Here is a 250,729-nt window from a genome sequence, read left to right as displayed (position 1 = left end):
GGCCAGGTTGGATGGGGCTTTGAGCAACCCGGTCTAGTGAAAGGTTGGGCACAGAAGGAGGTTGGAATTAGATGGTCTTTGAGGTCCCTTCCAATTCAAACCATTCTGTGATTCTAACAAAGCATTTAAAAGCATTTGCTCTAGGGCAAGCTGTAAAGAATTCAGGTTTTTTTCTCATCGTCTCACCTTTATTTTGACCTCCTAACAGGTTTGAACCCATTGATGCATTTCAACCAATACTGAAAAAAGAAATAGTACACTTACAGGAAGGATTCAATGTTTCTTCTAGGTAGCATGACAACAGATGGTCAGTTTTGTTACTCCCACTCTCGAGAAGACTTCAGCATGATTTTAAACCCCTGTAATATCGAAAAGGAAAAAAAAAACAACAACAACAAAAAAACCAAACATGAAACCCCTCTTTATTGCTGACAAAAAGGTCAACATGAGCCAGCAGTGTGGGCTGGCAGCCCAGAAAGCCAGAGGTATCCTGGATTGCATCAAAAGGAGCATGGTCAGCAGGGCGAGGGAGGTGATTCATTTTGTCCCTGTACTCTCTGTTCTTGTGAGACCCTACCTGGAGTGCTGCATCCAGCTCTGGTGCCTTCAAAATAAGAAAGACATGGAAGTGTTGGAGCAAGTCCAGGGAGGCCATGAAGGGATAAGGAGACTGGAACACCTCTTCTATGAAGACAGGCTGGGAAAATTGGTGCTCTGTCCCATTTTACCCTGTAAGTTTTCAATAGTTGCAGAGGTGACTTGTAATTATCAACGAAGGTACAGGTTTGAAGCTGCACAAGTAAGATAATTTTTCCATTCTGTTTTTAATGTAAATGAGTAGTTGACTAGATATAAATAAACCAAATGCGTAAGTACACATCACTTTCTATTAATAAGCACAAGAAAAGTATGCTTTGAAGACGAATTTTTTAGATTTCAGAAAAATGTGTATTTTATCTGTGGTTGTGATAAGAATGACTGATATAAAGAAGAAGGAATGGAGTATTAGCTCATTTGCACACAAGTCCTGGCAGCAGTTCAATGGCACATCTTAGAATAAGTCAATTTCATTGTCCCTGTCCAAGAAGATAAAACTAAGCCACAATAACTATCAAGTTACTGTCTTTTCTTCCAGATTTCTCATTTTTTGTCCTATGTACACTTTCTGTTAAATTAGTCCAGGTTAGGGATTGGTTTTATGCAAAGGAGATAAATACCCCATTTTGGGGGAGTGAGATTGTATGAACATTAACATTAATGAAGTCTGCTGAAATCTTCATATAATAGTGGCAATAGCACTACAAAATAGAGCGAGAGAAATACACTAAAATAAACATTTTAAAAAGTTTAGTAACACTTGAACCATAGGTTTATAGCTTTTGAAATTAAATGTCTCCATGTTAAAAAAATTTCAGTATAATTAAAGGCAGACATAGGGAGATATGTTGAGTCATACCACCTTTTTTTCCAACCCCTCCTTATTAGGAACTATGGGCACTTTTTTATTGTTGATACACATTTTATTACATGTCTGTATGTCTGGGTGCACATTTTCAATATACTCCAGATGGGGAATTTTCTCTTTGATTTGGTGTAAGAGTGGAGGAGTCTCTTTTCAAATATGTTGCTTCAGGTATGAGAGTAATCTTGCAGAAATAAAGTATTACAAATACAGATCAGGGCAGTAATTAAAAGACTCTTATCTTTGGCCCTTTACTTGCTGTTTCAGTCTGTCACTCCTGAGTTTATCCTGTTACTTAACATGACTTCAAGCATTGTGCTCAACTGCAGTGAACTTTTCTATGGAAATATTTTCAGCATTCAAGAACGGAATGCAAAATATTCTCTGTCTTGTTTGCACCATTTCAATACTCCTAGCAAGCTGTGCAGCAAATTCAGCCTTGCTATTTGCCTGGCTATTAGACGGGACAGTCAGATGTAATCAAATTCTTGTTCTCAAATAAATATATGATCTAATTTAAGGCAAACTGAGATCTCATGATTGCAAGCACATAGTTCAGGCATGCTTAAACACTTCACTGCTCTTCCCTCAATGGGTACTGAGTAAGCCTCTGACATTTTGCCTGGTTCTCAAAAGTCTGACCAGTAGCCTTTAATTTTGAGGTATGTTTCCATGTTTTGTAAGATGTGTTCTTCAGTGTGCTCTAATGCCTGTTGAAAATGCTATACAATTATTTTGTCATATGTACTAGCTTTTCTTTCTTTTTTTTTTTTCCAGATATCATGATTACTCATGCTATATCCCATCTTGTTAGTACATGGTGTTTATTTCTATTCCAGACTGACCCCATTCTCAAGAGAATTTCTATTCTCGGCATCTAGGGTATGATGATTCAGTTGCTCAAATAAAATACTCTTATGTTCCATTTGCCTTGACAGTACTGTCATTCCTGGGAAGTGCATAAAGTCACTTTTCTGGTGTTTGACCTTTTTGGCAGATTGGTGGACATGGGCACATCTTTATCTCGTGCTTTTGATTTTCAGATTATTTTTAAAACGTCCTCTTGAAATTGGCACATATTTTCATTGTTTGAGTGAAACTTTGTTCTTTATTTTTGTATTTCTGTGGTAACAGCAATATGTGATTATGATATTATCATTTTGATATGATAATATGATTTTATTACCTTGGTTTTCTGGTACAACTCTGCTGTACTTACGGGTCCATCTCAAATTCATGAAATAAATTCAAATGTTACTGGTTTAGTATCATATATTTCTGATATTTGAAAATAGCAATGACTTTTCAAATTCTTAGGTGCTTTCTGGGGTTCTTGTTTGAAAAATTTTTTCCCAATCAAAGAGTTGTCCTCTACACTTTTGAGTAGTGTAAACAGTTTGTGTTTTGCAATAATGTTTCAAAATTTGTCTCACTGGTGAGGCGGTGGTTCAAAGTTTTGCCTCACTGGTGAGAAAAAAAAATTACTAGTGGTTTCTTGTAAGATAACAAGCCTCCAAATCTCAGCTCACTGGATCAACTTGCAAGGTCACCAATACTACATGTATGCCAGGCTTGTGTTTCCTATTCCTCTGTTATGGTCTCAGTGCTTTGCATATGCCTAAGGGTGGAAAGAGATGTGGTGAGATATGCTGAAAATTTTAATACTCTCTGAGTTAATACCTTTAAAGGTTGGCATATTACAAGGTATTTTTACCTTCCCAAAATAATTTGGTTTCCCTGGGAAATCAGCAACTGCTCTGTATGTGATGCTGCAGTCAGGACCAACTTCCTTTTTGTTTGTCTATTTGTTTGTTTGTATTAACTGCTATGGAGATGGGGTTAATTGTAATGGATTAGTACAGTTTCTGGCAGGCATTTCTCATATCACATTCCTGAGTATAATCAGCTCTGATAGTGGCTTTGTGAGCCTGGCTGGCAGAGCTGATACTCTTCTGCTGTTAGGTTCACTACTAACAGCATTCTCAACACCTAAGCCTACTTGCTGGCTTCCAAAATATGATGATGACTGTCTTGCTGAGACAGAAGAGCTGAATAGGCCTTGACAATATTTTGCTTTTTCAGTGACTACCATTCTGCTTATGTAATTTTGAGATTATGTAAAATTATTTATTTTTGTGTGTATTTCAATGATCAAACCATTCCTTGTTTTAATGCAGTACATAGTGTGTAAAGCATGCTATGCTGGTTGAATTATTTTCATCTGTTCTAGGTATAGCATGGCAGAGAACATCCTGTTTTCTTCAATTACATCCAGCAGTTTGTACTCACACAAGAGTCATGCTTCTTTATCACATATACAAATTCATTGTTCCAGCAGCAAGCAGTGGCTTTTATGTTGCATATTCTGAAGATCCAGACTGTATACTCAGAATATCTTTTGGTTTCTGATTAAAATTCACAATGTCAGAAGTATTATCATCATTCCATGGTGTAATTTTCATTTGACTTTTCTTGATTACATGGGTTTTTTCATTTTCTTGCAAAATGCATGCCTGGCACATTTATTATTACTCCACTATCTAGCATTTCATTTTCTCTTTGTTTGTGTACTTGACTTCACTTATAATGCTAATCTGAGCTTTACAAACTATTTATTCCAACTTGCATCTCATTAATGCAAAATATGTACAAAACCCCATCCTCTGAGTCACTGTTTGCCTCCATTTGTTTTTTGGGTTTTTTTTTTTTCTCAAGCTGTAAGATCTGGAATAATGCTTCTTTTGCCATAATTATTATTTATGATCCACTGTGAAGAAAATTTTTTATGAGTTTTCTCCTTAAAATCTTTTCATCTTCATTTTATTTCTCTCCTCAGCTTATGTTTATGCTTTAGCTGGTCCATAAAGTTACTTATTTATTTTATTTTTATTTAGCCTCTCATTTCCATGTGTTTTTGCTCAAATCAGCATCAGCTCTCCTTAGGTCATAGTCACAATAACACTTCAGGCCAATTCCATAATTGCAGAGATGCAGTTGTAGAAGGGGAAGGCATTGGTGCTGCCTGATGCTAGCTGAGAGAAGCACAAAGCTCTGAAAGGAAAGCTTTTCTGCTGATTTGATTCTTCCAGCAAAGGTAGCATTGAATAACGTCCTGTAAAATGAAACAAATAAATAAACAAAATAAATAAACAAAAAAACCCCCTTCAAAACAAACAAAACCCCCAAACATCAAACAAGAAAAAATCAGTCAAAAGTACTTACGTTTTTAATTTTCATGTGCTCTTCGAGACAACTTGCAAGAATCTGTGTGTTTTGATACAGATTCAGCTAAAAGCAATGACAACTTTACAATAAACCATTTAAACAAGAAACGATGTTGTACAGGCAGTGTTATGCAGACACTTCATAGATATTTTTAAAGAATTTGCAGCATTACTTAGTTCACCCTGATATAAAAGTGTGAGAAATGGGGCCAGCAACACCAGGTACCAGCAGGAAGAACAAAAAGAGAAAGCACTGCAACTCCTTTCTTCTTAACTCCATGGCAGCTATTCAGAAACAGAGTATGTTTTAGAGAGTTTTTTTTCTCTCCTAACACTTGTTAATGCCCACTGGAATTATTGTTCTCTGAGATTAAAATCGTTTACCCCACAATTGCAGCTGCAGTTGGAGTCTTCAGCTGGCAAACTAATCAGAGATTTCTTAAACTGGTTTCAAATGCTTTTAAAGCTTTTATTGTATTCTTTGATTACTCTACAGGGCCTATAAAAGAGGTTCTACAGACAGCAAATGGTGAGGATTAGAAGAAAAACATCAGCACACTCGCTGAACAGTACATTTGAAAGGTCCTGTATTTTAGCAGGGTGGAAATAAAGTCTCTTCTAGACATGTAATCAAGGAAGCAAAATTGAGAATGAATCTGAAAATATCATGTGATGATAATATCATATATGATAAAATCTAGAAGAGAGAGGAAATGGAAAAGATAACGAAAACAGAAGGAGAGCAGAGAAACCTAGGAAACTTTTTGCAAGTAGTTGGTTACCACATCAATTGCCAGCTTTGGAATTATTAGGTGGATAAATTGAGCTGGTGATAGAAATGCAGAGGAGTATGCTTATGTGCACTATAGCACCACATGACCAAAAAGTCATCAGGAGGATTTGGCACAGCACTACCAAACAATTGCTACCATGTCATATGGCCAGTGTACAGATGCACATCTAGCATGCAAGGGCCTGGCAATTCCATAGCCCTGAGTTCTCTTTTCTACATACTGTGTTTGAGTGTAAATAGTGTGTGTCATTGCCATTTCTCCCACTGTGAAGGACTTCTGCTCACTTTAACAAGAGTCTTTTCAGTCTCAGCAGTACATCTCAAATCCTTGTTCCTTACAGACGTGACAGGTCAATTGGTTCTTCTCAATAAGAAACCTACAACCATGCACTCTTGTTTCTTGCTGTGTTTGGTGTGAATATTCACTTTTCTACTTCCTGGTTTTCCCTCTGCCTTCTCTTTTTTTTTTTTTTTCCCCTCAGCATTTCTTCCTGGGCTGGATTCCAAGGTGCTTCTGTTCTGTGTCTTCCTCTGTTTTTCTGAAACTGAAAGCTTTTTTTTTTTTTTTTACCCCTCTGCTTCTCATTTTTAGTATGTAAAGCACAGAGCAAACTTTTGTTCCTCATAATTACTTCTCCTTCACTGTACAGACCATTAGTCCTCACTGCTGTCTCACTGGCCTTATGTTACATATTATAACAAGTTCCCAGCTGCTGCTTTGGGGCTCCATCCATCTTTTGCAACCTCTCAGTCTTGTTTCCTCTCTTGTGCAACCTCTGTCATTCATCTGAGTTCAGAGTTAGCTGTTTCAGTATTAATCAGAAAAGAACCCTTTTTTAAAGCTTCCTGATTTAGTGTGCTCACTGGCAAGGGTCACATGTATTCAAGATTTAGCACAAAGGGAGCAGTGGGAGGACTCAGCTAAGGGTAAGAAGTGGAAGGCACCAACCTTTTTGTTAGATTTCTTAGCAGTAACATGGACTTTCTATTTTAGGGAGGATTTAGATGAGACTACTGAGATGATTTAAGAGTGCAAGGTTACCAGAGGGGTGTGTCCCTTTCCTCCCAGACTAATGGTTTCAACTCATCTTTTGTGCTCACTCCATATTTCTATGATGTTAGGGTGAATCAGTTCAATAACGGGGCAGAAAACCAACAAGGAAAAAATACAGTTAGTTCTGTGTGAGGTTAGTTAACTGAGTCATTCACTGAGGAATCCTAAGAAGCAGAACCAGTCCTTGGGAAAACCAGGAGTGCCTTGGTCCTCCACAGGAGAAGTGGGGAGAGCAGCCTGTTCCTTTTGGCAGCAGCACCAAGCTTTTAGGTTGACTCACATGCCCTATTTAAATCACTAGCAGGGGATTTGCTCTGTAGACATGCCTGCTCAGAAGGCTGCTGCCTGAGAATCTTGTTGCCCTTGCAATATTTCTCCTCTCTTTTCTGCCACCCAAAAGCATGCATCCCCATCTGGGATTCTCTTTGTTTGCATCTGTGAAGGGTTGGATCATTTCTTTTTATGGATTATTCAGGGTCAAGCCCTGAATTAATTTCCACTCTCTGGAGGTTATTCCATGCTTCTGGAATCCTGTCACCACCAGCACGACTGCAACTTTTTTTATTTTGGTCTTACCAGCTGTAACCTTGAACACAGTTCTATCCTCTCTTGCCAGCAGACAAAAACAGACAAACCTTTCTCCAATAAATAGTTCTGTGAGTTGCAAATATATAAAGCCCTGATTTGTTCTAGGTTTGTCACTTTTTCCCCCCTCATAATTTTTACATTTTTCACAGGATAGGTTTGGAAGGGACCTCTGTAGATCATCTTGTCCAACCCCCCTGCCAAGGTAGGGTGAGCGAGAGCAGGTTACACAGGAACGCATCCAGGAGCGTTTTGAATGTATCCAGAGAGGGAGATTCCATGACCTCCCTGGGCAGCCTGTTCAGTGCTCTGCCACCCTCAATGTAAAAAAGTTCCTCCTCATGTTCAGTTGAAACTTCCCGTGATTTAGTTTATGGCCATTGCTCCTTGTCCTGTCACGGGGCACCACCAAAAAGAATGGAAAAGAACTTGGACTTGAGACATTTCTCTGTATATGGCACATTCATAGTAATATTTCCTTTGAGGATTTTCTGCTGTTTAACACATCCCTGTAATCATTCTTGCCCTCTCCACCTCCCAAACCAGCCCAGGTCGGTTGTGCGCGTCCCAGGAGCGGTGGGAGCAGTGCCGAGCAGCGCTGCCCGCGGCCGCGCTCGAGCTGCTCCGCACGGCCACAACCCCTCCCGCCCCCCGCGGGCATCCTGGTCCCCGGCTTGCCCAGCCCGTCCCGCGGCAGGGGGCCGGTTGCCGGGCGACGCTCGGCCCCTCCTCCGCGGCAGGGCTGGGCCATGAGGTAATGGCCTCCGGGGGGCGGGAAAGGGAGCGCTGCGACTACCGAGCCAGCGGCCGCCGAGGTGGCCGCCGGCGACGTTCCCAGCCTCCCGCCCCTTCCTGCTGCCCCGCCGGCGGCGGGCGGCGCTGCACCCCCGAGGTGTCCGCGCCGCCCCGCCTCCTGAGGAGGCTGCAGGGCCGCAGGAGCCCCGCGCCCGGCAGCGGCGGCGGAGAGCGCCCGGCGGCCGCCCCACGTGCGCTGCCGCCCGGCCGGAGGGGTTCGCAGCGGTTCCCGGGCACCGCTGGAGAGCGGGGAGCTGGAGCGGCGGCGGCCTGGCGGCAGAGACCCGGGAGGAGGAGGGCACATGAGGCGACGGCAGGAGGAGGGAGAAGCAGCAGCAGCCAGCCGGCCACTGCAGCCCCTGCGCTCTGCCCGCCCCGCACGCCGCGGCCTCTCAGCGGCGCGGGCCGGGGGCGAGCCGTGAGGGGGGAAGCAGCCCGGAGGTGGCCGCCGCCGGCAGCGAGGCTCCCCCGGCCCGCGGGGGCGCCGCCGCCCGCGCCCCGCCGCCCGGGGGGCCCGGAGCGGGGTGAGTGCGGCGGAGGGCGCGGGGGGACGGTGCGGGGCGGGCGGGGATGCGCGGCGGCACCGGCGCGGCCGCCTCTGGCCCCGCTCGCCCCCAGAGGAGCGAGCGGGTGCGGGGGGTCCTGCCGGAGCTGCGGTGCGCGGGCGAGGCCTGCAGCGCTCGGCGAGCTGCGGAACGGGGGTGAGCAAGGTGCAGCCGCTCTTCCTTCTCCTCGGGCCCCTCGACCTTCACAGCCGGCTGGCTCGGGGGCGGGCGCTGCGCCTGGCTCTGCTGCCTGTGCTCTTTTGTCCCTTCCGCGCCCTGAAAGGAAAGAAGCACATAAGTAAATTGCGTACCGAAGGTCAAGAATCGCTCTCAGAATTGTGCCTCTGCATTACTTGCAGCTAAACTGCTGCTGTTCTCAGATACAAGGGCCCCTGCATGCAGAAGTAGTTTTCTAGCCATTGCAAGAGGGACTTGCAAATACTGACTCTTTTTCTTCAGCTTTGGGGATTATGGATAGCTTTTGGCAGCATTCCACTGTTTAAAATGATTAAAATATTCCATTATGGATTTTTAGCAAGTTTGAGATCTTGGTGGCTCTTTTGGTTTGCATCTGACGATTTTGAAACTTCATGTATAGGGGAGTTTTTTTTCAGGTAAAATTAGGGAAGAGTTAGGAAATTTCCAAAGAAATGGAACATCTGTTAAAGAGTGGGAGCCAGGGTTCATGTTCTCCCTCTCTCTGACTTCAGGAGAAGTCTCCGTGTGGACACTTTTTTCTGCCTTGCAATCTGTAACCTTATTTGAACCTTTCAGTCCGCTGAGATTAAGTCGTGGGTGTAATGGTTTTTGCAATCAGGAAAGCAGCAGAAAAAAAAAACCACCAAAAAAATCAAACAACAACAAAAAGTTAAAACCAAACAGCAGTTATGATGACCAGTTTGCCATATGTGCCTGTTTTACTGCTGTGTGGATACACAGTTGCATGTACTGTTTGTAGTGCCCTGCCTTCTACCTGTGCTGGAATTACTCTGGGTTTAAACGTGTTTGTCCTAGTAGGGCTCTTTTGGAGTTACCAGAAGAAGCTTGGAGGAGGGAAGGAGTGTTCTCTCCAAGCCCAGGGACTGTATTCACAAAACCGTGCCTTCTCTGAGGCGCTGTAACCTGTTTTGACTGAGTCAGAGCAACCTGTGATGACAATAAGAAAATTATATTAAGCCATTAAGCTTACTTCACTGTTTTTCAATGAGCATCATTGCAAACGAGGAAAACCAGGATGGTAAAAATCCTAGAGGAAGGCAAGAGTTTTCAGCTTTTAATGTGAACTACTGAGTGAAGACCAGACGGCTGTATGAACAGATAGAATGGATAGAATGTAAATTTCTTTTGAAGTAAAACAAAACTTTCTGTCAGTTGCATGAATGAACTCGCACTTGCCAGCAGATTGAACTGAATGATGGATGACAGTAGTGGAAAGAAGAAGGATCTCTGGCTCTAGTGCAAAAAAATCCCGTACCAGACAAAAATCATCTCTTCATCTTTTGTTCAATTATGAATAAAAAAATCATACTGCAACTTGGTGCCTGTTCTAGAGCACTGGGCAGCACAACAATATGCCAGGGAGGCATTAATGTGATTAGGCACATGCATTTATGTATGTGATGCCCCATGTTTGATATGTGGGTGCTTAAAATCCCAGTGAAATATCCAGCTGCTGCAGCAGCCTCTGAGCGTCTGACTAATTTAATCCAGAGTCCTGACTAATGAGGCAGGACCAGGATGTGATACAGAAGTTTTGCCTGAATGTTAATGGTTGTTAACTTGGCACTCTGACAGTTTGTGGAACACAGGTGTGAGCTGGTGGGAGTAAGCGAACTTGCATGTACCAGAGAGCAAGATCAGATCGGAAGGATTTGCCTGGAACTGGTGGGAACTTCTGTTGTTCCTCTCTGCTGCAGTTCACGCCTGAGCTCCTTGCTGCTTCACACATTCTGTCTCCTGTAACAGATTATCAGCTGCTTTTGTAGAAGTAATTCGATCCTAATCTTTCAGTGTGCTCTGAGGATTTTATTTATACTCTAGCCAATCTGCTTTGGGATAGAATAATGAGATTAGTACTGCAGAAATTAGTGCAGGTTAAATATTTTTGTTTTAAATGCGTACTTGATCAATATTATTGTTTCTTACTGTTGTTGCTATAATATTGAAAAGGGAAAATGCTAAAACTTGTCACTGTATCTGCTGTGATAGACAGTAAACTGAATGGAAGATACTTTTTTTTAAAAAATAGTTCTGTAGAAAGGATTCTCAGAAGGAATATTGAAAGGAAGAGGTTAAAATCAAACCCATTGCCCTTTCTAAAAGCTGTACACATTTTTCTTCAAAGCAGTTTCCTATGTTATTTAAAATTTTCCTTGGGAGAGGAGAGATAATTAAGCACAAAGGCAGTGTATGAGTTACATTTGTTGGAAATATATTTCTTCCCTAAATCTTTAAATTTTGTTGATTTCCAGAGTTGGGGTTGGTTTAAGTGCTCCTTCTGCCAGGACCAGAAATAACATTTGTAGGACATAATTTGTTTTGGGTTGTCTAGGTGTTGTATGTTGTGATACTCAAGTCAAGATTGGTGGTTTCTTGTTAATTTGCAGAGAATTGTGTATTCTTTGTTTAAAATTTTGAACCGTATAGCTTTCCCTCTGCCTCAGTAAAAATGAGTGCCTGTTCTAATAAGTCTCCAATATTAGGCTGGGTACTTAATTGGTGTATTTTTGAATAACACTGTTTTAACTCTTACAAAACTGTCATTTGACTTCACACACTACTTATTTCCCAATAGTTCCATATTAATGCAAGAATAGCCTAACCGGTAGAGCTGGTCTGTACTGTCGGGAATCATGATAAGCACAGTATGGACATAGAACTAGCTGTAAAAACCTACCTATCAATACATTTTTCTGACCAAGAGGAAAAAGCACAGCTACTGTTTTCCTTTTTGAACTATTCCTTTTCTCCAGATGTACCTGGCAGTCCTGCCTCCATAAGAAGCTTAGTGATGCCACCAAGATCAACATTTAAGAGTAAATATGCTTAAATTGCATGTAAAATGACCAAAGGCATACTGGCATCATGCCCTAGGATGCTCATGTTGTTCTTTGATTCTGCTGGGAATGAGATTGTCACTTGTGTTCTTCAGAAAGTCTTTGAAAAGGAACAGGTTCTGGGTAGTGACTGCACACCAAGTGGCTTTCAGAGTTATCACAAAAACATAGTAAGTAAGAGAACTACTTTCTAGTCACTAAATGACAGCAATGGCAAGTCAGTTGTAGGCAGCTCAGTTATTGTATGAAGCTGGAATTGTAAAACTGGTGTGTGGTCTGCAGTGCCTGTGCTGTAAAGGTATGTTACCCTGGTCATTTACGTATCATTAAAACTCCACAGGCAATGCCACTGACACCTTGGAATGCTGCACCTGTATGGAGGCCTCAATTTTGTGTATTCAGTTGTGGGATCAGTGCTACTTGGAGAGATAAAAATCTTGAGAATGAACTTCCTGTTAACATAGGCTTTCCAAGATACCAGTTGGTGTCTGATTCAAAGTCTTCCTGCTTACTCTGTGGTTCAACTGAGATAGCTGTGAGTTTACAAGCACTTTTATTTTACTTTGTAGTGAATACCATGATGTTTCCTAAGTTAATTTCAGGAGTTCACTGATACTAATCTTTGTCTAAAACTGTCCTCTATTTGAACTTTGAATCATCAATGCTTCTGTTTTTATTGGAGCCTATTGATTAGGGTGCAAAAAGTCATGCCATGTAGTCATCCTGATTATGGTTGACCAGCTAAGAGGCTTATTGATAGTACAAACAGATTAGCTGAGAGATAATTCTTAGATTCAATTATGTTGGCAGATTTGCTTTAGTAAATCAGTGAGTGGCTGTACTGAAGCTGATTCTTTGCCTTATCTTGCAGCTCCTCTGGACAGGATTGTCTAACCTTGCTGTCCATTAGATGCTGAAAACCCAAATGAGACTGATGGTCTATAACTGTCATATTTTATTGTGTGCGTATTTGGGGTTTTTTTTGGTAACGATAGTGATAGATTAATATGGTAGAGCCCTGTTGGTTTTGCTTGAGTTTATAGCAAAAGTTCAGAGCACTATAGCAGAATATTAGAAAGAAGGAAGGAAATGTGGGAAGAGCTTGGTTTAAAAGCCCTTGCAAAGTGTCATTTTAGCTTGTTTTGACATTGCACCATGATGCTGCCCAGCAAAGCAAATTTTCCCATGGTTTTGGATTCTCTTCTCTATCCCCTTCCATATTATGGTGCTTGGAATCAAGTCCTTGATGCAGACAAGAGCTGGTTTTGAGGTTAATTTTCAGACTGTCCATCCTGGGCAGCTGAGCAGCTGTTAGCAGGGAGCAAAGGAAGCAATAGTAGAAACTGGATGGGACTTTGGTGTCAGGAGAGAGTAGTCTTTAGTGAATATGAGCTGATTTTGAAACTGCTACACTCCAAGCTCTGATATAACCAAGGCTAGTTGCATGTTGGTAGATGAGATGCTGAAGCTGACAATAACTTGCTGCATATATTTGTGCTTATGTCATGTTCTTGGTTCTAAGTACCTGTATGAATAGAAGAGAGAAATACTGAGCTCTGTAGAAAGGTTGCTTCTTTGGTGGATCACAGCATGGTTAAGGTTGGAAGGGATTTCTGGAGGTCCAACTTGCTTGCTCAAGCAGGGTCATCCTAGAGCACTTGGCACAGGTCTGTGTTACAACAGCATCTGAATATCTCCAAGGCTGGAGACTCCATTGCCTCCCTGAGCAACCTCAGACAGTGCCTGGTCACTCCCAAAGGGAAAAAATGTTCCTGGATGTTCAGAGGGAGCTAGTCATGTTTCAGTCTGTGCCCATCACTCTGGTCGTGTCTAGGAACCACTGAAAGAAAGAGCCTGGCTCTGTCCTCCCTCCTTGCAGGTATTTATACCAATTGATGAGATCTCCCTGAACCTTCTGATCTCCCACTGTCAGTCACAGCTCTTTCAGCCTCTTGTCATAGGAGAAATGCCCTGATCTTCTTTCTCTTAGTGGCCAGGCACTGTCCTCTTTCCAGTATGTTCATCTTTTTCTTGTTCTGGAGAACCCAGAACTGGACACAGTACCGAGGGTGTGGCTTCACCAGTGCCCACTAGAGGGGAGAGATCATCTCTCATCTGGTTTCCCAGTTTAAGGAAAAAATGTGTGAACCCCCTGCTCTGCTATTTAATAATTCCATGCTTCAAATAAAACACAGAAAAACTGCTCATTGTTAGTTTTCAATGAAGTTTAATGCTGAGTTGACTCGTTCCATCTTTTAATAGAAACCAAAGGTTAGGAAAATGTTCATACAGTGGAAACTTTTATAGCCTAGAGAGGAAGAATGAAAACTATGGAGACATTGAATTAGTTACATGTGCCTCTTTGAAGAGCTTAGTTGGCTACTGCAAATTGGAATCAATCAGTGCATTTTTGCATTGTATGTTTGCATAAATTCTAAATTTCATCTTTTTAAAGTCAGCTGCTGGTAATGTCATATTGGAATCTAATTTCAAGCAAATCAGGACCCTGTATGAATTATGGTCTGACAGCAGCCACAATTTGGTGTCCTAGGGGGACTGAAGTGCAGTTTTGTTTCAATAGAGGGGTATTTTTTTTTTTTTAATCTCATCAATGTCAGCTATGGGAAATGAAGACTTAGACTGTCCTTTTTAATGTTGATGTAAGTGGAGCTTGTGTTACTAACAACATTGCCTGTCCCAGAAGGCCTAATTTCACTATCAGATACTGCACAGTTGCATACTTTGCAGGGGAGCAGCAGGCACTCCTCTGCAGTAAGCAGAAACCTTGCGGTTCAAATCTATGCAAACCTATTGCCACAGTGAAACCTGTAAAATTAGCAGAATTGGAAGGCATTGGAACAATGTCAAAATCCTTAGACTGTCCTTTAAACTTGTTTTAAATGGAATTTCTTTCTCTGCAGCTGTCTGCTCATAATGGCTATTTCTGAGGAGGTATTAAGCACTGTTGATATAAAGTGATGAGGTGGGAATCAATCTTTCTTTTAACATGTGTTTTTGTGGTAGATCTTCTGCTGTAGTCACAAATGGCAGTGATGTCAGAAAAAAATTGTGGGCTTCTGTTGTGTTCAGGTAATACTGCAGTAATAATCACATCCAAGTATTAGTGGAGGGGGTGGAGACCAGGATTAACCAAAAATATTATCTTCTTGGAGCTTTTGGTCTTGTAATGAATTCTGCAAACCTGCACATGTGAAAGCCGTATTAAGATCAGTCCTTTATGACTGTATTTCGTGAGGGTCATGTAATGTTATCAGATTATAGATAAGCATGTTATGTCTTCACCCAGTGAGTTGTGACTGACCTGAGAGCCACATGTTTCCAATATAAGGCAATCTCAACTGAAAATGCTTTTTCTGATTGTCTGAAATGTTTGTAACCTTTAATTACTCTTGTATTAGCTCACAAGAATTTTACCTTCTAGTGGCTTCTTCAAAAACTGTGATTTTGCAAGACATCAAAAGCCATTAGAATGAAGAGGCTGAGAAAGGTTAAATATTGCATTTATCTGGCTGAGTCCTTTGTCCCAAAGTCCAGAGATGTATGTACTGTCAAATTATTGGATGTATGTTTTTCTATATTTTTTTTTCTATAGAGATCATTGATTTCTCCATGACATTCACTTGTACTGCTTTTATCTATTAAATGAGGTTTCGTTTAGGAAGTGTTGTACCTCAGGCAAATGCAGCTTTCCTAGATACTGTGCCCTTTGCAAAAGCTGCAAAATATTCAATGTGAACTTCTAATGAACCAAGTTTGTTTTATGAATCACGAAAACCAATTTTCTCTTACTGTGCAATGGATGAAGTGGGGCAGCAAGATATTTGAGGTAATTCAGGAGTTCATGTCAGTACTAGAATTAAATCCAGTTCTTGTGAATCTCTGTGTAAAGGCTGTCAGTCTCTTGGGGTCAGTGGATTGGCACATTCTGCAGCTATTTAGGGCCTGACAGGGCATGTGAAACAGGCAGCAACCTCAGTAGACATGTGTGCTGCACCTGCACTTTTTTTTTCTTACACTACTAAGGTTGATAGTGTGCATTACTAATTCTCTTACAAAAGAAAAATTCCAGGTGGCCCAGAAGACTTTCCTTGAGGAGTGGACCACTTGCTCAAGTAATTTGAGTGCATTTTACAGAAGTTAAGCACATGTCAAGCAGATGGGTTGTGCAGAATAAGATGGTGCTACTTTCGCAGTAGTTATTTTAGTAAGATAGGTGGACTGTTAAGCTGAAAATGGGATATTGCTATGAAAAATATCAATGTTCAGAATGGGAGCCTGGGATTCCACAGGCTGGGATCAGAGCACTTGCAAGACACACAGTTATCTCACTTTGCTCACTGATGAATGTTCAAGGTAAGGCAGTCTCAGTTTCTTGAGCCTGACTTACTAACATCCGCCCTCCAAAAGTAAACACTGCACCCATTTTGTACTATTTATCAGCTTTCAGAGGACATCTGCTGTATGTTGACATAAAGGAAGAAAATTGAAAGTTTTTCTCATTGATGTCCCTCTGTACTATTATACTGAATAGCAGGAAAGAGAGGAGGGAAGTACGATTTTTGACTTGGAAAAAAGGGCAATAACAATTTTTTTGGTTTTTTTTATGGGAGTATTACTGTCTTTAAAAATAAATACAGATAATTTTATGGAATGAGTAATGTATTAAATCTAGAAATGTTGGTATGTAAAGGCAAAGATCATAAGCAAGTGTAATTTGGAGATGATAAACATAGAATTAACAGTTCACAGTGGTTAGCTAACTGATGAAGAGCTGCTGAGCCCTGGTGGAAAAGGCAGACAGATTTCACTGCATGTTGGATGTAGATCCTGAATACGAGAATGGATATCTTAAATACAGTGTGCATGATTTTATTATGATCTTATTTCTTCTTAGAGGAATATTTTGTGTCTTATTCTGTCTCCCAAGTGGTTGTTGAATAGACCTCATGAGAGGAAATTTATCATAATGATAGGACCTTAAATGATACACACAGAGAAGCTCTGGATGCCCCATTCCTGCAAGTGATCAAGGCCCAGTTGGATGGGGCTTTGAGCAACCTGGTCTAGTGAAAGATATCCCCATGCATTTTAGGGGTTTGGACAAATTGACCTTTAAGATCCCTTCCAACTCAAAATATAGCTATGACTATGAAGTGTGACTATGAATGTTTTTGGGTTTTTATCAAAAAGTACTGTGAAATGCATTATCTGATCTATGTGGATATTTACAGTAAGAAGTAAGAACTGAAATAAATGTATTTTATTTGTTAAAGTAAAGTTGATGCTCCCTTAAAAAAATTCACATGGCTTGTCAACTGGTCTTTGGATAGAGGTTTCAATTCAAGTGGACAAAACTGTACTTCTAAATACTCCTTATGGTTCATCATAGTTAATATTTTTCCTTTTAAAAATCTTGGGATTAAAGCTGACCTTTCTTCCTTTCTACCAACTAATAATGGATTACTTCTTGAATTTGTAAATTTAGCAGAGCTGCTCTTCCAATGGGTATGAATACAAGAAGAACAAAGATGTTTCTTGGCTCTTCTGTTGTCAGTCAGCTTGTCAGCATCAGTTTCATATGGCTGTGGGATTCATCTGGGCAACCAAACCTTATCTGTCTGTAACTGCAGAGGAGGCCTTTGCTATTAAGTCTTGAGTTGACTGATACTTGTGTAAGATCTGTATATTCTGGCTCTGGGGGTTCACCTAGTGGTGTGCCTCAGCCCTGTGGTGTCATGGTTGAGCACACACACCAGTTAGCGCACCGACGGTTTGAGTCCCACCAGGGATTGCTATTTTTGTGGCAGTGAAGCTTGGAAGAATGCATTGCAACATGGGCATTTGAAAACCCACACAGCTGAAGCCCACACAGTACCTGTGAATGGTTTGACTCCCCCATCCCCTTGGCTTAGCCTTTCCAGCCAGGCTGCATTTCTGATCACATTAATGTGGAGTGGTAGAAGCACCAATGTCTCTGTGAGGAAAAAGGAGCAAGAGGGATTATATGGCTCCAGGGTAAGTGTGCTACTAGTAGGGTGGCAGTGTGCTTTAAAGGCAGCCTACACTAATAATAGCTAGAGGTGCCTGGGAAGGCATGTGCCTGAAGGCTGTGTCTCTGTAACCAGATTAGCTGGGCTCACAATTTGCCATCTCTGCTGGGGATAGTCCTGCCCTGTCCTGCCAGCTGTGTGTGGTACCCCTTAGTCCACATATCTTTCATACTGACTTGTTACCCCTGGGAAATAAGCCAGGGAGGCAAATTGAAAAACATGGCTTGAAAATTTGGCTTGATTTCCTTAGTTTTAGTTTTATTGCTAGCTTGTCTTTCTTAGGGAGTTAGATGAACGGTGGAGATGGCAGAAAGGCAACACAGGAATGTGCTGGCAAGGCCAGTTAGTGTTTAGTTTGCTTTAGGTGTACAATACCACAGCTTGTATTCAACCTATGGGCATTAAGTTATAGAGGTCTCTTTAAAAATGAGAATTAATTATGTAGGTCTCCTTAAGAATGTGAGTTAATGCCATCAAAATGGAATGATTTGTTAGTTATGTGGAAGTTTTTGTTTTGTGGTTTGTTGGGGCATTTTTGTTTTGGATTTTTGTTTGCTTGTTTTCTTTTTTAATAAAAGAAAGCCAGCAACATCATTTTAGTACTCTTAGTTATCAGATTTGCCCGGGAAGGGTTGAATACCCAGTACTGTCTCTCTTATCTATTTAATTAGCACTAATTAGTTTGTCAAGAAGGCTGAGAGGAAATTCCTAAATGCACCTAGGAGCAAGCCTATTGTTTTGATCCTATGACCAACAGGAATAACTTGAAGATAAAACATGATATAATGTAGCAGCAGGAGAAGTGAGTAAGAGGAAATAGGAGGGGCTGCATAAGTCAGGAAAATGATCAGTTTGTAACATGACATGTTACAGCAGATGTAATACTGTTTTCTCTTCTTTGTTCCTCAGACCTCTCCCTGGAAAAGGTAAGAAAGCAGTTGTTACAATGTGGATAATAAAAGTTTTTTGTGTGTAGTAGGTTTTTTTTTATTTAGTGAACCCTTAAACTGAACAGCTCTAAAATACTTAGTTTGAACTTCAGATATTGAGGAAGTAGGAACAGGGCTTCAGGCTATTATTGCTCTGATGTAAATCCTACAATAGATAATTAATTTCTCTTCTGAATGGGAACTGGTGGTTCCTGATTGCCCTGATTTCTAACTGGAAAGTGTTTGCTTTGTGATAGAAGACCTATAATCCAGCAGTATGCCAGCTTGGAACTGAGTATATGTGAAGCTGAAGAATAGATTTTGGTAAGAGAGTGCTTTGGACATTTGGTTGTTTAATGCTGTAGTCCATTACCACCAGAGAAGTGAAAGGAGTTTGGGATCTCAGAATGTCAAAGCATTGATCTTTCTTTAAGGGCGCTGAAAACATTTGCAAGTATCTTTTAAGAATTCTTATATTTTGGCTGATCTACTTTTTCTCTCTATTTTTGTTTCTTCCCCTCACCCCCCCGTACTTTTTCTCTGGCTTTGTTTTGTATGTAAAGTGTTACAGAGTTTTCTCTATCTCCTCATTTAAGAGAGCTCCAACAGAGAAACTGGCAATCCATTTTTTTTTTCTCCTTCTTTCTCTTCAGGATTCTATTAATGGTTTCTAAAGCTCTTGGAAGTAGCAGACTTTGAGCATGAGCAAACAAGGTTAAATGGAACTCATAATATGCATATAAATTCTTATTTAAGTTTTAGCTCTTTAAAGAAAGCCCAAACCCAAATAACTATTTTATAAATTTCTTTTCTAAATACCTTTTCACAAAAGATACCAAGAAGTTGTTGTGGTAGCCAGAAGAAGTTGTGCTACTTGTACTGCCTGTCTAGCAAAATCTTTATGAAGTGCCCGCTAAAACTGACCTAAACAAAAGCATTTCTGAAGAAGTGGATTAAGTAAAGTTTTGGAGAATAGATTTTAATAGAAGTTGGAAACTGGGATATTTACAGATGTAAATGCTTATCATTTAGGAGAAGCAGAATATGGCCCTGTAACTCAGGAATGATTCCTTGAGTAAAGTTCAGGATATAAAGATGTGAATTATTGGTTTTAAAGGGGTTGCTTGCTTCCTTGCTTGCTTTTTGTGGCTTGAGGGTTATCTTTGAGAAATAATTGCCAGAGACAACAAAGTGAGTGTAGATTCAGCATAGTTTGCCGCTTACGCTCTGTAATGCCAAACCCAGGCTTGAGTCACAAGGGTTAAACCGGTTGTTACTTGCTTCTTTTTGTGTGAAGATCCCTCTTATGCTGCCTGAAGTGAAAAACATGGACAAGGAGAAAGGAATACAGTGACTGGGTGGGTGGATGTGTTTTGAGGGAGGGGGAGTAGGATTTTGAAGGCTATATTACAGTACAAGACATGATGTTTGGTCCAAATTGGCTAATATTTTGCTTGGAAGCCTATGTTGACCTCTGAGCTTCTTGCTTTTTAATTGAAAACAAAACAAAGAATCCCAAATAACTCTTACTGGATACAGGAGGGCAACCAGGTTGAGTATACATAGGATATACAGTATCTCAGCTGTGGAGGTAAAAGAGTGGAATCCTTGACAGAGTCTGGAATCTCTGACACCTCCAATGTGTCTCTGAATTACAGATCTTGCATGCTGCAGTTTAGGGACCATGTCAAAATGTCAGCAGCTGCTTCCACATTTGTAGTGTTGACAATATGACCTTCAGGTTAAGAGATCTCTGCTGACGTGAGCTGCACCCAGTGTATGTTTGTTTTACTCTATTTGGAGCTTTTGTAGTTGCATACTTCCAAATGACCATAAAGCAAAGCAGAGCATGAAATAACTGTCTTTTGCACTTGCAAAAGGCTTTTCTAGTACTTAAGCATTGATGCTTCCACTTTTTTATTGTGCCCTGGGGTATAATACTTTGTGGTAAAGCACATGCAGCTTTAATGAGAAGAAGGCAAGAAAGGAGAAAATGTATTTCTTGGCAACACTGTCTTTGTACTAGTTGACATTTGTACCTGGAATGGTAGGTTTGCAAATGGGGGGAGTTTGATGGGAGGTGTTCTAAACAAGAGGTCAGATTTAGTCTCTTAACCTGTCTCAGCTCAGTGTCGGTAAATGCAGCTCAGCATAGTGATACTGCCTTGGGTCTTTTGTCCAGGTTTTGCTTCCTGTATGCAGACTATGTTCAAGTTAGTACAAAGTTGCAGTAATGTGAGTGTGCTATCCACTTCTGTTAACTCTTTTTTTTGGGTACTTACTGGAGATGGGGATAGCAACTGGCACGAGATTCAGACATAGTGATATAAGTAATTATTGCATGGTGTGTGCTTCAAGGGCTTATTATGCATTGAGATAAGCTTAGCGTAGTCACTTTCACTGGAGTCTATCACCTCTTTATATAAAATGATAGCTGATATGAATCAAACCGTAATTCTGAATATTAAGGCTGTTTAAAGTAGGGGTCTGTCTCATTAACCAAGTTAAGTTGTAGCTTGGAAGGCCTCTAGTCTTCTTCATAACTGCACTACAGTCTGATATTATTTGTGAGCTTTGTGTGAACAGCTCCGCCATCCACTCTCGATTTTGGGCAGACAGTGTGCAGCATTACTGTCAGACATACTTCTAGGGAGATGGGAATCAGGCCAGGCAGGAATTATTACAGGTAGTGGTAGCTGTGTCTACCAGTGACTGCACTTTGCAGTTATACAATGTTTGCATTGTTTCTGTCTTTGTCCTATGACAGACTTATTTGTCTTGCACCCCAGCCTGCAGTTTCCTGATTAGAAAAATACAGGTTCTGTCAGGACAGCTGCTTAATAAAGGCACATGTTGAAATACTCAGGAAGAGAAAACTGGTTTCTTGGAAAATTACAAATTGCTGAGAGGAAGGACATAGCATGCTGATGGGCTAGAAAGTGTGCAGGTTTGATTGCTGGCCTTTTCCTAATCAGTAGCCTGATCTTGTGAGTAAAGCAAGGCTGAGCACCTGGAAACTTAATGCAGATATTAATTGTATTGGCTGAAATAGTGCAGATAGCCAGGGTCAGTCTCTTTGAAGTGTGGAAGTACTAGCCCACTTATAAGGACTCCTTGTCTCTACCTGCCTTCTGTCACAGCAGACTTGTAGCTACAGCATGTAGCACTAGAAGTAAAGGGGAAAAAATTTGGCTTGTAGCAAGTGAGGAAAAAAAGCCTGGAGACAGCAGTAGGTATGTGCCTGCTCCAAGCCAGCAGTTACAGGCTGGCTTACACAGGAGAACTTTGTTAGTTCTGCAAATTGTTTGTGCCTCTGAGAGATCATGCTTTTTTTTGTGAACAGTGGCCCTTTCTGCCAAGTTGAAGGACATCATGTGTCTTATATGGCTACTGTATCTGTTACACAAGCGACAGCACAGCAACAGTAGACTTATTTAATGTGTCTGATGTCAAATTTATTTTTAAAAAGCAGTGTAATTCATTACTGGTGCCAGCCCAGATATTTGCTATGACCACAGTCAACACTTGTGATACAGCTGTTGCTGCCATTGCACAGTGAGCTCCCCAGTTGGAGTGTAGGGTAAAATTGAAGCAGGTTTTTCTTATTTGCAGTCAGAAGTCTACAGCATAACTGCATACTTACAGCCTTCTGTTGGTACTTGTGCTGTATAGTTGTTGGGATTAAGAATTTATGGTCAAACTGATGTTGTTTGAGTCTGTATCTTTTCTTTCTATAGATACTCTTCTGCAGGTTTTTGTTTCTGCATTGATGTAGTTTTTGCTGATGTTTAGACTTTAAACAGGTGGGACAATTCACCTAGTTCCTTAAGATGCACTTTTTTCATAGTCAAGTCAGAAATAGGAGCATATGTGTAGTTTAATGGCTCAATTATGGTCTTGATTTAAAAATGCTACTTAGAATGCGTCTTTATCTTACAGCTCTAAGAGGAGTTGCAGATCAGATAGAAGGTAGTAGAAGGAGTAAATCATATAACTGATGCATGACTGTAAGTATGTTTGTCACAGCCAAATTGTAGCTGTGCTCATCTAGTGTTTTGCCCTTTCTCAGACTTTGGTGCTTTTATATTAAACTAACAAGTATCTCACTCTGTATTTTCTCTTTTTCTTTGTTGTTCAGTGATGTGGTACAAATTAAGAGCAATTATCTGCTAAATGTCGCTTCTTTTACAAGGGCGAATATTGTTGGATAGTGTGGGAATTTACAAAACGTTGCCTTTCTCTGCTTTTGGGATTTTTCTCCCCTCTCTCCCTCATGAGAAACAGGAAAAAAACCATTTTCTGATGACGACATTAGTGTCACATTGGCATTTTAGAGTAGTTGCATTAAATGGGCTCTTCTTGGAATTTGGATATCAGTAGTCTGTCTTTTTACTGTGGGTACAGCAATTTGCTAAAGTAGGCACCTCTTCGTGCTTTGCCAGTGACTAAATGTGCCTTTCACAGGTCCACCTGCACACCTTCTGTTAAACTGAACTCATGCCCATTGACTGCTGGAACCTACCTACATTTTATTTATAGATGAAAGAGTAAGGGGGGCAGAGTGTGGACTGAAGAGACTGAAAGTCTCAGAAACCTCACTCCCACCAAAACAGTACTTTCTTTATTCCCACCTTCACAGAGTTGCATCCTTTGGGCATGGAAAATCATAGACATTTTCCTAAAACATCTGGGTGATAAATACCTGTTAGAGCCCAATGCTGACTCGGTGTGAGCTTAAACATAGTTTCATATTCTGAGTTCTGTGCTCTTCTGTCTTCTTTTTTTCCTTCTTTGGAATATGGGTTTTCTTGTTGATAAACCACCACTTTTGAACACATTTAAAAGCAAGCTAATGGAAATATTTGTTTGTAAGTAAACTAAATGGACAAGAATGAAGACAGTCCATGAGTTTAGTGGAAGAAAAAAATCAAAAATCACCTCTGTAGTATAGTTAAATGCGGTTAAACATTTGAGGTTTCTAACCCCGGATCCCTGACATTTGCAGTCATTTTGTTGAGGAGCTTCATTTTATGGAATACTGCGAAATGAAAGGAGTGTGGGGAAATCCTATGGAAATAGTGACTCTTGAACTGCTCAAAATGTAAGGATTTCAACTTGCTTTCTGTGTTGGTTCTTTAGTGAAATGCAAATTGAGTTAAGAATGAATGAACAGTGTCCAACCCTTGAGGGTTTCTATGCTTTGCCTGGATTGGGGGCTAGAGTCAGGAGTGGCCACATGAGTCTGTGCTGAGTTCATTAAGCTGAGGACACCAGCTGTGCTATTATTAGGGTTTTTTACAACAACATGGCAGATGTTCTTAGGCTCTGTTCCAGCCTCCACATATGGTGCAGTGGAATACATGGAAAAAGAAATTCTGACAAATTGTTTTCCCATTCAACAAACAGATTTTAAAATTTTTTTCCACCTGTGTAACTGGACAAGATTTTTGTTAAATTGATTGTATTAAAAACCAGTTTGAAGTATTTGAAACAAGAACAAAAAATGTGCTCATATGAGAGCAAATACAAGTGCTTTATTTGAAAAGGAGGACTTGAGGGTCTAGCCAGAACTCAAGTTTGGAAGCGCATGTGTTTTGCCATTTAAGTATTCATTTTCTATTTTCCTTATCACTGACATTTAGACAGGATCTGTGCTGGATTACTTTTTGTGTCGGTATATAGTGCAGAGCTGTACCTGCAAAGATTTTGAATGATGGTGATGAGACACAAGAGAAGATGTAATATACACCGAGCAAAGAGGTATTAATAATGAGATTAAAGTCTTTGAACAGAAGTTCTGCTTATTATGTTACAGTGATACAGCACATAGCATGAAGAAAAGCATGTTTTTTCTTTCTTTTTGTTGTCATAAGAGTATGTATGTGTCTTGTTTTAAATGTGTAATTATTTTCTCTCTGGAAGTCACTTAACCAGTTTAAATACTCTCAAAGTATAAATCACAAGCTGCTCTGTGGAGTTCTGATATCCTCTGTGTTGTACAAAATGCAAAAGGGAGGTATCTGCCAGGAAGATTCAAGTCTGACTTAATGGCAGACCAAAAGTACATAAAGAGCCGAAGAATGCAAACTATTTATAATAGGTAACAAATATGTCTCTATATCTCATGTGTTAGAGGTTTTTTAGCCATGGTTTTTTAGTGTTGTTGCTAAGCAGAACAACAAATGTTTAAACAATTCCCTGTACATCATCCTTTCCTTTCTGTCATCAAAGTATGTAGTGTTTTTTGAGTTAAAGCAGCTGAGATGGTGCATGAGTTGTTGCCCTCTGCTGAGCACAAAGGGAAGAAAATTGAACACTTGAGAAGTTTATTTATGAATTTTTATGTGTCCATCTCTCAGCTTCTGAACTCTACAAGGCAGCTCTCTCATACAGCTCTCTCATTTTAGTATGGTTAAAGTGAGAAGTACCCAAATTAAGCAATCTAACACACAGTTCCTATTGAGGCTCTTGTGAATGCATTTTCTCTATGCATGTTTCTTGCTGGATGTTAGAAGAACAGACCATACCATTAATCAGAAGATCTGAGTAGTCATCCTCTGCATTGTTTTATCTGACACCAAGGAAACAGTGTGGATGACCTAATGTTTTTTGGGTTTTTTCATTCTTAAGTCAGTGAACTGATTTTAATCAAAATGCTCTGATGCACTTGTAGGTGTATATTGCTGATAAGGGATATGTCTTTAAATCTAGTCTGAATGTGATTTCTCCTTTTGATTTTCCTATCCCCAAACTGTTAATCTTTCTACCTTCTGGTAAGGGTGCTATTTTAAACGATTGGAGAGCCAGGAAATTCTTCAGGCTGTTTCCACAACATGGTCTAAAAGAGCTAAGTGCAGAGTGTACTGCACTGTGGGGAGCAATGAGATGTGACCCTAGAATTCTGTGGTGGTTGATGTGAGTGCTGTTCTACAGCTCATATCTGGTCATTTGAGAGCACCCAAGTAAGCAGGACTGTGTGCTGAATCTTGTGTGTTGATAACTCAGGTTGATAGCAGTGAGTAATCACTGCTATTTGAGTAAGATTGTGACAGTTCACAGAGTCACGTAGCTCCTATGAAAAGAACAGTTTCTCCTGTGTTACTGAGATTACAGTGTGGGACCCAGAGAAAATTTAAGAGGATTAGTCATGGCATGCTGCATTAAGCCTGACTGCTTAATCAGAAGGATTTTTTCCTGAAGATATTTTGTTGGCAAACCTGGGAAAATTGGGATCTTGATGAGCTCCAGAGGCTTGTTTTGAGGCCTGGAGCAAGCAAAGTCCTAAAATGTGCTAACATGACTGGTTAGAACATGTTTTTCTCAGGTAAGAGGTGAACTATCACATCTGCTTGATGGGAGAAGACTGAGCTCAATGTGCTTGTGGTATTAAGCTTGCCTTCTAGAATTGAGTATTGGCTAGAATAGCTTCTTACTGTATCAACTACTTTCTAACTGGAAAATAATTGCTTGGATTAAAGTGGTTGAGTCTTGCACAGCCTTGCACTGAAACTATTAAGCTTGAGTCATCTCCCCCCTCTTCCCCCACTTCTGAACTTTAGCAACCTGTTCACTTCTCTGTGCATGTGGTGGGAGCAGAAATGCATTTTCCTTTTCCAAGGATGTGCTTAGAGGAAGCAGTTGTGCTTGTTAAGTCTTGACTTTCAGGATGCCCTGCAACTCCAGTGATGCCATCAATGATGTTGGTTCACATACCTCTTTTGGTAGAAAATGCTTGCATGCAATGGGTTTGAGCTGAACAGTTGACAGTTATTTTAATTTCTCTGTAACTCTAGATTGCTTTAGACATATAGGTGCTCATGTGGGTGCGTATCTTTGTGGGCAGATGGAGCAAAACTCATCCTCTCACTGAACATATGCTCTAAGTGTCTGTGAGAGCCTACTAGTACAGGAGCCTCCTAATCAGTTTCACTCCTTCTTCAGCCTTAATCAGTATATTGTAAACAGTGTGGGAAATACCATGTTAGGGGTATGTGTGTAATTTGTTTTATGAAGGTTCATTTTGCTAATTGATAGGCTGATAGATTATTGCATACTCGTTGGATATATTGAAAATGGAGTGTGGGTTTGTTTGTTTACTTAGTAATTTATTTTTTAAATAGCCCTCCCTTCCACAAGGTTGATATTTCCTTTTTATTGCTATCTTACAGGACTGAGCATGTTTCTGCTTCAAGTCAGCAGCAGGAAGATAAATCTGTGTTCTAAAATGAGTGAAGTTCTGAAGAAGCAGATCTCCCACTCTCTCTCCCTTGTCCTAGTTTAAAATTAGATCTGCTGGCCTAACAGGAAGGGGCTTGCATTTCTTGCTCATTTTCCAACTGTCAAGCAGAGCATGTAGTCATGCTGAACAAAGCAGCAGCATTCCTGGATCCTTTTAATGATGTATTCAGAACTCCAGTGCCTCCTGATTTAATGAGTACAGTGAATGTATTCACAACTAACAAGAGCATGCTCATTAAACAGCAGTAAGTTAACTGTCCTATTCTCTTGTAGCAATCCAGTTCATAATTAAATGGTGCCATATCTGAATACAGCACTGGGCTGCCAAATGGAGAGGTTAAATGTTCTGTGGATATGTGTGGTTAGAAGGGGTTGTTGGAGTATAAGTAATTTAGCTTAGCTTGTCTCACTGATAAGGATACTTTTCTTGGTGGAGACTTTGTGTTTACAGCTCCCAACCAACTAAAAAGTTTAAACTTAAGCAATCATAGTTTTAATTTAAGTTGTCTTTTAGCTGGTAACTTTCAGTTCTATATTCTACTCCACTGCACTACTACTGTTATGTAAATCCAAAGAGTCACAGCTATACTAACTGGATTTACTAGACTGTAACTAAGGGCAGAGTTTGACTTTTGGTTGTCTTTATTGCTACATAAACTTAGTCTTAACAATCCTGGTGAATAAGTGGTGACATTGAAAAATGAAGAGATCAGTTTAGTGTTTTGGATTGGGAGATGCAGGCTGAACAAAAGTTAGGCTGTGTAGAGACAGGAGTTTGTTAGAATTGTCTTCACTAATGTTGAGGTGAAAGTAGCAGCTGAGTTCTCACCTAAGTTATCTATGCACTAATTTTTTTGCAGAATTGTTGGTGAAAATCTAAATATTGAATTCTTATGTTTGCTTTTATTCTAAGGTCTGTTCTGAAATATTTTGGTTTTAATAGTTACTGCCAATATTTAATAATGGATTTGGAGGCAGAGGGAATTAGAGCCTGAGGGAGGGACAGCATATGCACACTGTCTGCTTTTCTACTGGGAACCTCCTGACACTGTCTTGGGGCCTTTTAGCATAATTGGGATGACACCAAGCCAGTTCTTGTTTCAAACCAGCTGACAATCTATTCAGTTTGTGCTGTCTGCCTTTCTTTAAACTGATTCCAGAAAAAAGCCACACAGTCTTTGGTACCTGTTTGCCATCTGGAGAACGAGGCTCCCACGTGGGTGGGGACAGATGTACAGAATGTTTGATGCAGCCCTCTGCAGCTGCTGTCTCTTACTGCAGGCTGGCTGTACCTGGCTCTGATCTCTGCTCCTCAGCCAGACCCTCCAGTTCCCTGGCATGTGCTCCTGTGAAAATCTGTCAAATGGATGCTGAACTCTCTAATAATTCCTCTTTTCCCCAAGAGCCATTTTCATTCAGATATCCCATGTAAGCATCACTGCTTGTCTTCTCCTCTGCCCTTTGATGCTAACACTGAATGGTAAGGTGTTAGCATTCCTTTTAAACATGAACTTCCTGCTTCAGTCATGCTAGTATATGTTGTAAAACCCAGGCAAAAATTGTTGTAATTCAAAGGAAGAAAATTTGCACACTCCAAAGTAAGGAAGAACCTGTTCTTTCCATCTTTAAGAAGAATGACCCACAGTGGTTGATTCAAACTAGAAACCGCTTGTTTACTTGACACATCCCGTGGAGACACACTTGCAGCTACAAGTGTCTTGTGTAGTGTGGGTATGTGGAGTGAGCCCACTGTGTGTAGAGAAGGAGGACAGAGGCTGGGAGGACATCTCAGCGTGTCTTTGGTTTGTTTTAATCCTCAGTAAAACTTTCTCTGCTGGTTATCTGGAAGAGGTGAATTCAGCTGGTTGACATTTTTGTGTAACTCACTGGTGGAGGTGAGTTCGGTACTGCCATAGGAGTACCACACAAACTGAGGCAGGGAATATTTTCTTGCTTTCTCCTTCTGCCCACAGGGGTTTTTTTCTCTCTGTGTGGTGCAGATTGGTAAAAGGCCTCTGTGTTTTTCTTCAGTTGTGTGTTTGATAGAGGGGAGTGAAGATGGTGGTTGCTTTGGTTTTTGCTTTTTGGGGTGCAGGACTGCCAGGACAGAAAAGTAGTGTTTGGGGAAAATGGTGCTTTTGTTTAAGTCTTATTTCTGAGGTTGAGTTTCTTTTAACTGACTTTGATACTAGACCACAAATGTGCATTAGATGAGGAAGAAAGGGGAGAGTTCCCATGTTCCTCAAGCCTATTTTTGCAAGGTCTTAAATCTGTCTAAATTAATTCTGAACTTCGTCTGTATTTAGCTTAAATGTTTTTATATAAATTCTGAACTTTGTATTTGGTTTACAGCTTTCTTATAGTAGCCGTATAAATTATTTTATACTTTTAATATTAAGATAGTCTACAACTCTGCCCACTTGCTCAGGGAACAATCTTGCTCTTTACTGACTATATCTGGGTATCAGAAAAGCTGAGACACATTCCAAATGTTCTAGTTCTGAGTAATAATTTGTCCTGCCTACATACAGTGTTTTCAGAGAAGCTGCAGGGGGAGGATTTTGCACTGAGCACATAGTTGCTTGTGTGGGTATGAAAGGGCAGTGTAGGTGATATCTTTTACCAGAAAAATGATCCACAGTTTTCTCTGTAAACTCTCTTGGTTCATTACTTCAATTTACATCTTAACACTCACTGGGCCAAATACCAGGTGCTACAAAGGACAAACTTTTATTACCTTGCATTAGTAAAACAACACTAGTTATTAACACAAGTGACTCCTTCCTCCAGTCTCTCTGGATTATTTTTAAAGAGTGATCTTTTCACTCCTTACCACCAAGCTAAGATGGTAGTGAAAGTTATATTGCAAGCTATTTATATTGCAAAAATAAAATAATCTGGAAACATTTAATTGAAATACATTGTAGGTAAAGGAAATCAAGAAGTTTTTTGTGCTTTGCATATAGGCTTATTATAAAGGTGGGTTTTTTTTTTTTTTTGGTTGGGGTGTTTTTTCCCATAGCAAATGGACTATCAAAGAATAAATGTGCCAGACAGTAGATTAAATTACTTGAAATAACTTTGCTGTACTATCACAAAAGAGGTAGTCTTGAGGATGTGCAGTGTGAGTAGATGGATGGTATAGGTCATGTAGTGCTGAACTGGTGCTACTCTGTTGACACAATGTTTTATGGGAAGGCAGGAGACACCTGGTTAATGTCTTGAGGCTTTCAAGGTTCTATTGTGTCAGCAAGGTGACCTCATAAAAATCTGTGTATAAATAGCCTTTATCTGTCTATATCTATACAAGATTTAGTTGCCAGTCAACTAGAGTTAAATTCTAATTTATCTCCCTCAGTATTTAACAGTGGCACAGTCTGGCAGAGGATAAATAATTTTACTGCCAGTTCATTCTTGATTATAGTGTCAGCAAATGTTCCTGCTGCTGAAGATACGTGGGCAAGACAGATGGGAGATGGTAATTAAATGGACTCTTGGAAACCTAAAAGAAAAGTGTTGGTTGAAAAATTCTTAGTTATTAGAAAAACTGTTTTGCAACCTAAAAATAATGAAAACAAAAAATAGATTTTCACAATATACTTTATTACCTCCTGTGATAGTGGGGAAACATCTCTTGAAATCCCAACTTGTACAGAAAGGGTATGAACAGGAAATCTCTCTTAGTTCTGCATGCTGCTGGAAAGAAAGAGTTTTCTCTGCAATTTCAGCCTTTAAAAGAGCATTTTATTCCCTTCCTTGACCACTGAAAGTGCTGTATTTGCATATTGCTGTAAATGTTTGTTCTGGGTTGTCTTTAACTGATTGCTGAAGGTCTACTGCTGCATTTCTTTCCTTTCTTTTTTTTTCTTTTTTGCATTCTTTGGGAAGAAAGGAGAAAATTTTTCTGTTTGAAAAATTTTTATTTATTTTTACTTTAAATCTTCTTGTTTCACTATCAGGCTCAAATTTAATTTCTTTTACTGCAGGTGTTTCAGTTCATATTTATGATGAAGTATAGAAATGCACATGGGAATAGAATTATATTCGCAAATGTAAATCACCTCATCAAATCAACCATTCACCATATGGTGAATTTCAGTCTTCTGTAACCATAGCCTGATGCTTGGAACAGTTCTGCACTTTAGTATGTTAAATCTTGGAGTCAGGACTGTTGTGTAGCAGGAAAACAGTGGTGTGAAAAGGCACTGGGAATACCTGCAGCTTCACTGATCAAGTAAATGACAGTTCATGTACCCTAAAGGCTGGATGTTATCCAGTCATACAGTTATGCTCAGTTTGGAATTGAGGAATAATCACAGAATCAGAATGGTTTGGGTTAGAAGAGACTTTTAAAAGTATATTTTTTATTAGAGTTGCCAGGAGCCAAAAGCTTGATGCAATAGGAAGCACTGTAAGGAACCATTGATGTAAGTGTGAGTCTTTTGGTTAATTACAATTGAACTTTTAAAAATCTGTTTAGTTAGACATGATCAGACACATGACTTCTAATAAGCAAAATGAGATGAGAAGTGCTTAAAGTTGTGTTATTTGTTCTTACGTCTGAAGGAGCATCTGGTTTGGAATACTTTTTTCACAAAGGGAGTTGCATTTCATATCTGCAAAGATTCAAGTTTATCCTTGGTGCAAGCTTGTCCCTGGAAGACAATGTTTACACATCCTTTGTTTTGGCACTATGTTTTCAGTTGGATCAGTCCACAAAAAATACTGGGTGCTTGGAGAAGAGGTGGCTGCAATGCCAAACTTGTCCTTAATGTGTGGGAATAGGAGGCTGGCTGAGAAGAACTGTTGTGGCTTGTTTTGGAAGAGAAGTTAGGAAACGAAATTGCTCACACTTTTCTTGAGGAATGATAAAATATTTCCAAATTCTTAGAAGTCTGTTGAAGTAACAGGTCATACCCTACACAAAAATGCCATTTTGAGAAGGGCAGAGTTTGTGACTGGCTTTAACTTGAAGGGTAATTTCAGGAAAAAGGAGTTTAATTTGTTGGAGTACACGTGTGATTGCCAGATGAGCTCGTAGCTCTGTTCTCTCATGAGTGTTTCAACACATGCACCAGAAAGCCTTAGTCTTTTGAGATGTATGCAGTTATAAAGTATGGCTTTATTTTGCCCTGTAGACAAATCTTACTGCTTTTGTGAAGACTCTGGAAACACTCTGCAGTCTTTTCCTGATGTTTAGAAGGAAAAGATTTGCTCTGTTCTCTCCAGAGGATTTTTGTGTATGGTTGTCCATACAGCTTTGTTCTCAAATTAAAAAATTTGGATGTGGTTATGAATGTAGATATTGTAATATGCATTTAAAAGATCAAGGTTTTAATGCAGCAGACTGAAAAGGGGAGTAGGCTAACCCTGTTTGATTCAGTTTGGTAGTTTGTGTAACTGCTCTGCCAAGAGAGGGTGAGGAAACTTGTGCGGGAGCCAAAGTTACAATTGCATTCAAATGGCCTTACGGCATCAAGAACTGTTCATGTGCAGGAAACACAAATAGAAGCAACACTTAAAGCAAGCCTGCTGGCCTAATGGTGAGATTCTGGTGGGGAAAAGGAGACACAAAAAAGGAAGAATGCTATGCAGATGATCAGGAGCAAAAGGAGTTGAAAACCAGGTACAGCAGGGGCTGTTTTGGAGCTGTAATCCCCCAGTACTGTTTGTTGCTCTTAGAGCTGAACTTTGACTGTAGTGTGTATGCAGAGGCATCTCTGGCCATGCTTTAAATTAACTCAGACAAAAGAAAGAAACATGGCAAACGCTGCTTTTAGTACTTTGCATTTTCCCTTACTCAGCAGTTTAGTTGAATGCTGTGTTTCGGCTATGGCACTGCATAACGCTGCCCGGCGTCTTTCTCAAATACCGCTGAGCTGAGCTGCTCTTGCGTTCCCAGATGCAGCTTTAGACCGGTGGGGCAGGAGTACAGACTTATGCTTTGGTGTTCAAAAGTAGGTTAGTGACAGTGTACTCTGCTTCAGTGGGTCAAGGATCACTGTTTATTGTGGTTGCCTCCCTCCCTGCCTCCACATCTAACGTTAAACTGACATGTTGTTTACCACCGTGAGATTTTTTTGAGAATAAGCCAGAAGAAATCTGAGCTAATATTTTAAGTTACAGATAAAACTGCTTTGGGCATCAGGTCTCTTAAGTTGTAGTATTATTGTTAAATATGTACTATGTTGGAAGCAGACAGATTGGTGCAAGAGGAATTGCTTGCACGCTTTTGCAGGCTTTCAGTTGCAAAGAAATTGCAGTTGTTTGAGGTACTCGTATTGTCCTGTATCTGTAGGACAATAGGACAGTTAATTTGTCACCAATTTCTGTTGGCACTCCTGGTGTTAATATTTAGATACTACATGTATTAATCTTTGCATATGCTGATAGGTAATTTGGTAGCTCTTAGCCCATTTATTGAAGCATGCCATTAGTGATGCCTGTCTAATTGATGTCCTCAACTTCATCTTGTTAAATTAAAATTATTACAGTATAAGGAGCTTAGACATGAGTGTTTCCTTTGAAATGTGAGGACTTGGACTAAGGTTATTGTCTTTTTATTAGGCTTATTTTCTGGATGTGATTTGAGTTTGCTTTTCTTATCTGTATTTAAATTCAAAACCAGAACTTTAAAACAGAAAATGAAAATAAACCAGTTCAAAATTATTCATGAATTATGAGCAATATAAACTGTTTTCTTTGTAGAACATTTTTTTAAAAACAGTTTTTATTTTTAAATCCAATGGCTCTGGAATATTAGATTGCTGTTGGAGAGTTACATTCTTATATTCTGATGGCTGGAAGTCAGGAAAGCTCTTTAGATTTTTCCTCCCCAAATTGATCTTCATTGCTATAATCAAACAAGGAGCAAACTTGTTATAATTTGCTAGTTCGTTTTGCTACTGCACAACTTGGCTGAGTCTGAACTCCATGAAAAGAGTGAATATCCTTGGTGGATCTGTAAAAAAACCTTGCAACTGCTTCTAATCAAGTTTAACTTCATTTTTTGCATGTTCTTTGTTACAAAACCCATTTTAACTTCCAAAGTTGTTTAAAGGGCCTTTTTATTGTTGGGAGCTTTTGAGCTTTGGAACAATGCCCATAATAGCTGTTCCTTGCTCTGTGATTGAAGGAAGGACTGACTGACTTGAAGGAAGCTGACATTTCTTAATGAAAACTTTGCATTTTAAAACTTTATAAAAATACTCTGAATGTGTACTACCTACAATACCTAAAATCTTTAACACACTCAAAAATCTCAGTGCTACAATTGTTTTCAGACAATTGTAGGAAAGCAAAGATAAGGAAATGAAATGTTTTTTACAGCTTTTAGAATCTCTGACATGACATTGTACAGGAATGTAATTGTAGCTGGGTAGAGATGGAGCTCATATCTCCTGTCAGGCAGAAAAAATAGTGTTGGTTCTTTTCAATCTCCCTTCTGCCCCCACTGGCTCAGGTAGGATTATATTGCAACAGAATTGCACTTGAATTCTAGTAGAAGTCATGTCCTTAGGGAGTAGACTAAAAAAAAACTCTGAAGTGTTTGTGAGTGAAATGCATCTGATGGATTCTTGTTCATTTCTGTATGGCTCACTTTTTTTTCCTCTTGTAAATTCACATTTCACTTCCTGATAAAGAACATACAGGTACAGTGAATACAATGAATTTTTCTCCCTATTGAATTAACTTACCCACATTTGTTTTTTCTTTAAGATAAGTCTACTTCCAGTAAGGTGCTTGCATTCATCAGAGTGGCTCAGGATTTGTCCCCACTGGTTTTTTTTATCTCTAAAATACAGAGGAGCAGCTGTCTTGCATAGGTGTTAAGCAATTTTCAGTTTGTAGAGAGAAAGTCTTTTTGAAGGAACATGTTAAAAGAAATACTTTCAACAGACTTACTTCTTCTCAAACCCTAAGCCCCTGCCCACAGCCCTCTTTGTGTATCCCAGCTGTTGCTGTTAAATGTATGAAATGTAATGTTCAGTGTATGTGATATGAAATGGAGTGCAATGGAAAGAAATTTTGTTTTTTTCTGGTTAACTGTGTACTAGGAAGGAAAGTTGAACACATATGAAATTTATGTCAAAGGTGTTGTAAGAAACAGGAGGTCTTGTCCACCAAGCAGTTGGGTTCTACACGTGTGAAGGGAGCTTGGATGAAAGCAAACAGAAGGTCTATACTGAAACTTGAAGTCTGTACAGACTAGCAAGGAAATAGAATAACTTAAATGTTTAAACAGAACTGAAAGTTTGGGGAGTGATGTATAATACATTTACTAGGCTTCCTAACTAGGACAATTCAAATATGAAGTTTAAAGACTGAGGATGTATGGCCTTTTAGAGCAGTACAGTTTGCCTTCAAGTCATCATGAGGCTGTTAGAGGAATTACTGGAAAAACCTGAGAATTAGAAGTGATAGGCGTGTATTTCACCTTTTGGATTCCATGTTGTTAGATTAAGTACTGAACTGTTTTCTTATCAGCTATGATAATTTTTTGGTCTTTGATCCCACTTCATTCTGAAATCCTTTTTTTCTAAAGGAGATGAAATGTGCTTCCTGATGTCATGTGACTTCTCACATACAAGGTTTCATCAGAGAACTGGAACTGAAGGTGAAAAAGGTAGCTGACAAAGAAACTTTCAATAGAGGAGATGCAGAAAGAATAGCTGCCTAGATAGGCTCTAAAAATCATGTGAACTTTAAGCCACTCAAGAGCTTAATTTAGTGGGAGACTGGCCTGAGAGGCTTAATATAGACAGCTCAGATATCATGTGGAAACTCTAATATAGACATGTATTGATATAAGAGACCTTGAGCTTATTTTTATTTGTTCCTGATCAGATAATTTGTTTGCTTCCCTCCCTTAACCCCATTCTTTATTCTCAGGAAATGCAGTAAAATGGCGGCTGTTACTGCACAACTACACCTGACTGTACCAGGGAGAGTGAAGGAAAAGTGGCCTTTTGGTACTGGCACTTGTTTTGATTTGCTCAGCTTTCAGTGGAGTCTTCAGTAAACTATTTTGGTGCTCCTCCTAATAACTTTGACTGGGAATAAGTGAAATAAGTAGTGACTCTGGTCAGGATGTCCTTCTGCTTGCTGAGAAGTGTTAGTGACTTCTGAAAGATGCAACGTCACTGGGATTTTTATTCTTTTTCCTTTCTTTCTTTCTTTCTCTTTGTGTCTTAGAACTAGTTTATTTGTATGTTTCCCAATATTGTACCTTCAAGTTATAGCTATTACATCAACAGTACACTGATTTTTCACTCTGTTCAGAAAACTCCTTGTTTCTTGTCTGGTCATTAGCAAAACATCAGTAGGAAGGTCACAGTGTAACTGATGTGACTTGCCCTTTGATGGAAGTGTCGTGGGAAAAACAAATAGATGAGTGGATTCCCTCTGTGTTTACAGTAGCCATGGAAAGTTGTACTTTGTTAAAATCTCCATCAGGCTTAGGAAAAAAAGCTACCCATACTCTTAAATCTTTACTTCAAAAAAAGAAAAAACCAACCAAAAAACCCAGGATTTCAAGTATCACTTCCGCTCTTACCAGAAATTCATTTGGAATAAAATCATACTGTTAGTTTGGAAGGAGCTAGGGATTTTAACTGTACAAGAAAAAAATTTATCTGGTGTAGGTGGTGTTGATATTATTCTGAGTCTTCCTAAAAATATAGTCCTTAATGCAATCACCATTTATGACATGTAATTGTACTTACAGATCTGTAATTTCATAACTGGCAAATTTAGTTTGGGAAGTAATGTTATGAAAGGAAGAGTGTTGTCCTCCATGTGAACAGCTGAAATACCTCAACATCCTGACAAAACCAGAGTAAGAAGGACACCTTCATGTTCAAAAACTTCCTTAAACTGATGGTGAATGTTTCACTACTTAAGTTCTCAGTGAACAAAGAACTGCTTTGAACCATGTAGATTAAGGGAGGAATAAGAGTCAGAACAAGACTTTTAGTGGTTGCTTGCAGAGTTTTTGCTGTCACAACACAAGAACCATGTTGTTAATCCTTTTTAAATAAGTCACAGTATTCTTCTGTGGTAGCACTGAGTGGTAGAAGTTGCAGAAGTTTGTGATCTTCACAGGGAGGACAGTTTTGTGTATGAAATTTCTAAGTCTTGCTTTTTCTGTGTCTTTCTGAGAGACAGCAAGTTCTTTTGAATTATAAAATCACAAATACAGAGTTTGTAAGTGACTGGGTAGTTTTGGTGTTCAAGCACTCTTTCTACTTCATAAAGTGCCATTAAAATTATTGTCCCTTCTCAAGACTTGATGAAAACATGCTTTGCATGTTTTTGGTGACCAACTGGCCTTTGATTCTGTAGCTCAGGGCTTTGGGTAATAAAGGATTTCATGTGCATTTTTCTGCAGTGATCACAGCATGCAGTGAAGCAGCAAAACCCACAATGCAGGTATCCATACAGATGTGACTTGGGCAAGTCTGAAACCTGTCTGCTTTAATCCCCTGTCTGCTTTATTACTGTTTTATAGCAGGAAAAAAAACTTTGAATGTGGAGAGCCTTCTACTTGCTTACAGAATGTTACATGTGCTATTACATGTTCATTCTGAAGACTTCCACAGAAACAATCATGGAAGACTGCTGAATTGCAAAGCAGTATACATTTAAGTGCGTTAAGTTCAAATTATCAATATGATTCTAACACATTTAGATTTTACAGTATGTATTGCTTATAATGCAAACCCCTCAGCTTTCTGCAATTGCTTGTAAAATATCTGTCACCTGGGGAAAAAAAAAGTGTTCTGTCTGTGGTGGTCATGGGTGGGCATGCAGTGAAGGCTTCCCTACCTCAGCAATTGTTCTTTAGTCTGCCTTTTCAGTCTCTCTTTTAATCAGCCTGAGCTGTGGAGCTGTTACTAAGCTTGCAGAAATGTTTTCCGCTGATAATGTGCATGTCTTGTAGTTGAGAAGTTATTTTTAGCAGTCTGGTGAGACTCTGAGAGTCACTGAGGGACGGAGCCCTGGCAGAGATCTGGAAAAGGGAGCTGCTTGCCAATGGATTGGAATGGGAGAGGGGAAAATAGTACCTTTCATTCCCAATCATCTTTTTCTGGTTTTGACTACATTGTTCTTTCCTGGTAACTTGCAAAGAAAAGGCACGTTTCCCAGGTTTGTGTTTGGCTGGGAATAATCTCTGTGTTACTGAGGTAAAATTGGTAGAATTGCATGAGTGGAAACTTCCATTTTCACTATGATGATTTTCAAGGGCTGCCTGGATCTCAACAGACACCTTCTAACTAGAGTGAATCTGAGAGGTGCTGCTCTTCACTCTGCCATAGTGGAAAGGCTCTGAACTGAGACAGTTTGTATGAAGTCAGAGTTATATTAATCTGTTCTCTGCATTTGCTAATGTACTGGGCTTTTCCTGACTGTGTACTTATAGTACCCAAGAAAAGTTAATCCAGACAACAGTGCCACTGAAAAAGCGAATTATTTTAAGTCATGGAACCTTTAATTTGACCATAATACTCAGCTACAAGCAGATTTTAATGTTTAAAATTTAGTAAAACTTCTGAGAGGCTCAATTTGACCTATTTTATTCATAGAACTATTATGTAAAAAGATTGCTGAGGAAGAAAAAATAGCAGAAAGCACAAGAGGGTCCACCAGTGTACATGCTTATGTGCTGAAAGCTGCTGTTTTTTCCAGATGGCAGAATAGCTAGTGGGACTCACCTAAGTAAATTGCTGTGCTTTTCCTCCCTTCCAGCTTTTTCTTACTTTTAATGTTTTGTTTTAGTGCCATAATCAAAGGTCACTCCCAGTCTTTCAGTCTCCACATGCATGGCTGAGTGAATGCGTTTTTCTTTCATGTTTATCTTTGCAAAGAAAATCTGTGGGTGGAGAATTTAACATGGGATTCCGAGTGCTTTGGGACTTCTCTAAATGACATACCTGGGAATGCTGCCACATAGCAGACATGTTTCAGTGATGTGTATTTCACTGGTGTAGGACACCAAAGATGAAGTAAGGTAGGCTGTGACAATTGCTACTGAAAGTGTTCATAAAGTAACACTCTATGCAAGAGAAGGTCTGCAGGCATGCTGAAGAGCATCCTTCTTTCTTATTACTATTTTGGGGTAGGTTTTACATGTTCCACCTTACTATTTCTTTATACTGGAGTAGTATCATTTACCTGATATGAAAAAACTTCACCCTTTCTTATTGGAAAATAACTTTGAGAGACAGATATTTGTCTGTGTTTCTTCAGACCAGTCAGGATGGGTTCATGCTGAATGTCATCTCTCTTTGTTTTGACTGGTAGGCATTGGTCTTGCTTACAGTATTGTGTGATGGCCAACTTCTGTGCTATATGTGCAGTTGTGTGGATTTTTTGAGGCTTCATCCAGTTGTGTACTAGAGTGTCTATATTGTCTGTATAGGATGTTTGTGGGAAAGTTTTGCATATGGCACTTCAGTTTTGTTGAGTTGGATATTTTCTGCCCACTGTCAGTTAGAACATGTGATGTACTCTGGATAATTTGCAAACTTGCTTAGCTGAAGTTCAGTTTTGTTTTTACAGCTATTTGTAATTCGTCTGAAGAGCACAGGCCATAATGGTTAAAACCCGGTGCCTATGGTGATGTCCCTTGTCTTGTAGCAAAAGGGATTGATGATGAATCCAAACTGTACTATGGTAGCTAAACATGAAATATTTGGTTTTAAAGACTTTTTGGCATGTGTGTCTCTGCTGAGGCTGATGATTGTGCTGAATAACATAAAAATGATGTGGTCAGTGTCCTCTCTAGTTGCCTTTAATTTTGTGTGAATGTCCAAGCAGCACTGTGCAGCTCTATTACCTGCATGCATGTTTGGATCAAGGGTAGAGCATGCTCAAATTCCCTTCCTGCTTTCATTTGTAGGAATATACACTGCCACTGTGCACTAATGCACATTCCGCATTGTTTTGACCTGATTTGTAAATAGATGTATAAATTCAAAGAACTGAGCACAATAGATTCATATCTCTTCAGTGACGTAGTTGTGACGCTTGACTGCAAAATCAAGCTTCTTATTGAATGAGAATAAACTTGTACAAGGAGAAAGAGGAAGAATCTGTCAGAACTGAGAAACCTTCACCTAAACACCCTCCAGTAAGTCACAAATGCACTGCAGCAGCAAGAAAATAGTAGGCTTTCTTCTAGCTGTGTGTTTGAGGTTTGTGTGGTTTCTTAATTGCACTATAAATTGATATCTCTGTACATGGCCCTTTGAAAATTAACAGCTTTGTTATTCAGTGCATTCAGGAATGAACACAACATAAAGATTGAGGAAGAATGGAAATGGCATTATTATGGAAAAGTTTTTTGAGAACTTGAGAAAAAAACGAAACCTACCAAAAACCCCAAACTGTACTGCCAGTTCTTAAGTGATCTGTTGTCTGTGTCTGGACTTGTTTTACATTGTTCTTTCCTACCTCACTGTAGATTTAGCATAAATTATCAGAAATCAGTGGGAGCTGTAAAACACCCTTCTATTCCGTATCAACATGACTGTATGAACACTAATTTAGCAGTAGGATTCTGTGGGAGACCATATTGGGTGTATGCTGTGATGTTTGCTTGGAGTTTCACGGTCTGTTCTGGCAGAACCGGTCTCTTCTCTGACCCATCTGGCATACTGTGCAAGTGATCTTAGCCTAGAAAGTTGTGGATCCAAGTCAAGCTGCTGACCTTTTCCTCCTGCTTATTAATAAACTTCCCTATTTCTCCTGCAGTCAATGTATGGAGCGAGGCTGGGGAAGAGCATTTCAGCAGCGTCTGGCCCTGCCAAGGAGGCAGCAGCGTGCCTTTCTCGGGTTGCACAGAGACACTTGGGGCTGGGGCTGTGCCGGCATCTGCTGTGGGTGTCGGTACCTGGGGAGTCTGCACGGAGCAGCAGCTTTGAAGAAAGGGCACAAGTGGTGGAACTGCAAACCTACCACAGAAATCTATTAAAAGAGAGAGAGGTCAAGGAAGGTTCTGGTGCAACTTGTTGCTGCCAACACATTCACCCCAGAGGGGCTGTGCTAGACTGACTGCTCCTTGAAAGCTGGCTGCCTTTCTAAACTGTAGGACAGTGGCTTATTTTGGCCTTGACCTGTCAGTTGCTGGTGTTGGTGATGATGGAAGTTTACAAGGGTATTACTGCTAGGATTCAGTCATGGGAAACTTGTCTGTGCTTCCTGTTTTGGCCATGGAGATTCCAACCTAATGATGAATATCAATAGAGTGTTTTTATTCAATAATGTAAATGAGGTATATACATTCTATTTATTCTTCCTCTTCTGTTTCCATGGCGAGGGACAGGTGTGTGAAAACTGAGTCATGGGACCTTACAGAGACATTAAAGTGCAGAAAAGAGAAATGTAATACTGTAAAGAGAAGGTTTTATAGTGATGGCAGAATGTTTCACTGAGAAGAACAGAAAATGGTTTGTGGTGGAAATTGAGGGTCTTGCTGAGCCCTGTGTTTGGTGCAGGTGAATAAACAGTGCATTTCTGAAAAGCAGAAGTGCATTTCTGGATCCAGAACAGCAAGGGATGTAAGGATGGTCTAGTGTAGCCACATCTCTACCATACACTAGGAATAGCTACAATATTTAATTCCATGTATCCTGGTAAAGGAAATACTGCAATTTTCACTTTAGAACACAGTCTTGTCTTTTGCTTGAACTGCTGCATGAAATGTCTGGACTGCTATGTTCCTCTGACCAAAGACATGACCAAGACTTTGTTAAACAAAAGCTGAAACTTATTTGCATGGGGCAAGTGATAGCTCAGAGATCTTTGCCATCATTGGGCATACTTTTTGATGTTATTTCAGCAGTTCTTACTGAAAATTATGTTGAGCCCAAACCCCCAGGCAGATAGACTATAATATTTCACCTTGCTTATGCTTAAAGCATGACTAAATTTAAATCAAAAGCTTTTCTACATGAACTGTAAAACAGGTTAAGTAGATTGAGTTCATTTCAGGGAAGTCAATGCCTACACAGAATATAAAAGTATTTTTCTAAAATTTCTCTCTTTTATTAATGTGATATGCAGTCCTTTCTACACAAGTCCTTTTTTTCCTTCTGCCACATTAAGTTTCAAGGAATTGCTCTCCAGGCCTTCTTCAATAGCAAGGAAAGCTTCATATTCTCTCTTGACAGTAAAAGAGATGTGATAAAGCTTTGAGGTCTGCTGTAAGCACATACTGGACAGAGAACTGAAAATTAATGAAGGCTTAAGTAATGAAATTGAGGGTGTGCTGTCTCCAAGCACTTTTTAATGTTACTGGCTTCAGTTGTCAAATCTTGGCTTGTTTTTAACTTTTTTTAGCTCAAATAAGAGTTTATATATCAAACGAGCAACATACACAGGGAATTTAAGAGTAGGTAGAGAGATCTGTTCCTTTCAGGAAATCATGTGTTTATATTAAGCATTGTACTTGTAGGCCTTGCTTTCCATTCTACCTGTAGCTCTTGAAATCTGAATCTTCCACAACTCCATTGGCAGAAGCTCATTTCTTCATGCACAAACAAAAAATGTGAGTCTTTCAATTAGACAGACTATTACTTTGACTTTAGTGATACTTTCCTATGATCTCAAAATGTATCATCATCTTCAAATATAACCATGGGTACTTAAAACTCATGTTCCAGTCTTATTACAGTTATTTTGAAAAAACTGGCTATCGGGAATGATAACTTCCCTTGTGCTAGAGTATGTATGAGTCAAGGGAAATGAATTCTAATTGTGGTTCTGAGGCTGATAGGACCACTGCTCTGCCAAGTTAGGTCATGAAAAAACATTTTGAAGGAAGACATTTCTAGGCATCATAATACTTGTTTTGAGAGAGGCTTTCTTTTAAACTGCAGATGGGCAACATTAGTGATTTTTAAAATATTTTTCAACTGAATAAAGAAGTGCTTCAAATGCTGAGCGTTCCAACCTTGTAAAGCTACATGTTGTTCTCTGCAGTTTTACATTTAGCAGGGCTCTATGATATTTCACTGAATTAGTTCAATTCCTTTTATTGCCCAAGCAAGGGTTGCTTTTGATACTGTAGTGAAAAGTTCCACTTTCAGAGAAATTTCAGTCTTGCACACAAAGAATAAAATCCTTAACATATAGGAAAAAGGTTTATCTAAGAACTGTTCTCCTTGTGGAAAGCTGGCTGGGTTGCTTGCCTGAAGCTGTTGGTAGACTCTGAATGCTTTCTGACTGGGTGCTAAGATACAAATAAGTCAGAAGGTATGCTGATAAGTGGGGAACTGAGTTGGCTGATGGTAGAGCAGGTCAGCTTGTCTAGTCCACTTACAGTAGTTTTCAGTCTCAACAGAGAATTCCAGTTGAGCAGGAGCTGTCAGGGGCAGTTTGGTTCAGTGCTCTCTTACTGCCTGTGCCATGAATCTGCTAAGTGAGGTTCAGTGTCCAGGACTATCTGTTGTGTGTTTTGGAGAACATGTACATGCACACAGGAATTTATCTAAGGACAGCTTCAGAAAGTGCCTTGTCTAATGGTTATCACAACTATTTTCCAAAGTCAGTTTCCAAATGGTCTGGAACCATTTGATCCATCTGCACTGAGTGAATCCAAATTTCTGGTTTTGTGGTTCTTTGGGGAAAGCCACAATGCAGGATTTCAGCTTCAGTCTGTATCTAAGTAAGATAGTCTGCAAATGAAGCAAAAACTGAGCTTGTATTGTATTTAATATGTATTTATACCCCCTAGCTTAAGCTCTTGTGTAGTTCTCCCCTGTAAGGAGACTTTTTTTCTCTTTTGTTTTGTTTGGGGTTGGTGTTTTTGTGTGTGTGTGTATAAAGACTGTTTCACAGTTTTGCCCTTACCATCTTCATGTTAATGCCCTTGAATTCTAAAAAACTCTGTTTTAAAATCTTTGCTTGTATGACTTTGACTTTAATGGCACTAAGCCATGGATAATTGGCTCAGTTTCCTAAAATTCCACAGCCTGTTGTTAGGATAAACATTTCTAGGTTCCCAAGAACACAGACACATGTATATGGTAATATACTGATTATACAGAGCAACTTTTAAAACAACAAAATCTTATTTTCCTATTTTATTCTTGGTGCTTTCACACAAGCATCAGAAGCAGAAAAATGAGTTGACAGAAGTCATTTAAGATTTTTAAACTACTACATTCAAGATTTTCAAACTACAATGTAGCCTTTTGAGAAGGGCTGTGAAATGTTTTGTTTTTTTTTTCTGTAGCCATTAGCCCCAAGAGGAGCTGGTAGGGAAACAGTCATGCATGGAATGGTGTGTGTTGAGATGCACCCTCATTAGTCAGGGACACGTCTCAGTTGCTGGGAAGGCCATGTGACCAAGGCTTTGGTATAAGGCCCTGGATTGCTGGTTGTTCAGGAACTTGTGTTCTTGTTGTGTCACTCCCCAACAATGGTACATAAAGGGGCTTGTAAGGTTCAGATATCACCAAGTGTTGGAGCTGTGGCTTTATCTGGGCTGAAAAGGGCTGTGATCTGCATTACCCCCAGCCCAGAGCTTTACGGAAGGGCTATAATTATAGAGCTTGTGACAGAGCTGTGTTCAGCTCACTCGTGTCCTCTCAAACATAACAGTGTACGGTTGAAAGCATCGTTCCATACACACCTCATCAGAGATGGCAAAAGATAATGGATATGAGGCCCAGGGATATTAACAGCCAGTTAAGAAATTGGGGGATAATCTCTGAGAAACTTTGCACGTTCAGGATTGTAAGGCAACCTTGAGGAGTGGTGGAGGCTCTCACTGGATTGTGCCAGTTGCTCGAGCACGTGGGGAGGTTTGCTGCCAGGGAGTGAGGCAGGGCCAGTGATGCTAGTGAGCCAAAGCAGATCGACTTAGCATCTTACTCAGAGCAGGAATTGGTGGTCTGACTGTTCTTGGAGGTAAGCTTCCCAGTAGTTGTCTCTGAAATTGCTTATAGCAGCAACAGGATATTTAAATGTCTTAATTTCTGGGAACAAAAAAAAAAAGAAAAGGATGTTCCTACTCAGCAGGTGGGGGTTTGATTGTTTGATTTGTTTGTTGGTCTTATTTTTTAATCACCTTTTAATACAATTATTCAACTCCAAAGCAATCAACTCAATCTGAAAATAAATGGATAAGGACACAGGAGTTGCAGTGTGTGGGTTTTGAGTTTTTTGAGTTCTGTGCTTGTTTTGTTGGGGTTTTTATAGGGCAGTTTGCGAAGAATTTCATTCTTCTTATCCCTGCTCTCACTGACTGTGTGCAATAAGAAACAGTAAAGAAAAGCAGCAGTCTTGTGTTACATGAGATTTTGTGCAAATATTTTCCAAAGGTCAGCTATTGAAATTTGGAATAATGGCACTTTTTTCCAATCCTGTAAATCGGTATTTTTTAAAATTTAAAGTGTACCAAGTCCATGTAGACTCTTCAAAGTCATTGCAGAGGGTGAGAAATGAGAAATTCCTCCTGTAACAGGAGAAGAACAATAGTAATGCAAAACAAGATTAAAATTTCCCCCTCTCCCCCAGGTTTTAAACCATGATAAATATTTGGTTTGAGCCAGTCTATTCTTTTGTTTAGAGTTACTTGACTAAAACTCTTGGCCCTGACTTGCTGGCAATTAGTTGTATTGTGTTTTTGATTAAACAGTAGTGTAGTGGTGGTGGGAAACCAACATACTAGCATGGTCTTTTGGCTGTTTTCCCCTGCTCTTTAGCGTTGCCCTGAGGAACAGAGTATGGCTGGGCTGGCTCATCAGGGATTTAGCTTGGAATGGGAATAGATTTTAATTCGAATTTAATATCTTTACCTTCTGCCTGCTGTCTTAGGCCCAGCATTTTTCAGTGAGTTCTTCGGGGGTTTGGATTTGTTTCCCCTGTACAAGTAGCTAGTTCATGTTTGTGTAGTGCATTTGTGACTCCCTGCACTGCTTCTGGGCAAGTGCTCCCACTGCTCCTTGCTCTGGATGGGAAGTGAGCTCAGCACTCAGGAACAAGGACAGTGGTGTTACCTCTGCAGTTCAGAGTTTGTGGTGATCAACAGCTCTCCCCAACTATCAGAAAAGCTGTACCCAAAACTCTCATTTGAAAGCCTTTGATGTTTGTGGAGAAGTAAAGAAGTGGGGAGTTCCATTCTCTTGTGTTGCTTAAATAAAGAGAACTTTTCATATTTTTGTTATCACTGTTCCCACCCATATTATTTGAGGACCTGGTTTGCTGTTAATGTAGTCATTCTCCCCATACCTGACCTCTGACAAGTCTTTGATACCTGCCTTTTTTGAAGTGGTACAAGGAGATACGCTGGCAGAGATGGTGTTTATGTACCAAAACTCATGGTCTTGTATTCTAGCTTGTGTGTTCACTGTTTTGAGTCTGGAGTCCATGCTAAATATACCAGCAGCTAATCCAAAATTATTAGGTGGGGTTTTTTTGTTTTGTTTTGCTTCTTTTTAAGTCATAAGATCTTATTCTTATCTTCAGCAAGTATTGGTCCATGCCTTTTGCACCCATCTTGTAGTGATCTACCTCACTGAGCACCTTGCACACACGTGTGTGTGAAAAGAAAGTACATGTTTGGGGTGTTTATACTTTGCATTGCCATACCTCTGAGCTTTGTTTTCTTTTTCCTGAATTCCTTGTTTGCCTGCACCTGCAGCTCTCATACACTGTGCCTTAGTGGTGGGGGTGGTTGAACAGCTTTCCCTTTGCAAGGCAGGTACACGGCTGAAAATCTCCCAGCCAGGAGCACGAGGTGTTGCAGGAAAGGGAATGCACCATTTACATTTTTGCAGTTTTGTTTGTTCACTGACAGAGGGGTATGGTGGGGAGAGCATGGTTTTTGGCCTATATTTAATAAAAGGAGAGAGAGCTGTAAAAAGCTCCCGGTGTAATGTGAGCCTTACAGAAGGAAGAGCTATTTATAGATCCCTGCAATATTTGCCTGAAGGAACTTGAGAGCAGAGTGGGGCAGTGTTACATAAAGCTGGGTGAGAGCACACTTGTGCCCTCACAGCTGTGAAGGTCAAACCCAGGGCTTGTCTTACAGTAGGCTTCTACTCTCCCTTGCCCTGAGGGGAGAAGAGACTGATGGGCTTCTTCTGAAGGCCAAATCCTAGTGGTGAGAAACTTTGGTTTGTGGAGAGCAGTGGTGTGGTTTTCTTTTAAGAGGCTTATTATTTGTGATGTTTTCATTTCCTTGTTTTTTGAGAAAACATGACTGACTCGATTGATAACTTAATTGTCAAATAAAGCTAAACAAGGTCACAGCAGCAGCTCTGGGTGCCTTGAGAGTGAGATTTCAAGCTGTACATGGTTATATTATGGTTTAAGGAGCTTTTTGGTTATTGCTGCTATTCTGTCTTTTATTCTCATGTGGTGACTTTTTTATTCAAAATGACATTACCATGCCACTGGCAGTTAACCAGGTATTGTTCTAGTTTTGGATGTCTTCATCAGCTTAGTACTTGATCGTTAAGAGGCTTTATAAAAGTGATTTTAGAAACCCTTCAGATCTTTGACTTGAGAACATTTTTTTATAGTTTCACAGGCAGAAAGCCTTTCTTCAGGAGGCATGTACCTTGAGAAGATCCTTCATAGCGTGTGGCATTAACATTGGGTGTTGATACTTTTCTGAAAGATTGCATTTGGCTAGGTCAAAGCATTCCTAACTCCACTATGAAGCAGAAAAAAATCCAAAACTAACAAAAACTGTGGAATATGATTTGAATGTACTATAAAGCTAGGAAACTTAAGCAAGAAGTTTGATTAAAAGGACCTTGACTGCCTTTAAAACATTGGATAAGGGTGTAGTCTGGACTTGTCCAAGATGTTTGTCCCTTTAGTTTTTACTGTAAAATTATTGGAGCTCTTGTAACATAAGAAATGAAGAATTATGTCAAGTGTTTGAAAGTAAATAAGGTGCTTCTCACATTCTATCACTCATCTATGATGCCTAGACTCTTTTTGTCCCTTGAGTTAGGGGTTTTAACTAAGTAGTCAGCATTCTGCATGTTCAAAAGGCAGCTTCTGAGCAGAAGCTAACCCCCATGGTTTATAAGAGGGTATATAGCACATAATTAAAACAACTCAGTAAATAATTTGGGACCATATTCAGCCTTTATCTAAAAGTTAAACAGTGAATGTTTATGTGTGTGTGTGTGTAAAAGCCAGACCTTCTAGAAAGGGTTATTTCTTCAAGGTCTGGCAACATGTATTTAAATGGAAGAAGGCATTTTGACTGGATTTTGAACCCACCCACTTAGTGAAGAAATTTTTTTAAATTAAAAAAGGCAAAATTTACAGATTCAAAATGTGCGTTATGAAAGAAACAAGAATTTGGATACTTTTAGCAATTCTAAGTTGCTTCAGTCGATTATTTTCCCAAACAAGGGTAGGTGAGCATATTAATCTTGTTACATACGAGTCAGACATATAAAGACATACAGAGCTTTGATTTGCTTCAGTGTCTACATGGAGCATTTTGCATCTGAAAAATTTTTTAGGTGGGAGGTAGATAAGAACCTTGAGGATTCTTTTTAAACAGCTTAGTAAAACTTACCAGACTTAGTTTAAAACAGAGGTGCTTAGTAGATTTATAGCGTGATGCACAAAACAAGGAAGGATATTTCTGGTGGGACTCTTTCAAGTACATAAAAGGGTGGAATTTGCACATTCTAAAACCCTCTGAAGGGTTTAAGCATCAGTTAGTACTTAGTAAATGAGAATTAGTGAATTAGTAAGTGAGAATACAGGATCAGGGCTCTGAAGCTCCAGGTGGATGTGAAGAGTAGAAAGCTCTCTCAATCCCTTGATGTCTTGTGGTTCTGTCTAAATTAGCTAATACTTTGGTCAGTAGGGGTGAGTAACTAGATCAAAACCCTGAACCTTCATCAATCTTCATTGCTGATTTGAAGGGGTTACTTTAAATTACCTTGGGCTGAATGTCCCCTCTTACCCATGCAGTTTGAAGCTTCTTGAAGGATAAAATTTAATAGGTACATGCCAGATGACTTGTCAATGATGTAGCCCATGGGGCTACTTGAAGTTTCATGTCCCTGTGAGACAGCAAGTACCATTTGAAGTGCATCTTGCAGCAGAGTTTTCAGATTCTTACTCAAAGGGAATTGATTGTTCATATGTACCAGAGCTGTCATGCAAAACCAGCCAGCTCACAGTAAATGGTTTTGCTTCTTCTCTAAACCCAACAGCATAGTTGAATTACATATGAGAGTATGCATAGCAAAAGGATGACCTGGAAGATTTTAGTCAGATGTTCTGGAAAGATATTTTTTCCCTCTGTTAAGGAAGTATTTCTTTAAATTGGCAGATGTTCAGAGTGTCCCAGTTGCCATTTTAAACTATTGAATAAAAGTAGTATTGAATCACAAAATCTGAGCTGGATAATTAAACGTGGTTCAAAGCTTAATAATCACCAAAGGGTGCAGCATGTGGCTCTGGAGTAGCACGTTTCCAGATGTTTTGTGACTACAGTAAATTGCTGTTGCTACAACCCAAGATGGTGGTAAGAATAATGTTGCAAAGTTATGGATAACTTACTCGGCTTTGCTGGGCTCTAGGTAAGCACATATCTCTATGGCTGAATATCTCTGTATCTTTTTCTGCTTTTGCTGGAGGAAGAAAGATTACTTAAAGTCATTTGAGTGTTTAGATTCAGAGCTAAGTTGTGTTTAGTGCTGAATGCAGAAAAGCTTCATCTCAAATGGCAGTGAAAAAGCAAGTGGTTTATTTTATTTGCTTGTATGTGAAATTTGTGATGTATGAAACTCAACCTTTTCACCACAAAACACACTGCAAAGAAAATGTGTGAACTGCTTTGCCTAGATAACTGGCAAAGCTGGAGTTTTTTATTTTTTTATTTTTTTATTTTTTTTATGTGGAACACATTGCTGACTAATCACAGCTCAGTTCCTGACTTGCCTTTTGGAATCTGGGCTGCCACAGGTACACTGCAGTCAGTACCCCCCAGTGAACTTCTTCATCAAGTCTTGGTTACGTTGCAGCATTGCAGTCATAGTCTGATCTATTGTGTGGATGTACTATTAGATTGCAGAGGTGTTGGCTGTATGTAGAATTTAAGGTCTTGATATAGTAATCTGCCAGTACTCTGTTTTAGGCATTCATTGTGTTAGACCAAAATCTGGGCATTCTTCAGAGGTGGTGTGCGGGAGCAAGTCTTTGTGCTTGTTGATCCCTCTAACAAAGTGCAAGGTTGGAATGATTGCCTTTCAACAAACAACTGACATATTAGGTTTTTTTTCAGAGTAGAATGACCTTTGTTAAAAAGATATAGATGATAAACTTTAGGCAATCTTGCTCTTTCAGCAAACAGTTTTACACTGAAGGATTTTGTTCAAACATTCAAAATTAAATATTTCTTTAGTTCCACATCTGTCTATTAGCCTCAAACTTTCATTGTATTTAGACTGGGAGAAATGGCACAATACAGCCAATGGTCCAATATAGCTTTTACCGTACTGAGGCAAAAGCTGAATTATGTCATATTAGGTAGGAGTTACTTAAATCCTATATGCAGGCTTCTGTTGAAAAGAAATTGGTTGAATTTTCATTAAGAACAGTTATAATCTGATTTACAAAGTCTGCACTTGTTTGGATGTCAGATTAGGTACAAAACTACAATTATTATTTCTATCCTCATTTGTATCTCAGAAGGAGTGAATACCAAGGAGTTCAATAACAATTTGTACCATCACCTTTACAAATATTGTATGTGCAGGTGACATTCACTAAAGAATAATATTAATATTGTGTATTTTCTGGGGACAGTAACTACCATGTTCATTTCTCTTTATAGCTGTTTTGACAATCTGGTAAATAGTGTTCAGTTGCAGTTTGTTTTTATTTTCTGCAATAGGAAGACTTATATAGAAGTTTAAAGGACAAGTGTGTGCTGCCTGGATTAGGTGGCAACACTTGCCTTGCAAGAGATGCCATGCAGACAATGCCTTTGTAGGTTTTAGTAAGGAAACTGAAGATATTTAATAAGTGTGAAAGGAAGCAGACACACACATTTATGCTGGCTTTCTTTCCTCCATGATACAAGGTTTTAAGATCAAGGCAAATTCTCTTCCTGAAACCTGAACTTGACTTTCTCCTGTAGATGCTCCATGTGTTTCTGTAATAGACTAGGCAAACTGTTGTGAATTTTGGGAGGTTTAGCTTTTGCTCCTTCCTTGTACTTTCAAGCTTATTTTCCTTAAGTTTCCATAATTGCCAGCAGTGAAACTGTTCGTGTGTAGGAAGAGCATTGATGACTTTTGTTTCTGGATGTGTATCTTTATTTACTCTTAACAGAGCCGAGGGTTGGGGTGGACCTTACAGGAGGTGGAGAACTGGTTCCGTGGTACCTCAGTGGAGTGAATGTTAAGAGGTGAAACTCATTCAACACAAACTTCTTATGCAAATTGGAATGTTATGTTCTGGACAAAAGTTTTTGGATGAGGATTGTGTGGGAGAGAGTCAGAAATGGTAGTCAGGTATGTCAGATGTTGGATGCCATTTGTTCAGCAAAGTTACAAGATCTTAAATTCCTGGAACTCACTAGAAGGCTGCAGACAAATCCCACCTTGGTTATCAGTGTTATTTCATTCAGGAGTGGTGTTTTCTTACTGGCTTCCTGAGGTTGCTAAGGCAGGGCCTGGGAAGGAGGGGAGAGGAGGGCAAGGAAGGCTGAAAAGTGCTGTTGGAGCTTTTAGTTATTTAATCCTAGTCAAGGCCTTGTTTATAATAACAGACTTATCTAACAGTTTCCCAAAACAAATGTAATTCACAGATGTGTGGCAGCAGCTAGGGCAAAATTGAGCCCATCTAATCAGTCAGTCTGTGCATTTCCAGTACTTTTTCTTGTTTATAGCTTAAACTGTTTCTATCTTCAGTGTAGAGGGGAAAAATAAGATTTGCATTTTGATTCCAACTTCATTTGAGCAACTGATTTTTAATATCAGTAATCTCCCTCTAGTTATTTCTAAGGAGCCACTTGAAAGGGGACCATTTACAAAGTAATCAGTACAAGTAACCCCATTGTTCTTTTCAGTATGTACTGTGATAGTGCAGGAATAATGGATGCTCTGCAGGGGAACCATAACACTTTCTGTTAAAGCACTCGAGTGAAATTTTCTCTTCCTGCAGCTGCCACACTAGAGTATAATTTTTATTAGTGTATGTTATAAATTTATCATGTGATTTAGTGTGTTCCCTTAGCTCTTACGGTCCTTACAAAATACGATTTTTGAGTCTCTGAGTGTGAGAAGTATTTCCAGGTTAAATAATACCATGCAGGAATATAAATGTATGTAATTGAGGAAAACTTAATGAAATGTTATTTTGTGTGTAGGGGTTTTTTCCCAAGACTTAATATTGCCCATCTGTTTACTAGTTACGGTGTTCTGATTTCAGTACAAATGTATCCTTGTTTAGACCCTCTGAAAGGGGGAGAGAATTTTGCTTTTTTGTTCTTATACCCATGCTGAAGGTGAAAAACAGGTAGAGAAAAACGGTGCTGGTGCAGTGTTCCAGCTTTGTTGCAAGACTTTTCTGGAGCTTACTCCCAGAAGGTCTAAACACCTGATCTTTGTCTTGACAGTTTAAAGACTGGTATTTGAGTCTTGCAGGGAGTTTCTAGAAATACTGTCATGTTTTGTTGGAGCAATAATGTTATTGGCTGGGAATGCCAGAAAACAAGTTGCCGAAATACTGAGTGTAACTTTAACAGCAAAATACGATTATCTGGACATGTTCCAGAGATTAGAGAGAGCCTTTTTCACATAGAAATTTCAAGACAAGTGTTGTTCTGGTTCTCAGTGAAGCACCGAACATAGCATGTTGCTGCACTTGCATATGGACTTACATCACACCTGCTCTTGCGTTTTCTTGCTGTTTGTCTTCCTGTTTTTCTTATGTTGTCTGGGTGTTCCTGTGTGTCTTGTTCTTCAGCAGCTGCTTATGTGTTGTAGCTATTATATATATAAAGTCTTTCAAGTCTTTTCCCAAGTCTGTTTTTCTGCAATCCCATGATAATATTTTCTTTTCCTAGTAGGGAGAATTTGCATCTTTCCTTACACTGCTGATAACCAAAAGCAGTACCATGTGCCTTTAGCTCCTTACACAAAATGTTTGCTTAAGTTTTGGGAGAAATGTGCTTATTCTTCATTCCTTCTGTGGCCAATTCCATCTTGCTGGGAACATCAGTATCTAGCGTGGAGGGACTTTGTTCCCAGTTTGAGGCTGAGGCACTGGGGAGCAGCAGTGTGGTCAGTCCTTTAACCCAGGGTAACTTGAGTTTTGTTTTCTGTGTTTTCTGTAAAGGGCGCTAGAGGTGCCAGCTGCCAGTCTGTCAGTGAGGAGCTGGGTGTACAGTGGAGATGAAAGTCTAGTACAGTTATAGTATAAACTTCTAATAATTGCTGTTTTGTTTGCTATCAGTTGATTTCAAATTATGGTGTTATTAAAGTTCCAGGTGTTATTAAGTCAACCAGGGATGTGCAGCCTGTCTGTATGACCTGGCTCATACAGATGCTGGGTTACACAAAACTTTGACCTGGCTGACATGAGAGAAAGTTGATGAATGAGCCAAGGTGAATGGACTGTGCTTACTGCAAGTTGGGATTGGCAAAAATACGGATGTTTAATCAGCTGTTAGTAAAAAACACAGTACAAGGACTGACACTTTGCTACTGAGCAAGGTGCAGAGTGCACACCACTGGGCAAAGTGCAGAGATAGGCAGCTGCTCTGTGAAGAGTGTAGGGGTTTCAGTATTTGCTGAATTTGTCAGGTTAAACTAATGTTTAAGAAAAAAGAAAACCATCTTTCCTGGTATACACTGTTTGGAATGGCTTGAATTGACCATTTGTTCCTTTTGTGTTCTGCAGACTTCTTGAAGCCAGCTCTAGCGAAGACAAGGAGTTCCATCTGTGCCAGCCAGCCCCGGTCTCCAGTGCTGGTCCCCCTGATGGCACATTGTACGAGCCTGTGAAACCTGCCAAGCTGGACGCCACAGCTTTGCACGACTGCACTTTGGCCGCCACCGTGCCTCCCTCGGAGCTGTCGAGCCATGCAGTCCTAGCCCGCGACACAGGCATTCACGAGGAGCACTATGTAAGCGAAGGCGTGGAAGATGATGTGCCAGACTGCAGAGAGTACAGAGATGCCTGCACCATTACTGGTAAGCAGTCAAATCCTTTACCTTGGTGAGCATGTATGTGGTGGTGTAGAGTTAAGCTTCTGTTCTTAAGCTCTTGGTGGGGTATCTGCTTCATGGATGGTGTTATCGCTGTTCTGCACAATTTTTCTTCTTTAAATGATTTCCCGGGCACCAGGATTTTCAATGACAGCACTTTGTAATATTTAAGGTCCTTGCGAATTGGCCAGACCAATGACAGCTGTGAAACCAGGTTTGCAATGCAATTTTTTGTATTTATGTACTAAGGAAATTGAACCATTTGAAATTTTGTTTGGAAAATAACAAAGGTCAGAGATGAGGATAAGGAAACACTGCACCTTAAAGTTTATGGAATGCTTGTCCTAATGTTCAGCATAATTTAGAATTCCATCTTTGTATGAAAATTGCTTTCTCATATGAAGAATGTGAGAAATAGGGATGGGAGAAATAGGATCTAACATTTTTACTGTACATATTTTTGCTTTTCAAACCCATTTCATTTTTTCACATTTGTTCTGGAACAGTAGAAGTTAATGTATATGGAATAGCTTCTTCTGCATGCCTTATGAAAGGTTGAACACCCTGTTATAGATTCACACAAATAAATGGAATATGTATTGAAGTATGGTATTTTAAACAGAACTGGAATCTTAGTGCTGTGGTCAGCTGACCCATTTTTTTGTGTTTGAATAATCACTGTAACTCAGTTTAGTCATGGTTATGGCCATGAAATGACAGGCAGCTTTCATTCCAAGTCTGTGGTTTGTTGGCTGAGCTGTGAGGCTTCTCTTAGCCTAATGTGACCTTGGGAGTTCTAAGTCCGTTTGGGAATATTTGAGGACTTAGCTGAGTTTTTAGAAGGGAGAAATGAGATGTCTGAGAAAAACAGCAATAAGACTAAGACCATTCTAATTGGCAGCCAGATACTTTTATCCTGAGTTACTGTCAGCCCTTTCTAGAATTGTCCTTAAATCAGAGAACTAGCTAATGGTGACTGTCAGCAGCTGCTTTAAGCATGCCTTAGCTTAGATCAGCCCAACAGCTGTGTAGTTACTAAGGGCTGATATTCTGAAAAAAGAAAAAGAAAATAGAAAGAAGGGCAGAGGTGCTCTCAAGTGCACCCTGATTTCTGTGGGAAGGCAAGCAGCAGTATTAACACTGGAGTCACTTTGTCAGGTATGCATCTACATAAAATAAGTATTTTGTTTAAATAAGCAAACTTACTTGCCATCCTTCCTTCCTTGTTTTCATGGATTTAGAGCTTCTTAACTGGTTAGTTCAAAAATGGTCATCCTTTTGACTTCCATGTAGTTAGGTAGACTAGAAACTGCTCATTATATAAATGCATTCTGGGTAATATAATTCTGTTTTCCAGGCCCCTTGTAGAAAGATCTTGCAATCTGTTCTGCTGGTTGTGGCTCGTCTCCCCTTCAGCCCCTCTCCCCCCTCCCCTGTTAACCTTGTTTTTCTGTTTCTGACAACAAGCCAGGACAACCAACTTCTTTCATGAATCAAGATGCCTTCTTGATTATGGTTTCTTGAAAGGCAAGACAAACTCACTTTTTAACATTTAAAAAGTTTTTATTAAATGGAGGCCAGCACATGTTCTTGCTACTTCACATTCCTTCAAGCCTGATGTAGTTTCTGAATCTCTTTCTTCTTGCTTATCTGTCAGCCAAGTGTTGTTTACAGATTGGTCCTCAATTGCTTTTTAAGATGGATTTGCTATTCTGCGGTGTCAGATTTGTACTATTTGTGACCTGAGGAGAACATGATGTGGCTTACAGTAGAAATAGCAGTGGTTTTCTTGATTGTTTGGTTATCCAGGGGCTTTTTTTGTTGTTTATGGATTTTTTGAGTTTCAGCTTTTTGTTGTGCATTTTGAAGGTGTTGGAGGGCATAGGCTGGAAGTAAGGAAGCCCATTCTGATTGTGCTAAGCATATATTCTTGGATATAGGGTTGGCTTAAACATTTCTTGTCTCCAAACCATCTCAGAATTGGGCTTGAACAGATTGAACAGATTTCTGTGGGAGTGCAACTAGAGGTGTTTTAGGCAACTGGTCTGGATAGAATCCTTGCTGTGCTTTTGTGTCAGAGAGGAGGTGAGGATTACTTTTTAGTTAGGTCACACCTCTCTAATTGTCCTACTGTGCAATTCTGTTGGCATAACAGAGGCAATAAGCACTATATGGCTGGATCCAGGTGACAGAAGCAGTGTGGTGAAAAATTTCCTTGAGCCAGTGTCTGAGAGAGAACAGCACCCTATAAGCGCCTTTCCCACTGAATTTTATACTAAAGCACCATCCAAAGCTCATAGGTGCTCTAAGTGAAGCTTTATGCAGGTAAATGCATTTGAATCTGTGCTGACTTCAGCACAGAAGGGCAGATGAAATAGGATAGTTAATCCTTGAAAAAAATTGTTTGTGAATGTTTTAAGAGTATTCATAATTTTTATTATGAAAAATAATAACACATACTTTGTGTATGGTGGAGCACATACTCTTTAAACACTAAACCTGAAAATTGACTCAGTAGAGGTTGTAATAGATTTTTTGGTTTGTAATATTTCATTCTAGGTTTTGTTAGCAAGATTTAGGAGAAAAGTTCAATGTCATCTGACTTCAAATTTTCTATTGATTATGGAGCTCCTGCAGGTAAATGGGCAGGAGACTCAAGCCCTGAGGTTGGTGGACAGTAGGGCAGCACTGTATGGAAGTGGCATGGTGCTGCTACATGTGGGAGGCACCTTTCGTGTCCTAGTTGGTTTTTTTTTTTTTCCTTTTAACTTTTCTTTTTCTTGCTGCTCTCATCTTATGAGAGTGTAGAGATAGGAATACGGATGTAGCACCATCTAGTGTTCTTTTTGCTAGAAAGGGAGTGGAAATGCTTTTCAAGGTCTGTCTGTCTTTTCTGTAATTGCAGTGCAGATCTAAATACTGTCAGTCAGCTGTTCATGAAAACAGCAACTGGAGTTGGGGGCTTTCTTCTCTAACACCACCACCACAAACACCACCATCCCCATCCCATTTTTTGTAGAGCAGGAAGGGCTGTAATCTTGACATGAAAAAGCAGAGTATCTCTGAAGTGGTCAGTAGTCCCAATTTATGAATTACAAAAGCCTCTTAGTCTGATTGCCTTTTTCTTATCTGTTACCTACTGTCTGACAAATCCTGTCCCTTTGGAAATGGGGAGTACAGTGGGGACGGAAGTCAAATATCACTGGATATTACTCTTGTGATAGCTGTCTGACTGCCAGAATATTTTTGTGAGGCTTTTTGATTTTTTTTTTCTCTTAAAATATGCTTAACACAGAATCCTTAGACATCTTCAGTAAGTTAACTTTGTCTGGTTTTGCATGTCTGAATACTCACAATTTGCATTGATTTTGGTATGCTCTACTTTGTAATTCAATAGCTAACTGCTTAATATGCCATGTAGGTTTCCTTCATCCTTCTCTGGAAACAGTGAGAATGAATGGACTGTAATTTAAATTTCCCAGCTCCTTCATTAGTTTGCATAATTCATTTGTTCATTGTACTAATTACTCTTACAAAACACATGTAGGAATGTGTTTTCTGGCTGTTCAGGACAATTTCCTGAGGGCTGTTGAGTTATTGGGAAATGCTCTGTGGTAATAACCTGTTCTGTGTCTTTGTTTGCAAGTAGCACAAGTAAGTTTTGGTTTGGTTTTTTTTTTTTTTTTAATTCCTAAAAACAAAGTTACTTTACTGGAGGGGTCAAACAAAATGTTTTTTTTTTTCTCAGCAGGAAGGTGTCAGTGAGAAGAGTTGGTATTGTTTGACCTTCCTTGTGGGTTGTGTAACTTGCACGTTACTGCAGTGACTGCAGTGGAAGGAGTCATAACACCCAGTGAAACCAACTTTCTCTTACTGTCAAGTCTCATTCACACAATCTCCTAGCAATGTTTGGGTGCAGAAAGTTTTCTCTGGGTTTTCATTCTATCTCTATCTTTATTCATACTTTAAATATGTTCCCATACGAAAGAGATTCTGTTCTCTTACACTAAATTACCATCTTCATGGCAGCATCAGCCCATTTTGATAACTGACTGATCCTACAGATAACTGGTCTTGTTCTGACCATTTCTTTATGTAATCACTTTATTTTAAAGGATATACTTAGGGCCCACAGAATTTCCATTCCATTGTATGTGTGCCCGCCCCCAAGATAGGTGTTTTTGTGTTGAAAGGCTGAATTTCTATTCCTTCTGTTTCAAGTGTGATAAAGCATGATTACTCTAAATTAACTCCATAGGGGTTTAGGTATTACAGGTTGTTGTGAGACTGCTTTACTGTTGTTATGCAGGTGATGGGGAGAATGCTGTACCTGTGGCTGTCCTGTTCTGGGTATGTGAGTTACCACCAGGCGCAATGTGCTTGCTATTCTGAGACTGTTCAACAGGGTGCTCTAGTTGATTTTAGTACCTGTTACAGGCCTGCTGGTTGACTTCTAAGCTTTAAATGGTTTAAAAAGTATTGATAAAATATTAACAGTTTTGAATTGCTTCCCGTTATTTGAATCTCTCTGAGTTCTGTTGGGGTTACCTTTCTCTTTTACTGTTGTGGCTACATTTCTCTTTTAGTGGAGCATAACTTGCTCTAGAATTTGCTTCTTTTTCTGCTCCTAGTTTGGGGTGGGACTTCCACATTTTTCTCAGTTTTATCAATATGAGAGGTGTTAAATGCTGCTTGATGGAGCTGGAACTCAAGCAGAGAGTATAAGAAAGGATCTGCTGTGTTGGACCAGCCAGCTCAGGACTGTGTTTCTGACTCCAGAAACTGCAGGTACTGGTATGGAGATCACGTACTCAGCCACTCTCAGTAGTCTACTCTCAGCATAAGTACCCCCATCATGCAGAGCTATTTAGTGTTGGAACCTGTCCATAGCTTTTCTTAACTGGATCTGCTGATTGTTTTACCCTGGAAGTTCATGGCTGCTACTCCTGTGTGCAGTGACACTGATCTTGAAGTTTCTGTCAGTATTTGTCCTAGTTGTGCAGGATTTTGGTGAATATCAGTTCTTCTTTCCCCTTATGAAGTTATCTTCATGATTTTGAAAAACCTTCATCTTTTTTACACCCCTGTCTACTCCTCTCCCAGCTGTCTTGGTCTCTCATTTAAATAAAGCTATGAGAATGTTGATCCTCTCCTCAGCCCATTTACTTGATTGTAAGTTATTGTCACCAGTCTCATCCTGTAAGCTTGGTCTAGTTTTAGTTTTTTCTCCCTCTTTCCTGATGCTTCTCTAAGCAGCAATTTCTAAATTCTGAACAATCTACCTTTCTCTAAAGCATTCTGAAAATGCCAGTCCTGTTAACATGAGATAGCTCCTTTGGCATTACTAGAACAATTTTATGAGTCTGACTATTACTGTCTAGCATACTCTGACAAAATGATCTTATTCTCTGTGCATCATTGCCTCTATTTTGAATTTTATGTCTGGCTTTTGATAGGTTCTCAGTCAACTTCATGCAGATTCTTCCCCCCTGCCCCCCAAATATCCTCCCACAGTTGCTTTCCAGCTCTTATCCTTTTCAAGTTACCTGGTGGTTTTTTCTGATTCCTCTCCTGTGTCAGGTTGTCACACTACCTCTTAATCTGTATCTTGGTCATATGTTTTTATTTTATCAAGGATTGTCTTTTTATGGTTTGATGGCATTTCGTTCGTTGGTATTCCCTTAAGCAGAATTCTGCTGTGCTGTCTTACTTATTTATGCTTTCTAATATGATCCATGTTTTTTAGTGTAAACTGTCAATTCTGAAGTCACTATGAAAGCAACTGTTGGAATTACAAGTCCAGTGTGACATTTTTAAAGGCATTCTTCTTAGATTTCCCTTGTTTTGAGAAGCAGTTACTGTTCCTAATTAAGTACTTTATTCAAAGTAGGGGTGCATGAAAGCAGTAAATGTTGATCATTGTTCTGGGTTTGTTCTTTGGAGAAAGTACTGAAGGCAAGTGCCTAGTAGATTTTTGTTGTTGTTGTTGTTTTTTTGTTGTTGTTTGCATTTTTTGTTTTCCTGTTGTGGTGCAATGAATAGTGAGGAAGACTGAATAGCTACGTTTGATTATTGGTGCGTTTAGATATGTGAAAATAGCTTTCATTCCATAATTTAGTTCCATAACACATGAAGTCCATAACACATGAAGTTCAGCTTTACCTTTCTCCCTCAATGTATGTGTGTATGTCCATAATGAAGCAACACATTTTTCACTGAAAGTAAGCATCTGTAAAGAGCAAGCTACATAAGATTTAATTCTCATGTTTTGCTTGTGATGCTGTGAAAGCTTTGACAGCCGTTGTTTAGTGGCTGGCACATTTTGTAGCTGGGCTGAACAACAAGGAAAAGCAGGACAATTGCTTTTCAGGGTTTTCATACTCAGTGATTTATCAATGGGGTTTTGAGACATTTGCAGTCTCTCTTGGCAGCTGGAAGATCCTAATGGTTAATGAATATGTTTATTCTCACTGCTGCTGAACAGTGCGTTGCCAGCATGCCTTTGGTATGTGAATAGCTTTTGTTCTTAGTCTAAAAGAATAGCCATGGTGGCAGAGTTTCCTTTTATTTTCTGTTTAATGTAAAAATCATGACTGTGGGTGCATTTATCTACAGGGAGAAATATTTCCATACCTTAATTTAAAGCAAAGTTCATTTAATTGTATGACATTGTGTACTGTAGGGTCCTAATACTTTAATGGACCGAACCACCAAATCTGTCTCAGGTTTTATTTGTAACAGGAATGTGTATGTAGGATGGAACCAAAGCAGGGAGAGTTCAGCCTGATAAACAATGGCATTCCTCACATTGGAACTGTGGAGTTTCATCTTCATTAGCTTTGACATTCTCAACTTTATCCTAGTCTTTAGCTGGTGTGTTTGGCCAAGCCGAAAAGAGGTTGGCATGGAATCTTTTGTTTTCCTGTGGAAGCCAGGATTTTGTGCAGTTTTTTCCATGTTCAGAGGCAGAAGAACCACTGCTTAAACACCTTTGGTTAAAAGTGTGCCAGAACTTGCAATTTCAAATCATGTCATGCCATACCAGTCAAGTTACAGAAGCTGCTATGGCTGTTTGAGGAGTCTGAGTTTGAGGTATGAGACAGCTTTCATGTTGAAGGGCTTTACTTCCAGATGTTTGGCTTTGCAGCCAGTAGTGAGACTTCAGATGTGTAAGGATGCTAAGGCTATCTTTCCCTTTGGACAAGTCAGTGAATTGGATTTTATTTTTTTTCTTTCCCCGAGAAGCTAACTACTTGCTTTACATTGAAACATATGTCTTGAATTCAGCAGTATTATTTGAAAGACTTCAGTACAGTTTCAGTACATTCTGGGCGTCCTGGAACTGACATTGAATAGGAATATGGTAATTCCTGGGGTTTTGCCTATTGCTCTGTACATATACATGTAATTATTAAATAATGCTCAGGAAATACTTGTAATTGTAGACCTCAGTCAATACATAATGACTGTGTCTTTGTGGGCCTATAAGAACTCAAATAATGGATGACTACAGGCCATGTTTTCCTCTTCAATAGTGTAGGTAGCAGCCTAATTGTGTGGTAGAACTTTCTTCCCTCTGCTTTTAATTTTTATGTGGATCTCTTTGTAGTGATAATGATGAGTTCATTCCATCACTGTCTAAATAGACAGAAAGCATGGGGAAGATGAGGCTATTGGGCTGTTACAAGCAGTAAGGAAATATCTGCTGGAAAAAACATTTATAGAGAGACCATCCTTCTTGCTTCCATCATTGGAATATGGTTAGGCTTGTAGGTCTTCTGAAAAAGGAGACTGCTAATGTTGATCTAGATTAGGTGGCTAATCTCTGTGTCACAGGGAGCAAAATTAGGAGTCAAAATCTTCTGGTATTTGTCATGGAATAGCCTCAAGTTGATGAACTTCAATTTCTTGTGTTACATGTGGCTGGACTTTAGCCTCCATGCTGTAGCCCTTGTCTGCAGAGAACCTTGCTTTTACTTAACTAGGATGGCGCCAGTACTGGAAGTGACCCTATGCATGTATTGTGTGCTTTTTGTTCTTTGGGATTGTTACTTATTGACTGTCCATTCTCAAAGATTTAAAACAGAGGAACTTAAAAAACTCAGAGCTAAGTGTCAAGGGTGAGTGTAATATGTGTGTGGGAAATAGGATAGGACTGAAAACCAAAGAGAGGAGTATGTGGTCCCACAAAGTAATGTAGTAGATTTCTTTATTCTTCCAGCTTTCTTCAGAGTTTCCTTGTTTCTCTTGTCTCTTTTTGTTACTGTGCTTGTATCTACTTCTGTTTCCTCAGCTGCCTCAAAAGGTAGTGACAAGTTCCGATGTTTTAGTTCTTTTAAAAGAAGATCAAGATTTGCCTGAGAGTGCTACTGAGGCATATTTTGTTTTTTTCTTTTGTTTGTTTGCTTTGTTTGTGTTTAAGAAGGAGAGGATATTTAGGCTGCCCCTTTCTGGCTATAGGCTGAGCACTAGCTGCTGGGGTTTGATGTGGTGGAGTTTCCTGGAAGATAGTCGGGGTAGGCATGTGATACAACCCAATGACCAAAGCTTGTGTTTTGAAGGTTGGCAAGCAGCCCAGCACTTCCCTTAGGTCATACCCAGAGTGGAGTTGTTTTGCTGCACACCCTACTTTTGTTCAGCAGTTGTTTCCCTCTGCTCAGAGGAGGCATTTCTGGGTAGCACAGCCACTTAGTGCTGTTTGCAAGGTGTTGGCTTCCATCAGAACTGCAACTCAGGGGCACTGTGCTGTGGTAATGATACTCTCTCTGGGTGGTTTTCTTGTGGTCTTTTCTGTCATGACTTGTGTGTTCTGGCACACCCCTTCTTGATCAGAGCCCTGACCCTAGCATGGTTCCTGGCAGGGCTGGGTTTGTGAGTGATTGTTTTTTCCACTTGCAGGAGTGGACTGAAAGCAGGAAACTGGCTGGCAACATGTCCTGTGGGATTTGAGGGTTCGGGTAGTAAGGCAGTGCTGCCGGCAGGTGGCAGTTTGTCCTGCCGGCAGGTGGCAGTTTGTCCTGCCGGCAGGTGGCAGTTTGTCCTGCCGGCAGGTTCTCTGGAGACCTGGGAGTGCTTTTAACCTTGTGGGGGGGAGCTCTGCTCACAAGCAAAGCAGTAAAACCATGGAGATAGGGATAGTTTGAAGCAGAATGCAGACAGGCAGAAACTATACCTTTTGTGTTCTTTTTGAGGACTGTACTGATAGGCTGTTTGCATTGTTAGCCCTGCAGTAAAGGCTCCTGCAGACACCAGGCTTTGAGGTTTGTATAGTTCCTTTTCTCTTCGTGTTTTCTGTATGTTTTAGGGTGTTCTTTGTTGGCCACCACACTCCCCACACCCTTGTCCCTTCTCATTGTTCTAGCTTCATTCTCTGAATTTATCATTAGTTCTAATGTGAAGCTTTAATTAAAATTGAGCAAGTGCTCCTTCTTTATCAGTCACACTAGGTTTTCCTTTCCTACCTCTATAGCCATGAACAGGTGAAACCCAAAAGCCTGGTAGGGAATAGAGTTTGACAGATGAGATGATTTTAGGTGACCACGTTAATAGGAATGAGATTTTCAAAGCTGTCTATCTGTGGTTCGTGTTGAACTTAGCTGGAGTTGAAGTTAGTTTGACTGAGGCTGACTTGCTTGTTTGTGAGATGCTGGCATAGTTCCACCCCTCCAAGTAATGCTGACAGCTAAGTACATATGTAACTTCATGGGAAGTGACCTAATGTATGAGTGCAGGATGCAAAGGACAGTGGGTGACCACCCTACACAATGCCTTGTGATCTCCATGTTGTCATGTGCAGAGGGGGAAGGCATTCCTTGAGGAGTTGTGCTGTCTCCATACTGTCAGCTCCCATTGTTTTAGATTTTTCACTTCATTTTCTCTATGATCAACTCCTTGCTCACTTGTCAGCAGAGGAAGGATGGAAGTGTGCATCTGAAAATAAGCAAGTGTACTCTTATCCTCATATGAACATGGTTGTCCTGCAAATTCTTTCTTTCTCTCCATGTGAAAAATTTAAAAAAAAAATGGGGGAAGGAAGAAGCCATCCTCCCACCCTCACTTCAGTTCCCACAGTGAAGAGTTAGTTTACTATATTTAGAGTATTTAGTATATTTAGAGTATTTAGTATGGGCAGAGATGTGCCTAGAAGAAAAAGAACTGATGAAATACTCAAAGGTACCTAAATCAGCAAGCATAATAAAACTTCCTTTAAAGAAATGCTTCCTTGCTTCCTTCAAGCAAGCTGAAATAACCAGTGAAACTTGAGTGGCTGTCTTGAGAGGCATGGGTTAGGGGTTTAGTGTGTCCAGAAGGGGAAAGACACACCAGCCAGTCAAATATCATTGTATGAAAAAATATGAAACATGTTAGTAGGTAATCCTTTAAAAACTACCCAAGGGATCCTGAAGTGGAAGAAATATGCAGAAGAGAGCTCAGCTGGAGTGTTCTGCCTGTTTTGCATCTTCTTATGGAAAGAGAAGATTAGAAAATGTAACAAGAAATTAGGCAGGACAAAAGTCTTTGAAAACATTTGTTTTAATCTCATTTAGAAAACCGAGAGCATAAGGAGGAATGTTGTAAAAAATTATTGCAAAGCAGACTGAGCACCTTTTTCATTTCCTGAGGAACAGGGCATGGAGAAATACATATTTGCAAAAAAACAAGTGAGGTGGGATGTTCATACATTTAAGCTAAGAAGAAACTAAAGCAGTAGAACATATTACTTTCAAAACTAGTATGAAAAAGAGTGAAATTTATTCATTTTAAAAATATTTAATTATTTCTATGAAGTGCTGAAAGCTCTGGAGTTACAAGAGCATAAGCAAAACCTTTAATGATCCATTTTACTGAGAATTTACTAAGAATCATGAGTTTACTAAGAATCATGAGTTCATAACTTATTAACTGTTTAAGTTGCTTTTTAACTGCTTGTAGAAATTTTTTTGCCAAATGTATTTTCCAAAAAAATGGAAGTCGACAATTGCTTAGATTACAAGCCCCAGAATCCATAACAGCAACTCAAAAGGATATGGTTCAGCTATATTTTGTTGTATCATTTTAAAATTAATTATCAGTTAATTGTTTTAAGTGTAAGGTGTTACATTTTTCTCAACAAAATGGAGGTACCACCTAGGAGAAGAGGAAGTGCTTTTATATTTGTTGGATATCAGTTAACTTAATCATAGTTCACAATCACAGATGACTTCTTGGGTGTTCTTACTAGAGAAGTTACTTAATTGTTTATCTTTGCAGTTCTAATCAGAAAGAATTTAAAAACCTCTGTGGAAGCACAATCAGGGTCTCATAAAAAATATACCTGGTGTTTGAGGATGGGGGGTAGTGTTAATCTGCATATCTTCTCAATACAAATATGTGCATCTCAGAAAAGGGAGGGGAGGAAAAGTGAAGGGGGGAGAGATTGTGTAACTGTAGCACTGAGAATATTGCCATGATTTAAGTGGTGAACCAATGTCTAGTCATGAACAAGTATAATTATGGTGTTCTGTTTTTCTAAATAGGCAATTGCATCAGAGCCTGTTCGTATTTCCTGCTGGTGCACAGATTTTAAACTTGCAGTAGAAGTTAATGGCAATAGCATCAGAACAGCGTCATAAAAAGTTGCCTTGCCAATTACTCATTAACATCTTTTCCGGTTATTAGCCTTTTGAATTGCTTAGAAATGCTCAGGATTTATTATATGGTAGAGTAGAAGAATTTTCTTGGTTGACTTGTTTTCCATGATAATTCTTATTTCTTTACTGCCTGGCCTTCATATTCTAGTAAATTTCTTTTCCATAATAAAGCTGTATGGGGTTTTTTTCTGTGTGTGCATGAATGAGGGGTCTTTTTTTCTCCTCACATTTTATTGGGCACTTCCTTTGCATTCAGTTTTCACTAGTTTTTGGGATAAAACAAGCCAATTTACTTATCTGTACAACTGAAACTTTCTCATCTCATCTATAAAGTCTGTTTCTTTTGGAATCCTAATAAAAAAAGAGAAAGACACTAAAAGTTTGAACTTTTCAGTTATTATTTCTTTGTTCCCAAGACCATCATCTTGGGCTGTGTAGATTCTTGCAATTTTCTGAAGAGAAAAACAAACATTTCGGCCAGGAAAACTCTTCCAAAACAACCCCAATGAAAACATTATTATCTATTTTCTTGAGATTGAGAGCAATTAGGTAATCCAAAGATAGATGTATAAAAGAAAATTATTTTATGTATACATGTACACAGAGAGATTTTTGATTGTCTAGTAGATGTCAGCAGGTGTTTTTCAGAAGATCAGTTGTCTTTTTGCACTCAGATGGTCGCAGGCACTGAGATGATGCTGTCAACCATTAAAAAGATAGCCAGGGAAAAAGAAAGTCTGTAGTTACAGGCTGGCTGTCATCTTTCAAAGCATGGGGAGCAGATCTTGTTTCTCTGTGTAAGCCAGTAATCCCTCTGAGAAGGTTGCAAGGACCTCTTAAAATTATGTGTGATTCTCGCGTTGCACAGAGCTCTATAAAAACAGATGCGCTTGTGGGCATCTTAGTGCAGGGAGGCTTGGAAGACACTCACATATGCACAACAGCTAGCAGAGCAGTGTGGATGAAGGCAGAGGAGAATAGCTCCTGATAGGTAATAGCAGACTCCTTGAACCATAAAGTACAATGCAACTTTCCCAAGTGGGTTATAGTTCTAGTTATCAGGGCTTTGTGAAGTATGTAGGCAGGAGATTGACAGTATGAGTTCATCTTGGTATTGTCTGCCCTGTTGTCTGATAGAATAGTAATGTTCTTGCAATTTTTAGTGCTTGGGATGCTTTTGGCAATGTAATTTCTGGCTTAGAAAGGTAAAAACCAGGTAATTAATGATGTATAGAGAAGTATGTGTTACTTCCCTGTTCTCTCCTTCCTCCCTTTCTTTGACAGAGGGGAGCTCCACTAAGTTGTGGTGGAATTGCAGGTCTACCTCAATCCAGCAAGAATAAGTTTCTCTTACAAAAATTGGTGCCTTCATCAGGAAGCAGCAAGAGCAGGGCTGCCTTATGGGCAGCTGACAGGATGGGAAGGGCACAATCCTTGTTGGCACAGCCCAGTCCCTTTGTTCCCAAGCAGAACAAGGGTCCTGGCAGCAACAGTTCAAATTGACTCCCCAGGGGTCGATCATCAGACAAATGCCAGCAATCCAGGAAGCCTGGACAATGAGTCAGTGTCAGCAGGGAGCAGAGCTGGGCACAGGCCTGCTCACAGCACTGCACAGGGCAGGACCAGGGGCTGGGGTGTACATGGGGCTCCTGGCAAAATGTGCTGGCTGGGGACCATGATGAGCCTGGTCATGGCAGTGTAAAGGTACATGGCAGTACTCAGGATCTTGACAGTCTTTGCTGTTTACTCTTGAGTGAGTCTTAGCAAGAGTTGCAAGAGCTATGACACTGGTTAAAGTGGGAGCTCTGGTGTATTGCTCTTCCAAAAAAGGCTTAGATAGCTCTTCCTTACTTTGTGTGTGGGGGTAGGGGTTGTGCTGGACGGTGGTGTTTTCTCTTCGTACTGGTGTGGAAATGGAAAATGTGCAGATTGATGCACTAAGTATTTACTGAAAACATACCCCGGGTTGGTCAGTTTCTTAATAAATATTTAGCATGACCTTGTATTTAATGGTATATGATAATTAAACATATATTTAGAAGTATCGTGACTGTTTTGCGTGTTGACACTCTCTCAAAATTTTTCAATACAATATAATACAACACGAAGGTGCCTCAGGAGATAATCTATTCTGACTGCTACTAAAGGCAGGTCTTTTAGAGTAAATGCTCATGATGTTGTTTACTTGACTTCTAGTCTCCCTGTGCCCCTATTTGATCGTCCTCAAGGTAAAAAAGTTTCTATCTTCAATTGGGTTTTTTGTGTTAAAACTTCTCAGCTACCTCTTGGCCTAAATTTAAAACTCTAATTTAATTTGTTACATTTTTGCAGTTGTTGTTGGCTGTTAGTATCCATTTTTAGAACTGTATGCAAACTTGATATGTTTGTGAGCATGAGGGGCCGCAGCACAGAATGCAAGTCAAGATAGTGTCAAAAGGTGCCCTGGAAGTTCTGTAATCATCCTTACCAGTATGTCTTAGGTGTGAACTGTGACAGTTTGCTATTGCAGCCCTGGATTTCTGTTTCTTGAGAGAAATCTGCTAGCAGCAAAGGCAAAAAAATAAAGTGGTACTAAATTGTAGTCCAAGATCAAGTTAAGGAGATATGTAAGGCTTGCAAGCTAAAAATTATCTGTGAAATAGAACATCAAAAATGTACATTCCTCTGTGCACTAATGCTTTCTTCATACTCCAGTTGAAACTGGCTCTCTATTCCCCGCCCTACCCCACTTAGTCTTCAATAAATGCCCCTGCTTCTAGAGGTGAGGCTTTTTGTCACTAAGAGAGCATGCCCTTTTATTACTAGTAAATATGATATTTTGGGATAATGTGTTTTAGGCATATCTTCTAAACTTATTCGTATTGAGCTGTTCTTTACATGCAGCAAAATCTTGTTGATATCAAAACAAACTGAAGTTTTTGAAAGCTTGTATGTATAGTACTCAAGGTAACTAATAGAGATTGTTCCCTTTCCCTTAACAGATGTGTGCAATAGTACCAATCTTCCTGAAGTTGAAATCATCAGTCTCCTGGAAGAGCAGCTGCCTCATTATAAGTTAAGAGCAGATACAATCTACGGTTATGACCACGACGACTGGCTTCACACACCTCTCATTTCCCCTGATGCGAATATTGACTTAACAACTGAGCAAATAGAAGAGACCTTGAAATACTTCCGTAAGTCAAAAACTCAGAAATTGTACTGAGAAACAAATAAAATAGGGCTATTTTTGTTGCCTTCTTTGAAGTATCTGTGCAATTCTTTGAAAACTGTGGAGAGCACGAGAACTGTTTGTGATTTACTGCTTTGGTCTCCAAGTTTGTGGTAGACAGAAAATGAAGGGAGCATTTAATCAAGAACAGCCATTGCATTTGTGATTTGTGCATGCACCTTTCCACATTATCAAATACTGGAGAAACTGAAATACTTCTTTTTGCTTGTGATCTCTGTCAAAAAGACTGAAGTTTCTGTATCTATGCAGTTTAGAAAGCTTAGACCTCTTTCCATATCCACTTTTTTTGACTGTGTTCTCTGACATGTTGTACTGTTGTCTGGTGGCATTATGTGCCAGCATCACAGAATGACATGAAATCATTTTGCTGCAACTTAAGCTTCTAGAAAAGCCTTTTGAAGAACCAAACTCTGACCATTTGGTTGAGATGGTTTGTCCCTTCGTTCTTTCTTCTGTTCATATTCATACTATCAGACAAAAAATATTTGTGCCTAGAGGGAACATGAGTACAGTTGTGACCTTTGTTGTTATTCATTCCTTTGTTTGAGCCTGTAGATACTTTATCATGGAATGGACTTATGTCTCTGGTTTCTACCACTGTGGATATTGACTTAGATGTGCAATTAGAGAAGACTTTTGTGATTCATCTCCATGACTGCTATGGTAAAGCAATAGCAGTGGATTTACATGGGTTATAGTAGTCACTAGATTTAAGTAGACCTACTGAGGAACTGTAGAGCTTCAGGAGAGATGAGTTACAGGGCTCAGCACAAACCTGGGCTTCATTGCATTTTGAAGCAATTGAACAGTCTCTTTGTAAGGAGCATAGCTAGTAAAGAAAAGCATGAATAATATGAAGAACTGAGTTTCTGATGTTCATGCTTCAATTAAGGGCTCAAGGTATTTTAGTAAAAAACTTATATATGCTTTCCACCTACCCCCAATCACACAAAAATACTGGGAAGGGTGGGGAGACAAGCTGAAGCTGATCTGTGGAATCTAGTGTACTACTGCTGGTTTTGTAGCAGCCTATTAGTGCTGTTACAGTGATGGCAGAAGCTGGCTTAAATAAATATTTTGAAACATAAGGTTTCCAAGGTCTTTAGTTAACCTGATTAGGCCTGTCTCACAAGTAATATTTGTCTATGTGGGTGGACTGTTGCAATAACCATGGGAAAATATTTTGCTAGTGGGACAAGGAACTCAAAAATCCCCATGGCAGCATCCTTCTACCAACTGAGATGATGGTAGGTGTGTGACTGCTGGGGATGGATACAAAGTACAACCTGTGCGGAGGATGAATTGTGAGCAGCCCTAAGGAAAGGATTTGGGAGTGTTGGCTGACAGCTCAACCTGATCCAGAAATGTACACTTGTAGCCAAGAGAGCCAAATGTATCCTGGGCTGCATCGAAAGAAACATAATCAACAGGTCCAGGGAGGTCAAGATCAAGGGCAGTGATTCTTCCCATCTACTCTGTCCTTGTGAGACTCCCACCTGGAGTATGTGTCCAGCTCTGGGGCCTCCAATGTAAGAAGGACATGGACCTGTTGGAGCTCGTTCAGAGGGGCACAAAAATGATCAAAGGGCTGGAGCACCTCTGCTCTGAAGACAGGCCAACAGCGTTGGAGCTGTTCAGCCTAGAGAAGAGAAGGCTTTGGGGAGACTTCAGAGCACCTTTCAGTACCTAAGGAGGGATACAGGAAAACAAGAGAGAGATTTTTAAGCAGGCCCTGTAGTGATAGGAAAAGGAATGATGACTTTAAACTGAAAGAGTGTCAGTTTAAATTAGTTATATGAAAGAAAGTCTTTACTGTGAGGGTGGTGAGGCACTGGAACAGCTTGCCCAAAGAAATTGTGGATGTCCCATCCCTAGAAATTGTCAAGGTGAGGTTGAATGAGGCTTTGAGCAACCCAGTCTAGTTGAAGATTCCTTGCCTATGGCAGGGTGTTTGGAACTAGGTGACTTCTAAAGGTCTTTTCCAACCCAAACCCTTCTATTACTCTCTGAAAAGGAAGCTGTGAACAGCAGAGAAATTGGATATCATAGCTGCCTGAAACTCTGAATACTTAACAATTTTATCTAGCTTTTAGCTTTCAAGCATAATGACTGGAACTTCACCCTGTTGCTGTGGTTGTAGATTTCTTCCAATCAAGTGGCTTGATTGAAAAAAAGCCTGAGTATAATTCCTGTCACAGTGTATATTTTATTCTTTTATTAGGAAATAACTGCTTAAAAAAGAGGAAGCAAGCAAAGAGATTTTCGATAAAGAAATGTTTATTTCTTACTGCTTACAGACAGGCACTTGTGTACAGATAGTAGTTCAGGAAGTTTAAGCAAATTTGGGTCTAGCCTTAGACTGATATCATGGCAACTGACATCTGACTTTACCCTTGTTCAGTTACTCTGAACAAGTCACAGACTCCATCTATACATGAGAGTGCAAGAACATAATAAATTTGCATGTTTCAAATTTATTGCATTGATTGCAAACATTGGTTTATGGCACAATGAACTATGAAAGTAAAAAAAATGTTTTAAGTAAGTTGGCAGAAAGGTTCTGTGAATTATGTCACCACCACTTTGGGGAGTGTTCCAGGGCGTGACTTCTTGCACAATTTTCAGTGCTGCAATTAAGCTAGTCCTCTTGTACCTGTTTAGTTTGTTTCAAAAACCTCGATGAGGGTGTTCACAACTACTGTAGCTTGTCTCTTTGAAAGTTTGATTTTTCAAATGACTTATGGAAATTTCCTTGCATGTTGAGGTTGATAGTGATTTATAACCTGTTGGTGGAAATGTGATGAGTTTCACATTGTGTTGATCCATATAGCAGAAGAATCAGCAATGACTCTTAGGCATACTGTTGTGGCTTGTTAGAGAAGATTTTTCTGCCTTCCTGTGGCTTTTTTGAGTTTCTCAGTCCAATTCACAACCACAAAGGCTCAGAAATCAGTAAGAATCTTCTGGGCCATGTAACACAAGAGGGTGGACATAAGGCTACTTAGCTCTCATTTTTAATTTTTGAAGATACTGGTAGAGAAACGAACAGTCAAATATACAAGCATTTTAATTTATTCAGTGCTTTTTGTGGGGATTTAAGCTATAACACAGGATAGGTAATGTAGAGAATTAGTTCTTAAAATTTAGTTTTCCATTGGGTAAGAAGGCAGTTGGGAGGAACTGAATAGTATTAGGCCTGCAACTGTTCTTTTACATTCTGGAACTCCAAAGCACATCTTGATATTATTTTCTTCAGATGGAAGGCTGAGCCAGTTTTTGCCAAATGAATTAAATAAAACTGATCTTATCCTAAAGCATAATCACATAAATTCAATGTCATCTGACCAGTCTGGTTGAGGCAGAGTGTAGTTTAAGTAAGCCTAATGAAAGTATGATACAGCAAAATGACATTCCTCTCCCTGCCCCCAGATTAGGGGCAGTCAAGCTCACTTTTAGCGGAGGGCTGTGGGGAGGTCTGTGTGAGAGCCAGGCCTAGACCACAGCTCTCTGTGAGCAGAGCTACCAGAGGCAGTGAGCAGGCACAGCAGTCTGAGTTTTTCCTTGGCCACTTAGGGAGGCTTAGGGCCCATCTGGGAACTCTGAGAAACAGGAAGCCTGCTGCTGCGTGTAAGGTGAAGGTAAGGTGAGCCACAGGCATGTGGGCCTCAGGAAGTCCTAGTGGCTTCTGAGAAGCTGTCAGCTGCTCTTCACCCAAGGGTATCCCTAGCCTTTTTGGAGCTGCTGTTCATTAGGGATGGCCAGACACAGCCAACAGATGTAGTAGTTTCTTTGGAAAGGTGCAAAGAAGGGATCTTCATCTGAGTTCAGAATAACCTAGGTCTTCAGATGTGGTGGCAGTGTGCCACAGGGTGCATTCTCCAGGTTTTGGAGTACCTGTCTCTCAGAGCAGAGACTTTAGCCCAGACAGAGCTTCCGATTGGGAAGGCAGCCCTGCAACAGTCAGGTTGCTGGAAGTGCCCAGAGCTGCTCCCTACCCTGAGGTAGAGAGAGATGGCCTCCCTTCATGCAGGAGGTGTGCTGCTGTGGAAAAGCTGTCACCAGGTGGAGAAGTTGAGAGGAAGTCAGCAGGCTGTGCAGCATCAGGGAGGGCGAGACGTAGGCAGTATCTAGGCGTGGCTGAGACACCAAAGGATTGTGCTCCCATTCAGAGGGACTTTGACAGGCTGGAGCCATGAGTCAAGAGCAGCCTTGTGCTGTTCAGCAGAGGGACGTGCGCAGTCCTGCAGCTGGGAGGAACAACCCCATGCACCAGTAGATGCTGGGGTCCAGCTGTTGGAAGGCAACCTTGCAGAAAAGGACCTGGGGCATCCTGGTGGACACCAAGGTGGACATGAGCCAGAAGTATGCCTCTGCTGAAAAGTAGACTGGTGGTATCCTGAGCTGTATTAGGAAGATTGGTGCCAGCAGTTTGAGGGAGTTGTACTCAATGCTGATCAGGCCATGCCTGGAGTGCTTGGTCCCATTCTGGGCTCCCTTATTCTATATTCCTTCAGTGTAATGCATTGCTTTCCTCTCCCAGGAAGCTGTAATCATGTCTCTCAGTGGGTTTTTTGCCTTGTTAGAAAAATAGGTCATAACCATGCAGCTGTAATATTTTTGTCTAGCTGATTGAGCATGGTATTAAGCTCAACTTCATTTTACAAATGTTTTTGCTGTCTCCATGAAAAATATAACAAAAAAAAAAAAAAGAGGAGATAGTAAAGTACATTATTTCCAGCTGGTGAACAGTTTGCAAATTTTGTTTCTTTAAAGCTTTATTCTTGATTTTCTGAATTGTTGATAGGGGTGCATTCACTTAAATGTCTGGCTCTTGCTATTATGGTCTTACAGTGTTTAAGTGTGCTCAGTGATACCTTAATTGAACTAGGCAGCTGATTTTGCAGGAAGGTTGCTGAAGACATCAATTTTGATTTCATACAAATGCAAAAATAGTGCTCTTCAGTAATTATCTGAAGGGAGGGGAGGGAGAAATAATCCTTTCATGTGGAAAATAGCTTTTTGTCATTAAGTACTTTAATTTCATCCAACTGCCCCTGTCTTATGTTAAATAATTCTGTTTCAGTGGGAGAGCAGTTTGACCCTCTGCTGAATTAGAAGAGTCTTTTTCTTGTATCAGGTGAGGTCACTGTGCCCTTAGGATGTGAAGCCACGAGCTCTGTCCCATCTGGAGGAAACACTTTTATGATTTTGAAGCCCTGGATCATCATCCTGGTTTGATGAAGAAGAGTCAGTCAAATCTGAAGCACCCATTTTTCTAAATACCAGTTCTGAAAGCTGCTGGTAATAATGCCCTCAGTGCTCTAGATTTTACTCTGGGTTCTACTCTTTCCAAGTAAAGCACGACTTCTTGATAAGTAAAAGACTACACTGGAAGAGCTCACTGTCCTAAGTTGCAGAGTTTTTTGTCCTTAATAAATGTGTAGTTACAGGATGACTCCTATTCAGTGTTCTTTTAGAAGGTGAAAACACCAGTTACTCTTCACTTCAGTAAATTATTACAGTTTAGAAATACGTGTGACAGCCCCTCCTTGAAAATCAGTTGGGCTTTTAAATATGCCTGCTTTGTCAGTTTGCAAAGTATGTATTGTGGCAAAACTTGACTGTGATTAATATGCATTACATAGTGGTGGCCTGTATAGCTACTGCTCTGTTAAAAAAGGACTCCAGACGGTGTTAATGGGATGGGCAACTTTATCCTGAGTGGTGGTGACTGTACTGGTGACTGTAGAAGATGATGATGTGATATGGTGTTTAATTATCTCAACCATCCTGAGCCTGTAGCCAAGAGAAGAAATGTGACCCAGAGGTAATCAAATGGGAGGTAATCCATTGCAGCTTTCTTGGAAATACTCCATCTAACTCCAGTGTTCAGTTTTAAAAAGCATCTTTACAGAACTGTAAAGGTTTGGAGAAAAAAGCTGAGAATGACTAAGCATGAAAAGACAGGATTTTTAGTGGCATGCTATGTAATGACATTCTTTTAAGACTTTATTTGTCAGCAGAGATGACTTGCTGCTGCTTTGCCCCTTAGCAGTGCAGTGCACTACAGTCTTGAGTGTGCTGCTGGGGTAGGTGAAAGTACCTTTGTCAAAAATTCTCTTCCAACAAAGGGATGGATTTGTGTGGTTTTTACAACCGGGTAATTTGGGCACGTCAGTTTAATGTTGACCTATAGCATGGATTTACTTCAGCAAAAAGGAAGGAGAGGCTCTTGAGCTTTTCAAGCCATCTTTTCTTGCTAATGAAACCCCTTTGTAACCACAAACTTAAGGAATGTTCACAGTTGGCTGCCAGAATTCTTTTTCAATCTGTATGCTTTGCCCTGTGGAGAACAGATAAAGGGAAGGGTTTGTTTAGTTAGAAGTAAACATTAAAAAATAGAACATAATTTAGCAGCTGAAAGGGAATGCCAAACAAATGTGAATAATTGTATTTAGATTTGGAATAGGAAAACGCAGCTTCCTTATAGTCACAGACTTATTACCCTAAGTCTTTTTTCTGCCCCATTGTATATGAACTTTTAAGTAAGTAACACAGTTAGTACCCCAACCAAATGTAGTGTTGCAATCTCCAATATGGAGATTGGAATACACAGAGGTTCAAAGTTTGTAGAATCAGTCCACCTGGAAAATGTACTGTTCTAATGAGTTTACTATAAAATTAATCTGATTCACCCCTGTAGGAAGGAAAAGTAGGGCTGCAAAGGTTGAAAGTAGTTTCTGAAAGTGTGCAGCTGCTTTTTCAGCTTTGTCACAAATTCCCATTCAACTTGACAACCCTTCCAGCTTTATAGGGTACAATTCCTCATGTAATTGAAGGGATGCTTGGGAGTGGATACCTAGATATATAGTATTCCATCTGCCCAAGGTTTCTGAATTCATGCTGGGGAGATAATACACTTATTTCATATTTTCAAGTCTCTTGAGGAGTTCTAAAATCGTTTGGCCGCACAAGTGATTTTCTCCTCAGAAAAGTAATGCCTTTCTGAATTACACCAGTATGTTTCCAATCAGATCTGTAAAAAAAAAATCAATAAAACAAAAAGCTCTAAGCTCCTACCTTGAACTATTTTTATCCTGTCTCATTGAAAGGGATTGTGTGTGCTGTGGGAAGGACAGAGAGAAGAAAATTCTAGCATGTTGAAGATTTCCTTTGTTTAAAATGTCAGCAAATAAAAAAAGGAGATTGTCCCTGCAGCAATTTAAGGTGGTAGCTAGTGTTAATTCTTTCTATTTTAAATGCTTATTTAATAACATTAGCCAGACTGAAATTACCTTTTGGACAAAAATAATACAAGTGGAACAAATAGATTATATGCAGAGCAATTGAGTTGATGTTGCCATAGGAACCTTTCTTTTTCTCTGGAAGTATTTTAACAGTGTAGCCTTAATTGCTTTTAATAGCACGTATAGCTTTTTCCTTGTGTGTATGCATAACTGAAACTCTGCAAGACTCAAAGCTACTGCAGTGATAATTTCTTATACCAGGAAAGTTGAATACTGATATGGTCAAGAAACCAAAGCATTTTCCTCTGCATAGCTTGACTAGGCATTACCTATTTCTGTTACAGTAAAGCAAAGTGGTAGCAGTTGGGGAGTAGAATAAGTGATAACAACCTAGAAGAGACATGAATGAGGGTGAATTAATAGATACCTGCAGAATCATGAGTGATTGAAAAGGAGAGATGGACTGAGCATTCAGATTTCCACAGCTAGAAGCTTCAAATTAGGTTAGTAAATGTGAGTTACAAAGCAAAAGGTATGGGGTTTGTATATAATGAGCAGTAGATGTAACACTTTGCAAGAGAATGTTGGAGATGATAAAAATGTATGTGGGCTCAAGAGAGGGTAAGGCATTCAAGAATTGCTAAAAATAGCTGTATCTGTCTCAGGCTGTCTCTGAAGATGAAGAAATTAGAGGTTGGGAGGGCAGTTGTGGGAAATATTGGACAGTTCTCTATTGCCTGCTCATGGCTATTCTTGTGGATGGAGTCTTTGGCTAGACTGACACCAAAGACTTCCCTGGTCAAACCCAATATGGCCTCCTACCTTAACAAATGTGAATAATGGGAATATATCTATTGGGATATATTAAGTCACAACTTAATCTGTCCCAGTGCTTCTACTGGTGTTTGCAAATTTAGCATTTCCTAAAAGAGGGGGAGAAATGGGTGAAGACTATGTGCTGGTTTTGAACAAAATGGATGTCAGTCCACTTGGTATCTGTACCTGCACATATTCGGACATGATTTTGTATTGTGGTGTTTGATGATTTAATGCCATCTGTTCCTCAGACAGGTTCTCTCCTAATAGCTTAAACACAATTTTATTGAGGGCTGCAAAAGTATTTTCTTCCCTTTCCAAAACAGTTAACACAAACATGATGTTATTCTGGATGATGACCTTCAGCATTTTTAGGACTAGCGTAGTGAAAAATTGGCCTAACCTCCTGTCTTCATGAAACTTGGATGCTTGGGGAAAAAAAAAAGGGAGGGGGAAGTGGTTCATGGAGAGGGCAAAAAGTAGGAACAGATTAGCTTTTTTTTTTTCAAGGAGAAATTTATTGCTGTCCTGATTTTGCTGATTCTTTGGTTTTTTTTTGTTTGGCATTTCTCAACATCAGGATGCAGAAAGGGTTCTATTACATCAGACCAGAATAGTGTAACAAAGCAGTAACATAGTTTAATTTTCCATGGGGAAGTCAGGCTTTTATCAAACTGTGTGGAGGACAGTAGTAATGGACTAGATTTTCATTATTAATGTACCACGTGTCCCCAGTGAATTGCAGCAGTGTGATGCTGTTGTTCTGTGAGCAGTAGCAATGTGTTGTATCATCTTTCTTAGCAACGATTTTTGTTTCCAGTATGGAGGACTCCTTCTAGCCTGTAAAGCCAGAAGCAGCAAAATGCTTTTTCTTCATCTCTGCGTCGCTTTTGGAGCCAGCTAGTCTCCATGGCAACACATTAGCCTGAAAGAGATGTGGAGACTGGAGAGGAAAGGAATGAGTTAGAAGCAGCCGGGCGGTGGTGTGTGTCCCCAGCGTCAGCGCATCAGCCTTTTGATAGGAGGATTTTGTTAACACCCATCCAAGGCTCCTGTGCAGAGCTTCTTTATTAGAGGAGCCGCCAGGGCATCTATCTGCTTCCTTTCTGCATCCTTCTTCTTCTTTTTTTTTTTTTTTCCTTCCAAATACACCCTCCACACCCCCCCTCTTTTATTTTAGTTGTGGCCTCAGTGAAGATGTGCAGCTCATTTTCAGCTTCCCGTGAGATGCCTTGTGCTCTGGCATTTTGCAAAGGCAGGAAGGCATGGCTGCATTTCACTTGACCTTAGCAGCGAAGTGAAATCTCCTGTATGTCACTGAAGGATACTGACTATGCAGAAATTTATTGAAGCAGATTATTATGAACTGGACTGGTATTATGAAGAATGCACGGATGGTAAATATTTCTTTCTAGTCTCTTGTTGCAGAATTCGGAGCTTGTAAGACCGGAGCATCATTATTCAATCGTTTTAAAAAGGAAATACTCAGAAAAAGGCAACACCCAGGTGTAGCAGAGATGCCTGCACCTCTTTTGCACCTCGGCATCTCTTGTGAGTGTGCTGCAAGAGACTGCTGTATAGCTTTTTCCTCTCTGAAGGGAGTGGCAGAGCAACATATGCTGTGTATGAGCTGCCTTTGGGCAGGGGAAGGAATATTCGAAAAGCTAACTGTATCTACAATAATTGAGGTGATTTTAAATATACTGATGGTAATATTGATTATTGGTTCAAGTTTGAAGTCTGTGTTTTTTTCTGCGTTAGCAATATCCTGTAATATGTATATATTTGATGTGTTAGTAGGTAGTCCATGTTTTCTCTCTGGTTATTTGTCTGTAAAAGACATTAAAAATGTAGATTTTTAGAAGTGAGCAGGTTAACTTTTTGAATTGGAAGAATTACAAACTCTGGCAATCATTATCTTTTGTGCTATTTGCAATTATTATGTAATGTTTGCTAGGGTGATTATTTCTGTATCAGGACACCGAACATTTTCACCAGGCTTCTGATAGAAGGCATGCAAGAAAGGGTAAGAAATTGCTAAAACTGTATTCTCAGCAGGAAGAAAAAAATCAAGATCCCTTTTTGATGGCACTCTGAAGCAAGATGCAGCCTTTGGGAATGCAGAAGTTTTAGACGAATTTTATTCTGGCTGGAGAGCTTAGCTTAAACAAGGCAAGTCCAAGATTACAGTGAAGCAAAGCACAAAAATCAGGAAGGAGCTTAGGCCCAGGGGATACTGTACATATGTAATACACAGAGATATTTCTATGGTAGTGCTCTGCAATACCAGAGAGGAATGTGAAGCATCAAGATAAGTGTGACAAAATTAGATTTTTTTTATGGTTCTTTGAGTGTCATGTGCCTCCATTTCAGAACTGAATGCAGTTTCAGAAGCTTGTTACTCTTGAACTTCTATTATGTTTAATTGATTACTTCTGTCCAGGTGTTCAAAGAAAGAGGTGCATATTTATTTGAGAGATCTGACCACTTTAAGTTGGATTGAATCCATTATGTAACCTTTATCCTCTCAGTTTAACCCTAGTAAATAGTGTAGCATCTGATTAATCTGCATGATGTAACAGCCTGAGTTGGCCTGCTTTTAGAAGCTTAAGAAACAGACCAGTTGTATGGTCCATAGAAGCTGTAGCTTTCCCCAGGTTAAAGCTCCCACAGGTGGCATTTTTTTTTTCAGTTGTTCATTTTTATGATCTTTTTTTCTGTCTGGTCAAAGTGTCATATGGAAGGGTGGTGTGCCTGAATGTCTGAGCTAAGAGCTGATCTGCTTATCCATTTTGTCTTAAGCTATGTGCTGCAGTGGAGGAACTGTGGGAGTTCCATGGTAATGGAATAAGCAACAGGTGTTGGGCAAACATTTAAATACCTTGTGGGATGAGGGCCTCAGGTGCACAGTAGTGGTTGGTTGGATTCTGGGCTTACAGGTTTTCCTGTCATTGCTGAGCCCCTGCCCAGGATACTTCTTCCATGAGCTGAGAGCTGTAGAGTCAGCTGGAGTATGTTCTGGCAGTCTGCTTGAAGTATTTGGGAAGTTCTTCCCTAAGAGAAAGAAGGGTTTAATGTCTGATAGGGAAATAATCTCTCCAGCAGGTAAGGCATAATGGTTTTTTGCATTTTTTTTAAATTGCTGTTATTTTTTTAAATTAAAGTATTAATTTTTACTTGCTGAAGGGCAGTGCTGTTAGTCCTGTCTCTGCCTCTCAGGTGAAGAGCGGTCTCAGGGTTCATTGAATTTTTCTGGGGTTTAGCTTTCTTTTGCTTCTTGGAGTTCAGGTGTGTGAGAGAGAAGAAGATTTGAGAGATGCAGTGGAAGGCACAGTCTTTGGCCTTAGATACTGGAATGTTCACTGGGTTTAAAATAGTGTTGGCATTTACCCTTGACAGAGAAAGTTATTGTAATTGTGGTAGCAGACAAAAGGCATCATTATAGTAGAAAACAGAGCTTTTCTGAAAACCTGAAGCAGATGACATATTAAAAGAGATGCCTGCCTCTTGATTGGCTTTTTATTTTTCTGCCATGTGTTTTTTGATACCAGAGTAATTTTCCTGAGATTCTTTTTACATTCAGTATAGTGATATAGGCAGTTGCAGCTCAGCTGACCTGTTTTGAATATCTATTTTAAGACAAATTGAGGCACAGTTAGCCAATTTCTCTGCCATACGTGGACTCTCCAGATGTATGTGTGCATTCACTTTTGAATCCCACCCAGTTCACTCTTTGTTATAAATATAACATTGGAAAATAGTGGATGGTACATTAAAACTAATAGGAATCTTCACAGGGTAATATCGTACAGAATTATTTTTCTGATTAAATTGTTCATACATTGTTTGTCAGAGCCTCTGGGACTCAGATTTCTATGACTTTATTTGGTTTCCTTTATTTAATAATTAACAGCAAATGGTTTCTTGTTCTTCAAAGAAAAAAAAAGGCAGTCTAAAATTATATCAGGATGTAAACTATTAATGCTATTATTGAAATTAATAGGTGAAGCAGCAACTCACCGTTGCCTCAGATGTAATGAATTTCTGTACTGACTGACAGTAATGATGTTTTCAACTTGCATTTGGTAGTGGTATTTTTTTAATATCTTGCAGAAGAAAAAATGCTCAAAATTTACAATTTATAAGTCTTTACAAAGACTTTCCAGGGTTGGAATAATTAATTAATTCTTTTACATAAGGTGCTTCACAGAGTTTATTTTTGGTAGGAGTAGGTGGAAAAAGACAATAAAATGTCACACTCTATTTGAATTACTGATGTTAACTAACATTACAATAAATTGAAACTTCTATAAATAACTACTACACTATGCTTTTTACATACATTTCCAAGTGTAATATTTTATAATGTGAGTGAGACTTGTCACCTTACTTGGTGTTAACAAAGTATATTGTGTAGGTGGACTGAGGAAAGAGCTGGGCCTGTACTTGAGTGGGAAAGTAGCTATTTTTATAGCAGACTTGGACAGAATCAGTGATAAAGAGGAAAAGCTGAAACTTTTCTACTCTTATTACGAAAGATAACAGTATAAAAGTCTAGGTTCATCTAAGGTTTTTTTAATAGAAAAAAAATACATTCTTAAAAATCTTGTGTGCAACTTGGGTGAAAAAAGCATTATACTAAACCCCCACACACTACCAAACAAGTAAACAAAAAGATGAGTGTATATTCACAGAAATTTTTCTGAATATGGTTGTTCCCTGCCTCTCTCTTAGTGCAATATTTTTCTAATGAACAATGCTTTCTACAGAAATCCAGACTGATTTTAGAGAAAATTACTTTTCTTTGGTTTCTTCCATTACTTGTTTATTTCTAGCTCAACAGTTTATAACAATGCATGAGTTCAGTTGCCTACAATTCCAGATGACTTTGTGAATGTGCAATTGGATCTTTCCTCCTCCTTTCATTGGCCCTGAGTTTTTGCAATTTCTTGTGGAGGAAATGGTGTCTTTCCCTTTTTTTCCCTTGCCAGACCCATGGTGTGCCTGGTTTGTTACACGTGCTGAACCTTCTGACCAGATGGAGTTTGCCTGAGCCACTCCATCTTGTTCCAGCATCCTTTCCTGTATTTTCTTCCCACTCACATTGAAATGTTTTTACCACCTGTTATGTTTGCAGTTATTGTTTAGAGCTTCTCTCCTCTATTCTGTTTTCCACTCCACTGATATAATCACCAGCAAGCTCACTAACTTTCTTTTTACAATAGTAGACAATGTTATCTTGTTAACTTGATCTCTTACAAGTGATTACTTATTATTGCCTTGCTTATGTTAGTGTGGTGACCCATCATCTCCCTCATACATTGGCCTCTTTTGTGTCCATCCCTGTGGACAGAGTAACCCTGGTGTTACTCTGAATCTCAGTGGATGCTGGCACTGGGTATGCTACTGAAGTCTGGGAGAATCTTATGAACGCCTTTAGCATGCAGTTTCTGAAACAGCCCTTGCTCTATAGGTATGCAGCTAAAATGCTCATTCAGGTTGATCTCATTGTGCTCCCATGTCTTTTATCTCTATAAGTGACAAATGTAGTTGAACCTTGCTTATATGCACAGAATTGTGATACCATTTTCCTGGTTTTCTGCTTTTTGCCCTGCCACTTCTTTCTCTTTACTCCTTCATTGACTCCCTGTTCTTCTTCAAGTCACATAAGCTACATAAGGCAACACACATTGCAGCATAGAGATATTTTTTGGTTTTATTCTGTGCAACTGCTAAGTATCTAGATAAGTGTTTTCCCAGTAATTCAATGTCTTTCCCTTTCTGCAAGAGTAACATGCTGTCCTTTTGGCTGAGTGACAGAAGATATTTTGTGTGGGATTTTGAAAGAGTGGGAAACATGAAACCTCTAAAAGTTTGAACAAGCTAACTTTGCTTGACTGTACATATTAACAGAAAGCACACATTCAATAACCAATTTATCTCCCTCCCTGAAGAGCCCATCCCAAAATACCACATTTCTTCATCAGCATATTTAAATCCAAGTGCTCCCATTTCATCTGCTGTTTTTAGACTTGTTGGCTTACAGAGAATCTCTTTGTTCTAGATGCAGCATTGTTAGTAACAGTTAATTGTGCAGAAGTTAGATATTTTTATTGATAAAGGAAAGTTAAAATGATTTGAATACATTGGAGTTCCTTGGAAATAATGAGTCAGGATAGGAGGGCTTGTTTGTATTGTGTCCAGCCTCGCCCTTCTTCAAACTAGCTCCTGGTTTGTGTGTTTCCTGTTTCATGGCAGAGCTGCTGAATATTCTCTGTACCTCGGTGCAGTTGTTGTACTGGGAGTGTGTTCGGAGCACTGCAGCCCCCTTAACAAGCTTCCTGATGGGAGGTAAAGCCTCCTCATTCAGAGTGGGGATTGCAGCAAATGCAGCAAATTTACTTCCCAGTGACAACACATTAAAAAGAATCTTCATTCTAGTATACCATCAAAGTCCTTGGGTATGTGTTTGCAGGAAATATTAAAAATCTCTTTTGAATCTTTCCAGTTTAGATGGTATATTTTCAGAATGAAATACAACATAGCTGCTTTTTTTTTTTCTTTTTTTAATCCATAGCTGCTTATTGTTTGGTGTTGGTTGGAAACCTGCCTCGTAATCTTTAGCAAGTAAATGTTCCTGCACTGCTAAGGGGGTGTAATGCAAAATATATGAAAAATGTGTTGATAGTGTGAGGGTGGGGCATACATTCCTTCTCCACCCATTATAAATTTGCTCCAGCATTTATCATGTGCTGATATCAAAATAGGAATTACAACACTTTCTCTCAGCTTTTGAACGTCAGAGTCCTCCTGTGTGGTACAAGTTGATATTAGTCACAGTTCAGAAGCCAGCTTGTGGGAATATTCAATTACTCTCCTTATATTGTCATGTATTTTGAACAGCAACATGCCTGCTTTCAGTGTGTCCCTCATAAACTGGATACTTAGCTGTAGTTGTCTGCTTGGCAGGATTATTAAAACCAAAGCATGTTTGACAGGGGTGGACTTTTCTTTCCCTAGGCTTTAAAAGGTGCTTCCTGCATTCTTTTAATATGACTTACGGTTTTGGTTACTCTCTCAATTTCCATTTTCTAGCTATTACTGAAAGGTGATAAATGGTCACTGAATGGCAAGTAGGTATTTAAGACCCTTACTGTCTGATTTTAAGTATTTTTTAAAGAGTTGATTCACTGTTACAGGTAAGAACTGAAGACACAAAAGCTCTAAGCATCAGAAACTAGAAGCAGTGCTCATTATTATTAAAATTACATATTTTAATGTAATGATGTGGGGAGAAAGAGACAATCCTATTTTTTCCCCTGAGTTCTTGAGGTTATTGCTGTTGCTGAATATTGCAGTAAATTTTGGCAGTCAAAGATCAAGTTGCTTTGGGTGGCAAAATCTTTGTTCAGTAATCAGTGTTTCTTCCCTCAGCAACCACTTACATGTATTTCATATCCTTTGGGTGTTATTTATATAATCATTATTGCATTGTTTGCATGTAAATATCAAGAGTTTAAAACAGAAGAGAATAATTTATCATTATTGTGTAGAAGTAGTTGCTTCCCATCTCATACTACCCCACCACTGGTTTGCCTCACCACTAGAGAGATGGTAATAGTGAAATTGTTCCTACATGACCCAAACTGTTACGTTCTGCTGGCTTGTAGTGTAATGTTGTCTGTCTGTTCCTATCTGCTATGTCCCCTCTGAGGATGGTGAGGTGCCTTTGCCTTGCAATGCCCCCACTTTGCCTGCAAATGCTTTGCCCCGTGACATGGATAGGAATGCTTTAGCAGCAAAGGGCACCTGCTTGCCACTGCAAGTAAGGGAGGCAACCTAGCAAACATTAAGTATCTATGGCTACAAAAATTAAATAAGAAAGTTAGCCTGTCCTGTGTGTGTAGTCAAGATTAGCAAACACAGCCTGGTGGAAACAAAGAGGTCTGAACACAGGAGATTTGTTTCTTGTTGAACAAAGAAGAGATGCATGAACCCCTGAAAATTCACTTCAGGTGCCATATGTGGACTTGTGAGGTATTTCTGATCCCACAGCAGACTGAAGAGAAAAATGAATGTGAAAACCACAATATTTGACAGCTAATGGGATATGTCATTTAAGTTCTTTCTACCAGTGTAATCTCTCCTTGGTATAAGCAATAAAAAAGCTCCTTTCCTAGCCCAATTCTTCACTTAATGGTTCTAGTGTGTGGTGGGTGCTGCAGTCAGACTGTACTGCACAATAGCCCTGGGTATGAAGATCTCCCTCCTGGGTGGGATTGGCTGTGTGTGCACAGGCTCAGGCTGTTCACAGCTCCAGTGAGGTCTTGCTGCATTGGGCAAGGTGAGAGGTGATTTATGACTCTGTGTGGTGCACACCCTTCTCCCGGTGTGACAGACAGAGGCTGGGTCAGACTTCCGTGTTGAGACACTTGTGGGAAGCTACCACTTCACTCAAAAGAGCAGGGGCAGAGGAGAGGGAGCCTTGTTCATGTGAGGAGTGTCAGGGAGGGTCTTTCCGCCCACTGACTTTGTTTGAAATATGTTAGTGAGGCTTTTGAGCAAAAACTGGCTACTGTCAGAGCTGGTCTGAGGAGCAACATAAACCTTCTAGTAATTAATAGACAGATGGTCTCTTCCCTCCTCCACCCCATCTGTACAACTCAAAGCTGTTGCACTAAGGACAAGTACTCAGTCTCTCCGGAGTTCCCTGGCTGAGCATGTGAGTGAGGAAAGATGGTATCCTGCTTTGTGGAGACCTTGCTCTGTTCTCTCCAAAGATACAGCCTCCGAGGGAATGACTTCCCGTCGCCTGTGAGACTCAGGCATCGTTTCATGTCTATCTGGGATAATTGCAGCAATGTCAGTAAACGAAGAAGAAAGTTATGAATATGACTATGAAAAGGAAAATGAGAGGAAATGCACTTTTAGCAGGCAGAGCCTTGATATCTTGGAAGAAGGTACTTTTTACCTTTTGTTTTTAATCTTTCATGGTAGTACTTGGCAACCTGCAAGTGATTTGAGTGATATTTGTGGATTAAATAGACAAAATTCTGTGTTTTACATGTGTAGCCAGTATGTCTGGATGAAGTATTTGTCTAATATCTAAATAAGATAAATCTTAATTTTTGTATACTTCTTTAAATAAGAAAGGCATGATCAACAGATGAAGGCTGTGCCATACCTATTTTATAATGAAACAGAAATTGGGAAATCTTCTCCCTCTGGAATTGTAGTGCATTTTTTATATGCACAAAATGTGTGTCTTATGAAACTGTATATTTTAGGTTGTCATTCCCAGCAGGTCCTTCTAGAACAGAGCAGTAATTTGGTGCTTATCCATGAATTTGAAAGCGCATAGACAGAAATAATCCAAGCGTGGTGTCTTATGACTTAAATTTTCAATATAAAAACCAGCTCAAAAATGTTGTTGTACTTTCTGGAAATAATGGGCAACTGGCCCATTCAGATGGAAATGGGAATGTGCATGCATTGAAAATCCTCCCGTGCACCTGCTGAATAGAGAGGGTATCTATCCTAGGGCTGCTTCCAGCCAATCTGGTAACCTTCTTCAGGGTTTCAGGTAGCAAAAGCTGAATGCCCCATTCCTGTTATTTAATGTGCTGTAAATTGTTCTCTGAAGTAGTAGTTTTATGGTAGAGAATTGTTACTTCCAAATGAACTATTGTAAAGCCGATGTAGGGATGGTTTGAAGGATTGTTAGCACAGAAAATGCGACGTGCTGTGAATTTACATCCTTGTTCATCTCGTGGTTAACAGTTCCTGTGTCCAGAGTTCTTGGTGAATGAACCATGCTCTTTGAATGCCATTGCATAGGATTTTCCTGTAAAAACTCCTTCACAATCAAATATCCCACCTGGTTTTCCAATTTATGTGTCTATGTAAAAAAGAAAGGTGCTGAAGAAAATACTGATAAAAAGAAAATTTAAAAGTGGGGATTGGGATGGAGAGGAAGCTTATCAAGAGAGGCCAGCTGACATTTTTTTGTATTTTATTCCTATTATTTTAACAATTGAATCATTACTGAGGCATACATCATGCTCTTCTTGTTCTTTCTGCTGACTTTACCTTTCATCCAGATCTAACAGTCTGAAGCAGCTCTTGTTGATTTTGGAGGGGGGGAAGAAAAATTTGAGTTCTATCTGGGATAAATTTAGCCCTGTCTTTCTACACTGCCTTCCTCTCAAAAGCTCAGTATGTGTTTGAAATGTCTTCTAAAGGTGCCTTTTCTTCTCCACCTATGTGTTCATATCGCCTACACACTCTAGTGTAGCAGAGATACAGATGCACAAACCTATATATGGTATTTCTATGTATCTTTGCACGGGGGAGTACTTGCAAAGGGTAGTATTTCTCTAGAAGAATGGGTGAGTCAATCCATTCTGTAAGTAAAGCAGATGGAAACACCGGCATGTAGCCTTTTCATCCTGAACAAAGGAAACATTTTAGCTATATCTGGCTGCAAATCTGGTACCAGAAACAACAAATCAGAGGATATGCTCCACTTCAACCATTTATAGTTATTGAAAAGAAGAGGATAAAAACTGTATCATTAAGACTCCTTAACTGTTTGGCCTATTCCATATGCAGGATGTGTACTCACTTCTTGACTGTTATTTCCGTAGTAATTTTGCTGTAGTGAGGTTTGTCTCTGTGCCAACGTTTAGATGCTGTAACTCCCCTGAGTGCTGTTTCTGGAGCTTGTCATGGAACTAACGTTATGCCTGGCAGCATTGCAGTCAGCTCTCTTGATGACAGTGGAAAGCACCTTTGGAATTGTAAAGTTGCCTGACAGCATTATGTTTACTTTTCATTTGATAAGCTGGCCTTGGGGCTGACTGCAGTGAAACTTTGCTCAGGGATATCTGTTGATAGTGTCTTCTCAGATTTTCCTCATAAAGGAACCTGAGCTGTGAAAGGACAACCTGTCAGCTTCCTTTGATTAGTGATTTGTTGAGTCAGCTGTTTCTGAAAGGGAGCTATGTTTTGATTCTTGCTTTTGCAGCTGGGACAGGAAAAGACTCTTACCTACATAGGACTGATGATGGCAGCCATATCCATTTACTAATGTAGTAGTTTAAAAGTCCTATTTATCTAAAGCACTTAGTAAGTGCAGGAGAAGAATCTGTCTCCAGTTGAATAAAAAAAAAAAGTCTTGGGATCACAATTAAAATCTTAAATCAGACGCTCCAGGCATCTGATTCGAGGGATCTGCCCTCTGGATCTGACTGAAAATGTAGAATACAATACAATGGAGACCATTCAGAACTCTGGAATCTGTGAAAGCTAGAGCAAAAAAGATAGAGAGGAGCCATTCTTGAAAGCTTTGGCACAACCATTCCCTCCCAAAGAGCTGGAATAGGAAAAGACCACATATTTCAGAAAGGAGACAGCTGACAATGTGTGACTTATAGGCTTGTAACTTCATTTTAGATGTACAATCCAGATCCTGATTTAAGTCTTTCACACATTTATTAGTTACATTGACTGCATTCTAGACATTTATTGACAAAAAAATGAATGGAAGAGAATGTCAAGACAGTAACTCAGTGGCTAGTAGTAATAAATCTTGCAAAAAAAGTTTTAAATTTTAAGAGAAGAGCTATCCTGAGCCATGTCTGTAAATGATATATGCATTAAGGAAATTAAGAGAATTAAGGTGTTCTCTCCAGAGACTTTTTTTCTTATTTTCCTAGTTTCACTTTGTGTCTGCATTTTCCAAGTTACCACATTTGATCTGTTTATGCTAATAGAATGTCTGATGCTCTTTTTGAAATTTCTTTTAACTTGATTTTTCATTCATCACTAGAAAAGTTGATGAAGTTCGTGTCCTACTTAAAGGAAGTACTTTGAAATTATTCCCTGCCTGAGGTTTCAGGCAGAGGCTTTAGAAAAGAAGTAAAAGCTGTGGTTTCTTGTTTTTTGGGGATTTTTTTGCAAACCTGTGTTCAAGTTCAAAGCAAAGGTTTGTATGTAAGGCTTTAATAATGCATTTGCTAAGCTATTTGAGTACCATATGAGAGAAATGGCAGTAAACAAACACTCCTTAAACCATAGCCTTAAACAGCAAGATAAAATCTCTTCTTCCAGAAGAATCAGTGGCTGTAGCTTAATATTAAAAGATTATTTTGCAAACAGTGCCCTTGAGATTACAGTAAGCCATGCTGTAGCATTTGAATAAGACAAAAAACAAATCTATTGGATTGTCTGAGTGTGTATCTCTCATAGCATCATGTTCATCCAGACTCCTGCACAGAGCTCGCTCACAGTGTGACCTGACAGTTGTGAAGCAGCTGGCACGCTGTGACCACTCCTTATCCCTTTAACCTGGGTCATGCCACCGCTGACCTCCCCGTCTGCCTTCTGGAGCGACTGGCCTGCTCCCTGCTTTGGGACTGCTGGGGGAGGCTGGGGGAACTGCTGGGCTGTTCCATTAGGATTTGGATTTCTAGTAAGGTGTGGCTCAGAAGCACATTCTTCAAGCTCTGGTGACGGTAGTATCTTAAAATTTTTAGATGTGCGTATTATCTTAGGGCTGTCTCAAATGTGGCAGGCAATAGCAGATCTGAAGCCTCTGCCCTGGCTTAGCCAGGGCTGTCAAAAACACCTCTGCATTGGAGGAGAAGATACCATATTTATCTTTAACTGTGAAAAATCAGTAACAGCTGACAGCATATTTCAGGTCTAATTTTCCTGAGTTTATTTGAAAAGTGATATACCTAATATGGCGCAGTTTCAGAATTCCACATGTGCTTGGCTCAAGTTGATGTAGTGCTCACAGTAACCTGTGCCAGAGCATAACTATCAGTGGCTCTGGAACTGAAACTGTAATTTTTAATGGGTGCTTTGTCCTTTGAGTGTAAAAATAGCCTTTGAGGAATGAATCTATCGAGAGCTGAGGAGTCTGAGTCTGCCAGGGTCTTTGATGGCTCCCATGTGCCAGGTGGCAGCAGGGAGCACGGCTCAGTCAGATTTGCCATGTGTGCTCTGTCCATGTGCAACCTTCAGGATGCAATGCCCTTGCCATTGTATCTTTGGTGTATGTTTGGACAGAGCTGTGAGCAGAGGGGGGCAAGACAGAAGCTGTTTGTGAGGCAGGGCTTGTCATGACTGAGCAAGAATATAGCAGGCCTTGCCATAGTTAAAGGCTTTGGGTAGGGAACTGTTACGGAAAAAAAATCACTGTCCCCTACCGCCACCTTGCCAATAAGAAGCATGGATGTTTAAATGGCAAGAGATCAGTGGTTTGTGAAAAGTATTAATTTCCCCTGATGAAGTTTCTGATGAAGTAAATTTTGGTAGTGGGGAAATCTTCATGCACTAGAGCCTTCCCTGTTAGACTCTATAATTATACAGGTCAATATTATCTGCCCCAAAAGTGAAACTTTACAGTGGCATGTTAGCCCTCTTATGTTTCCCAGTAGTTAGAAATATATGTGAAGAGGAACAGCGAGAGCTGGGCTTTCCTTTTCAGCAGCTGCAGCTCTTTTATTTCATTAGTTTATCCTTGGTTGATAGGTCTCAAAAATGAAGAGGGACTATGTGTTGAGGGATGCAGGGAACAGGAGCTGAGGATACCTGTGACTACTGGCACTGGTGATGTATGTTTTTTCCTCCTTCTATTTGAATCCTTTGTTTGGCAGGTGATGGCTCATTACAGAAGCTGCCAATAGTGGTATTCTTGTTCCCCTTTCCTTCTATGGCTGTCTCCTGTTCCTGCAAACATCCTTTACTCTAAGTAGCATACTTGTTGGAATAGGTGACTTTCAGGGAGCAATCCAGAAAAGTGCATGTGTTCCTCCATGTCCTGGTGCATCTTCAGCTTGGGAATCAGTGCTCGTTAATTAGATGACAAGAACTAAATGCAGGGTACATCCTTTCAGCTGTACTTACTTTGGGAAACACGGGAATGTCGTTACCAATAAATTTGCAGGCTTTAGGATGGTGCTAGGTACTTTAAGGCAGAGGAAATGTTTGCTCTGTGTAGTGTTTGTCCATTTGTGTGTTTGGCTCTAAAACAACCCCAAATACTTTGAACTGCGTGTCCCCAGTATCATGTATTTAGCGCTGTCATGAAAATAATGTGAAGGGAGCTTTCTCTGTTCTTTGTTTCCTGTTTTGGATCTGTGACATTAGCTTCAAAGCACTTATCAAAATGCGTGAATTTTAAAAATTATTCATTCTTTCTGTGTTGTCTATCAGCCTTCTCCATAAGCTGAGAAGTGCAAAGTATGTTTGATTTGGTTGCCTGCATGCATCCATGCACTTAGACACAGTGCTCCCTCTCACCCTCAAGCAAAAAACTACTGATGTGTGAGTGAGCAAAAAGAGGTCAGTAATTTGGCACTGCAGGTTTTGCATTACAAGGCACTGTCCTTCATTTGCTCTTGTTTTATCTTTACAGCAGCATTACCAGGCTCTCATACTCATCAGAAACTCCATCAGGCTAGAAACCTACTATACAGGATCCATTACATATGTGACCTGTGGGGGGTATTTTTCCACTGCATACTTCACTGATAACACCTCTAAATATTTTTTCAAAATAGTCTGTCTTTTTCGCTGATCGATTTTTTTGATCACTAAAGAAATAAAAACTGCTGTACTAGGAATTGGCCAAATGTTATCTCAGTCTGTGGAGGCTGAATAACTAGATATTTAGACACTTTTTGGAATTTTTTTTTTAATTATGCTTCTGGATTCCACTCTCCCCTTACTTTTCACCTTCTCTTTCCCACAAGCCTTGATTTCTGAGTAATTGAAAGCAACACCTTTTTGCAAGTTTGCCCTCCTTCCAAAAGGAAAATCCTTCCTTTTAGCTAGTAGCTCCGTGTTTCCACAGTATTGTATGTAAGTAGTAGTAGTATGGACAGTAGTTCACTGACAGATTTTATTATATGTGGTCTACTGAAATTTATTTCTATTTGGATGTAGAGGATCATAAAAGGAAAGTTCTGCTTTGAAACCCTTTTACTCTGGCAGAGTAGTGTACAAAGATCTGTTTTGACAATCACCAACAGAACTTTGATGGAAATTTCTAGATATAAAAGCTGTTGGTGACCAGATTCTACTTTGCTGCTGGTAATGTCTGTTGTTATAATGCTGTGGTATTGCCTTGCCAGGTTAAAGATTAAATGGTAAATTCTGAAGGAATAACCAAGGGAGTATCCATACAGTCAACCCTTATCACTCTCCCAGCTGAGTGACTTTATTCTGTCTGAGGGAACACCATCCTTTATGAGCCTGGCTGTTAGGAAGGTTATACATTTACCTGAATCAGGATGGTGTGAGGTTGCCATAGTCCTGCTCATTGGCGATTGTTAGTGCTAGGTACAGAATTTAAATGAGCTTCTAATGACAATGTCAAATATTATTTTATAGCAGTGATGGAATGTTGTAACCAGGGGAACTATTTAGTGTGCAATTGTATTGGAAACCTGCTGGCGTCAGGGTTTCTCATAGATGTTTTATAGAATGACTTATGAACTTTCTATATTTAAAACAAAGTTGAGTTTACAGTGATGTCAGTTTGTGTGTGTGGATGAATAGTCTTCTGAACATTATACCTTCTGTTTTTATGTGAAGTTTTTATGGAAAACTTCTGTTAAACCCCTTTCTGCAAGTCACTGCATTGTTTCCTGTGGAATCCTTATTAGTCTGCTTTTGGGTAATATAGCTTGTAGTTTACAGATGTACTGTGTTTTTGCTTCTGCACTGGTAGAGTTATTCTTTCTATTGATATGTTGTGTTTGTCAGGTTATTACTTTGAAGCATAAACTTTTTACTGTTACCACTTGCAGATTTACTATTTGGATGAATGCAATTATATTTTGAATACTTTTGTATCGCATTCTTTGGAGTTCACTGGCACTACTCATGTCAATAAATATTATAAATGTTTTAGGATGTGATCTGCAAAGGTAGAATTAGAGAAATGGGAAAATAAATGAAGAAATTCAACTTCTTGCCATAATTTAAGCAATTTTCTGGTATTTAAATTGGGAAAAATATCCTCCAACATTTCAAGAGATATCTAAGTAATGTTGCATTTGATGTATTATCAATGTACCTTAGTAGTGATCAGCTGTATATTTATTTATATGCAGATTGTGCATTTATGAATTAGGTAGTGTTGTTTCCTTAGTGTGACAAACTGTCTCCTGCCAATATTACTGTACAGTTCTGCTTTTTTTTTCTCCTCACTATATAAATCCTATTAGGCCTGATCTGTCTCTTCCCCCGCCTTAGTGTGCACTAGAACAACATTAGCTTATCTGCCAGACGGAGCCTTAAGTGACATTGCCAAGGGTAAATCCCCTGAAGAGCAGTTCAGGCTACAGCAGCTAACTCATAGTCCGTGTGATCCACTGAATTTAATTAACAGTCCTTTTTTCCCAGAATTACAGGGTTTGAGGAAAAAGTGTAGTTGGAAAAAAAAAAAATAGAAGGGTAGAGCAGAAAGTGCTGTTGTTTGCTGTGACTGTTGGTGAATTTTTTAAAAACTTGTTGACTTCTAGATAAGTCAGTGTAGCTTCTTAAAGGATCACCTATGGTGATAGACTGAACTTCCTCATACTTTCTTCAGTCTGACAAAACTCCTGGTTCCACCTTAATGATTAACAATCTCAACCAGTCTAAGTAATATTTGTTATGAGTGATACTGTAATCACTGTGGTGTGGCTGGGTATTACCAAAACCATTTCTTGTTTTGCATGCATACTTTGCTGTCTTGTACCATAAACCCCAGTTCTTGTCAACTTATTATGACATAGTCACTTTCTGATGAACAGTGCCCCTAACAGTATTGGAGTTGCTTATTCGTGGAGTAATGCTACTGCATGTCATGCAATGAGTAGGTGACAGATGGAATCCTAATCATATATCTAAGAACATCTGTTTTGACTTCCTGATTATTTTTTTAATACACTCAAGATACTGTTCTTCAGAGACGAAAGTTTTAACATTTTAAGTTTGTTCTGCTGCTGACAAAAGCAAGTACTTACAACAAGAGGAGCATTTGTATTACCAGTATCACATGAATCTTGGATTTTTTTGAGGGCAGGGGGGTGGGGAGTGTGTTGAGTTTTGTTTGTTTGTTGTTTTGTTTGTTTTGAGTTTTTAGCTCTTGATGTGCTCATCCAAAAGTTGACATAAGCAGTTCTTTAGATGAAAACTTAAGCACATCTAAACTTAGAAAGATATTTCTTGCAATGGATTGGAGTTGAACTTCAGTGATCCTAGTGCGTGGTTTCCAGTTCAGAATATTCTCTGATCCTCCCCCAATGGTACTGCCTATCTGATTTATGTTTTGCTTTATTTCTTTGCAGTTTTATGTGCTGAAAGAGTGGGCCAGATGACTAAAACATACAATGACATAGATGCTGTAACACGTCTTCTTGAAGAGGCAAGTACTACATCTGTTTAAGGACCTGTACACAGTGTGACAAAGTAGTACTGAAATTACGTGGTACCACTAATAAACATTGTTGGTAGGTTGTCCTTCAGTGTGGAAGAATAAGGGCTCTAAGTGTATGTACGCTTTATCTCATTGGTAAGCTAAATATTCTTTCAAAATAAAGATCATTTGTTTACCTCAGTCAAATGGATTCATTACTTCTGGTTATTTTTCAGTTGAGGCCATGTAACTTGTTTTTGGCCAAATGTTTGCTCTAATGAAGGAGGAGGAGAAGGAATCATCTTAAAATGACACATATTTTTACAGTACATGTAAAACTGAGAGTATCGTTATTGATGGATATATTCTCTTCAGAAAATAATTTTAAAAAGCTCACAGACTTCTTTTCATAATAATTTGTTCAGATAATTTCTTTCCAGAGAAGTACATAGGCACAAAATGAGAAAATACCTAGTACTGCATTTGCCTTCTTTCCCTTATATTTGGTTGATTTGATTGTTGTTTGTGGGGTTTTTATACAATTATTATGGAAATTGGTATTCCTGTAATCCTTAGCACTCAAGAAATGTCAAAAAGCAACTGTCATGGTGCTATGCTTATGTTCAGTAAAAATCATGATAAATTGTTGGACTAAAATCAGCTGTATTTCTGCAGTAAACTTAAGCAATGATTTTCTGAAGAATGCTTATGAGTAATTCTTTAGGTGAAAGCTGTTACAATTGTATTATTTCGTGGCTGACTGCAATTTAGTCCTTTATACTCAATTGCTTGCTTATTGCAATAGCAGTGTCAAAAACGATGTCTTTCTAGCCAGTTGGGTGGTCTGTTATTCCTCTAATTCTGCAAGAAAACAAGCATGGGAATGAATGCTCACATCTCCTACCTGTTCTGGATACCCCTCAATGCAGTACAGTCTTGTATTTTGTGCTTTGAGCCAAACCCATTCAAACACCTCTGTACAAATTACCTGTTAAAACTGATGTGTTACCCAAAAGACTTCTCTTGGAATAATTCAACACCTTGTAGTAACAGTCTATTAACTTGTTTGTGCCCTGTTCCCTTTGCCTTGTTTGGCTGAGATTTACTGCATTTGGTCTGTGGCTCCTTCTAGTAATGATGGCAGCATTCTGCCAAACTGTTTCCTCCCCTGAGTCCCTGTAGCCAAATGTCTGTAGGTCCAGGCATCACAGTCATGGGAGCAATGCTTGAAGGACTTGCTGAGCCAGTGTTTTAAAGTTTCTTGTGTACTTTCCTACCTGGATATTTGGAAGGGAAAAATAAGGGTGTGTATAACATGTCAAACTTTATTAAAACAAATACTTTCAGTGAGCCTTTTTGTTTTGTTTGACCATCATTTCCAATGCAATTACTCTGTTCATTGGGATAGGTGCACTTACAGCACCTTTCTTTGTTCTCCACACGATGGTTATCATAAGAGATTACAGCCATTTACAGAATTTAACTCCTTCTATTGCTTTCACACATACGAGCGAGAAAAAAAGCAAAAGCCATCCCTTGTCTGTCCTTCCTGTTTGCAAGCTTCAGGTGCTTGCATTACAACATTGAAAGGTGCAGCATTTGGGAAGATAGGAAAGAGAAGATCTTGAAACAGCATGTGTGCAGATATTTCAGAAATCTGTGCCTATAGCCCTGAAACTAAGGAAAGGAAGTGGCACCAGGCCTGCCTGGGTATGTGGTAAAAATTGGAGCAGGTTTCATCATGAATCTACTTTCTCATCCTTTTCTAATAATAGTGTAAATGTGTCTTACTTCTCAGTATTATTTTTTTAAATATAGCTGTAATAAATTGGTTCCTTAGCATTGTGTTAGTAAGAGACCTGTCCCCAAACTGAAATTTAGAGCTGAATTGCTAAAAATTGGGTAGGAAGACTGGGGACGTTATTTGAAGAGCCTGGACATGGACTTATATTCCTCAAATTGGAAGTTAAAAAACAATGCTGCTTGATAGTTCCTCCTCTGTGAAGTCAAAACCGCAGCAATATATTTTTTCCACTCAGTATTTATGAAGTGAGCCAAATTACTGAACAATAAGTTGGCTTAAAATATGTCCAAACATGTTTTGGATAACTTAGTGGCACCTATTGTTCTGAAAGATTGTACGTAAGATTACATAAAGATTTTATGGCTTGATAATGCCCATAGCTTTTAATGCAAATATAAGTCTGACCTTCAGAAACCATTTGGAAAATGCTGGTTGCAGATACAGCATTGATCAGTCACCTCTCTTTTTATTTACTGATTATTATATAATTTTTTTTTCCATTATGAAAGCCTCTTCATTCAAATTCATTGACTTCAAATCCATGTGAACTGTAGCTGTACGTTTTGTAGGCTTTGTTATTAACGTACACATGACAGAAGGTAGCATTTAGTCATAAAATCTGGGTGGTAGTCAGGGGCAGTAAGTAAGCTCCAAACAGTATTTTCACTGACAGGGAGAAAATTCTTCCTCAAATGGTGTTGAACTAAGGGTATACTAGGGAGTTAACCACAGCACCATTATACCACTCTTAAAAAAAATCTAGTAGTTAAATAAGAAAATGATAAATAGAAATGCTTAATGAACAGTGCAAAATTTTATGCAGTTTGTCATCCTCTCCCAAGCAGATTACAGTCCCATGTACCAGCTTCTGCAAGGCTGAGACATCCTTATGTACATGTCATCAACAGGATAATCTCCTAGGTTTTTTTTGTACTTGTGGTGAATTGTCAAGACAGGTGATTTCCAGTACTGTGCTCATAGAGGAGGGGGAGGAAGAGGCCAAGCATGACATGAGAGTAACCACTTAATGTAGTTTGGGACATCTGCAAAAAGAAAAGAGTTAGGATTTGTTTTTATACAAAAGCACTAATGGTTGGCATACACAAAAATAGGAGCTGATCGTTCGTTGTGGTGGAACTGGCTTCTACTCCTGCATAGCTCATTGCCTTTTATTTGTAGGTGGACCAAGTGGAAACTGAAGAATGCTTTGAGAGAGGGTCAGTCATTTCTGAATAATGCTGTTGTATGCAAGATACGTATGCACGATATGCATACAATATATGTGAGAGTAGAAAAGGAAAATCAGCAAAACCCCCCGAACAAATAAACCCTCACAGAAGGAAAAACTCTTTTTATTGTTAAGTGCTTGTTTCTTCCATTTCAAGGCAATTTTACCCTCCCTCTGATCCTTTGGTAATTAAAAAAATATAAATTGAAGTTGGCTTTCTGTTCTTAATGCTTCACAGAAAGAACGGGACTTAGAATTAGCTGCTCGGATTGGCCAGTCACTGTTAAAGAAGAATAAATCACTGACAGAAAGAAATGATTTCCTGGAGGAGCAAGTAGAACACATCAGAGAAGAGGTAAGATTTTTGTGCCTGAATGCTGTATATGCAGTGATGTGGGGAATTTCCTTCTAGCTTCACCTTGTCCATGCATTTGGCTGTGGGCAACCTGCTCCTGTGTCTGACCACCCTCCCTGCAAAAAATGACTTCCTTATATCTAGTCTAAATCTGCTCTCCTTTGGTTTAAAACCATTGCACTTTATCCTATCACACCAGACCTTGCTAAAAGGTCTGTTCCCATCTCCCTTATAAACCCCCTTGAAAGCACTGAAAGGCAATATGGTCTCCCTAGAGCATTATCTTCTCCATGCTGAACAACCCCAACACTCTCAGCCATCTCTTATAGGAGAAGGAATATTTTTGTGGCCCTCCTCTAGACCTGCTTGAACAGCTCCATGTCTGTCTTATCCTGAGGACTCCAGAGCTGGGTGCTCACCAGAGAACAGCTGAGGAGGGAAATCACCTCCCTCAACTTGTTGGCCATGCTACTTTTGATGCATTCCAGGGGATGATTGACTTTTTGGGCTGGGAGTGCACACATTGGTGTGATCAATAAAACACACCAGAAGGCTTATATCATTTCAAGTAGCACCTGTGCTTTAAAACAGGTCTTTAGCTGTAAGTACAACTGTCGTTAAACTCCAACTTAATAAATGAGCTAGGAGTCAATGTCATTTCTCCTATTCTGAGGCAGTAGCCTTGCTTTTTGAATCCCACCTGTATGTGATTTTGAGCAAGACAGAGAGCAAGAGAACGATGAACCACAGTGGAGTAAAAAGTTTTAAAATGGTTCATAATTAACACTGCTCAGGGGTGTGAGATGTTGCATTATGAACATCTCACATAAAGGATAAAGTGCAGATGGAGTGATCAGTGATGTGTGATAAATGGTGGTGGAGCACACACAATGAAATAATATCCTTTGATGTGGCCCCCCCCATTTTTGGCATAGAAAACTAGTTCTGTTTTCTCCCAAAGGAGTGCTGTTGCTTGCTGCCCAAGTCCCATCATGAGGCAGACCAATTTATTTGTGTGTTGGTCAGTATGACATGCACTAGGTATGTGCAAGGTGACTGAGCAGGACTGTGCATTGATATCATCCATCCAGAGTGGAAAATTTGATTGTGGAAGGTTGAGGACAGGGACAGGCTGCCTCTGTCCACATCTGTTTTTATTTAGAGGGACTGAGGAGCAGCATTAGGAAATGTGCCACCAAAAATAAGCCTCTTACCAGGTGGTTTGGTATGTTGGCCATATGTTCTGTCAACACCCCTCTTTCACACTGTTATTTTGATTCCTTCAGAAACTGATGCTTTTGAGGCAGAGCTCATCAGACTTTAAAGTCATGACACTTCTGTGTATTGAAAATCTGCCTTTAATAGGTTGCAGATTTTCTATTAAAACTGAATTTTGAATATTTGAACAGAACAGTTATAACTAAGACAACTGTCTTTAAGGGAAAAAGATAAGAGAAACAAAATTAATTGATACTTCTAAAATTCTGTAAAAATTGCCTAAAAATGTTTTTTCTGGGAGATTTGTGTTTTCTGTTATACAGGGACAAATTATTTCTGATGTGTGGTGTAAAATTAAGGTTTTATTGGTATATGTATCACAGCATGAATTATTTAGCTTTATATCCGTATTTGTCTCATGGCAAGAATAATTTAGCTTTATATCTCTTTGACCTTTGTCATGACAAAACCTTCTGTCTATTCCATTAAGCAGGCAGAGTTTTCCCTTTGTGCTGGCAACATGCCACGTTGATAGATACACGTTGAAGTTATAAAGACCTGTTCAAAGTGCATCAGATTCTTGGGTTTGTCTTTTGAGCTTGTGTTCTTAGGCACTGCTAAGTTCAAGAAGGGGCTGTGATCATGTTCAGTAAAAACTGTTGTAACTGAGATTTTTTGTTGTACTAGAGGAGAAAAGGTGAGTGGACTGAAGCAAGCCCTTTAGTGTGGGCACAGACACTTCAGTCTCAGCTTACTGTTTCACTACTATATTCTAGAAGCATAAACATACTAAGAAAAGTTCTTAATTGTGAAGTATTTTGCTTTACAGAGATGGGTGTCTGCTTTTTCAGCAGCAGAGTGTAGTTCCCCGGTTACAGTGTGTCTATCTGCTGCTCAGTAAGAATGCTGCAGCTCCATGTTCCTTTTCTCTGAGATGGTGCTGCCTACATTTCGGTATTGTCTTCTTTGACATTAGAGCTCAATATCAAAGAAAAGTAAACTGTAAATCTGCACAATGTGAATTGTATTCAGGATGGAGTAGCTCACTAGCTTTTAGCTTCTCCTAATCTTTCTAAATTGCCTAGTTTCTACTTCTTTTTCCTCTATGTATTTTGGCCTATGTTTCTGAAGCTAAAATGGCAGCACTTCCAATGCAGTCAGTCCTCAAATAACACCACCTCAAACCTGTGTTAACCTCTGGATAATGCAGCCCTCTAGACGTGTTATTCAAGTTCCAGGTCACCTGTCAGGGTTTGTGTTTTGATGATCACAGGTTCCAAAGTCCAGGTTTGATTTTGTTCTGTGTAAAGTGAGAGGAAAGGACAAAGTTTAATTATAATCTGGAACAATGGCTTAAAAAATGGAAATTGCTTTTGGTCTATTAAGAGTAGAAGGTAATGTTGTAAAGACAGAAATGCTCTTTGACTTGGTACTTGTATGTGTGCTTTTTGCATACAGTATAACAGGGTGTCTTTCTTTTGAGTAATTCTAACATGTTAAGTACTTAGTTGCTGTCAGGAAAAGCAAGTCAGCTCTACTCTTGAAACAGTTGTTCATGATTCAGTAAATATTGATTCTTTGAATTAGGTTCCAGGTCTTTAAACTGTTGTTCTCTGGGTGAAGATAGTTTTATCTTCTAATTAAATTATTTTAAGATAGGTACAGCTATTTCATTAATTAGTTCTGAAGCTGAGTAAAGCTGTCAGGCCAGCAGAGGCAATTAGAAGCCTGAAGAGATGAGCTATCACCATGCTTGATTTGTGGATGTCGTGGGCCTTGTCCCATGCACAGCGAGGGCTCAGTCCCTATTGCTGGATAACAATACCAAGATTGTGCAACAGTAACGTGGCAGCCTTAGCTCCAGAGGACACATGTGGTAGTGGCTTGTGAAAATGTAGAACAGGCTATTTCTGTTCATAAAACAAATTCAGTGTTTTGCAGTGTGAAAATATGTACTGGGTCAGTTTGGGATGCTGATAATACTCTTCACCAGCCTACCTGGTGCTGTGCTTTGGACTTAGGACTAAACCAGTGTTGATAACAATGTTTTGGCTATTGCCGAGTGATGCTTGCACAGCATCCACCAGGTTCTTTTCTTTTTCCTTTGTGCCCCTGCCAGCCTCCCCAGCTTTTTTTTTTTTTTCCTCTTCACTCTGTCCACCATCTGCACAAGATGCGGGGAAGCTGACCCAAACTGACCAAAGGGATGTTATATACCATATATTATTATGTTCAACAATAGAAGGTCAGGGAAAGGAGGAAGAATCTGGGATATTCATGGTTATGGTGTTTGTCTTCACAAGTGACAGTTCTGTGTGCCAAGGTCCCACTTTCCAGTAAGTGGCTGAACATGCACCTACTGATAGAAAACAGTGAATAAATTCCTTATTTTACTTTGCTTGCATGGGAAGCTTTGCTTCACTTATTAAACTGTCTCAGCAAGAAGTTTTTATTGCTCCCGAGCTTCTGAGTCTCTCCTTCATCCTATGGGGATTATGGGGCAGACAGTGTGCTCAGCAGGTGGGTGCTTAGCTGCTCACCAAAGTTAACACACCACAAAATGCTGCATCGTAGGGAGGGGTTGCTGGAAGTTACTGTGAGTGTTTCACAGTTTCACAGCCTGATTGAGATTGGAAATGAGCTTTGGAGGTCATCTTGTCCAAACCTGCTTCTCAAGCAGGACCCCCTGCAGTCCATTGCTGAGGACCATGTCCAGATGGTGTTTGACTATCTCCAAGGATGGAGACCCCATAAGCTCTCTGGACAACCTGTGCCAGTGCTCAGTCACCCTCACAATTAAACAGTTGCACCCGATGTTTGGGAGGAACCACCCATGTTTCAGTTTATGCCTATTGTTTCAGGTCCTGTTCCATTAAAAGATCCACCTTTCTGACTGTTCGCCCTTTTGGAGGTTTGGAATGCTCAGAAATGGCAGTAACAATAGTATCCTCAGTCTTTTTAATTCATAGAAAAAAAAAAACAGTAGCAAGAGCTGGAGATGATCTAGTGTACACCCACAGACAGCATCTGAATTCTTGCTTCTTAAAGAGGCTGAGTTATAATGTGCCGAAGGGAAGTAAATCGTTATTTTTGGTTCAGCATTTTCGCTCTTCCTGAAATGGAGAAAGCAAGCCTCCACAAATTAATGCACAAATTTTGTTTAATAGCTTTCTAAAATGTGATTGGATGGGGATGGTTTTTTTCCCCTTGCTATTTAGAACCCATGTCTCAGGAGGACTTGGTGCCTTAGCACTTCTCATTATTCAGAACAGTCATAGTTAAGTAAATGACCTTGTTTGCCTCAAATTCTGAACAATTCAAGTGCTTTTTTGGATTGCATCTGCTCTTTTGTTCGATGAAAATGGAGTTCAAATCTATGTAATTGATATTCTCTGTTTTTTTTCCTAATAATAACTACAAAGAAAAGTATGCTTACAATATGAAAAGCAGAAGTTTATTAAAAAGAAACATACTGTGCATTTTTTACATGGGAAAGTGCAAACTGAGGGCCAAGTCTTGCAGTGCAAGTGGAAGGGAATGGATGTGTCTGGTCAGTTATGCTGCTGCCATCTTAAGTCACAGCTGTGAAGTTGTGTAAATGCTACTGTCTAATTGGGCTTTTAACCCTTTTCTTGGAGAATTGCAATATAAAGTAACAAAGATTACATTTGTAGACTTCACAATTACAAGGAATCTTAATCACCTACATTGGATGTTTCATTAATTTTTCATGTATGTATATGCTAAGTATGGGAATCCCACAAACTACTTTACTGGAGCAAAAAAATCCCGGAAACTGACTGCAACCTTCACTGTTGGAACAGCCTCAGAACAGCAGCCTCCCACTCTGTGGTGGTGTTCTGCAGCTCAACCCGCACTTGAGTCACAATTGTACCCTTACTACACAAGCATATCAGTAATTTTATGTAAAGCCTTTTGGAGAGGAGGAAATGTCAGCCTTTGAGGCCTGCAAGGTCAGCATCCATGCCAGAAGGTGACAGTCATCACACAAAATGAATAAATGCAATGTTTGGCTTGAGTGTGCCACATTAATTTCTTGCTGTATCATTGCAATATATCCATTACTGTGCATGTGAATCTAGACTAATGCAACAGTGAGTCAGGATTGCTCATCTTAAAGAAGGTAAAAAATAAACATGTCTAATAACAGTGAATAATTGTATATTTGGACCAGTAAAAAATCATTTAGTGGCTACTTTAAAAGGTACACTTTCCCTTCTTTCTAAGAAATAAAAGAAATGGTTCTGGTCTGTTTCAGTCTTTCACTCTTGATTTAGTCCCAGATGATGCCTGGAGAGTGAATAACAGGCTAATTTGTGGTGAGTTTGCTTAAAAATGTGTCTGGAAAATCAGCTTACTGATCTGGGAGCTGTTTCTTTGTGTAGGTTTCTCAGCTGCGGCATGAGCTGTCCATGAAAGATGAACTGCTCCAGTTCTACACCAGTGCTGCTGAAGAGAGCGAACCGGAGTCCGTCTGTTCCACCCCGTAAGTTAGTCAATCTGCAGCGCTGAACTGTCATCTGTTGGATGATTTCCTAACTTTGAAAAGTGGTAAAATTGCCCCTGTATTGGCTGGTACTATAAATGGGCCTAGAATTTGGTGCAAGGTCCAGCTGGAAGGATTTGCACTGAGCCAGCTGGCTATCCAGGTGCCTACAGGAGCCAGGAGGGGAGAGTACACAGGGAGGCTGCTGGCACGATGCTGCAGCTTTCAGAGGAACTGGGTCACTGTTGTGCTGGGTCAGCTGTGGGTCTCACTGACAGCAGCCCAGTGCACCACACACATTTGCATGTGCTAGGACATGCTACATGAGTGACCTTTGTGCTTGAAGGACCTCTGAAGGCACTATGGAAAAATTCCAAACCAAGGGAAAGAAATAAAGCATGGCTTACAGCATGGGTTCCAGGCACTTAGCTTGCTGAGCAGCATTGCAGGCTCTGAGGAGCTGTCTGCCCTTGCAGAGTTATTGCTGCATTCTGATGGAGCATGTGCAGCATTAATCAGGAGCTACTGGATTGCTCCCTCTAGTAACATGGTTTCTTTTCTCATAGCCTTGGCTGAACAACTTTTCCATAGGAAATGGGCAAAATAATAAATAACATTTTTAAATGTTCTCCTATGAAATTCACTGCAAATTTATTGCTGCCCAAAAGTAATGGCATGAATAAGCTCATAATAATAAGTATTTCATGTGGCTCTGTTTGCTTTTGGGGCCTGTGTTCAGTCTGTGCTTCTGTAAGATTGGCCATAATATATGTAAAAATTATTTTAAATTGTTGCTTTTTCCTACAAGGCTGAAGAGGAATGAATCTTCTTCCTCCGTCCAGAACTACTTTCATTTGGACTCTCTTCAAAAGAAACTCAAGGACCTTGAAGAGGAAAATGTTGTGCTTAGATCTGAGGTGAAATTGCTCTCTTTGTTTTGATTAATATAGTTGTTCGTCTAAATGCCAGAACACAGGTATTGAGAAGCTTGTATTAAAAGCTGAGAGTCTAACTAAGACTGTAATTCTACATATAACATGGTGATTGTTTAATCACCATCCTTTATCCTTTTAAATGAAGGAAAGGCTGAAATGTGGAAGCTACATAGAATCACAGAATTTTTAGGTTGGAAAACAGTTCTAATCTCATCGAGGCCAACCTTTGACCAATCAATACCTTATCAACTAGACCAGAGCCCTGAGTATGATGTCCAGTCCTTTCTTGAACACCTCCTGGCACAGTGACTCCAGCCATTCCAATGTCCTATCACATTTCCTGTGAAGAAATTCTTCCCAAATGAAGCTACATGCAAAGCAGTAAGAATGTGCAGGAACATGGGCAGATTTTGGAGTCCAGGATTGCATTTTGAAACAGGTTGTAAAGGGCTGACCTGGCAGATATATGTGACTTGAGCTGCAGATCTCAAGGCTGGCATAGTCTCTGATACCAATTCAGTGTTTGTCAAAATGCAATTTTCTAGCCTAAATTTGCATTACATTTCTTCATTTTGTGTTTCAAGTCAAGGCAGTTAATATTTTAAATTGAATGTGCTTTTCTTCTCTTTATTTCTTGTAATATTCTGTTTGTTTCACAGATGACACAGTTTTTTAAAGTTTAATAATTGAATATGAAGTGAATAATTTCATATTTTCAATCCAACTTTTAAACATGGGAGCGTGTTACCACTTTGCAAACATGTAGCAGAGTATAGCAGGAGAGATACTTTTGGTCTAAGAGTGAATATATGACAACAGAATGTTACTACCATTTTCCACTGCAAATGCAGGGCCCATTGTAAATAGGTAGTGCCACATCTTTGCACAAGACACCAGGTAATGGAGACTGCTATGCTCTTAAGAGAGAAGGTACACAAGGAAGATGAGCAATAGATGGTCTGAGAATAATGAGCATTAGAACTGAGAGAGCCACTGCATCAGGAGCTCTGGAGTAGGAAACCCCATGCAGCACTGCCTTGCCATCCAGGGAGATGAAGTCTGTGCCAGCAAGACACAGGGTGAAGCCAAATCTGAAACCTGTGAGCTGTGCAGTTCTCTGTAGATGCAGTCCCTGGGTGTCTGTGCATGCCCCCAGCTTTGGGAATAGATTACAGACCCACCGAGGTGGTGCCAGACAGAACCAGCTGGCTGCAGCCATGCTGCTCTTGGCACTCCCAGAGTCAGAGTGGAAAAGACAAACCAGGCAAGGAGGTTGCATTAAGGTTTTTTATGGGTTACAGTGCCAGAACTTTTCAAATAGGATCAAATAGCATGTTTTTTAAATACCTGAATGTTTAATTTAGTTATTTAAACCAAGCATTTATTTAGTTTTTGATGATACCTAGCTTTGCTCAGTGACTGGATCAAGTTCTGCATGCTAGTATGTCCAAGCTTTTCTTTTTGTATTCTTTTGTATGTCCAAGCGTTTCTTTTTCTTTTTACTTTTAGTGCAAAATACACAAGTGACATCTAGTGGGGATATGGTGATAATGATGCAAGTTTCTCCATACAGTAATGTCTCAGCTGAATGTTCACCTGGCCTCTTTTTCCAGAACATGTGGGAGGACAGGCAAAAACTGTAGTTTCTCACTGTCTTCCTGAAGGAGTGATTAGAATAGCTTGTCTTTCTGAAGCAGATGGAAGTGCAACAACAGACTGGCAAAGAACAAATGTGCTAATGTAGCATATTTGATGTGGATTTCTTGAACAGGCCTGTCAGCTGAAGACTGAAACAATTACTTATGAAGAGAAAGAACAACAACTTGTCAATGACTGTGTAAAAGAGCTAAGTATGTGCCTACTTCTTTATACTTTTTTGAGATAGGTCAGTAAAAATCTGAAACAGATCAGTCAGTCATGTTTTTCTGTGGTAATTATTTTCCTTTTACAAATGGTTATGAGGAGAAAACTTCTGGGCTGAAATTTCACAGCAGAAAATGTTGGCTGAAAGCTAAATTTTTCTCATTTAAAATTAGTTTTGCATTGAAAGTATTCGGTCTTCTTTGCAGCATGAGCACTTGATGCCTTTCTGGTTGTGTCCTACTGTGTTTTTCAAAAATACCTAACTGTGAATTGGGAGTAGGATTCTGCTGAAGCAAGTGATGTTCCAAAACAACATCTTTATGCTTACTTTTCTGATTTTGGGTTTGTGATGTTAATTGTAATTACTTATCTTAAAGGGGATGCAAACATCCAGATTGCCAATATCTCGGAAGAGCTAGCAAAGAAAACTGAAGATGCTGCCCGGCAGCAAGAAGAAATCACTCATCTTCTCTCTCAGATAGTTGACCTGCAGAAAAAGGCAAAAGCTGTAAGCAATCCAGTTGAGAGATTACTGTTGTTATTTGCTACTAATGTAACTGGAGGCCAGATTAAAATCCTCTCTGTACTAGAGCCTTGAGGAAATATTCCACCTTCCTTATGTGGATGACCTTGTTTGGTGTTTAATATCTGGAATACTTGACTAGAAAGCATCAATTTATTAAAAGATGCATAGATGGTTTCTTAAATGCAATAGTTTCAATTATTTTAAATATTAGATAAAAAACTGCTCTGAGTTATGTTCGTGAGACAAGAATGTCAGTGCAAGTATTTCAGTGGGCACATACTTGTTTGGAGGTTCTTTTAGCAAGGTGCATTCTAATGCTGTGTGTTCTTGTGTTAACATTATAAAAGTTTTTAAGTTAATGTGTAGATTAATATTACTGTGGAGGAGAGGTGAGAAAAGTTACAATGTTCCTACTGTAGTATATGAGACAAATATCACAGGACAAAACATCACAGTATTTCTAACATTTTTTTCGCATGTTTTAGTGTGCAGTTGAAAATGAGGAACTTGTCCAGCATCTGGGAGCAGCTAAAGATGCCCAGAGACAGCTCACAGCAGAGGTGAGTACATTACTTAGTAATACAATAATTTAGTAGCTGAGCAATGACTGTTCACTTTGCCATGAGAGGTTCAGTCTGAGTTGGATCAGAAATATTAAATAGTTTTGCCTGTGTATATGGAATGAAGGAAAATTTCTGGTCCTAGTAGAGTTCAAACCCTTTTCTTTCCTATTCTCTGCTCCTTCAAGTGACACATGTTTTGAAACACAGACTTATGGGCTGTACAGGAACACCTTTAGAGGTTGACTTCTCTAGGCTGGTAATTTCTGCCTATTTTAACTAGTGAGATAAATGGAAGAGCTCATTGATGCTCTGTTTGTTCAGTGTATAAACATAAGGCCATCCAGTATTTCGAGTTGTCTTATGGGTGCTACATTTGCATGAAAAAAAATGGACAAGATGGAATTAATAGAGCTTGATCCCTTTGGGATGTGTTTTGCACTTGCACTACTTGGTAATGAAGGTGGGAATGGCCAGAGAAGCTTTTCCAGTTGGTGGACCTTTTGTATCTGTGGTGCTCAACAAAGGTTGGGCTCATGCCTCACCATTGCTTTCTTAGGAAAGAAAATGAACTGGATCTCTTTTTCTAAACCAAATAGCTTATTTTTATGAAAGTTGTAGGAATGTGGTGTTTCAGACTTCTGCCCCTTTGCCAAACTTAGTTGAAGTGGCTGATGAACCCAGAAGCTGTGAGGGCACACAGACATCTGTAGACAGGGTGATTATATAAGGTGTGTTTCCTGAGAAAGCTAAAAATAAGTCTTAGACTGTTGAAAGCTATACGTGTATATGTATGTTTGCATGGAAGTCCTGGCTTTAAAATTCCTAAGTCCTTTGGACCATTGTGGAATGTCTTGTCCTCAGAGACCATGGTGTTTGCCACTGTGGTCATCATGGCAGTGATTAAGCACTAAACCAGATCAGACTAAAGATACTTTTTTAGCTCTGTATCTTCTCCTTGACAATGTCTTCACATGGAAGGAAAGGAAAGAAATGGAGCAAAGAGTTCCTTCCACATTGTTACCCTCCCTGCCTGCCTTCCCATCACTAATCCATGTTATTAATGATCCTCCAGTGATACTCAGTTGTTGGAGATCGATTCCTTTAAAGTGGGATATTCTTCCCAACACCATTATTGCTTACCAGTATTAAAAATATTAGCAGGATTTTTGTGGTAATAGCGCACCCCATAAGGTCTTGGGCTGTTTTCTGTATGTTACAGTTGCGAGAGCTGGAAGACAAGTATGCAGAGTGCATGGAAATGCTTCATGAGGCTCAAGAAGAGCTGAAAAACCTTAGGAACAAGACAATGCCAAATGCTATATCACGTCGGTACCACTCCCTTGGTCTCTTCCCTATGGTAAGCAGATTTAAGGGAAAACCTGCACACGCCAAGCAAAGGAAGTGTGTTTGCATCTGGCTCACAGCTTCAGGGATAGGATGCTGGGTCTGAGATAAGCATGGGTGAAATCTGTATTTGCATAGTTTTAAAGGCTACCTGAGCAATCAGTTTTGCAAATGTGGTTCTGAAACAGTGGTGCTGTGCAGCTCTGCCTGCAGCTGTATGTGCTTATACTGTGAAACCTGGTTAACAGGTTAAGCATTAACAGGTTCTTACACACTTCTGTACATCTTTGTTAGGCATCTCCTGTACTGTGGAGGCTGATGTTCATTAGGACCTTGCTGTTTGTCTTCAATATCCTTGGAGATAAAACTTCTTAATAACATAACTATGGTTTCCAGACCTGGCATCTTTCTCATAATTTATAATATACATTTTAATTCTTCAGTCTAAACCTCTGAACAGGGTTAAAAGCACAACTTCTTGTTTTATAGTGACTGAAAATTCAGTGGTTCATTAAAAGAATGTTAGTTGTTAATCTGTATTATGGCAACAAGTTATGGTGGTTTCTCTGGTGTTACCAACTTTCTTTACCTGATTTCATGTGATTATGACATTTAAAACTCAGGAAATAGGCAGTACCCTCAATGAAATGAAAAAAAAATGAGTGGATAAGAATGTGTGCAGTGACTTGCTCAGCTTGCCTGAAAGTAGTTAGACATTGCCTCTAGAGTAGTTAGATTACTTCTGAAGGCGATGGTATCAGTGGCTTCTTTTGAAATACATTAATGTAATCATGCAGCAAAATCTGGCCTGCCTTGTCTTACTGCTGAAGAACACATTTGATTTGTGCTCACAAGTAAATTGCCAACAAAGGCTTAGCTTGCCTTTTTGTGCTCCCTTCTGAGACTGAATGCCAGCCAAATTAAAGTGCAGACATTTAATAATACAAGTTGTACTTGCAAAAATAATACAAATTGTGCTTGCACAAATACAGCTGAAAGCTGTGAAAAGTATGCTTGTGCTGAGATAGGTTTATATTTTTTGTGTGAAAATGATTTTCAAACATTGAATCATGGGACAAAAGATCATTTGGATTTGTTAATGTTTGATAGTAAGACCCTGCACCCAGCAGTAAAACTTAGTGACCAGCTATGGAAAATTGATGGCCTGTTACCTCTAACCTTATGGAGACAGTATATAGTGCTTTATGCCAAGAATCATGTCGTTTTTGTGGATGGGTGGATAATGCTGTGGGTTTTATGTTTATTCTAAATGAGAACATAAAGAGCAAAACTTTATACATGAAAGGTGAGTGTTACTGAGTATGGAATTCAGTCTGGGTAGTTAGATCATGTTGTTGCCTACAATGCTTTTTTAAGGTTCTTTGGCAGATATTATGTATCATCAGAACGTACATACTGCAGGAAAATGAAGCTAAGCCATATTTTGTCAGTGCTTTAAATACCTACATTAGTTTTCTAGTAATTTTTCATATTTAAACCTTCCTTTTTTCTTCTAGAAACACTCTTCATTATCTATTATTTTGTATAAGTAATTTATTATTTTCTGTCATGCCAACCTATTAATGCTATGATATTTGTTTCTCTTTTGTGCTTATTTTTAACAGGATTCTTTGGCAGCAGAGATAGAAGGGTCAATGAGGAAAGAACTGCATTTGGATGAACCCGACTCTCCTGACTTGGCGTACGACTGAAAAGAATTGGTTCCTAATTGATTGGTTATATCTGAATTTAATTATTTGATGAGAAGAGAAAAAACAGAAAAGAGTTGAGCTAGATATTTAGAAAGAAATATTTCTAGCTGAATGTGAATAATAGAGAGAAAGGAAAACAAATTGCCTAGTTTTTGGGGTGTTTTTATTTTCTCCTAAAGCTGCTAAAAGAAAACACCTATATACTGGCTTTGCTTTGTCTTGTAAACTTCTTTCCTCATTGATGAGTGCTGAGAATGAGAAAAGGTTTGTTTTCTTGTGTGTTACCATGCTAGTTTCTTCAGCTACCAGTTAGAGGAGGAGTTCAAGTTCTTGGTGATTTTTATAACATAACAGGTTGATCTAATCCAGTTTTTACAGGAAGAACATCAGGGCAGTAAGGGATTTGGAATGGTTGGGTACTTAGTGTGATGCCCATTATACCTGTGCTGAAGTTCTGTTGAATTAAACAAGAGAGTAGTTTGAAACAAGTTAAGTGCTTGCGACAGCCCCAAAACTATAGATAGATACAGCTTGACAGAAATGGCCTCCCTGATGCCAGTTGCACGTGTACTCCAATAGGTTTATCTCACAGATTTGTACAAAGCATGGATTGTTTAATTTGAAATAAGTTAATCCAGTTTACAGGGTCTGTTACAGAAACAGAGTTTACAAAACAGGACAGTCAGGGAAGGTACAGAAACCTTCTAATTGCATTTACAAAATGCCTGACGCATACATTGACCTTTTCTGAGCCTGAGCCAAGAACTGCAAATGAGGTTTTGACAGAGTGAAATGTTGGTTAGAAAAATGTAAGATCAGAAAGTTGTGAGCATGCTCAAACCCCATAGGATACGTTCATCCTTTCAGTATAATCTAACTTAAAGCTAGTTTAACTTCTTTAGAATATCTTATTTACTTTGCCTGTACCAGAGGAGGATACTTTTTTTTGGTTACGTGACTTGTCTTGGTTTTATTTATTTGTGCAGTGGTAGTAACTGCAAGCTCCATGGGACTATTTATTGATAAATACTCTTAGATTCGGCCTCATAAAGATATACTACTCTAGACCTAGAGCCTCCACACAAAGGGTGCAACTGTTGAGCACCCATGGACAGAAGGAAAGAAATTTAAATGACATTAAATAGCCTAAGGCATGCAGTCACTGTTACAACCTGGTAGTGTTACCTTTCAGATAGAAGGAATGTGCTATCCTTGTGTTCAGCCATTGTTGAACTGTAAAATAAAGCAGTGGTGGCATTGCTACAGCATGATGTAGGGTGATTTTATTTTATCAAGAAATTTCTGCTGAAGTGTCATCTGATGTCAGTCTTGAACCAGGTGAATGATGTTTGTTATGGTATAAAGACAATGCTGATAAAGAATAAACTGTAGAAGTAGGTCAAATATTAGGTTTCCAGCCTTGACAGCCTTTCTCTCAAGTCCTGGTCCATGATATTTCTGGGATATTTTTCCTTTTTTTTAAGTACTGTTTAAGGGGACTGGAAATTGGGTTCAGAGAGAAGAGATACAGGACTTGCTTGCATGGAGATACTCAGGAGAGTAAATTCAAACTCTCTTTTAAAATGGATTAGTCAGTTTATAGTTAAGAGTTGAATGGAGATCAATTCTGGTTTTTAAAATGTCATTTTTACATAATGACTTTATGGCACTTTTAGCTGATGTACTGAAATGCTCTTTCACTTATTTTTTGTTAATATTTGAAAGGGTCCGTGCACATGATTGTCACGTGTTCTGTCAAAAATATGGAAGAATTATGTTGATGGATTGAATGTAATGGCCAGACTGTAGCTAGTATGGGACCTAATGCATGCTACTTTACAGAACTATATATAAAACCAAAGTGTTTGATAGACGTGTGAATAGGAAAGGCTGTTAATAAGCTGTTACCTGTTTCTCTGTTCCCTCTCATGGTAATAAGTTATTGAGTGATTAACTGTGTGTGTGTTTTACAGCCATCAGAAGCGGGTCTTTGAGACGGTGAGAAATGTCAATCAAGTTGTCAAGCAGAGATCCATGACTCCGTCACCAATGAATATCCCAGGCTCTAACCAGTCCTCTGCTATGAACTCAGTCATTTCTAGCTGTGTCAGCACTCCACGTTCCAGTTTCTATGGGGGAGACATCTCTAACATTATGATAGACAACAAGACCAATAGCATCATCTTAGAGACAGAGTCCTCGGACAACGGGTCAGTACCAGAGCACTGGAATTTGCTTTTGCTTTCTTTCTGACATAAAGGTAGTGTTCCTGTTTTCCTCCTTTTGTCTTTTGTAGTGCAGTAATCACAGTGGCATACGTCCTCAAAATCTATTTCGTGCTTATAGTTTTTGGGCACTCAAGTTTATTTAAAAAATAAAGCTTTTAGAAAGTACTGTGTATTGATCAGTGTCTGCAACTCAGACCCGTTCTGAGATGCAACATCACCAGATGATGTAAAACCACCCTTTGTTTTTATGTGTCAACACTTAAAAATAATTAAATTTTCACCATGTTACATAAATGCCAGGGAATTCTGATTCCAGATGCAGCTACAGTTAATTGTTTTGATCCTAAAACTGAATAAAGTATGCATCTGTAGGTTACCTAGTATGAAAACTTACGAATGAAACTAATCGGAACTTTGCTTTTTTAGCTACTTGTCTCTTCCCCCAGTACAGCTCCACACTATATGCTGTATATACTTTTCATTAAAATGGCTTCATTTTTCAAAACAATATATGTTTGTCAGTATAATATACTCTTGTGACTCACTGTTGTGTTCTTACAGCATTGGCCCCTTAACATGGGGCCTGCTTACCTGAGTTTACATAACTGTGAGAGACACACAACAAGTAGACAACTCTCACCTCTTTGTAGGAGGAAGCTCTTAAGTAAAGTGCAGGTTTCCAGGCAGGAACTAGGACTCAAAATTTTTACTATGGAAGAGAAACAAAATACTGGTATTTGCCTTTGAGGTCTTCAGATGAGAAGCAAGTTGTTCCCAGACACAGTAATGTAAAGGTATTGGTGAGTGTCTCAAAACTGTCATATGGAAGTCTAAAACATTTCTAAGAATGTGTTTTTTCCCTCCCACCTTTTTTTTTTTTTTTTATTTTTCTGTGTCCCCCTTTATGTTTTAGAAATGAAGACAGGATGAAGAAGCCTGGAACTCCAGGGACTCCAGGCTCCAGTGACCTAGAGACTGCCCTGCGTAGGCTCTCCCTCAGGCGCGAGAATTACCTCTCAGAGCGCAAGTTCTTTGAGGAGGAGCAGGAAAGGAAGTTGCGGGAACTGGCAGAAAAGGGAGAGCTCCACAGTGGTTCTGTTACCCCCACAGAGAGCATCATGTCACTGGGAACTCACTCCAGATTTTCAGAATTCACTGGATATTCAGGAATGTCTATCAGCAGTCGCTCCTACCTGCCAGAAAAGCTTCAGATTGTGAAACCACTAGAAGGTGATAACAAAGGGCCTCGGCCTTTATCTGTTGTTATTAGTGACTCTTTGTGGTCCCTAATCCATCACCAGAAAGCAGGAAATCTTTGCAATACATATTCTTTTTACTTTAGAGACAGTACTCCACGCTGTTGGTTTGAGATCTTCTAACTAATATATTCTTCCACAAGCCTTAAAAGTGTTAGGAAACAATCCCAGCCAAAGCAGTAAAATCAATATTACAGGCCACACGTGCACATCATCAGTGCAGCTTTACATCCAACCTAAATGTTACCATTTCATAATTGGAAAAGGAAGGTGGATAAGTCTATGAAATCTAAACAGCAAGAGTTCTGTAAATTAGTATCTGGAAAGGCTGTTACCTACTTCAGTTAGTCCAGTTGGTCTAATAAGACTGTTACAGTGATTCAAAATTATCCCTGGACTTGATGGGTTGTTTGAGTGGTCACATGATTCAGTATGGCTTTGTGTTTCATGTGGGAAATAGGTGGGGATTTTTAAAGTCAAATTTCCTTCATACATTGTCTCAGAAAAAGGCAAGATAGAGATAGATGATAGTCAGGGCTAGAGCTGTATTTCAAAGTTCATTTCAATAGACTCTTTTAAAAAAAGCTGTTAAAGCAAATGTAGTATAGTCTGCCTGGCTTTCTTCAGTTGTTCCAGGTTGTAGCTGGAAGTTAGTTGAGTCAATTCCTTCAGGTTTTAAACCAACTTAAGTTTCCCTATAGTACTTCACAGATACACTAGGTAACATCACTTAGCTTTGGCCTCTGTCTCTCTCTCTCTTTTTTCCTTTAACAGAACTCTTGTATTACATTGCATTGTGTGTGTTTTAATTGCAGAAGTTCCTTTTTTTTTCATCTGTTTAGAACAAATTTATTTCATTTATAAGGAGCATAGAGCATGACACGTACTCAGAAGCAAACATAAGCATAAACATATTCTTATGTCCTGAAGAAAGTGATGTACTGTATCAACCTATTCAAATGAAACTATAGCCATAGCACATAGACCCATACTGTTGAGCAGATTTGAATAGTTTGTTTTCATGGCTGCTTTTCAATGGTGATAAAAGTTCTTGTACCAGATAAAGGAAAGGATGATCCCACTTTGTTTCAGTTTCCCGTTGCTACCACTGTAATAGATTTCTGTCACCATCCCATTATATCTGCTTTTGTCTTCCAATAAACTCTTAAAGTCTTTATCATCTTTCTATCTGTCTGGGTTTTTTTTTTCCCCTTGATTTTGTTCAATGTTTACACTGGGTCATCATTTCTCTCTTGAAATTATTGCACCTTTCAAAGTACTTCCCATGTTTGGTTTTAGATCTTATTTGTAGCATGTTTGTGTCTGCCTGTTTCATAAGTTTTGTGTTTGTTAACTTGTATTAACTAAATATCTTCATGATTTTGTTTTTCATTTCAGCTTGGTTTATTTTCTGAATATTTTTCATAAAAAAAAACCTTTTTTTTTTTTTTCAACTTCATGGACGCCTTCAGACTACTGGGGAAAAACAGTCTGCTGTACCTGCAGACTGCTATAAGTAGTTGTGTCTTTGGTTTTATTACTGTTTTGGGTGCTCATGTCAAAAAACAGAAAAAAAATTAGTTCAATAATAAATTTACTATATGTTAATGACTTCTGCTCCTTTAAATCAATCTTTTAAATCCCCCAGGAAAAAAAGTGGCAGTAGAACAAAGAAATTTATCTTTTGCACCTTTAAAAATCAACACATGCTATCTTTTAGTCAAACAGGAGGATTGCTTGATGTGACTTGTTTTAATTATAGTCCAGTGAGATTTGTTTGTTTGTTTTGGGTTTTTTTTTAACTATGCACCTGTGACTCGTGTCATAAGAACAAAATAGCACTATCTGTAGGAAAACTAAAAACTGGGATTGACTGTGTCTTCATCCACTTCACTGCAGTTGTGGGAGCAACACACTGTGAATTTCTAAGCTTTCTCTGATCCTCAAAGCCTATGTGCAATTATGCAGAGATACCAGGAATATAGGAAAAAAGTTTGCTTTGTTCATATACTTATTTTGTTCTTATATTCCTTCTTCCTTCAGTGGCATGTCCCACTGTTATTCAGTAATTCCCTCATGCCAACTGTTTCTGATAATTTACAAAACCATCTGCTAGGAAGCTGGGACTGAATGTAGGCGAAAGAAGTGTTGTATTTCCCTCTTTTTTGACTTCTGCAACTTTCTCTTTTTTTCTTTTTATTGGGGATTTACAATTGTTGGATTCCCTTGTACACTTGTGTTCATTTTCTCTATAGGAAATTAAAGCTCCCTTGCACACATTTTATGAGATCAAGACTAGGCTCATGTATACTCTTGTTTATGATGGAGCTAAGGCCATTTTGATTTCTGCAGATTTTCAATAGAAATGTTAAAGCTCAAAATGCAGATATTTTGGTAAATATATTTCCTATGGAAAAATATGAGATATATATTGAAAATGAAGCGCTTGTATCTGCTGAGTTTATTTTAAGTTTTGGTGTGCTTTAAGGTGAAAAAGATTACATCTCCAGAAGCTAGCATGTAGAAGTTAATTAACTTTTTTATATTTGCATACAGTGCAGAAAGAAATTTTTATTTCCTTTGTTCTTTAATTCTTGGAGTAGACTGACAGAAAACCTCTGCTCCTAGGTTAAGGCTTGACAATATTTATCACTTCTTCACATTCTGGGGTATTTCTTCTATATGAAAGGAAAAAACTTGGCCTTTGTGACAGTTGAGAAATAAATACAAGTTATAAAGCTGTCTCTTCTCTAATTTTGGGGTTGTAAATAGTTTCTACTTCTTGAGCCTCGAGGGTGCAAATTTTCTCTAATCCCTCTAGATTTATTTAAATAAAAGCAAAAAAAAAGATAGGGTAATTAGCCAAAGTAATTAGCAGATCCATTTATTCTAAGCTAAAAAATTACAGATCTTAAAAAGTGATATAGGCTTAATTAAAATGCCACCCATTGTTCCCAGTCATTCTAGAGAAAGAGTTTTTTCCCTGTTCACTTCCCATTTACCGTAAGCTTCCTCAAGTGCAGTATTTGAAATGACAATTTTTCTCATTCCATAGGATTTTTTTCAGATTGAAAATGTATATGAGAGCCACCCCTTCTCTAGTTATTGCAGTTGTTTAAGCTTTTACATACACAGTGTAACTAATTGAATATTCTTGGACTTTGAATATGGGTGAGACATTTGTGTGCCTGTTGAACGAGTGGGTATTTCACTTTGCAGAGAGGGAACAGGAAAAAGACTGCAAAAAGTGCTCTGATTTGCAGGCAGAGGTGAAAAGAAGGATGTTTTGTTTTTGTCATAGGACATGTGTGCTTTTAAGTCATATTTTTCAACACAGTGATGGTGGGCACACAGGAAAATGCAGGCCCCAGTGTTTAATTGCTACTTGAGGAACCAAATAAATTCTCCCTTGATTTTACTGGGTCCATCTTGGTGTATATATGAATTTTTCCTGATCCATTCCTGTTTCTGACTGTCTCTTATTAAACCTTGAATATTGAATGCTCTTCTCTGTAAAATACACCTCCCTTTTCAAAACATTTCTCTGCCAAGGATGAAGCTACAGGTACAGTAGCATTTAGTTATGTAGTAGTTGAATTCCTGTAGCATAGGGCCCACACAGGTATTTAGCCTCGACGTGTAGTTCAGAGCTGTGTATCTGCTTACACGTGCCTGAAGTTGGTGGGGTTTTCTAACGGATGGTAAAAGCTAAAATTGCTGTGCAGTCTGTGTGACTACTGTCCTCCTGTTAGCCACTGGCAGAAAATTCTGGCATGTTTTCAGCACTTGTCTTAGTTTGAGCTTAATGTGGGAATATGTGGTATATGTTCCTCTTAGAGCTTTCTGTGATGGTGCTCAGATCAACTGCTACAATGTAAATTCTTTCTACTCCTGCTTAATCCTGTGAATTGAAGTGGATGAGGATATTTACAGGGAGGGGATGTGCATGTGCACAAGTGTGCTGCTTCTCACCACCAGGCTTTGCATAAGTGCTGATGTGATCAGTTTATTACACACTGGTGTGGAAATGCTGAAGCATAGATGAAGCAGTTTTGTGCTGTAGCATGTCTCCCTAGACACATTAAACCCAGAAACATTACAGGTTTGGAGCTTCCAAACCTTTGGTCTTCTGGATAAATTAAGTGGGACTTTGTGTTTTAGGTCCTGGATTGCTTACTAATTGATTTTGGTTGTCTTTCTGTTCCCTTTCAAGGTTCTGCCACTTTGCACCACTGGCAGCAGCTGGCTCAGCCTCACTTGGGTGGGATTCTGGACCCGAGGCCCGGGGTTGTCACTAAGGGCTTCAGGACCCTAGACCTGGACCTGGATGAAGTGTACTGCCTTAATGACTATGAGGAAGATGAGACAGGTGACATTTCTTACAAGGGCCTAACTACCTCGACGCCAGTTCAGCACACAGAGACCTCAGGTGAGAGGTCACAAGCACAAGTGACTGTTTCAGAGAACAAGAATAACCCCCGCCAATCTCAGGCTTTCACAGAGGAGATGCAGGAGCCCGCGACTGACGATGATGAGGGGTCTGGTGAGGGAAACTCATTAAGTCCAGTAAAACTGACATCTTTACAGGATTTTGATTACTGGGCCATTCTCACGTCTCTTCAGAACAGCATCCATAATATTGCTTTGTGTGTAGCATCTGCACGATAGTGCGTGCAGTGGTTAGAACATAACCATTCTAACATTGGCTCAAAAATCGTTTCTTTGATAATCTTTTAATTTGTTTTTCAGTAACAGCATCTGTGGTCAATATTTTACTCTATTTTGATAAGAGAAGGCTGCTAAAAGGAAGTGGTTCATTCACAAAACTTTGTGTGGCATGTATTCAACTTGTGTGTGTATTTAGTGCGCACTCTTAAGTGTCTGTAATGTACAGATTACATATATTTTGTATTGCTGCAGTGCAGATACTCTTCTGACAGTTTGTAAGAGGTGATGCCATATTTTAGATGTTTGTACTTTGGGGAAAAAAACAAAGACTAAATGATTGGTGCACTAAAGGTTCCTCCATCTTGCCTTTGCTGGAACAAATGGAGAGCCTTGAAAACCACCAAAGAAATTCTGAAAGTTTAATTCACTTACCTCAGACGCAGTTACCTATTTTTAAAGTCCTTCTGAGATAAAGAATTAAGGGAATGTTTTTATTGCAGTGACTAATAACATTTCCCTTACTCTTTCTCCACCACACTATTAAACCCTGTCTTTCCTATTTATACCATATTAAGACATAAACATTTCTAAGTGACACAGTACTGCACAAGTTATTAGATACTCTGACACTAGAAGTCTGACACTGACACTAGAAATCTGTTATTGCACAAGATTACAGAATCTCAAGACTATAGAAGTGTTTTGAGTTTGTGTGATTTCTCTCTTGCTCTTGGGATTTGGGGGTTTTTGTTTTAATAAGCTATATAGTCTTCATTAAGATTTGCCTCTGGTAAAGAATTATATTTAGTCCAGATTCAGAAAATTGCCAGAACTCCTTTTTTTCCCAGACCTCTTGTGTTTGTATAACTACTTTAAATGAAGACACTTCCTTCCCTCTCCTTTTTCTGGGGTAAATCATAATTTAATATTTGGCTGGTCTTTGGAAGATTAGATTGTCTCAGGGCGAAACAATAATATTTCTGTTATTATCATGACATGCAGAGTATCTTCAGCTCTCACTGCAGTGGCAGTTCAGTGCTTTCAGCTATTGAATATAAGCTACTTTCTACAGTCAGTTGTATTAAGGTTAAACTTTGAATCATGGAATCATTAATGCTGGGAAAGACCTCTAAGATCATTGAGTCCAGCATTAACCCAGCTCTGCCAAGTCCACCACTAAACCATGTCCCCAAGTGCCATATCTGGAGATCTTTTAAATACCTCCTGGTGACACAACCACTTCCCTGGGCAGCCTGTTCCAGTGTTTCAACATCCAAACCCTTCAACTTCCCTTTCCATTGGCAAAAGTTGTCCTTGTTCCATGAGATCCCAGAAAGAAAGTTTATATTATTTTTTATATTAATATGAAAATAAATAATGCCTCTTCAGGCAGTTGTGTGGCATTTTGGATATTATCCAGGTTTTTATAATTTTGAAGAGTCTGAGTAACAACAGCAAGACAAGCTGGAGATATAAGAAACATGGACTGAAATAATCAAAGACTGAAATAACTGGCCTTTTTAGGATCTAGGGAATAAAAGATTCAACAAAATATATGATTAATTTTAAAATGTGTTGCTGTAGAGAGGAAGGGAACAAGCAGTTCTTCATGAACTCAGAGCAGAGTAAATGTGAAAAAAATGTTGCTTGGGCTACGTTTTTAAGAATTTTATAATTTTAAGAGTGTTCAACACAGGAACATGTCAAAAAAGTAAAAGACTCATTGTCATGGGCTAAACATAGATAAGGATATAGTTTCGTTCCTTGTTGGTTTTTTTTAAAGAACAAATTAGTCTTAACATTTCTGGGTAATAATTTGAAAGACTTCTTTCTTTCAAGTAGAGCAATAAAAGTAGGCCTGCTCCATGTTTACAAACTGGTAAGAAAGCCTAGTATTTCCTTCCATTTTCTGTCTCCATTATGATTTGAATAAAGGTCACTGTTTATGAACAGGTTATTTACTGGTTACTGCTGACTTTTCCTGGGAAAAGTCTATTTAGACAGGGGTTTTAAGTAAATTCCCCACCTTATAAATTGACAAAGTAGAAAAAAATCAATGAAATAGCTCTAGTAATCTTATTTTACCTTGTATTGTTTGCTGAGTCATTTTAATACATTACAGAAATAAATGGGTCAAAATTAATATCTTTGTGTAGAATGAACAAGTGCACTGAAAACTTTAATTTCCCATTCTTTTGCCTTCTTTCAAATTGTCCTCTTGTGTAGGATTTAGGAGTATCCATGAGCTGTCATATCATTATTGGTTGTGTTGCTCAAATGGAGTAAAGACACTGTGTCTGCTTTTTGTTGAAGCAATTTGTTAGACATTGTACAAGGAGGAGATGATTGTGGATTTTTTCAGAATAGGCACTTACTAATGGAGCAATACTTCTTAGGATCCACAATCTGCCCACTGAAGAATATCTTTTGGGAGAAGGAGGTGCACACTTAGCTTCTGAGTTTATTTTGTATTTAAATATTGTGCAGCCATTGCTTCTCATTGCTTCTCCTCAGCATTCTTTCTTCTAGATTTCTGTGTAGGAAATTCAAGGTAGGTAGGGGTGTGTATGGACATGTGGCACCTCATCATTAGCCCATCATGAGTACAAGGTTACAACATCATTGCTTGCCTGATTCCAGTTGGAAATTGCTTCCAGTTGGCAAGATAAAGAACAAACTCTTGCTAAAGAATGTGGAAGTAAAATAAAAAGGGAAGGAAAGAAAAATCTTGCACACAGTCTCTAGCAATAGTGCCTTTGCTTGTAATCCAGGATAGCACCATTGTGGAAAAATCTCATTCAAGAGGTCTGTAAAAGCCAGAAGTTGTCGTCTTACACTTGCTGTTGGCAGGCCATAAAGTGTGCCAGTCTAGAGCTACGGGTCTTCTAGCCTCAGATCAAAATGTCTTTAGTAATACAGTGCCTACAAGGACCTTCCCAGCAGGTGTAGATCATCTTAGTCTGTTGGACAGGTTTCTGCTTCAGTTGATTGTATGCTCTGAGGTTTGTATCTTGCCTTTTTTGCACTGGATATGTTCTCTGTTACAGTACTTACAAGTACTATTTATATTGCCATTCTCTGTGTGCAGAGTGCTGCTCTAAATGAGCCCAAGCACTTACTTTAACTTCACGGCTCAGGACAGCAAACACTGCTGGTGCCAAAAATATCTTGTAGCCAAAACAAGTGTATTCAGAACAATTGTGAGATGTTCTATTCTTGGGATAGTTAGAGTCAGAGATCATTCTGATTAAAAAAGGAAAAGTTATGTTCCTTGTGTTTTCTTGTCCATATGTTGAAACCTGTAGTACCCATTGATCTATAAAACAGCTTCTTCACCATAAATGCATATTCTATCCCAATTATGGCACTGAACTTTTCAGGAGAAGTTAGCACACATGTGACATATGGTCTGCAGTTAGTCTGTTGGAGCCACATACTGTGTGTGAGTAGAGTTAACTTTATGGAGGATTGCAAATTCCAAAATTGCAGTTCTAGCCTAATACACAGGAGTAGGTTGAGTTTCGTGTATCACTTGTGTAGACTCTCAGCGTAAGTGGAATTGTAGAGAAGTTACAGGACACCGTGTTCTTAAAATCATCTGGGACAAGTAACTTTTGTTACAAATTTTTTGTAACCTCAATATGTTTTTTTTGTTCTGTGAAAGAAACTAGTATGTTATAAAGCTGTACAGAATCTGTTCTGGAGGGATGGGTTGTTTGGAGCTGGCTTTTTGTTTGGTTTGTTGTGGTTTTTTAATTCACAGGCTGTTATGCTTCCCTTAAAGAAACAAACAAAACACCAGCCATTCAAAGCACTTAATAATGTTATGAATTTTCTAATTTTGAAGTTGGAAGGGCTACACTTGATGCAGTGTCTGCTTACTTGCCTGCTAGTATTGGATGCATAAAATGGTCTTTCAGGACTTGCGTTTGTTAGTTCTGCTGACTGATTGCTTTCAATAGACATGTGCACAGCACCACAGCATCAGCACTCTTGTACTTCATGCTTAGACCTTAACCATGACATGGAGGGCTTTCCAAATAGAGGCCCAAAATCACAAGAACACATAATGAATGTATTATGTTTGAGTTGTTTTTAGCAGCATTACTACACATGCTTCTAAAAAGTGATCATTGTAAAAAAGCAATAAATTTTGTAACTCTTCTTAGAACTAAGGTATTGATGCATATTTAAATATATTTTATTTTCAAATGGCATGAGTATTTTCACAGTAATTATTTTTTTAAGAAAAGCTGTCAGCAGTTGCTTTCTATGCTGTTAAAATGTTGAATTTTAATTTCAGGATCCTAGCCTGCATAAACTTATGTTGAAGCTACATTAAACACTTTGAAGTCTTTTTCCATCTATGCTCAATGGTCATAAACGTATGAGAAAGTTATCTCAGCCAGAACACCCTGTCCAAAGAATACCTGCCTTTGTTCAGTTTTTCCACTCTTTCTGTTTCCAAAGGCAAAATAAATGAAAATTTTGGAAAATCAGGTATTCAGAAAATAATTTTGTTGTTTAAGAAACATAACAAAAGCCATGCTCCTGGTGCAGACATGAGTTCCTGGAGGTTTTGAGTATTCATGGTTGCACCTTTAGGAAAGCACCATGTTCACATTTTACAGCTGTTGTTTTTATCACTTATCTTGTAGTAGTGGTTCACCCAGGTATCAGATCCAGCTAAATCTATATTCCCCCTATTCTCTCAGCCAGGCATTTTCAGAACAGGTAGCAGTGGATATCAGAGCTCTCACTTTTAGCCACCTAAAGGGGATGAACTTTGCTAAATCTAGACACTGCATGAAGCCACCGTCTTGTCCCCTGGATCCTAGTGGGGTTTTGTGACCTAGTTTCCTAGTAATTTCACCTCACCCAAGGATGGAATTGGTGGCACAAACTGGCAAAAGTGAAGTCCATAACCTGTATTCTAGATGATCACACAGTAGAAAAAAAAGAGTCTCCTAATGATCCTTCGTTATCCTCTTTTAAAGTAGGCAGAAGTTTTCTATTCAGCAATAAAATCCTAATGCTTTAAAACACCATCTGTTGCTCTAAGGATGCCTCAGTCTGATTGTCATTCTATCCTTGTTTCCACAGCCTGTGCTAAAGAGATGCCCTAATTCCATTGCACTCCCTGCTCAAATAGTAGGGAACCAGGTTCCCCTCCTTTTCTTGAAACATGCCAAAAAAATGATGGTGTAGAGTGGCTTGCTTCACTGTTGTACTAAAGCATTAACTTTGTGCCAGTCTGGATCAAGCCATACTCTAAAGATTTCCCAGCTTTTTTGAAGTTAATTTCCTAATAAATCGCTATGTGCCAGAATATGTGTTTGTATAAAATGCAATGATTTATTGGTCACCCTGAGCTCTCTGCTTCATCACTGTTATTTTGGCATAACAACAAATTTGAATTTTGATCCAATGGTACAAAAGTTAATGGTATCTTAGTATAGCTGCTTCTTACAAGTCTTCCTCAAACTTAATTTGTATTGACACTTCTTGTGGGTGGGGCAGGCCACTTGTTTACCTACTGTAACTTTGTACCTTCCTCTGCACAAGCTTGTTGAAAATCCAGTTAAAATGGCCTTTTGAGAGTTCCCTGGGCAGAAGTCAAGTCCTGAACATACCTATTTTGCTGTTTACACCTAGCAGAATGGCCCACAGGCTCTTAGTCCTGCAGCTGGATCTGAGACATAAAATCAGTTTTGTGTTTTGTGAGGAAAGTCCTGTTTGTTCTACCAGAAGATGGAGCTCTCTGCGCTCAGTTTGACTGGAACCTGCCCTTTTTTTTTTCTCAGTATTTTAAAAGGTGTTTTTACAATAGCGTTTGTACTTACAGAAGAGCCCCTTTCAGCTATGATGGTTTACATTTTTCCATAATGCCTGTGAATTTTTTGAGAAAACTTAGTAAGATGAAGAATCATTAATTCCTGAGTGCTAAAAAAGCAGAAATTTTAGGTTTAGATTTAATTTTAATTTATGGGGAAAATGCACTAACAGTTTGCACTGGGTTCTTGATGGATGAAATTACACGATGTTTCTGTAAATTTTGTTAAGCACTGAATTATGCACAGATTCTTTTTCATTCAGATATGAAGCCTTGTTGGTAAACTACGACTACTTTGGAAAAGAGAGTATAAGTAAGAAATTTGTTTCAGACAGTTACATGCAGCAGATGTTTATGTTCAAGAGAATACTTTGACATATGTAAATGGGAAGATAGTCTTTCTTATTAGAAAAATGCATTGCTTCGTCATGAACTTACACCATCTCAGGAGATGACCATTCCTATGTAAAATTACTAAGTTAGAAATTAATAATTTTGTTTCTATTTGATAAACTTTGTTCATTTACAGCAACAGGTTCTCACTCTTTTTACTGTGTCCAAAGGACGGAAAATGCTACAGCAATATGATACAACCCATTGTTGACTGATGAAGGATGAAGCTGGTACAGGACTTTCTTAGTGGTATTTGAAGGGTGAAATATATCTTTGGAAATTGATAGATTTTTTTCATCACTTCAGTTTGTCTCCTCTGATTAGAGCTAGTGACTTCTCTACTTTTAGCAGCCTTCTCCTATCTTTGACTCATTAATAGCAATGAGTCTTGCTTTTGCTAATGCAGCTATGTTTCTTCAATGTGCCTGTCTCCAATCTGAGGGGATGCTCAGTGGATATTACAAATGGGGAAAATGCACTGATTGTATTACAGCTATGTGCTTTGGGTTGAGCTTGCAATCTTAAACCAGCATTGCTTTATTCTGTTCTCTATTCATCATCCAGGGATAATTGCTTTGTTTCTAATTGATTTATGTTAAAGTCCTGTGTTTCTCTAAATAACCAATCTTTTCATGTCCAGTTATTTGAGTTCTTTCTCCAGATTTTCTTATAACTCTCTACAATATGGAGAGAATCATGATTGCTAGGCTGTGCTCCCTTGTAATAGCTTTTGTAGTGCTCACACTAATCTCTAAAGCAACTGGATTCCTGAAGCATCCTAATTACCATCTCTGGAGGTGAAGTAGAGCTTGTTGTTATGTTATGCCGTGCTAACATTTGAGTGTGTTAACATGACACTCCAGTGGTCCTCAGAAATATCCTTCTCTAATGTACAGCCCTACATTCCAGTGCTGACTAGGAGTTACCTCACACTGTATGCTCAGCCACTTCTGCTTCCACTGTCCACACTGCCCATGCTCTACCCTTCCCACACTGCTTATCTGTGTTCTTAAAGGGCTACCTAACCACACACACTGTTTTGGAGCTGTGATACTTTATATGCGGAAAAGGGAACACAGCCACAATTAAGACTTGCCTTGCTTCTGCTGAGCTGCTCTGGGAGTTCAGGATGGTGTCTGGTCCAGCTGGTCAATCTGTCTGTCTTTTGCAATGTGTTCAATAGTTGTGTACTGTGGTATTAAAATGTGGCTTAATCAGGGAATGGCTCAGAGGGTTGGATGGGACTGGTGGGGAGGGAGCTGCACATGGTTTTTATTGTGCATGTCTTTTGACCACTGCTAAGTTTGGTTACTAAGTAAGAGAACCTATGCAATCATGATATCTTTGATGTAATATTTAACTCTGGGTGTTTTTCAACCAGCTTTTCAGATGCATGGCTCTTAAATTCTGTAGTTATTTTGCAGTGACCACAGCTGCATTATATAGCAGGTTAACACAGCCACAGAAGTATTCCTACTAAGAAGAAAGAAGTTGGCCTAAGTCCTTCATTTTCAAAACTAAGCTGTATTGCTTCTTTCCCAAATCACTGATCTATCACCAGAGTGGCAGTTTTACAGCCACATTTATTAGGAAATTTGCTTACAACACTGTCTACAAATATTCAAAAACTGCTATACTATGCAGCTGAGGACATTTTTAAAGAACCTAATCACACGCACAAGAAAAATGTCACAGATGTACAGTAGTGGATCCAAAAAACTACCACTTTCCATATTGTGGATATGAAAAGTCAGAGTAACAGCAATTAATGTGTGTCCCTCCCCTCCCCACCTCAGCAATCTGCATTCCTGTAGCATTAGCCAGATGGATCCATTACTGAGAAGTAATGGGGATACCTTTTTGTGGATCAATCTAAAAGCTGAAAGGCGTAAGCATTTAGAAAATCCTGGTGCTCCTGAGCTGGTCCTAGAAAATTTTGCTTGTAATTTCCCACTGATGCAAGTTGCTAGTTTAGATAAGGACTAGCATTTCAAGCACTGCCTGGCCTAAATTTGGTTTGAACAAGACTTAATCTGCAGTGTTTGTGATCATGGGTAAGTTTCAGCAGACCTTTTTAGCACTGGCCTTGGGAGTCCTAGAAGTGTTTCTTTTGGGGAACAAGTGTCTGTTTAACACTGTAGTACTTGGCCATTTCACTTTTCTTGCATTGATCCCATCAAGGTGCCTCATCACTTTTTGCATCTGTCTTATCAGCACACAGAAGTTTGGTTTTCCCCTTTTCTGTGTAAAATGCAAAGAATTTGCTTTTTTTTAATTTAGTACCTCATCCTGGGAAGTGCATGTCACAAACCAACTCCACCTTCACCTTCACCACCTGCCGCATTCTGCACCCCTCTGATGAACTCACACGAGTCACGCCAAGGTAAGGGATTCCCATGATGGCAAAGCCTTCAGCTCTATCAGAGTTTCCCCTCTAAGCAAATGCAAAATAATACCATAAGCATAGGCATTGACTGCAGTGGTGAATTACAACACATCCACCAATTATTCCTCCTGTTTTGAGTTACTGCAGCCTGAATTTGGGAGGCATGTGTGATGTTTTAAAAAGCCAATCAAAGTTTCTTAAATTTTGTTGTCTCTCATTAAGATATTGCAGGATCAGACGTAACTATATTGGCTTCTGATATCCAAACTGAGCTACTCCTCATCTTAGACTAGTTGTAGTTGTCATATGTAAATGCACAGGATGTAATCTCTTACCAAAAAAAGATGAGAGGTTTTTCCAGGGAGGAAATCTAAATATTTCCTCTCAGAAAAAAAAAAAGGGATGTGCAGGTTAAGAAATCCGGGAACTACGTGAGGAATGGAGAAGGACAAATGCCTTAATTGGAAACAGGGAGAGATCTACTTTGTTTCTTGGTGTAATTGTTGGAAATGAATTCATAGCTGCCAGACTGAAAGTAACAAGCTGGTGATGCAATAGCAATTGGCAGTATAGACACTGCATGCCCACAGAAGGTGGTTCTGTGGCCTTATGGAAGGTGAAGATCTGAGAACCAGAGGTGGGTGGTATGAATTTCATACCTAAAGAGGAAGCTTTCCTCCCATTGCAAATCAGGATTTACAGAATGTTCTTTTCTGTTTATAAGGACAGAACATAAGGACAATGTCTCATTTCCTTCTGTGCCCTTCCAGCTCCTCTGTGGGAGCATACAACTGTGTAGGTCCCCATGCAGAGGTGTTGTGCCTACATTTGTTTAGACATGAGATAGGCACTGACTGCCTATGAAGGGCATGAAAAATAAGGGTATTGAATATGAAAACCTGTTAGGTGGAAAGGAAATATATGATGTTTAAATGTAACTTTTTTGCTTCACTTTCTGAACTAAGTTAGTTTTTAGTGGCCTGGCTGGTTTTTCTTTACTCTTTTCTGTCTTTCCTTTGGCACAATTACTGAAGAGATCCTCTTATATGGCTGCAGTTCTGTTTTAATTTTCTTGTTATTGTTGAATTGCTGTCAGTTGTGATCATAATAAACTCTTTGGGTACTACATCTAACACATCAGTCAGAAAAGACAGCTAAATTCAGTGCATTTTCAGCTGCCTTAGTTAAATGGAAGTTCATCATTTGTTCAGGAGAACAAAGAGCAAAACAAACAAAATTATGTTTTCAGTAGATGTTTAAGGAGCTCCTCCTTACCAACTATAAATGATTCTTCACAGGTCATGTGAGGAGGACGAGAAACTGCGTTATGTCTCGTTGTGATGAGAGGAGGTATAGGGCAGACACTGTGACCCAGCGTGGTCGGGGGTGAGCAGCACTGCCAGCAGCATCTGTGTTGGCAGGGTCATGTACAAGGAATGCTAGTGTGTGTGGCACCAGCTAACCCCAAGAGGTTTGGCATTTACCTGCCTGGTTGCATTTTAACCTGTGCTACCCCAGGTGTTGCTCTAACCTGACTAAATTTCATCCAGCTAAATGAAATGCTCCTTTATTTGTTTCTTTTCTCAATCTAACTCTGAGACCATCACTGGGCTGAGCTGCTGAGGCCACTTTGAGTCTGTTTCTGCAATGGTGTCCAGGGCACCCTGCGGTGTTGGTCAGTTTGATGGGAAAAATATTTCCCAGTTAAAGCAATGCCAAAATGATCAAATGGAAAAAAAGGCAACATCTGCAACTGCTTTCTTGCAGGGATGGCTTGTTTTTTAAATTGCACTGTAGTGTATAACTGTGCTGAAAAATTAGTAGAAATACTAATCTACATGCCTGTGCAACTGAAATCTGTATCTGGAAAGAGTGAAGCTCTCAAAACTGTTGGAGTGCTATAATTTTCATCTTGTGACTAGGATATCTTGAAAGCCTGGTAATTAACACCATATGTCTGGACTTCTGAAATGTATATGGTCATACCTTGTAGAAAGTCAGTTCATGCAGTAACTTCTCTTTCTTTTCTCTACCTCATGCTTCTCAAGACTTCTGTATTCTGTATTTAGCTGTATGGGAGATGCACCACAGTGGCTGTCACTGCTTTTTAGTTCCACTGGAATCAGAACTATGAGGGACCAGCTTTAATCAGTGCTTAAGAGAAGAATTGTCAACTAACTTCTTTCCACTCAGCCTTGCCTTCAGAGTGTGTGTGCTGCTGCAGTGGGTGTGCGTGGCCTCCTTAGCTGTGCTGGGAGAGATGCTTCTCCCTGCTGCTGCCTCAGCCAGGCAGAAAGACAGGACATGAGGATGTGCCTTAGCACATCTGCCACCTGCACTGACAGCCACAGCACACACGGGGGTGCAAGGAGACTGAGTCCAGAGCCACCATGCAAGGCTGCATTTCTAATTCATCTGCCAGTTTTCTCAAATAAGTGTTTCACTACAGTATACCAGGAGGAATATACGGGATTCCTCTTGCTGAATTGCAACTGCAATTCAACTTCCTCAGTTTCACTTGCTTATGGTAAAGGTTGGTACAGTTCCAAATCATTGTTATAGATCATGTTGGTTAGATCCTATTTAGCCTTGGAAAGAAGACATGACTTGACATTTCACTGCATCAGGCTAATATTTTCTTAATTAAGAAGTGCCTTAAAGATATGCTGATTTTTAGACCAAGGGACTAGAGTTTCCAGTGTTACGTGAATTCATATCACCTGCTCACTGTAAGCCATGGATCCAGTTGATGTTCTAAGCTCATCAGAAGCTGCAGCTCAAAGCATTCCAGGGTGTCTAACCTGATGTGCACAGTAGTGTTGGCTACGCAGAGCTCATTAATGTAAGGTGAAATGAGACTGAAAATTCCAGTCAAGACACCGTCTCAGCCCCTTTTGTTCATATGGGCAAAAAAGATGTAATTTAGTCATTGGCCAGAATCTTCTCTTGACAATCCAACCAGATTATCTCAAAGTGGCTCTTGGAAATGCTTTTCTTGGTGCAGAGAACCCCACTTAAATTTAAGTCGCACATTATGGCTGAGCCAATCTAACAGCATGGCTCTGCTGAAAAGGGAAGATCCCACCCTCTCCCCTGTTCCTTCCCCTCCCAGCTGCTTAGTTTTCCCACTGTCTTGCCCTGGCTTTGCTTTCTCTCTGACTCTTTGCTGAGTGTCTTCTACTTGCTAACCTGGCAAGATGAGGGAGTAGGTTTCCTTCTTTGAACAGTGGTGAAGTCACATCAGTGAATCCTTTGTTAGCATCAAGTGTTGCATTGCTCAAGACTCTTTAAATGTCATTAGAGGGGATGAACCCATGTTTAGGAGATATTACTGTAGAATTCTTTTTTAAATTTTTTTATTTGTGTGTGTGTCTACTTGTGGCAAAGAACATAATTTGCCTGTGGTTAGAAAAAGTTGGATTTTTTTTTCTGAAGGTGCATGGAGCTCTTGGGATTCTCTCAAACAGACATGAATTTGGAGTGTCATAGGTATCCCACATGCCTTGTTTTGGAATAACTAAGTAAACCGTGCTTTGGTGAATGAGTGTTCAGTTCTGTGTGCTCAGAAGTGGCACTAAAAAGTAAATGTCTTGCTTACACCATTGGTCCTGCATTTCCTTGTCTCTTAGAAGCAACTTGTTGCGAACAGGAAGGAAAGGTGAAGGTGTTGATCACAAACCTGTAAATAGTTTATCAGGAGAAGTGTTGTGCTGGGTGTTGGCAGTGGCATTAATACTGTGAGACTGGGCTCTGAAGTGTGCAAAGTGGAGATGTGTTTTGTGAGATCTGACGGTTTTGCACTTGTAATCACATTTGTGGGTGGCTGGGAACTGTCAGTGTCCTGTTCACTCTCCAAATGGATAAAAGGCCCTGCTCAGAGTTAAAAATCTTGCTTGTAGTAAATTTTAATTTTCTAGTGGAGAGAATAATTTGAATGCTCCTTTGCTTTCAGCCTTAACGCAGCACCTACTCCAGCTTGTGGCAGCATTAGCAGTCTGAAAGGCACCCCGGTGGCCACTCCCTGCACTCCTCGGCGTCTGAGTTTGGCCGAATCCTTCACCAACCTCCGGGAATCCACGACAACGATGAGCACGTCCCTGGGGCTGGTGTGGCTGCTGAAGGAAAGGGGCATCTCAGCAGCAGTGTACAATCCACAGAGCTGGGACAGAGCCAGCAGGAGCACCCTGCTGAACACGTACTCCCCAAAAATGGCAATCATTCCTTCCACTCCACCAAACTCACCCATGCAGACACCTTCTTCTTCCCCTCCATCTTTTGAGTTCAAGTGCACCAGCCCACCTTATGACAACTTCTTGGCTTCGAAGCCTGCTAGTTCAATCTTGAAGGAGGTGAGGAATAAGAAGAACATCAGGAACAGCGAGAGCCAAACTGACGTGTCTGTTTCCAACCTTAATCTCGTGGACAAAGTCAGGAGGTTTGGTATTGCCAAAGTGGTGAGTTCAGGGCAAACGTCAGCTGCTCCTTTAACTGAGGACCAGGGACCTCTTCTCTGTGGAGCACAGGGACCAGTGAGGGCCCTTGTTCCTGGAGGCCTGGCACCTGACGGCCTCCCCTTGGGCTGCCCTGCCGTGACCAGTGCCATTGGGGGCATCCAGCTGAACACTGGCATCCGAAGGAATCGGAGCTTCCCCACCATGGTGGGTTCCAGCATGCAGATGAAAGGCCCAACGTCCCTCACTTCAGGGATCCTCATGGGAACCAAGCTCCCCAAGCAAACTAGCTTACGATGAAGGACTTTATTTTTACAGCTAGTCTTTTTAAATGAAAATACTCGGATTCTTTCTCCAATCTCCTTTTCCTTTCCCGACCACCCCTTCATTGCCTCTTGAGTTTGACAAATCAACTTTGTGCCTAATGGGAGAAATGTGTAAACTTTGTATAAAATGTGTAAATATGTACCAGATCTATTGTAACTAATTGGATTATTTTACTGTTCAATCGAGTGCAAAAGGCTCTATGTTATGATTGCTGTATTAAGGTTAACTTGCTAACCTTTTGAAAAGGTTTTTTTTTTAAGATGCACTGAAAAAAAGAGAAAGAGCAAAACCAACAAAAAATAACTTGACTAGAAAAACGTGAATTCTGTAGCTAGCCTAACTTGAGTCAAAGGTGCATGGGAAGCTATTGAATGTGTTATGTGAGACCTCTCATTACATCACTTGAAGCATGGGAGCATTTGTGCTTCGTTAAATACTGAAAAAAGCACTCAGTTTAACATGTGGTAGTTTTAATTTTGCCTCTGTAGATGAGTTGAGCTGAGTTATTGGAGTGCCTGGCTATTATGCCTGAATGGATGAAACCTTATTTTTTTTTTCCTGTTCTGTATTTGCCTCCTGCCCAGGATTTATAAACTTGAACTAATACTGTGTTGAGGTCAGCAGGCCTACTGGGTACCTGGGACATTGACATATTCCTACCACAGCTGTTTCCTTTGGCACACCTACACTTTGTGCAACTTCTTTCTTTGTTGTTCTTTTGTTCTGTTTTGTTTTGTTCTTCAATGCTGCACTGGATTGTGGAAGGGAAAATGCTTTATTATGTGTTGCTGCCACTGAAACATGCTTTGTCAGTGCCCCCAAAGAAAACAGTTTTCTCAACTCGCGATGTAAACATGGCAGTGACTTCCTAGAATTCCCAGTTGCGGAACAGATTGACAGATAAGAATGTTATAAAAAAACATGTAGCAAAACCAGTGTTAGGAAAAGGTGAGTTCTTGAACCTCAGCAGAGAACCACAGAAAACACTTAGTAATGGAATGGTACAGGCAGGAAAGAGAAGCTTCCAACCATTGTGCTGATCTTCATGTTTCATGCATGTCAGAGACCATGGCCTTGTGAGCAGGGTGAGATATTCCCCACCCATTTTCTGGTTTATTTTTTCAGAGAAACCTTCTTCATCTAAAGTCAGACCCTAGTATAGGTAAAAGTAGGGGAAATGCTTTATTTTCGCAGTGTTTTTAAGATGAGGAAAATTCCTGCCATACAAACATATAAACCCCTACTTTTCAGAAAGGAAACATAAGACCTCACGCAACCTTTAGCTGCCAGGCAATCCTAATTATATCACAATTTTTTCTCTGTTTCTCCCAACCTTCTGCTGGGTGCTTGTAGAAAGAGTTGCAATACCTTGGAACTGGAACAGACTGGAGGGAGCTTGTTTCTAGAGCGGAGCTCACACATAAATAGTTTTTGGAAGAGGGGATGGAGAGGAGCAAAGCAGGAAGGGTTTAGCATCCACTTTCTTTTCCTTGCACTTCTTGTGGCATCTAAAATCAAGCTCCCCGTTTGTTACCATTGTCACACTACACGTAATTGCCGTGAATTGCCATTTGTACCAGACTGTTACTAAATTATTAGCACTGATAATTTCTTGTATAAATGAAACTGTCTTTTAGTCTTTGTGACAAGAGATAGGTGGGTGATTTGTTTCTTTCTGAATGAAGTAGTTATTGCAGTAGTGCTATGGACACTAAGGATATTTTTTGAGAAAGAAAAAAAAACACATCGGTCAGTTACAGCATGTGTTTGAAGACTTCTATTTATTCTATGAACTTACAATGTTTTAGTAAAATGCCATCAGCTCTGTTTGCTGTTGTATGTGTGCACTTATTGCAAGTAAATTTAAGTATCTTTTTATTTGAATGTATCTTAAACCAGTAGATAGAATAACAGTTGATTCTGAAAAAAGTCATGGACTTAATGGACCATTTTATATACCCAGAGGAAGAAAGCAATACCATAAGAGAACTTCAAGTGTAGAAGGTAATCATGCAATTGGGAAGTATTATTTAGCCTTTAAATAAGCTGTAGGAGCTGTCCACCCACCAGAGAAAGCAATTGTAACACATCAGAATGATGGAATTTAATTTTTTCTTCACTAATATCAATAAAAAACAGAAAAGTTGCATTGTTGTGTGTTATTCAATTTTTTCCTGTTCTTTTAAGGTGATAAATCTTCCACCTTGATCCCTTGCTCTTATCTTAGTTAAAGCAAAATAGGAGACCATCCTTTGATTTTTTAAAATTCTTAGACCCAGAACTGGTTGCAAAGTTTTATGATTTAAAGTTTGCTGAAATCAGTGAAACTTGAGTCAAAAGAAAGAAGAGAAGCAAATGTACCTTTTGATTTTTTAATTTGAATTGCAAGAATGCAGAATTGGATGTTGTATGTTTTCTGTTTTTTTGAGGAGAGGAGTTTGCACTCTCCTGCCTAGTGCAAAACCTGTAGTAATAAAACACGAAAGTACAGAATAAGGAGGAAATAGCCTGTGTTTTTCAAAAGAGTCTGGAGTGAGTGAGGTCTGCTGTTAGCCAATTCATTACTGAGGGAGGCAACATTACGGTAATGAAACATCAGGTAGTGAGGAACTCAAAACACATGCACACATGGTGAAAGCTAAGTAATGGAAAAAGCTCCCTGGAGGAGGGACTGATCAGGCAGTAACTCATAGAAAGGTTAGACAGCCTCATTGAGGAGAAGGATATGTGTGTGTGTGTGCGTGTGCATGAGGTGGAGAGGGAAAGTATAGCATTTATATCACATACTTGCTGCAGAGAGAAAATGGGACAGCAGTAGTGCCAAATAAACTTGTGGAGGGCTTGCATTAGTGTGCACAGTGCCCTACGCCAGCTGCGAGAGAGGCTGATGCCAGGGGCACAGCCAGGGACTGTCAGGGCGTACAGACACCCATCCTTCCTCTCTGCACAGCTCTGAGCCTCAGGGAAGCTCGTGGTCAGAAAGTTAATGGTTAACTGGAGGGATCCCGGGAGGAGAAGCACTGTGCATCCAGCCCTGCTGGCCTGGGAACAGGAGGAGTTAAGCAAGTGCCAAACCGGGGAAGGTGAGAGCTGGTTCTGAGATGCACAGAAGAGGGAGTGTTGAAACTGTCCTGCACCCTGGCAATATTCAAGTATCTCAGAAACTTTTCTGGATGCATCTTCACTTCTGGTAATCCTCGTATTAAAGCTGGGTTGGAGGGGAGAGGAAGAGGAGGTGCTGAGGATTGTGTCTAAGACTGGGCTGTAGATGGATCCTGAAAGACAGGATGTTCTTTGGAGAGCCAAGACTGGCTAAAAATGCCTTTTGAGACTCTCTTTCTTTTGCATGTATCCTAGGCGTTGGATGGCCCCAAAACATACTGCTATTGTGCACAGGGGTTTAAGAGTTCCTCCCAACTCCCTGAACACATTTACTGGCAGCTCTCTGCATTGAATTGAAAAGTCCAGCAATGCCGGTGGGATGTGTCCTGCCTTCCTTTAGTACAGACAGCAGCTGCTGCTGCCTGTGGCTTGTATTCACAGTGAAGAATTAGCCTCGTTCAGCTGTGCTACCACATCTCACTGGGTGCTGCTCAGACCTGCTTTAATTCACTTAACAAGCCAATTGAACCACAGAATGCTAGGGAAAATAAAAGGCCTGAAAGTTACCGGTGCTAAGCAATGTCCTCGGCTATAATGTAGGCAGTGGGCTTTCATGTGAGAACCGCATACACTTGAGGAGCCAGTAATGTTTGTGTTTAAAAGATGACAGAAATCTTTGTCCTGCTGAAATAGGTTTCAAGCTGTGCTGAATCCAATTGCTGTTCAATTGACACAGGTACTTAGAAATTATTAGAGCTTTAACAAGCCCACAGCACACAGTCTTTTTCTTTCTTTAAGGGAATTTTAATGAACGTAGGGGGATACAAAAATTGAACACACAGAGAAGCTGCTCTGCTGGGACGTTGAAATGTTCATCTTGTTTGACTTGCAAATTCCTCTGCTCAGGCCTTGGAGAGGGGAGTGCCTGGTCTGCTGTCAGGCTTGCTGAAACGTGCACAGCTGGGCTGCAGCTGGGAACATCTGGGTGGGGCATGTTGCCAGCCCACACACAGCAAGGATGGAGCAGCTGGGGATGCATCAAAGCCAGGGAAAAGAGAGCAGGATCCACACATGTTCCTGTATGAAATACCAGGGGAGATGAGACTGCTCAGGGTCAGGTGCACTGGTGCAGCTGAGGTTTCCCTCACATGCTGCCCCAGCTCCCAGGGAGAGCTGCCCCCTCCCCAGGCAGTGGTGCTCCCTCTCTCTTGCCTGAGTTTCCCTTCATTCCCACAAGGAGCACTTGCTGTTTGCACCCTTTTCACAGCTGTTGTATGCACAACTCTGCAAAAGAAGAACCACAAGATTCTCCCAAATAATTTATGTGGAGTTTGCAGCAAGCTGCTCCATTCATGGAGATTTGCCCAGCACCTGTTTTGAAATAAAGTTAATAAAGCTGGAACAGAACTAATTGAATCAAGCTCATTGAGAAAATAAACTGCAATTAAACACAAAAAGGTATTGATTTGCTATTTTGCCAGTTTAAATTTAGCACCTATGCACATGCTTTCATAAAGATAAATTTGGATAAAGCTAAATTAAATGTCAAGAGAGTTGGTAGTGCCAGAAATCTCACATCCCAGACAGCACTAGGAGGTTGTGTCAATGCACTGCTGTGTATGCTGGAATCTGTGGGGCACTTCTTGGCCCAAAGACTTTGCTGGATGCATGGGACTCCTACCCAGCTGCAGAGCCTCCATTCTAAGGCTGCTGATTCCCTTGGGTTAGAACAGGGCAGCTGAAGAGTGGCTTCGCTAATGCCACTAGGCAGGGTTGCAGCCACCAGGGCTGCGTCACTTTCCCAGGTTTGCTGGCTCCCCTGTTTAGCTCAAATTAGCACCTCCAGGTCACCTGGCAGCCCTTTCCTATCTGGGGAATTTCCTCTGTTCCCAGAGGAGCAGGTGATGGTTATTTTTATGACAATGAGGATTATGTTGCTGAGCTGCCAATAGCCAGTGGCTAACAGCCAGCTCCCCTTGCTCGAGGAACAGCACAGTGTCCCAGAGCCACAGTCCCTCTTCATAACTGCTGAAATTGCCCCTGTAATTCTTTATTCTCGACCCTCACTCATGTCAGTCAGATTCTGAAACCATTTTTGTGTGTCAGGCAAAGACAGCCCTGTCATGGGGGAGTGGCATGTAAAAGCTGCCAAACCCATCACCTGACTGCACTGAGGGCTATGCACTTTCATAGGCATCTTCAGAGCCCTTCAGAAGAGAGGAATGGGAAAGAACATCTTTGTCTCTCCATCCATCTGCCTGTAAGAAATGAAACAAATGAGAAAAAAGAAAATGTTTGGTGTTTTTTCCTAATGATAACATTCTGCAGTAGTAAGTCTTGATTTGTAACATTACCCACTCCCAGCCCCCCTGCAATATATTGTAATATTACATCCTTCATCAATTTAAGCCAGGAATGGAAACATTTAAAAATATTGCTTGAATGTTCCTGGCATTAATTTAAAAAGACAGCAAAGCAGAAACTGAGTTTTCTCTCAAGTTATTTTTGAAGAAACATCCCTTTGGTGGCCAATGCATAAAGAAATGGATTTTTAGATTTATTTGTATTTTCCTGAGTTTTAAAAAAATACATTAATTGGTTTTAATCTCTTATTTGAAAGTTTTGGAAAAAATGGGCACTTTGCACTATTTTGCTGTGAGCAATAGCCAAAACCAATGAGAGAATTCAGGTGATTTAGGACTCATTATGCTTGAAAGGAACCTAAAAAACCCAGGCTAGATGGCTTGGAAACTGGTTAACTGGGAGGAGCTTGAGAGGAAGAAACACAGAAAAGCTGGTCTGCTGTCAGGCTTATTCCATGTTTTCTGTATGAGATGCACCAAAAAAAAAAAAAAAAATTGGTGTTACTAGAGAAGAAAACTCCCTGTTTGCTTGTTTGCTGAATTCTTCCTTTCACTGCAGATTCTGCAGTGCTGTTTGCTCTTCCAGCTGCTGCTAGGAGCAGCTCCTCAAAATGTTTTTGTGCTCAACCCTTGGCACAACCATTTTGTTTTTTTTCCCAGTTTTGGTTTTAGAAGAATTTTGGTTTAGTGCAAGTATTTTCTATGTATTGTTTTCTACACTTTGTGTTTGCCTATCAAATGCTGTAGAATTTGCTGCTTCTTTCCTTTGGCAAGCACCTGCTTTCCCTCATGTGACAAATATATTCCTTTTTGTATTAGTGCATACATTCGGGAGAAACTCTGTGAATTATGCAATGCAAAAATCACCTCCTGTACAATTTAGGGCATTCCTCAGATGTGAGATCCAGCTGCTGAAGGAGACCCAGGAGCTGCAGGGAGGTTGGTTACCTGTGTGGAGGAGGAGCATGCAGGTAAAACACTTTTTTTGCAGCCTGCCCATGGGCAGAAGGAAATGACTGCAGCAATTCCAGGGTGCTGGCTTTGCACAATCTGGGCTCACTGCCCAGCTCTGAACTTGGGGCCCTCTGCCTTGCTCTGAGCCTGGTAAGAGCTGGGCAGAACCTCCCTCCTTCTCTCCACATCAATGGGCAATGGCCAGCTCAGCCTCTGTGATACTTGGGAGCCACCTCTTTCCTGTGAGGATACTGTGACCAGACTGCTCCAACCCCTCTCCCTCTCAGGATCAACTTCTGCTCTGTTCAGGAAGCTGTCTTCACCCCCTCCCAAATGAATGCTTAGCTCACCATACAGCAGGGAATGCTCTGTTTATTCTGTGATTTGCAGCCATCAGCAGAACTTTCACATTGAATTCACAACATAAAACAAATAAGCCAGGACGATGAAGCATGTTGGTGTCATCCCTCTTTTTCACTGTTTTAGCACTGTTGGCTGTTCACTGGAAACATGTGGGCTCAGTGTAAAACTCAGTCCTTTGCAAACACTGGCAGTATTGTGCTGCTGAGTTTATATTTAGACAAGTTCCCCAGAGTTCAAAGATTTTGGGATTGACTCAAGATTTCTCTGAAAAATAATCTGACTATTCAACCCATGGAATATATTTACAGTGCCAAATAAAGGCATTATGCTATCTCTCTTTTATAGTAAGACACCCAGCAACATGCAGTGACAGGACAAGGAGGGATAAATGAAATAATTTTAATATAGTATCAATGTATGAGAAACCACAAAAGAGAGAAAATGTTTTCTGGAAAATTCTGCATATGTATATATTGCATTGTATAGTCTTACAGACAAACTTATGTCAAATACATGATTTTAAATACTTTAAAACACTGATTTGAAGAGGACAACAAATTGATTTATCTTTTTTTTGTACAGACATGGGAGTGTGATTTTTTTTTCCTCATTGGTATAGTTTGGTGTTCTTCAGGAAGAATACTCGTATTCTTCAGCACTGCGGCGTCCAAAATCCATCCAGCCCATGTAGTCTCTGTCATTTATCCTGTGAGTAGGATCAATGCTCTGTACCCTGTTTCCCATAACTGAGAATCTTCCAGTGGAACCTAAGGAAAAAGCATGTGGGAGAGCAGAGAGTAAGAGGACACATTTTCCAGGTTCACCCACGTTCTGATCTGGCTTGTGCTCATTAGCAGATGTCTGCAATAGGTGAAATGGACCTGATACAGGTCATGCAACACCACTGTCATGTCACTGGGGAAAACATCAATAGGAACCTTACAGGTAATGTCCTGGAAGTAGCTTGGATTTTTTCAGTGCAAAATGAACAGATCATTTTCCACTTCCTGCTGCAGGAACATTCTGCTCCTGTCGTACAAAAAGGAATACAGATAGATTTTTCCTTTTTTCTTCCTATTTTACAGGAGAAAGAGACTCAGAATAATTTCTCAATATTCCTATAAAGCCCCAGGTTTGCTTTCTCATACTGGGAGAGCTGCTCTACATGCAAAACAACTCTTGAGAGCAGGCTCAAGCCTGAGGCACCGCAGCCCTGTGTTGCTTAAAAAAACACAAACATAAGTACAGGACCTCTTACAGTGCAAATTTGGCAACAAGCAGGGTAGAGTTATGAATCCTAGGTTTTGTGGAAAAGTGGGAATAGTCCTGAAATGGAGAAAGTTGTGTCTGGAATTCACAGTTAGAGATATCTATTGCTGGAATTATGCAGGCCTTTTTACTATGTCAGGGATTTTTTCATTGCTTATCCAAAGCCTTCGTAATTCTTTTCACAGCAGGGCTGGATGCTCAGTTCTGATCTTGCCTTATCCTTTCTGTATGCCTGGCTTAAGGCATCAAAGAGACACAAACTATTTGCAAGGAGAATTTATGCTTTAAAAAAATGGGCTGCAATCCTCTGTTTTCACAGCATCACACGATGTAACTAAAACAATACAGGGACAGGTAAATTACTTCTCTCTGTACTCCCTGCAAACAGACAAAATTGACATATAACAATAATTAGATGGAGTTAAGCTTTGAGTGAGGAAGGGACAGATTTAATATATTAGTGTTCAATGCAGACTGAGACTTGAGGAATACTTGAATTGATCAAAAAGGAAAAGGAGCCCAAATTAAATCCCATATATCCAAATCTACACAATTGCTTTGCTTTCAGTTTCTTGTGTTTTGAAGAAACCTCTGTTGACTCTCTGCTTTTATATTTCAAGGTCCTCCTCATGTAGTGCTTTATAATGAACATGACCCAATGAAACAAAAAGCAACTGCATTGCTTTGTTAGTGGTTGCAGGGAGCTGAAGGTACACACATGCACAAAAAAGCCATTAAGAGATGTTGTAGCTCTCTACAACAAAATGACAAAAAGAAATTAATTTTCTGTAGAATAGAATGTCTATCATTAAATGCTCATGAAGTTCATGCCATTAAATGCCATGAAGTTCACATTCATAATTCAGAAAGTGTAATTAAGGCCATGACAATGGCTCCTTAGCACAGTAACCAGGCAGGGCTGAGGCAGTGCAGAACCATCACTCAGATGTTGGTGCTTAAGAGACTTCTGAGCCTGCCATGACCTGAGGGCTGTAAAGGCTCCCCTGGTGCCAGTCCTGTCTGGCCAGTCAAGGCCTCCTTAGAGGACATTAAATGTGCCTGTCACTGGTTTGAGAGCTACAACATCTCTTCTACACAGTACCAGATCCAAGCTGAAAGGTGGCAGATGAACATAATTGAAAGCCTGGGTCACAATTTCCTAACAGCTCCTTAATTACCTCTCCTCAACCCAATAGAGATGTCATGTGGGTATTGCAGAGTCAGTGTATGACAAACATATTCAAAGTTGTAGCAGTTCAGCTACAGGGCTGCCATCAATCCCTAAGCCCTTGAGAGAACTTAGCTCTATCACTGTTTTAACTAGAAATACTTTACAAAACCAGCCCTTCTATTAATCATGAGGGCAAATGCCACTACTGGTGACTGCTAACACTAACAAAAGCCCTGACTCTCTCTGGAATTTTCCAGTGATTATTATAGTTTAGACAGGTGTCTAACACAGTAGATATGAGTGTTCTGCAGAGATTTCTGAAGTACTGCCCAGAGTCTTCACATTAAATGAGAATATAATGTTTTGATGGGAACACTGTATGTATGTTATAAATTAAGTAAATACTGTTTTTCCTGTGAATTTTCTCTCCTGTAATGAGCAACTACAAACTAGAGTCTAACTAGTCTAGTCACATCACAAGAATCTCATCATCTGTTTCCAGACTCTTTTTAGAATTAATTATATATGCCAATAACACATATGCAGGAAATTGTCCCTCATATTAATATTTACAGAAAAAGATATCTTAAATCCAAAGGGTTTTTTTAACTTTATCTGGTTAATCTATTTGGAAGTGTCAGCCACATATTTAAGAGAATATCATGGATACATAAACTAGAATGAGGAGCTCAGTTTCTATGTGGGTGGGTAACAATGACTATGCTGAAGAAAGGTAATGAGGATTTTGCTTTGCAGACTGCTGCAGTAACATTCTTATTCAATAACAGCCTTAAGTGTAGCACTGAACTGTGGAATTTCATACCTGAACTATCTTTCCACTAAATTGCACAAACAGCTAGAAGTTGTTCCTTAATGGATATCGTGCAAACTGCTGACATGAGATGAAATCTTTCGGGCACTATTGGAAGTGATTCATTTTTCTGTTGTTTCTAGTTTGGCTGTGCTCTGAGTACACAGAGGAGTGTGTATGGCTGCATATGTAATGCACAAAACCAGATGTGGCATCTCTTAATTGCAGACCACCACCACAGATAAGCACAGGACTTTGCCTAGCATAGAGGTCAGCAGGGAAGCTGTCAAGTGGGGAGGGTTAAATGATCTGCATTATGTGGGGAAAACTCTTAGTTATATCAAGTGAACTTTATCCTAAGCACAGTCTGGCGCTGGGTGTGAATTAATTTCTCAATGTCTGTATGTCCAGGTAATCCTAATCCTAATTACTGGCTTCTCTTGAAACCCTCTTTCCTTCTTAGATGTCTTTTCTGTGTAGAAAAGGGCAAAGGCTGAAGTGAAGCTTTCATGAGTAAACAAAATTTCTCTAGTGGCTCTCACTGAGGGTGGCAGCTAGAAGGCCACAGCAATTAGGCTGCCCATGGTGTTACTCTATTGAGACACCAAGCAGTACAGAGATGTACAGCTCAAAAGGAAAAATGAGATGAGACAGCTCCAAAGGAGAAATGTTTCCTTGGGGAAGTTTCAGTGGTCAATGATTTTGAGCCATCATTTTTACTGGTAGCACCAATGGCATGCTTTTCTGCCTATGTAAAATACATTCTGTAAGGTGTCAACAGGGATAGCTTTACTCTTATGAAATACAATTGTTTCCTCAAGTGACTAATAAATCTCATTATAAGAATGCTCTGTAATCCCACTGCTCTACTGATTCTTCATGTCCTTGTTACACAGTGCCATGGAGGTTTTAGATAACTGCCAGATTGTGTTCCCAGGCTGCTCAAAAGAGACCGAAACCTACCAGGAATCAATTTGTGTGGAAGCAAATATGCTTTTACTTATCATTGATTTTAATTATTGCACTAATAAAAATGAATTCTGTGTTTTGAAAGCTTTTATGCTACCATAATTTCCTCTGGGAACAAATATATGATAGATCCAATACTCAGAATATTTCCTTGGTACAGGGACTTCTGACTGAGGTGAGGCTGGCCATTTGGTCTGCATTTATCCTCAGAAAAGTCTTCCTGCTCTTCTAACTTTAAAAGAGGGAGGGAGGGAGGACTTTAACTAAATTGAAAGACTTCAAGGAAAACATAATTGTTTTATCTGAGATACAACATACTGAAAAGAGCACCAAAATAATAAGGCAATGAAAATAGTTAAAAATAAAAGCTGGACTATAACCTAAGAGGTTGGTGACATTTTCTCCAGTTATCTTTATATGACTCTCAGTCAGAGAGTCATGTAAAGATGAAATAAACCCATTTTTTGGCAGGGGGGTTTGAGAGACAGCATATGGAATGCTGTCTACTTCAGGGACAAGCAGGCAAAATCTAAATCCTGTCTTCTTGAGGAATTCACGTTAGGTGATGACAAGGTTATCTCAACTCCCAGGAACCCTGCAGGAGATGCCAGTGGCCCAGAAGCAGGCTGTAAGCAGTACCTTTTCTGGCTTGCTGGAGATACTTGGCCAGCAGGGCGCCGATGTTGGCTCTCTGGTCACCGCTGACCTCCAGCCGCTGCAGGGACTTCAGGGGCCCGGCGGCGGGAGCGCGGGAATGCCGCTGCTGTTCTGTCAGGCTCTGCTCCAGCTCGGCAGGCACAGCATTCCCACCGTGCGAGCCCAGAGGGTGCTGTCCCAGGGAGCTCACCGAGAGCACGGCGAGGAACACGCAGATGCACAGCCCGCTGGACATTGCTGGGGAGAAAAGGGACAGGGGGCTCCTGCATGACCAGATTCACTACATTTTGTGCAGTCCCTAACCCCATCTTCCACTGGGGATTCTGAGCTGGATTCTGAGCAAACCAGGTCGTGGGGTATTTTTGTGGTTTTTGTTTTTGGTTTTTTGGTTTTTTGTTTTTTAATTTTTTTTTAATGTAGGTAACTGCAGGATCTGTCTTAAGTTGGAAAACACGAATAGCTAAATATCCTTGCTAAAGAGGAAGGTACAGGTAATTAATTTTGTTTCTTCCAGCCTAGTATGTGCTGTATCTCCCTGATCTACTCAATTCTTATTTGCTTTTTTTTCTTTGGAAGCTGTATTGCATAAAAACGTAAGGGACTTGAGTCCATCTCTGTGAAAAAACTCGTGATTCAAACATTTCAATATTTTGGCCATTGCATTAAAACCCTGCTGTTGTTACAGATACTCAGTTTTGACAAGTTCTATGAAGAGCCTTGATTCTACCAACCTTCATTGATTTGAACTTCAGTGTTCAAGAGGTTTCATCTCATCATACACAAAAAGAAAAAAAACAAAATCTTGCCCCAGTGAAAGAAAAACCAAAATCTAATACTCCTGCCCCAAAACATTTGATCTAACAGCTGGAGTGATAAAAGCTGTATAGTTAAAAGCTGTAAGAAATAAAGTGCAATTTAACAATCTTCTTCATATTAAACAAAGAATTTAGATTTCTGCTGTTTCCTTACATGTGTACTAAGCAAAATAATGTTGGTTTACTAAATTGTTTTATCACATAAGCTGAAATGGTATTTTTTCGTGGAAACAGAGAAATTACTCTCAGTTCTTAGAAGACAAAAACTACCTAGTACTTCATGTTATAGGGGTAATTTTCACTTATAAATACACATGGATTATCTAAGTTATATGAGATTTTTTTTTAACTGCTTCAGTTCTTTAACAGTACACAACACAAACCTTTAAATTTTAAAGGGGGATAAAATTAAGTTTATTTACCTAACACATACACTAGACCAAAATAATTCACAGTATATAAAACATGAGGGTTTTAAAATATCCCCAGGAGATGAGTGAAGAAAGTTGAAATGTCAAAATGTCACTCCAGCGTGGTTATTTAGTGATGTACCCATCTAGGTTTGCGTACTCAGAGACCGACGGTGCATTGCACCTTTGAGCTGTCCCGAGCCCTGTATTTTTTACACACATACATGTAATTATATATATATATATATATACATATATATATATATACATGTAAAAAAATGTATATATATTTATAACACACACATATCTAAGTATCAATGTCCTTGCGGTGGTCTCCAAACCCCACATCTCACCACTGCTGGCCGGTTCCCTTCCCAGCTGCCCAGGGTGGGAAGCCCCGCTCGCCGCTCCCCGCACCCCGCGCTGGGATCCACCCGGCTGCCCGCGCTCGTCGGGAGCGGCCGCAATTCTTCTTCCCCGCCGGGAAGCGTTTCCTGCGGCACAGAGCGGGATGCCCTGCGAGCCGCGGCACAGGTGAGCGCCAGGCATCCCCATTCCCTCTGCCTCCCCGCCCTCAGCCGTGGTGCCGTCAGAAGAGGCACTCCCTACCTTTCCGCTGCGCTTTCCCAAGGTCCCGCTCGAGTTGGGAGCACTGAGTGCGGAGTGTGCCCAAGCAGGGAAGTCGGGGGAGACTCAGCCTCGGCCCCTTAAATAGCGGCGGGCACCGAGGCGGTGTTTGCACACTTCTGACGCAGCCGGGGCCCCCGCCCGCTCAGCCCCCTGCTGCCGCCTCTCCCCGCCCCGGGGCTGTGTGCGCTCCAGGGGGGAGAGGGGCTCCTTCCCCGCCTCCTCCGCCGCCGGCGCCGCGGTGCTGCTGGGAGCGGAGGCGCGCGGAGGAGTGTGGACTCCGCGGGGGTGCTCTGCTCCACGGGCACCCCCGACGGCCGCTCCCGGCTCCCCCCGCAGGGAAGTGCCTGGGCACGAAGGAGCTGGAAACCCCGGCTGGCTTGCAATTAAAATGCTCCTGACTGGGGGTATGCCCACACCTCACTCCCCGGCCGAAGGCTCCAGGTGGGGCTCATGCCCTCAGCTCCGGCAGCTCCGGCAGTCGGGAGGGCTGCGATGAAGGGGGCAGAGTGTCCTACGGCTCCTTCACGGTGGCTGGAGGACAAACCCGTCTGGGAGAAGCAGTGGCCTCTCCCTTCAGACAAATTACCGGCGGTGGCAGGTGCGGGTTCTGGGGCGTTGGGCCCCATTCTCTGAAGCCTCCGGGGTCACAAATACCTCCACCCTCCCCCCCCCCCCCTTCCTCTCCTAAACCTCTGATCGGGAAGACGGGACACTATTTTATTTAAAAGGCAAAGCAAAGCATAAAGCCATGGACGGTTCCCGCAGAAAGTCGTGGACGGAGATGCCTTCGGCGTGGGTTCTCCCTCACTGACCACAGAACTACTAGAGTCTGCCCCGGCCGCTTCAGGGACCACTGTCTCTCCCTGCGCCCTTGGCTGGGCCGGTGCTGCCCTGAGGGCAGCAGGCTCGAACACTCTCCCGCCCTCCCGCCTCCTGCTTTTGGGGGGATGGAGGAAGTGCCCTCAAGCTCGGGCTGCCCGGGCTGCCAAGCCGAGGCCGCAGAGGGACGGGCAGGGCGGTGGGACAGCCGTGCTGTACCCCCGAAGCTCCGCAGCCCAACGCCCGGGAGCAGCCGCTCCTCGGACCCAGCGCTGGGCTCACGCGTCATTGTGCCGAATCTGTGCCTTAAAGTTTACAGCGTGGAGGCAAGCGAGCGGGCGGGTTGCTTTTCCCTCTCCGGGAAGGGAGCGGGGCAGCCCAGAGACACCGAGGCTCCCCGGGGAGCCGCCCGCGCTGCGCGGACCGTGCGGGGGTGCGGAGCGCCGGCCGGACCGTGCCCAAGCGGCAGCTGACAGGGCTCCAGCCCGTCCAGGCACGGCACGGGGGGGCGTGTGTGCTGCTAACCTCTTAACCCAGGGCTCCTGGGGGGAAACTGCCCTGCTCCCCGTGCTCCCCTCACGCCGGTCCCGCCTCAGCTCGCCCGCGCAGCCCCGCGCCCTTCCCGCCGCGGCCCGCAGGGGGCGCCGCGGCCCCGCGCGCCCCGGGCAGATCCAGCGGCACGAGGGATCCACGGAGATCCAGGGAAAAGCCACGCGATCCCGCGGCAGGACGGTGCCACGTGGCGTGCAAGAGGGGAAAAGCCGAGCTGCCGCCACCTCCTCAGCGCGGGGAGCCCTGGCTGCCGATGCCCAGCCGCGCCCGAGCTGAGGCGCCGGTGATGATGGAGCGGGACGGATGGGAGAGAGATGCCGCGGCTCCCGTGGGCTCCCGTGTCCCGTCACCCCGGCGGTGCGAGGCTCGGAGGTGGCGGGGACGGCGATGGACCAGCTCTCTCACCGCCTCCCAGCTGCTGACAGGGTGCTGCCGAGCTGGATACGGCACCTGAGCTGCGGGCTGCCTTTCATCTCCCGCATCGGCCCTGGCATCGGGCAGAATTGCCATCTCGAAGTGCTTTTTAGAAAAGCAAAATCAAAACCTCCTTTGAAAAGGGAAAAGTTAGTCGAAGCAGATTGCCAGGGAAAGGAAGAGCCCTAAAATTATTTCAGCAGTACCTGTCCAATGCCTCTGTCTGTCTCTGGAAAAAAAAACCGGTAATATTCCAGATAATTCAATTTCACTAGTTTGGCTCAGTGGGAAAAATACTCACTGCTATTAGACAATTTAATAGTCGACTCTGAATTGAACTGTAGGTGTCTGGGAAGAGTATCACAGTCTTTCTGGGAAGGTACAATAACAATTCTGGTAGAGTCACATCAAGCCCTTGTGAAGCCCACTGTAGATAATGAGCTCCCAAGGGACCAGCTCAAAGCTTAACAGAAGAGAGAGAGCGCTTGCTAATATGTGCTCATGAATAATTCACATCAGACAGATATAAATGCAGGCCTTTAAGTCTGACATATTAGCCTGGTTGAACAAATACACATTACATTTACGTTGAGCTGATCTGGAATATCAGTTCACTTATAAATATATCTGAGATTGGACAAATGGAGTGAGAGGGAGTGTGTGTGTGTGTGTGTGCATAGTGTGAACACCAAACTCCCTATCTATGCTCATGAACAGACAGAAAGGCAATGCTATATGAAATGGAATAAAGGAAACAGGAATAATGTCAGGTTATTAAAGTCAGCAGTGCTGCATGATCTATAGCCTGGCTAATTGACTTTTGAACGCTGGGTTTTCCTAATTGAATTCCTTAATACTTGTGTGTACAGTCCTTGGTGATTATTTTCTGACTTATTTTTTCTTCAGTAGAAATTTGGAAATTGTAGGAAAGTTTCAGTCCTCAGTAAATATATGTTAATTAATGGCATTTTAGAATTGTTTTGAGCAGAGACAGAAGACCAGAAAGCCTGTTTGGCGTGAGCAAATACGACAGCAGGACTCCGAGGTGAGTTGCCTGCAGAAACTCAGACTATGTATTACGTTACTTATTGATGTGGTACGAAAGGTAGGAATTGGGATTTAATTTGCAGCGACCTCTAGGTTGCAGGTGCAGTGTTTTTGTCAGGGGCTGGGCCTAGGTGTGCACCAGGGATTGGAGAGTGTCAGCCACAGGAGGGCCCTGTGCCACCATCACGGTGGGGTGAGACAGAGGCTGCCCTCTGCACAAGGCTTCAGCCTTGGAGCACCAGGAGGGAAAGTGCTTTGACTGCACCAGAGCTTGAGTGGTATTGAAAGAACCCAAGTATATATGCAAAACAAATTTAAACCTAAAGTGAACTCTGCAATGCAGTAAATGCTAATATAGATACATCCCTGAGGAGGAAGCTGAAAGATGCCATAGTTTAGATACTGCAGGCTTTTAAAGATTTGTCTTCTGGCAAGAGTCTGTTGAAGGATTTGAGTTTCTCTAGCCTTTCCCCCTGACAATTAAGACACCTGTATCCTCAATTGCTTTCTCTATTTATCTGCCAAAGGTTTTCTCCTGTTTAGCTGAGATGGCAAAAGAGTGTGTGTATGGTTAAGCACACATTTTGTGCTGTGCCAGCACAAAGCTGGGAGTTTTGGAGCAAGAAGGCAGCATGAGAACAGAGGGATGGAGAGATTTCCTTATGTCTGTCCAGCAATGGGGATGGCTGGCACCAACAGTTAGGGCACAAGCCATGGTGCTCATGTCCCTGTCCCTCTGCTGAGAGCTGGAGCAAAGCCTGCCTGTGAGTGTGGGAGTGGCAGCAAGCTTGGAGATGCAGCCTTAGAGATATCCTGTGGCACCAGGGGCCTCCATGTCCAGGTGCATGACAAGAAATAGATTATTTAGTTTCTAAGTATTGCATTTTTTTTCTGATTACCACAATGCAGAGTTTTTTACTTCCATCTGAACCCTGACACTTATAGGTAATATTCTGTGCTATGTTCAGTCAAATTAATGTTTGGGGTTTTTTTGTTGTTGTTTTGGTTTGGTTTTGTTTTTTTTTTTTTAATGTGAAGATGATGGTGTGTCACTCTGGAGGATTACAATGAAGTAGGAATAATTGGCAGAGTATAGCAGGGAAGGGAATGGTATGGTTTTCTGGAATTGACTGGCAAATTAGGGAACAGATTAAGACCAACAGCATGAATTTTAGATTTAAAATAGAGAATATATTTTAATTCAGCACAACGTTCTGCTATTTTTTGGGTGCCAATTCAGACATTAAACTTTTGGTACTTTGTTTTTCCAAATATTTTTAATTTTAATTCAGTAATTTCTATTTAAATGCTTTCATGGTAGTCTTTTTTCTCCCACTTGAGATGAAGGTAAATTCTGCTTATAGCCAACCCAAAAACTAAGTGAGAAATTTTGTTTTTGGGCAAGTGACCAGCAGTAAGGGATCTGGGTCCTCTGCCTGAAGACTTCTGACCTCCTTTCACAGAGCAGTGCCTCAAACTAATACATTAGTCCCTGACTAATATACCTAAAGAAGGCTCCCATAGAAGCAGATCAGCAAAGCTGGTGCTGAGGATGTTTGAACACTCACAGACTGCTCTGCAATGGAAACAAAAGAACATCAAGTGGGAATAATCATAGTAAAAGAAACTGGCTTGGGTTGGAAGGGAGCTTGAAGACCATCTTGTTCCAATCCCCCTGCCAGAGGAAAGGACACCTCCTACTAGACCAGGTTGCTCAGAGCCCCTCAGCCTGGCCTTGACCACCTTCAGGAGTGGGGCAGCCACAGCTTCTCTGGGCAGCCTGTGCCAGTGCCTCACCAGCCTCACAGTAAGGTCTGTTTCAAAAGTGTACTCCTGGTGTGAATTATGTGCAGTTATGCCAATTTACGGATTGTAATTAGAATTACCCACATCCTGCAGTTGTGTGAAGAAGGAAAATGAGAGGAAAAATCCCTTTTCCAAGGAGAAGGGTTGGATTTTTAAGAAGATCAGATTTTAACTCTGTCCCATGTAATTCAGGCAGTTGGTATGCAAGCTTCCTATAGATCAACTGGAAAAGTTACTTGTGTGATGTCTTCAAATTTTGTTCCCTGTAGAAGATTGGCAAAGTGGAGCAGAAAAAAACACATCACTTTCTATGAGACCACCCAATCCCAAATCACTTGCTTTTTAATATGTTTTTTGTGTGTTTGTTTGTTTTCCTCTCTGAAAGACCAAACTGATTTTCTGTGGGGACTTGCTATATGTATCTTCCAAACTGACCACAGTATAGGGGCTTTTGTGCAAGCTGAAAACTGGAAATGGAAATCAATGTGCTAGATAAAAATAGCAAAGATATGTGACGTGCCTGTTGCTGGCAAATTCTCTGTGCTTTCAGCAGTACTTTAATGGTTATGTTGGAGCTTCTCTTGCTTGTTGATACTGCAGGTAAATGTCATGGATGTCAGGAGAGTCTTTGGCCTTCTTCAGAGAGACCTTGAGTCCTCTGCCATTCAGACTTGAAGTACCTGCTTCATCAGATGGGTTTTTTTTTTTTTGTGCAAGAAGCTGTGATAGTGCTATTATCTTTGAAACTAAAATACATATTCACAGGTACTGGAATCTGATGGCATTGTTTATGGTTTAGATAATTATACTTTATTCCATAATTAATATTTCCTTTTATGACTGTGTAGGAGAAGCCAGTCCAGCACACTCCAATATACATATTAGTTAATTTATTATAAAAATAGACTACTACAGAAAGGAAATACATTGTATCTTTTGTATCTTTCAAAATACTTCGTGCTTTTCCTATGTGCTCTCCACCTCTCTGCCTGGACCAGGACAAAATTGTCTTTTCCATTGTGTGGAATTAACAGAATGCTGTAGGAGACACTGTTTGCTCCCCACTACTCTCCTTAGAAAGGGGAATATTTCACTAATCAAGTTTGTCAAACAATTGAAAACCTAAAAAAGGAAGTTCTATAAATAACAAGTACAATGTTTTAGCATTTTGTCTTCCAAACATTTGCATGCTTTCATATATGCTAAAACTAGAATCAGGACGTAAGAATAGCTAAGTAATTTGACACTGGACAGACCAGACAGCCAATAAGGGCTTTTTAGTGTCCTTCAGAGGAGACAGTGTTTCTGTTTGATGTGTAAGTGGATAGGACAGCTAGAGTCTTGTTATTTCACTTCTGCTGTTAAATTATACCTCGTAATATGAAGAAAATTGAATTAACCTGGATGCCAAATATTAATTGTTATTCTGACAATTCCTATTTAAATAGAAGTGCCAGAAATGTCCATGGAAAGTGTAAGTGCTACACAGTTGTTTGGATTGGCTAGAATGGAATAAAGAAATAACAGTGTTCTTTGGACACCAACCCTGATTGCCTTGCAGTGAGCTGAAGAAATGAATTTGATTTAAGAGTGCTGTAAAGGAGATACTTAGAAGTCCTGGAAATTGCCCACTGGATGAACCCAATACTCCCCACTTTTGACAAGGCTGCTCTAACACTGATTGCCCAGCAATATCTCTTCAGTGTAGTGAGGGGGGTTATGTGTTGTGTGCCATGTCCAACACTTATTTGTGCCCTGGTATTACCATGTTCAGAAACACCTACCTCTGTGGCCACCATATCATAGTCATAACCTCCGGGAGGTGAAATTGTTTCAACCTGTCCAACATCTTCAAAGTCTGAGGAAAAGGAAGCAGTTAACTCAGAGCTCTTTAAAATCTCCCTACTCTCCCTTAGTGAGTGAGCCTTCCCAAAAAAAGCAGACTAAACACTTCTAAACTGAGATTTTTTTTTTCTGAATTATTGGGAATAAATGTATTTCGAAAGCACTGGGGACTAAGAACACGTATTGATCTATACCTTGGTGATCTTAGAGGTCTTTTTTGACCTTAATGATCCTATGAATCTACAACAGACAAGAATTATCACCCAGACAGAACAACTAAAGCTAAGGGGAATGATTCTTTGGAAGCAGCCAAACCTTGATGTACACTGTTTACTGTTAGGAGCAGCCTGCTGGAGCTGAGCTGAACTAAGGGTGTCAGGCACCGGCTCCAATTTGTGTTTAAGAGGAGCAGACTGGGTGTCCCCTTGTGAAGACATCAGGCCCTTGTCCTGATCTGACTGACGGTGGTGGTTGCCCGCACGGTGACACGTTCCGTATTTTTTGGGATGCAGTGACAGGATCTAACTGCTTACATGTCTGCTGGGGCTCTGTGTGAGGACACAGTTCTTTGGGAGAGCATGCCAGTGAGAGGACAGCAGTGCAGATGCTATATAACCATCAGCCTCCTAAGAGCTGTACACATTGTCCTCTTGTTCTAGCAGTACAACAGAGTATCCATGGTTTGGATGTATGCAGGCTCTGTTAAGTGGCTGTTGGCTACTTGGTCAGGATAACCCAGACATGAAATGCTCATCCATGCTGGTGTAGTGCTGGATCTGATGATGCTCTTGTTGGACATGCCACTGACTGGCATTGTTGGGCTGGCATTGTGTGATGTCCTCGTAAAAGAGTTCAGGTCATGAGCAACGTGGTTTCAGATCCTTATTTCCAGGAAACTTGTGTCAAATCTCTTCAGGCTTGGTGAGGGGCAAAGATTTCAAGTGGGTTGCAGGTCTATCAGAAAACAGTCTGTCGTCTCCAGCCATAAATAATACAATGATAAACTGCTGATCAAAACATTTTGAAGTGAAATCGGTCACCACATCCTAGGACACTACTGAACAAAAAGCCCACACTTCACTTTAATGAAAGTCCAATGCTTCAGATTATGTGCTTTTAACATAACAAAGAGATAAGCTCAGGTTGGTTTGTTGGTTTTGTCTAAAAAAACCTCTTCACTCTTATGAGTTTGAGTCTCTATCCTGAATTGTTTCAAAGACAATAATTTAATCTTTAAAAAATGCTATTAATATAATTATTAGAACTGCAACATTAAAAATGAAATGTAGATCTTCATGTATTTATATTTTGTATTTGTTAGCAGGAATAATTCCTGAATACTTATTTATCTGGTGAATTTTTATTCACCTGTCTATATTTTTGTTGCTAACCAAAATAAAGAGCCAAGAACTTTTCAGAAGACTAAAAGAAATTCAGTTGATCATGTTTTATGACAATCATGCTCTTGCTAGAAGGATAAAGCTTAGATTTATTTGGTACAAATTAATTATGTATGATTTACTCTGATTTTCATTATTTTAAAATTGCTTTCCTTGACTGTGATATTCAACAGTGAACAGTGTTTCTGTCCAAGCCCCCAAGCAGGGCTCAGACATATTGCAGTTCTTCAGTGATGCTACAGTTCAGGTGAGTTCAGGTGAGTATACTTCTCTTATCTCTGTGAAATATGTCCACAAGAGATTTCCACCAGGAAAGGAAAAAGAGACTGGAAAAATCTGGAATTGGCTGTTCCTCGATGGAGTTGATGACCAGAGCAGCATGACTGATGTCTTCTGCACCTCCTGCCTTGTCAGGACAGCAGCACAGATCCTTCCAGACTGTGCTCTGGAGTGTGGAGTAGCCAGATTTCATGCTACACTCTTTTTTTGGCATTTCTAACATAATTTGCATACAAGATTTGACCATATTTTGATTAACGGCCAAATCCTGCTCCTTAGAACACTGGCAAATTGCAATTGTTCATTAAGGCTAAGTGATGTGTAGATATATATATATGTATGTGTGTGTGTGTGTGTGAGGTCAGGAAGGAGATAATGGAGTTTTCCTTGGCACCACTCTTTCTTCCCAGTCCATGAGATAGTCTTGTTGCTGATTGTTTTCCCATCCTTTTCTTTTTCCATCTTAAGCTGAACACTTGTATATGTGTTTTTTCCAAGCCAAAATTGATTTTCATTTTCAGTTGATTTTCATTTTCATAGATGGTACAAGATATTTCAAATTAAGATGCCCTGGGAAAGGGTTATAGAATTGAGAGCTTTGCAAGAGTTTTTGTTGCTATTTCACAGAATTGTTAAGGTTGGAAAGGGACTTCTGCAGATATTTGATCCAGCCCCCTGCCAAGGCAGGGTCACCTCGAGCAGGTGACGCAGGAACAGGTCCAGGAGGGTTCTGAGTGTCTCCAGAGAGGGAGATTCCATGCCCTCCCTGGGCAGCCTGTTCAGTGCTCAATGTAAAGAAGTTTTGCCTCATGTTGAGGGCAAGCTTCTTGTGGTTTAGTTCATGTCCACTGTTTCTTGTCCTGATGCTGGGCACCACTGAAAAAAGTCTGACACCCTCTTCTTGGCACTTACCTTTAAGGTATTTATATACATGAATGAGATCCCTTCTCACTCTGCTCTTCTCCAGACTGAACAGGCCCAGCTCCTGCAGTCTGTCATCATAAGAGAGATGCTTCAGTCCCCTAATTATCCTTGTGGACATTCACTGGACCCTCTCCAGGAGTTCCTTGTTTTTCTTGTACTGAGGAGCCCAGAACTGGACACTGCTCCAGATGAGGCCTCACTAGGGCTGAGTAGAGAGCCTTCGCACTGTCTGGCATTAAACATTTTATTCAAAACAAAATGAAAAGAAAGATCCTCAGCTGGACTTTATTGCTAATAGGAGTTTGCCTTGTTGAGCCTGCTGCAATATGGCCAGAGTAAGATATTTTTAAAAATGCCCTAGTGAAGCATGGGCCACAAGCCATTTGTTGCAGTGATGTAGACATGTCGAAGCTTTGATGCTGATGGTTATGTAAAGATGGATCTGAGGCTTCTGAATGTTCATTCTTGAAAATTTTTGCCTGATTTGGTTCACAAAATTGTAAAAAAATGCAAATAGATCTAACCTAAATCACTACCTTTGTAGGCATTCTTTAATTTGGAGGTGTTTTAAAGGCTGGCAAGGTTTCACATGCTTTATGAGAAGTTGCACAAAAACCTTGAGTGTGAATAACAGGTAGTCCAAAAGTGAGTAAGATTTTTGCAGTGTGGCTACATTGTCTCTGAAGTGGTTTACACAGTGGAATAGTAGATTTAGTGTTGAAAATAGTGTTGGCTCTTCTTTATGTCTTAGTCAGAAAACCAGAATACTAGGAAAAGTGTAGGACATTATTAACCTTGTGTGCTTATCCTAGAGGTAATACTGCAGTTCATCAATGTTTGCAATTGTAAAAGTTTTGCTGGGCTTTTAACTGTATCTGTTCTTCCCTCTCCCTCTCCCTTCCTAACACTTATTGTTAGGATGGACTTCGGGTGTTTTCTTCCAAGTACAATATTGTTCAAGAAAACAAGCATTCAATATTCATGAGACAGACCCATAGACTAAAGAAACTGAAAAACACCCTCCTAAGAATAACCCCTTGGGAAGATAGATACAGTGCACATAGTATCATGCATTATGTATTTTGCCTAATATACTGCTGAATCATGGGGCAGAGAATCCATAGGTGTTTTTGTTATACCCTTTTAGGGACAAATAGGATCATATGTCCTAGCCAACAGCTTGTCTGTAGGACCTTACACTGCAATGCATGTCCACTCATATGCATTTCTCATAAGGCCACTGAAAGCTGTAACTCTTGCAGGAGTCCCTGAAAAGATTTGAGCACCTCTAAATACGGGCTGTGAGCCACAGGAGACAATCTGAATTGTCCATGCTCACAGTGGCAATTAGTGCATTTTCAGACAGATCTTTTCTGGAGAGCTCTTATTTTCCCCTTTCCTTTCCTAAAATCTAATATCATGTTTGTGGGTTTTTTAAAAACATTTTTTGTAGTTCACTGACGTGCTTCTTAACTTCATTAAAAGCAAGCTAATTAAAGGGAAAATGTCACATTGATATCATTACCTAACACAGTGGAATTTACTAAGTGGAGAGAAATGGAAGGAAGATCTTTATAGATGAGTTTGGTATTTCTTGCTAGCCCAAGGATGATGAAGCTCATCTTTTTTTTTCATGGAAAAGCAATTCATTATCTTCTTTTGATCTTGCATAGTTATTTTCTGTCAATCATGAATAATCTGCTTTGTCCCTGGTACAGACTACTGCCAGACTGTGCTCCCTATCCTTAGCTTAATATGTCTGGAATTACTTGTTAGTCAAAGTTTAAGAAGAATGGGTATCACTGCCACATCCAGGCTGTACACAACTTGTGCACATATAAATTAGTACAATTTCTGCCATTTGAATTTCCATCGCCTACTCTGCTTCAAAATGTGATCTTGGCTTCTTGGCTTTGAGATGAAGTCCATACATAGGAGCTGGGTAAGGACTGTAGATGCCAAGCTACAGAAGACATCTGTCTGTCACTTCTGAGAAGGAAAAAATGTAAAAGGCACCCTTGTCTTTTTGAATTGCATTGTTCATATACTCAAAAGAATGCAATGCTGACTTCACGTGGTTCTCTAGTCCTTCTGGTTGCTGCAGACTGCTCTCTTTGCAATCTCCATATGGAAGATAACCATCTCACTGAGAATTTTATCTTCTTCTCTAGAAACCAGTAACATTTTATCAAACAGTATTCTGAGGCATCATTTTGAGTTACCCAAGTCAGTTGTTACTGGATCAAATACTCTGCACTAGGCTGGGGTCAACAGATGATAGATACCAGGGTAAGTTTAAAGTTCAGCTAAAACAAGATTTGTTGCTTGCCCTTCTACACAAGCATTTTGCTCTGTTTAATTTGGGATTTTCCTGGATTAGATTGTAAAATTATTATTTCTTCTGTAACAGGATATGAATGACTGGACATGATGCATAATGAAATATCTTTGTAATTGTATCTACATTAATATTTCATATTCTTAGAGCTGTGAATTTATGCCATGTCCGAGAATGCTCTGAGGTATCTGACAAAACTTAATTGTTTGTATTTGCTCCATCCCCCTCATACTGATGTCACAAGTCCTTGGCTGCTGGAGATCACTCCATTTTTCAAAAGTTCAGAGTGACTACAAGTGCCTGGAAAGCTGAGGAACAGGCTGTGAATCTTCACCCTTTACTTGCAAATCCTGTAACAGTGGAAGTGGCAGGAAGTGAGTTAAATTGGTCTTGTTTTTCACTTTGGAAGTCTGCTTTCCTCTTTTATAGTATTCATATAGGGATTGGCTGCAACAGAGGCTAAATGTGAATCCCAGCAGGTAAGCAATGTGCCAGGAATTTCACAGTGTAGACATACTCTGAGACTGAGAGATGAGGAGCCAGTACTAGGTATGTTTTCAACCCAAAATGGGTAAGAGCACTTTTTCAGTAGTTACTTTTTGAGTAACTGGAAATTAATAGATAGATCAAATGTATGGATTTGATATGAAATGACAGTATTTCTTGTCTTCAATGAAGGGATAAAGGAGAAACAGGAAAGTCAAAATGGTGTTTGAGAAGGTGGATTTCAGTTATCTTTGGGAATTCATGGGATGTTTCATAAGGCTCAGATCTGTAAGAAAAACAAGATGAAGTTAGCTCACAACTCTTTGGTGAATTAATATTAAGGGTACAGTGGTAAAATAAGAGTGGAAATAGACCAACTTGGCTAAATTGTAAGTTCTTCATTGAACTTTAACACCAGGAATAAAAATAGAGAAGTTGGAATGCAGGTCAGAGAGCTGGGACAAGTCTCAAAGTACAATGTGGGTAGGCAGAGATAGAGGTATCAGAAGGATCAGTGAACATAATGTCATGCATTTAATGAGGGGCATGAAAAGTAACTGGAAACCACTTGAAAAGTACATTAATGATAAGACAAAGAGCAAGAAAAGTTTATGCACTATTGATTCTGCAGATAAATATGCAAAAAAGTTAAAATATGTTAAAATGTTTCTTTTGTATCAGTTTTCACTTGTAGCTCAATAGCAATCTTTCACAATTAATACTAATGACAACTGAAGACAATCCAGGCCTTTAAGGGCATACACCAGGCCAGATCATCTTAGATGTGCCCTGATATTTTAAGGCTATGGCAAGATTTTTCTCTGTTGAACAACTGACCAAAGCTGTTTCAGTAACCTTGCAGGTTCATGAGTGACAGAGGACACACCAGATGATGAAACAAAACTAAACAGTAGTGCTTCTCTTCCTGGAAGACAAGAAGAGTTGGGGATTTATAACTTAACTAATTCCCAGAACAACTACTACTTCTGATAAAGTTTTGTAAAAACCTAGACAATAATGAGGCAAATAAAAGCCTCCCCCCTCCTCTTGCCATCCCTCCGACTCCCCGCAAATGCAAGAAAAGTAAGTTGTAATTTAAAATGTGAAGACATGATCTGACTCTGCACAAGTTAACACTTGGTTATAGCAAGCCATGTAATTCTGCTTTCTAGCAGAAAAGCAGAATTACAGTTCCATAAGCATCGGGAAAAGTTTCTGTAGTTTCAGATGTGGAAATTACTAGCATCTTATCCAACACGAATACCCAGCTGGCACTTCAAACAATCTTCCTGGACTGTCTTGTGTAAGATCATGGTAGTAGTTTCTTGGTGGAGGATATCTTCCTTTCTTTGATTTTTATGTCTATTTCATACTAAGTATTGCCAGCCTGGTTTTAAATGCAGAAAGAGTTCCACACTCAGGAGCATGTGTTCAGGTTTCTGTGTGTGTGTGTGTGTGTGTGTGCAAAGAATACTGAAGCATACATAAAGAGGAAATCTGCATTCAGGTATTATCTACTATCGAACAGAGGATGTGCCACCAAGCCTATAATCGATGTTTATTGAAGGAAGGAATAAATATTGCGTGATGTTCCAGTCATTGATAGAGCTGCCTCATTCTATTTAATAAGCAGAGGAGGCTGATAGTGTTTGCCCAGCCATTTCCCAAGATACCTTTTTTTTACTGGGCTTTGTCACAGCATTACTTTATTGCTTCTTGATGTGTTAAGGTCCTACCTTGTCTTGCCTATTCTCTGACTGGAATACATTCATCAGAGGATCAACTGCTATGAATCAATGGACCTGCAGGGAAACTGCTGCAGGAACATTGATTTACAACAGCTGAATATTGGCTCTTATTCCTCACAAATTGCCAACGTCATAAACTCTTAGGAAGTCAAGTTCAAAAAAAATTATCCATGACACAGACTGGAAAACCACACTAATTTTATTTAATAGAAAATGTGGGAAAAAAAGTTTTAGCATGAAATGAAGTCAAGACATATAAAAGGAGACAAGGTGATTATTTTAGGAGAGTGAGTATTCTAGGAGAATGAGTATTCCAAATGATAAGAATAGTGAACAATGCCATGATTTGGTCATTTACATGAGATTTGAGAAACCTCTGGGTTTTGGCTTGTGTTTCAAAGGAAACACAATGTGTTTGGAACTTTCTATCCATTCTCACTGAATGACCTGGCTGCAGACGTATTTTGTCACTTTGTCCTTCTCCAGATTCCACCCTGGATCTCAAGCATTTTAATTCAAAGCAATGTTTCCATAAGGGTCATTTTGACTAAACAGCATTTTTCAGTGAAAAGCAACTAACTTGGAAAGTGGGAAGTAATTATCTCTACAGTGTAGTCATTATTTTTTTGTGAACTGTAATTGTATACAAATTAAAGCTCATGTAAATCTGGTTTGAAGCAGTGTATTTTTGCTCCAAAGCAAGGGAAAATTTGCACAAATCACCAAAACCCCTCATTAGACTACAGTCTCTTACCCAAATAGCAAAATTAATTGTGAAAAGATTGATTAGATCTCTGTGGCTGAACTCTTTTTGTCTACTGCTGAAAAATAAAGCAGGATTTGTATCTTTCCTGTGTTGATACAAATACAGATCTTCCCCTAGCCTGGTTTAATAAATACAGCTGAGAAAGGAATTTTCAAGGACATCTTTCCTGTTTGTGTCTCAACTCAGTAATTTTCTTCCCCCTGTTTTTTGCAAGTAAAACTAAAGGTAACTTGAAAAAAATTATGTTGTATTTTATTAATATTTTACTGTATTAGTATTGTATTGTATTAGTATTGTATTCTATTAGTGAGAAGATGCTGTTTGAGTACCAGATAAGTGAAGGACAACAAGAGGGGGGAATCTGGTGTTCTCTAAGGGCTGCAGTTTGTGGGCACTTTTCACTGGACTGATGTAGTACAGAAATGAGAATGTATTCCCACTTACCTATAATGAGAGGTAAGTGGAACTTGCTTTCTCACTCTCTTATTGAAAGAAGCTGCTTAGCTTATCAATCCTGGTCTAAAGTACCAGGCTTTGCCTGTTGGTTTCATTTCTCATTTGCTTTTCAATTCATTCACAATCAAAATGAAAGTCAGGATTAAACAAAATGCAGTCCTGCCGTTTTCACAGGCATCTCGCTGTTTTAAATCTGCTGCCACACACTTTTAGTCTTTTTTTCCTGGAGAAGTAAGAATTTGGTTCCTATCTAGTCAAATAATAAAGAAAAGCATCTCTGTTTTGGGGGTTTTTTAGGACTTTATAAATTGTGGTATTTATCAGAAAAATCAATGTCGTAGAGAAGAGGCCTCCCTTTCTTAGTTAATAATACATCTTTTAGGGTTGACTGTGGACCCAATATGTTTGCAAGCAAAAACAAAACCACATACATGTCCACACAGAACTTCCTTTGAAATAAAAGGCGATTATGAAGGTGGAGAATTTGGGAATCAGATAAGGGGTTCACAGCTAGACCTTTTTGATGGGTGGAATGAATTCTGGTTTTGTTTGAATGCTGAAGGTTTAGTTTATTTGTCCAATAAAATGGTGATGGTATTAGGTGGGTAATTTAGAGATCCCTTGCTGAGATTAAAGTGCTTTTTTGTTAAGTTCTGATAAAACACATGCAAGAGAGAAGATAAATGTCGTAGAGACCTCAAAACAAGGCTATGAAGAAAATCTATGTTACTTCAGGGGTTCAGGAATTGAACAGAGACCTGAATAATATGTGAAGTTCACATGCTGAATGAGATAGGTTCTATGGGATTAAACAAAAAACAATCACTGAACAGAAAAAGGAAAATTGCTTTTAAAAGATTTAAAATAAATCAGAAAGTGAAAACAAATCTACCATCATCAAAAACAAATCTCTTAAGATCACGAAGCTGAAGAAAAAACCCACCTTGTCAGCATAAACTCTGCCTTTAGCCATAACTGCAAATACCTGAGCCTTTGCCCTTGCGGTGGTGGTGGTGACCATGTTAGTCTAAAGACCTCAATTGAAAACCAGATTTTGGCAATAGAGTGTTCTTTCAGTCCCCTGAGATGAAACAAGCTAGAAACAGAGAGTTCCTGACAAAACTCCCACTGGGGCAATTTCTGTTCTCATCACTGTTTATTGTATTTTTTCACCTTGTAGAAGTGACTGGGGAAATGAAAAAAAGACAGATTTGGTGTCACTGAAAGGGATGACTTCACACCTTAAAGTGAGGCCTATCCTCACATGCTGTTTGGTGTATATTGTTATTTTGCCTCATTAATACTCTGCTGTGCTGTAGATTGCAGACCACAATGGGACAGTGTCTGAGTAATTTTGAAAGCCAAATGTTTTCCTGCAGAAGTGGGAATCTACCTTACATGTATCTGCATATGCTGATCTTCCAGTAATTGTAAGCCAAAGCACAAATCTTTTGATGACTTTAGTTTTGTATCATGACATTCCTTTACAGGATTTACAGGATTATCCCAGTTTACTGGCTGAGAGTGCAAGTATTGCAGTACTAATGCTGCTATAACCATTTCTGGAACACTCGAGTAGTTCTGCTCTTGAAATCATTGAGTGTATAATTAATTCCATCGTGTGGTAAGTATGCTTTAGTTACTGTGTACCATACTGCACCCAAGAAAAAGACAAGTGTTTTGAAATGTAGCATGTGTAGAGAATGTAAAATTGTTATTAATCATGTTTTCTTCATGTGCTAAATGGTATGTTTGATATACTTAATTCTATACTCTAAGTATAAAGGCATGCAAGGAAAACAGATGCTTATTTCTGCATCTACAGCCTGATCCATCACCTAACAGCATGAAGAAAAGGTTAGTTTCAGTGCTTCTTTGCTGTTGCACTGGTCTGAGTTTTACATTCTGCCCATCTTAAAGGAGAAAGATTGGATGCCACAGTGGGGTGCATACTCTTGATTACCTTCTCCCTTACCATTTTTCACTAGCTTTGTCTCCATGACTGCCATTGCAATACCAGAACACAAGGCCAGATCTCAGTTCTGCTGGTGCTGCATGCTGTATGATATCATCCACCTTTTATCACTCTAAACTTACTGTTTTCTGAGTCAAAAACTTCATAATGTTTAGTTTCAACTATCTTTTTATTTCCCTTAGGACATGACCTGTTTCAGAGTTGTTGTCTTAAAACCAGCTTGACCTAGCTGCTTCTGTGGCCCTGTTGCCCAAGGAATTCTGAGTGCCATACTGGTATTATTTCTTTCTTTCTTTTTTTTTTTTTTTTCCTTTCTCTTTGATATTTTGGAATATCCTAGGAAAAAGAAACACTTTTGTATTTTCCAGTCTTATCACACCAATACAGTGTTGCAGCTGAAGTGTAGCTGCATCTTCTGAGTGGCAGCAGCACCATGTTGGTGTGGGGACTACTGGAAAACCCAAGCCCCCTGTTAGGAATGTTATTTTTTGGGGTGGCTCCAGGAGACAATGCCCTCATATTGCCTTGGGTCCTCTCTGCTGGCCCAGTTGGCTGCAAAATTACTTCCAAGGACACCAGGGTTTTATGATGATGAAAATCTGCTCCTGGACTTCCCCTCTCATAAATTCACTGGGCCTCGTCCTGGAGAATCTTTACTAATTGAAGATTTTGATTAGTGGTCTGTAGTATTGCAAATGTTTATCTCTCATTGAGATGGATTCTTTCTTTAGGGTCTTATGTCTGAGTTAAGGACAAGGATTTGGAAGGTTCCTTCTTTGGGGTTATTGCTGATCCTCTAAAAGTGAAATTGTCCCAGGTGACCTCCCCCACCACCATGCTGTCCTCCATTTTATTTTATAGGCCCTCAAAGGAGAAAAGAATTCTTTATGAATATTCTCAGTGAGGAATAAGCAGGAGGAGACAGTAACCTGTAAAAGTTGATAAAGTCTTATATGATAAAAGCATTAAAGAACAGTGAAAGAGGGGTCTGCCTTTACAGGAAATTACATAGTGACAGAGTTTTCCATTAGTTAACAGCTTCTAGCACTAAATGCCTTAAACCAGCTCTTAAAGTAGCAAACAGTTGAGTGCTTTTTAAAATTTAACTTTAATCACCAGATCTTGGCTCTATTCCCAGCAAAGAAACAAACAAAATAACTTGATTGTGGGCTTTAAAAAAATTCAGATTTTCTTTCTGATGTTTGATTTCTACTTGGAGAAAAATAATAATTCCTCAAGTCATCAGCTTCATTCTGAGATTAAATGGAATAGGACTGAATCCTCTCTGGGCCTAATGGGATGCTTCTCTGCCCTTGCTTTTCCTTGTTTTCTGCAGGGTGTGTGGATATTGGAGATGTGGGCTGGAACCCTCACAGTGGTGTTTCTAAGCATGAAACAGGATTTGTTTTATGTGCCTGCAAGGCAACACAAAGGCTGAGGATGGTGAATAGTGTGACAGTCTGGGAGGACTGGGGAGGGCACAGCCTGGTGCAATCTTGCCCCTTGAGCCTACTGGCTGGACTAAGGAATGAAGGAATTTTCATGCTACATATCCATGTCCCAGTACCTGGTGGCCTTTCAGATGGATTCCAGCTATGGGCTCTCCAGTACAAGATGGATGTACTGGAGATAATCCACTGAAGGACAATTGAGAGGATTAGGGGACAAGAGCATTTCTCCTAATAAGAAGGTCTGAGACTGGGGATTGCTTAGGCTGGAAAGATAGCTTGAGGGGATTTTAATGATCTATGAGTACCTGAAAGAAGAGCACACAGAGAATGGAGACAGGCTTTTTTCAGTGGTGCCCAGGGGCAGGACTAGTGCAGTGGGCATAAACTGAAACACTCTTTTTGCTACTGGGGTGACTGGGCACAGGTTGCCTGGAGATCCTGTGGACTGTTCAGTCTTGAACATAATCAAAAGTCCTCTAGACATGGACCTGGGCAGCTGGCTCTAGGCAGCCTTGCTTGAGCAGGGAGATGGGACCAAAGGACCTCCACAGGCCCTTTCCAATGTCAACAATTCTGTAATTCTGGGATTTGTACTAGTAAATAAAAATATCCATGTCAGTTCATTGGCTCTTAGGCAAGTGGTATGTCATAGGTCATGCCCATACCAGCTGAATTTTCTTTCCCCTGCTGAACACAGTGCCTTCATTTATGCTGTGTCCTGGAGCAATGTGGGCCTCCTGAGAGGTCAGAGTGGCTGATACGTGGCCAGAGCCAAAACTTTGCCTGGCAGAGTGCTAATGAGCTGGACTGCATCCATGACTAAGGGACTGTGTTGAGCCTAAGGCCAGTGTATGTTCTATTTGCTAATAGAAACACTGCCTATCAAATCTATTCTCCATAGTCCAATCACATTAAAGGAAATCCTCATAATCAACAACAGATTTCATGTACAGGTTTCTACCCTCTGCATTTGTTCCTCATTCATAGACATTGAAAGCATCCTGCACTCTGCCTTGCCTTATGACTCTCTTGACTCTCACCATAGCCTGTGCTTCCTAGAGCTGTCCTGATCCTGATCCTGTCTAGGGGTTTTTCCTGTGCTTTCACAAATCATCATTCAGTCCAAGGGATTTTACTGGAAATTTGGTGCTGAGGCACCTGTTTTCCTTAACAGGTACTTGAGGCTGTGTAGCTCTACCCCCGGACTTAGTACCTGGTTTGTGTTGCATGGGGAATTGATTGCAAAGGTGTGAAGCAAGTCAATTACATTCCTAATGGATGCTTACTGTGGAGGCTAATGCTGGCACAGCTTCCCAGCTGCTGCCTCCACTGCAGGGAGAGGGGAGGGGAGGAATCCAGGAAGAGAAGGGCAATGAAGAGAAACCGTGGGAAAAAAGAGACAAATACAAAAGTAGGAGGAGCACAACAAAGAATAAAAAAAAAAAAAAGGAAATATTATTAAAAAGGAAGTAGTTCTTGTTGTTCTAGTAGTCTAGTTTCTTCTAGAAAGAAACCTGTGTCTAGCAGAACAGAGAAAGGAAACAGAGCAATGTGATGGAATAAACAGAAAAATAGAAGGAAAAGGGAAAAAGAAAAATGTGTTCTTTCTTGACATTCTTTTTCCTATTAGCACTGCTCTAAGAACTGTATAAATAGTCACATCCCTATATTTGTGTTTTGCAGTAGTTCTACTACAAATTTTATAGCTTTCAACAGTATTTTAGATGAAGCAGAAGGAGCTTGTGGCATTTTTCTTCCTTTGTGTCCCCCAGAGCCCTCTCAACATTTCCTGTGTTCTGCTGACAGAAGGCAGTAGGGTTACTTGGCACCCTTCACCCACTAGATTAAGTACAAATGCATTTTGGCAGTGATTCCTGGTAAACTGCATATGTTTTGCACATGGCCCCTTCCCTGTAAAGTTTTGGGTAATATTCTGCTAGTTTTCTCTCTCATTTATGTTTCCTTTCCCTGTGCAGCTGGAACATGTGAGCCTGAGCATTGGTATAGTGATTTTCTTTTGTTAGTTTACTGTGTGTTTAAAGCTCATCCATGCTGGTATTTTTGCCTTCCTCTTCTTTGCCTTATCTGAAGAATCTTTTTTTCCTGTGTTACACAGGAAAAAAGTTAGAAGCTTCTGCACAAGGCAACATGTTTTACAAGGCACCAGCCAGGCACTGAGAAAATGTTTATTTTGTTATGTTTATTGAGTGCACCAATTCTGTGCTATTTGCACCCAGGCTGTGTACCCTGGTCCTCATTTTTGAAGAGTGTGTGAGATTTTGTTTTTTTGAAGAAAGGGGAAAACAAAGAGATTATGTATTTGCTTACGATTCCAAACCTCTCATGCAGCTTGTGTTGTGCACAAGCTCTTCTTTCAGTGTTGATCCAGTCTGTTTCTGGAGCTTGGTTTTCAGTCTTTGTGGTATTTCAGTTTTTGTGGTATCTTCTTCTCTCTCCATTTTTCACTGCTTGCTTGGCCAAAGAACAATTAACTCAACATCTTTGTGCAGATAGTTCAAATCCAGAGGATCTGTAGAATAAGGAAGTCCTTCAGAGAGTGTCTTCCTTGTACCATTTCAAACACTGCTACTGTGGTAAAAAAATCATACAAGTTACAAAGTGATGTCTTTTAGTCCTGAGAGATGTAGGCATTCTGACTGATAGTTTCTGTCCCTTAAACAAAGAGTTCTTCTCTCTATATCTCACTTTTAGTACAAAGATTTAAGGAATCCATGCTTTGACAAGACATTTCACTCTTACCGTCTTTATTGTTCATTTGAACTTTGAGTGGTACAGCAACACAAAAAATAATTAAAGCTTCTCACTTCCCAAGCTATTCTTTATGTAACTTTTAAGAGTATTAAATGAATATCGGGTAGCTCATCATATCTGAGCTTTTATTAAAGGAAGGGGACTATTTCATTAACTGTCTTGCTCTAAGATTTTTTGCTGGCATTGTTAGACCAAAAATCTTGCATGCTTACACAAAATCTTCCATATACTATGTTGTTGTTCCTGAAGAATCTTTGAGTGCTTAATTGGATTATTGTCTTATGTGCATGCTTCTTTGAAAGGATTGCCAGCAGTCACCTCCAGTGTGGTGATTAGCAATGCATAGGCTTCTGCTGTTTTCCTGTCCTGGTTGTGTTAATTGGGAAATGCAACAACAGCATGGGAATACAGGAAATCTGTCACGCCAGCAGAGATGCAAAGGTGCTTACACTGGCACAGCCTGAGAATATGTATGGGATTGAATGCATGTGTGGGACTGCTCTTCCTACCCAAGTAGTGGGAAGGAAAGGATCTGACCAGGACACCTCTGGTCTTACTTGTGTAGCTGTGGACACTGTGGCCCGTTCTGCTGATGTGGCCAAATACAATGTGGGAGTGACTTGGCAGGTGAGTACACACTACAGACCTGCTCCAAGAGGTGCTGAGCTGTAGTTAGCGGGTCACAAATGCCACAGAGTACCTTTGAGAGTTTGGGGTTTATTTGTCTTTGGACCATATTATATTTATTAGTTTTATTAAATAAATAATAACCTAGTGGAAAAATATAGATATTTGGCTAGGAAACGGTTGTCAAAAGCATACGAGCATTTTAACCTCACTCCCTTTGGGACAAAAATGGACCCCCAAATCCTGCATTTTTTAACTCTCCTACTCAAAACCTGACAAAGTGTTTACTCCTGCTGTATTTAAATATAAAAGAATGAGAATTCATACAGAATATAGTTGCTGCTGCAAATAATTTCCCTTGAATTTTTCCACCATTCTTAGTGGGAATTATACCAAACCTTTTTCAGGCACATAGCAGATTGTGGGACCTATCACTCTTGATATTTGAATTTATTTTGTTTCTACCAAGTGTGTATGTTGCTATGAAAAAAGATCTGTTAGTTGTGTCCTTCCTAGAAAATGCAGTTCTGATGAGGCCTGTACATAGTTCTTGGTTGTATTACTTTCTAAGTCAACACCTTTATGGAAATAACACTTTGAAGATTTGCAGTAAATAGATGTACTGGACAAGAGCTGAAGGCAGTTAGAAATGTGGTGGTGTGACCAGCCATTAATGTATTGTAGATCTCTGGGTAAATTTGATGCTACAGGCTAATTGCAGTAGCTGTGTCACTTTGTTTTCAAATGAGAGTCCTCTTCTATACTGCTGGGGGTTTTACTTCATTCTCTTTTGTTTGGTAGCTGGTGTTTTGTTGTTGTTTTTTTTTAACTGAAACAATTTACATTGCTAGTGTATTGAAAATGACTTGAAGCCAAGTAACAAGCATTTTATGGCTTCTTTTTTTTTTTTTTGTATTTACTTTCACAGCATTAAAACATAAGGACATGCCTGAATAATTCATATTTATTTTACTGAGGCATTCTCACAAGCAATCAAAAGCTTTCTTAATGGTTTGCTTAGACAGTGATTGGATTGCCTAGACAGTCTCTGCTTGGAACCTTTGATTTGCAGTGCCCTACCAATGTGCTAATGTGGTTTTCTTTCTAGCTGTCTCCGTCATACCAAATCATTTCCCTACCTATAAACTCATAAATACTTTTTCTTCTTTGGCTCTGTCAATTCCTATGAATATTTCTTGCTGCTGCAAGTTGATCCGCATGGTTGTGTTTGAGAGCATCCTTTTCTCTTTGACTTTGCCACAGATATGCAATCATCTAAAGAAAAACTCTACTTAATTTGCATGTGTTTCTCTGCAGGAGATGAGCCATATCTACATGATATTATGCATCTTATTCTAGCTGTATCTTCTTACCTGCACTGTCTGACCATACTGGATTTATGAGGGAAGATTTTGGTATCAGAGTGGCTACAGGGTTGAATTCTGTGAGAAGGGACCAGGGGCTGCGCCTGTATTGGACAGAGGCAGTTCCAGCCAGCTCTTAAATGGACCCACTGCTGCCCAAAGGTGAGCCCATCGCTGATAGCACTGGAGTGATACATGTTCAAGAAAGGGTAAAAACACTGTGCAGCAGCTGTGAGAGAGGAGTGAGTTAAATGGAAGGGGAACAGTCCTGCAGCACCAAGGTCAAGTAAGGAGAGAGAGGAGGTGTTCCAGCCACCAGAGCAGAAGTTTCTCTGCTCCCTGTGGCAAGACCATAGCAAAGCAGGTCGTGTCCCTGCAGCCCACAAAGCAGATGGATGTGTCCTGAAGAAAGCTGCAGCCCATGCAGAGGCCACATTCTTCTGGCAGGAGGTGAAACTCATGCAGAGGAACACACACAGGGCCTGTGACCCATGGGGGACACATGCTGGAACACTCTGCTCCTGAAGTATGGTACCCCATAGAAAGGACCCATGATGAAGCAGTTCCTGAAGAGCTGCAGGTCATGAGAGAGACCCACACTGGAGCACTTAGTGAAGGACTGTATCCTGTGGGAGGATCTCATGCTAGAGTAGGGAACAGTGTGAGGAGGAAAAGGCAACAGAAATGAAGTGTCATCAACTGATGGTAACCCCCCCTTCTTCATCCACTGGCATCTCTCAGAACAGGGTGAGCAGTAGAAGAGTTAGGAGTGAAGTTGAGCCTGGGAGTGGAAGGAAAATGGGTTTTATTTTGTTCTAGTTTATTTTTTGGAGGGAGGGGGGGTGTGGGGTGATATTCTTTTCACCATCCCACTCTATTTTTAATTATCAATGAAGTAAATTAATCTTCCCAAGCCCAATCTGTTTTGACTGTGATGTAATTGTCAAGTGATCTCACTGTTCTTAACTCGTAAGATTTTTAATCTTGTTTTCTCCTGGTCAGGCTACAGAGGGGGCATGAGAGAGTGGCTTGGTGGACACGTGTCACTCAACCAAGGTTAACCAATCACCTCTACCTGAAATTGTCCCTTGTGGTCTTTTGGGCAGACCCTAATTAGGGTTTTACTTTACTGAGCATTTACAAAGAAACGTAGCCAGCTGTCAAGAAAATATGAATTCTTCCTCACTCCCTAGTTTGCAATTTGTATTTGAATACACAGAGAAGATGAACAAAACTCGTGGGTTCTGGCACCCGATTTGAACTTGTGTAAAATCTGACTCCTAACTTCCAGCTGTTTTCTTGAGCAATAAGCAGAACAGTGTGGCTATGAAAGGGCTTCTTCCTAAATCATTTATATCTGTTTTAGCCAGAAGTCTACCTTTGTCTCCTACTGAAACTAATTGTCTGGGCTAAAATCTCAGCTTATTCCGATGCATTTCTTAAATCCTCCATCTCAGTGAGTGTCTCACGTCTCAATGAATGACATTCTTTTCACTTTGACATTCTCATACTGGGCAACGAGCAGTGGTGGTGCAATGTTTGTTGACACATTAACTGCTAATAGTAACATTTACTTTAGGCTGAGACAGCCATGAAATTTCTTAGATAAGATGAGATAAGATGAAATGAAAACCATCTTTTAAAAGGGGTCTCTGTTCCCAATAAGATATATTTCTTGCAACAGAAATATAGGCAGTGTGCCAAAATACTGTCTGAAACAAAAATATTCTGGTATTGCTTGGTGGGGGAAGAGTTGCTATTCCAGGCAAACAAATTGCTAATGTTGAGTATCTGAATCACAGCCTTTTTCTGCTGAAAAATAAGCTTTGTATATGTATGTAATTAATGAAGCCTGAAAAGTCTGCTTCTTCCCTTGCAAGTCTTGGAATGGAATGGGAGGATACCCACTGCCTTTCTCCTATTCCCACTAGCTCAACCTAGGCTGATGGCTTGTAAAGCCAAACATCTCCATGTGCTGCTCAAATTGCAGAGCAAGGGATTCCATTCAGTGGACAGTCTGAGCAGCAGGGACAAAAAACACCTAAATGCCTCTGTCTCTAATTTGGTGTGAGTTCTTGAGTTCCTAGTAAAGGCTGAGCCAAACATTTTCAGTAGGAAGAGCTAAAAATCAAGCTCAAATGAGTCTGCAGAACAGGTCTGCACCTGGCTTATTTTCCCCTCAGTGAAAGCTAGTCCCTCAATGACATGTCCATGGTCTTTCCACAGTATCAAGGTAGAATGAAGTGCTTTAGCTGGGATAATTTCTTGCTGTGCCATAATGTAGTCTAGCTGGCTGTTGCCTACTGTCAAATGCTGAAAACAGAGGCTCCTTTTTGGAATGCAAGTACCTTATTTGTGTGTACTAGCAAGTATTTCCATGTCTGAAAGCTACCAGCAGGAAATTACTGCTGCTGCTGCTGAATGGAGGGAGATTGAGCATATGGCAGGTGAAGCAGTTTGTTCCAGGGTTCTGTCTAATTTAATTGCACAACTACATGCAAGAATGAGGCATTAAATCTGAGGCTCTAACATCATCCAAAAATTTCCACTTGTGATGTTGGTGTGATACAATGGCTTCAGTTGCTTGAAACTGAGCATATTTTGATAAAAAGTGAAGGAATGAGGGGAAGGTAAAGTGGGTTGTTTTGTGTGAAAGTACTAATATGCTCCAGAAGTCATGGTGGAGACTTTTAAATCTCCAGTTCACTCCCAAGTGGCTTGATTTTAATAGCCTGTCCAAACCAAATTGATATTCCTTTCATATTCTGAAGTCCTTCAGAGTATTCAGATTCCACAAGCATTTGTTATGCAACCTAATTAATATGGCTGTACTTAATCCAAAGAATAAATTGATGAAGTTTTACAAAGGCTCATACTTGATAGCAAAACTATTGGTTTTTCAAATATAGCAAGTACAGAAAGTCACAAACAAATTAATTTTCTAAGAGAATCATTGTAAAAGACATGAGCAGTGCTCAGTGACCTTTGTATTGTATCAGACCATTGTTTAGAGTAGAAACTGTTTGAGTTTGTTCCTTCTGAGTATGGTGCAGCCACTGGCCTCCTCTCTAACTTTCTCAGGCAGATGTTCCAGAGGAGCAAGGGAGCTTAATTCCCTTTCCCAATTAGTACTACCCTATGCAGCATGGGAAAGCTCCCCACACAACTTTCTGTCTCAGCCAGCAGGTATGGAGTGACTACATCAGTGGATGAGGAAGAGTTAAGGGTGTCATCTATCTGGATGACATACTGCTGGATGAAGAGATTGAGAGCAGCCCTGGGGAGAAGGACTCAGGGGTGCTGGTGGATGAGAGGCTGTACATAAGCTGGCAGTGTGAACTTGCAGTCAGAAAGCCAAACATGACCTAGTCTGCATCCAAAGCAGCATGGCCAGCAGGGTGAGGGAGGGGATTCTGCCCCTCTGCTCTGCTCTGCTCTGGTGAGACCTCACCTGGAGTGCTGTGTCCAGCTCTTGGGTACTCAGTACAGGAAAGACATGGACTATTTAGAGCAGATCTAGAGGAGGACAACAAAAATTATCAGAGGGATAGAATAGCTTTCCTATGAGGAAAGACTGAGAGCACTGAGGTTGTTCAGCCTGGAGAAGAGATGGCTCTGGGGAGCCATTACTGGGGCCTTTCAGTACTTAGATGGGGACAAACTTCTTAGCTGGGCCTGAAAGTATCAGAGGGTAGATTTAGAGTAGATATAAGAATTCATTCATGATGAGGGTGGTGAAAATGCAACAGGTTGCCCAGAGACAGTGTAGATGCTCCGTTCCTGGGACAATTTAAAATCCAATTGGGTGAAACTGAGCAACCTGATCTAGTTGAAGATGTTCATTGCAGAGAAGCTGGACTAAATGCCAGCCCAAGTGATTCTGTGATTCTAGTCTATATTTTATCTTTGACTATGTCTGGAGTATTTTCTCTAAACAGTTATTTGAACATTTTACTATGTGTTTACTGTGACTTGTCTCAGTGGTTCTACATCAGCTATGGAGCATTATATTTTGTGGGGTGCTGTTCTGCTTGCCACACAGGTGAGAGACATGGTGGAGTGCATCACACAGCTTCCTTCTGCTGTCTGCCTCTTTAAATCATGAATGCAGAAAGGGAAGGCGATATAGTGTCAACGTGGGTCCCGCCCCATATAAGATCAAGGCCTACTTAAATCCTGAAGATGAGAAGCATGGCCATGCTCTGCTATTTAGCCATAATCTGTGAGAGCTGTATATTTTCCAGTGAAACACTCTTCAGATTCCATGACACAATGTCTGTGGCACTCACTGGACAAGCAGTAAGTGCCATAGACACTGGCAACCACAACAACCAAGAATTAAGTTGGCCTTGAGTCTCCCAGGACATGTTCATGTGTCATGGTTTGACGCTGGCACAATGTTAGTGTTTTTAGGAAAAAATATTTTTTTTAGCGTCTACTGTGAGATATGACTAGAAAGAGAGCAAAGCAGGCTTTACCTTAGGAATAAAGGAAGAAAAAACTTTATTAATTTACAATATATAAAAGAAACACACAGAACTCATGAAATGAAGTTTCACGAATGAAAACTTTCTAAAAACATTCTTCTTCCCCCCCAATAAATTTTTAACACATCACAGTAAGACAAAACTTTGGACTTTCAATTCAGTTACTACTCTTCAGATAACAAACTTTTAGTTCATTAAGACTTTTCAGATAATTAATTCTCAGTTTATCAAGAAGAGAGGAGTCTTTCTTGTATTATAGGCTTCCTTAGGAAACACAGTTGAAACTTTTGGTGTTTTTATGTTACACGTGGCACTGCTTGGAGAACATTTGCTATCGTGACTACTTCTTTCTATGTCTAGTGCTCTTACTACTGCACATGGACCAGGGCTGCTTCTAGGGTTCTTTTTTAAGGATGCTTTGCTTAGTTCTAAAAAAGCTACAGTCTCTTACTTTAGGGACACTAGTCTCTTTTAAATTCACTTTCTGGGGCTGAGGGGTCTTGAGAGCAGAGATCTTCACTGAAGATCGAGGGCTTTACTACCTCCTCAACCGTCGTCTCTGTCTGTTCACATTATTCTTTTCCATAACATCACTGCACTCTCTTGGCTTTAAGCCATTGCCTTTCTCTAAATGCAGTCTCTGTGTCACAGGGGAAAAAAAAAGGTTCTGTCCATGGCTATACAAGAAAAGTCTAGCCAAAGGCCACTCCATCATCTCCTCTTAGGATTCTTCTCAACTTCTTTGGACATCTTTCACTTGCACAGACTTTCATCACACTTGCTTATTTATTCTTATTTCATCTCTATCTCATTTCTTATTCAGATCTAGGAGAATTAGTATTTGTAAGGTTTCCATCATCCAAGAAAAGGGTTAAATTCTTGGGCTCTGCCCGTTCAGAACTCTCCCAAGGCTGCCAGGCACCTCCTCACTGCACCCCGCTCCACCTTTCTCCTTCTCTGCTGGCCCTGCTGCCAGCACAAGATACCAAGTTTCAAGGTGGCACAAGCACAGGCACAGGCTCTCCCTGTCTCTCCCGAGGGCAGGCTGCCCAATGCTTCTCAGTGTTTCTCCCCCTTCCATCCTGCAGGGGCCTTCACCTCCCTTATCTGTCCAAGGCCTTGGCCTACCTCACCCGGCCGCATGGCTTCCCCTCGCCCACCCAGCCCGCAGCTGGGCTGGGGAAGTCTGACCTCTGACACCCACCTGAACCAAGAGACTTTCCCCTGGGAGTTCTCTGCTTTTAACCCCTTCTGTTCTCAGAGGTGTATCCATGTTCTCAGGGGCCATACCCGGTCAGTATTCAAATCTGAGCACCTATTGGTTCGACTACTAAACTCTTAAAAAACTTACTTCCTTTTCAAAGTAGGACATCATGGTAGACTGGGATTTCTGCTGGTGAGCAGAAATAAGCTCCTAAGCAGCAGGAGCTTATGCTTTTTCATAAAGGAGAAAAAGATGGGAGCAAGCACAACTGCAGCACAGGGCCTTGAGATAAAGCTCAGCAGAGCTTCTACCCAAACTATTTGCAGCCAAGCTCCAAGGCTGACCGAGGCTTCTCAAACAGCTCTGTCTTCTCAGGATAATGGAGTTCAGTGCAGGCAGCTCACTCCCAGGATGAGTAACGTGGTGTGCTTCAGACACTGGACTTTGCAAGCAGATGCTCACAACTTCAGCCTGGGGTAACAGTGCTGCTTCAAGGGACTAGCACATACCCAAACTGCTTTGAAATATTTTCTGAGGCTGTATGTTGTTGCATGATTTAAGTTGTTGGGGAAGAAGCTGGGTATTAACACCAGTGATAATCTGGCATTGAGCCATGGCTGGAACATGGGGGCACTACCAACCCTTAGTGTCCCTGACTAGCCTCACCTGTGGCCTCCACCCATGCCTTCTACCTGTAACCCCAGGAGCTTCATTTGAGCTGGGGCTTGGCACTCACTCCTACTCTGAGCTACATAACAGGTATACCTAGCTCTAGTCTTGTCTCTGGTCATGCTTCTTAGAGCATTTCTGGGTCAGTGTTTTAGGTGCCTTTGTCCCTAGTCCTTTTGGGTTTTTTTGATGAATATTGGGCCCATTCTGCAACATTATCTCTAGCCCTGTTTGGCCTGATCTGCTGTATGAGTTCCCAGGTCATACCCTGGACTGGTTCACTACCTTGCTTTGTCTGAGACTATAAATAGACTCTGTTATTATCACCATGCCTGCCTGCTCTGTTCAATCCCTCTGGGAACATGCCTTGATGAGTGAGGGCACTTCCAGTGTTGTGGTCACCTTTGGTTCCTGGCTTATTATGCCTTGTGGAGCTGCTCACTGCTCTCATACAAATAAAATGAAATTGCAGGGCTGTCAGTTTTATTCTCCTTTTCTTTTCCTGTGAGTACACAGTCCAAATAATTTAGGATGTCCTTTTATATAAAATTAACAAGAAAATCTACAATGACTCTAAGTGAAGAATAAAGGATAACACTAAAGAAGAGTAACAAACAGTTCCAATTGTTACATACCTACCACTCTGACTATAGTCTGATATTCATATCTGAATTTGATATATGCTTTTATATACTTGTGAAAAATCTTTGGCAGTAGGTTTTTGACAGTGCTGTGTACTCCAACAGTCCCTTTCAAGCAATTTTTTTCTGTTATTCTATTCAGCTGTGAAGATTCCCTTCAGGCAGCCTCTCTGAACTACGGTAGCTATGGTCCAGAAGGAAAAAGAGCCCTTCAAGAATAAAATAAGGGATACTTCATTCTACTTCTGTAAAAGGTAATGATAATTATTATGGAAAGAACTTGTACTATACTGAAGGAGATGAGTTTTTTTTAATTTAAGAAAAAAAGGCTAAAGCTGACAGATCCTGGATCCTGCAAGGTAAGGAGGAAAAGAAGGATGAGTCTGTGGTGCAGGCTCACAGGGGAGGCTGACCATACAGCAGATCACACTGTGAACACACAGTACACTCCTTTAATTTTTGGCTGTTGTGTTTGTTTGTGTTTTATTTTTTAATGCTGAAAATTTTTCAATTATTTTTTTAAATGGTTTCCTACTGTGCAAAACTTGCTTATTTCTCAGTCGTTCAAAGCAATAACCCAATTTATGCCTTCAGTTTTGGGCTTTGACTGTAAGCTGTGATGGACAGAATAATGGTGGTAAAGCTTGTTTCTGAAGTAACCTCTAGCCTTCAAGTGCTAAAAGAGAAGCAAGATATACCAAAGATTTTAAAATGCTGTTTCCATGACATTAAGCTCAAGTAGAATTAACTGAAAAAAAAATGATCACGTGCTGCATGAGAATGTGCTCAGAAGGGCAGTTGCTTTGTACCAAAAATTGCCCTGAGAGATTTGCAAAGATAATTAGCATTAGCTTAATTGCATTACTGAAGCTGAGGTGTAAAGCAGAGTCGGGCTATGTGCAGCTTATCACATGTAAGAACCTGTAGTGATACAGGAATGTTGTTGTTTTCCACTGCAAAAGGTTTTTACTGGACTTTGAGATCCTGACAACAACCATACTCTGTATCAGTATAGCTTAAGCTCTACAACCCAGTCCCTGTGATTTTTTGCCAGTAAAACTCACACTGCATGAGGAAATTGTGCAGCTCATCATGTCTCTAGGCTAATGTCTATATTAGCTTCTCTACTGCAAATTTTCAGGGAGTGATAAGTGTCTAACAAATTTGCTTTACAGAAAAAGGTGGGAAATTCTAGTGATGGTGAAGGACCCAGGTGTCTTCCAAACATTTGCTTTAGCAACCTCAAATACACTTTAATGCTCTAGAGAAGCAAGGACCAGGAGTACTGCAGAAATTCAGAACCTTAGTATGTTGACAGGAAATCCTTGGTGAGGCTGAGTATGGAGCTCTCACAGGGCCTTCCCTTGGGCAGGAGAAGGAGATAACAAGGAGATAACTTGTGTGGAATGCAAAGGGAAAGGGCACTTATGGAAAGGACATAAAGAAGGACAGAGCAAAGATGGGTTTGGGGAATACTGCGGGACTTTGAAGTCAGAAGTTCCCAAAGTTTCTGGGAATGTGAGCTTTATGTGGGAAAGATTTAGAGAGTTTCTGAGAGAGACGTAGGGGTATAACTGGTGAAGGGGAGAAGTTGGTATATAGCAAATGGGCTTCCACAGGGGCATCCCTCCACAAGAGGCAGGAGGGGAAGATAAGGGAATCTTGTTGGGGAGAGGTAGAAAAAGGTTTGTTACAGGAGAGGACTGGGGCATAAGCAAAGCTTTTTCTGGGAAAGCTAGAGGGACCAAATGCTCAGTCTAACTTGAGGGACAAAAAATTATTTTGGTGTGAAGTGCATGAGCACAGGGAATCTTGATATCAGAAACTGGATTTTGGAACAGGAGTCTGGTCTGGTCATGCTTCTCCACTGCTGAGGACACATCTGGAGTGCTGTACCACAGTCCTGGGTTCCATGGCCCAAGAGACAAAAAGCCACCTTGGAACAAGTCTAGTGAAAGACCAGGGGTATGAATCAGGGCTTGGAGCACCTGTCATACAAGGAGAGGCTGAGAGCTGGAACTGTTTAGCCTGGGGAAAAGAAGGCTCAAGGGTAACTTACCATGTTTTTTATAAACATTTGATGGGAGAACGAAATATGGAGGCAGACTCTTTCCAGTGCTTTAAAGGACAAGAAAACAGGACAAGGGGAAATGGCTGAAAAATGAAATAGAGGGAATTGCATTTGAACGTAAGAATAGTCTGTTTTGCTTTTAATTTGTAATCAAACACTGAAATAAGTTGCTCAGAGGTTGTGGAGTCTCTGTCCTTAGAGATCCTCAGAGCCTGAGCAATCAGCTGCAGTCCACCCTGCTTTGTGTAGGGTGTTTGGGGCTTCTAACCTCAGCTGTGCTCTGACTCTGCAAGTGTGTTGTGCATATCTGTTTTCTACACTTGAGCATTTTAAAGCCTCTTGGGAAGGACCTAGACAAAATACAGTGAACAAGAAGACAACCTCAAACTTTATCAATATGAATGGGAGCTTTCCCCCTGAATGAATACATTTATTTCCTTCATTATTAAAATCATACTTAAATTATAGATAAACAAATGGTAACATCCAGCTCTGACAGGGAATGGAAAATGGTTTGGGAAATGGATATTACTGTGTTCTTATGAATCCTTTATTCACCTAAGTGAATTTGTGAGTGTTACTCCCAGTAAATTGCTTATGAGCAAATTTGATATCGTAAAGTCAATGTCTGCAGAATCTGGGTATTGGAAGATACATTCCTGTCTCTGATTTACTCATCAACCTCCCTTGGGCTTAGCAAGAGTGACATTTCAGTCATGATTTTTCTGACTAATAGCACACTTTAAGGAACACACTAAACAAATTAACAACATAATACAAAAGTAATTCAGAGTTCAGTTTACCTTCATGGTCACTAAGGCATCACATTTGGACTTGGATAAATAAGGGAAATTCACTATATTTGTTGGAGGAGGATGAGAATTTTTCTCTTAAGGAGCTATATTTATGAGTATCAAAGAACTGCTGAAAATACAGGAATTAAGAGTGGTGCAATTGTGGATTAGAATGTAGGTGAAGCCTTTCAGTGGGACAAGTCAGATGACAGCATCACCCATGTAAATTTTAAATTAGTCCAGTGTACTCTGGGCCCTAAATTTTATGTGATTTGATTTGAACAGAGCCTGATTGTTTGAGGGATTTTTGAGTTTCTTCTTTATCTGTTTACCTGCCTACAAGTCCTGCTTTAATATTATGCAATTAGAAGTGCACACAGCATGAATAAAATTAGTTCTGATTTACAAAATCCCGGTGTTTGTTATTGCTTAAGAATCCTGATGAGCTGTAGCAAGCCAGCTTTTAGATGGATGGCAGTTGTACTGAAAAAGAACTAATTGGCAAGATAGAGAAATTCTTTAGCAAAATTAGTGACAAGTAGAGTTCTCCACCAGGTATCTTTAGCTTTGTTTCTTTATTGGAAAACATCAATAATAATTCTCTCCAATAAAGAAGTATTTCAGTAGATTTTTTTTCTGATACATTCCAGAGTCCTTTAATGGCAAAGATGTTCATAACAGCTGGGTCACTTGAAAAAAAAAAAAAAGTAAAAGCATGGGAAAACAAATGTGTCTGTATTGATACCTGTGGTTCATATCATACATGGTTTATATAACTACTTGTTGCTCACATGAACCTTTAAAACAATGCATTGCTTGTCCCATACCCATTGTATAACATCCTTTTCATAGAATTCTTAAATTCTCAGTTTCCATTTATATCACCCAAAGATAAGAATGTGAGATTTGATGTCCAGCCAGTATTTCCAGAGATGAGTCTCTCCTAAAGCTCCAAAGTTGGTTTTTGGTTTTTTTTTTCCATTAAAACTCATCTAAATTTGGTGAATCAGTAATTCCATGCTTTCCAGATGTGCAGCTCTTCATAAAAGCACTGTTCAGCCCTTGTGTCAGTGACAGCTTTTGGCCGGATGTGAGAGTTGCTGAATTTTCAGTATTCTGTGATCACCACCATACATGGAGGACAGATCTATCAGAGGAAATGGTGAACACAACTCTGAGCACACAGTGCAAAGGCCTGGACTAAGAGGAATTTTCTTTCCAGATATCCATCTCGACAAATATTTCAGTTCAATAATGGCTGTTGTCTTTCTTAACTCTCCTGCACTATTTTGCTCAAGAAATTTTAAGGAGGAAAGGCTGATTTTCCTGACCTTGAGATGTAAAGCCTTCACCCAAAGTTAAAACCATGGCAAACTCTCAGTAGGGTGTTCAAAATGTTCCTGCTCTGCAAGCTTTAGTGACAGTGTTTGGCCTAATTTTAAACTGTGAGTTTTGTAAGAATGGATCTATCAGCTCTTACAGGATTTCAGTCTTAAAGCATTTTAGTGTTACTTTGACATCTATTTAATTTTGCTACTGTGTTAATGAGAGTTGCAGGAACTGGGCTACAGGAAGACTGAAGCATTTTAAAAAAATAATTAAGCTTCATTACTATATTAGTTTAATCTGTTTGCTGTGATTGACTTCCTGTCCCAATTACTTGTGTTCTACTTAAAGATTGATGTGAGCATGAAGCTGACATCCACGTGTATTCCAATCCAAAAATCTCACAAAGATCAAGAAATTTTTAAAGTCATGCATTAAAAACTGAAGACTGGAAACAACAATTGTTTAATCAAAACTAGAGTTCCATAAGAATAATCATAGAAAATAATCCACAGACATTTAAAGCAATTGAACAAGAACTTAAATATATTTTTCAATTTGATTTTCAATAGAAATATCTAATTTTAATTTTTTTTTAATATTGCTATTTTATCCTTGCCATCTCTCCTTGGTTTTTGTGGGTTTTGTTCTTGTTACTTTTGAGTTTTTTTTCATCAGTGAAAGAGACAGAAAATATTATTTAAATAATTTTGATAATATTTCTGTGCTTTTTTTCCCTCTCAATTTTTTTTTTTACCTAGGAGGTGGAAAATGGAGATTAATTAAAGCCTTTGCAAATTAAACTGTGGGTCAATAGGGGAGCACTAACCTAAGTGCATGTGTAAGCCATTGTATTAGTGTATAAAGAAACGCCTTCAGTATCCTGTCATGTTTATTTGAGAACTGGGAGTGAATATTTGTTTATTTTCTGTAATTATAACTGCCAGGAAAACATTCTGATAATCTAATGCGGTGGCTTCAGTCATTAGTGTGCTCTAAATGGTGAGAAATCTCATAATTACTCATAAGACTCTTACAGGATCTGTGACTGTATCTTCAACTCAGCTTCAGGCACTTCAGAAATCAGCTCTTGGAACTTTTGCAGAGCACTGTTGCTGAAATTTAAATACCCAGGCTGAGTCCATTTGTTCCAGGGCTGTGCAGAGTGTTCAGCACCTCAGAGCATGGAGCTCTAGGAGTGTGGGGTCATTGTACATAACCCTCTGGAGCACCTGAAATGGTGTGTTTGGTTTGTGAAAGCACAATCCTTAGAAGAGAAAGTGCATCTGAGTCACTGCTGGAGTGCTGTCTGCTTGAAGGGTGTTTTCCTGCCTTGAGCCCAAATTCCTCTTCCATCAGTGGAGAGAAGCCTTACAGCTTCCTGTGACTGTCTTCATCCAGTCTTGCACAAGTGGGAAAAGCAGCTGGAACATTTTTCTCTTTTCATTATAGCAAGAGAGAGGCAGTTTATTCCTCTACCAGATTAAGACTTACTGCAGCTATGAGGAGTTAGAGATGGGGCTATTTATCCTTGTACAAATACATAAGGACTGTGACAGTCTTATGCACTGGCATTTTAATCTTTGAAACCATTCTTCTTGCTGTAAAAAAGAACAGGAAAGATTCAAGGTGAGATGGACCCATTAGACTATTTATTCCACCCTCCTCAGTATGTCCATAAATCATCACCAATTCAACTGAGTTGAAGTGCTTACCAATAGTGTATCATCCGAGCAGCATCTACTTCTGAAATATAGAGTCTGAGTCTTTTAGTTTATTCCATGTGTTAATACTCTTCACAGAGAGGGATTTGGTCTTAAGCTACATTTTGTATTCATTTCTGTCAGAGCCAACCACTGTGTAGTTGACAAAATCATACAAAAGCACAGAATATTCTGTATAGCACAGGTTTTTCCCTGCAAGTTATTTCCCTTGGTTTATGAATAGATTTCTGAAATTATTCTATGATTTTATTATTTTTTTACATCCTACAAGAAAAAAATTAAGGGAAAGAACACAATAGTTTAATGCTGATCATCACACTGATATTGTACAGAAAGATAAAACAGTTACTTGGACCCCAGGGTGACCTTAATGGTCACAATAAGCCATTTCTGCCCACAACTGCAATAAGAGCTCTGCTCAGTTACTGGTCTGAGTCTCTCCCCTCAGTGCAGCACTTCATGGAACTCTGTTAAACTTTGCCATCTGCATGGTTTTAGTAGATGTGCTTTTTAGATCTGTACTAAAGAATCAGTCAGATCCTCACCTCTGTTGGCTTGGTAGCTGTCTTCCTAACTTTCCTCCATTAACCAGTTCATTCTTCATTAGCACAGGCTTCGTATTGCTGATATTTTTTTGTTTTTCGTGAGGCTGTAATACAATACTAGCAATTCTTCACAATGGCCGTTGTATCTGTGTACCAACTCCTAGAATCTGTTTCTTTTGATTTATGAGTGCTTAACTACTAGAGGTGAGGCTTGACCAAAGTCCCAGACTGAAGTGTCAGTATTACCTTATTTCTGTGATGAGGAAGTTAATGGGAGTAAATTTATCATGCCTATTATAAAAAATTCAGAGTTGCCAACTGTTTTAGCTTGTATGTAAACATCGGTTTTCCAGTGGGACCTGCGTCTGCATATGTTCTGTCAGAATTCATCTCATGCTTAAGAGTAGCAACAGATCATGGTGTTCTAAGGACAGCACTTCTACCTTGATGTGGATTTCCACAGGCATAAAAATTATAAGGAGCAGATTGATACAGAAAGAGCAAATTTCTCTCTCTTAAATGGTCTTTAAGATTTGCATGAGAGAAAATGAATCAATTCTTTTTGAAAACCAAAATGCTGTACTGATCAACATTCTTCCCCAAGAAGGAAGAGATAGTGAAGGCAATATGAGGCCTTAAGTGGTAGGACTTTGATAATGGTGTAATAAAGATGTGGTAGAGGAAGCTCTATAGTGTAGAACAGCTTCTGAGCTTTAATACTGTATCCATGTTTCATTTCTAAATGCTTTACCCATGACAAACATTGAAACAATAGATATTACAAACCTAAGCACTGCACATTGTGTCAGTTGTAAATATAGAGTAACAAAGTGATAGACTTTTTGTACCTTAATAACAACAATAAAAAATTGATTGATCATTAAATTGTATATTAAGCATTTGTCAATGCTTAATTAAAAGTATTTATAATTAGGACTTTATGATGAAGCCTGTTTCCTCTTTACTGTATTGCAGCACAGTGTGTCTGTTGTAGAAGGCATATAGTTTTAATGGGTTATTTACTCTTCAGTATATTCTGTGAACCTGACTTTCTGAAATGGCAGTGTCATAGTGTATGATCTTGATAGAAAGCACTGATCTGAAGTTTTTTTACATCTGGGGATGTTTAAGTCTAGGGTCAGATACAGATAAGCCTTTGATAAGCACAGGTGGAACTAAACTGAGTTCTGGCAACAATGCTAGCCGTCAAGCCTGATTATTTTCCACAGTGAACTTGGGAGAGTGGATAATTATTCTGTATATAAGTTCCTGGAACTATATAAGACTCTTCAGGCACATTTAGAGTGATCCTATTTGTAACAGAACAAAAATTACCTAATCCAAAAGCAGACATGACCTCAATATAGAGGGAAAAGGAGACATATAGACAGCAGCATTGGTACTTGGTGACAATAGGGCTCCAGTAGACCCTCATTCCAGATTCCAGTAAATTTCTGGCAAACCAAGATAATCACTATTGTTAAAATAGAAACAACACCACTCATCATTTATGTCCTAAACACCTCATTAGAAATTTCAAGCATAAATAGTGCTTGTTGGCAGGATTCAAATGCAGAGTCAAATCCTAAAAATGCAGAGGACCTCTCATATTTTGAAGTGCAGGGATCCTTGTCTGCATAACGTTACCAAAGTAGGAAAAAAAGTTATAAACACCAGCTTTAGACTGTAGCTAATTTAATGGTAGGGGAGCTGATTTGCAGTTTCACAATTGCTCTGCAGTAGAGATACCCTTTATCATTAGATTGTGTTAGTTTTCAAAAGAGAAAACAGCACCAGTAATGACAACCCAGCACCAACACAATCAATGTGGTGCACTGCAACTGAATGCTGGTTTGCTATATCATCTTTTATTCAATCTCAGCTGTGAGTATTCTGGCTACCATAAAATTCTCCCTCCTGGTCCTAGGAATGTAGGAGTTGATAGATTGAAACATCCTTCACTGCACAGAAAGGAGCAGCAGGAGTGAGGAGGCACCTTTGCCCTGACAGGTGACCAGGGCCAGCCTTCTTTAACAGGTCTGACTGTGTGCAGATTGGGTTAGCAATGAAATTACCTAAAGGGAAATGCTGTGCATAGTGCTGAGAATTTTCTCAGTCAAAAGAGACATCTCCCCAGTGTGAGATTTTGTAGAATCCCTTTATAAAACTGCATGTGAATGAACAATATTGAATGTACTTAACATTCCTCATGTTCTGTGTGAATTTGACCAAAATGAGACTAAAATCTCTCCTATTAAAAGATTAGAAAACAACTCCAGGAAGCCATTTGCTGCTGGTGTAGTAAATTGCCATTATTACACCACTTTGTGAACTAAGAACAAAGTTCTTTTGCTGGTAGGACAACCCTGCTGTGTGTAGCTCTGAAGAACATTACTGATATGCTGCAGCAAGTAATGATATTCATCAAGACAGTCTTTGCTACTCCTTCCAATTAACGCTTGGGAATAGAAATAATTGCTTTTTATATTATTTGTTTGAAGATGCTGAGTGAGTCATTGAGCCTAGTAAGAGCACTAAAAACAATGCTTTATTCCTTGTCCAGTTCAGACCACCTTATAACCACAAGCAGGTTTCTTTAACATTGCTGCAGCCCTGTGAGAAATTTGATATATTTCACAGAACTGCTCTATAACAGCATTTGGGTGGCAAAAAATCATGAAAAATAAAGCCTACTTAAGAAGGACTTCACATATTTACGTGGGTCTTTTTACTGCTCCATGAGTTTGCATTAGTCCTCACCGAGCCTTTCCTGAGGTCGGGAATGTTCATTCATTTGATGATAGAGACTCAGGAGGTGAGATCACGTTCTCTGAGTCTCTGTTGGATAAATCAAATAGTGGTCTGTATTTAATCACCAAATCAGACAAGTTTTATGAACAGGGGATTGAAGGAAACCTGGTTTCTTGTGGCTCGTGAGGTGATGAACTTTTGAGGTTTGCACTGCACTGTGGGTTTTGATCAGCGCTACACAATTTGTCCAGGCAGAGAAATGGACACACCCAGATATATATATCAATGTAAATAAGCCCTGAGTATTAGTTATCTGTAAATTCATTTGTCTCTAAGAGAATCTCTGTTTCATTCAGCTAAAAAAATTTGTGTTGCCATGAGAGAATGAAGGGAGCTGGTCAAGTGATGAGTCTGTCAGAATTAAAACTTATTGGATGTTGTCTGTCCATTTGAACCACTGACACATTCTTTATTGAAGCTGGAATTCTTATCTTAGAAGGCACCTCTCCTGTTTTTATTACCTGAGTGGCCTCATGTACCTTCCTCTCATTCTGAGAAATAGAGAAGCACTAGTATCTTTGTGCTTTTTAATCTACACTGACAAGAACCATTCTTGTTTTTATATGGAATGTTCTTGATCGTGCAGGATTTTGCTTTCTTGGTTCTAGTTATTAGGTATAAAACATCACAAAATCTCATAAGGAATTGTGGATTTCTATTCTCTTCATGCCTAACATTTCTTGATTTAAGTATTTAAATTATTCTGCCAGTCCTGGCTTGAGTCTGGCTTCACAGTCATTGTCAGACCTTGCAGTAAGCTTTAGAACTACATGTCTGTCCAAAAAATAACAGACAGGCACAATCTCACTTTCATTTCTCTGAGTGACACATAGTGACCTACGGGATATGTGAGCATGACAAAACACGGATTTTTGGTTGGGATGCCTTGAATCTACCTCACAACTTCTTATGTCTAGAGGAATCCCTTTTGCTGTTTCCCTGACCTGGAATACAGTTCCCTCCTCAATGTTTGTATCAACACAACGTACCTTTTTACCTTTTTTCACAGAACACTTTTGCCAACAGATTATGGCAGAACATTATTGTGACAGGATAATAACAATGTTGATCTGAATCAGCTTTTTTCCCCAAATAATTCTAGAAATTATTAGAGGAAAACAAAGCACTTATCTTTTATGAACCAGCCTTTGACACAGAAATCGAGGACTTGTCTTGGAAATTGAAAAGTTCTCGGGTCGGCTGTCTGTTCTCTGCCCCAAGATGCGTGGGATGGTTCTGCAGCAGCCCACGCTCTGAAGAATGAGTCTGGACTCTTCACTTTTTCAGTCTTCAGGTTGTTTATTATTTCTTATCTACAAGATTTTCTTTCTGCCCAGCCGAGGTCCGCTCAGCACGGCAGCCACAAGCACTCTGACCGCCCCCGAGGCAGTGTCGTCCTTTTATACTACAAACTACGTATATCATATTTACTTTGAATTCCCAATACCTATCACCTATGTTAGACAGTGCATTTCTACTCTAAACCAATCCCCAAGTGCCAACATCACAGCAGAAAATGGAGAACAAGAAGAAGAAAGAAGAAAGACTAGACACGCCCTGATTCCTCCATCATGTCCCCATAACCCCTACACCAAAATTCCCAAAATCTACATTTTCACCCTGTGAATACTTTATTATTACACCATTCAAACCTGTGTGGCTTTCACATCCCCATGCCAAGCTGGCAATTCACTGGAAGGATCAAAATCAAGCCACCAGGTGTTCCGGGAAGCAAGCAAGGGTCTCTGAGCCCCCTGACAGGGTTCTTGGCAACTCTGGACATCCGGGGGGATGTGCTGAGTTCCCACAAAAAGTAAAACACAAGGCTTGTTATGTGAAAAATATTTAGAGTGTATTAAAAGCAGCCTCAGTTTAGTGATAATAATTTGAATTATTGGACAGTAAAAATACTTATAATACAAAGTTAATAAGATAATGTGTGTCAGTTTAGTGAAAAATTAAGCAGGATATCTTAAGACCCTCTAATAAGTGGGAAAAAAGTATATGATCCCTTTTATAGGGTATATGATGAATTATTATGACTAAAAGATGAAGGTGCATCATACATGTGTACATAGGGACAATAGGAAGTTTGCCTGGTGGATCAGCTTGTGTGTATAGATAAGGTGCTGAGACAGAGGCCTATGCAATGAACTTCCCTGGCTTCATGCATGCCTTTAGGAAACCTCTGGAGAGGAGGTGGGAATGAGACACAGCTCAAATCTCGTGACTGTTTGCAGGTGGTGTTTAGAGACAAGCATTGTGGACCCATCAAAGATAATAATAAGTTCTCCATTGGTTTCTTTGGGATGTCAGTTCTTTGTTAAATATGGCTTTGATCTGGGTTCTGAAGTCCAATATGCCTTGGCTTCACTGTCAGAAGGTTCTAAAAAGGTGTTAATTTGAAAGGTTCTGCTGGATTTGCCTTTTAAATGTTCTTTCTAGAAGATACAAGATGACATTGCCATTGCTAATGATGTGTTTGATTGTGATTTTTCCATGTCTTTCTCATCATTGTAAGTCAGGAGCTGCAGAACCTGGGTGCTCTGGAGTTTTAGTAGTTTCTAGCTGACAACTCAAGAAAAAAGGGCTGTGATATTCTGTTTACACACAGCAGAAATGTATTCATTCTGACACATAAATTGTGTTCTGAATAGGTTAAAATGGCATTATTTTACTTCAATGTGGGATTGTTTCTATAATTAGAAGACTGGGTGTGTTTTGGCTTGAAATATGACTACTGGTTGGTGAAAAGGCACTCCTGATCTTAATCTTCCAGCAGAACATTGTTCTGGTCATTAACTTGAACAACCTTTCAGCAAGGCATTTTACCTCCATATGAGGGCTAACAGACTCCTTAGATGTTGGTGGAAGTGAATCAGAATGCAGTCTCAGGAAAATTATGCCCAGATTACCAGAAGAGCAACACACAGATATATAAGTTTTTCTGTACTGTCCTGCTCATCTCTGCCTACTGTGGGCAGTTCTGTGTAGCCTCAGTCCTCTCAGAAAAGCATGTGTGTATTCTGTAGGTGTAGATGGATGGTGCTTAGATGAGCTGCTCTGCTTTCTGAATATCTTTCCAACCTCAACAATTCTGCAAGTCTGTATGCACCAATATTGGCCACTCACTTTGCAAGGAAAGCAATGTCTTTCTTCCTGCCAGTTGCTTCTTTCATGTACCAGTTTTATACTTGGAGATGTCAGCACCTTTTACTTACATAGTTTTTGGACGCTTCCTATTTCTCTAGGTTTGCTAAAACTTACCTTGTAGCTGCTGCCCTACTCTATAGAAAGAATAGTAGATGTCTGAATACAAGTTTAATATTGCTTTTTGGTCTTATGGAGTTCTTCAGACTCTCCAGTGACATCTTGGTTGGAGAATGAGACAGTCTCTATCATCTCATCTGTCAGAACTGAGTAACAACACAATTTCAAAAAGCCAAGGGGAAAAATGCCTTTGTGGGTTTGGGTTTTTTTGTTTTGTTTTGTTTTGTTTTTGTTTTCTGTGACGAGGGTGTGGTCCTGTGTCCTGTGGGTCCTTCCAGTCTTCCGTTTGCCACTGCTCTGGATTCTTATTCATGGCAGAGTAGTTGTGGATGCCCCATCCCTGGAAGTGATCAGGAATGGGTTGGATGGAGCTCTGAGTCACCTGGTCTAGTGAAAAGTGTTCCTGCCCGTGGCAGGGAGATTGGAGCTAGATAATCTTTAAGGTTGCCGCCAACCTTAAAGATTGGAACCACAGAACCTTATTCTGTGGTTCTATGACTTCATCCTTCTTCCCTCTTTAATTTTTCTACCAGACACACAACATTCTTGACTGATAAATAAAACAGCCTAAATTGCTTCAGAATAGCTTGTGAGTGAGAAGGCTTAAATATGACCAAAATGTTAAAACCACAATATATTCTGTTAATTTGTATTTTTATTCCATACATTGTGAATCATAATATCTATTTGAGCAACCTGTTTAATTATTTAGTACTTTACTATGTACATTATGGCCAGACTTGTTCCAGTGGCTAGCACATTGCCTGAAGAACCAGGATACACAGAAGGAACTCGACTGACAGTTCTCTGTAATTATTTCAGTGCTGTTCTAAAGAATCACACACTGTTAACCTTTGAAATAGTTATAATGAAATCAAACAAGCTTGCATTTCGCTTGGTCTCTGCCTGGGCTCAAAGGCAGTGCAAGGCACCCCATAGCTGAATGTGATGTAGACTATGCAGGCTGGATTGTGATTTACTCTTGCTGTGCTCCAATAAGCAGTCCTTTAAACCAGTACAAGGACAACACTGGTGCTCACAAAAGACCTGTCTCATAACTAGCACTGTAACTGGCTTCTACAACCTAAAGTGCAAAATGCCATAAAAGTGTTTTTTCCCTTTAATTAAAGTTTGAACAGAAGGATAAGCTGTCTGGCAGGGCTTGTTCTTGCCCCAGTTTAACTAAATTATCGCATTAGCAGGTACTGTTGGAGAGTTTGGTAACTTAAATGGACACAGGAATTTTTCTAACTTTCTGAAGAAATGTTCCAAAAATAAGAATGTATTCACTATCTGCCTATTTCATTTGAAATGCATCAAATAGCTGGGAGTTCATATCTGTGTCTGTTGGCTTCTAAGGCAAGGTTTTGGTACAGCTGAACCAATTTAAGAACTGTTTTCTCCTTGAAAGAGCATAGAACCTACCAGTTCCATCTTTCAACCAGGATTAATTCTCCGTGTCTTTACAGCACATTTGTTACTGTGGGAATATTTGTTCAAGAATGGGGCAGAAGAAGGCAACCTCATTACCTGACCACCATGAGACATTAGATAAATCTTTTCTGCCTTTATCTGTGTTGATCAATATAGCAAAAATTCTTCCAGATAGAATTTTCTCATGAAAGACTATTTTGATTAGCTAGAGAACTGAGTAAATCTGTAACTATGTGTAGGTGTTTGAGAAAAGCACAGTTTGCATGTCTGGCAGACTGTCTCACTGGGGTGCAGTGAGAGCAATTGGCTTTGCTTTTTATTAATCAAGGCAACATTCTTGCTCAAAATGCCAAGGGCCAATTTTTCCCCAGGAACAGCCTTAATGTTCAAGTCTCATTGCTGGAAGCAATGAGAGAGCAGCTACTGAAAGTATGGTCCCAGTACTACAATACCCCATTCTGAAGAGAGAAATAACAGCTTACCAAGGCAGAGTCACATTTACTTGGCAGATGGTTCTGGTGGCTAAAGATGTAATCCTCATCAAAAAAAAAAAAAATTCTAGCTGTCCTTTTATTGTAATTTTTTTGCCTCTTTTGGCCTCTCAACAGAAGAGAATTTCCAAGTCTTCCTTGTGTGATTCAGTGTAGACTTAACCAGTTTATTTTAGATGGTTGTGAGCTCTGATACTTGCGTGGCTTAAGTTGCTGCAAATATTTGCTGACCAAATATCCGCCTGCATCTAACTTAGTGATGCTTAAGAATATGAGTGGTGCCAATCACAACCTCTTCTAAGGCACTCTGGGTTTAAATAACAAAGGTAACCCTCAATGTTCCTGGAAATGTATTTATCCTGCAAGAAACTTCAACTTGAATTCTCTGTTCAAATATAGAATTATCTTTCAGAATGTTAAACAATTGTTCTCTTGAAGGTAGCTCAGGCAAGAGCAAAGTGTCACGTAGGAAACAGACTGAGTCAAGAAAGGCAGTTGACTTATTCCAAATGGTCCCTTGAAGATAGAATTTTGTTAAAAAGAGTCTGTTGAGGATGTTTGGAGATATTTGGTGCTTCAAGGACTATAACTAGGGAAAGAATGATGATATGTCATCGAAAGTATTCTTTCCTGTCTCTAGACAAATTTCTGCACATTATTATTATTGAGATATTGAAAGAAAAATCTCTCTAAATTAAGCTCTTACAGGAAAGTGCTCACCCCAGCTGAATTTCTGTTGTAATCAAGAATTGTCCAAAATAGGAGTCTAGTAGTTGGATAAATTCTTTACGTTGAGCATCTAGTAGAATCCTTTGAAGAAAATAGAAGCAGACTCTCATAGCTTTGGAAATCACTTACGCCAATGTCTGTGTTGGGAGCCACCATTTCACAAAAATGTCACACTTCTCAGAGTTTTGATCTAAATTCTGAAGCCCTGCTTGTGACCTTTATTTTGTGGATGCCTCCATAAACTATTTCTGGCTTTTCCCAGAAAACCTCTGCAAAAAAGACACTTTTATGGCATTTTGCACTATGTTAAAGACGTAATCTGTATTGGTTTTATATACTCACTAGTGACCCCCGTGAATGTGTGCATAAAGTCCAAGTGAAGCATAATAAACCCCATCTGTATTCTAAATGTGAGTGTACACGACAGAAGGAAACCAACACAAGAACATATTGCTGGCTGTTGATTCTGACACTCTTCCCACACAGTGATTTAGTGAGAAGAGCAACCTTGTAAGACTGTGTCACTGTCAGTCTGCTCTCATCGTGGAAAGACAAGTAACCAATCATAAAGGGTCTTAGGCAGAGACATTTATCATCTCCAAGGCAAGTAAACGTCATGACAAAAGGTATAGGACTTCCAAGTAAGTTAAAAAAACCAAACATGCATCCTAGTATACAATGCAGTAGAAACCACAAGAGAGGGAGGAATCATTCTCATTGTGCTGACCCAGCTTGCAAAGATAAACAAGGAGAATCCTGAAACTTCGGCTTGTAGGCATCTTTATCCAATTTTATTGATCAACCATACAAGAAAGGGCCAAGAGTCCCTATGTTTTAAATGTTGTCTGACCACCAGCCTTATCAGATGTTAACTGAAACTGTTTTGCCTATTTCAAGCACAAAGTTTTCATAGAATCTAAGAGCATGGAGTCCAGCCACTAACTTAACACTGCCAAGTCCACCCCTAATGCATGGATAAGTGCCACATCTAGATGTCTTTTGAATATCTCCACGTACGATGTCTCAACCACTTCCTTGGGGAAGCCTGTTCCAATGCTGGACAACCCTTTTGGTGAACAAATTTTTTCCTTGTATCAGATCCAAACCTTCCCTGGCACAACTTGAGGCCATTTTGTCTTGTCCTGTTGATTGTTACCTGGGAGAGGACACTGCCTCCCACCTCACTACACGCTCCTTTCAGGTAATGGATAAGGTCTCCCCTCAGCCTCCTTTTCTCCAGGCTAAACACACCCAGCTCCCTCAAATGCTTATCAGACTTGTGCTCCAGAACTTTCCCCAGCTCTGTTGCCCTTCTCTGGACATTCTCCAGCACCTTAATCTCCTTCTTGTCTCCTCCTTGTCTTGTCTCAAGAGGAGATTAGGACAGTTTCGGAGGGGCCGAAAACTGAACACAGCACTCACCAGCTCTGAGTACAGAGGGACAATCGCTTCCCCAGTCCTGCTGGCCATGCTGTTGCTGATCCAGGCCAGGATGCCCTTGGCTGCCTTGGCCTCCTGGGCACACCCTGGCTCATGTTCAGTGGCTGTTGAGCAGCACCCCCAGGTCCTCTTCTGCTGGGTAGCTTTCCAGCCACTCTGCCCCCAGCCTGTAGTACTGCATGGGGTTGTTGTGACCCAAGTGCCAGACACAGCACTTCACCTTGTTGAAGTTCATGTAATTGGCTTCAGCCCATTGAACCAGCCTGTTCTGATCCCTCTGTAGTGCCTTCCTCCCCTCCAGCCAATCAACACTCCCATCAAACTTTATGTGTTGCCTGCAAACACAGTGCACTTGATCACCTTGTCCAGATCATGGATAAAGCCCAGGGCACAGGCCGCCAACAGGATGTTGCTCCATGCACCATCAGCTCTAGGCTTGGTCATTCAGCTGGTGTTTTTTTTACCCAGCAAAAAGTGGAACTGACCAAGCCATAAGCAGCAAGTTCCCCCAGGAGAATTCTGTAGGAAAGTTTAAGGCTTTTCTGAAGTCTAGGTAAACAACATCCACAATCTGTCCCTTGTCCACTAAGCTGGTCATCCCAACATAGACGGAGATCAGGATGGCCAAACAGAACCTGCACTTCATAAATCCCTCCTGGCTGGGTTTGATCCTCTGGTTGTCCCATACAAGCTGCGTGATGGCACTCAAGATGATATGCTCCATGACTTTCCCTGCCACTGAGGTCAGACTGACTGATCTATAGGTCTCCAGATCCTCCTTCCAACATTTCTTACACATGGGTGTCACATTTGCTAGCTGCCAGTCAACTGGGAGCTCCCTGGTCAGCCAGGACTGATGATAATTGTTTGCTGAGCACTTCTACCAGCAACCTTAGGTGGATCCAGCCCCATCTGACTTGCAATCTTTGGAAAATAAAAATAGCTAGAAATAGCAGTTCAATGCCATGGAAACAGAGAAATCAACATATTTTGTTTCATCCTATTATAGAGTGAAATTAATTTTTAAAAAACATTTTCCCTCTCCTTCTGTGTTTTTCTGAGACTCCACATACGCAGCAGTCACCGTGATTTGGGCTGATTATCTGTATGTGGAAGGCTCATGCTCCCCTGGGTTCAGTAAGTTTTCAAAACCTTACCTAAACTATCCTCCTTTGGCAAAGTGGAATGAGAACTGAGGCTGCTTAGTGTGACAGCTATAGCTGGTCTATAGCTGCACAAATAATTTGGCCATGACAGACACTTACTGGACCAGCCTAGTTCCTTAGGTAGTAGAAGTAAACCAGTCCCTGGGTGTGTTACTGATAAGGTCAAACAAGGGGACCCCAGCCAATCCCTTTAAACCAAGGATGTGCCCACATCATTGGCCAGAGAGCTGGGTGGAGTCAGGGCCTTTGTCCAATCTTGTGTGTGAACCTGGGAATTCGAAGCCCCTATTAAAGGGGGAGCCCGATGATAAAATATGGCTGTTGCTGATGGACTTGGTGTGTTTGGCTGTTGCATTCCTGTCTCTGTCAACAGTGACAGCTTACCTGTCACTTGGCCAAATTGCTTGAGCCTGCAGAATGGAGTGTGTGGCACAGTGGTTGAAGGTCTAGCATTGTGGGGAGAAGGCTGCTGTTGACCAGAAATCCTGCCATGTACCACAGAAACCATCCTGACAACACTGTGAGTAGCTTTAGCACACCTCTCCGAAACTTTTCTGCAAAAGGTAAATGTGTCAGGAGTGTTTTTTTAAATTTTGTTTTGACTTGATGGAAAGTTATGCTGTAGCTCAATTTTTTTTATCACTTTTATGTCTTAGTAATCCTGAATGCTAAAAAATTGAAACTAAAAGTAGCACCCTGTACTTTCCTGTGCCTTCCATATGCTGAAGTTACAATTGCTTCTAATCTTGTGTTTAAAAACAGCTCCCAAATGCAAAGTTGGCTAAGTGCAGACACATCGTTAAAGTGTTTTTGAAGTTTGAGGTCAATGCTGTTTAGGAAAAACCAGAATTAGACTAATCATCACCTCTGTTAACGACTTAATTTATTCTAGTGCTATAATGTGTTCCTGTCCATCATTTGTCATAGCCATTGCCAGCTTCAAAAGCAAGGTGCAGTGAAACTGCTTATGTTATTGGATGCAACTTTCCCTCATAAAGAAAAAGCCTATATAAAGCAGACAAACCACTGAAGGCAAAATATAGGTCTGTGGAGTAACATTTACTGTGTTCTCAATGAAACCAACATTCAATAACAGGTTTCAATACATGATGGTTCTGCCAGCTCTTTTGATATGGGTCAGTTTATCTTTCTCTGTCTAAGACTCAGTCTGCAATTTATAATAATGATAATGTCATGAGTTCTTCTGCAAGGAATAGCCATATTTTCAATGTTATGACTGTACAAATTGATGAAAACTGCTTTTATTTCCTTTACTGTGCCTGTCTCATACTCCTTTAACAATCAGCATAACCTCACATTTTGAATGGCCTGGATATAGTGTCATAAAAAGTTGTTTAGAGTTGTCAGTGGAAGCAGATGTTAAAAGGGGTTGTCGGTGGTTAATCCATTTCTTACAGTGATTAAACTGGTGGTGACACTGAAACCAAGATTGACGAGTGTGATGCTGAAAAGTGGCATATCCATCACTATCTCTGTTAATGAGCTAAAACCTGAGCTGACATCATACCTCATTAAGGAAATGATCACTGGAAATTTCAGGCTATATTTCCCTAAATCACAGAATGGTTGAGGATGAAAGGGACCTCTAGAGGTCATCTCTACATGAGCATCTCTAGGAGCCACCTCCCTGCTCAAGTAAAGTTGCTGGGAACCAGTTGCTAATGTTCATGTTCAGACTGGCTTATGAATGTTTCTGGGGAGGGAGATTCCACCATTTCTATGGGCAACCTGTGTCAGTACTCAGTTACACCCGCAATGAAAAAAGTGTTTCCTGCTGTTCTGGGGAAACTTTCTTTGTTTCAGTTTGTGCCCATCACCTGGGCACCTCTGGTCACCCTGTCCCATTGAGTACTCCACTGACAGAGCCTGCCTTGTGTATTCCTTGCATATCCTGTCATATATTTATATGTGATAAGATGGCCTTGAGTCTCCACCAGGCTGAGCAGTGCCATCTGTCTCAGCCTTTCTTCATAGGAAAGATGCTCCAATGTCCATTAATCTCCCTTAGTAACAGTAGCTCTCTGCTGTCCAATATGTTCATCTCTCTCTTGTGCTGGGTGGCCCAGAACTGGACACAGCATACCAAGTGAGGCCTCACCAGTGCTGTGTAGAGAGGGTCTGCTGGGAATACTTTATCTAATGTAGCCTGGGATATTTGTAGCAAGGGTACACTGCAGGACCCCCAAGTCCTTTTCTGCAAAGCTGCCTCTGAAAGAAGAAAAAGACTGACTCTACATGAGCATGAGTTGTATTTTGCTCTTACTTTGATGTGAGGTTGTCAGGTGTAATTTTTGGAGCCTTGTTTTGGTTAGTAAAAAAAAATGTTTTCCTTTTTTACCCTTAGACATTAGATGAGTTAGCCCAAAAGAGAAACGCCAGCACTTTCATTCTGTGGCAGATGACAGAAGACTTATATTGTGGAAAATATTAGGTGCTTTGACTTCTCTGTGTTTACCTTGTGTTCATTGGTTATCCTGTGATTAGAGCATGATCTCTTGCCATGGACAAAGACCTGGCCTTAGTATTTAAGTGGTGACCTTAAAGGCAAAAAGGCCTCTTTGTAGCCATTGGTCTGCATGCCCACAGTCAGGCTGGAATAAATGTTTTTCTTCAGTGATTGGTACGGCACAAGGTTAGTAGCACTTTGTGTCATGGTAACATGCTAGAGATACTGGAATTTTTAAATATTTCATATCATAATTGGTTTTATAAATGGTTCCGTTTGTCTTATACATAAAAAACAAAACCTACTCTAAAATTATAAATGAAAGCTATATGATAGTAATTTTACATTTTGGTTTTTCTATGTCACAGTGCGTGGTTCATTAGCATTTGTATTCCCTTTCAGTCAGGATGATAAAAGACCTATAAAGCATTGTAAAACAAAAAGCAAAACTAAGCCAAAATGCCCTTCTTCAGAGTAGGTACCCTATATTTTGAAATGCTTCAAGAGGGATAAGGTCTTACCAGGGCAAAAACAAGTATGTGAATTAATGATGAGAAATCCTCAGGTAATTTTCTAGCCCAAAGAAATCTTCACAGAGAACGAAACTGAAATGTGGAGCAGAAGCATAGCTGCCATGTTGTTTGATATCATCAGCTCTCACCTGATTTTTTGTAGTAATGCTTTCTATTATACAAAAAGTTATCTCTGTCTCCTATTACTCTGGTGACTCTGGGAAAAAACAAGGTGCCGTAGCTCAGGGAATCTCCTCAGTTCAAAGATCCAATCTCAGACAATCTCCCCCCACATTAAGATGTGGGGAATGACAAATTTCTATCTTTTAACTTTGGCAAAAAAGATGTAAATAATGCTTATGGAGCACTGAAGAAATATCTGAATTTAGTTTCTTTTTAGAGCAAGTTCTACAAGACTACATAGTGGTTAAGCAGAAGTGGGGAAACTTAGTAAAACTGGTTTTGGTTGAACAATGGAAAATGTGTCTATCATAGACATCTAATGAGCTAGTAACGAGGGAATGCATTACGTGCTGGACTTGGGAGACAGTGCAGAGGAAATGCAGATAAAGCCCACTGGACTTAAGGTCATAGATAAAGCACTAATTTAAATCTACATGGATTTTTGAGCATGTTCGGGTATAATATAGCTTCTGCAGGAGTTCAGGAGGTCTTGACATGCAGAAAATCGATATATTCTTAGTGTGGAATGGGGAGATCAATTCTCCACAGAGAAAAAGCTCAACTCTGAGTGAAGATAAACTGAAGAAGTGCTATTCATAACTTGACATAGTCTGTGTGGTGTTGCATGTGAAAGGGTCTATTGTAATCCAATTTGCTGAGGTTATTTGTGTCAAAGGTAATTGCTTCATTTGTGCCAGTGAAGCATTTAGAGAACCAGCTGCTTGGATTATGTTCTAACGCTAAGATGAGATATATTTAGGGAATAAGTATGAAGAGTATGAAGACAGTACTATTTACAGACACAATGTTTGTATTCAATTAAGGTCAATGCAAGTTGCAATGACCTCAGTTGTTCTCAAGATTGGGTCCTTACCCATTAGAATCAACCAGCATATTGCTTAAATTCTGCCTCAGTGCTGGCACTTTTTCTACATCCTGCTTAAAGGTTGTTCCAGTGCAACATTTCTGTAAAAACTATTAATCCCTAAAGGAATGAATTGGATAAAGGATAAAAGAGACAGGCTGAGTCACATCCTTTCATAGAATGTCCTCTTCTAAAATTTGCAGAGAGAGAAAGTAAAAAAAAAAAAGGAGGAGAGTGAAATTAAATGGATTTTATTTTAGTATGTCCTAGGGGACATGCTAAAAATGTTATAGTCACTTCTGGTGTAAGCACAGTAAATAAATTGTGGCTTGTTGCCAGTGTTTCTTCTCCCTGAGATTAAATCAGAGCAACTGTGAAATTATTCTAATATGAACATGCAGTCAGAAACCATTCCTTTTAATTTTTTTAATATATATAATTTCAGTGTACAATAAAATGTAGTTCCAACTAAACACTTCTACTTCTCTATTTTTTGCAAGGTAGCAAATGTGTCAGGCAGAGTTCTAAGTGTCTAAATTATTTTCTGGACCATTTGTAGAGAAGTAGATGCAACATATTTCCTTGTAGTTTTACACTGAATCATAATGAAAAGAACTTGGCCTAAAGATGCAGCACTGTGGTTCTGAAGATTCCACTGGGTTGTAACCCAGCAACAGTGAAAATAAATTCAAAGATTTTGTCTTGTGGTGAAGTAGCCATGGCACACACCTGCAAAGAAAATGTAGCAATGAAAAGATTTTCACCAATAATTTCCTCATGTAAAATGTATTTATTTATCATGTCACTTACCGACTGAAATCCCTTGATTTACATGCCTCTGTGCAGTTCAGGGCAAGGTAATATGTTCTTCAAGTGGTAGACAGAAAGATCCATGTGAGCCTTAGGCAGAGATGGCACTGCTTGTTTCACAGGTGGTATCTGAGCAGAGGATAGTCCACGAATAACCTGTGAGTTTCCTTCCTTTCAGTTTGGAAGACTGGACACCCACATCCTCTTGTAATCCCTGTAACTTTGTTCCAGTATCCAGAACTGTAGTTGAGGTCTGCTATTTAGTGTTTGTTTTTATTTTTAAATAGTATTTGTCTAATGAATTCTAGAGTCATGACAGCAAAAAGAAAAAGAAAAATCTCATAAAAATGCACAGCTGAGCGGTAAATCAAATTAGCTTATTCCTGGAGTTACTTGTCCAGCAACTTTTCTGGGATCCTGTTTCCTAGCAAGTATTTACCTCTAAAATTCTATGTAATTTCCTTTAGTGTACAAAATATTCAAACCTTATATGAAGTTTGTAAGATCGAAAGTCAGGCTCTGTGAGTATAAAGAAATAAAAGATATAATGGGCCCAATTCTCATTTATTGCAAAGAAAAAAAATTCACCATAGAAATAAGGTTAATTTACATCAGTTTTACATCCCTGTAAGCCATCAGAGTGGAGTAAAAGGATAATGGTGAGCAGTATGAAGCTGACTGATAGAGTAAATGAAGCCATGATAGCAGCAGATTTGGTCTTGTAAAAGGACATTCTTTTAGCTAAAAGAAGTTAAATGCTTGTCTGTCTCTATAAACACATGCATGGTAAATTAGTTTCTTTTAGAAAATCAGTTTCTTTTAGAAGCCATATGGCATACTATATTGACCTATATTACATATATTGAAATAGGGTTATGCTGTCCCAGTGCATTACTAGAAAGACATTATTGCCTTTGTATTAAACTGCATGATAGTCAGACTAGGACAGCCTTAAAGAAAACTTTCTGAGAGGAGTGTTGGGTGGTGGGAGAGTCTGTACAAACTTCATGCTCCCAAGCATTACACACCACTCAGTGAGGGGCCTTGCTGAAGTCCTCATGGACTGAATCACTGCCTACAGCAGTAGAAAACTGTTCCACAGTGTCACCATCTGTCTGTAGACATCAGAAGACAAAACATACAGTAAAGAAAAAATCAGCTCAGCTTGTAACCCCAGGAGTAGGAATTTGGGAGTGTTCTGCACAGAATTTCTACCTTTTCTACCTTATGTATTGTCTTGTGATTCTTGCACGTAGATGAACGTTGTTTGATGGATCACTGATGCTTGTGACAGACAAAATATGATCAGAGAGAGATTTCAAGTGGCCTGATGCTTTTCTATCTTGTGGAGCATAAATATCAGAGCAATCAATTTCCTAATCTTTCTCCTGAAAAAACGGTAATGTACTGCACATAGAAATAAAAATAGGGTTTTCATATCTTTTCAATAAGATTACTGTCTTGCTGATAATGTTCATACTCTTTGCTGAGAAATATTCGTCTTAGAAACTATGTGCTGCCTCAAAGAGATTGTTGTGCTCCAGTTAGAGTATGTATTTGTGAGTAGTACTTCAGCTTCCTGTAAATTAATGTCATTTTCTAGGAATGTGAAGTACAAATGCTAATCTGATGTAATGCCAAAAGAGGCAACTGCAATGTTATGATGTGACCTTTAACGGATGTAAAAGGTTCCTAGCACTAACAGTGTTCCTGGACAAATCCAGGTTAAACTATTTGAGGGCAGATACTAATCTAAAGTTATATTCATTTATTTCTATAAGCCAGGCTGTTACCTTCGAAGGTTTACTCCTCTGCTGCCCTCAGACAACCCCATCCTATTGAAATCAACAGGAGTTTGCAATTAATTTGGACAGAGCCAGAGGACAGGCAGCACTCGGAATATTTTTACCTATTTTCCTTGGGTTTCAAGCCATGATCAAGAGATATTTCAGTATGTCCTGCTGTAGTACATCTGCTTTTCATTTCTCTTTAGCTACAAAATCTAAAACTACTTCAACACTGTTCGTGGTGTGGATATCTACTGAGCAAAGCAGATGGTTCATCCCCCATGTAGCTTATTTTTTTCTTGACAGTCACAGCCTGCAGGGCTTTTCCTGGCCTAATATTATGCTTTTCTAGTAACAGCCCATCACATACAATAATGTAACATTGAAAATTTCTTAAACCTGTATGAGGTGGATGTACTGGGATTCATTAATCCTCTCTCACTGCAACATGGATTTACCTGAACACAGTACAAACTATAATTGGCTTCAGATACATCTTTCACATACACACACAAGATTGCTCTTTGGCCAAAGTCATCTTTGTCTCCATCAGTTTGAAAACTGAGACACAGGAATAGTTCTGTCACAGTTGTATCGGTGAGGGTCTGTCTCAGCTCTTCTGGTAAAAGTGAGCTCTCAAAGGAAGACTACAGTGAAGAAATTCAGCTTCCAGCTTTTGGCTTTATCACGAGAGGATTAAAGACTGTTTGGTAAGGATGTAATGATGACCTTAAGAAGGAAAGAGACTATATAGTTCTAGCAGCTGATCAATATTGACTGAAAAATACTACGTGAACTGCATGAAGCAGGCATATCATGGATAACTGGCATCATCATAGATAAATTTGTTTTTGTAATTTAAAAACCATGAGTAACTTAAGATGCCTTTGCTTTGATGTGAAGTGAGAGTACTTTTGACCTATTTATCTGCTGGCAGAAGAAGAAAAATTTTCATCTCAGTCTGAAAAAGGCCTTGTTTGAAACACATTCAAAAGCTAATGCTATGTTCAGTGCAAAGAGGAGAAGAAAGCACTACACTTCCTTTCCACCCTTTATCCTGGTAAGGACAAAAACTGTTGAGAAGTTTTGATAATGTTATAATTCCTTTACTTTTGAACCTGAATGGGGAAGTAACAAAAATCCTTGCCTAAAGCAGTCCCTGTACAATCCTCTTTAGATGTAGCATGTCTCAAACCACATCCCTAGGATCCAAGTAACTTGTTGGATTTAGGATGATATCTTTGCCCTGTGAGGGTGATTAAGATCACCTCTACACGAACATTAAATGTAAAGAAGACAAATAAAGACTCAGCTATTTGCACACCACAATGTCTTTTTGTTACATCTGTGTGCATGAATGGACAGCCTCAATTGAAGCATTTTTCTCTTAAATGTTTAAAATAAATACCTCAAGCTGATTTTGTAAGACTAGCACATGTTTGCCAATGAACAGCATAAGCAAATGGAACTATAATTTCTTTTTTCCCTAGGGAACAATATTTAAATTATTAATCAGAGAGCAAGTGATGAGTTAAAGGACAAAGGCACTGTGTGGCAGATCAAATTTAAACACAAGACTAACCATATCTAGGAAGTTACTTCTATGTCACTTTAGATAGCAGGGATAGCACTAGTGCATTTGTGCACTTCAAAGCATTTGAACATTGAAAGAAAAGTAGATTGTTCCTTGCTAGTGTTGAGAAATTTGAGTTTCCATGTGTTTATCTTATTAGTTGGAGCCTTTTCTTGGTTTCAGATCAAGACACATAATTTTTGCAACATTAGCCTTGTGTTTATGTTAATGTGACTAATGACTATGAAGAAATTTAATCTTTAACTTTCTTACTGTTGGGTAAATTCACAAGACAAAATTCATGGTGCATACCAGAACCTGGTAAGAATAATTTTTTAGATCACTCCCTTGCCTTGAACCAAATTAGGAATTTCTCCGTGTTTTATCAGAAATACACAACCATTCAGTAGTAGCCTCTACGTTTACATCCACACTTGAAGTTACCTGGTAAAAAAGTTTGTCAACTCTAGCAAAGGATGAAATTTACATTTCCTTTATACAGGAGAGGACTACTCACACTGAGGAATCTTGTATCCAGTTCTAACTACCTGAGGAGTCGGTGCCCTGATGGCTTTAAGCTTTGTTCTATGGCTGTACCTAGATCTACACTCCTGTATTTCATAGTGTGGTCTGTCTCCTTCTTCTTGTCCCAGCTCTTTGCTTACATAGATTAGACTCCGTTTCTTAGAATTCCAATGTCAGATTGATTTTTATAGTCTAATTGCATAACATTTTCCTCTCAGAGGACTTCTGAGGTTGATTCCTATCCACCTATTTTCAGTTCACTCATCCAGCTCATTGTAGTCTACTTCTCAAATTTTGTTTCTCATCCCATTTTTTGCTTGCTTTGATCCCATAATCTCTTGAAAGGACTCCCAGAGCAGTTCTCTTTGACTTCTTATTTGTTCACAAACGCATCTCATCTGAAGCCTGATGGAGGGCCTTTTCACTACATAGTCTAGGATCCATATTCCCTCTGTTTCTTGTATCTTCTGTCTCCTTGTTTTTTCTGTTCTCTCTTTTTCCACAGGTCTATTTTCAGGCATCCCTCTTCATCAGTTTCTTCCATTTCCCTCCTGCCCTGTTCTCTCAGATAACTGAAAATTGGAAGTTGTATATTAGACCAGAAAAGTCCTCAGGATGGCGAAGATGGAGTGGAAGACAGGAAGAGAAGTTCAACAAGATGGACCAACACTGGATTCAGTTGTTTGATGTGATAGGGGCCTGAAAACTTACCCTTCTTTTGGGTTTTCACGGTGCAAATTCAGTACCAATCAGAAGCTCATGGCTGCAGGCTAATCATTACCATGCCTACATCTTTCCAGTACAGTGCTTCCATTGGCAACTGCTCCTTCTTCTCTTCCTTTGGGGTTGCTTCCTCTACACTATTTCCTCTGCTCCTTGCAGTTTTGACTTACCGCAACCTTTCCTTTGTGCTTGCAATCTGTAAGAGTGTCAAATGGTTTGGGATGAAATCTAGGATGGAAAGAATAAGGGAAACAGTAGTGACAGGAGGAACTCTGAGCTTATGGTACTGTTCGTCCATATAAAGCAGGGAATGCCTATCACAAGTGTAAGAGGATCTGTGAGACTTTCTCGTCAAACTTTCATCCTTCCCAAGGCACAAGAGCTTGGGAAATCATAAAAGAAGATGCTACAGAGAATAGTATTGTACCCCCCATGATCATAATGGATTAGATCAGTGACATTTGTTTCATGTATTGGTTTTGTTTCCCATACTAGAATTGTGGATGCTGCAAGAGCATCATCAAGAGATGTTGTTTTCCAGAGAGGGAAGACACAGCTTGCCATCTGGGAACTTTTTTCTCTCCCAGGTGCTTCTTACAGTGTTCTGTGGGCTTTAGGTTGACACAAAGGAAATCTCATCTCACAGAGTTGTTGGGAGCTTGGTTCTCACATTCACTCGCTATTTACAAAGCTGACTAAATTATGAGGAAGTATCAGGAATTTGGTTGATAGCTGGACTCTGTAACCCCCAAAGGTTTCCCTCTAATCTACACAAGTGTAACTACACAGCACAATGTTGCCTGATCTCAAAGTAGGGCTAAGAAGTTCCATTGCCCAGTTTCATCTGCTTTCTTAGGAGCTGAGAGGAAGTTTTAACTTGCTTCAAGCAAAGGAGATAATTTTTGGGCAGTAGCTCTAATCCCTAGGAGATGAAAAAGCTGTCCCATTCAGCCTGGAAGCCTGGATATGATTTGGACAAGGAACTTGGGCACCAAAGAATTACCTCTTTAAAATACATACCTTAAACTCTGCTAGTGCTGAATGTTGCCATCTGTGGAATTGAGATGCAATTTGTATTTCCCTCAAGAAATTGTAGTTTTAAATGCAAAAACTGGCTGAAGGGAGTTACATTTTTCTCCCTCTTCTCCTCATGCCTTTCCACCTTCACAAACATTTGTCCTTTTCCAGACATCTCTGTTCATGAGGCACGTATCTTTTCCTTGCCATTACACAGAGGGTACCTGGCTTGAATCATGACTCCTACCCCAAATTTTCTTGTATACTTTTATTTAATACCTTGGAAAATGTTAGAGAGCAGCATGAAGAGTTTTATTCTCCACTGCACAGGACAGAAAGGTTCCAGTATTTGCTTATCTTTGATAGTCTCCAATGGTCTGTGCATGAGTGATCAAATAAGTAAATGGAAAGATTTTTTTCTTTGTAAAGCCAGTAGCCAAAATTAATGTAGTCTCCATGGAAGTTCTGACCTTTTCTCATTGCCACTGGTGTCCTCTGCATTCTGTATACAATCTCCTTATAGTGTTGTATGTGTCTGTAGAATAGGAATTATCTTTGAATGATCTTTTTGCAACCTCTTTTAAAAAGAAGTCCTTTCATGGTTGACAGGTTGCAAATTTTAATTATGTGGGGAGTAATAGTCTTTAAAGTTGAATAAAAAAGAGGATTTCACTATAGGGACAGTATTTATTGAATTATGTTTAATTTGTTTTCCTGATATAAGTAGTTTTTGTTTTCTGATTTAAACACTTTTTTTTTTCATAAACTTCCAAGGCTGGTGTCTGGGGATTGAATTTTCCATTAACTCATTCATTCTTATGCCAGGATTGGATTGAGAGAAAAAGCAGCAAATGACAATGTTACTTGCTCTGTGAGTGCACCTAGAAAAGGTGTTCTCAAATTCAGTGTTACAAAAACAGAATTGTAAATGATGTCATGAAACCATGCATTAGGGGAGGAGAGCCCTTCTCTCAGTATTGCAAGGTTTTTAAGCTAATCAAAATTACAGTGGTAGACCAATGCAGAAACTGCTGGGAATGGTGTCTCATGCTTGCCTGGTTTTTGTATTCCTCCCTCGATGTTTAAAGTTAGCCAGTGTTGGAGACCATATATTAGGCTCAGGCTCTGAACAAATATGAAGTGGCTGTTCTTGTATTCTTTTCTTTTGGACAGTTCCTTTGTTGTATGGTCAATCATTTGGGTTACTTACAAAGCTGCCTTTGGCCTTTGAGTCTCTGAGTTCTGCTGTGCTGACACACACGTCATCCCTAGTGAGGAGAGCAATTCTGCCAACTGTCATGTTACTGTTTGGCTCTTTATACAGAAGAATTTGAATTTAGAAAGTGAAGAAGAGCTGAAGGCAGCTGAGTAAGGTGTCAGAGAGACAGTGTGCACTGTGAAACAGATAAAAATGTAAATTAGTATTCCAAATATAAATGAGGGGTTTTGTCATAGGAAGTGTTCATGAAGGAGGCTGAGGGCTGATCCCAGAACTTGGGCAGAGTTTGCAAATCTGGCAGCAGAAGACAGTAACCCTTGTCAGTAGGTTAGAAGACAGTACAGAATATCAGGCACAGGGTAACAATGATGATGAAGAGATATGAACATAGACTGAACTGATTTAAGTAGAAATTCTTCCGTGAATTGCAAAAGATAGAAAAGACGGAAGGATATATTTTGCAGTTTCATTTGATATCTCTTTTAAAAAACAATTGATGTCTCATAAAATTGTGTTCTGTTCTTCACTGTGAAGAAACTGTGACTGTGAAGAGTTTTTTAAGTAGAGATATAGAAATGATCCAAAAGGTTGCATAGTGAAGAAGTTAGCTTTATGGCCAGTAAATGACAGAAATGAGCCATAGAAAAGGTGATGATTCTTTTAAACTCCTGGACTCAGACACTAATGTCTGACAAGCTACAGGCTTCACTCTCTCCACTTTCAAGCCAGCAGAATTGTCTAAGGTCCAGTCCTCTGTCAGTCTTCCATCAGGGCAATGTGAAATTTTGGTAGAGTCGAGTCCTGTGCTGTCCAGCTAATGCTGTGGATCAGCCCTGTGGCAATATAATTTTGAAAGAGCCCTTAGGTTTGAAGGATGGGAGGCACAAGCTAGAAGAGACCTGAGGCTGGGAGGATGCCTTAACTTTGTAATAGTACATTACACTTGAGTTTAAGGGAGACCCTCAGGAGATATTGTCACAAGCGTATAATGAATTTCCTTCATGATCTCCCTTGCTGCTTTTTCTCTGATCAGGATGTCAGCTTCCCTATGAGATCACAGCACTGTCACCTGGAGTAATAATGCCTTGAGTTATTTTCTGCTTAAAATTACTTGGTTGTTCATTTATCTGCTCCTTTTCAGAGTTGCCCTGATTGTTTTTATTTGTTTTAAATTCCCGTCTTTAAACAGGAATTATTAATTTTGGTTTCTATAATGCTCAGGTCATTCCTTTAGAAAAATCATTTGCTCTCCTCTTTAGCTGACTTTGTTAATATGAATCATTCATTTAGTTTTATAATCTACTGTCTGGAGGATGCCATTAAACTGAAAGGTAATTCTCTCAGATAGTAATGATCTAATTGGCCTTTTAATGTTGTATTATAGATAGTGTAAGTGATTATTCCATTTGATTAACAGAGCAGGGATCTGCTCTGTTACCACAGGGACCACTTTTATTTTTCCTAAGGCGTCACAGAGGGGCAAAACAGGCAGAAAAAGTGACAAGGAAAATTTAAAATAAATAGATAACATGAAGATGGGGCTCTCCTGTCTGAATTAAATTCATTTCTAAGTTTGTTTTTTTTTGTACACAGTGGCAATTAAAACCAATGACTCAGTGCTTGCCTTGATGTTCAGTAAAGTATGATAATTCAACTGTAACTTGGATGGTAACAGCAAGAGAGGAGGGAATGGGATGGGAAAACAGAGCAATATTTTGCAGCTATTGACACAAAAAAGACTAAAAAGCAAGGAGTTGAGCTTCCTTTGGAACCAGAAGTTAGAGGAGTTGCTGAAAAACAGATCAAATTATACCACATGTGAAAAGTAGAAGAAAAAGCCAAATGGGAAAGTGATATAAGGGAGTGAAAGTGAAAAGACCCTATTTTTTAAAGTTGCTGTTCATTTTATAAAATAAGACCCCACCACAGATTATAGCCTGTTCTTTGTTCTTGCTTTGGGTAATACCTTCTATCAGCAAGTGTTTTACGGCTCAGTCAAGAAGAAAGATTCCTAGAATGCCCTTATTTTATGGGATTACAGGCTGTGAGCAGTTTGAGTGCAGGTAGACTCCGAGTCAACAAATTGGGAAAATACTTATAAAAAGTTACAGGCAAGTGGTAAGATAAAAGACTGTATTTTTTAAGCTATATTGAACACATTTGATAGGAACCAGTCAAATACTAAGAAGTCTGTGTACTTTTTTTTCCCCTGAATTTCTCCTGTACAGATTTTACACAATCTAGTACAAAATAGTTTTATTATCATTACTGGGAACTCTAGGGAAGGTTTTGGACATATAAACTTAAAACTTGCCTTGTGGAGGTGCCTGGGGCTGTGAAATTCCACTACATGTATCAAATCACAATAGTGAAAAGTAGAACAGTTCTGTTGCTGTTTAGAGAAGCCTGAGCTGATAACTACTCATACACTTAGTTGAAATGTATTGTCATTCAAGCAAGTCTAATGTTGTTCAAGCTGGTGGTTTTTGATGAGGCAGATGTAGAATATACATTTTTACCACCTCTAAATGTTACTACAGCTCTGTAACAACAAACAGATATGGAAACACATCCACTGATTTGACTAAGAGCTAAATCATGCCTTGCAGCAAGGCTGCTGAACTTAGCACAGCCTCAGAGTGAAGAGGCAATAACAAACACCATGCTTTTGGAAGAGGAGGAAAAACTTATTTGTAATCAGACAAGATTATAATTAAAATAGTAAGTAATCGAGTTGCAGCTTCAGCAGGCATTTTTAGAGAGACAAGATGTTAAACTCTCTGTCACAGTGCTGTCACTATGGAATGCAAATCAAAATTAAATGACCTTATGGCAGGAGAGTGTGCCCTGACAAACAGCTAGGCTGGAATTCAATTTTCAGTGAGGTATTGCCAAAGGGAAAAAAAAATAATAGAAATTCTATTTCATGTAGGAATTTAGCCAGTATATTTAAGTTACCAGTCTCAAAACTAATCTTAGGCTGGTGAAAGATGGCCTAAAAATTTGCTAATGCAGTTAACCAAGCTGTGTTAAATCCAATATGACCTGCAAAGAAAATTTTTAACTGCAGAAGATATCAAGTGGTATGACTTCCTCCAGATGCAAATTTTAAAACATTATGAAAACAAATTGGGCTTTGCTGTGCTGGCAATCTCTGTTCCTAACCAAGGAAGCCACAAATGTCCTAGGCTGCATGGACATGAGTGAAGAGCAGGGCAACAAGGGACATGATTCTGCCCCTCTACTCCGTTTTTGTGAGACCTCACATGTAACCCATTTCTGGGGAAACCAGCATAGGAAGAACGCAGACCAGTTGGAATGAGTAGAGAGGAGAGTGATGGATTTCCTCATGAAACTGAACCACCACTACTATGAAGACAAGGAGGACAGAGAATGTGTTACAATCTGATGAGTGAGGTGCCTCTGTTAAAACTAAAGGAGCAACAAAAATTATATGATGACAAAAGAGAGATATTATATAACAAGAAATGTGAGGTAGAGAGATAGAAAGAAATAGAAAAGCTGTCTCAGAGAGAGAGCAAGAGGCCAGGAGGTATTCAGTAAAGAGCTAGAAGATCCTTTAGACCCTTACCAAGTGAAACCATTCCATGATTCTAGATGATGTGGGAATGAGTATATTAACTTGATAAGACCATTATTATAATTATCATTATTTATTAATTCAATACTGCGACTAATGAAATTTCTTCTTTGTCTTCTTCTTCAATTTATTTTGACTATTTCATACTAGAACGATTACAGTTTCTTCTTGAAATTCTTCTAATTCTTCTAGTTCTAATTCTTCTGATTCGTTATTCCTTATTCTTATTCTTCTTATTTCCTACAGCTACTTCTATTTCTTCTTCCTCATTACTACTGCTATTTTTTAATCTTCTTCTAATTATTATTCTTATCCTTCTTTTTTAATTTTCTTTGGATTTTTTACGGCATTTTTGGGGAGTTTTTTTTAGTTTTTGTAGTTTTTTTGTTTGTTTAGTGTGATTTCCTCCTACTCTATCTTAAACCCAATATTGTTTCGTTTTTGAAGAGTTGGGTGTGTCAGAGTTGTGAAGTGAACTCTGGTATCTAGGGAGCAGCACCTCCCTGGATGTTCCCATTCTTCATGGATAAAATGCCACAGGATCAGCATGTAGTGTCCTTTCTGTGTTAGAGGAAATGGCCGTAGATTCCAGCAGGGGAGCTTCTGATAAAAGATGAGAAGCATTTTTCCCTGCCTGAGGGGTCAGGCTTTGGAAGAATTTGGCCCTAAATGCTACCCATGGCTGCTGGTTAGGGGCCGGCGCCGTGGGTAAAACTTGGTCTTGGGGAGATGCGCTTGGGATGCTCCAAAGCAGCCGGGGATTGCTGAGGCTGCAGGGACATGTTGAGGGAATGGCAGCCCATGTGGCTCCCTCAGGCCACTGGCCAGGCCGCGGGCCGGCCGCCATCTGCGGGGCCGGTGCTGGCGCCGTCAGCGGGCACTAATCCTGGGGCTGCGGTGCCAGGCAGGGGCAGCGGAAGAGGCTGCGCAGCGCCCGCAGTGCCCGGCTGAAGCGGGAGGGACGTTTCTTGCGGGGGCCCAGCTGCTGGCTGAGGGCCTGGGCTGGCACACGGGGAGATGAGGCAGCGAGCGTCTCTTGAGGGCACGGCTCAAATTCCTGGGGCTGAAGCCAAGCCTGGTCAGGGAGAGGCACTGGGAGACTGTCTCCTGCAAAACCACCCAGTACTGGCTCTCTGGGTTCTTCCAGCAGCTCGAGGACGCTCACCTCGTCCCATTCGTCCTTGTCCTGCAGCAGGGCCTTGACCCCAAGCCTGTGGGTGGTCTCACTTTCCCTGTTGTCCTGCTTGAGCTCTTGGTCGCTGTCATCTTCCCAGCTGGACTGCACGGAGGGTGGCTTCCCATTGCCTTTGGGAAGCTCGTGGCCAATGGAGTCTTGGTCTTGGGAAAGCTCTTGGAGAATGAATTGTTCCCAGTCTGACCTTTCTTGGGAGCTACCAACATCATTGGGCGACAGCTCTCGCTTGCTGTATTCTTCCCAGTAGCAGTGTGCTGGGGAGCTTACGAGTGCTGCCTGGGAAAGCCATGGCTCCAAGCATTCTTGCCAATCAGAACATGGTTTGTAGCTCCTGGCTCCTCCTAGGGACAGCTCTTGATCGACACATTCCTCCCAGTCAAGGAGCTCAGGATTGCTACTGCCTTCTACTTGGGACAGCTCTTGCTCACTGAAGGCTTCCTCTTGGGACACATCATCATAGCTAGCGGCATCTCCTTGGAGCAGCTCTGAGTCTTCCTCATCTTTGCATTGGAAGCGCTTCAGCTCCCCAGCCAATACTCCCTCTTCAGCCACTTGCTGTGCTGGGACTGACCCCCTGACTGCCTCCTCCAGCTGCTCGGTGAGGGCCAGGGCTGGAGGCGAGCTGGCTAATGGGCTGGGGGGGCAGCCAGGGCTGTGTGGGGCTGAGATGTGGACCAGATCCCCTTCTCCTGGAGCTGCTGGTTCTTTTTCTGAAGCCACGCTTTGCTCCAGGCCTTCTGCCCCTTGGGACAGGCCCTGGCTGCTGCCAAGCTCTTCCCCTTGGGCCAGCTTTTCTTTCCTCAATTCTTTTTCCCCTTGCGGCACCTCTGGGAACGGTAGCTTTTCCCACAGGCCATGCTCTTGGCCACTAACACCTCCCTGCTTGGACATCTTTTGATCCACCTGGTATTGGTCCATGTTGACCAAGGGCCCCTCCTCCTCCTCAGTCTCCACCAGGGCTAGGACTGAGCAGCCCCCTGCCGCCAGCCACGGCCCGCTGAGGGCCTGGGCTTCAGCCAGCTGGGCAAGGGACTGGGTGCCTGGGACTTGGGCTTCACCTTATCCGCCTGCGTGCCAGACGTCGTCGAGCGCACCGAGATCCCGGGAGCTGCTTTGTTCTCGCAGAGCGGCTCTGACGGGACTGGACACCCCTGGGCTCTGCGGCGCTTCCACAGCCCTGTGGCAGGGCGTGGCTCTGCCGCGTCACAAGGGCCTCTGGGCACCGCAGTGTCCCGCATCACTGAGGGCCCTGACACAAGGCGCCTGTGTCACAAAGGGCCACAGCCGGCACCCCTTCAGCAGCCAAAGCTGCTGGAGGGGTCATGGAGGAGGCCTTGGATTTTGGCCTTCCAGCCCCTTGTTGTCGTCCCTTTATTAAAAGGATCAGACATGCCTCTGCCAAAATTAAGGTGCCAATGGCATCAGACACCCAAGCCAATAGTGTGGCATTTCATGAAGAGGAAATGAGAGAGAAAGAGAGAGAAAGGGAAAAAGAGTGATAGATACAGATGAAGTAGAAAACCTCAGTGCTCTGTAGATCCCAGTGGCATCCCGTTGATGCTGTCCATGAGGCCATTCTTGGTGGCCAGGGTGGCCCGAAAACCTAGAGTTGTGTGGATGGATAGACATTTGTGGGCTAGGTGGGAAGAGCCAGGTACCCGCCACGGCCGGGGCCGAGTTTGACAGAGTTTCTTGCAGCAGACTCGGGATCTGTTGCTTCACTTTGCATCAGGTGCAAAGAAATGTGAGGTAGAGAGATGGAAAGAAATAGGAAAGCGGTCTCAGAGAGAGAGAGCAAGAGAGCAGGAGGTATTCAGGTAGAGAGCTGGATGATCCTTAAGGCCCTTGCCAGGCCAAACCATTCCATGATTCTAGATGATGTGGGAATGTGTATTGTAACTTGATATGACCATTATTACAATTATCATTTTCATTATTTTATTTATTCAATACTCCTACAAGTGAAACTTCTTGTCTTCTTCATCTTCTTTTTCTTCTTCTTCTTCTGCTTCTTCCTAGACTTATTATGACTAATTTTTACTGCAACTATTAATATTTCTTCTTCTCATTCTTCTAATGCTAATTCTTCGAATTCTTCTACTTTGTCTTCTTATTAATTTTCTTATTCTTATTCTTATTCTTATTCTTATTCTTATTCTTATTCTTATTCTTATTCTTATTCTTATTCTTATTCTTATTCTTATTCTTATTCTTATTCTTATTCTTATTCTTCCTATTCTTATTCTTATTCTTCCTATTCTTATTCTTATTCCTATTCTTCTTCTCATTCTTCTTCTTATTTTTCCTATTTCCTACAGCTACTTCTATTTCTTCTTCCTCATTACTACTACTATTTCTCTATCTTCTTGTAACAGCGGAAATGGCCTTAGATTCCAGCAGGGGAGCTTCTGATAAAAGAGCAGAAACACTTTTTCCCTGCCTGAGGGGTCAGGCGTTGCAAGAAGTTGACTTGGGAGGTGTCGGAGTCACTATTCCTGGAAGTGTTTGGGTCTTGTCTGGATGGGGCACTTGGGGACATGCTGTAGGGCTGATGCTGGTGGTGCCAGGGTGCCAGTTGGAGTGGATGACTTCCAAGGTGTCTTCCCACCTGGATGATTGTCTGTGATCCACCGCTGTGCCACCTGGCCCCAAGTGCCGCGGCCCGTGGCTGCTGGTTAGGGGCCGGCGCCGTGGGTAAAACTTGGTCTTGGGGAGATGCGCTTGGGATGCTCCAAAGCAGCCGGGGATTGCTGAGGCTGCAGGGACATGTTGAGGGAATGGCAGCCCATGTGGCTCCCTCAGGCCGCTGGCCAGGCCGCGGGCCGGCCGCCATCTGCGGGGCCGGTGCTGGCGCCGTCAGCGGGCACTAATCCTGGGGCTGCGGTGCCAGGCAGGGGCAGCGGAAGAGGCTGCGCAGCGCCCGCAGTGCCCGGCTGAAGCGGGAGGGACGTTTCTTGCGGGGGCCCAGCTGCTGGCTGAGGGCCTGGGCTGGCACACGGGGAGATGAGGCAGCGAGCGTCTCTTGAGGGCACGGCTCAAATTCCTGGGGCTGAAGCCAAGCCTGGTCAGGGAGAGGCACTGGGAGACTGTCTCCTGCAAAACCACCCAGTACTGGCTCTCTGGGTTCTTCCAGCAGCTCGAGGACGCTCACCTCGTCCCATTCGTCCTTGTCCTGCGGCAGGGCCTTGACCCCAAGCCTGTGGGTGGTCTCACTTTCCCTGTTGTCCTGCTTGAGCTCTTGGTCGCTGTCATCTTCCCAGCTGGACTGCACGGAGGGTGGCTTCCCATTGCCTTTGGGAAGCTCGTGGCCAATGGAGTCTTGGTCTTGGGAAAGCTCTTGGAGAATGAATTGTTCCCAGTCTGACCTTTCTTGGGAGCTACCAACATCATTGGGCGACAGCTCTCGCTTGCTGTATTCTTCCCAGTAGCAGTGTGCTGGGGAGCTTACGAGTGCTGCCTGGGAAAGCCATGGCTCCAAGCATTCTTGCCAATCAGAACATGGTTTGTAGCTCCTGGCTCCTCCTAGGGACAGCTCTTGATCGACACATTCCTCCCAGTCAAGGAGCTCAGGATTGCTACTGCCTTCTACTTGGGACAGCTCTTGCTCACTGAAGGCTTCCTCTTGGGACACATCATCATAGCTAGCGGCATCTCCTTGGAGCAGCTCTGAGTCTTCCTCATCTTTGCATTGGAAGCGCTTCAGCTCCCCAGCCAATACTCCCTCTTCAGCCACTTGCTGTGCTGGGACTGACCCCCTGACTGCCTCCTCCAGCTGCTCGGTGAGGGCCAGGGCTGGAGGCGAGCTGGCTAATGGGCTGGGGGGGCAGCCAGGGCTGTGTGGGGCTGAGATGTGGACCAGATCCCCTTCTCCTGGAGCTGCTGGTTCTTTTTCTGAAGCCACGCTTTGCTCCAGGCCTTCTGCCCCTTGGGACAGGCCCTGGCTGCTGCCAAGCTCTTCCCCTTGGGCCAGCTTTTCTTTCCTCAATTCTTTTTCCCCTTGCGGCACCTCTGGGAACGGTAGCTTTTCCCACAGGCCATGCTCTTGGCCACTAACACCTCCCTGCTTGGAAATCTTTTGATCCACCTGGTATTGGTCCATGTTGACCAAGGGCCCCTCCTCCTCCTCAGTCTCCACCAGGGCTAGGACTGAGCAGCCCCCTGCCGCCAGCCACGGCCCGCTGAGGGCCTGGGCTTCAGCCAGCTGGGCAAGGGACTGGGTGCCTGGGACTTGGGCTTCACCTTATCCGCCTGCGTGCCAGACGTCGTCGAGCGCACCGAGATCCCGGGAGCTGCTTTGTTCTCGCAGAGCGGCTCTGACGGGACTGGACACCCCTGGGCTCTGCGGCGCTTCCACAGCCCTGTGGCAGGGCGTGGCTCTGCCGCGTCACAAGGGCCTCTGGGCACCGCAGTGTCCCGCATCACTGAGGGCCCTGACACAAGGCGCCTGTGTCACAAAGGGCCACAGCCGGCACCCCTTCAGCAGCCAAAGCTGCTGGAGGGGTCATGGAGGAGGCCTTGGATTTTGGCCTTCCAGCCCCTTGTTGTCGTCCCTTTATTAAAAGGATCAGACATGCCTCTGCCAAAATTAAGGTGCCAATGGCATCAGACACCCAAGCCAATAGTGTGGCATTTCATGAAGAGGAAATGAGAGAGAAAGAGAGAGAAAGGGAAAAAGAGTGATAGATACAGATGAAGTAGAAAACCTCAGTGCTCTGTAGATCCCAGTGGCATCCCGTTGATGCTGTCCATGAGGCCATTCTTGGTGGCCAGGGTGGCCCGAAAACCTAGAGTTGTGTGGATGGATAGACATTTGTGGGCTAGGTGGGAAGAGCCAGGTACCCGCCACGGCCGGGGCCGAGTTTGACAGAGTTTCTTGCAGCAGACTCGGGATCTGTTGCTTCACTTTGCATCAGGTGCAAAGAAATGTGAGGTAGAGAGATGGAAAGAAATAGGAAAGCGGTCTCAGAGAGAGAGAGCAAGAGAGCAGGAGGTATTCAGGTAGAGAGCTGGATGATCCTTAAGGCCCTTGCCAGGCCAAACCATTCCATGATTCTAGATGATGTGGGAATGTGTATTGTAACTTGATATGACCATTATTACAATTATCATTTTCATTATTTTATTTATTCAATACTCCTACAAGTGAAACTTCTTGTCTTCTTCATCTTCTTTTTCTTCTTCTTCTTCTGCTTCTTCCTAGACTTATTATGACTAATTTTTACTGCAACTATTAATATTTCTTCTTCTCATTCTTCTAATGCTAATTCTTCGAATTCTTCTACTTTGTCTTCTTATTCTTATTCTTATTCTTATTCTTATTCTTATTCTTATTCTTATTCTTATTCTTATTCTTATTCTTATTCTTCCTATTCTTATTCTTATTCTTCCTATTCTTATTCTTATTCCTATTCTTCTTCTCATTCTTCTTCTTATTTTTCCTATTTCCTACAGCTACTTCTATTTCTTCTTCCTCATTACTACTACTATTTCTCTATCTTCTTGTAACAGCGGAAATGGCCTTAGATTCCAGCAGGGGAGCTTCTGATAAAAGAGCAGAAACACTTTTTCCCTGCCTGAGGGGTCAGGCGTTGCAAGAAGTTGACTTGGGAGGTGTCGGAGTCACTATTCCTGGAAGTGTTTGGGTCTTGTCTGGATGGGGCACTTGGGGACATGCTGTAGGGCTGATGCTGGTGGTGCCAGGGTGCCAGTTGGAGTGGATGACTTCCAAGGTGTCTTCCCACCTGGATGATTGTCTGTGATCCACCGCTGTGCCACCTGGCCCCAAGTGCCGCGGCCCGTGGCTGCTGGTTAGGGGCCGGCGCCGTGGGTAAAACTTGGTCTTGGGGAGATGCGCTTGGGATGCTCCAAAGCAGCCGGGGATTGCTGAGGCTGCAGGGACATGTTGAGGGAATGGCAGCCCATGTGGCTCCCTCAGGCCGCTGGCCAGGCCGCGGGCCGGCCGCCATCTGCGGGGCCGGTGCTGGCGCCGTCAGCGGGCACTAATCCTGGGGCTGCGGTGCCAGGCAGGGGCAGCGGAAGAGGCTGCGCAGCGCCCGCAGTGCCCGGCTGAAGCGGGAGGGACGTTTCTTGCGGGGGCCCAGCTGCTGGCTGAGGGCCTGGGCTGGCACACGGGGAGATGAGGCAGCGAGCGTCTCTTGAGGGCACGGCTCAAATTCCTGGGGCTGAAGCCAAGCCTGGTCAGGGAGAGGCACTGGGAGACTGTCTCCTGCAAAACCACCCAGTACTGGCTCTCTGGATTCTTCCAGCAGCTCGAGGACGCTCACCTCGTCCCATTCGTCCTTGTCCTGCAGCAGGGCCTTGACCCCAAGCCTGTGGGTGGTCTCACTTTCCCTGTTGTCCTGCTTGAGCTCTTGGTCGCTGTCATCTTCCCAGCTGGACTGCACGGAGGGTGGCTTCCCATTGCCTTTGGGAAGCTCGTGGCCAATGGAGTCTTGGTCTTGGGAAAGCTCTTGGAGAATGAATTGTTCCCAGTCTGACCTTTCTTGGGAGCTACCAACATCATTGGGCGACAGCTCTCGCTTGCTGTATTCTTCCCAGTAGCAGTGTGCTGGGGAGCTTACGAGTGCTGCCTGGGAAAGCCATGGCTCCAAGCATTCTTGCCAATCAGAACATGGTTTGTAGCTCCTGGCTCCTCCTAGGGACAGCTCTTGATCGACACATTCCTCCCAGTCAAGGAGCTCAGGATTGCTACTGCCTTCTACTTGGGACAGCTCTTGCTCACTGAAGGCTTCCTCTTGGGACACATCATCATAGCTAGCGGCATCTCCTTGGAGCAGCTCTGAGTCTTCCTCATCTTTGCATTGGAAGCGCTTCAGCTCCCCAGCCAATACTCCCTCTTCAGCCACTTGCTGTGCTGGGACTGACCCCCTGACTGCCTCCTCCAGCTGCTCGGTGAGGGCCAGGGCTGGAGGCGAGCTGGCTAATGGGCTGGGGGGGCAGCCAGGGCTGTGTGGGGCTGAGATGTGGACCAGATCCCCTTCTCCTGGAGCTGCTGGTTCTTTTTCTGAAGCCACGCTTTGCTCCAGGCCTTCTGCCCCTTGGGACAGGCCCTGGCTGCTGCCAAGCTCTTCCCCTTGGGCCAGCTTTTCTTTCCTCAATTCTTTTTCCCCTTGCAGCACCTCTGGGAACGGTAGCTTTTCCCACAGGCCATGCTCTTGGCCACTAACACCTCCCTGCTTGGACATCTTTTGATCCACCTGGTATTGGTCCATGTTGACCAAGGGCCCCTCCTCCTCCTCAGTCTCCACCAGGGCTAGGACTGAGCAGCCCCCTGCCGCCAGCCACGGCCCGCTGAGGGCCTGGGCTTCAGCCAGCTGGGCAAGGGACTGGGTGCCTGGGACTTGGGCTTCACCTTATCCGCCTGCGTGCCAGACGTCGTCGAGCGCACCGAGATCCCGGGAGCTGCTTTGTTCTTGCAGAGCGGCTCTGACGGGACTGGACACCCCTGGGCTCTGCGGCGCTTCCACAGCCCTGTGGCAGGGCGTGGCTCTGCCGCGTCACAAGGGCCTCTGGGCACCGCAGTGTCCCGCATCACTGAGGGCCCTGACACAAGGCGCCTGTGTCACAAAGGGCCACAGCCAGCACCCCTTCAGCAGCCAAAGCTGCTGGAGGGGTCATGGAGGAGGCCTTGGATTTTGGCCTTCCAGCCCCTTGTTGTCGTCCCTTTATTAAAAGGATCAGACATGCCTCTGCCAAAATTAAGGTGCCAATGGCATCAGACACCCAAGCCAATAGTGTGGCATTTCATGAAGAGGAAATGAGAGAGAAAGAGAGAGAAAGGGAAAAAGAGTGATAGATACAGATGAAGTAGAAAACCTCAGTGCTCTGTAGATCCCAGTGGCATCCCGTTGATGCTGTCCATGAGGCCATTCTTGGTGGCCAGGGTGGCCCGAAAACCTAGAGTTGTGTGGATGGATAGACATTTGTGGGCTAGGTGGGAAGAGCCAGGTACCCGCCACGGCCGGGGCCGAGTTTGACAGAGTTTCTTGCAGCAGACTCGGGATCTGTTGCTTCACTTTGCATCAGGTGCAAAGAAATGTGAGGTAGAGAGATGGAAAGAAATAGGAAAGCGGTCTCAGAGAGAGAGAGCAAGAGAGCAGGAGGTATTCAGGTAGAGAGCTGGATGATCCTTAAGGCCCTTGCCAGGCCAAACCATTCCATGATTCTAGATGATGTGGGAATGTGTATTGTAACTTGATATGACCATTATTACAATTATCATTTTCATTATTTTATTTATTCAATACTCCTACAAGTGAAACTTCTTGTCTTCTTCATCTTCTTTTTCTTCTTCTTCTTCTGCTTCTTCCTAGACTTATTATGACTAATTTTTACTGCAACTATTAATATTTCTTCTTCTCATTCTTCTAATGCTAATTCTTCGAATTCTTCTACTTTGTCTTCTTATTAATTTTCTTATTCTTATTCTTATTCTTATTCTTATTCTTATTCTTATTCTTATTCTTATTCTTATTCTTATTCTTCCTATTCTTATTCTTATTCTTCCTATTCTTATTCTTATTCCTATTCTTCTTCTCATTCTTCTTCTTATTTTTCCTATTTCCTACAGCTACTTCTATTTCTTCTTCCTCATTACTACTACTATTTCTCTATCTTCTTGTAACAGCGGAAATGGCCTTAGATTCCAGCAGGAGAGCTTCTGATAAAAGAGCAGAAACACTTTTTCCCTGCCTGAGGGGTCAGGCGTTGCAAGAAGTTGACTTGGGAGGTGTCGGAGTCACTATTCCTGGAAGTGTTTGGGTCTTGTCTGGATGGGGCACTTGGGGACATGCTGTAGGGCTGATGCTGGTGGTGCCAGGGTGCCAGTTGGAGTGGATGACTTCCAAGGTGTCTTCCCACCTGGATGATTGTCTGTGATCCACCGCTGTGCCACCTGGCCCCAAGTGCCGCGGCCCGTGGCTGCTGGTTAGGGGCCGGCGCCGTGGGTAAAACTTGGTCTTGGGGAGATGCGCTTGGGATGCTCCAAAGCAGCCGGGGATTGCTGAGGCTGCAGGGACATGTTGAGGGAATGGCAGCCCATGTGGCTCCCTCAGGCCGCTGGCCAGGCCGCGGGCCGGCCGCCATCTGCGGGGCCGGTGCTGGCGCCGTCAGCGGGCACTAATCCTGGGGCTGCGGTGCCAGGCAGGGGCAGCGGAAGAGGCTGCGCAGCGCCCGCAGTGCCCGGCTGAAGCGGGAGGGACGTTTCTTGCGGGGGCCCAGCTGCTGGCTGAGGGCCTGGGCTGGCACACGGGGAGATGAGGCAGCGAGCGTCTCTTGAGGGCACGGCTCAAATTCCTGGGGCTGAAGCCAAGCCTGGTCAGGGAGAGGCACTGGGAGACTGTCTCCTGCAAAACCACCCAGTACTGGCTCTCTGGGTTCTTCCAGCAGCTCGAGGACGCTCACCTCGTCCCATTCGTCCTTGTCCTGCGGCAGGGCCTTGACCCCAAGCCTGTGGGTGGTCTCACTTTCCCTGTTGTCCTGCTTGAGCTCTTGGTCGCTGTCATCTTCCCAGCTGGACTGCACGGAGGGTGGCTTCCCATTGCCTTTGGGAAGCTCGTGGCCAATGGAGTCTTGGTCTTGGGAAAGCTCTTGGAGAATGAATTGTTCCCAGTCTGACCTTTCTTGGGAGCTACCAACATCATTGGGCGACAGCTCTCGCTTGCTGTATTCTTCCCAGTAGCAGTGTGCTGGGGAGCTTACGAGTGCTGCCTGGGAAAGCCATGGCTCCAAGCATTCTTGCCAATCAGAACATGGTTTGTAGCTCCTGGCTCCTCCTAGGGACAGCTCTTGATCGACACATTCCTCCCAGTCAAGGAGCTCAGGATTGCTACTGCCTTCTACTTGGGACAGCTCTTGCTCACTGAAGGCTTCCTCTTGGGACACATCATCATAGCTAGCGGCATCTCCTTGGAGCAGCTCTGAGTCTTCCTCATCTTTGCATTGGAAGCGCTTCAGCTCCCCAGCCAATACTCCCTCTTCAGCCACTTGCTGTGCTGGGACTGACCCCCTGACTGCCTCCTCCAGCTGCTCGGTGAGGGCCAGGGCTGGAGGCGAGCTGGCTAATGGGCTGGGGGGGCAGCCAGGGCTGTGTGGGGCTGAGATGTGGACCAGATCCCCTTCTCCTGGAGCTGCTGGTTCTTTTTCTGAAGCCACGCTTTGCTCCAGGCCTTCTGCCCCTTGGGACAGGCCCTGGCTGCTGCCAAGCTCTTCCCCTTGGGCCAGCTTTTCTTTCCTCAATTCTTTTTCCCCTTGCGGCACCTCTGGGAACGGTAGCTTTTCCCACAGGCCATGCTCTTGGCCACTAACACCTCCCTGCTTGGAAATCTTTTGATCCACCTGGTATTGGTCCATGTTGACCAAGGGCCCCTCCTCCTCCTCAGTCTCCACCAGGGCTAGGACTGAGCAGCCCCCTGCCGCCAGCCACGGCCCGCTGAGGGCCTGGGCTTCAGCCAGCTGGGCAAGGGACTGGGTGCCTGGGACTTGGGCTTCACCTTATCCGCCTGCGTGCCAGACGTCGTCGAGCGCACCGAGATCCCGGGAGCTGCTTTGTTCTCGCAGAGCGGCTCTGACGGGACTGGACACCCCTGGGCTCTGCGGCGCTTCCACAGCCCTGTGGCAGGGCGTGGCTCTGCCGCGTCACAAGGGCCTCTGGGCACCGCAGTGTCCCGCATCACTGAGGGCCCTGACACAAGGCGCCTGTGTCACAAAGGGCCACAGCCGGCACCCCTTCAGCAGCCAAAGCTGCTGGAGGGGTCATGGAGGAGGCCTTGGATTTTGGCCTTCCAGCCCCTTGTTGTCGTCCCTTTATTAAAAGGATCAGACATGCCTCTGCCAAAATTAAGGTGCCAATGGCATCAGACACCCAAGCCAATAGTGTGGCATTTCATGAAGAGGAAATGAGAGAGAAAGAGAGAGAAAGGGAAAAAGAGTGATAGATACAGATGAAGTAGAAAACCTCAGTGCTCTGTAGATCCCAGTGGCATCCCGTTGATGCTGTCCATGAGGCCATTCTTGGTGGCCAGGGTGGCCCGAAAACCTAGAGTTGTGTGGATGGATAGACATTTGTGGGCTAGGTGGGAAGAGCCAGGTACCCGCCACGGCCGGGGCCGAGTTTGACAGAGTTTCTTGCAGCAGACTCGGGATCTGTTGCTTCACTTTGCATCAGGTGCAAAGAAATGTGAGGTAGAGAGATGGAAAGAAATAGGAAAGCGGTCTCAGAGAGAGAGAGCAAGAGAGCAGGAGGTATTCAGGTAGAGAGCTGGATGATCCTTAAGGCCCTTGCCAGGCCAAACCATTCCATGATTCTAGATGATGTGGGAATGTGTATTGTAACTTGATATGACCATTATTACAATTATCATTTTCATTATTTTATTTATTCAATACTCCTACAAGTGAAACTTCTTGTCTTCTTCATCTTCTTTTTCTTCTTCTTCTTCTGCTTCTTCCTAGACTTATTATGACTAATTTTTACTGCAACTATTAATATTTCTTCTTCTCATTCTTCTAATGCTAATTCTTCGAATTCTTCTACTTTGTCTTCTTATTAATTTTCTTATTCTTATTCTTATTCTTATTCTTATTCTTATTCTTATTCTTATTCTTATTCTTATTCTTCCTATTCTTATTCTTATTCTTCCTATTCTTATTCCTATTCTTCTTCTCATTCTTCTTCTTATTTTTCCTATTTCCTACAGCTACTTCTATTTCTTCTTCCTCATTACTACTACTATTTCTCTATCTTCTTGTAACAGCGGAAATGGCCTTAGATTCCAGCAGGGGAGCTTCTGATAAAAGAGCAGAAACACTTTTTCCCTGCCTGAGGGGTCAGGCGTTGCAAGAAGTTGACTTGGGAGGTGTCGGAGTCACTATTCCTGGAAGTGTTTGGGTCTTGTCTGGATGGGGCACTTGGGGACATGCTGTAGGGCTGATGCTGGTGGTGCCAGGGTGCCAGTTGGAGTGGATGACTTCCAAGGTGTCTTCCCACCTGGATGATTGTCTGTGATCCACCGCTGTGCCACCTGGCCCCAAGTGCCGCGGCCCGTGGCTGCTGGTTAGGGGCCGGCGCCGTGGGTAAAACTTGGTCTTGGGGAGATGCGCTTGGGATGCTCCAAAGCAGCCGGGGATTGCTGAGGCTGCAGGGACATGTTGAGGGAATGGCAGCCCATGTGGCTCCCTCAGGCCGCTGGCCAGGCCGCGGGCCGGCCGCCATCTGCGGGGCCGGTGCTGGCGCCGTCAGCGGGCACTAATCCTGGGGCTGCGGTGCCAGGCAGGGGCAGCGGAAGAGGCTGCGCAGCGCCCGCAGTGCCCGGCTGAAGCGGGAGGGACGTTTCTTGCGGGGGCCCAGCTGCTGGCTGAGGGCCTGGGCTGGCACACGGGGAGATGAGGCAGCGAGCGTCTCTTGAGGGCACGGCTCAAATTCCTGGGGCTGAAGCCAAGCCTGGTCAGGGAGAGGCACTGGGAGACTGTCTCCTGCAAAACCACCCAGTACTGGCTCTCTGGGTTCTTCCAGCAGCTCGAGGACGCTCACCTCGTCCCATTCGTCCTTGTCCTGCGGCAGGGCCTTGACCCCAAGCCTGTGGGTGGTCTCACTTTCCCTGTTGTCCTGCTTGAGCTCTTGGTCGCTGTCATCTTCCCAGCTGGACTGCACGGAGGGTGGCTTCCCATTGCCTTTGGGAAGCTCGTGGCCAATGGAGTCTTGGTCTTGGGAAAGCTCTTGGAGAATGAATTGTTCCCAGTCTGACCTTTCTTGGGAGCTACCAACATCATTGGGCGACAGCTCTCGCTTGCTGTATTCTTCCCAGTAGCAGTGTGCTGGGGAGCTTACGAGTGCTGCCTGGGAAAGCCATGGCTCCAAGCATTCTTGCCAATCAGAACATGGTTTGTAGCTCCTGGCTCCTCCTAGGGACAGCTCTTGATCGACACATTCCTCCCAGTCAAGGAGCTCAGGATTGCTACTGCCTTCTACTTGGGACAGCTCTTGCTCACTGAAGGCTTCCTCTTGGGACACATCATCATAGCTAGCGGCATCTCCTTGGAGCAGCTCTGAGTCTTCCTCATCTTTGCATTGGAAGCGCTTCAGCTCCCCAGCCAATACTCCCTCTTCAGCCACTTGCTGTGCTGGGACTGACCCCCTGACTGCCTCCTCCAGCTGCTCGGTGAGGGCCAGGGCTGGAGGCGAGCTGGCTAATGGGCTGGGGGGGCAGCCAGGGCTGTGTGGGGCTGAGATGTGGACCAGATCCCCTTCTCCTGGAGCTGCTGGTTCTTTTTCTGAAGCCACGCTTTGCTCCAGGCCTTCTGCCCCTTGGGACAGGCCCTGGCTGCTGCCAAGCTCTTCCCCTTGGGCCAGCTTTTCTTTCCTCAATTCTTTTTCCCCTTGCGGCACCTCTGGGAACGGTAGCTTTTCCCACAGGCCATGCTCTTGGCCACTAACACCTCCCTGCTTGGAAATCTTTTGATCCACCTGGTATTGGTCCATGTTGACCAAGGGCCCCTCCTCCTCCTCAGTCTCCACCAGGGCTAGGACTGAGCAGCCCCCTGCCGCCAGCCACGGCCCGCTGAGGGCCTGGGCTTCAGCCAGCTGGGCAAGGGACTGGGTGCCTGGGACTTGGGCTTCACCTTATCCGCCTGCGTGCCAGACGTCGTCGAGCGCACCGAGATCCCGGGAGCTGCTTTGTTCTCGCAGAGCGGCTCTGACGGGACTGGACACCCCTGGGCTCTGCGGCGCTTCCACAGCCCTGTGGCAGGGCGTGGCTCTGCCGCGTCACAAGGGCCTCTGGGCACCGCAGTGTCCCGCATCACTGAGGGCCCTGACACAAGGCGCCTGTGTCACAAAGGGCCACAGCCGGCACCCCTTCAGCAGCCAAAGCTGCTGGAGGGGTCATGGAGGAGGCCTTGGATTTTGGCCTTCCAGCCCCTTGTTGTCGTCCCTTTATTAAAAGGATCAGACATGCCTCTGCCAAAATTAAGGTGCCAATGGCATCAGACACCCAAGCCAATAGTGTGGCATTTCATGAAGAGGAAATGAGAGAGAAAGAGAGAGAAAGGGAAAAAGAGTGATAGATACAGATGAAGTAGAAAACCTCAGTGCTCTGTAGATCCCAGTGGCATCCCGTTGATGCTGTCCATGAGGCCATTCTTGGTGGCCAGGGTGGCCCGAAAACCTAGAGTTGTGTGGATGGATAGACATTTGTGGGCTAGGTGGGAAGAGCCAGGTACCCGCCACGGCCGGGGCCGAGTTTGACAGAGTTTCTTGCAGCAGACTCGGGATCTGTTGCTTCACTTTGCATCAGGTGCAAAGAAATGTGAGGTAGAGAGATGGAAAGAAATAGGAAAGCGGTCTCAGAGAGAGAGAGCAAGAGAGCAGGAGGTATTCAGGTAGAGAGCTGGATGATCCTTAAGGCCCTTGCCAGGCCAAACCATTCCATGATTCTAGATGATGTGGGAATGTGTATTGTAACTTGATATGACCATTATTACAATTATCATTTTCATTATTTTATTTATTCAATACTCCTACAAGTGAAACTTCTTGTCTTCTTCATCTTCTTTTTCTTCTTCTTCTTCTGCTTCTTCCTAGACTTATTATGACTAATTTTTACTGCAACTATTAATATTTCTTCTTCTCATTCTTCTAATGCTAATTCTTCGAATTCTTCTACTTTGTCTTCTTATTAATTTTCTTATTCTTATTCTTATTCTTATTCTTATTCTTATTCTTATTCTTATTCTTATTCTTATTCTTCCTATTCTTATTCTTATTCTTCCTATTCTTATTCTTATTCCTATTCTTCTTCTCATTCTTCTTCTTATTTTTCCTATTTCCTACAGCTACTTCTATTTCTTCTTCCTCATTACTACTACTATTTCTCTATCTTCTTGTAACAGCGGAAATGGCCTTAGATTCCAGCAGGGGAGCTTCTGATAAAAGAGCAGAAACACTTTTTCCCTGCCTGAGGGGTCAGGCGTTGCAAGAAGTTGACTTGGGAGGTGTCGGAGTCACTATTCCTGGAAGTGTTTGGGTCTTGTCTGGATGGGGCACTTGGGGACATGCTGTAGGGCTGATGCTGGTGGTGCCAGGGTGCCAGTTGGAGTGGATGACTTCCAAGGTGTCTTCCCACCTGGATGATTGTCTGTGATCCACCGCTGTGCCACCTGGCCCCAAGTGCCGCGGCCCGTGGCTGCTGGTTAGGGGCCGGCGCCGTGGGTAAAACTTGGTCTTGGGGAGATGCGCTTGGGATGCTCCAAAGCAGCCGGGGATTGCTGAGGCTGCAGGGACATGTTGAGGGAATGGCAGCCCATGTGGCTCCCTCAGGCCGCTGGCCAGGCCGCGGGCCGGCCGCCATCTGCGGGGCCGGTGCTGGCGCCGTCAGCGGGCACTAATCCTGGGGCTGCGGTGCCAGGCAGGGGCAGCGGAAGAGGCTGCGCAGCGCCCGCAGTGCCCGGCTGAAGCGGGAGGGACGTTTCTTGCGGGGGCCCAGCTGCTGGCTGAGGGCCTGGGCTGGCACACGGGGAGATGAGGCAGCGAGCGTCTCTTGAGGGCACGGCTCAAATTCCTGGGGCTGAAGCCAAGCCTGGTCAGGGAGAGGCACTGGGAGACTGTCTCCTGCAAAACCACCCAGTACTGGCTCTCTGGGTTCTTCCAGCAGCTCGAGGACGCTCACCTCGTCCCATTCGTCCTTGTCCTGCGGCAGGGCCTTGACCCCAAGCCTGTGGGTGGTCTCACTTTCCCTGTTGTCCTGCTTGAGCTCTTGGTCGCTGTCATCTTCCCAGCTGGACTGCACGGAGGGTGGCTTCCCATTGCCTTTGGGAAGCTCGTGGCCAATGGAGTCTTGGTCTTGGGAAAGCTCTTGGAGAATGAATTGTTCCCAGTCTGACCTTTCTTGGGAGCTACCAACATCATTGGGCGACAGCTCTCGCTTGCTGTATTCTTCCCAGTAGCAGTGTGCTGGGGAGCTTACGAGTGCTGCCTGGGAAAGCCATGGCTCCAAGCATTCTTGCCAATCAGAACATGGTTTGTAGCTCCTGGCTCCTCCTAGGGACAGCTCTTGATCGACACATTCCTCCCAGTCAAGGAGCTCAGGATTGCTACTGCCTTCTACTTGGGACAGCTCTTGCTCACTGAAGGCTTCCTCTTGGGACACATCATCATAGCTAGCGGCATCTCCTTGGAGCAGCTCTGAGTCTTCCTCATCTTTGCATTGGAAGCGCTTCAGCTCCCCAGCCAATACTCCCTCTTCAGCCACTTGCTGTGCTGGGACTGACCCCCTGACTGCCTCCTCCAGCTGCTCGGTGAGGGCCAGGGCTGGAGGCGAGCTGGCTAATGGGCTGGGGGGGCAGCCAGGGCTGTGTGGGGCTGAGATGTGGACCAGATCCCCTTCTCCTGGAGCTGCTGGTTCTTTTTCTGAAGCCACGCTTTGCTCCAGGCCTTCTGCCCCTTGGGACAGGCCCTGGCTGCTGCCAAGCTCTTCCCCTTGGGCCAGCTTTTCTTTCCTCAATTCTTTTTCCCCTTGCGGCACCTCTGGGAACGGTAGCTTTTCCCACAGGCCATGCTCTTGGCCACTAACACCTCCCTGCTTGGACATCTTTTGATCCACCTGGTATTGGTCCATGTTGACCAAGGGCCCCTCCTCCTCCTCAGTCTCCACCAGGGCTAGGACTGAGCAGCCCCCTGCCGCCAGCCACGGCCCGCTGAGGGCCTGGGCTTCAGCCAGCTGGGCAAGGGACTGGGTGCCTGGGACTTGGGCTTCACCTTATCCGCCTGCGTGCCAGACGTCGTCGAGCGCACCGAGATCCCGGGAGCTGCTTTGTTCTCGCAGAGCGGCTCTGATGGGACTGGACACCCCTGGGCTCTGCGGCGCTTCCACAGCCCTGTGGCAGGGCGTGGCTCTGCCGCGTCACAAGGGCCTCTGGGCACCGCAGTGTCCCGCATCACTGAGGGCCCTGACACAAGGCGCCTGTGTCACAAAGGGCCACAGCCGGCACCCCTTCAGCAGCCAAAGCTGCTGGAGGGGTCATGGAGGAGGCCTTGGATTTTGGCCTTCCAGCCCCTTGTTGTCGTCCCTTTATTAAAAGGATCAGACATGCCTCTGCCAAAATTAAGGTGCCAATGGCATCAGACACCCAAGCCAATAGTGTGGCATTTCATGAAGAGGAAATGAGAGAGAAAGAGAGAGAAAGGGTAAAAGAGTGATAGATACAGATGAAGTAGAAAACCTCAGTGCTCTGTAGATCCCAGTGGCATCCCGTTGATGCTGTCCATGAGGCCATTCTTGGTGGCCAGGGTGGCCTGAAAACCTAGAGTTGTGTGGATGGATAGACATTTGTGGGCTAGGTGGGAAGAGCCAGGTACCCGCCATGGCCGGGGCCGAGTTTGACAGAGTTTCTTGCAGCAGACTCGGGATCTGTTGCTTCACTTTGCATCAGGTGCAAAGAAATGTGAGGTAGAGAGATGGAAAGAAATAGGAAAGCGGTCTCAGAGAGAGAGAGCAAGAGAGCAGGAGGTATTCAGGTAGAGAGCTGGATGATCCTTAAGGCCCTTGCCAGGCCAAACCATTCCATGATTCTAGATGATGTGGGAATGTGTATTGTAACTTGATATGACCATTATTACAATTATCATTTTCATTATTTTATTTATTCAATACTCCTACAAGTGAAACTTCTTGTCTTCTTCATCTTCTTTTTCTTCTTCTTCTTCTGCTTCTTCCTAGACTTATTATGACTAATTTTTACTGCAACTATTAATATTTCTTCTTCTCATTCTTCTAATGCTAATTCTTCGAATTCTTCTACTTTGTCTTCTTATTCTTATTCTTATTCTTATTCTTATTCTTATTCTTATTCTTATTCTTATTCTTCCTATTCTTATTCTTATTCTTCCTATTCTTATTCTTATTCCTATTCTTCTTCTCATTCTTCTTCTTATTTTTCCTATTTCCTACAGCTACTTCTATTTCTTCTTCCTCATTACTACTACTATTTCTCTATCTTCTTGTAACAGCGGAAATGGCCTTAGATTCCAGCAGGGGAGCTTCTGATAAAAGAGCAGAAACACTTTTTCCCTGCCTGAGGGGTCAGGCGTTGCAAGAAGTTGACTTGGGAGGTGTCGGAGTCACTATTCCTGGAAGTGTTTGGGTCTTGTCTGGATGGGGCACTTGGGGACATGCTGTAGGGCTGATGCTGGTGGTGCCAGGGTGCCAGTTGGAGTGGATGACTTCCAAGGTGTCTTCCCACCTGGATGATTGTCTGTGATCCACCGCTGTGCCACCTGGCCCCAAGTGCCGCGGCCCGTGGCTGCTGGTTAGGGGCCGGCGCCGTGGGTAAAACTTGGTCTTGGGGAGATGCGCTTGGGATGCTCCAAAGCAGCCGGGGATTGCTGAGGCTGCAGGGACATGTTGAGGGAATGGCAGCCCATGTGGCTCCCTCAGGCCGCTGGCCAGGCCGCGGGCCGGCCGCCATCTGCGGGGCCGGTGCTGGCGCCGTCAGCGGGCACTAATCCTGGGGCTGCGGTGCCAGGCAGGGGCAGCGGAAGAGGCTGCGCAGCGCCCGCAGTGCCCGGCTGAAGCGGGAGGGACGTTTCTTGCGGGGGCCCAGCTGCTGGCTGAGGGCCTGGGCTGGCACACGGGGAGATGAGGCAGCGAGCGTCTCTTGAGGGCACGGCTCAAATTCCTGGGGCTGAAGCCAAGCCTGGTCAGGGAGAGGCACTGGGAGACTGTCTCCTGCAAAACCACCCAGTACTGGCTCTCTGGGTTCTTCCAGCAGCTCGAGGACGCTCACCTCGTCCCATTCGTCCTTGTCCTGCGGCAGGGCCTTGACCCCAAGCCTGTGGGTGGTCTCACTTTCCCTGTTGTCCTGCTTGAGCTCTTGGTCGCTGTCATCTTCCCAGCTGGACTGCACGGAGGGTGGCTTCCCATTGCCTTTGGGAAGCTCGTGGCCAATGGAGTCTTGGTCTTGGGAAAGCTCTTGGAGAATGAATTGTTCCCAGTCTGACCTTTCTTGGGAGCTACCAACATCATTGGGCGACAGCTCTCGCTTGCTGTATTCTTCCCAGTAGCAGTGTGCTGGGGAGCTTACGAGTGCTGCCTGGGAAAGCCATGGCTCCAAGCATTCTTGCCAATCAGAACATGGTTTGTAGCTCCTGGCTCCTCCTAGGGACAGCTCTTGATCGACACATTCCTCCCAGTCAAGGAGCTCAGGATTGCTACTGCCTTCTACTTGGGACAGCTCTTGCTCACTGAAGGCTTCCTCTTGGGACACATCATCATAGCTAGCGGCATCTCCTTGGAGCAGCTCTGAGTCTTCCTCATCTTTGCATTGGAAGCGCTTCAGCTCCCCAGCCAATACTCCCTCTTCAGCCACTTGCTGTGCTGGGACTGACCCCCTGACTGCCTCCTCCAGCTGCTCGGTGAGGGCCAGGGCTGGAGGCGAGCTGGCTAATGGGCTGGGGGGGCAGCCAGGGCTGTGTGGGGCTGAGATGTGGACCAGATCCCCTTCTCCTGGAGCTGCTGGTTCTTTTTCTGAAGCCACGCTTTGCTCCAGGCCTTCTGCCCCTTGGGACAGGCCCTGGCTGCTGCCAAGCTCTTCCCCTTGGGCCAGCTTTTCTTTCCTCAATTCTTTTTCCCCTTGCGGCACCTCTGGGAACGGTAGCTTTTCCCACAGGCCATGCTCTTGGCCACTAACACCTCCCTGCTTGGACATCTTTTGATCCACCTGGTATTGGTCCATGTTGACCAAGGGCCCCTCCTCCTCCTCAGTCTCCACCAGGGCTAGGACTGAGCAGCCCCCTGCCGCCAGCCACGGCCCGCTGAGGGCCTGGGCTTCAGCCAGCTGGGCAAGGGACTGGGTGCCTGGGACTTGGGCTTCACCTTATCCGCCTGCGTGCCAGACGTCGTCGAGCGCACCGAGATCCCGGGAGCTGCTTTGTTCTCGCAGAGCGGCTCTGACGGGACTGGACACCCCTGGGCTCTGCGGCGCTTCCACAGCCCTGTGGCAGGGCGTGGCTCTGCCGCGTCACAAGGGCCTCTGGGCACCGCAGTGTCCCGCATCACTGAGGGCCCTGACACAAGGCGCCTGTGTCACAAAGGGCCACAGCCGGCACCCCTTCAGCAGCCAAAGCTGCTGGAGGGGTCATGGAGGAGGCCTTGGATTTTGGCCTTCCAGCCCCTTGTTGTCGTCCCTTTATTAAAAGGATCAGACATGCCTCTGCCAAAATTAAGGTGCCAATGGCATCAGACACCCAAGCCAATAGTGTGGCATTTCATGAAGAGGAAATGAGAGAGAAAGAGAGAGAAAGGGAAAAAGAGTGATAGATACAGATGAAGTAGAAAACCTCAGTGCTCTGTAGATCCCAGTGGCATCCCGTTGATGCTGTCCATGAGGCCATTCTTGGTGGCCAGGGTGGCCCGAAAACCTAGAGTTGTGTGGATGGATAGACATTTGTGGGCTAGGTGGGAAGAGCCAGGTACCCGCCACGGCCGGGGCCGAGTTTGACAGAGTTTCTTGCAGCAGACTCGGGATCTGTTGCTTCACTTTGCATCAGGTGCAAAGAAATGTGAGGTAGAGAGATGGAAAGAAATAGGAAAGCGGTCTCAGAGAGAGAGAGCAAGAGAGCAGGAGGTATTCAGGTAGAGAGCTGGATGATCCTTAAGGCCCTTGCCAGGCCAAACCATTCCATGATTCTAGATGATGTGGGAATGTGTATTGTAACTTGATATGACCATTATTACAATTATCATTTTCATTATTTTATTTATTCAATACTCCTACAAGTGAAACTTCTTGTCTTCTTCATCTTCTTTTTCTTCTTCTTCTTCTGCTTCTTCCTAGACTTATTATGACTAATTTTTACTGCAACTATTAATATTTCTTCTTCTCATTCTTCTAATGCTAATTCTTCGAATTCTTCTACTTTGTCTTCTTATTCTTATTCTTATTCTTATTCTTATTCTTATTCTTATTCTTATTCTTATTCTTATTCTTATTCTTATTCTTATTCTTCCTATTCTTATTCTTATTCTTCCTATTCTTATTCTTATTCCTATTCTTCTTCTCATTCTTCTTCTTATTTTTCCTATTTCCTACAGCTACTTCTATTTCTTCTTCCTCATTACTACTACTATTTCTCTATCTTCTTGTAACAGCGGAAATGGCCTTAGATTCCAGCAGGGGAGCTTCTGATAAAAGAGCAGAAACACTTTTTCCCTGCCTGAGGGGTCAGGCGTTGCAAGAAGTTGACTTGGGAGGTGTCGGAGTCACTATTCCTGGAAGTGTTTGGGTCTTGTCTGGATGGGGCACTTGGGGACATGCTGTAGGGCTGATGCTGGTGGTGCCAGGGTGCCAGTTGGAGTGGATGACTTCCAAGGTGTCTTCCCACCTGGATGATTGTCTGTGATCCACCGCTGTGCCACCTGGCCCCAAGTGCCGCGGCCCGTGGCTGCTGGTTAGGGGCCGGCGCCGTGGGTAAAACTTGGTCTTGGGGAGATGCGCTTGGGATGCTCCAAAGCAGCCGGGGATTGCTGAGGCTGCAGGGACATGTTGAGGGAATGGCAGCCCATGTGGCTCCCTCAGGCCGCTGGCCAGGCCGCGGGCCGGCCGCCATCTGCGGGGCCGGTGCTGGCGCCGTCAGCGGGCACTAATCCTGGGGCTGCGGTGCCAGGCAGGGGCAGCGGAAGAGGCTGCGCAGCGCCCGCAGTGCCCGGCTGAAGCGGGAGGGACGTTTCTTGCGGGGGCCCAGCTGCTGGCTGAGGGCCTGGGCTGGCACACGGGGAGATGAGGCAGCGAGCGTCTCTTGAGGGCACGGCTCAAATTCCTGGGGCTGAAGCCAAGCCTGGTCAGGGAGAGGCACTGGGAGACTGTCTCCTGCAAAACCACCCAGTACTGGCTCTCTGGGTTCTTCCAGCAGCTCGAGGACGCTCACCTCGTCCCATTCGTCCTTGTCCTGCGGCAGGGCCTTGACCCCAAGCCTGTGGGTGGTCTCACTTTCCCTGTTGTCCTGCTTGAGCTCTTGGTCGCTGTCATCTTCCCAGCTGGACTGCACGGAGGGTGGCTTCCCATTGCCTTTGGGAAGCTCGTGGCCAATGGAGTCTTGGTCTTGGGAAAGCTCTTGGAGAATGAATTGTTCCCAGTCTGACCTTTCTTGGGAGCTACCAACATCATTGGGCGACAGCTCTCGCTTGCTGTATTCTTCCCAGTAGCAGTGTGCTGGGGAGCTTACGAGTGCTGCCTGGGAAAGCCATGGCTCCAAGCATTCTTGCCAATCAGAACATGGTTTGTAGCTCCTGGCTCCTCCTAGGGACAGCTCTTGATCGACACATTCCTCCCAGTCAAGGAGCTCAGGATTGCTACTGCCTTCTACTTGGGACAGCTCTTGCTCACTGAAGGCTTCCTCTTGGGACACATCATCATAGCTAGCGGCATCTCCTTGGAGCAGCTCTGAGTCTTCCTCATCTTTGCATTGGAAGCGCTTCAGCTCCCCAGCCAATACTCCCTCTTCAGCCACTTGCTGTGCTGGGACTGACCCCCTGACTGCCTCCTCCAGCTGCTCGGTGAGGGCCAGGGCTGGAGGCGAGCTGGCTAATGGGCTGGGGGGGCAGCCAGGGCTGTGTGGGGCTGAGATGTGGACCAGATCCCCTTCTCCTGGAGCTGCTGGTTCTTTTTCTGAAGCCACGCTTTGCTCCAGGCCTTCTGCCCCTTGGGACAGGCCCTGGCTGCTGCCAAGCTCTTCCCCTTGGGCCAGCTTTTCTTTCCTCAATTCTTTTTCCCCTTGCGGCACCTCTGGGAACGGTAGCTTTTCCCACAGGCCATGCTCTTGGCCACTAACACCTCCCTGCTTGGAAATCTTTTGATCCACCTGGTATTGGTCCATGTTGACCAAGGGCCCCTCCTCCTCCTCAGTCTCCACCAGGGCTAGGACTGAGCAGCCCCCTGCCGCCAGCCACGGCCCGCTGAGGGCCTGGGCTTCAGCCAGCTGGGCAAGGGACTGGGTGCCTGGGACTTGGGCTTCACCTTATCCGCCTGCGTGCCAGACGTCGTCGAGCGCACCGAGATCCCGGGAGCTGCTTTGTTCTCGCAGAGCGGCTCTGACGGGACTGGACACCCCTGGGCTCTGCGGCGCTTCCACAGCCCTGTGGCAGGGCGTGGCTCTGCCGCGTCACAAGGGCCTCTGGGCACCGCAGTGTCCCGCATCACTGAGGGCCCTGACACAAGGCGCCTGTGTCACAAAGGGCCACAGCCGGCACCCCTTCAGCAGCCAAAGCTGCTGGAGGGGTCATGGAGGAGGCCTTGGATTTTGGCCTTCCAGCCCCTTGTTGTCGTCCCTTTATTAAAAGGATCAGACATGCCTCTGCCAAAATTAAGGTGCCAATGGCATCAGACACCCAAGCCAATAGTGTGGCATTTCATGAAGAGGAAATGAGAGAGAAAGAGAGAGAAAGGGAAAAAGAGTGATAGATACAGATGAAGTAGAAAACCTCAGTGCTCTGTAGATCCCAGTGGCATCCCGTTGATGCTGTCCATGAGGCCATTCTTGGTGGCCAGGGTGGCCCGAAAACCTAGAGTTGTGTGGATGGATAGACATTTGTGGGCTAGGTGGGAAGAGCCAGGTACCCGCCACGGCCGGGGCCGAGTTTGACAGAGTTTCTTGCAGCAGACTCGGGATCTGTTGCTTCACTTTGCATCAGGTGCAAAGAAATGTGAGGTAGAGAGATGGAAAGAAATAGGAAAGCGGTCTCAGAGAGAGAGAGCAAGAGAGCAGGAGGTATTCAGGTAGAGAGCTGGATGATCCTTAAGGCCCTTGCCAGGCCAAACCATTCCATGATTCTAGATGATGTGGGAATGTGTATTGTAACTTGATATGACCATTATTACAATTATCATTTTCATTATTTTATTTATTCAATACTCCTACAAGTGAAACTTCTTGTCTTCTTCATCTTCTTTTTCTTCTTCTTCTTCTGCTTCTTCCTAGACTTATTATGACTAATTTTTACTGCAACTATTAATATTTCTTCTTCTCATTCTTCTAATGCTAATTCTTCGAATTCTTCTACTTTGTCTTCTTATTAATTTTCTTATTCTTATTCTTATTCTTATTCTTATTCTTATTCTTATTCTTATTCTTATTCTTATTCTTATTCTTCCTATTCTTATTCTTATTCTTCCTATTCTTATTCTTATTCCTATTCTTCTTCTCATTCTTCTTCTTATTTTTCCTATTTCCTACAGCTACTTCTATTTCTTCTTCCTCATTACTACTACTATTTCTCTATCTTCTTGTAACAGCGGAAATGGCCTTAGATTCCAGCAGGGGAGCTTCTGATAAAAGAGCAGAAACACTTTTTCCCTGCCTGAGGGGTCAGGCGTTGCAAGAAGTTGACTTGGGAGGTGTCGGAGTCACTATTCCTGGAAGTGTTTGGGTCTTGTCTGGATGGGGCACTTGGGGACATGCTGTAGGGCTGATGCTGGTGGTGCCAGGGTGCCAGTTGGAGTGGATGACTTCCAAGGTGTCTTCCCACCTGGATGATTGTCTGTGATCCACCGCTGTGCCACCTGGCCCCAAGTGCCGCGGCCCGTGGCTGCTGGTTAGGGGCCGGCGCCGTGGGTAAAACTTGGTCTTGGGGAGATGCGCTTGGGATGCTCCAAAGCAGCCGGGGATTGCTGAGGCTGCAGGGACATGTTGAGGGAATGGCAGCCCATGTGGCTCCCTCAGGCCGCTGGCCAGGCCGCGGGCCGGCCGCCATCTGCGGGGCCGGTGCTGGCGCCGTCAGCGGGCACTAATCCTGGGGCTGCGGTGCCAGGCAGGGGCAGCGGAAGAGGCTGCGCAGCGCCCGCAGTGCCCGGCTGAAGCGGGAGGGACGTTTCTTGCGGGGGCCCAGCTGCTGGCTGAGGGCCTGGGCTGGCACACGGGGAGATGAGGCAGCGAGCGTCTCTTGAGGGCACGGCTCAAATTCCTGGGGCTGAAGCCAAGCCTGGTCAGGGAGAGGCACTGGGAGACTGTCTCCTGCAAAACCACCCAGTACTGGCTCTCTGGGTTCTTCCAGCAGCTCGAGGACGCTCACCTCGTCCCATTCGTCCTTGTCCTGCGGCAGGGCCTTGACCCCAAGCCTGTGGGTGGTCTCACTTTCCCTGTTGTCCTGCTTGAGCTCTTGGTCGCTGTCATCTTCCCAGCTGGACTGCACGGAGGGTGGCTTCCCATTGCCTTTGGGAAGCTCGTGGCCAATGGAGTCTTGGTCTTGGGAAAGCTCTTGGAGAATGAATTGTTCCCAGTCTGACCTTTCTTGGGAGCTACCAACATCATTGGGCGACAGCTCTCGCTTGCTGTATTCTTCCCAGTAGCAGTGTGCTGGGGAGCTTACGAGTGCTGCCTGGGAAAGCCATGGCTCCAAGCATTCTTGCCAATCAGAACATGGTTTGTAGCTCCTGGCTCCTCCTAGGGACAGCTCTTGATCGACACATTCCTCCCAGTCAAGGAGCTCAGGATTGCTACTGCCTTCTACTTGGGACAGCTCTTGCTCACTGAAGGCTTCCTCTTGGGACACATCATCATAGCTAGCGGCATCTCCTTGGAGCAGCTCTGAGTCTTCCTCATCTTTGCATTGGAAGCGCTTCAGCTCCCCAGCCAATACTCCCTCTTCAGCCACTTGCTGTGCTGGGACTGACCCCCTGACTGCCTCCTCCAGCTGCTCGGTGAGGGCCAGGGCTGGAGGCGAGCTGGCTAATGGGCTGGGGGGGCAGCCAGGGCTGTGTGGGGCTGAGATGTGGACCAGATCCCCTTCTCCTGGAGCTGCTGGTTCTTTTTCTGAAGCCACGCTTTGCTCCAGGCCTTCTGCCCCTTGGGACAGGCCCTGGCTGCTGCCAAGCTCTTCCCCTTGGGCCAGCTTTTCTTTCCTCAATTCTTTTTCCCCTTGCGGCACCTCTGGGAACGGTAGCTTTTCCCACAGGCCATGCTCTTGGCCACTAACACCTCCCTGCTTGGACATCTTTTGATCCACCTGGTATTGGTCCATGTTGACCAAGGGCCCCTCCTCCTCCTCAGTCTCCACCAGGGCTAGGACTGAGCAGCCCCCTGCCGCCAGCCACGGCCCGCTGAGGGCCTGGGCTTCAGCCAGCTGGGCAAGGGACTGGGTGCCTGGGACTTGGGCTTCACCTTATCCGCCTGCGTGCCAGACGTCGTCGAGCGCACCGAGATCCCGGGAGCTGCTTTGTTCTCGCAGAGCGGCTCTGACGGGACTGGACACCCCTGGGCTCTGCGGCGCTTCCACAGCCCTGTGGCAGGGCGTGGCTCTGCCGCGTCACAAGGGCCTCTGGGCACCGCAGTGTCCCGCATCACTGAGGGCCCTGACACAAGGCGCCTGTGTCACAAAGGGCCACAGCCGGCACCCCTTCAGCAGCCAAAGCTGCTGGAGGGGTCATGGAGGAGGCCTTGGATTTTGGCCTTCCAGCCCCTTGTTGTCGTCCCTTTATTAAAAGGATCAGACATGCCTCTGCCAAAATTAAGGTGCCAATGGCATCAGACACCCAAGCCAATAGTGTGGCATTTCATGAAGAGGAAATGAGAGAGAAAGAGAGAGAAAGGGAAAAAGAGTGATAGATACAGATGAAGTAGAAAACCTCAGTGCTCTGTAGATCCCAGTGGCATCCCGTTGATGCTGTCCATGAGGCCATTCTTGGTGGCCAGGGTGGCCCGAAAACCTAGAGTTGTGTGGATGGATAGACATTTGTGGGCTAGGTGGGAAGAGCCAGGTACCCGCCACGGCCGGGGCCGAGTTTGACAGAGTTTCTTGCAGCAGACTCGGGATCTGTTGCTTCACTTTGCATCAGGTGCAAAGAAATGTGAGGTAGAGAGATGGAAAGAAATAGGAAAGCGGTCTCAGAGAGAGAGAGCAAGAGAGCAGGAGGTATTCAGGTAGAGAGCTGGATGATCCTTAAGGCCCTTGCCAGGCCAAACCATTCCATGATTCTAGATGATGTGGGAATGTGTATTGTAACTTGATATGACCATTATTACAATTATCATTTTCATTATTTTATTTATTCAATACTCCTACAAGTGAAACTTCTTGTCTTCTTCATCTTCTTTTTCTTCTTCTTCTTCTGCTTCTTCCTAGACTTATTATGACTAATTTTTACTGCAACTATTAATATTTCTTCTTCTCATTCTTCTAATGCTAATTCTTCGAATTCTTCTACTTTGTCTTCTTATTCTTATTCTTATTCTTATTCTTATTCTTATTCTTATTCTTATTCTTATTCTTATTCTTATTCTTCCTATTCTTATTCTTATTCTTCCTATTCTTATTCTTATTCCTATTCTTCTTCTCATTCTTCTTCTTATTTTTCCTATTTCCTACAGCTACTTCTATTTCTTCTTCCTCATTACTACTACTATTTCTCTATCTTCTTGTAACAGCGGAAATGGCCTTAGATTCCAGCAGGGGAGCTTCTGATAAAAGAGCAGAAACACTTTTTCCCTGCCTGAGGGGTCAGGCGTTGCAAGAAGTTGACTTGGGAGGTGTCGGAGTCACTATTCCTGGAAGTGTTTGGGTCTTGTCTGGATGGGGCACTTGGGGACATGCTGTAGGGCTGATGCTGGTGGTGCCAGGGTGCCAGTTGGAGTGGATGACTTCCAAGGTGTCTTCCCACCTGGATGATTGTCTGTGATCCACCGCTGTGCCACCTGGCCCCAAGTGCCGCGGCCCGTGGCTGCTGGTTAGGGGCCGGCGCCGTGGGTAAAACTTGGTCTTGGGGAGATGCGCTTGGGATGCTCCAAAGCAGCCGGGGATTGCTGAGGCTGCAGGGACATGTTGAGGGAATGGCAGCCCATGTGGCTCCCTCAGGCCGCTGGCCAGGCCGCGGGCCGGCCGCCATCTGCGGGGCCGGTGCTGGCGCCGTCAGCGGGCACTAATCCTGGGGCTGCGGTGCCAGGCAGGGGCAGCGGAAGAGGCTGCGCAGCGCCCGCAGTGCCCGGCTGAAGCGGGAGGGACGTTTCTTGCGGGGGCCCAGCTGCTGGCTGAGGGCCTGGGCTGGCACACGGGGAGATGAGGCAGCGAGCGTCTCTTGAGGGCACGGCTCAAATTCCTGGGGCTGAAGCCAAGCCTGGTCAGGGAGAGGCACTGGGAGACTGTCTCCTGCAAAACCACCCAGTACTGGCTCTCTGGGTTCTTCCAGCAGCTCGAGGACGCTCACCTCGTCCCATTCGTCCTTGTCCTGCGGCAGGGCCTTGACCCCAAGCCTGTGGGTGGTCTCACTTTCCCTGTTGTCCTGCTTGAGCTCTTGGTCGCTGTCATCTTCCCAGCTGGACTGCACGGAGGGTGGCTTCCCATTGCCTTTGGGAAGCTCGTGGCCAATGGAGTCTTGGTCTTGGGAAAGCTCTTGGAGAATGAATTGTTCCCAGTCTGACCTTTCTTGGGAGCTACCAACATCATTGGGCGACAGCTCTCGCTTGCTGTATTCTTCCCAGTAGCAGTGTGCTGGGGAGCTTACGAGTGCTGCCTGGGAAAGCCATGGCTCCAAGCATTCTTGCCAATCAGAACATGGTTTGTAGCTCCTGGCTCCTCCTAGGGACAGCTCTTGATCGACACATTCCTCCCAGTCAAGGAGCTCAGGATTGCTACTGCCTTCTACTTGGGACAGCTCTTGCTCACTGAAGGCTTCCTCTTGGGACACATCATCATAGCTAGCGGCATCTCCTTGGAGCAGCTCTGAGTCTTCCTCATCTTTGCATTGGAAGCGCTTCAGCTCCCCAGCCAATACTCCCTCTTCAGCCACTTGCTGTGCTGGGACTGACCCCCTGACTGCCTCCTCCAGCTGCTCGGTGAGGGCCAGGGCTGGAGGCGAGCTGGCTAATGGGCTGGGGGGGCAGCCAGGGCTGTGTGGGGCTGAGATGTGGACCAGATCCCCTTCTCCTGGAGCTGCTGGTTCTTTTTCTGAAGCCACGCTTTGCTCCAGGCCTTCTGCCCCTTGGGACAGGCCCTGGCTGCTGCCAAGCTCTTCCCCTTGGGCCAGCTTTTCTTTCCTCAATTCTTTTTCCCCTTGCGGCACCTCTGGGAACGGTAGCTTTTCCCACAGGCCATGCTCTTGGCCACTAACACCTCCCTGCTTGGAAATCTTTTGATCCACCTGGTATTGGTCCATGTTGACCAAGGGCCCCTCCTCCTCCTCAGTCTCCACCAGGGCTAGGACTGAGCAGCCCCCTGCCGCCAGCCACGGCCCGCTGAGGGCCTGGGCTTCAGCCAGCTGGGCAAGGGACTGGGTGCCTGGGACTTGGGCTTCACCTTATCCGCCTGCGTGCCAGACGTCGTCGAGCGCACCGAGATCCCGGGAGCTGCTTTGTTCTCGCAGAGCGGCTCTGACGGGACTGGACACCCCTGGGCTCTGCGGCGCTTCCACAGCCCTGTGGCAGGGCGTGGCTCTGCCGCGTCACAAGGGCCTCTGGGCACCGCAGTGTCCCGCATCACTGAGGGCCCTGACACAAGGCGCCTGTGTCACAAAGGGCCACAGCCGGCACCCCTTCAGCAGCCAAAGCTGCTGGAGGGGTCATGGAGGAGGCCTTGGATTTTGGCCTTCCAGCCCCTTGTTGTCGTCCCTTTATTAAAAGGATCAGACATGCCTCTGCCAAAATTAAGGTGCCAATGGCATCAGACACCCAAGCCAATAGTGTGGCATTTCATGAAGAGGAAATGAGAGAGAAAGAGAGAGAAAGGGAAAAAGAGTGATAGATACAGATGAAGTAGAAAACCTCAGTGCTCTGTAGATCCCAGTGGCATCCCGTTGATGCTGTCCATGAGGCCATTCTTGGTGGCCAGGGTGGCCCGAAAACCTAGAGTTGTGTGGATGGATAGACATTTGTGGGCTAGGTGGGAAGAGCCAGGTACCCGCCACGGCCGGGGCCGAGTTTGACAGAGTTTCTTGCAGCAGACTCGGGATCTGTTGCTTCACTTTGCATCAGGTGCAAAGAAATGTGAGGTAGAGAGATGGAAAGAAATAGGAAAGCGGTCTCAGAGAGAGAGAGCAAGAGAGCAGGAGGTATTCAGGTAGAGAGCTGGATGATCCTTAAGGCCCTTGCCAGGCCAAACCATTCCATGATTCTAGATGATGTGGGAATGTGTATTGTAACTTGATATGACCATTATTACAATTATCATTTTCATTATTTTATTTATTCAATACTCCTACAAGTGAAACTTCTTGTCTTCTTCATCTTCTTTTTCTTCTTCTTCTTCTGCTTCTTCCTAGACTTATTATGACTAATTTTTACTGCAACTATTAATATTTCTTCTTCTCATTCTTCTAATGCTAATTCTTCGAATTCTTCTACTTTGTCTTCTTATTAATTTTCTTATTCTTATTCTTATTCTTATTCTTATTCTTATTCTTATTCTTATTCTTATTCTTATTCTTCCTATTCTTATTCTTATTCTTCCTATTCTTATTCTTATTCCTATTCTTCTTCTCATTCTTCTTCTTATTTTTCCTATTTCCTACAGCTACTTCTATTTCTTCTTCCTCATTACTACTACTATTTCTCTATCTTCTTGTAACAGCGGAAATGGCCTTAGATTCCAGCAGGGGAGCTTCTGATAAAAGAGCAGAAACACTTTTTCCCTGCCTGAGGGGTCAGGCGTTGCAAGAAGTTGACTTGGGAGGTGTCGGAGTCACTATTCCTGGAAGTGTTTGGGTCTTGTCTGGATGGGGCACTTGGGGACATGCTGTAGGGCTGATGCTGGTGGTGCCAGGGTGCCAGTTGGAGTGGATGACTTCCAAGGTGTCTTCCCACCTGGATGATTGTCTGTGATCCACCGCTGTGCCACCTGGCCCCAAGTGCCGCGGCCCGTGGCTGCTGGTTAGGGGCCGGCGCCGTGGGTAAAACTTGGTCTTGGGGAGATGCGCTTGGGATGCTCCAAAGCAGCCGGGGATTGCTGAGGCTGCAGGGACATGTTGAGGGAATGGCAGCCCATGTGGCTCCCTCAGGCCGCTGGCCAGGCCGCGGGCCGGCCGCCATCTGCGGGGCCGGTGCTGGCGCCGTCAGCGGGCACTAATCCTGGGGCTGCGGTGCCAGGCAGGGGCAGCGGAAGAGGCTGCGCAGCGCCCGCAGTGCCCGGCTGAAGCGGGAGGGACGTTTCTTGCGGGGGCCCAGCTGCTGGCTGAGGGCCTGGGCTGGCACACGGGGAGATGAGGCAGCGAGCGTCTCTTGAGGGCACGGCTCAAATTCCTGGGGCTGAAGCCAAGCCTGGTCAGGGAGAGGCACTGGGAGACTGTCTCCTGCAAAACCACCCAGTACTGGCTCTCTGGGTTCTTCCAGCAGCTCGAGGACGCTCACCTCGTCCCATTCGTCCTTGTCCTGCAGCAGGGCCTTGACCCCAAGCCTGTGGGTGGTCTCACTTTCCCTGTTGTCCTGCTTGAGCTCTTGGTCGCTGTCATCTTCCCAGCTGGACTGCACGGAGGGTGGCTTCCCATTGCCTTTGGGAAGCTCGTGGCCAATGGAGTCTTGGTCTTGGGAAAGCTCTTGGAGAATGAATTGTTCCCAGTCTGACCTTTCTTGGGAGCTACCAACATCATTGGGCGACAGCTCTCGCTTGCTGTATTCTTCCCAGTAGCAGTGTGCTGGGGAGCTTACGAGTGCTGCCTGGGAAAGCCATGGCTCCAAGCATTCTTGCCAATCAGAACATGGTTTGTAGCTCCTGGCTCCTCCTAGGGACAGCTCTTGATCGACACATTCCTCCCAGTCAAGGAGCTCAGGATTGCTACTGCCTTCTACTTGGGACAGCTCTTGCTCACTGAAGGCTTCCTCTTGGGACACATCATCATAGCTAGCGGCATCTCCTTGGAGCAGCTCTGAGTCTTCCTCATCTTTGCATTGGAAGCGCTTCAGCTCCCCAGCCAATACTCCCTCTTCAGCCACTTGCTGTGCTGGGACTGACCCCCTGACTGCCTCCTCCAGCTGCTCGGTGAGGGCCAGGGCTGGAGGCGAGCTGGCTAATGGGCTGGGGGGGCAGCCAGGGCTGTGTGGGGCTGAGATGTGGACCAGATCCCCTTCTCCTGGAGCTGCTGGTTCTTTTTCTGAAGCCACGCTTTGCTCCAGGCCTTCTGCCCCTTGGGACAGGCCCTGGCTGCTGCCAAGCTCTTCCCCTTGGGCCAGCTTTTCTTTCCTCAATTCTTTTTCCCCTTGCGGCACCTCTGGGAACGGTAGCTTTTCCCACAGGCCATGCTCTTGGCCACTAACACCTCCCTGCTTGGAAATCTTTTGATCCACCTGGTATTGGTCCATGTTGACCAAGGGCCCCTCCTCCTCCTCAGTCTCCACCAGGGCTAGGACTGAGCAGCCCCCTGCCGCCAGCCACGGCCCGCTGAGGGCCTGGGCTTCAGCCAGCTGGGCAAGGGACTGGGTGCCTGGGACTTGGGCTTCACCTTATCCGCCTGCGTGCCAGACGTCGTCGAGCGCACCGAGATCCCGGGAGCTGCTTTGTTCTCGCAGAGCGGCTCTGACGGGACTGGACACCCCTGGGCTCTGCGGCGCTTCCACAGCCCTGTGGCAGGGCGTGGCTCTGCCGCGTCACAAGGGCCTCTGGGCACCGCAGTGTCCCGCATCACTGAGGGCCCTGACACAAGGCGCCTGTGTCACAAAGGGCCACAGCCGGCACCCCTTCAGCAGCCAAAGCTGCTGGAGGGGTCATGGAGGAGGCCTTGGATTTTGGCCTTCCAGCCCCTTGTTGTCGTCCCTTTATTAAAAGGATCAGACATGCCTCTGCCAAAATTAAGGTGCCAATGGCATCAGACACCCAAGCCAATAGTGTGGCATTTCATGAAGAGGAAATGAGAGAGAAAGAGAGAGAAAGGGAAAAAGAGTGATAGATACAGATGAAGTAGAAAACCTCAGTGCTCTGTAGATCCCAGTGGCATCCCGTTGATGCTGTCCATGAGGCCATTCTTGGTGGCCAGGGTGGCCCGAAAACCTAGAGTTGTGTGGATGGATAGACATTTGTGGGCTAGGTGGGAAGAGCCAGGTACCCGCCACGGCCGGGGCCGAGTTTGACAGAGTTTCTTGCAGCAGACTCGGGATCTGTTGCTTCACTTTGCATCAGGTGCAAAGAAATGTGAGGTAGAGAGATGGAAAGAAATAGGAAAGCGGTCTCAGAGAGAGAGAGCAAGAGAGCAGGAGGTATTCAGGTAGAGAGCTGGATGATCCTTAAGGCCCTTGCCAGGCCAAACCATTCCATGATTCTAGATGATGTGGGAATGTGTATTGTAACTTGATATGACCATTATTACAATTATCATTTTCATTATTTTATTTATTCAATACTCCTACAAGTGAAACTTCTTGTCTTCTTCATCTTCTTTTTCTTCTTCTTCTTCTGCTTCTTCCTAGACTTATTATGACTAATTTTTACTGCAACTATTAATATTTCTTCTTCTCATTCTTCTAATGCTAATTCTTCGAATTCTTCTACTTTGTCTTCTTATTAATTTTCTTATTCTTATTCTTATTCTTATTCTTATTCTTATTCTTATTCTTATTCTTATTCTTATTCTTCCTATTCTTATTCTTATTCTTCCTATTCTTATTCTTATTCCTATTCTTCTTCTCATTCTTCTTCTTATTTTTCCTATTTCCTACAGCTACTTCTATTTCTTCTTCCTCATTACTACTACTATTTCTCTATCTTCTTGTAACAGCGGAAATGGCCTTAGATTCCAGCAGGGGAGCTTCTGATAAAAGAGCAGAAACACTTTTTCCCTGCCTGAGGGGTCAGGCGTTGCAAGAAGTTGACTTGGGAGGTGTCGGAGTCACTATTCCTGGAAGTGTTTGGGTCTTGTCTGGATGGGGCACTTGGGGACATGCTGTAGGGCTGATGCTGGTGGTGCCAGGGTGCCAGTTGGAGTGGATGACTTCCAAGGTGTCTTCCCACCTGGATGATTGTCTGTGATCCACCGCTGTGCCACCTGGCCCCAAGTGCCGCGGCCCGTGGCTGCTGGTTAGGGGCCGGCGCCGTGGGTAAAACTTGGTCTTGGGGAGATGCGCTTGGGATGCTCCAAAGCAGCCGGGGATTGCTGAGGCTGCAGGGACATGTTGAGGGAATGGCAGCCCATGTGGCTCCCTCAGGCCGCTGGCCAGGCCGCGGGCCGGCCGCCATCTGCGGGGCCGGTGCTGGCGCCGTCAGCGGGCACTAATCCTGGGGCTGCGGTGCCAGGCAGGGGCAGCGGAAGAGGCTGCGCAGCGCCCGCAGTGCCCGGCTGAAGCGGGAGGGACGTTTCTTGCGGGGGCCCAGCTGCTGGCTGAGGGCCTGGGCTGGCACACGGGGAGATGAGGCAGCGAGCGTCTCTTGAGGGCACGGCTCAAATTCCTGGGGCTGAAGCCAAGCCTGGTCAGGGAGAGGCACTGGGAGACTGTCTCCTGCAAAACCACCCAGTACTGGCTCTCTGGGTTCTTCCAGCAGCTCGAGGACGCTCACCTCGTCCCATTCGTCCTTGTCCTGCGGCAGGGCCTTGACCCCAAGCCTGTGGGTGGTCTCACTTTCCCTGTTGTCCTGCTTGAGCTCTTGGTCGCTGTCATCTTCCCAGCTGGACTGCACGGAGGGTGGCTTCCCATTGCCTTTGGGAAGCTCGTGGCCAATGGAGTCTTAGTCTTGGGAAAGCTCTTGGAGAATGAATTGTTCCCAGTCTGACCTTTCTTGGGAGCTACCAACATCATTGGGCGACAGCTCTCGCTTGCTGTATTCTTCCCAGTAGCAGTGTGCTGGGGAGCTTACGAGTGCTGCCTGGGAAAGCCATGGCTCCAAGCATTCTTGCCAATCAGAACATGGTTTGTAGCTCCTGGCTCCTCCTAGGGACAGCTCTTGATCGACACATTCCTCCCAGTCAAGGAGCTCAGGATTGCTACTGCCTTCTACTTGGGACAGCTCTTGCTCACTGAAGGCTTCCTCTTGGGACACATCATCATAGCTAGCGGCATCTCCTTGGAGCAGCTCTGAGTCTTCCTCATCTTTGCATTGGAAGCGCTTCAGCTCCCCAGCCAATACTCCCTCTTCAGCCACTTGCTGTGCTGGGACTGACCCCCTGACTGCCTCCTCCAGCTGCTCGGTGAGGGCCAGGGCTGGAGGCGAGCTGGCTAATGGGCTGGGGGGGCAGCCAGGGCTGTGTGGGGCTGAGATGTGGACCAGATCCCCTTCTCCTGGAGCTGCTGGTTCTTTTTCTGAAGCCACGCTTTGCTCCAGGCCTTCTGCCCCTTGGGACAGGCCCTGGCTGCTGCCAAGCTCTTCCCCTTGGGCCAGCTTTTCTTTCCTCAATTCTTTTTCCCCTTGCGGCACCTCTGGGAACGGTAGCTTTTCCCACAGGCCATGCTCTTGGCCACTAACACCTCCCTGCTTGGAAATCTTTTGATCCACCTGGTATTGGTCCATGTTGACCAAGGGCCCCTCCTCCTCCTCAGTCTCCACCAGGGCTAGGACTGAGCAGCCCCCTGCCGCCAGCCACGGCCCGCTGAGGGCCTGGGCTTCAGCCAGCTGGGCAAGGGACTGGGTGCCTGGGACTTGGGCTTCACCTTATCCGCCTGCGTGCCAGACGTCGTCGAGCGCACCGAGATCCCGGGAGCTGCTTTGTTCTCGCAGAGCGGCTCTGACGGGACTGGACACCCCTGGGCTCTGCGGCGCTTCCACAGCCCTGTGGCAGGGCGTGGCTCTGCCGCGTCACAAGGGCCTCTGGGCACCGCAGTGTCCCGCATCACTGAGGGCCCTGACACAAGGCGCCTGTGTCACAAAGGGCCACAGCCGGCACCCCTTCAGCAGCCAAAGCTGCTGGAGGGGTCATGGAGGAGGCCTTGGATTTTGGCCTTCCAGCCCCTTGTTGTCGTCCCTTTATTAAAAGGATCAGACATGCCTCTGCCAAAATTAAGGTGCCAATGGCATCAGACACCCAAGCCAATAGTGTGGCATTTCATGAAGAGGAAATGAGAGAGAAAGAGAGAGAAAGGGAAAAAGAGTGATAGATACAGATGAAGTAGAAAACCTCAGTGCTCTGTAGATCCCAGTGGCATCCCGTTGATGCTGTCCATGAGGCCATTCTTGGTGGCCAGGGTGGCCCGAAAACCTAGAGTTGTGTGGATGGATAGACATTTGTGGGCTAGGTGGGAAGAGCCAGGTACCCGCCACGGCCGGGGCCGAGTTTGACAGAGTTTCTTGCAGCAGACTCGGGATCTGTTGCTTCACTTTGCATCAGGTGCAAAGAAATGTGAGGTAGAGAGATGGAAAGAAATAGGAAAGCGGTCTCAGAGAGAGAGAGCAAGAGAGCAGGAGGTATTCAGGTAGAGAGCTGGATGATCCTTAAGGCCCTTGCCAGGCCAAACCATTCCATGATTCTAGATGATGTGGGAATGTGTATTGTAACTTGATATGACCATTATTACAATTATCATTTTCATTATTTTATTTATTCAATACTCCTACAAGTGAAACTTCTTGTCTTCTTCATCTTCTTTTTCTTCTTCTTCTTCTGCTTCTTCCTAGACTTATTATGACTAATTTTTACTGCAACTATTAATATTTCTTCTTCTCATTCTTCTAATGCTAATTCTTCGAATTCTTCTACTTTGTCTTCTTATTCTTATTCTTATTCTTATTCTTATTCTTATTCTTATTCTTATTCTTATTCTTATTCTTATTCTTCCTATTCTTATTCTTATTCTTCCTATTCTTATTCTTATTCCTATTCTTCTTCTCATTCTTCTTCTTATTTTTCCTATTTCCTACAGCTACTTCTATTTCTTCTTCCTCATTACTACTACTATTTCTCTATCTTCTTGTAACAGCGGAAATGGCCTTAGATTCCAGCAGGGGAGCTTCTGATAAAAGAGCAGAAACACTTTTTCCCTGCCTGAGGGGTCAGGCGTTGCAAGAAGTTGACTTGGGAGGTGTCGGAGTCACTATTCCTGGAAGTGTTTGGGTCTTGTCTGGATGGGGCACTTGGGGACATGCTGTAGGGCTGATGCTGGTGGTGCCAGGGTGCCAGTTGGAGTGGATGACTTCCAAGGTGTCTTCCCACCTGGATGATTGTCTGTGATCCACCGCTGTGCCACCTGGCCCCAAGTGCCGCGGCCCGTGGCTGCTGGTTAGGGGCCGGCGCCGTGGGTAAAACTTGGTCTTGGGGAGATGCGCTTGGGATGCTCCAAAGCAGCCGGGGATTGCTGAGGCTGCAGGGACATGTTGAGGGAATGGCAGCCCATGTGGCTCCCTCAGGCCGCTGGCCAGGCCGCGGGCCGGCCGCCATCTGCGGGGCCGGTGCTGGCGCCGTCAGCGGGCACTAATCCTGGGGCTGCGGTGCCAGGCAGGGGCAGCGGAAGAGGCTGCGCAGCGCCCGCAGTGCCCGGCTGAAGCGGGAGGGACGTTTCTTGCGGGGGCCCAGCTGCTGGCTGAGGGCCTGGGCTGGCACACGGGGAGATGAGGCAGCGAGCGTCTCTTGAGGGCACGGCTCAAATTCCTGGGGCTGAAGCCAAGCCTGGTCAGGGAGAGGCACTGGGAGACTGTCTCCTGCAAAACCACCCAGTACTGGCTCTCTGGGTTCTTCCAGCAGCTCGAGGACGCTCACCTCGTCCCATTCGTCCTTGTCCTGCGGCAGGGCCTTGACCCCAAGCCTGTGGGTGGTCTCACTTTCCCTGTTGTCCTGCTTGAGCTCTTGGTCGCTGTCATCTTCCCAGCTGGACTGCACGGAGGGTGGCTTCCCATTGCCTTTGGGAAGCTCGTGGCCAATGGAGTCTTGGTCTTGGGAAAGCTCTTGGAGAATGAATTGTTCCCAGTCTGACCTTTCTTGGGAGCTACCAACATCATTGGGCGACAGCTCTCGCTTGCTGTATTCTTCCCAGTAGCAGTGTGCTGGGGAGCTTACGAGTGCTGCCTGGGAAAGCCATGGCTCCAAGCATTCTTGCCAATCAGAACATGGTTTGTAGCTCCTGGCTCCTCCTAGGGACAGCTCTTGATCGACACATTCCTCCCAGTCAAGGAGCTCAGGATTGCTACTGCCTTCTACTTGGGACAGCTCTTGCTCACTGAAGGCTTCCTCTTGGGACACATCATCATAGCTAGCGGCATCTCCTTGGAGCAGCTCTGAGTCTTCCTCATCTTTGCATTGGAAGCGCTTCAGCTCCCCAGCCAATACTCCCTCTTCAGCCACTTGCTGTGCTGGGACTGACCCCCTGACTGCCTCCTCCAGCTGCTCGGTGAGGGCCAGGGCTGGAGGCGAGCTGGCTAATGGGCTGGGGGGGCAGCCAGGGCTGTGTGGGGCTGAGATGTGGACCAGATCCCCTTCTCCTGGAGCTGCTGGTTCTTTTTCTGAAGCCACGCTTTGCTCCAGGCCTTCTGCCCCTTGGGACAGGCCCTGGCTGCTGCCAAGCTCTTCCCCTTGGGCCAGCTTTTCTTTCCTCAATTCTTTTTCCCCTTGCGGCACCTCTGGGAACGGTAGCTTTTCCCACAGGCCATGCTCTTGGCCACTAACACCTCCCTGCTTGGAAATCTTTTGATCCACCTGGTATTGGTCCATGTTGACCAAGGGCCCCTCCTCCTCCTCAGTCTCCACCAGGGCTAGGACTGAGCAGCCCCCTGCCGCCAGCCACGGCCCGCTGAGGGCCTGGGCTTCAGCCAGCTGGGCAAGGGACTGGGTGCCTGGGACTTGGGCTTCACCTTATCCGCCTGCGTGCCAGACGTCGTCGAGCGCACCGAGATCCCGGGAGCTGCTTTGTTCTCGCAGAGCGGCTCTGACGGGACTGGACACCCCTGGGCTCTGCGGCGCTTCCACAGCCCTGTGGCAGGGCGTGGCTCTGCCGCGTCACAAGGGCCTCTGGGCACCGCAGTGTCCCGCATCACTGAGGGCCCTGACACAAGGCGCCTGTGTCACAAAGGGCCACAGCCGGCACCCCTTCAGCAGCCAAAGCTGCTGGAGGGGTCATGGAGGAGGCCTTGGATTTTGGCCTTCCAGCCCCTTGTTGTCGTCCCTTTATTAAAAGGATCAGACATGCCTCTGCCAAAATTAAGGTGCCAATGGCATCAGACACCCAAGCCAATAGTGTGGCATTTCATGAAGAGGAAATGAGAGAGAAAGAGAGAGAAAGGGAAAAAGAGTGATAGATACAGATGAAGTAGAAAACCTCAGTGCTCTGTAGATCCCAGTGGCATCCCGTTGATGCTGTCCATGAGGCCATTCTTGGTGGCCAGGGTGGCCCGAAAACCTAGAGTTGTGTGGATGGATAGACATTTGTGGGCTAGGTGGGAAGAGCCAGGTACCCGCCACGGCCGGGGCCGAGTTTGACAGAGTTTCTTGCAGCAGACTCGGGATCTGTTGCTTCACTTTGCATCAGGTGCAAAGAAATGTGAGGTAGAGAGATGGAAAGAAATAGGAAAGCGGTCTCAGAGAGAGAGAGCAAGAGAGCAGGAGGTATTCAGGTAGAGAGCTGGATGATCCTTAAGGCCCTTGCCAGGCCAAACCATTCCATGATTCTAGATGATGTGGGAATGTGTATTGTAACTTGATATGACCATTATTACAATTATCATTTTCATTATTTTATTTATTCAATACTCCTACAAGTGAAACTTCTTGTCTTCTTCATCTTCTTTTTCTTCTTCTTCTTCTGCTTCTTCCTAGACTTATTATGACTAATTTTTACTGCAACTATTAATATTTCTTCTTCTCATTCTTCTAATGCTAATTCTTCGAATTCTTCTACTTTGTCTTCTTATTAATTTTCTTATTCTTATTCTTATTCTTATTCTTATTCTTATTCTTATTCTTATTCTTATTCTTATTCTTATTCTTCCTATTCTTATTCTTATTCTTCCTATTCTTATTCTTATTCCTATTCTTCTTCTCATTCTTCTTCTTATTTTTCCTATTTCCTACAGCTACTTCTATTTCTTCTTCCTCATTACTACTACTATTTCTCTATCTTCTTGTAACAGCGGAAATGGCCTTAGATTCCAGCAGGGGAGCTTCTGATAAAAGAGCAGAAACACTTTTTCCCTGCCTGAGGGGTCAGGCGTTGCAAGAAGTTGACTTGGGAGGTGTCGGAGTCACTATTCCTGGAAGTGTTTGGGTCTTGTCTGGATGGGGCACTTGGGGACATGCTGTAGGGCTGATGCTGGTGGTGCCAGGGTGCCAGTTGGAGTGGATGACTTCCAAGGTGTCTTCCCACCTGGATGATTGTCTGTGATCCACCGCTGTGCCACCTGGCCCCAAGTGCCGCGGCCCGTGGCTGCTGGTTAGGGGCCGGCGCCGTGGGTAAAACTTGGTCTTGGGGAGATGCGCTTGGGATGCTCCAAAGCAGCCGGGGATTGCTGAGGCTGCAGGGACATGTTGAGGGAATGGCAGCCCATGTGGCTCCCTCAGGCCGCTGGCCAGGCCGCGGGCCGGCCGCCATCTGCGGGGCCGGTGCTGGCGCCGTCAGCGGGCACTAATCCTGGGGCTGCGGTGCCAGGCAGGGGCAGCGGAAGAGGCTGCGCAGCGCCCGCAGTGCCCGGCTGAAGCGGGAGGGACGTTTCTTGCGGGGGCCCAGCTGCTGGCTGAGGGCCTGGGCTGGCACACGGGGAGATGAGGCAGCGAGCGTCTCTTGAGGGCACGGCTCAAATTCCTGGGGCTGAAGCCAAGCCTGGTCAGGGAGAGGCACTGGGAGACTGTCTCCTGCAAAACCACCCAGTACTGGCTCTCTGGGTTCTTCCAGCAGCTCGAGGACGCTCACCTCGTCCCATTCGTCCTTGTCCTGCGGCAGGGCCTTGACCCCAAGCCTGTGGGTGGTCTCACTTTCCCTGTTGTCCTGCTTGAGCTCTTGGTCGCTGTCATCTTCCCAGCTGGACTGCACGGAGGGTGGCTTCCCATTGCCTTTGGGAAGCTCGTGGCCAATGGAGTCTTGGTCTTGGGAAAGCTCTTGGAGAATGAATTGTTCCCAGTCTGACCTTTCTTGGGAGCTACCAA

General features: G+C 42.3%; 2 protein-coding genes across 6 annotated transcripts; one reads left to right on the top strand and one right to left on the bottom strand.

Moving 5' to 3' along the window:
• The first annotated feature begins 8,291 nt into the window (after positions 1-8,291).
• TRAK1 (trafficking kinesin protein 1) lies at positions 8,292-134,048 on the top strand. 5 transcript variants are annotated; one of them, XM_066556178.1, is made up of 17 exons: positions 8,292-8,437; positions 53,654-53,946; positions 68,573-68,767; positions 94,235-94,311; positions 97,573-97,689; positions 103,314-103,414; positions 104,223-104,331; positions 106,121-106,199; positions 106,590-106,720; positions 107,224-107,298; positions 108,521-108,658; positions 110,271-110,347; positions 112,331-112,567; positions 113,499-113,815; positions 118,055-118,384; positions 127,016-127,118; positions 131,074-134,048. In XM_066556178.1, exons 4-17 carry the CDS (start codon positions 94,261-94,263, stop codon positions 131,870-131,872), a joined length of 2,664 nt encoding a protein of 887 aa, XP_066412275.1. In that variant the 5' UTR covers positions 8,292-8,437; positions 53,654-53,946; positions 68,573-68,767; positions 94,235-94,260; the 3' UTR covers positions 131,873-134,048. The 5 variants fall into 5 exon arrangements, with proteins under 5 accessions (XP_066412275.1, XP_066412266.1, XP_066412302.1 ...); XM_066556169.1 differs by lacking the exon at positions 8,292-8,437 and having other exon boundaries at positions 118,055-118,270; XM_066556187.1 differs by lacking the exons at positions 8,292-8,437; positions 53,654-53,946; positions 68,573-68,767 and adding an exon at positions 78,074-78,283.
• Positions 134,049-138,670: 4,622 nt separating this feature from the next.
• CCK (cholecystokinin) lies at positions 138,671-145,526 on the bottom strand. The gene is made up of 3 exons (XM_066571967.1): positions 145,393-145,526; positions 143,541-143,795; positions 138,671-139,448 (listed from the first exon to the last, which is right to left on the bottom strand). Exons 2-3 carry the CDS (start codon positions 143,791-143,793, stop codon positions 139,312-139,314), a joined length of 390 nt encoding a protein of 129 aa, XP_066428064.1. The 5' UTR covers positions 143,794-143,795; positions 145,393-145,526; the 3' UTR covers positions 138,671-139,311.
• Positions 145,527-250,729: the final 105,203 nt, after the last annotated feature.

Source organism: Molothrus aeneus, chromosome 1 (assembly GCF_037042795.1).
Source record: "Molothrus aeneus isolate 106 chromosome 1, BPBGC_Maene_1.0, whole genome shotgun sequence".
Taxonomy (NCBI): Eukaryota; Metazoa; Chordata; class Aves; order Passeriformes; family Icteridae; genus Molothrus; species Molothrus aeneus.
Note: the sequence above shows the minus strand (reverse complement) of the source record. Positions and strands in the feature narration are given on the sequence as shown.

What these genes read in the sequence shown, in the direction of transcription:
- TRAK1 (XM_066556187.1), top strand. Translation starts at nt 78,220, where the DNA reads ATGCAGAAATTTATTGAAGCAGATTATTATGAACTGGACTGGTATTAT. An exon ending in GAGTCCGTCTGTTCCACCCC is followed by an intron (nt 103,415 to 104,222) that starts GTAAGTTAGTCA and finishes TTTTCCTACAAG; the next exon opens with GCTGAAGAGGAATGAATCTT. An exon ending in ACAGAGTCCTCGGACAACGG is followed by an intron (nt 112,568 to 113,498) that starts GTCAGTACCAGA and finishes TTTATGTTTTAG; the next exon opens with AAATGAAGACAGGATGAAGA.
- CCK (XM_066571967.1), bottom strand. Translation starts at nt 143,793, where the DNA reads ATGTCCAGCGGGCTGTGCATCTGCGTGTTCCTCGCCGTGCTCTCGGTG. An exon ending in TCTCCAGCAAGCCAGAAAAG is followed by an intron (nt 139,449 to 143,540) that starts GTACTGCTTACA and finishes CTTTTTCCTTAG; the next exon opens with GTTCCACTGGAAGATTCTCA.